This window comes from Symphalangus syndactylus, chromosome 11, assembly GCF_028878055.3.
Source record: "Symphalangus syndactylus isolate Jambi chromosome 11, NHGRI_mSymSyn1-v2.1_pri, whole genome shotgun sequence".
Classification (NCBI taxonomy): Eukaryota; Metazoa; Chordata; class Mammalia; order Primates; family Hylobatidae; genus Symphalangus; species Symphalangus syndactylus.
In genome coordinates this window covers 122,530,620-122,818,977 of record NC_072433.2, presented here as the reverse complement: position 1 = coordinate 122,818,977, position 288,358 = coordinate 122,530,620, and the positions used below count along the sequence as shown (strand labels likewise).

The 288,358-nt window shown below is 40.7% G+C and overlaps 1 protein-coding gene across 1 annotated transcript; it reads left to right on the top strand.

Moving 5' to 3' along the window:
• Positions 1 to 61,745: 61,745 nt before the first annotated feature.
• Positions 61,746 to 214,718, top strand: ADAMTS18 (ADAM metallopeptidase with thrombospondin type 1 motif 18). Its single transcript, XM_055299633.1, has 23 exons — positions 61,746 to 62,176; positions 62,277 to 62,364; positions 65,154 to 65,470; positions 129,339 to 129,621; positions 132,667 to 132,860; positions 133,163 to 133,246; positions 134,798 to 134,957; positions 137,753 to 137,858; positions 141,115 to 141,252; positions 143,310 to 143,463; positions 155,342 to 155,437; positions 161,153 to 161,301; positions 170,005 to 170,177; positions 173,546 to 173,676; positions 174,870 to 174,993; positions 175,999 to 176,243; positions 196,392 to 196,533; positions 199,385 to 199,511; positions 201,687 to 201,891; positions 203,557 to 203,739; positions 205,321 to 205,533; positions 207,363 to 207,510; positions 212,783 to 214,718. The coding sequence occupies exons 1-23, from the start codon at positions 62,087 to 62,089 to the stop codon at positions 212,896 to 212,898; spliced, it is 3,666 nt and encodes a 1,221-aa protein (XP_055155608.1). The 5' UTR covers positions 61,746 to 62,086; the 3' UTR covers positions 212,899 to 214,718.
• Positions 214,719 to 288,358: the final 73,640 nt, after the last annotated feature.

The following is a 288,358-nucleotide window of genomic DNA, read 5'->3' as shown; positions in this document are numbered from 1 at the left end:
GGAATATGGAGGGTTGGGAGCAGAAAGAATGCAGAGGTCACACCCAAGATGAGTTCTCACACTGCTATAAATAACTACCTGAGATGGAGTAATTTATGACGAATAGAGGTTTAATTGACTCACAGTTCTACAGGAAGCATGACTGGGAGCCCTCAGGAAACTTACAATCATGGCAGAAGGGGAAGGGGAAGCAGGCACCTTCTTCACATGGCGGCAGGAGAGAGAGAGTGCACTAGGAGGAACTGCCACGCACTTTTAAACTATCAGATCTTGTGAAAACTCACTACTATGAGAGCAGCAAGGGGGAAATCAGCCTCTATGATCCAATCACCTCCCACCAGGTCCCTCTTCCAATTTGACATGAGATTTGGGTGGGGACACAAATCCAAACCATATCACAACCCTTGCTCCACTTAGGAGCTGGTTGTCTTTGGGAAATAGAGCTGATCTCCCAAGATATACTTTTTACATCTATAAAATGGGAATATTAAAGACTGCCTCAAAGAAATGAGTCAGGATTATGTGAAACCATGTAGTATGATATTTTAGTGAAGGATATGGCACCTCCTGGGTATTCAGTTTTATCCTCCAAAGAAACCTCTTGGAATGTGGTTTTTTGTTTCATCCTCTGGAAGTAAGCAGCAGAAACTTTTTTTAACCCAAGAGGTTGACTGCAGAGCCTATGCTGTTTTGCCTCCCCTTTCTGCCTTCCCAGCATTCACTTCTGGCTGATAGAATTGTTACCTCTCAAGTTCGTAATGCCAACCTTCCCACCCCTACTATTCCTCAACAGAATGGTGACAAAAGGTGCTTCACACTGGTAGTATCTCTCAGGTTATTTTCCCACTTACACCTGTCACCGCCCTTCTTCCTGCTCCTGAGTAGAAATGTTACTGCTCACAATGAAGCAGCAGGAGACTCCCTGAGCAAGAGAGGAAACTAAAGACATTTGGTCCCTTCCAAGTCTCTGGTTTTGCCTATTAGGTATTCCATTGAATTAGCTCTGTTTTCACATATTAGGTATTCAGTTAAGCAAAATCCCACTTTTCTAACACCTCTCACATGCCAAAGCCTTTGCTAAGCACTTTATATGCCTTAGTTTATCATGGCGCTCAATAAGACTTCAACAAATATTTGTTAATAGTCTTATGAATGCAATAGTCTTATGAAAGAAGAATCACACATTCCTATGATAAAGAGTCTCAGAGAAGCCAAGCAACATGCTGAGAGTCACATAGGAACTGTGGGGAAGACCAGCCATAGGATGCCAGTTTTGTGATTTCAAAGCCCACTGTGTGTGTCTGTGTGTGACAGGTTCTCCATGCAGTGGTGTGATCTTGGCTCACTGCAGCCTCTGCCTCCGGGTTTCAAGCAATTCCGCCTCAGTCTCCCGAGTAGCTGGGATTACAGGCATGCGCCACCATGCCTGGCTTAATTTTGTAGTTTTTGGTAGAGATGGGGTTTCACCATGTTGGCCGGGCTGGTCTGGAACTCCTGACCTCAAGTGATCTGCCTGTCTTGCTCTCCCGAAATGAGGGATTACAGGCATGAGCCACCGCACCTGGTCCAAAGCCCACATTCTTCACCAAGACAAAATACTAACATACAGTAAAAGAAATGTCCTGCCTGCACCAGGACCTGTTGATGTTAAGGGTCATTCTAGAGTGCTGGCCGTAGGCAAATCCCAATTTTTTTGATTTATGAAAAATATCTCCTTCATCCACATATGTGACAGGTATTTATTGAACTTCTACTATGTTCCAGGTGATGTGTTGATCCATAAAAGAGTAAAAAAAAAAAAACAGAGTAAAACTCCTGCTCACATACAGTTTACATGCCAGTGAGATGGGAAGTGATGATCCTTGGACAAATAAACAAATTATAATAGATGAATATTGAGTGTTACCAAGGAGATGAGTGGGCTACCGAGATAGAGATTAAAGCTGTTTAGGGGAAGGGATCGCAGAGGAGACAATATTTTTAAAACGACCCTGAAGAATGAGAAGTCAGCTGTGCTAAAGGCCTGGGAATTATGTCCCAGGCTGCAGGAACAACGTGTGCAAAAGCCCTAAGGCCAGAAAGGCCTGGTATGCCTGAAGTGTAGAGGGCAAAAGAGGGAATACAGATGCATGAAGATGGCGTTATTCTGATTTTTTTCTTTTTGAGTCAGAGTCTTGCTCTGTCATTCAGACTGGAGTGCAGTGTACAATCTTGACTCACTGCAACCTCTGCCTTCCAGGTTCATGTGATTCTCCTGCCCCAGCCTCCCAAGTAGCTGGAATTACAAGTGCCCACCACCACATCTGGCTAATTTTTGTATTTTTTTTTTTTTTTTTAGTAGAAACGAGGTTTCACCATGTTGGTCAGACTGGTCTCGAATTCCTGACCTCTGACCTGAAGTGATCTGCTCACCTCGGCCTCCCAAAGTGCTGGGATTATAGGTATGAGCCACCACGCCCGGCATCTGTTTTTTTTTTAATCGTAATAGATGAAAGACAGTTACATGAAAGAAATAGATAAACCTGGACACTTTATTAATAATAAGTGTTGTGGTTCGAGTAGTACTCAAACCCTAACCCCTGGCACTTGTGAATGTGAACTTATTTGGAAATAGGGTATTTGCAGATGTCGTTGAGATGTAAGTTAAGCTGAGGTCATACTGGGCTAGGGTGGGCCCTGAATCCACTATAATTTACGTCCTGATATAAAGAGAGGAAATACATCTGTGTGTCTATCTGATAGACACAAACGGAGAAGAGAATGCCACATTAAGACAGGGATATAGGGGGAAGACAGCCATGTGATGCAGGAGGTGGAGACTGAAATTATGCAGCTGCAAGATTTCCTTAGGTGTTCCTTGCTAGGAGATGCTAGGAGAGAGAGGACGGTTCTGCCAGCACCTTAGACTTTAGACTTTTAGCCTCTAGAAATGTGAGGGAATATATTTCTGTGTTTAAAGCCACCCAGTTTGTTGTAGTTGTTAGGGCAGTCCTAGAAAAATAATATAGTCACTCATTAGTTATAACGTGTCTCTCAACTGATCACAATCTCTCTGCCCTCCCAGAAGGGGTCCATAGAGATTCCTCCCTGAAATGGACTTTGTCAGAGGGCAAGATACACTGGAAATGGACAGTCCCAGTGTCCTAACAGCTACATAAGAATGGACAGGCTCATATTTACAGCCTGCCCTCCATCCTGACTGTAGCACGAACTGAGGAACTGGTTATATCTCTTGGCTGAGCAAAAGGCATTCTCACTTCCTAAACTTACAGGCGTCTTGTCTTCCTTCGTTCCAAAAGAATGAGGGAGCTGGGTCACTCCCAGGTCCTCATAGCTTCTGTAATTGCAAAAAAGAAAAAAATGGGGTTATGCAGACTGCACTCTCTCTGTGGGGAGATTTGGATTACCCCAACATGGACTTCAGATGATTAGAGAAAAAAATAAAGTTTCATTTGCCCCAGAGTGGTTCTTTGCTGGAACAAGTGTTCCTCATTAACCAAACAAGGGTGTTGGTTTTTTTTATTTTTTATTTTCACCCCGAGTGGCAATTACCTTTTCTTACTAACACAAAGTTCTCTATCTAAATAAATGTTTTAAATAATCGAAAGGAAATATATTCCAAGGGTAGTGATGAATTTCTGAGTGGCAGGAGGAAGATGGAATCTCACAAGGGTGGTGATGATGAGCAAGGATTTGGATAGACGTGTGCCCCAGCTCTGTAACCTGGAGGGGCTAGTTGCCTTTCTGAGAGCAATAATTCCTTATTTGTAGAGTTATTGTTGATATGCAATGAAATAATACATAAAGCTCTCAGAAGTGTGTCATTCTTAACTCAGATGTTATTACTCTAGCTCAGTGCCCTCATTGTATAGATACATGGCGGCCCAGGGAATGATGGTGTTGATTCAGGACCAGGACCTGGTGAGAATGACTTGGTACCTATCCAAGATATTTCCTAGGTTTCATTGCCTAAGGATGTGCACGGTGCCCAAGAGCTCTCTGGTGTGCCACAGGAGGGCATGTAGACTTTGTTCTAGGGCCAGAAGATAAATAGGAAGATATTCATTTGGATCTCTCTGCCCATTTCCGGCTTATCCAGGAAGTTTCCTCTGGTTGGGTCTGAGATTTTACCCTACTTGCCAGCTAACAAGTAAGTCTCCCAAGCTTTTGTGGATGTTGGCAGAAGATGTGAGACTCCTGGGTCAGTGACAAAGGGCTTTATTAATCCCAGTGCAGCAAGTAGCCTGCGCTTCACATTTGTGTCAGCTGTCCTCACCTGTCTCCTATAGGACAACGCATAGCTGTAGGGAGAGTCACAGATGAGGAACCCCAGGCTGGGAGAACCTGAATCTTTACTATGGGACAGCAACCATGCCTGCCTATGGCTCCAGAGGGAGATAATATTTCTACCTTCCAAGCCTGTTTGTTATATAGCCTTAAAAGCTATGGTGGAAAAAATATAGAGTTTGGAACTGGGTGTGCCTGGGTTTGCTGATACTAAACCTTTGGTCTGCTTCCGATTCATCATGAAACCATGGGCAAGTGACTTACTATCTCTGCACCTCAAATTTTTTAATGTGCGAAATGTAGGTAAGAATGCCTGTCTCAGAGGATGAAGATAAGTTTGGCATGTTACAGACACTTAAAAAGAATAACTCCTACATTTTCTAATCTGCTTTGGCATGTGATTGTGTTCTTGCCATGGCTCAGTCAGAAGAGGAGCATAAACATTATTTGGAGTGCCTTTGTCTCTGCACAGAAGGTACCAGGATAGAGGCCGGCAGATGATGAGTGACATATTTTGATCAAAGTTGTACAAATAGAAGCTTGCTTTCCCCAAGCTTCTCTCTGACCTTCTTGAGAAGGAAGAGTTGTATCTCAGCCCAGTGGGTGGTTTATGAACAGGCCAACTTCTCCTCGACCTGAAGTCAGGCAAATTTTTTGACTTTTAGATAGAGCTCGTATCTTATGACCTGTGCATATTCCTTGTGTTTTCCATTCTGGCTTCTATTAATGTAATACAAGACGCCTTCCACACTCCACCCTGCTTCTCCCTGGATGACTTTCTGCATCACCTTTGCCTCCCCAAGACCTAGTCTCAGATTTTCTTCCTTGGCTGCTGCCTTTACTGTTTAGGCAAACCATGATCACCATCAGTACCTCCTCCACCTTCCTTCTCAGCAAGTCTATGTCTTCCTCTACGCCAAATGAGCATTTGGGGGCATGGAGTCCAACTTCTTCCTCCATGTGTGGCTCACAGAAGTTAGGTAGCTGAATTCCTCCCAGTGGCCTCACTTCTGCTTTGCTACTTTTTATTGTTTTGGACTTCTCAGGCAGGGAAAACAAAGTCCTTGGCTCCTGGAGGGATCCGTAGTCCAGAAGGGTTAGAGGGCTGCTGAAGACCAGGGCTCTGATTCTACCCACATTCCAATGAGGAGTGGACCTGCCCCTGTAGTATAACATCTCTTTCCCCAGATTCCTGATTGCCCTGCTGGCTGGTGGCTGCATGTGGAGAGAATGAGGCAGCTCCTCATGCCAAAATCTCTTTTTCTGAGATGTAGCTGTTCTGTACTGTAAGATCCCTTTTTATGATGATTTTTGAGCACTGGTAGTGATGGAGAAAGAAAAAGTCTGTTCATTAAAACAAAATTAGGCTGGGCAAAGTGGCTCACGCTTATAATCCTGACACTTTGGGAGGCCGAAGCAGGCAGATCACCTAACGTCAGGAGTTCAAGACCAGCCTGGCCAGTATGGTGAAACTCCATCTCTACTAAAAATACAAAAATTAGCTGGATGTGGTGGTATGTGCCTGAAATCTGAGCTACTTGGGAGGCTGAGGCTGGATAATCACTTGAACCCTGGTGGTGGAGGTTGCAGTGAGCTGAGATTGTGCCACTGCACTCAGCCTGAGTGACACAGCGAGACTCTGTCTCAAAAAAAAAATCATCACCATCATCATCATCACTTATCTTGTCTGTTCACCCAATCCATTCCTCTATCTATCAATCTATCGTCTATCTATATTGGACATCGTATTTCAGATGACCTAAATCTTACAGATTAAAACTGCAGCACTGAGGATGAAATTCTGTATATTCCAGTTGTGTTCTTTCTTGATGAGGACAGTCTGCCTAGTCCAAAGTTTTATGGTAATTAAGTAGTTTGCGACTTATAGAAAATCCTGGTCTCTTCTGCCTCACAAGTAATATCTGTTTTATGGCTTTCTGATCAGCACTGGCAACTATTCATTGACCATTTAGGATGTCAATATTAGAATAATATTAGAAGTCTTATTCCGAAACTTTTATTAATTGGAAGGATTTTTCCCCCTCTCCTTCAAGAAGAAAGTCTAATTTTTGTTTAAGGAAAGCACACAAAGCAGTTTTAAGGCCAGGGTATTTCCCCGTTCTCTTGTCAATGAAAGCAGGGGGTGTTACGATAGATTTCACATTACCAGGTTTTCTCACAAGAGGAGGAAATGCCAAGAAACATAAGCAGGCACTGGGAAGCAGACAGCCTCAGCAACAGGTGGGAGGACCCACTGCAGAAGTGGGAGCAGGAAAAACAGAGGGCACAGCAGCAGTCCTGAAGGATGTCAGGCCTTTATTGGAACAGTACTGGGTGCTGGTTGCAGGGTCACAGGGTAAGGCTGAAATCTCATTTTCTAGGCAGGGTCTTTGAGTAGAGTCAGATCATCAAGTATTGAACTGAAGTCTCCCGAAATCCCCTTTCCAATGGCTCTGAAGTGATCATAGATCCTAAGCTGGGCTCACGTGGATTCCGTTACACAGAGAGAAAGGGCATGAGGGTTAGAGGCCTATAGGGGTCTAACCTGAGGCTCCGCAAAGTTGTGAAATAATTATTTACATGTGCTCATTCTTCTTTATTGAATAACACAAGAAACAGATTTTTTAGTCACAAATTCAGAAACAAAATGAGTCACTGGTAACTTGTTGAAACATTATTTCTTGAAAATTATATGAGATGTTGAACGGTATTTGTTTAGGCATTTATTTAATCCTATATGATGAACAGATACAGTCCTATTTGCTGAATGAAGAAAGGAAGGAATAAATAAGACTCAACTCTAGGAGAATTTGTCACAATTATTGATCTAGTTTTATCTTCAGTCCAACTAGCCTTAATCATTTGGGTAATTTTCTAATAAGAGAGAGGTGATCCCTTCCTTCCTCTCTAGTCATTTAGGGTTCTTGATTCAACTTCCTACTCATCTTTCGTTCTTCCCCCAACCTTTTTCGTTGAAACCTATCCTTAAAAAGGTGCAGTTGTTGGTCACTGTATTTTTGTGTGATTATTAGTTCTTGATTCTGCAGCCTCAGGTGCACTTATTTTATTTTTTGGGGGGAACAAGAAGCTTTATTCCCAAGGATTGAAGGTCAGGAGACAGGATGGGGTAGGAGAACTGAGGGTGACCTCCAACCAACAGTCAGCTAGGAACTGAGGCCTCTTCCTGGTTCCCCTAAAATGTACATCTCTCTGTCTGCCCTCAGATACTTTGAGACTAAATTTTCTCGTTTGCAAAATGTGTTAGCAATCTCAACCTCAGTTGGCTTTAGACAGTAAAATGGAAAAAAATTGTCTGTACAGAAAGCACCTAGTATAGTTTTTGGCACATGATAAATGCTCAAAGTGGTAGTTATTGTTATCGCTATTTTTATTATCACCATCAATATTAGGGCTAGGTTAAAATGGCAGAAGTAATTGTAGAGTGAGACCTCCTAAATAAAAAACACATTAAAGTTTATTTTAAAGCGGAGAAAAGACATGTCTTCACTACATTGAAATACATTGGAGACTGCATATAAGATATTATCATAGTGTAAGTTTGTGCTTTAAAGATCACAGAGAACGTTCGCAGTCAAGAAATTCTTTTAAGAACAGAGGCATGAAGCGAGAAAGCATCAATTGACCTGGGGACCCTAGAAATAAGAAAGCAATCCTGACCAGACAGAAAAATTCACGCTTTGGAACCCCACCTTCTAAATGTGAAGACAGTGTTTTCCTCCATGACTTTCATGTTGGATCTTAAGTTCTTTTGAAGACAGATGTATCGAATTCATACTGGGGTGCAAAGGCAGTACTAGAGTCAGGGGTTGTTCAGGTCTCTAATTTCTGGGTGGGCATGTTGGAACTTCTCATGAACTATAGGATGGCCAGGTGTTGAAAACATTCCTGCTGAGAGTCAGACAGCCAGAAGTTCAGTGGGCATTTACACAATCTGAAAGAAGAGATCAAGGTGAGTGAGGAATAGCTTAAGAGTGTTATACCGTTTTTTCTTAAGCATTCTTCCCAGTGTTACTGAGAAACTCCTTAGTGACAGCCTTGCTCTGTAGGGACAGTGATGAAGAAATATTCTGTCGCCGAGGAGCTCACCGTTTAGTAAAAGAGTCACATTCACAATTGCAATACATGTTGCACATGCTATTCAAGTTATGTATCTAGGGTTGTGGAAGAAAAGTGTGGGTAGCCACTTAAATTTCTAGGGATTTGGGCAAGTCTCTATAAAAGGGGTTTGATTCGATCCTTGTAAGAATGCGGAAGAGTTCAACAGGCAAGAAGAGAGATTTTTAGCAGAGGAAACAACACATGGAAGGGAAAACACATGGAAAAACACAACACAGACTCCCCACCCAACTTTTTTTCTTTGGAATGGGATCATGTGGTGAGAAGCATGGGGGCTGAAGAGATACCAGTTGTGAACGGTTTTTGTGCTAGACTGAGGAGTGTGACTTCAACTTATGGGCAAATTAGTATATTTCTCCCAACCCACTGAGAGTTTGTAGTTTACTACGTCTGCACCCTGCCCTTGCGTCTCCCATAGTAAATTGTTATAGGGTGAATTGAGTGCTAGTTACTTATTTCTCTCTTCTACTAAATAGAGAATTCCTTGAGATTCCATATTTTGGAAATTTTCTGTTATTTGCTTCAGGGTCCCAGGCAGTGCCTAACACATAGTACGAGGTTAGTAAATAAGTGTTCAATAGGTATTCAGGTGGTCTCTGAGAAGAGGTGACATATAAAAAGAAGGAGCCATTTGTAGGTGGAGCTGACAGAAGAGCTTTCTGGTTAGTTACAGGAGCAGACACAATGGCCATAAGACTCAGTAGACATAGTGTGCTCACGGAAGACAGAAAAGGCTTAGGGAGGAGGTGATACTTGAGGAGGCTGCACAGCAGTTCAGAGACACTGGGCTTGAATGCCTTTCTTGGACAAGTGTTGACCTCTAGTTTTTCCTTCACTTCACTTGAGTCCCCAACAGCCTACAGTAATTATGGCAGGTGAACTCACAGGTGGCCCCCATGACCCCACCTTCTGGTACTCACATTCTTTTGCAATCCTCTCCCACTGAAAGAGTGAAGAGGACTGGGGATCTCCTTCCATCCAAAAGAATATGGTAAAGATGATGAGATGTAACTTCCAAGATTGGGTTATAAAATATACACCATGGAATACTATGCAACCATAAAAAAGAATGAGTTCATGTCCTTTGTAGTAACATGGATGAAGCTGTAAACCATCATTCTCAGCAAACTAACCCAGGAACAGAAAACCAAACACCACGTGTTCTCACTAATAAGTGAGAGTTGAACAATGAGAACATATGGGCACAGGGAGGGAAACATCACACACCAGGGCCTATCAGGAGATGGGGGGCAAGGGGAGGGATAGCATTAGGAGAAATACCTAATGTAGATGTAGATAACAGGTTGGTGGGTGCAGCAAAACACCATGGCACATGTATACCTATGTAACAAACCTGCACGTTCTACACAAGTTTCCCAGAACTTGAGGTATAATTTTTAAAAAATGAGTAATAAAAAAAGATTGTGACTTCTGTCTTGAAATTCCCCTCTTTCTTGGACTCTTCTTGTTTTCACGCTCTGATGAAGCAAGCTGCCATATTGTGAGTTGTCTTAATGGAGAGGTCACCTAGCAAGGAAATGAGGGCCATCTCTGGTTAACAGCTGGCTAAGAACTGAGACTCTCAATCCAATAAACCTCCAGGGACTGAATTCTGAAAAACAACCACATGGCTTGGACACCAGTGCTTCTCCAGTCAAACTTTCAGATGAGAACCCAACCATGGCACCTTGATTGCAGCCTTGTGAGAGATTCTATACCCAAGGGCCCAGCCAAGCTGTGCTGGATTCCTGATCCACAGAAACTGTGAGATAATAGGCCAGGCACAGTGGCTCATGCCTGTAATCCCAGCACTTTGAGAGGCTGAGGCAGGTGAATCACTTGAGGTCAGGAGTTCCAGACCACCCTGGCCAACATGGTGAAACCCCGTCTCTACTAAAAATACAAAAATTAGCTGGGCATGTTGGTGGGTGCCTGTAGTCCCAGCTACTTGGGAGGCTGAGGTAGGAGAATCGCTTGAACCCAGGAGACAGAGGTGGCAGTGAGCCGAGAACATGCCATTCCACTCCAGCCTGGGCATCAGAGAGAGACTCTGTCTCAAAAATAAATAAATAAAAAAACAAACTGTGAGATAATTAATATATGTTATCTTGAGTCACTAAGTTTGTGACAACTGGTTATGCAGCAACAGATACCTAATACAGTGATGTTCTAAGGTCTAGTGAGGCAAAAAAAAAAAACCAAAAAACAAAAGTATGTATGATGGCAGAGAAGCCCCACTGTGGCCCAGCCATTGGCCAACTGATTCCAGAGCTTTGAGCCTGATAGTTTTGGGCATGGCCCTGCTAAGACCTTGGCACAAACTCATCATCAACAACTCTGGCTTTGTGGAACATGGGAAAGAAGCTTCTCCTAAAAACAGTCAATTCAAATATTTGCTCCAGCCCTCACAATCCTTAATAGGAACATTCTGTGGAATCTTCTGGGATCACAATAACATGGAAGAATCTACTTATATTTCAGCAAATATTACAATGAACAACAACTATCCACACAGGCCTAGCGAGTCAAAGCAAGGACTGAGCAGGTCAGAGAGAAGAGGAGGTTTAGAAGGAATACCATAGAGCTCACTCAGAAAATCTCTTTTCTACTGAAGGTTTTTTTTGGTGTACAAGAGTCTAAAGATAAATGATGCAATTAGCGGTGGTCTTTTTCTTTTTCTGTTCTGTTCTATCTCTAAAGTTCAGCTGAATGGATCACTAAGGACTCAACATGCATTATCATTAAGTGTTGAACTTTAAAGAAAACCAAAAACACAGTGAATGCCAAGTCTTTCTTATTTCTTCCTTAATGCACTTCTGAACTTGCTAAAAGTATTGGGATTTTTTTCCTCCAAATTATGTTTAGCTCATATGTTAACACTTTAGTCAAGTTTTATTTAGAGTTTTAGAGTTTGAATTTTGCCCCAAATGAAGCATTTGGATCTGAAGGTGTGCTTTATGATTACTGCAAATGCTGAAAAGATTTCTGCCAACCTATACATGCTTAGTTTTATAAGTTGTATATATTAAGGCTCTGGGTAAAATTACATATGTAAAGCACTAAAAGAGATTCAGTGAAAAAATGATAAACTTTAAAGCATCTTGAAAACCACTAATATTGAGCATCTGCAAAAAATGTTGACCATCTAAACTATAATAAATTATGCTCATTTTTATATCGAAATTATACTTATTAATATAATTTACTGGACACTTATACCAGGCACCTTGTTGAGTTTATTTCAAACATCAATGTTTCATTCATTCAATACAAATGTATTCTTAACCCCTAGCAGATAATGAAATGAGCTCTCAAAAAAGGTAACCATGTGATCTTGATCCTTACTCTTAAGGCTCTGGTGATAAGGCATAGAAGATATAATAAAAATCATTAATGTGATAAGAGTCACAGTTTGATCCAGTTTTCCTGGTACTCCTTGTTTCCTGGAATAATTCGATGCATTCCTTTTCACACTCAAAAACATCCCAGTTTGGAAGATAATATTGTGTGGTCCACCCTAGCTGGGGCAGACAAGTTTCAAAAGTCCTATACGTGTGGCAAGACTTATCTTTTGGTAAAATTGATCACATTTCATGCTTCTACTTAATGTAAACAAAAGTTGATCATCAAAATTTATCATTTAACTTATATATTGATAGTTTAGGTTCATTCTGGGGATTTACCATAAATTATTGGCAACTGTCTAATTCTCTTGACCACTGTGTAAAATTAGTCTTGTTTTACCAAGGTCAAGGGAAAATAATGTTTAGTTGAGTCACGTTTTCCAGCTCTGACAGTTTCCCAGTTGCCATGGATAATATTCACCCATTAGAAAGCATAAATATCTGCTTTCCTATATGGATATGATGACTATTGTGAATATCTAGGGAGGCAGCCTACCACCCACACTGCACTTTCTTTTACTTTTTGTTCCTCTAAGGAATAATTGTGAATCAGAGAATAACTCTATGGAAATCGGAGCTGAAATAGCCTATAAATCACACTTGTCATCGAATCTCCAAACTGTGGTTGATTTATGATACAACCTAAGGCCTCACTGCCATGGCCACGCCATTCTCGTGATATGAAATCACACAACGCACACCATCAGGGAGTACTTAAAGACCGTACAAAGGGAGAAACAAAAACAAAACAGGATCAACACTGGAGAACACCGAGACACGTATCAGATGCAAACACATAACTGGAAAATATGGGAGACGATGGAAATAAATGTTCACACTGTGGAGATGCAGAGAGACAATCATTTGGACAGCACTGGATTATCTAAGCTAATGCAGAAGGAGGGTGGGGGGCATGCAAATACTGGAATAATTGAATCTTATCTCCAGATACAAAGATGCTTCCATGGCCTCATCCTCCAGCACTATGAGTTGGTTATTTCCAAACAGAAGAATGGGCAAGGTTAGCTCTCATCAAGGCTGGGTGAAAGTTCCTCAGTCACATTGGTAGCAAATAGGATAGGGGAAAGGAGAAAGAAAACAAGCATAGCAAGGGAAATGAAAACTAGGAGAAATGGGGTGACTAATGGTTGTTTTCTATCCTTATTTAAGCTAGACACTGGAGATCTGGGGAGAACTGCCTCATAGCCACGTCCACGCAGATTAAAATTGCAGAGCTCAGATTCAACTTCCAGAACCCATTGGCATTACCTTGAGAATGTGCTTCCTCTGATGAGTCAATATTTAAGCTTGTTCTCCATGGAATGTCCTTTATTTAAAAATCTCCAAGTCTCATGTATTCCAGAAATCTATCTGGGGTTATTTTCTCAAATATTTCAACAAAGAGAAACAGTCAATGATGAAGTCATGAGAGAAGCTAATGTGAAACCTAATTGTCCTTCTTTGGGGCTGCCATGAATGTTCTCTCCCTCCAGGCCATGACCAGAATCAGCTCAAAACTGTCAAAGAAGTGCAGAAATGGGAAAAGACAGAGAAAGGCAGGGATCTGGGTTGTGCTTGCCTTGCCAGGACATCCCCATGCCTTCCAGCAGCCTGTCCTTTCCAATTGTAAATGATTGCACTGGTGATGGTTATTAGAAGATGAGTCCACACTTGTGGACCCTCTCCCTTCACATGTTCTGCCACTTAACGTGTTACATTTTGTCTAATAATTTGTCATCACTTTAGGAATTAAGGACAGTCTCTGGGTCAGACAGATATTTATTGGATAGATGAAAAAATGGACAGAAGAATTCCTCAGGAACATCTCAGGGCTGTCCCAAATTTTTGCTGACTTCACCACCAACTTGTTGTGTGACATAAATCAACTTACTTGCTCTCTCTGGTTTCCTCATATGTCAAAATGAAAATGCCTTTCAGTTGGTAATCAAATCCTTTCCTGCTCAAATATCCTGAGCTTCCAGAATCCTGCTAGGTGGCTGTGTGGCAAGTGGCTTTCAAGCAAAGATTCATCACTTTTGTTGGGTTTCAACACCCTACAATAAGCCCAGGTGACACCATTGTACCAGCTGGGACTCAAGTAAGAGGCCTGCTCTTTGGGTGTTGTTTATTGCCTGATTCACTGGCATGAGAAAAAAAAAAAACACTAAACTCTTAAAAATTCTTCTTTCTAGAATTCCCACATATTCTTATGTGAAGGCAGTTTAACAGTATGGTCAAGACCGTGTATACTTTTGTAATGCCAACAGGTGCCACAATCTGAGAGAGACCAGCGGGAAAGCCAAAGTTAGCAGACCTGAAGCCTAGAGGCAAGGCACAGAATGCGGGTTGCGAGAGTCATAGACTCTCAGTATTGGAAAAGACCTGAGGTTCACTAAGGTCAATAGCCTTACACCGGATTGAAGACATCTTTCCTCAGTGGATATTCAACACTGGTTTGATTCTCCTCTGTGATGTTCAGCTCACTCTATGCTAAGGCAACCCATAATATTGTTAGAACCCTGAGAATGAACACTGCTCAAATTCTCCTCCCATTCTACTAAACTTAGAGCCTTCCTTGTTTGAGAACAAAAACAGTTGTGATGCTAGATATTTATAGGTTCCAGCATTTAGGAGTATGGGTTCTATAGTCAGATTGTGTGTGCTCCAATCCTGAATCAACCACATGTTAACTATGTGACTGTGCAAAATACTGAACCTCTCCCAGTACCACTTTTCTCACTGCAAAATGGAGGTAATGATAGTACTCAACTTGTAGCATAGTGATGAGTTTTCAATAAGATCATGCACATAAAATGCTTAGCACAATGATCTGCAAAAACTAATAACATTTATTAAACACTGCATCTAGAACTTATCAACTGCCACTCACAAGATCCTCGTTTTCCTCTCTTTAGCAGAGAGATATTTAGAACAGACACCAAACCCTGTCCTTGCAACCACCAAACCATGTCCTTGCAGCCACAAATATATGAATATCAGGAAACGGGGCTGAGGTTAGAATGAGTAATGATTTCAAGTCTCAAGTCTGCCACTTCCACTAGCTGGGCGGCCTTGTGCAAATCACTCTGGACATCAGTTTACCTGTCTGTAAAAGAGAAGCTGGCTCACTCCCTTGAATCTTCCAAATCTATAAAACTGTTTAAAACACATTAAATCTAAGCAGTAGTATAATTTTAAAATCTTTTAAAGTGTGTACATGAATTTCCCCTGCGAAAATCTGGTATATACCTTCTTATTCTACCCTTCCCCCAATACTCATATGCACCAAGTTCAAATCACTGCCCTAACAGGTCTCTAAGGTTTGTTTCCTAGCCTGAGTATTGGCCCATTATGCTTATGAAAAACAACCAACAGAAGTAATTACTCAAAAATTAGCATGGGCATTTGTTCATCTGTCAAAAATAACAAGAAAATTGCATTGAGAGGAACAGAGGTCTTCCAGTGGTATAAATAAAAATTAAATGAAAGTCAACATGCAGAGGGACAAATGCATGGTAGATCAGATTAATATTCATTATCCTAAAATGTTTGTGTACACACTGAACTATAGGGTATTCATATGACTTACCCCACAAAGAATTGAAAAATCATTAAACCTACAATAATTCTATTTGTCCATAGAGTCTGCACTCATTTTCCCTCCTTTTCCACCCGTTCATCAATGGCTCTTTTTATCAGGTCCTATTTCTCACCACTGCCCATCTCAGACTAGAAGTAAAAGAAGTTGGCAAATATTTGAACAATATGCTTCCTGGGCTGGATAACTTCTTACCTCCGGTCCCCCTAAGGCTGCATCTCTGACCCACATTTCCTTGGCTCCCACCCTGAAAGGCAGCAAAAGGAAACAATAGCTGTCAGCCTGGGCCAAGCTATGTCTTTCTGAGATGCAGCTGAATAATCAATTACTGGGTAAGTGTATCTGAATTTCCCTGGCTGCTTTCCATATATCTTCAAAACATCAAAGTCTACAGGAGTGGCGCAAGGCTGCACAGCCCTCCTCCTGGGTTCCCTCACCATGCTGCCTCTCAGCCGGAGCCTCCAGTGGCAGCTCCTACCCTTGCCAGCTTCACCTGGCTTAGGCCATTGTTCCTTTCAAAAGGGAACTCCTTGGAAAGAGAGAAAGTGCAGACGACAACAGTTGGCAACTCTGTGGCTTGTGGCGAGGACCAGGAGCTGTGAGGTAGCTACTGTGGACAATTTTAATTTTCATTTTGATACATTAAATGGCTATATTCAAATAAAGCAAGTAGATGCAAACTGTGAGGGCCTTCTCTGAGAAAACAGCACCCTGAATGTTCTCAAGTTTCCATGTATCCAGAATCTACACAGTTAGGAAAGAGTATCTGTCCTCCTGGTTGTTTGCAGAGTTTACTGTAAGAAAAGTCAGAATATCAAGTGATTCAACAGAGGCAACTTGCCAACCGTGAGAGCAAGCTGGGGAACAGTTTAAGAAACAGAAAAATTTTTGTCTGTGAAGATGTCCAGTTCTTTTGAGTGTTGGTGTGGATATTTATGTCACTAGGGAAAATGATGGCACAATCGGAACGCCTGATATGAAAGTGGTTGGTGGGCAGATCAGACAGCAGGTTGTGAGGGTTCATTTTCAAAACCAATACTGTTGGCCGGACGTGGGGGCTCATGCCTGTAATCCAGCACTTTTGGGAGGCCGAGGCGGGCGGATCACAAGGTCGGGAGATCGAGACCATCCTGGCTAACACGGTGAAACTTCGTCTCTACTAAAAATACAAAAAAAAAAAAAAATTAGCTGGGTGTAGTGGCAGGTGCCTGTAGTCCCAGCTACTCGGAAGGATGAGGCAGGAGAATGGCGTGAACCCGGGAGGTGGAGCTTGCAGTGAGCTGAGATCATGCCACTGCACTCCAGCCTGGGTGACAGAGCGAAACTCCGTCTCAAAAAAAAAAAAAAGCAACAACAACAACAAAATCAATACTGTTTATATAACAGGTTGCACACCCAGGCCAAAAGAAGCCCTATGAAGGCAGAATTTTCTAAGAGATGTGGATATGCATTTTATTTGCTTAGCTGAAGCTGAGGACTCAGACAGATCCATATTGAACGAGTGGGTTAACACTTCTCAAAATCCTCAACCTAGTGAGGAGGGACCCAGACGTGAGTATTCTCTTCTGTAACATGGGAGCTATAATTCTACCCTTCACAGATGTGTATGGTGGAGGCAATGCAAAATGAGATAATTACTACCTGCCCGATGGTAGAATTTTATTTGTTTATTCTGGGCTCCAAGACAAAGTGATAAAGTTCACTGAGTAGCAATATGTATTTAGAACAATCTTCCAGGCGAGGCTTTACCTTGAGAATGTATGATGACAGCTAATAGGTATGGAGTTTCTTCTGTGGGGAGAAAATACTCTAAAATTAGAGTGTGGAAATAGTGGTATATCCTGCAAATCTACTAAAAATATGAAATTATGCATTTAAATAGGCAAATTATATGCTTTGTGAATTGCATATCAATAAAGCTGTTTAAAAAAGAATGTATAGAAGCAGTATAAAACTAACAAAGAATTAAAAAACAAAACAGAAACAAACAAACAGAAGTCTTAGTGTGGAGATATACCAGACTGAATTGTTCTCTTTTCTTCAGGAGCTGAAAGTCTTGTGGGCAGCCACACATTTGCTAACTGGTCCAATAAACAGAGAGTTTTGGATAGAGAATGAATAGGAGTAGGGCAGTTTGACAGATACTGATAATCATGCCACAAAACACTTGCTCATTTTTCCTTTAGCAGTAATCTTCCCTGAGGTTAGCAACTATACTTAGAGGCGTGCTTGCAGCCAGGTTTGGCCCTGGGACTCAGTTCTGGCCAATGGCATGTGAGCTGAGAAAATGTGTATATTTTTTAAGCCATGTCCTTAGAGGAAGAGCTTTGCTTTTCTCCCCTTGCCATGCATGGGGAAGCCAGCTTCAACCTTGTGAATGGCGTTAACACCGTGTGGATAGGTTCTGTAGAAGGAATATTTCTGTCCTCCCTAAATGCATATACTGGAACCTAATCACCAATGTGATGGTGTTTGAATACGGGGCCTTTAGAAAGTGATTAGGTCGTGAGGGTCAAACCCTTGTGGATGGGACTAGTCAGGACACAGCCAAAACACAGCCACCTATCAACCAGGAAGCTGTTCCTCATCAGATGCAGAATTTGCTAGCACTATGGTCTTAGACTTGCAGCCCCCAAAACTGACAACAATAACCTGTTATAAACTACCCCATCTATGGTACTTTGGTATAGCTGCCCAGACAAAGACAATGGGAGTGAATCAAAACAGAAGAAACAGAAGGAGCTTCAGCAAGGCTTAGTTACTGCTTTAGGCTGCCTGGCTGCTTATGGACCATTTCATGAGGAAGAAATATACGTCTATTCTGAATGAGTCTCTGAATTTTGGGTACCTTTGTTATACCTGTTTAGCCAAGAAGCAAGAAGTTGCATTATAAAGATGAGTTAGGAGAGGTGTCAGGAAGGAGAGATTTAAGGAAACCTACAGGATGAAGGTGTTACCATATGGAGTGAGAGAAAAGTGATTCCTGGCAGGAGGGTGACATTTGCAAATGCCCTGTGGTGGGAAAGAGCTGATAACCTAGGGAACTTTTAGAAGGCCAATGTAGCTAAAATGTAGCTAACCAATTGGTTGGCATAGGTTGAGTTAAGAAAGGCAGGCTTCTTATTACCCTTCAAATAGGATCCAATTTCAGTTTTATAAAGATCACTCTGGCTGGTGCCTAGATAACTTTGAGGGTCGGGGCGATGATGAAGGGGACGTGTGGAAAGAGCAAGACAAATCATGAGACTGTTGAAACACAGTAAGAGGTGGTGCCAGCCAGGACAAGGGTGGATTTGAAGGTGGAATGGAGTGGGCAGATTTGAGTAGGTTTGGGGAGTAAACCTGTTGATGAACTCGATGTGGGGAGAAAGTAAGGAAAGTAAAGAAATCAGAATGACTTTTGAGTTTCCAGCCTAGGCAAATGATCAAAGGGTGGAACTATGAACTGAGGTGAAAGAGAGAGAGAGAGACAGAGAGAGAGAGATGGTTTGCATGTGTCCCCTTTAAAATTCAGTTGCCAGCCAGTGGCGGTGGCTCACACTTGTAATCCCTGCACTTTGGGAGGCCAAGGCGGGCGGATCACCTGAGGTCAGGAGTTGGAGACCAGCCTGGCCAACATAGTGAAACTGTCTTTACTAAAAATACAAAAATTAGCCAGGTGTGGTGGGCACACGTGTGTAATCTCAGCTACTTGGGAGGCTGAGACACAAGAATCGCTTGAATATGGAAGGTGGAGGTTGCAGTGAGCTGAGATTGTGCCACTGCACTCCTTCCTGGGTGACAGAGCGAGACTCCATCTCAAAAGAAAAAAAAAAAATTCAAGTGCTGGATCTTGGAGGCTAACGTAATGGTGTTAAAAGTGGGGCCTTTTAAGAGGTTATTAGGCCATGAGGACTCCTCCCTTGAGAATGGGATTAAGGACCTTAGGACCTTGTAAAAGAGGCTTCATTCAGAGTGTTCAGCTGTCTTGCCACTCCACCTTCACCATGTGAGGACATGGCCTTCCTTTCCTCCAGAGAATACATCATAAAAGTGCCATCTTGGAAGTGGAGAGCAGCCCTCACCAGACACCAAACGGCGTGTGCCTTATCTTGGACTTCCCAGCCTGCAAAACTGTGAGAAATAAATTTCTGTTCTTTGTAAATTGCCTAGTCTCAGGTATGTTGTTATAACAGCACAAATAGACAAGTAGTTTCTGGTGAGGAGAAAAATTAGAAAGTATGTTTTTATTTGCTGAGTATGACTTACTAGCTCTCACCTTGGAAGGTAGGTTTAATTTCCAATTCACTGTCACGTCATGTGATCTATAAAAGCCTCACTGGTCGCAATCTCTGCTGAGACTTTGCTTCTTTCCAATTTGCCCAGCTAAATCATTTAACTGTTATGCCTAGAAAAGATTTTTATTTTTTATGCACTTTTTAAACTCATTATTTCTACTGGATTTTTTTTTTGTAGATTCCATTGGCATTTTTACATAGACAATTATGTTATCTGCCAATTAAAACATTGTACTTCTCCTTTTCAAAACTAAATGCCTTTTATTTCTGTTTTGTTTAGTTTTGTTTTGCCTCTGATTTCACTGGTCAGGACCTCCAGTAAAATGCTAATACAAATGGTGGAAAGCAGAATCTTGTTCTGTCTCTAATCCTAAGAGAAAGCTATCTGGTCTTTCACCATTAAATCTAGTGTTAACTGTAAGTTTTTTCATATATGCACTTTATCGAGTTGAAAAAGTTATCTTTTATTTCTAGTTATCTGCTATTTCTAATTTTTGAGAGTTTTTATTTTCGGAAAATGGATATTTTATTTTTAAAAATGCTTTTCCTGTATCCGTTGAGATGATCATATGGTTTTCCTCTTTTAGTTGTAGTATGGTGAATTATACTAATGGGTTTTCGTCCTTGGATTGCATTTTTTGGATAAGCCCCACTTGATGTATTATCCTTTACAGATATCGTTAGATACAATAGTTTGAAATAAGGTGCTAACAAATTAAACCCACGTATATGAAGAATGTTGGTCTGTAATTTTATTTTCTTGTACTATGTTTGTCTGTTTTTTGATATAAAGCTAACACTGGCCTCAGTTGGGAAGTATTTCCTCTTCTTCAATTTACTGAAACAATTTGTGTGGGATTATTATTCCTTATTCCTTAAATGTTTGATAGAATTCACCAGAGAAGTTATGAATTATGGGAACTGAGTCTTATTTTTTGCAAAAATTTAAGAATTCTGTTTCTTGAAGAGACACAGGGCTATTCAGGTTGTCTATATCTTCTTGAGTGAGATTTGATAGGTTGTATCTTTCAAGCCTGTCAATTTTATTAAAAGCTGTCAAATTTATAGTCATAAAGTAGCTCATATTTTCCCCTTATTATGCTCTTAAGATCTGCGGATTCTGTAGTAACGTTACCACTCTCATTCCTGATATTATGGGGTGTGTGTGTGTGTGTGTGTAAGATTGTGTTTCTTAGGGCCAGTCTAACTCGATCTCAAAAAACCAGCTTTTGATTTCATTTATTTTCTCCATTTTTCATTCTATTTCATTATTTCTTACTTTGATCTTCATTATGTCCTTTATGCTAGTTACCTTTCTTTATTTTTAACTGCACTTCTTTTTTCTAGTTTCTTATGGTGGAAGCTGAGTAACTGATTTGAGACTTTTTTTATTTTATCATATAGGTACTTACTGCTACAAAAGTTCTCCTAAGTGCTGCTTTAGCAGCACCCCATAGAATTTTAAATGTTGATTTTCATATTCATTCAGTTCAAAATACTTTCTAATTTCTGTTTCAATTTCCTTGTTGACTAATGGGTTATTTAAAAGTATGTTATTTAGTTTTCAAATATTTTGAGATTTTTCTGGATATCTTCCTGTCATTGATTATAATTTATTGTGATCAAATAATACACTTAATTTCTAATTTAATTCCATTGTGAGCAAGGAATATACTTTGTTTTTATTTATTTTGATTCAACTGCAGGAAAGGAATATACTTTGTAGGACCTACGTATTTTAAATATGTTGAGATTTGTTTTATCACCCACAATATAGCCTATATTGATAACGTTCTGTGTACTCTTGAAAGGAATGTGTGTTCTGAGTTTGGCGGTGGAGAGTCTATACGCATCAATCAGAACAAATTTGTTAATAGCGTTGTCAAATCTTTCATAGTCTGATATTCTTTTTGTTTTATAAATTATTGAAAGTGATATTGAAATATCACACAATAATTTTTGATTTGTCCATTTTCCCTTACAGTTATATCAGTTTTTGTTTCATGTATTCTGATACTTTGTTATTTGGTGTACAAACATTTAGAATTGTGTCCTCTTGATGAATTTATCCTTTTATTATGTAACGACCTTTTCTCCCCCTAGTAATTTTCCATGTCCTGCATCTACTTTGATGTTAATATAGCCATTCCAGCTTTCTTTTGACAAGTATTAGCATGATATATATTTTATCTGTCTACATTTAATGTGTTTTCCTGCAGGCAGCATATAGTTAATCTTGTGTTTTGATTCAGTCTGAAAATTTCTGCCTGTTAATTGAGACACTTAGACAATTTACACTTATATGATTATTGATGTTGTTGGGTTTAAAGTTTTCCATCTTGTCATTTTTCTCTTTGATCTGTTCTTTGTTTCTTTTATCCTTTTTTTTTTTTTTCAGACAGAGTCTTGCTCTGTTGCCCAGGCTGGAGTGCAGTGGCACAGTCTCAGCTTATTGCAACCTCTGGCTCTCAGGCTCAAGCGATTCTCCCACCTCAGCCTCCCAAGTAGCTGGGACTACAGGCACTCACCACCACGCCCAGCTAATTTTTGTATTTTTAGTAAAGATGGGGTGTCACCATGTTCGCCAGGCTGGTCTCGAACTCCTGACCTCAAGTGATCCACCCGCCTAAGTCTCCCAAAGTGCTGGGATTACAGGCGTGAGCCACTGTGCCTGGACAGTTTAAATAATTTAAAAATATGATATAAGTGCTCATTAAGCTACGATTTCAGGTGCTCTCCATTTCATCTCTCCATTTTCTCTCTTCCTGAAGGATTTACTTTAACATTTATTGGTTTTGTGTGTGCTGGTGATTAATATTTTCAGCTTTTGTATTTCTGAAGATGTATTTATTTAACTTTGACTTTTTGAAAGATAGTTTACTCAGTATATTTTAGGTTGTTAGCTTTCAATTTTTATTTCAGTTTTTAAAAGATGTTGTTCCTCTTTTTTTTACTTGCATTGTTTCTGACAAAAAATCTTCCTTTGCCCTTATTTTAGTTTTCCTGGACATAACTTGTCTTTTTCCCCCTCTGGCTGTTTTTAAAATTTTCTCTTTATCACTGATATTAAGCAGATGTTTATTATGAATTTGATACTTTTGAGCCAATTTTGATTGTGAGGTAGTTTTCCATAGTTTTCCTTGTGTCTCTTGTACCAGGGAGACATAGGGTTTCTTAGGTCTGTAAGTATACAACAACTTTCATTAAATTTTTCAAAGCAATTGACCACAATTTCTTTAAATACTCTTTCTGCCTTTACCCATCCTCTCCTTCACAGAATCCAGTTACTGCCTCGAGTTGTCCTTTAGTTTACTCAGGCTTTTTTTCTCTCTCTCTGAGTTTTATTTTGATTAGTATTTATTGCCATAGTTCCAAGTTTACACATCTTTTCTTCTACGATGTCTAATCTGGAAATAATCTCCAACGTATTTTTCATTTTAGACATTATAGATTTAATTTCTAGATGTTGAATGTGAATCTTTTTTTAAAAATATCTTTTGTCTTTTTGAGTCAAAGTATCTTGTCAAAACTTATGAATATTTGGAGTATGGTTATAACTACCATTTTGATGTCACTGTCTGCTAATTCTAATATCCATGACTGTTTTGGGTCACTTTTAATGTATTAATTATTCTCAATTTGTGTTGTGTTTTCTGGTTTCATTACATGCCTGGTCATGTGTGTATGCTAGTCATTGTGAATTCACCTTATTGTGTAATGGATATTTTTGTATTTCTGTAACTATTCTTGAGATTTTTCTGTGATGTGGTGGAGTTGCTTGGAAACAATTTGATGATTTTTTGGTCTTCGTATTTATTATTTGTTTCCTAGGCAGGTCTGGAGCAGTGTTCAGTCTAGGGTTTATTATTCCCTACTGGGAAGGCAAGAGCTTCCTGAGGGCTCTACCCAATTCCCTAAGAAGTATGGGTTATAGCTGGGGTAAAAGACATTATTTCTGGTCCTGTGTGAGTACCAGACAATCTTCCTTTTAATATTTTGGATGATTCTTTCCTTTATTTGGAATCGTTTCTTAAGATGCCTGTGCTGACTAGTACTCTGTTGAATATTCAAGCAGGACCATCTCATGATCTTTGGAATTTTCTCTAAGTGCAGCTCTGTCCTTTCCAAGATTCTGCCCAGTGTACTCTAGCCACCTTGGTTTCCCTGGTTACTCAGCTCAACTCTTCAACTCAGAGTCTTCCAGGCTTCATATGAGATCCCCTTCCCTGCACCACAGACTGCCAAAGCCCTTTCAAAAATGTAAGCAGGGGCCATTGCAGTCCTATCACCATCATCTTTTCCTCATGTTTCAGGGATCACTCTTTTGTAGTTTGATGCACAGAGTCCTGAAAACCATTTTTCTATGTATTTTTTCTCTTTTTGTTGGTTTGTTTCAGGTGTTTCGAGGGTTAACCAGGGTAAACCTTGTTAATTTATCTTACCTGGAAGCAGAAGGTACCCTTCCCAATGTTTCATTTAATCTTATCAGAAGTTAACCCTATCCCATTTTACAAGAGAGGAAGGTGAGGCTCAGATAGGCAACATGACTTTAAAGCTCAAATAGCTTATAAGAGTTACATCCCAGAACTCATCTTAAGTTTGTCTCTTGGAAATAGTTGACTATATGATTTCCTCTTCTCTGCATTTCCTTCACTTAAACTACTCTGGAGGACAGGGAATGGAAAGGGATTAGGGTTGAAAATAAGACCCCAAACTACTCTCTGGAGGCCAGTTCCCTGTTTCTTTGGGATGTGAAAATTGAGTAAGGGTGGGTATTTGAGACTATGGTCCAGATACAGGAACCACACCAGTAAGAGTCATTGTTTTCTTTCCTCACAACAATCTTACTATGTCAAATTGAAAGCATTTCTGAAGGTCTTCTGCTTCAGTGGGTCTCAAAGTCAAAAGCAAAACAAATAGCAAACCAAGTCTTCACTGGGGAGGATAGCAAAGTCTTGGGTTATTAAAGCACAATAAAGTTGAGAAAATGCAGAAGAGTGTGAAAAGTAATATGTTCCATTTTCTTGTTGAGATTCCAGCATGTTCCTTTATCAAGAACAACTTATATCTTGATGTAAACCCTTCAACATAGGGAAATTCATTCTCTGAGAGGGTAAAACTCTTCTCATTTTTTTGAACACCCCTCTTTCTTCTGTGGATATATTCCATTCAATGTTGGTCTACTGAGAGATGGTTGGGTATGTAATGTAGACCCAGACAATCATAACCACATTTCTCCAATCATGTCAATTAGCCCAGCTTTTACTTCCAAGTCCCAAGCTTGGTCATTCTAATTCTTTTCTAGGACTTTGCTCATGTAGAGCTGAAGAAAAGGAGGTTTTATCTTTTGGGAAACAGAATTGGAAGACATGATCAGGGATATCTTGGAACATGTAAAAGAAACTTGTGTGCAATAGGTAAGAATGAGACAAGACCCAGTAGAAACAAAGCCATGAATTAGAGAAGGCTAAGGATGAGGATAATGCATCAGAAAACAAGCGGTCAACAGAGTTTAGTCATTTACAGTCTCTGTATCCGATAGTACCTGAAGCTGGTACCAGAGGTCAACAGAGTTTAGTCATTTACAATCTCTGTATCCAGTAGTACCTGAAGCTGGTACCTGAGATCAACAGACTTTAGTCATTTATGATCTCTGTATCCAATAGTACCTGAAGCTGGTACCTGGACTTCCCAACTGCATGTTTTAATAAATTTCATTCTATGTCTGATGGTGTGAGTAGGGTTCGTGCCACATAGAACCGAAAGAGTCCCGACAAATACAGAAAGGAAGTAATTTATTTGATATTAAGATCTTGAGTTGGTAGGTAAGCTGGAATGAGAATTCTACTCATTCTATTTTAAATACAGCAGGAGGCAAGGGAGAGAATTTAGGACCCTGTTTTTTCACGTTGGAGGGAGCAGTCTCCACCATGCACAAACACTGCTAGCAATTTTTTATTATTGTTGGCACATGCATATCAAAACCATAAAAACTTAGTGCCAGGCACATTCTAAAGGTATTACATGATCCTTCCACAACCTGTGAGGAGGATCTCATTATAATCTCCCTTTAGAAGATAAGGGAATAGAGGCTTGAAGAGGTGAAGTCACATGCCTGAATCCTCAGAACTGGTTAGTGTTAGAGCCAGGATTCTCAAATGAGGGCAGTCTGACCTCCTAGCAATGCTGTTGACCACTTTGCTGTTCTTGTCCTGTGCTTGAATGTCAAGCCCCTTCTGTTTGAGCACCAGATGTGCTCAGGAAGTGATTTTCAACTAGTTGCTGATAGCACAGTATGGTTTTTCATTCTATACAGGAACTTTCATGTAGAGTTCTCATTGAAGAATAAAAGAGCAGGTGGAAGCCACATTTCAGGACAGAGCAAGAGAGAGAGAGGAACACAATTTCCCCCATCCTTTGGTAAATCTGTCTTCCCAGTTTTCATCCATATGATTTGTTTGTTCCATTTGGGATTGTCTATCAAGACTGCTGAGGGTAAATTCTGGTGCTTAAGGGAATATCCTTAACATAACTTTCAAAAAGATTCACTGTCCCAGCTCAGGTATCATTATAGCAGAATTCTCTTGATAAATCTGTGAATCTGTTTTGCTTGTATATGAAACAAACAAATAGGCTTTTCCTTTATTCATATCAAGGCACTTGATTTTATAGAATTCCCAGATGTCCTGATTACAAAATGAAAAAAAGAAAATCCCTGTGAGGAAAAATCTGGGCTAATGCATTCTTTGTAGGTTTTGGTCTTTGAATGGATCCACCATTCATGACTCAGTAGTATTATGCATGACACTGTAAATGGGCAGATGACTTATTGCATACAGGAGTCTTGGAAGTAATTTTCCTATGCCAATTTTTTAGTAAAAAGAAATTTTTGTTAAAAAATAAGTAGACCTCTAACTGTGAAGGGAACCAAGTCTAATAAACAAAATGACACAGACATCTCTGGCATTTGTTAAATGGCTTTTGGCTTTTATCAGCAGTAGGATTTAGCAAAGTTCTGCTGGGATAGCTGAAGAGAGCTCAGTAGAGGCTGCATGTTTAGACAGGGTGGGGCTGGGAAGCAGTCACAGAAGGCCCACCCTGGGACTGGGCTGTGAGAACAATAAACACAGGGTAGTCTCCTATGTCATAGGAAGGAAGAGACCATCATTGGACTCTTTGGAAGAATAGAACTGCAGCGTCTCCTGGGGCTTTGGGGCTGGTGTCATCTCATCCCTGAGGTCATCATCACACATGTCTTTCTCACATACCAGATGGTCTTGGCCTCGAAGTTGGCAAGCTGAGGCCCCTCTTGTCCCACTTGGCCAATACCTACAGGCTAGATTTGGCAGGATGAAACCACATTTGGAACAGTAGAAGAGAGGAATATTGCCCCAACCTTCTTAGACAGCTTCACTCAGCAGATGGGGAACAGGGAGCCATGGGTCCTTGTATTGGGTCTGCCACTTCCTTGTCCTGTGAATTTGGGCAAATTCCATTACCTCTTTGAGCCCCAACAGTCTCATCTAAAAAGTGAGCAGCTACAGCTTGAAGGAATCTTAGAGATTATCTAATTAAAGCAGGCTGTAACTCTAAACATGAAGGAAATAGCTAAGGGGCCATTATTCTATTTCCTGTAGAATTTTCAAGAAATTCAAAATTTCCCATGTTTGTTCTTTACCCTCAGGCTGGAAGTAAAGGGGCAAAACGTAGGCTATAGATATAGACAGAACCCCTGATGGATTGGAATCTTCTAGGTGATATCCAAAAGATCATGTGTATTAATATTTCCATAAAATTTATCCTTAAGCCAACTCATTTTTTTCCAAAATAGAAATACATAAAAAGGAATCTTTATATCATTTGCCACTATAAGAATTTTAAAACATTCTATTATTTTCACTGTTTTTTTTTTCATTACCTTCTAATTGGATACTGTCGCCTGCCAAAGGCTCTAGCCTGAAGCCTGTTCTCTCCTTAATGCTTCCTAATCTCCCTTTTACACAGAGAAGAATTAAAGACACACTGGGGCTGAGCCAAGAGAGAACTTCCCCTTGATGTAATCAGCAAATAAGAAAGTGAGTCCCTTTTCAATTACATTCAGTCCCTGAGATTTCATTGTTCTTTTGTTCATGCACTTAGGAAAATCACCTCCAGTACTGCCAGTGGAAACTGGTTCATATTTTTTGCCGGAGAGAATGGGAAATGGAGACCCTCTGAACTAGCCAGAGGTCTAGTTCAACAGTTTTATCCTTGATAGACTGAAATCCATCCTGGCCATTTGAGAAATTTCCTTGCAAGAGGCAGAACCCTGTACTTTTATCACTGCTTGTTTTGGTGCAAGCTTTATACATGTCCTACATAAAAATAAATGATTCTCGAATAATTCTGGTACTACCTAATTCTTTCTGGAAAGTGACAGAACAGAAGCCTCCGGAACTAGTACCAAGCATTGTACAAACAATTCCTCTACCATTTGGAATGTCGAAGCTTCTTGTAATATGTGCACACATAGATAGCTACAGAAATCAGGCACTTTCTAACCAGAAAAAAACATCCCTGAGCAATTCCACGTAAATACAGAACCAGACAAAACAAAAACCACTAGGGACCTAGGGACAGAAATAAAATTAAAAGGCAGATGGGCTTGGTAGAAAATCTCTGTTGTTCTTTTTCACAAGTAAATTTTAAAATTGAGTGTGCCAATGGGCACTTGAGAAGGAGGATACTGTTAAATGTGTGGATATGACAGGAAATGCTGTTGATAATTGATGAACTGAGTATATACAGTAACTCAGGGTCCTGGATCCTCAGAAAGGGATCACGTTTCTTTCTTCTGTGGCTGTTCTCAGATCTGAGGCATCCAGCAGATCACAGAGCTTAGGCTCTATGGTGGGGCCCGGGATGGGGTCCTGGTTTATTGGGGCCCTTTAGCCTTCATTATCACACGCCTTGCTTCATTTACTTTATCAGAAAGAAAATGGTGGTGGTGGTGGTGGTGAGAATGGCTTAATTAACCACCCGAAATTGTGAGAGACTTTACTCATCACCTCCTTTAACCCTTACTATGATCAAATTATTCAGGTCAAATGATTCTACCTTTACAAAAAAGACTCTGAGGCTCAAAGAGATTAAGATGCCTACAGTTGCAGAGAAAGAGCCCCCTGGGATCTGAAGAGGAGGAGGCTCTATAGTCAGAGCCAGGCTCGCTCCATCAGGCTTTCTGAAATCTTCAGTCCCTGTAGCCTTCAGAATGATTCTGCCTCCCCCATCCCTCTAAATGCCCTTCATCCTGTGCAACATGAAATATCCAACTAGAGCATTTCAGGATAGAAATGATATGTCTCAAAGGCATGTGTATCTTACATAGACATACAAACACACACAGCCATACTCTCTAAGACTACGTATGTTTGAAGGGAAAGAGTTTCATAGGGTTTCTTAATGGAACCTTGAATAAATTGTATGGGGCATTTTTCTCCCCACAGTAACTCAAAGAAATACACGCTGCTTTGAAGATTTTGAGCTTAAAAAACTACTTGGCTGGGAATGTCTATTAAAGATGGAAAAAAGAATGCTCACTCTAATTTGACAATTTAGCTAGGGAGTTTGATGTTCTATATGAAGTTAAATTTCTGTAATTTGTTGTGATGCCCTAGAAGAGTTAGGATCCTCTGGCTACATTTACAACTTGCATTCCTTAACACATTTGTTTATTTGTTTGTTGAGATGAAGTCTCACTCTGTCACCCAGGCTGGAGTGCGGTGGCACGATCTTGGCTCACTGCAGCCTCTGCCTCCCAGGCTCAAGTAATCCTCCCATGTCAGCCTCCCAAGTAGCTGGGACCACAGGTGTGTGACACCACATCTGGCTAATTTTTTGTATTTTTAGCAGAGAGGAGGTCTCTCCATGTTGCCCAGGCTGGTCTCAAACTCATGAGCTCAAGTGATCCATCTGCCTCAGCTTCCTGAAGTGCTGGGATTACAGGAGTGAGCCACTGTGCCGGGCTTTAATATGTTTTTATCGGGAATCTACAGTGTGCCACATGCTAGGGACACCAATTCGAAGGAGCATTATCAAAAAAGCCTAAGCTGTGGTGGGCACAGGCCTTTGACAGGGAGCTTAACCTAGCCCATGCTTGAGAGAAGGCTTCCCAGAAGACATAATTTTAAACGTTGCTTCCGGGGAAGAACATAGACAGCATCAAAAGTTCCCAACCTGGGCTCGGCGTGGTAGTTCATGTCTGTAATCCCAGTACTTTAGGAGGCCGAGGTGGGCAGATCACTTGAGATCAGGAGTTTGAGACCAGCCTGGCCAACATGGTGAAAACTCATCTCTGACAAAAACTACAAAAAATTAGCCCTGTGTGGTGGTACGTGCCTGTGGTCCCAGCTACTTGGGAGTCTGAGGTGGGAGAACAGCTTAACTCGGGATGCAGAGGTTGCAGTGAGTCGAGATCACGCCATTGCACTCCAGCTTGGGTGACAGACTGAGACCCCGTCTCAAAAAAAAAAAAAAAAAAAAAAAGTTCTCAGCCTGAAGGAATTTTCATTTTCACAACAGGTTTCTTCAGGGATATACATGATTTTCCTTACTGGGGAGACAATGGATTTTTCTCCCTTACTAGGGAGACAACATTTGGAGCAATGAATTTTCTATACTTTACTCTCCTTGTATCTCTTGGTCCTGGCAGATACTAAGTGATAAATGCACTGCTAGATTTATATAATGATTGAGTTTAAAAATTTTTTTTAAAAGTCACGTATTCATTCATTCAACACAAATGTTATACAAAAATCATATTGATGTACCTCCAAACTATATTAGGAATACAGTCCAAGTGGGGAAAAAAAAGCAGGTTAAATATAACATCAGTTATTTCAACTATTGGTAATAGAAATCTAATCTGGGAGAAGATAAAGGACTGGTATGGTAAATCATTCATTTACTTTAATTTTTAAAACCTTTTTGAGGCACATTATATATAACATAAAATTTGCCATATTAGCCATCTTTAAGTGTACAATTCAGTGGTATTAATTACATTCAGAATATTTTACCATCATCACCACTATTGATTCCCAAACCTTTTTATCACCCCAAACGGAAACTCTGTAACCATCAAGCAGTAACTCTATTCCCCCGCCCCCAGCCCCTCTAAATATACTTTCTGTCTCTATGAAGTTGCCTATTGTAGAAGTTTCGTATTAGTGGGATCTTAAATACTGTACTATGAGTTGGCTTATTTCATTTAGCATGATTTTTTTTTTCTTTGAGACAGAGCCTCGCTCTGTTGCCCAGGCTGGAGTGCAGTGGCATGACCTCAGCTCACCACAGCCTCCACCTCCTGGGTTCAAGCGATTCTCCTGTCTCAACCTCCCGGGTAGCTGGGACTACGGCATACACTACCACGCCTGGCTAATTTTTGTATTTTTAGTAGAGATGGGGTTTCACTATGTTGGCCAGGCTGGTCTCGAACTCCTGACCTCATGATATGCCCTCCTCAGCCTCCCAAAGTCCTGGGATTACAGGCATGAGCCAGCGCGCCTGGTCTGGCATGGTGTTTTCAAAGTTCATTTATGTTGTAGCACGAATCGGAACTTCTTTCCTTCTTATGACTGAATATTATGCCATTCTGCGGATATACTACATTTTGTTTATCCATTCATCTGTTGATAGACATGTGGTTTTCACCTTTGGCTACCATGAATAAAGTTACAATGAAAGTTGGTGTAGAAGCATGTTTTAGTCTCTATTTCCAACTCTTTTGGGTATATATCTACAAGTGGAATTGCTAGGTCACGTGGTAATTCTGTTTATCTTTTTGAGGAGCATCCAGACTATTTTCCACATTAGCTATACCATCTTACATTCCTCCCAGCAACATACAAAGGTTCTGCCTTCTCCGTGTCTTTTTTTTGTATAGCTGTCCTAGTGGATATGAAATGGCATCTTAATATAGTTTTGATTTGCATTTTCCTTATGATGGGTGGTGGCGAGCACCTTTCCACGTGCCTGTTGGCCATTTGTACATCTTATTGGGAGAAATGTTTATTCAAATCCTTCGCCCATTTTAAAATATTGGGTTCTTTGTCCTTTTGTTGTTGAGTTGTAGTTATTTGTACATTTTGGATATTGAACTCTTACAGATATATGATTTGAAATATTATCTTTGATCCTGTAAGTTGTCTCTTGACTTTATCAATATTGTGCTTTGGTGGACAAATGTTTTTAGTATTGATGAAGTACAATTTATCTATTTTTTATTGTTGTCGTTGCTGTTGCTTGTGTTTTCGGTGTCATATCTAAGAATCCATTGACAAATCCCATCCGTTTAACTTTGCTTTGAACAAGCACATATTGACTGTTTATCCTATGCCTGAAAATGTGCCAGGCATTACAGATAAATAGGCCAGGCGCAGTGGCTCACACCTGTAATCCCAACACTTTAGGAGGCCGAGGCAGTGGATCACTTGAGGTCAGGAGTTCCAGAACAGCCTGGCCAACATGGTGTAACTCCATCTGTACTAAAAATACAAAAGAAAACAATTATCTGGGTGTGGTGGTACGTGCCTGTAATCCCAGCTACTTAGGCAGCTGAGGCACGAGAATCACTTGAACCAGGGAGGTGGAGGTTGCAGTGAACCGAAATCGCACCACTGCACTCCAGCCTGAGGGACAGAGCAAGACTCTGTCACAAAAAAAAAAAAGGTAAGGCAGAGAAATCTCCTATCTCTCATGAAGTTTACATTCCTCTTGTTAAAGGAGACAAATAATAACAATAACAATAATATTAATAAATGGGATAACATTAGATAGTGACAAGTTCTATGATAAAATAAAATAAACACAAAATTAAATCATAATAATACAATATCAGAATATAATGGGATGGAGAGCAATAGGGAAATGGGGAAGAGAAGGTACCTAAATTGGTCAGGGAAGCCCTATCTGAGATGTTGCTAGATTAACTGACACTTGAATGGTGAGAAGGGGCCAGTTATTTAAAGATTTGGTGGTGAACACTTTTACACTGTTGGTGGGACTGTAAACTAGTTCAACCATTGTGGAAGTCAGTGTGGCAATTCCTCAGGGATCTTGAACTAGAAATACCATTTGACCCAGCAATCCCATTATTGGGTATTTACCCAAAGGATTATAAATCTTGCTGCTATAAAAACACATGCACACGTATGTTTATTGCAGCACTATTCACAAATAGCAAAGACTTGGAACCAACCCAAATGTCCAACAACGATAGACTGGATTAAGAAAATGTGGCACATATACACTATGGAATACTATGCAGCCATAAAAAATGATGAGTTCATGTCCTTTGTAGGGACATGGATGAAGCTGGAAACCATCATTCTCAGCAAACCAACACAAGAACAGAAAACCAAACACCACATGTTCTCACTCATAGGTGGGAATTGAACAATGAGAACACATGGTCACAGGAAGGGGAACATCACACACCGTGGCCTGTTGTGGGATGGGGGGAGGTGGGAGGGATAGCATTAGGAGATATACCTAATATTAAATGACGAGTTAATGGGTGCAGCACACCAACATGGCATATGTATACATACGTAACTAAGATGCACGTTGTGCACATGTACCCTAAAACTTAGGGTATTAAAAAAAAAAAAAAAAGATTTGGGAGAATATTCACTATCATTGCATGAGAAACCACACACTTAAATCCAGCCCACTTGATCATAGTGGCAGAGCCAAGCTTTGTAGCCATGCCTCCCAGCTTTCTTTTGAAACGAATTGTAGTATGCATTTCAAGATTAATCAGCAAAGTTGAATGACTTAATACTTTAACAGTAGTAGGAGAAAAGGTAAAGGGAGAAAAAAAGGATGTGATTTATATTTCTTTATGTATCAAATTTGTGGGATCCTTCGTAGCCATGAGGGACTAATCAAATGACATATTAACTTGACCAGTATTTTGACAAGCTCTCCTGGAATGTAGGCTCCCAGATTTACTGAAGATCAATAAACAAATTTTCTCACAGGGTAAGGCGGCAGACAACCCTGATCAGCTAACCTAGAAAGGAATGCAGTGCATACATTCCATTCTCCAGACCCAGGACTAGCTACAGCGGGATTTCTCGGTGGCAGAGGAAAAACAAGAAGATACAAACGTCTGGTCTTTGGTGGACTTGCTGATAAATATTGGAATGACAGATTGTCTTTTGCAGTTCCTAGTGTTGGATGGCAAACCACGCTGGTGGCTCAGTGTACAAGGCACATTCCACTCTTGCAGGATGATGGGAATCCAAGCCCAGTTTCCAGAGATTTTCTGGACCCCAGACCAAACTCTACGCCTTGGGAAAGCACCACCCAAAAGCAAACACACCCCAAACACACTGCATTCTCCCACAGCACAATTCCCAGAGTTGCATTGCTCAGCACAATCTTAGCTTTTAAAAAACAAAGACTAAGAGAAGACCCTTCTCTGGGGAGAAGAGTTTATTTCTGATTCCCCAGGAATTAGCCTTATTTGGCACTGTTTTATAACTTGAGAGACAGAAAAAAAATGTCTTTTTTTGGGCTTTGATAAATCTTAATCAACATAAATTCCACCACCCCTTCCTGCCCCAAACAGGGAGTTTTAAACCCCAAATTCATTTCTCCAATCTCTAAATGCCATAACATTTCATTCCACTTGGGACATTTTCCACATTCTGCCTCTATTTCTGTGGGGCCTTTTTGTTTTATTTTTTTAAGATTTCCTTTATTATCCCTCAGCAATGACACCTCTCTCAATATAACAGCCATGTCTTATTCATCTTTGCTTTTCCATAGCACCTACCTACTTGGCACAAATGAGTTCTCAACAGTTGTTTTCTATGGCAGAGAAATTTGGTGAATTTTGAAAGCCCTCTCATATTTTACATGTGCTTTTAGAAGCCTTGTAATGGCCATTGTTGGTTTATGCATAGCTGTAATAATGATAGCATTACAACCAACTCTCTGATAAAAATACCAGTTAGATATTTTAGAAAGAAAATGAGGTAAGGTTGTCACATCCCAAAATCTAATTGTGCTATTTCATAAGGAGATGAATAAAACTAAATAGAATAATTTTCTTTATAATTTATCATAGAGAAAATTGATGTAACAAATTTATATACTCCCTAATATCTAAAAGCCACAAACATAGCACTGGGTTGAACAAATACAAAAAGGAAAGGTCTCCATTAAAACAGAGTGCTTAGAAAATTAAATAAGCAATATCTATGCATGAGTGGTAGCACTATGTATTATTGTAAATGGCTGTGGCAATAGACATTAAGAATAAAAATGCAGGGATGACATGTCTTTAGTGAAAAAGAAAAAAAAAGGAATAACGTACTCATTCGTTTTGATCCAATTCTTTCTCTCAAGTGAATTAATATTAAGAAAATAATTCAAGGCCAGGAATGGTGCCTCACGCCCATAAGCCCAGAACTTTGAGAGGCCAACACAGGAGGATCATTTGAGCCCAGGAGTTTGAGATCATCCTGGGCAAGACAGTGAGACCCCGGTGCTATAAATAAATAATAAATAGATAAATAAAACAGATAAGGCAATTCTTCACTAATATAGATAGCATTTAAAAATATTTATGTAAAAATTAAATTTAAAAATTATGTACTTTTTAGGCTTTCAGTGTTTTAAGATCTATATTATAGGTCAGGCAGCTGCTATACCAAACTGGGCTTCAGTCTTATCACTAGAATGTGTAACAGCAAAAACAAAGGCATATTTTGTTACTAGTTTAAAAATACAAATAAATATGATTACAAATAGGTAAAATATGAATACATATAAACAAAAGCCAGTATCTTTTAAATTTTGTGCTGAGGTGACTGTATTCAGGAAGCTTGTTAAAATGAGATTAAAAAAAAGTTTCTAAACAATTTTCATATTTTAAAATATAACAAACTGGAAATGACATAACGAAGATGCGTGAGTAAGAGCTAAGGCTTGTTTGGTAAAATAATAAAGTTCCGCTTGTACGATGTTCATTTTTCTTCCTCCTCTGATCTGAATTGAAGCCTCATGGCTCTATTTTCTAACAGCTAAGAGAAGATCAAACGTATTCTTGAAAAGTGGAAACTGTTATCCTCTGAAGGAAAGAAGATCATGATCACGTGCATAAAAGCAGATACCTTCCTCCAGGGATTGTAAAAACAATTCTAAGGTCTAGAGATTCATTAGCGTAATTTTCTGTAACTTTTGAATTTAATTAGAGAATAGGAGGGATTCCACTAGTTTAGCAACACTCAGATGCTCTAAACTGGAGGATATCCATGTTAATCACTTCTGGAAACCAAAGAAGTAACTTCATCTTTTTAAGAAAAGTAATATTTTCTAAAGAGCCTAGCATCTGGCTAGGCATCTGGCTCACGTCTGTAATCCCAGAACTTTGGGAGGCTGAGGTGGGTGGATCACGAGGCCAAACAATCGAGACCGTCCTGGCATGGCGGCATGCACCTGTAGTCCCAGTTACTCGGGCGGCTGAGGCAGAAGCATCTCTTGAACCCATGAGGCAGAGGTTGCAGTGAGCTGAGACTGCGCCAATGCATTCCAGCCTGGCAACAGAGCAATACTCTTGTCTCCAAAAAAAAAAAAAAAAAAAAAAAAAAAGAGCCTAGCGTCAATAGTAGTATTGTGAGCATATATAATATATAAATGAGTATTGAGACTAATGCCATTTGTGATTTTGTGCCAAAATAACGCCACATCCTATGTTGATGGTTTTATTAGAAGGCTGATGGTATAGGGGCTGAATGTATCTTGGTTTCAGAGAAGCATTTTATAAAGTCTCCCTAACAGCCATGTATAGAATTATGACATGGGAACTACATGGTAGGACCGCTGGACACAATCATCAATGATGGAGGAGCTCCATCCAGCCAGGGTTGATTAATGACTCCTTGTCAGCTTGGTGGGAGGTCTGCAGCAATGCGATATGGGAGCGCTCCTGGGCCCTGTCCTGTTTGTCCTTTTTTAAATCAGTTCCTTGGGTTGAAAGTGTGCTTATCACATTTTCAGCTGCCACTAACTGGGGGAGAGATTGCTAATAGCATAGATGACAGAACTAAGACACAGTATCAACAGGTAGGAACAATGGACTAAGAGCTAGAAAACAGAATTAAACAGGGAGAAATGATAGCCTTTTTGGGCTAATAGTAAAATCAGTAAGTTTAATATGGGAGACATCAGATTTGGTTAGGAAGCAGGGAAGAGGGATTTGATTTTTTCACCTATTTTTAGGCTATTTGTATCTTTGGAATAATGAAGACATTTAAATAGAAAATCACTGTTTATGTCATGAGATCTGCAGTCCAACTTTTCTTTACCTTCCTTTGCTTTAGAGTCATCTGGAGGACTGTCTGGAGGAGAGTCTCATGTTTTAAGAGGTTCATAAAAACACTAGAGAGAAATCGGAAAGATAAACAAAAGAGTGAAAGAAGAGAAAACCAACACGTCCTAGATACTTATTCTGTGCCTGGCACTATCCTGCAGTGGGAACTTCATATTTGTTCTCATAAGTCCTATGGCATGGATACTGTATTCCTCAATTTGTAGATTCAAATAGATAGAGACTCGGAATTTAAGGAACTTGCTCAAAGACTAATGGCTAGCAAAGAGCCAAAGTGAGGTTTGAGTCTAGAACTGTAAGTTGCTTAAGCCCAGACTCTACTTTCTCTTTTAGAGAAACCATCCAAATTTAGCATTGCATTCATATCTTTCAAACATTATCACATTATTCTACGGAAGAGGCAGCACGTACCTATGTGGCTCTCCAGATACAAGAACCAAGGTCTTTGGTGCAATTTCATAGGGCAACCAATTTCTGCTTAATTTAAGGAAGAGGTTGTAATGAGTGGAATTATTCAGCAGTGCAAAGATTTGTTCACATACATCTTGAATTTTCTTTTACTAGAGCTGTTTAAACAGAGATAGAAGAACATCTGTCATGGATATGTGGAAAAGATTGTTTACTCTCTCTTATTGACAGAGAGGTTGAACTCAAAGACCTGCACCATGCTTTATAACACTAATGATGTTGAGTCTGTAGTCCAAGGCCACAAGAAACTCAACTGTACTCAGAAAGAACCAGTTTGCCAACTTCTCTGCTTTAGTACTGTTAAGCTTCTGCTGTTCAATCCCATGTAGCATTCCAGGTTGCTGGAATTTGGTTTGCAGCTTCATAACTTGGTAACCTGTGACTACAGCTCGGTTACCTGAACCCTCTAGCATGAGTTTTCACATGTCCAAAATGGGGATGATAATAATGTCTTCAAATACTGTGCAAACATTAAATGAAACATTGATTTAAAAATACTAAGACCATAGCAAAATTACAATAACTGTTAATTATTGGTAGTAATAGTGTTAGGACTATAGTTATGATAAACAGAGTGACTACAGAAGTTTGCTGGGGGTTTACATCTTCATTTTCTTTGTCTTCTCTCTCTCTTGCTCTCTTTTTTTTAATGCTTCAAGGATTTCAGGCTATTTAATGAGGCAGTTTGGACCTTGAGTGGACCAGGATTTCTGGGGTGCTGCCTTTCCTATGACTCTCCTGCACAACTGACGTTAGCATCGAGACAGCCCTGGAAGAGCCCCCATAGTTCCGGGGAGAGAAGGAACACAGGCATGGAAATCCACTTAGTTTCACTTAGTTCAGCAAACAAATCAAGAACCATGAACCCCTTCTTTTTGTGTTCTTGCCATTTGTATTCTTATATGTCTGGTTAATCTTTGATATTTACACATAAGGTATGGTCCTTTTCACATTATCATTCAGATAGTTTGGAAGTGTGTAAAATATAAAATAGGAGTCCTTCATCACCCCATGTACTCAGTCCCCTCCTCAAGATGCACCTTCACAAATCCTCAGTACCCTAAAGGACAGTGTGGTTGAGAATTTGATATGTATCCTTGCAGATATATTTTTTTCTTCTGTCCAACCACAAAGAGTACCCAATTCACTGTTTCACCTACAGCCTCAACAATCATGTGAAGGGTTACCACTTTCCTTATGATGAATATAAAGATCATAAAGGTAGAGTGAGTGGCATACTACCGCTACAGGCTATACATAGCAGCCAGGGTTGAAACACTGACCTTGCTGTCTAAACCAGTGCATTCTTACCTCAACACCAGGCTGCCTTGGGGTGGTGAAAACGAGCCTTCTGAATGATGACATAAAAAAATCATAAAAAAAGAATTTATGAAATCAAAATTGAATTCATTAGTATTGGCCACTGAAGCTTCCACATTTAAGAGAAAACTAATCTTATAAAACTCTGTGAAAAAATATATAATCAAACCTTTTACCATCCAAAAATGTGTCATCATTATTTTCTTTAAAATGGAAGACAAAGCAATAACACTACTAAATTTTTAAGAGCCAATTTAGACATTTTGGTATCTTATGTTTGGAAAGAAGAATGATTTGAGAAATTCTCAGCTTCTAGCTAGTTTAGTCTTTTCCTACCAGCAGCTCATGGGGGGAGTTCAAAACACTGCAATTCAGAGGGAAGAAAATGTTTGTCTTTCTTCAAAACACTTCCTTTTTTAGGAATTGTTTATTTAATAATCAGAGTAAGACATTTTTGCAGGCTTGGCAAGTGGCTACCAGTTGTGAGTTCATTTTGATTTGATTAATTGGACCACAGAGAAGACATGGGAGTAGAACTGACTAGATGTTTCCATTTTTTTTGAAACTAAAAATTTGGGCACTGCTGCATTTTTTGCCTGTGTACATGAGACCACAGTGTTACATGCTCTTAAATACACTGTTGAATTTAGAACATTTCATGTTTTATTTTGTGACGCCTTTCCTTCCTGATGAGTAACCGTTTGATTTTAAATTCAGAGCTCGTTGTACATGAAATGTGCAGACCTAGGGTGACATGTCTATGACAGGTCCTCAGTGTGGCTAACAGGCTCTCCCATCTGTCACAGGATGACATGTGGTCAGGTTATACAGACCGGAGTTTCCCAGGCAACCGAGTCCTGCCCTATGGGGATTCCTTGGGAAGTTGAAAAAAGATGTTGGAGATGAGAGGCCTGGAGCCACCGCGTCTCCTAGCCATTGTTTGCTTTCTTTTGTCTTTTCCCCTGCATTCCCCATGGTCATTCTCACCAGAGTCTCCAATGTGGGGAATACAATCCATTTCTGACGCTCCAGAAGGTTCTTGGGGGCACACAGAATTTTTAAAAACTGTAATAGTTTGATGCTTTAGACTGTTCTTATAGTCACATTAGATAAAATCATTTTAAAGTTTGCAAAGTGAATCATAAATATAAGTAATGTAAGTTACATAAATAGAAGTAAATAGTTCAGGTGGTATTTGGCAAAACAAACAAAACTGAGGTCGGCACACAACCCCTTGGACTCGGTTTCCAAAATTTCTGCTATTCTAGTTTTTTTCTTTTTTGAAAATTCCCATTGTTTTTCTTATTTCTTAACAACACCAATAGTAATGATACCTAACATTAAAAGCTTCTTAAGCTGATGAGCAACTTCAGCAAATTCTCAGGATTCAAGATCAATGTGCAGAAATCACAAGCATTCCTATACAGCAACAACAGACAAGCAGAGAGCCCAATCATTCACAATTGCAACAAAGAGAACAAAATGCCTAGGAATACAGCTAACAAGGCAGGTGAAGGACCTCTTCAAAGAGAGCTGCAAACCACTGCTCAAGGAAATAAGAGAGGACACAAACAGATGGAAAAAGAATCCATGCTCATGGATAGGAAGAATCAATATCCTGAAAATGGCCATACTGCCCAAAGCAATGTATGGATTCAACGCTATTCCTATTTTCTTTCAAATTCACAAAATGTGTATATATCTAACTATATGATCTTCCGTTACTATTTTTTTTAACCAGGAGGAAGAGTTATTTGTTGGCTAGAGGGAGGGACTTAGAAAACTGCCCCCCAGTTCATGTGAAGAGAGCTTAGTGTGCAGTCATACAAGCCTTTTTGTTAATCTCGGTTTCATCATTCACTGGTCTACTGGCCTTGGGTTAGTGGCCTTGGATTATCTGATCTTTTTGTACCTCAGTTTCTTTCTCCATAAAATGAGGAGAGCAACAGTACCTTCCCTGTAGAATTACTGTTTGAAAAATGGATTAAATGGCTACTGCATAAAAAAGGCTTAGCATGGTTCCCAGCACACAATGTAAGCAGCCAATAAATTCTAGTTATTGTTTGTTCTCATTATCATCATTTTCCTAAGATGCTATTAGTCACACAATACGTTCTTTCTCACAGTGGTTAACATGTGAAGAGAAGCATATTTCAGAATGATGGTGCATGCTATCTCTATACTGAGATTTTGGACCCATTATAAATACTGTCAGATTGCATTATTCGTTAGTATTATCGTTTTAAATTTATGAGATTTCAGGCAATATCCTTGGTTCCGTGACTTCCTCCAAAGTAGAGTCAACTCATGACTGTTGACTGGGGACACCTTGGTGTTAATCTTCAAGTCATTGTTTAAGAGATGACATTTATGACATGCCACTCCCATGTTCTCAGAGGGTTAAGCAAAGAGAAAGTGAAATTCCTTGAATCAATCCTAAGAAAATATTTATTTTTATCCAAAGATGCAATAGTGTCATCAATTGTTCTTTACGTTTGTTTTCTAGTAACAACCCTGGTTTTTAAAATTGTTACATTTCAGCCATTAAATGGATAGGCACTCAATAAAATACAATGACAATAGCTCTCAGATCACTCTCATTATTTCTTTTTTAATCCATACAGATGTCTGATGCTAATTAAAATGTTAATTTAAAGAGAAGGCTGGTTAGGCTGATGGACCCAAGTGTCTGCAATGAAAGGACGCTCTTACTTTTGCTGGGTTCACATAAACCAGAATGTATGAGTTCAAGGTTACTTCCAACCTCCTAGAAACACCTCATTTGTCCAGTCATGTTGGTGTCTCTTACAACTTCTGATATTTTTTGCCTCTCTAACTGTATTGTAAAAGTGCATAGGGAGATGATAGCTCTGAGAGATGAGGTCTCTCAAAGTAATATGGACTTTTAAAAATGGTAAGTGCAGGCAGGGTGAAAAAGATCAGTGGAGAAATTGCAAAATCCATCCTGAGATGTGTAACACAGGGTGATACAGGGTTGCTTTTACTTCCCTAGAGAAAAGAAACACAACACATATTGTCTAATCTGTCTTTTAAAAAAAAAATCATGCCTTAATGTTTCCCATTTCTTCAATGAGATAGAGGCTTAAAATTCATGCCCCAGGTTACTGCATGAAATGCATAATTCAAACATACGCTCTCTACTCCACCCTGACTCCATTACTCTTAATACAAATGGGATTTCAGAAAAAAGCATTATATGAGAAAGGACGTAGATATCATTTATTCAACCAATGATTTCTTCATTCATGACTCCCATAAATAACATTAAGAGCCTGCCCTGTGCCATCCACAGAGTAATAATTGCTAAGTTCACTGAGCATTTGCTATGTGTCAAATATTACATTATTTAATCCTCATGGTACATACATGAGATATGAACCACCTTCTTTCCATTTTACAGACAGGGAACTGAGGCTTGGAGGAATAAGAAACTTGTTGAGAAGGCAGAGCCAGACCTTGAATCCAATACAGTCTGCTTCACTCTTATTTTTTCATCCTTTTCTATCCTTTTCTTCTTTCTTCTTCATGTTATTATAAAAAAATTTTATTGCGCTCCTGCTACACATGAGTCACAGGTACTGAAGTCCCTGCAGGTTGATCCTGAGACCTGTTGTCTTCTCACTTTAGACTTTCTTTGTTAGCTTCAACCCCGAGACTTAGCTGTGTGAGTCACGCCACATTTTGATATCTTCAGCCCAAACCTTTTCTCTGAGATCCTATTCTAATCTTACATCTTTAAATCTCAAGGGCCGCTAAAACTCAACATTTTAAAAACTTGACTCTGTGTGTCTCACCACCCACCCTGTCCCAAACCTGACACTTTTCAGAGATGTTACCTCATTGAATAGTTTCCCCATTCCTCCAGGCATGCAAGCCAGAAATGAGACCCATCCTTGTCACCTTTGTCACTCTCACCTGGGACCTGTGATAGACTCTTCCCGAGACCTTGTAATTCCTTCGATGTCTTGAATCTCCCCCTCCACTATGCTGATCTCCCCTATCTCATCTCTGGCCTGAACAACTGCAATGCCCTCCTAACAGTCCTCTTCCAATCCATTCTCCATGCATCAACCAGAATGGGATTTTTCCAAATGCCATTTGCTCCCATTGCCCCTCCCCCATCTTCAAACTCTCCAGTGGTGGCCAGGCACGGTGGCTCACGCCTGTAATCCCAGCACTTTGGGAGGCTGAGGCAGGCAGATCATGAGGTCAGGAGTTCGAGACCATCCTAACCAATGTGGTGAAACCCCGTCTCTACTAAAAACACAAAAATTAGCTGGGCGTGGCGATGCACACCTGTAATCCCAGCTACCAGGAGGCTGAGGCAAGAGAATTGCTTGAATCCAGGAGGGGGAGGTTGCAGGGAGCCAAGATCACACCACTGCATTCTAGCCTGGGCGACAGAGTGAGACTCTGTCTCAAAAAAACAAACAAACAAAAAAAACAACAAAACTTTTTAAACATGATTCCAAGTATCTTTTTATCGTCCTGTCTCATAATTCTATGCCCTTTGATTCCTGTACTTTGGCTACCCCAATCTTGTCAGTTGAGTGAGACATTTTCACCCAGATGCAAGGTCTTAGCATGTGCTGTTCTCTTTGCCTGAAAAAGCCACCTCCATTCCAAATTTTACCAGTGTAATTTCTATGCTTCCTTTATATCTCAACTTAAGTATAATTTCCACACTGAAGTTTTCCTTAATCTTGCATACTGGATCAGGTCTTTTGGTATTGCTATTTAAGAAACTTTATTTTAGGCTGGGTGTGGTGGCTCATGCCTGTAATCCCAGCACTTTGGGAGGCCAAGGCAGGTGGATCACTTGAGGTTAGGAGTTCAAGACCATCCTGGCCAACATGGTGAAACCTCGTCTTCACTAAAAATACAAAAATTAGCTGTGCAAGATGGCGCATGCCTGTAATCCCAGCTACTCAGGAGGCTGAGTCATGAAAATCGCTTGAATCTAGGAGGCAGAAGCTGCAGTGAGCCAAAATCCTGCCACTGCATTCCAACTTGGGAGACAGAGTGAGACTCTGTCTTAAAAAAGGAAAAAAAAAAAATAAAGGAACTTTATTTTATTCAAAGCACCTTAAATAATTAGTACTTATGTATTTATTTGTGTGTTTATTTAATATCAGTTCTCTTGACTAAAAGGTAAGCTCACGAGAACAAGAATCATATCTGTTTTTATCTACCATTACATCCTCCTATGCCTAACATAGATCCTAGTACATAGTAATAGTTCAATAAGTATTTAGACAAATACATTGTGTGTCTTAGTCTGTTTGTGTTGCTATAAAGGAATACTCAAGGCTGGGTACTTTATAACAGGGGTCCCTAACCCCCGGGCCATGGATCAGTACCTGTCTGTGATCTGTTAGGAACTGGGCCACACAGCAAGAGGTGAGCAGTGGGTGAGTGAAGCTTCATCTGTATTTACAGTGACTCCCCATCGCTCTCATTACCACCTGAGCTCTGCCTCCTGTCAGATAAGCAGCGGTATTAGATTCTCATAGGAACGCAAACTGTATTGCGAACTGTGGATGTAAGGGAAAGGTCGTACACTCCTTAAGAGAATCTAATGCCTGATTGGTCACTGTCTCCTATCGTCCCCAGATGGAGCAGTCTAGTTGCAGGAAAAGAAGCTCAGGGCTCCCATTGATTCTACATTATGGCGAATTGTATAATTATTTCATTATATGTTACAATGTAATAGTAATAGAAATAAAGTGTACAACAAATGTAATGCACTTGAATCATCCCAAAACCCTCAACCCGCCCCTAATCTGTAGAAAAACTACAGATCTGTAGAAATCTAATCTGTAGAAATTCTAATCTGTAGAAAAACTGGTCCCTAGTGTCAAAAAGGTTGGGAACTGCTGCTTTATAAAGAAAAGTTCATTTGGCTCGTGCTTCTGCAGGCTGTACAAACAGCATGGCACCAGCATCTGCTTCTAGTGAGAGCCTCAGGCTGTTTCCACTCATGGTGGAAGGGGAAGGGGGACTGGTATGTGCAGAGATCTCGTGAAGAGAGAGGAGACAAAGATGAGTGAGGGGATAGTCTTTCTAATAATCAGCTCTTGCAGGAACTAAGAGAGTAAGAACTCTCATTACCATGAGAAGGGCACCAAGACATTCACGAGGGATCCACCCCCATGACCAACACACCTCCCAATAAGCCCCATCTCCAATACTGGGGATCAATTTTCAACATGAGATCTGGGGGACAAACATCCAAATTATAGCAGCATGATAGGATTATTCTATAAGTAAGCAAATGTTTGTGTTCTACTTACTTGTGAACAACAAGAAGCACCACCTTTGTCTCTAGAGCAGGGATTCTCAAACTTCAGTGGTGATCACAACCCCCTGCTGAACTTGTTAAAACAGAGCACTGGGTCCCACCCCCAGAGTTCCTGATTCAGAAGGTGTGGACTGAATGTCTCAAAACTCTGCAAGTTTAATGAGTTTCCTGGTGATGCTGATGCTGCTGGTCTGGGAACCACACTTTCAGAACGACTGTACTAGTCCATATGGAGTTTCGAGAGTCAGTTCCTACATCTCTGTGTTCCTACATTTTTGAGAAATCACCACTTCCTCATCACCACACTAGTCACAGCCTTGGATGCTCCAGGAAATGGACAGGTCTGCCCTTTCCTTGGTAGTTTCTAGACCTAGGAGAAGCTTCAGTATTTCCACAATTGTGCCTGGCACTGCTCAGGAATCCAGTTTCCAGCAGCAATTTGCTGAACAGTAATTCTCCTGATTCTCAACAGGGACGAGTGCCTGCAACTGAAAATAAAATGGGGAGGGAGAATGAGGAGGCTTAGGTTTCAAATGTCTTTCACTGAGGAATTAATTTTAAAGAGACACATAACAATAAAACATGAACTGAGTCGAGACACTATCATTCAGGGTAAGCTTTACCCTCTGAAACTGGCACTGTGCCAGCGTGGAGCCAGGTGCCTCTCTTGGATCTGAGTCAAGTGCCCTGTGGCCACCTATGAAGCACTCAGGTAGGACCGTGAAAGTCCCTCACCTGCAGCAGCCCACTCCATCACTATTTCAGGTCCTGCCAGAGGACTCCCAGCTGGCTGGCCAGGGTCCAGCAGCTCAGGCTGGCTCCTTCCATCATCTGTGCTGCTGTAAGGAGGATAGGCAGGACCGTCAGGACATGAGAAGGCTACTGGACTGCCTTGTTTGCTTGGAGCTCACCTCAGAGAGGTTATTGTTTACACATGATTACAGTGTTTATAGCTTATTATCTCAGGACTAGTGGCTGCAGAAAGAAACAGGAGGGCCAGACAATCAACACTGAGATCCAGGTTTTAATATCAAACAAAACAAAATAATAGGACATTTTTGGCGGGGAGTGGGGTGGAATGGAAGAAGATCAACTGTACAGAGAGGGGCATTTATAACACGTCCTGAAAGCTGTTGAGCTCACTGGTTTTAAGCTAATTCTACAAAGTGGGACTCAGGTGCAACTCAGAGGGCAGGCAGGTGATGTGCTGTTTGCCCAGAGGGCATGTGTTTGAGTACATGCATGTCTAGTTGAATTGAAAGCAGAGGATTTGTGCTTGTTTTATCCAACATTTAAAAGTGCCTGGTGTGGTGGCCATGAAGATGTGCCTCATAAACATTCAACTACGGGGTGGGTAATTGACCAAGGGCACAGGCCACACTTCTAGTGGGTGGCCCCTAGCCAGTGAGCCGTGAGTGTGTGTAGCAGAGTTACTAAGGCAGACCCATTTCTTTCTTATTTTTTTTTTTTGAAATGGAGTCTCACTCTGTTGCCCAGGCTGGAGTGCAGTGGTCCAGTCTCGGCTCACTGCAACCTCTGTCTCCTGGGTTCAAGTGATTCTCCTGCCTCATCCTCCCGAGTAGTTGGGATTACAGGTGCCTGCCACCATGCTTGGCTAATTTTTTGTATTTTTAATAGAGACAGAGTTTTACCACACTGGCCAGGCTGGTCTCAAATTTCTGACCTCAAGTGATCCGCCCACCTCTGCCTCCCAAAGTGCTGAGATTACAGGCATGGGCCACTGCATCCAGCCAGGCAGACACATTTCTAGGAGACACAGGACTCCTCTAATGGCTGACTGTGGCTTGAGTCCTTTTCTGTGGCTTCTAGAACCTTCCTTCTACTGCACGGATGTCTAAGTTGAGTTTGAAGTCTAAGAGTAAGTTGAGTCTAAGTCTATGGCTCAATGTACCCATTTCCATTTTTTCCCTCTCTCCTTCACCTGGGGTCATGCCCACCCACATTATGATCTGACGAGTTTCCCAGCCTTTCCAGCTCCTTCCCCACTTCTTCTTGTAGACATTTTCCCTAAGATCCTTGCATGTTTAATCCTGGTAATATGAGAGGGCACAGAACATCCTTTACTTGTGTGAAGATATAGAAACATTTACTGAAAAGAGGTGGATAGAGATTCTAAGAAATTATTTTGTCAATTGATCCAGGGTCTCATCAACATCATCTACCAGGATTCTTGCTCTGTTTTCTTCCATTCATCAAGGTTGCCTCTGTCCAACAAAAACATGCTCACTCTCCTGCAGAGCGTCTTCAAGAAAGTTTCATCATCCCTGGGGAATAATTTGGCTTCTAAATCCCCTGCAATCATGGCTGCTTTTTAAACTTCCTTATCACTCACCTCAAGTGACCATCTGGCATCTCTAAATCAGCTACAGTGTTGGGGTCATTAAATACACCAAACAAGATAGCACAAATAATCTTTTTAACAGCCCTCTGACACAGATAGTATGATTCCCAGTTGCTTTTAACCTGGCAGGCAATTGTATGTAGTGGTTATGAATCAAGGAAACATAAATCAAATGTGTTGCCTTGGGAAAGTTACCCAATCATTCTGAGCTTACTCTCTACCATTTGTTTAAAAAGGAAGAGTGAGTGGAGAAGTAGACAGTAACACTGTAGAGTGATTGTAAAGATTATATAAATTAATATTGTATATGTGGAGTTAACGTAGGAGGCTACATCTTTTTAATGCTTACCTGGTATTTACTATAATTATCACAAAAATAATTACAGTAAGAAAACATGGGTGGGCATGGTGGCTCATGCCTGTAATCCCAGCATTTTGGGAGGCCGAGGCAGGCCAGTCACTTGAGGCCAGAGCTTGAGACCAGCATGGCCAACATGGTGAAACCCTGTCTCTACCAAAAATACAAAAATCAGCTGGGTGTTATGATGCATGCCTGTAATCCCAGCTACTTTGGTGGCTGAGGCACAAGAATTGCTTGCACCCAGGAGGTGGAGGTTGCAGTGAGCTGAGATCACACTACTGCATTCCAGCCTGGGCAACAGAGCAAGAGTTGAATATTCTCAAGTGTCTTGGAGAGGGGGAAAAAAAACACTAGGCACAAGGTATTTCCATCCCTTAGCACAAGATGTGACACATACATAGTACTTAATATTTACGAAGTGAAAAACCTTAAGTATTAAAGTTTCTCTATCTTGGCATTATTGACACTTTGAACCAAGTAACTTTTTCTTGTGGGGGTTTTGTCCTGTGAAGTGCAGAAGGTTGAGCAGCATCCTTGATCTCTGCACACGATATCCCAACAACAACCCCCAGCCTAGCTGTGATCATCAATAATGTCTCCAGACATTTCCATACGTTCCTTGGGTGGAGAATGTCCCCAGTAAAGAACCACCATTAAAGATAGTGTGTACATAGCTCCTGGATCTCAGAGTCTCAAAGTCCAGCAGAGAAGTCATTCTACTTTATTTTAATTTTTGGTTTAATTTTCTATGTCCTATGACAGAGTTCGAAGAGCGCTATGGATGTTCAAAGAGCAGAGGGAAGGTTTATAAATCCATACTGGAGAAGTTAGGAATGGTTTGGAAGGCTTCCCATGAAGAAATCTGAGCTCAGGCTGATGCCAAATTGAGTGCTCCTCAAATTATGACCTATAGAATTGACCTTTCATTGGTTACATTTAGAAATAGACCCACTGGGTCAATCTGAACCCATTTTGAGAAGACTGGGCTTGGTTTCACTCCAGCTCCATGGTGGAGAGAATGGATTCCAGCTTTCACATTTTAGAAATTGACAACACCAGCAATTTTTTGTGTTAAGCTGAAGCTGATGATTAACATTTCTGCCTTCTGAGGGAAATGACACCCTTCACAGCCATGAAGTAATTCATCTCTTCTCAGCTGCTGTTCACTTGGGGGAAATGGGCAAGCAGAATGGGGGGCTGAGGTGCCCTCTGTCAGTTATTCTGTTCTACTGAGGAATGAGGAAAGGAATTAGCAATCTTTTATTTCTTCAGAGCACACTATTGAGTTATTTGATATGCTCAGATAGGTCTGGAACTGATTGGGATGGAGGCTAAATAGTTCCGCACATAAAATAGGGAAAAGGGAGAGGAAGGGGAGTCTCTGGGGGAATACAGAGACTCAAGAATCATGGTGGGTGGTCAGTTGACTTGTAAGACACGGGATATCTAATACTCATTTTAAGTTGGTTTCCACCTGTGTGATGTAAACCTTATTCTGTGGTGGGGATGGCTGCCCAACGTCATGAATGCACTTAATGTCACTGAATTCTACACTTTCAAATGTCTAAGATGGTCAGTTTTATGTGATGTGTATTTTACCAAAATAAAATAAAACCAGTGTGAGTTTTCAAAATTTAACAACTGCCAAACACATGCGTGCATGCACACACATACGTGCATGCCTTCCTTAAGTGGTTTGGGACAAACTAAAGGAGCTACCTTCTATGTCTGGGTTGATGTAGGACAGAGGACAGAACAGTGGAGAGTTAAGGGTGGGTTAACATGAGGAAGCAGATCCCTAGGTAGTCACTCAAGTCCTGGCGAGGATGCTAGACTTCCTACACTACATGAGATTTAGGGATTACATCGATGGTGTTCACATTTCAAGGGACATATAAGCTGTCACCTGGCTTATATAGACGGAATAAAAAAAAAAAAGATTCAGCTGAGATGGGAGAATCACCTAAACCTGGGAGGTTCAGGCTACAGTGAGCCAAGATTGCACCACTACACTCTAGCCTGGGCAACTGGAGTGAGACCCTGTCTTAAAAAACAAACAAACAAACAAACAAAACATGAGATTCAAGGAGACTGCACTCTGTGCTCTAGCCTGGAGTTTATCAACAATCATTTACATATTTATGTTACCCGTCTCAGAGGGCTGTTGTAAGGGTCAAAGGAGTTAGCTATTCCGATTTAATGCATACTAACGTATATTACTCCATGCTACCTTTTCACACACTATTAATGGTTTATTTTACATTGTGTTACATCCCTTTGATGGTTGTTGGCTTTGATTTTTGCTCTCTAAGGTTTTTTTTTCCTTTGTAAATTTTGTCCTTCCCATGGCATGTCTTGATTTCTGCCTCCTTTAACTCCTTTTCCCTGGAATTTAAGCATATACATGCCATTTTGGGTCAGGCTTGTGACTGGCAATGACGATAGCCCATGTGAACTGTGAAGGTAGTTTTTTCACGTAATTCTGACTATTAGGGATGACTTCCAAACCAATTTCCAGCTGAGGTATTTTCTGGTCAAACCTTCAGGGATGGCTATACAGACATCTGTTGGCAGGCTCCCGGAGTACAAGAGGCTTTTCTTCCTACCTAGAATCCTGAGATGACTGCTGGCATGACTGGGGGTGGTTCACACCTACTGGTCCAATGCCTCAGGTAACCCAGTAAAGAATGGGGAGATGAACCTAGCATGTGTTTCTAGAATACAACAGACTCAGACCTAGTTTCAAATTCTACCATTGCCTCTTATCCAAATTATGTCAGCTGGTAATTACTTCTTTTCACATTAGACAGTCTTGCTTTCATTTTCCAGATTAGAAAACTACTTTGATACTTATTTTCCTTAAATGGTAATGTGTTTAGCCCCATTCCTGGGAAGCAATCAATTAAGGAGAGTACGTTTAATCGTTATCATCACTCTTCATTTCTAAACCAAACTAGGGTATCTCTCCCCTACAATGGAACTTCCCGAGACATAGTCATTCCTTGTCTTGCCTCCATTTTCCTGGTTCTACATTATCAATGAAACTTAAGATACCCTTCATAGGTAAAGCTGAATTCTAAACTGTAGTGCTTGTGAAAAGATAGGGCCTTCCAAATGTAACATTTAGCAGGTGCAATCACCAGGTTTGTGAGTGATAGCATGCATAAAATTTTAATTAGAATAAAAAGCATTTAAGCAACAGGTGTTTATCGGGCACCTCACATTTGCAAGGTATAAGACAAATCATACCTGGACTCCAAAACCATGCGCTTTTGACTACACTGTTCTGTGTCTACACATGGATGAGGAACAAAGATGAAAAAAGAATCTGATAGCCCTAGGTCATCATCCTGGCTCTGCCTCCTTGCTCTGTGACCTCAGCCAGTGATCTCACCTATCAATGAGCCCCAGTTTCCTTATCTATTAAAATGGATGAGTAATAACCCCCTTACGGTATTGGTGGAGGATTGAAGGATTGGGGACCCTATGGAACATGAGTCCCCATTTCCCTTCCCCATTATATGGTGCAGATGTTGCTCCTGCTTATCATAGCTTAGAAGCCCCATGACAAAGGGACATCCAAATTTTTGCTAAGTGCCTTACATTACACTTCTTTAATGGATTATGTCCCAGCCATTAATGATAATTGTTCAGGGAATCTTAATATCTGCAACATATTCCATATATAGTACTAGTCAAGGTAGAACACAAAAGTATATGCAATGCATTCTCAACTGTGTAAAACACTGTTTACAGAAGGAAGATATACCACATCATGTTCACTCTGGTTATTTATACTGGGTGGATGAATGGCTGTGGAGTTACTTTTTTTTTTTTTTTAACAGACAGAGGCTAGGTGCGGTGGCTCACTCCTATAATCCCAGCACTTTAGGAGGCCGAGGTGGGCAGATCACCTGAGGTTGGGAGTTCGAGACCAGCCTGACCAACATGGAGAAATCCTGTCTCTACTAAAAATACAAAATTAGCTGGGCATGGTGGTGCATGCCTGTAATCCTAGCTACTCGGGAGACTGAGGCAGGAGAATTGCTTGAACCTGAGAGGTGGAGGTTGTGCTGAGCCAAGATTGCACCATTGCACTCCAGCCTGGGCAACAAGAGCGAAACTCCATCTCAACTTAAAAAAAGAGACAGGGTCTCACTATGCTGCCCAGGCTGGTCTCAAACTCCTGGGCTCAAGGGATCCTCCTGCCTTGGCCTCCCACAGGGGTAGGATTACAGGCATGAGCCACAGCACCTGAGCCATTCTTATTCTCTCATTATACTTTTCTGTGTTTTTCAATGTTTTCAAGAAGAGCTTGTATTGATTTTGTCATAAAAAGCAAATATTTATTACTATTTTAAGCGAAGAAATATCTAAAATCCTTTCATATTAAGCCTACTAGTCAATTATATAGTGTATGTGACAATTTATTTGTTTTTTAGGGGTGGAGTAGGGGAAAGTTGCTTTTGTTTCCTCTTTATTCTGTTTTTGTCTTCTTTATGTGCTTTTAAACAAAATGAACATTTCATAATTAAAGCAGCATGCTCTAAGCTGTGTGTTTGTGAGAGATCTTTCATTTACTATACAGTTAACTCACTGGGCAAAGCAATATTTAGGCAATTCTGAAGTGTTTCTTTATGTTAGAGAGGGTAAGGGGGAGGGATGCATTTCAATTGTAATGATTTTCCTCTATGTCATTTAGCAAGTTTCCAGGGCTATTTCATTATGGCCGTGCTGGGCCATTTGAGGTACCTGCTCTCTAATCAGCCCTGGCTGACTTCCAGTCAGCCTGGGCGGAAACTCACTAGGCACAGGGTTTAATTGGGGCCACCCACCATGGAAGCGCTTCTCCCCTTTGTCCAGAGAGATGGAAGCTCTTAATGTAGTGCACATAAAAACATCCAATACTGCAGAGCAGGTACAAGCAGGCTCTGATGTCCCAAGGCTGCTGTTATGTCTCAGTTCAATGTTAGCTTTTCAGACTTTTCCAAAAGGCTCCTCTCCTCTCGGGAACAATGTAAAACGCGAGACACCCCATCCCATCACAGGGGACGGTGGGACTCTGCAGAAAGAGAGCAATATAAAGTACTAGGTTGCTCCCTGGACACAACCCTTATGTTTGCGACCTCTCTAAATAGCTCCCAGACTGTTTTAAAAATAAGACACACGTCCCTCCCCACTCCATCTCTTCTACTGTTCTCCCTCTGGCACCTTGGATTCCTTAAATTAATTCCTTGTAAAAGCCAGTTGAGTTCCAATAATTAGTTTTAAATGATCTGCCTCTTGAAATTGTGCCTTGCAGTCTTGTGGAAACACCAGTCTCACACGTGGTGGGGGCCAAGTCACTACGCAGCTCTTGGAAACAAATTGCCTGTGTAATAGGGTGCAGCCTCACACAGCACTCTCAGCAGGATGGTGACTGCGTAACTGGGTAGACAGGGTGTCCAGAGGCCATATCGTGGTGGGTGTTTTGGGTGATGCAGAAAGTCAAGGGACCTGCAACCTGTTTGTTTGCTTATAATGGGAAATGTTTAATTTGGGTGTGAATGCAGCATCTGCAAGCCTCCTATTAGCTGTGTTTCATGGGATCCCATAGCCCGCGTCCTAGGAGTAAACAGTGTACTTGCTCTGCTCCACCCCCACCACATTGGGCGGAGGGATAAAGGAGACAGAGAGAATGGTAACAAGGCTACTACTTAACGAATGCTTAATGTGGCATTTCACCTGATGATCATGATGCCCACATCCATGTGAGACAGCACTATTATTTTCACCATCATGTAGACAGGGAAACTGAAGGTTACTGAGGGCAGGGGACTCTTCCAGTGCATCCTGTTAGTGTCAAGTTTCTGTGTGAGTCTACAACAGCATTTCTCAGACATTAATGTGTGCATACACTCACCTGGGGGGCTGGCTCCAATGCGGGAAGCAGTAGGTCACCTGAGTCTTTGCATATCTAATATGCTCCCAGGTGACGCTGCTGTTGCTGGTCTGCGGACTACCCGCTGATCGCAGAGAGGCTAGATGATGGTTGGTTCTCATTTGGCTGGCTCTTATATTCACCTGGAGCCAGAGGGCTTTAAAAAGAATTCCAATGTGCATTCAGACCCATTAACTCAGTATCTCCGGGGGCAGGACTTGCTCAATAAGCACCAAGGTTGAGAACATCTGCTGAGGTGGGGAATTGTATGGCTAAATAGGTGAGGGTAAGTCTCATGGCACTTAGACTTATTTGAACAACAACAATGTACAGTTTAGTTTAAAAGGGAAGGAGAAAAAGAAACCACTGTGTATTGGAGAGTGAGAGACGGAATGAAAATGAGGAAAAAACTGGGGAATGAGGGAAGGAATAAAAACAAATAAAATATCTGGACATAGTTGACAGGCAGGTATGGAACCTACTTGGTCATGGAAGTTCTCCATTATGGGGTGCAGGAATAGCAGTAAGATTCCATAGTTGGGGTTGGCTTAGGGGGTGGTTCAAAGTGCCTGTTTCAACAGCCTGGATTGTTTTCCTTCTGCGCAATGAGGTTTCAGTTTAACATATCATCAAGCATGTATGCGCTAGCCCTTAGTATTAGAAACGAAGATGACAATGACATCTCCCTGCTCTAAACAGCTGACACAGCAGTATTAGTTGGGCTGGCGGTCATGGCCTCTATTGTACTGTCTCATTTTTATGACAGAGACCATGCGGGAATGGTGGGTTATTATGGGGACCCTTGGAGGTGTGCTTAATCCAGCCTAGCTCAGCCAGGGCGGTCAGGGAAGTCTGCCTGAATGAGATACTTCCTTTGTTGAGTCTTTAAGGGTGGCAGATGCTAATGGCCAGAAATAAGGTAATTGCAACAAGTATGGAGAGGAACAGAGTCATTGAGAAAGCAAGATTAGGTGACTCCTTACACCTCCCATATCCTAGGATGACTCCCAAGCTTCCCAGTTTGGGATTCTGGGCATATGGAGAATAGCCGATGACCTATGCTTGGTGCCTTGTCAAGTTTAAGGTGCCTCCGAACGCATTTAGTTACAAATGCCCTGTAAGTGGTTGGAAATAAGTGTCTAGAGCTTGGGATAGAATTTCGGGCTGAAATAATAGACCTGGGACTCATCAGCAGATCAGATGGGCCCTGATTGCTCAGGAATAGAGGAGATTACCTTATGAAAAAAAATGAAGGACAAGGACCAAAGTCTGAAGCCCAATATTTAAGAGATAAAAAGGTGAAAAAAAATTTATTAGTAAAAATTTAAAAAAAGACGGGTGGGGGAACTCAGAAAAACAGGACAAGGTAATGACATGGAAGCTATGGAGGTAAGAGGGTTTTAAAAAAGAGGCAGTGGTCATTAGTTTCAAACGCTGCAACGATTTAAAGATTAGTATGGGTTCTCTTTCTCTAGCATTTTTAATGGTTCTCTCTGAGTGAAAGGAGAAAGGTCTACATCTCTCTATTTCTATTCATTTACTCATAAACTTTATTGCACTTTTATTTAGAAGAACATATGACTGGAGGCAGAAGCCAGATTGCAGGTTGTTGAGAATGCAGGTTAATTGACGAAGGATATAATGTACTTACCTTCACCTTCACAGCCAAGCCTTTTGAAAGAGCCCCCGGAGACAGTGTGAGTTCATGGAAAGGATGATTATTAAATGGAAGAAAAAAGCAGAATTGATGGCTTAGAAATTGTAATGCAGTTCGTAGAAGTAGGTAGAATGAATCTTTGCTCCTATTTAGTTCCCCAATCTAAGATGAGAAAAGGCCTGGCTGGGTGCAGTAGCTCATGCCTGTAATCCTAGCACTTTGGGAGGCTGAGACGGGCATACTGCCTGAGCTCAGAAGTTTGAGACCAGCCTGGGCAACATGGTGAAACCCAATTTCTACTAAAATACAAAAAATCAGCTGGGCGTGATGGTGGGTGTCTGTAATCCCAGCTACTCAGGAGGCTGAGGCATGAGAATTGCTTGAACCTGAGAGGCAGAGGTTGCAGTGAGCTGAGATGGGGCCACTACACTCCAACCTGGGTGACAAAGTGAAACTCTGTCTCAAAAAAAAAAGAAAAGGGCTAAGGAGATTGCAACCCATGCTGGGCATGATGAATGGCTGTATCCTGCCTTGAGGTGAGCTAAAATGAAATCCAGTAGGTCTTAGGCTTCTTCATTCTGTCCCCACAAGACTTTATTAGCCCAGAGGGCTGCTCTTGTCCTAATTTTCATAGCTTCCAACTTTTGGTCACGTTTTTTGTGCCTATGCAAAAGGGAACATCATTTTCTAATGCTCACCCAGTCACTGTTTCTGGGAATTGCCATTCTGAAATCAAATGGGCAATATCAGGGCTCAAACTGAAGTATTCACCTCTACACAAGAGTTCACAGCCTTAGGAAGGGATCGGCTACAGGAATAAGAATCAAAGGAAAGTTAAGAAAGAGGAAGAACCCTACCATTCATTGAGCACTAGTGGTTGAGTATTTGCATTAGACATTTCACCTATGTTGCCTTATTTAGTCCTCATGAAAATAAATAGACGTGAGGTAGGGATTGCTCCCCTGTGTTAGAGATGGGCATGCTAAGATTTCATGTTTAACATCACATAGTAAAAGTGCTAAGACAACTTTCATTGAAAGAAACAGAAATGCAACACAGACTAATATACAGGGGGAAATAGGGTTGGAGAAAGATTTCTTGGCTTAACTGGTGGTGATTTCAAGTATCAAAGGAGAAGAGACAGAAATATTGGCCTCAGACTGGAACTTGTGTTATTTTCCTATTTCTTTTCTACTTTTATCTGTATTTTCTTTTTGCAGCTCAGGAGGACAGCCAACAACTCCAGGTTTAAATCCCTTTATTCTTTCTGCTATATTTTGCTTCCTCCGTGAATAAGAAGTGAGTCAAAAGCATCGCAAAAGCTTTAAGTCCTATTGACTAGGAGGTGTTGCTGGTACTCAAGTGCAAGTACCATGGGTCATAATTATTGGTTTGTGATAATATTTAGTTATATCAGAAATCCTGACCCACTTAATGGAAGTACTTATAGGGATGCCCAAGAATGTATATTTCTAACCATATTCTGGGTGTTCTCGATTAGCAGTAGTTCCCAATCCTTGCTGTTCCAGGAGAAAGGCTTAGTGGGGCCAAGATGGTGTTAGAGATGAGAGTTTGAGAATTGTTGGGGCAGACGTCTGAGCTTGTTCATGATGGGCTCATGATAGTGGAAAAGGAGAAAATACTCCATGTAAACAAAAGTTATTTGCCCTTCTTAGGCAGCCTGATATTTTCTAGAGCTTTTGCAAAGAATATATTCCACTCTTCACTGCGCAGAGAGGTCAGAACTTGGCCTCCAGTTCGCTTGTGGAAATTAGTAGTCTAGTTCTAATTCTACCTCTTCAGCCTCTGGCAAGCATGCTACTTTTAATAGCAGGGCTTGGGAAAGGACTAAAAATAGACCAAGGAAAGCAAGCCCATGCAGTCAGAGTACGAAGAAACAGAGAAAATGAGATGAACAGAGAGAACCTTATCATATAGATAAGTCAGACAAGCACAGGTTTTAAAGGGAAGAAATGGATACCAACGTCCTCAGAAAGTTAAGTAGAAGAATAAATAGCAGGTGAAGGAGAACAGTTGGTAATTGCTAAATTGTGTGTGATGACGGATCTATTTACAAAACTATTTAAACTAAGGGGTTTGCTTCCTGTATTGTTGCTAATAAGTAAATAGAAGTTTATTGCCTGTCACTTGTTTGAATTTCATTCTCTGTGTGGCAAAATAAACTCTTTATCTTTCTGGATGGTTATCTCTAGGAGGAAAACAGTTAGGACCTGCTGCTCTGTTCTTTTTCACCTCCTCTCTCTCCTTCTCCCCATTGTTTTTGAGGTCTGGGTTGCTAACAGCACTGCATTTCTGAGACACTGACCAGAAAGTAGCCCTTAGGTCTTAGGCCTTCAAGGAGGTAAATCCATTTCCATCTCTCTCTTTTCCTTTTGGCTACTGTGTTGAAATAAGTTAAGCCTTGTGTTCTATTTTACCCTCTTCTAGGTTTAGATGTGTGACTATAGACATCTATCTCTTTGGACATCAAAATGTTTTCTACAGGAAAGTACCGGACACCCGTTCAGTAAAACCCAGCCCACTGTTTGATGCAGCTTTGAGCAGCTAGAGGAGGAAGAATTTCCCGCTACTCGCTGACGGAAAAGGAAAGGAGCAAATAAGGAGTCAGTCAGTCATAGCACAGAAAGTAAGCTGTACCGGGAGAGGCAGTACATGTTTCTTACTTTCCATGGAAAGGATGTTTGCATCTTAGTGAATCCAGGGACAAAGGAAAGTGAGTAAGCAACGTGATTTGCCATTTATTTTTTGATATGTCTAGGAGGAGGCACGTATCTTAATGTTATTTAGCAAAAAAAAAAAAAAAAAAAGCTTATGTCAGTAGAAAAAGAAAACCAATGCCTAGAGCTGTACCATTGATTTTAAAGGAAGAGAAAGGAGGAATATTTTTCGTGGTTAAGAGTGAAACAGTGTGATCTCTGTATCTCAAATTTCCCCCCCATTCCTCCCTCCCTCCCTCCCGCTGCCCCTCTTACAAACATTTATGAATGTCTGTTACATGGCATATTCTGGACTACGTCTGACAGAATACAACACATCAGCGATGAGCTCTGCCCCCCATATCCCCACTGGTTTATTACAAACTTCAGATAGCCATTGTAGTGTCCTAGATTTATCATTTTAAAATCAGGTAAAACTGACATTCCCAAGTAACTTAAAAGCTACTTTGCAGTTTGCAATTTCAAGACTGGAGCATGGGCTCATGATTCTCTGTCACCATCTAGAGACAATTTATACATATTGCAGGGCCAGTTCCTGGAAAACTACATATAAAATCATCCCAGAAGTTATGGCTTTGCAAGTATTTATCAGCCCTAAAAAAGAGACTAGACATCTACAAATGAATGGAACTGCAAGTTTTTATCTTCTAGGTCTAGAACTATGCAAGAAATGAGTCTCAGTTTCTGTGCCCAATCATGGAGGACTTGAATCTGTGGAGAGCAAAGATTGACTGGGGTATGGAAGAAGAGCTGTAAAATCAGTTAAGGATAAACCACTTACATTAGGTTCAAGAGGTGCCCTCTAGTCTCTCAAAGAAATGGGCATTCAACAAAAAATAGCACAGAATAGGACTGGGAATCTGTACTATTTATCCAGGTTCTCGCCTAGGGGAATTTTACCCACCAGGAAACATTTGGAAATCTCACAACATTTTGTTGACTTTTGGGGGCTGCTACTGGCACTTAGTGGAGTAGAGGCCAGAGATGTTGCTAAACATCCTATATTTATAAGGCACAGGATGATAGCCCCTACCACAAATGATTATCCAGCCCAAATCTCAGTACTGCTGAGGTTGAGGAACTCCACAGTTGAGCATAGAGCATAGTTAGGGTTGCTCTCCAAGACTTCAGCCCTGATCATGGCGAGCAACCTATATTATTAGCCCTAAAAGAGGAGGACCAGAAAAATATGGACATTTCATGCAAATGTATCTTAATGGAGGGACACAAATCAGGGCCATGGTTATTTTTAGCTGAGTGTGGACAAGCCCTTCACCCTCCAGTTTCCGTCAGTGTTCACCCGATGATGTCGCTGACAGTGCTGTCAATCCCATTCTCCTGTTTTATTCAGTCCGTTGCTTGGTGATGTGACCTCCAGCAGTGTTTTACGGCATGTCTTTGATGTCCAGCTTCCTCTTGTGTCCAGTTCTTCATGGAATCATATGAAGCACTTAAGTCACCTGTGTCTGAATCACCCACAAGTGCTTACTACAAATGCACCCTTGGGTCCGACGCCAAATCCATGAAGTCAGAATCACAGTGCTTCATGGCCTGGAAATCTGCATTTTTAAGCTAGCATTACAGGTGATTTTGATGTACATTCAAGTTTGACACAGGATGTATGGAATAACAGAAATACGCCATCACTTCTTAAAGTCCACTTATAAAGTGCCCCTAAAAATATATTCACTTACCCCTCAGGCTATCCTTTTGATGTAGCATGTTGATTCCTATTTTACAGATTATAAAACAGGGGCCACAGAGCTTAAACAGATTAAGTAGGGAAACCCAAGGGATTTGTTTAGCCCTGATGTTCTGTGAGGCCTAGCTTCATGTTCCTGAGGCAGACACATCACCTTCTCTGCTGCCACAGCCTGGGTTTACCTCTTCCCAGCTGCATTCCATAAAACCGACTATGTGTATTGAGCTATCACTTAATCGAGGCTTGAAATGGACCTCAAGTTAACTACTTCAGTACCCACAGGACTGAGCGGAGTAATACATCTACCTCCACTACCACTACCCTGGTCCAAGCAAGACACTGTTATTGTGCCCCTTCATGCCAGCCACAGCTGCCTGGTTTGTTTCTCTATGGCCCTGCCTCAGTGCGTCCAATCCCTACACTCGCTCAAAAAATGATTCACATTTTTTTATTATTGGACATGATGTTGCCTCCTCCACATTCATTAAAATCTAATGGTTTCCAACATGCTTCGCCCCAGCTTACAAGGTCCAGCTGACCCAGCAACTGCTGTGTTTGCTTCTTCCTCTGGCCTGTAACACTTTTCACGTGGCAATCACTTAACTAAGTTGAGACCTTCACTTATGCTGTGCCGCCTGTCCTAACATTCAAGATCCTACTCCCATCTTCCCTTATAAAACCGATCCACTCTCTCTGGCCTTATTTTAAGTGTCAGCCCCTAACAGATACCTTGCACGTGTATGTATGTGTGTATATATATATGTGTGTGTGTACGTATATATATATATATATATATATATATATATATATACGTACACATACATCTTATCCCCCCCATCTAAATTAGATTCTGCTGCCATCTAATTTAGGAGACTATTCTTTTCCTTTTTAGTATTTGTGTTCATTTTGTTTCTATTACTGTTGTCGAGCTATCCAATCAGATTCGTTTCCACTGGCCCGTGAGAATGTATTTTGTTCACCTCTGCAAACAGGGATCAAAGGATCAAATAAATGTCTTGAGTAAATGAACAGGCACACAGCAAACTGGATGCACATCCCTGGTGATGGCGTGCGCTGTTTGTTATAATTGATTTCTGTGGGTTTGGGTATCTGGGGCCAAGATTCAATCTCGAAGAGTGGGAAGCACGGTCACATGGAGGAGAGAGAGAGAGAGAGAGATCCGGGAGAAGAGGGAGGCCCCCGCGTGCCATGAGTTTTTACATGCTGCAGACAGTGACAGGCTCATTGTTCTGGTCCTCCGGGCTGCCTCAGATTTGCTGACTCTGGGAAGCTAGGTTATCTTGTGCGCATCTGAGCCTCCTTTTCCTCATCTTCATCAAGGAATTAACAATTCCCACCTGAAAAAGGTAGGGCCTGAGGCAAATGCGATACAGCAGGGGATAGCTCCCAGCACTTAGGAGGTGTTGAGGACGCTATCTTGACTCTTTGCCAGAAGAGTTGAAAATGAGAAGTCTGCACCGGCAGCGAAAAAGTCGCGCCACTCACCTGAGCCTTTCCTCTCCTGAACTCATCTCCCAGTGCGCTTAAATTACGTTTTCCAAGCCTGACCCTGGGCGCTCCCCTCCTTCTCACGGCGGTCGGTCCCTCCCTCCCCATCACTCCCACCCAGCCTCCCCGCCCCCTTCGCCCCCTCCCTCGGAGCTGGAGCTGGGAATCCCACGCCCTTGCACCAGCCCGGGGGCTCGGACGAGCCCGGGAGCCGCTGGTCGCCAATCACCGCGCGGTGGAGAGGCGGGCGCTCGACTCCGGCGCGCTGGGGGAGCCAGCTGGCGCTGCCTTCCCGGTAGCCTCAGACGCTCACACCGACACAGACAGACGCACAGACGGGCGGGCAGACACCGACAGAGTCTCCCAGCCGTTTGCGCTCCAGTCCTGGCCTAGGGAGCCCCCCGCACCCTCTGGGGTGCGGCAAACTGCAGCTTGGCAGGCCCGCGCCGGGAGAAGGGAGGGCGCGCAGGCGGCCGGAGGAGAGGAGGTCCCAGCGCGCCCCCGCTGCGATGTGAAGGGCGGCGGCTCTCACCTGGAGCCGCACCTGGGGCGCCGAGCTCCGGGGCCGCGGAAAGAATGCACGCCGCCCGTGCGCTCCGCCTGCCGCGTCTGGCCACCCGCAGCCGCCGCGTCCCCACCTGACCATGGAGTGCGCCCTCCTGCTCGCGTGTGCCCTCCCGGCTGCGGGTTCGGGCCCGCGGAGGGGCCCGGCGGGACTGGGGAGCGTGGCCAAGGCAGGTGCCGCCGAGCGGAGCTCCGAGAGCGGGTGGCAGGGGGCGCCCGACGCCAGCCCCGCCGCGTCCCTCACGCGCGATGTCACCTTTTCTCTTGCAGGCGCTCCAGCTGTGCTGCCTCTGCTGTGCGTCGGTCGCCGCGGCCTTAACCAGTGACAGCAGCAGCGGCGCCAGCGGATTAAATGATGGTTCGTATTTGCCCCCTACTCCCAAGAAGGGCCTTTCGCAGCACGTTGGCCCTTCCTTCCCCCAAAGAGAGAAAAGATGGAAAAGCGCACCCCCTAACCTGGCAGGTGTGCGTTGTCTTGGAAATGGTTCCTGTTTGGAGAGGGGGGAAGGTTGGCAAGGACTGGACTTATCAAAAGAATCAGTGCCCGGAGCTGCAAGTCACATAAAAGCAAATACTCTCCCTCCTTCACAGGTGGCTTGTTACGAAGAACAAGAAAAAAAAAAAATCTTAACTGCAGTGAGAAATTCGAAGGGAAGTGGACATTAACTAAGGAATTACTTATTTCCTCCCTCTCCTAGCTCTTGATGGGGGAAGCTAATTCTTAGTGGGAGATGAAAGAATGAGAGCCTCTTTCCTCACTCCATCTTTCCTCATTTTTCTCTCCACTTCTGTTCCTTTTCTATCTCTTTTTCTTTCCTTTCTGCTTCCCTTGTTTTACGGATGCCCAAGGCTGCTTTTAGAGAGAGGAAAGCAGGTGACTTGAGGTCTCTGAGTCCTTTATCTTTTCTGTCGTTCCCCAGCCACAAACTTCCAGAAAATCCCTCACTTCGATCATTTATTAACTTCCCAGTGGAGCCCAGAGGGAAATCCTTGTGTTGTTTCCCATCAGCTACAGGAGAACAGCTGATTCCTGACGCAAGGTGTCCAGCAAAACCTTACAGTTCAACCTGGATTCTTTAGAATTCTGTCATTTTTAATTGTGCAATGTTATCTCCTTTTCTTGTCAGGGGAATGGGGAGTGGGGCAGGATGGAGTCGTGGAGAAGGGATTCACCTTTTGTCCAAACAGGCTGCAGTTTCTAAAACCACCCCCTCATTCTTATATCAGGATCAGATGGCTGGAGGCCACGTCCGACCCAGCCACCACCTTGTGCGGACCTCACCCTTACTCAGCTCCTGAAGTGATCAATCAGAGATCACTCTTTACAGGGGACGCTGACTGCCCTTCTTCCGTCAAGGACTGAATGTAACCAACAGCCTGTTATTCTCCCCTTGGAAACAAGCTGGTAGCAGGTGTCAGGGGCCGCTTGATGGCTGGTTCCATAGAAGGCTGGCTGGATAACGTTCCTACAGAGCCTTCCAAGTAAGAGCAGGCAGAGTTTCAGATGATTTGGGACAAGAAGGTGAGAAACAAACTTGCTGCATATGTCAGGAATCTTTTTCATAATTAAGTTTTAGTTTGACAGAAGGAGAAGGTAGAGTTTCTCTAAGAACTTGTACTTAATCAAGAGCCACATCCCTTTAAAGCAATATATCAGATTTTTAAGAGAAGAAAAATATTGTATGTCTGGCTCAGATTTTCAAGGTTAAGAGAAGGGGAAAACTTTTCCCCCCATTATTGTAAAATATGTGTGTCAGTTATACAGCATTTTTAGTTAAAGGAGGGAGTCAAGAAGAAAAACAGGAGTGGGAGGACATAAAAAATATAAAAATGAAAGCTGCCCAAGGAATAAGTCACAGATGGTTCATAAACAGAAGAAAATTATTGTCTATTGAGGAGAATTCTTTTTTAATGTGAGCCTAATTAGGCCATCACTCGTTGATCTTTGCTAGCTACAGGGGCTCCACTATTCCTTAGTTGTTTTTTTATTGGAGGATGGGGAAGGTTGTTGACTGTTTAGGGAAAAGAGAAATTTCTCTTCCTTTTCTTCCTCCAGTAACTGGGGACCCAAGTGACTCAAACATACATCATCATTATTCAACATCTTTCTAAACACTTTCCAAAGTGGTTTCCCATTCTATGCCTCGAAAGTGGAAATGCAGACTGTTTTTTAATGCGCAGAGGGCATATTCCAAATCATTTTGTGGGATGATGCTTTTCAGCTTCAATGTTTGCTGAAAGAAAACAGTGTGCTGGCTTTGCTTTTCAAATAGCAAATTGTATTTTAGCTCCCCCTCTTTGGAACAGTCAGCAATTAGTGCTGCTCTAGGGAGCAATGGTAAAGGTATTTTTAAACATGCCTTTCCAGGTGTCCCCTGATCTGCCACTCCCCCACCAACATGCCTGAGCAATTTTATACATCAGACTATATAGGAGGGTTCTGACAGTTTTGAGGCATTTTTATGCATGCACTGTATTTTATGCTTACAATTAAATGGGATCATCCCTGTGAAAGCTCACAGTAAAATGCTAAGGGTGATACAAGTGCCAGAGTTTTCTTATCACACATAAATAATATTGGAAATATGAAAATGCTGTTGCTTGTTAATGAACTGAAATATCATCTGAAGCTACCCCATACTGTGAGTTAGGACTTGAAATGTAAACTCTGCCTCTGCCAAAATGCTCCCGATTCAGTTTAAGCACAGAGAAATTAACCTCCTTGAAGAAAAATTCCCGATTTTGTAGTTTTATGTTTATTAACTTTATCTTCCAAAAAATTAAATTTTATATATATGAATGGTTCTGTGGCCAATATTATAAAAGGCCCAGACCATTAAACATCAAAAGAATGTTCTAAATCTCTCTCCAGACAGTGAGAGGTGTTACATTTTTCCATAGACATCCATGAAATTCATCAAAATTGTGCTTGGCTTTCGGGCACCTGTAGAAATGACTGTGGCAGAGTTAGTTGTAGAGACAGGTCTTCTGCTTCCTGTGCTCCTCTGAATTATATTTGATCTAGGTGCAAGGCAACAGGAACAAAGATATCTTTGAGCGTTGTATTGCTCTTTGCCAGCTTGCTGGAAAGTGACCATTTGGAATTGTGGGCTCTGGGTGCTGACAGCTAAACTTTTCCCATTGCAGATTACGTCTTTGTCACGCCAGTAGAAGTAGACTCAGCTGGGTCATATATTTCACATGACATTTTGCACAACGGCAGGAAAAAGCGATCGGCGCAGAATGCCAGAAGCTCCCTGCACTACCGATTTTCAGCATTTGGACAGGAACTGCACTTAGAACTTAAGCCCTCGGCGATTTTGAGCAGTCATTTTATTGTCCAGGTACTTGGAAAAGATGGTGCTTCGGAGACTCAGAAACCCGAGGTGCAGCAATGCTTCTATCAGGGCTTTATCAGAAATGACAGCTCCTCCTCTGTCGCTGTGTCTACGTGTGCTGGCTTGGTAAGTACACCCCAGTCTGAGTTGAGCTCCCTCTTTCGTGTTTTGTGTAACTTGAATGAACAGATGTCTGCAGCATAAGTGCTCTTCCAGCCAACTCCACACATTCACACTGTCAGCCTTGATACTTCTAATATTCTCAATTGAATTAATCTAATCTGCTCCCAGAAAAAGAAAATATAATAGAACTTTAATTACCATTTAGAACATTCTTTTGATGTTTAATGGTCTGGGACTTTTCATTCTCCATGTTTGAGATGATCCCCAAGGAAATTAACTTGATGGATGCCATTCGCTTTGTAATGTCCCGGGAGACCAGCCATTCTATAAATCTAACAAGCTGCATGCGTCTACATGGCTTTGAAATGGGAAAACTGTATTTCAATGCGAAATTGCATTCAGCAGCCCTGGTAAGATCAACCTTCACTTTGCTGAAGGGAGGCCTTTTGTCTTCTTTGAACTAATCTGTTGCTGGTGTCCTGCTCACGTAAGACATCCTTTTAGAATGTGATGTGCACTGTTCCTGGGCTGGCAGGATTAAATGTGGCATCCAGGGAAGCAGAACCTTTTAAAAGCATTTGGGACAAGTGTTATTTCCTCCCTATGTAATCCTCATCTGCTGAGCACCAGGCCAAGAATATCAATGTAAATGATACTCTTCTCACGATTCAATCAAATATATGAGGCGGTAAATGTTGTTCTGAGTGGATTTCCTTCTGTGTTGTGATTGGGAAGTGTCTTGAATTGACAGAAGAGTTTGTGTGTGTTGAGACACATGGCGATTATGCTCTGGCATGGCCAGAAGAAGGAAAATGTGAGAAAGCCCAAGTGAGGATGTAGTGAATAATGTACATGGTACATCATGGCACAAAGCAAGAGGGGTGGCTTGGGTGCGGGTGAATGGGGACTCCCATGTTCTTTGTTAGTTGAAACTTTCAGTTACTTTTTAATTTTTTTCCCCCTGTTATGGCCTGAAATTTAGCTAAAACCTTTCATTACAACCACAATCATGGTATTCTTTCTTTGGTCCATTTAAAATGATGAACATGGCTCACCATTGACCTATATATTACAACATGGTTACATGCCCCTGTGTGTGCACACATGACTATATCTTGTGCACATGACTATATCTTGTTTGTTTGTTTTGTTGTGGCACATCTCCTACTCTTTATTTAGCCTCCCCTCTGTATTTCTCTTTCTTCTGTCTATCCCAGTATCCTAAAGGAGGAGTTTACACAACCCACCATAGCGGCTTAAACTATCCCATTCCACATACCAGTAGTTAAAAGCAGTCTGCCCAGGTTCTAATTCTCAAACCAGCATTTACTTATAGGACCTTAGGCAAATTGTTTAACTCTATGTTAAGTAGAGTTAACTATGCCTTAGTTTCTTTATTTCTAAGGTGGGAATAACAAGCGTTTACATTACAGGGCAGTGGGGATTCAATGACTTCTTACGTGGAAAGTGCTATAGCAGTTCCTGGCAGGGAATAATTGCTCTATAGGTGTTCTATTTTCAGCAAAACTTAGCCTCCTCATGTGTAGCACTCTCAGGGCTTCACTCTGTGAGTGATGGGAAATCTGATCAATTGTCTCAAATTAATAATCTCATAGTAATAGATTAATATTATCAAAATTTCACATGAGTAGAATCAAAATTTTTCTGTATGAAGATTTCACAATGTTTTTGTCCATTTTTTAAAAACTTTTAGGTTCAGGGGTACAAGTGAAGGTTTGTCACGTAGGTGAACTAATGTCAGAAGGGTTTGTTGTACAGATTATTTCATCACCCAGATATTAAGCCCAATACCCAATGGTTATCTCTTCTGTTCCTCTCTCTTCTCCCACCCTCCACCTCCAAGTAGACCCCAGTGTCTGTTGTTCGCTTCTTTGTGTTCCTGAGTTCTCATCATTTAGCTCCCACTTATAAATGAGAACGTGGGATTTGAATTTCTGTTCCTGCGTTAGTTTGCAAATGGTAATAGCCTTCCTCTCCATCCATGTTCCTGTAAAAGACCTGATCTCGTTTATTTTTATGGCTCCATAGTGTTCCATGGTGTATATGTACCACATTTTCTTTATCCAGTCTGTCACTGATGGGCATTTAGGTCGATTCTATGTCTTTGCTATTGTGAATAGTGCAGCAATAAACATTCACATGCGTGTGTCTTTATGGTAGAATGGTTTATGTTCCTCTCATACCTAGTAATGGGATTGCTGGATTGAATGGTAGTTCTGCTTTTAGCTCTTTGAAAAATTGCCATACTGCTTTCCACAATGGTTGAACTAATTTACACCCCCACTAGCAGTTTGGGGCTGTTATGAGTGAACATTCTTGTATATGCATTTTGATGAACTTATGGACACATTCTGTTGGACACATGCCTAAGAATAACGTTGTTGAGTCATAGAGTATGTATAAATTGAGTTATTCCTTATCTGAAATGTTTGAGACCAGAAGTGTTGTGGATTTTCAATTTGGGGAGGATTTTGGAATATTTGCAGAATATATTCTGATTGAGCATCTCTAATGCAAAAATCTGAAATGCTCCAGCAAGCATTTTCTTTGAGTGTCATAACAGTACTCAAAAGTTTCAGATTTTGGAGCATTTCAGATTTCAAATTTTTGGATTGGGGTACTCAACCTGTGTATGTTCAGCTTTAATGAGTACTGACAAGCAGCTTTTCAAAGTGATTGTACTAATTTAAACTCTCATCCCCAGTGTATGAGAGTTCCAGTTGCTCCAAATCCTCATGAAGACTTGATATTGCCTATTTTTCCATTTTAGCTGTTCTGATTGATAGGTGTGAAGTAGTACCACATTATGCGTGTAGTTTGCATTGTTCTGATGGTTAAGGAAATTGAAGGCATCTTTTCGTTTACATTTTCTTAGAGACATTGCTCAGCTTCTTTGGCTAATCAGGGGTTCATAACTCCTCTAAAGTTAATTAGCAACTATAGTAATGGATTCAGAATTGTAGATGATTCAAGAGTTCAGAAAAGGAACAAGCCTTTAACAGGCTTGTTGGAGAGACTCATTGAGTTAACATGCCAGGAGAGACAGCTACTCTTCTTCTATTAGTATAGAGACTGAGAATAGATAAATGAGACTGGGAGATGAAACTTCTTCACCTGAAGTTTATATATCAGCGTTTCTCTGAGTGGGGCCAGACCACTGGCCTTAGGATCCTTTTGGATGTGGTAGCAATTTTGTAGTGTGCATGCAGTGTATATTAGGAAAGCAGTGTCACCTTTAAATGATTTGACCAAGTACTAATAGGAATCTGCCATTATCTTGACCGCTAGAGAAGTCCTGGAAGAAAGTGAAAAATGGTGGAATGGTTATGATAGTGAATACATATGTACATACATACATATAAGCAGGCATGCATGCATACCTACTCCAGCTAAAATTTTCCTAGCAGAGAATTTGCCTTAATAATTCAGAATTAACCTGTTTGAAATATTTGTAATAATTTCTTAAAATGAACCCATCTGCCCTGCCAACTCAGAGGTCTCACTTTATTCCAGAATTGAGGTAGTTGTTACTTACTTGGAATAATTCATGAAACGGGTTGCACACTTCCCTGAGTAAATACTGCCTACTGTTATGTTTAGAGATGATTGTTTTAAAAATTTTGAATGCTTTTATATATGCAACCTAGAAAAAGTCACCCCTGTCTTCTATACCAGGTGGCCTTATAATCTGTGAAGTACCAGGATTTGCAGCCTTTGTCCCAGAATCTCAGAGGTACAGATTAACCTAATCTAATGGTGATCTGCCATGTCTGTCCTTTCTGCTATATCCAGCCTCTCTCTGACTAGCACAGGGATGAGAAAGTCATTACATCCAGCAAGCCATGACATTGGTGGAGACTCTTCATTTTGCTGTTGAACCACAGTCTTAAAAATTTTACCTGTATTTCTTAATTTTGTCTTCCAACAGAACAAACTTGCATGTTTCTTCCTATGTACTAAGAGATCTAAGAAATTTTACTGCTCAAAAATAGTCTGTCTTAGTGATCCTTTTTGTCAGGACAGTGGTTATCAGAGTGTGATCAATTATGATTAGCTTCACTTGAAGGGCTGGAAATGTGAATTCCTTTGTCTACAACAGAAGCTTAGGGAGGCTGGACACAGGAAAGTGTATTTTTAATTCTCTAGATGATTCTGATGCGTACGAATATCTGAGAACCACTTAGTGAAAATGCTTGTATTTTTGGAACTTGTTAGACACATTAACTCATCATTTTTTATTTTTTATTTTTTTTTTTTAGAGACAGGGTCTTTGTCATCTAGGCTTCAGTACAGTGGTATATTCATGGCTGACTGGAGCTTCAACTTCCCAAGCTTAAGCAATCCTTCCAACTCAGGCCCCAAAGTAGCTGGGACTACAGGCATGTACCACCACACCCAGCCAATTTTTGTAGAGGTGAGGTTTTGCCCTGTTGCCCAGGCTGGCCTCGAACTTCTGGGATCAAACAATCTTCCTGCCTCAGCCTCCCAAAGTGCTGGGATTACCAGGCTTGAGCCACCACACCCCAGCCCATCCTCTTTTCATTCGACAACTATTATCCTCTAGTGTGTCAGGCACTGTTGAGAGCATGGTGGATGAAGCTTACCAACAAGGTGGATGTTAGACCCAGGTCGTAGAGCTTACAGTCTAGGGCAGAGGATGAAGCAATACTTTTAGACCTGGAAATTGCTATTTTTATTGTGAACCAAGCTGTGACTCAACCCTGAAACAAGGAGTTTACAGAGTATGGTTTTAGAAAAGTGGGGAGCTGGTCAAGTTATTGCCAAAATGCAACCTCTCTGAGCTGTACAATGCATATTAGCATATTGACAAGTCAGAAATGTCTTATATTAAAGACACCTGTTTAACTCTGTTTATACCTAGAGTTTCTGTAACTTCTTTGGTCAATGAATTTTTTTTTTTTCCCAAGGAGCATCTCTTCACAGTTTGGTGGTGACATGAAAAACATCAATGCAATGGTTCCCCAAAAGAGATACTATAATATTATGTATTAATTTTTAACTGTTAAGAGATGCTCCAGGAATAAGTGCTTTATGGTCATACAAGTTAGGGAAAATTTAGAGGTTTAAAGGAAGCTAAACAAACGTCTTTAACATATTTCACACCTTTTAATACACTAATATGCATTGTGAAGTGCCAAGAGGTAGGATTTCCATACTAATTTGACTGCTTCTCCCCACCAACCCCGCGTTTTTTTTGTTTGTTTTTGATATGGAGTCTCGCTCTGTTGACAAGGCTGGAGTGTAGTGATCTTGGCTCACTGCAACCTCTGTCTCCCAGATTCAAGCGATTCTCCTGCCTCAGCCTCCCAAGCAGCTGGGATTACAGGCATCCTCCACCATGCCTGGCTAATCTTTTTGGTATTCTTAGTAGAAATGGGATTTCACCATGTTGGCCAGGCTGGTCTTGAACTCTTTACCTCAGGTGATCCGCCCGCCTCAACCTCCCAAAATGCTGGAATTACAGGTGTGAGCCACCATGCCTGGCCCACTCCTTCTCTTTTTGAACCACACTTCCATCAACATCATGTACCAGCGTTCTGCGGTTCACCCTAAAAGAGCAATTCCTAAGTCTGAGATTATTTGTACTTTCTTTACTTGTACCTGACATGTGTTCCGGTTGGGGAAATGCACCCCTTGCTTAAGAAATTCTAAACCAAGCTCCATTCTTCATGTGAAGATTGATTGAAAAGACGTGCAAAAACTGTCAGTCATATTGCATTTCTGCCCAGCTTTGTAATACATGGGTGAGTTTACCATTGATGAATAACTTCAGTGAAGGCCCAGCTGGCAAGAGTAGTGGACTGCTTTGCTGTTTCTCTTGGATCTTCTGCCCGGTGTCTGATTACCATCCAGCCTTAGCACTGCATCTGATGCTCTGACTGGAGTATGTACGGTGATCAAGGCTGCCATGAGAACCCCCTCCAGCCTCAATTCCTGATGCATCATCCAATTTTGTCACTCGGTTTCCCCTCGTTTCTCTTTTCTTTGTCCCCAACAATTAAACCGTAAGTGGCATTTCTCCCCCATGGCTGGCTGCCCTAATGTCCCCATTGTATCTTTTTTTAGTGGTGGCCTTTTTTAGACTACGACTGCAGTGACACATTCTCCAGAGAGCCTGGGTTCTTGCAGAACTTTGGAAGCAATTGGATTTCAATAGGTGGTAGGGATGCTTTGATCTCCCCCTTTCAAAAGTATTTTATGACTCAGAAAGCTCAGTCATTGAGTTGTCTGTTGCTGGTCACTGCCTGCCAAACAGTCTTTACAAAGCTGATTTCCATTCATAAAAGGGCTGAAGTTGAATGACCTTGGTCCATGGCGGGCAGCAAGAAGCTAGGCTCAGCTGCTTTGGAGGGCCTTGTTAGCTAGTAGGGGTTTGTTGAATTACATATACCCCCTTGGAGCTTTTCAGTCACTTGAGAGGATCACGTGAAGTTAAGGATTAGACTGGGTTGTATTTACGTGTTTTGTGAGACAGGCTAACTGAAATCAGTGATGTTTTCTTAGGCTATTACTCAATTCATCAAGAAAGGTTAAAAAGTTGTTTTTTTTTTTTTTTGTCATTTTATTTTGGCTTCTCTCCTATTCAGACATGATTTGTGAAGAGAATTATTTGCTCATAACAAACTCGAAGCAAAATGCCAGATCAAACTTCTTTTTAAAAAGAATAGCCAAGGTTCTTGCCAGAGAGCAGGACCCCAAGGTGACTAAGGCCAGTTTGAGGGGTCTCACATGGGAGGCTGAAAGGCCAGTCCTTCCTACCTATGCTGCCTGCCTTTTTTTTTTTTTTTTTTTTTTTTTTTTTTTTTTTTTTTTTGAGACAGAGTTTTGCTGTTGTTGCCCAGGCCGAAGTGCAATGGCGTGATCTCAGCTCACTGCAACTTCCGCCTCACGGGTTCAAGCAATTCTCCTGCCTCAGCCTGCTGAGTAGCTGGGATTACAGGCATGCGCCACCATGTCAGGCTAATTTTGTATTTTTAGTAGGAATGGGGTTTCTGCATGTTGGTCAGGCTGGTCTTGAACTCCCAACCTCAGGTGATCTGCCTGCCTTGGCCTCCCAAAGTGCTGGGATTACAGGCATGAGCCACCGCGCCCAGCCTGCCTGCCTTTTTGGGTATGACCACTAAGGCATCAGGCTCCCCAAGTCCTGTGTTGTAAGTATTGGGCTTCCTTCATGTCTCTGGGCCTTGGTTTTCTCATCTGTAAAGTGGGAACGGTACCTCTTTTTCTGTCATAAGATGGTGAAGATTTATGAGTGTTTAGCTTGGTATTCGGTGGAAGCTCCATGCTTGATTAGTCTTGAATTTGAACTAGGAGAAGGTCTTGGAAGGAAATGGCCATTGAAGTCACCCAAAACACACACATATTCTTTCTCTCTCTTTACCAGCTACCACCCCTGTCTTGCCTTAAGGCCTTTTAAAGTTCAACCCTGTCAGAACAGGAAATGAACACTTTGATACTGGCAATTCTCCTTGCGGGAATGTTTGGAGATCTTGTGGGAGGGAAAAGTAACCACTACTTTATAAACTGAAGACATAAAATGAGAGAAAAAGAAAGAGGAGTATCAACAGATAGATAATGACTTGCATCAATTCATGTATGATGAAGCAGCATAGTGTAATGTCTTTGGGCTGAGACTCTGAAGTTCCATCTCTTGTCTTTGCTAGCTACATAACACTGGGAAAACTCTTTATCCTGGCTACGCTTTATTGCTTCATTGATAAGTTGAGGATAATGATAGTGCTTCTCTGATGGGGGCTATGGATGCTTAATTGCAAGAAAAATATTCTATGTGCATAGTTAGAATGATATTATTACTATATCATTATCAAAGCCAATATCATTACCTGGCACATAGTAATAATATCAGTTGTGATAATGATATAGTACTAATTATCATTATTGCAGACCTTCCTCTGCAAAGGAGTTTTCAGAATTGACTACTGACAGTTCTTACAACCCACGGGCAGAAAAGAGTTTCAGCCTAGATAAAAACATAACAGTTAATACTTATTAACTACTCTGGCTATTAACACTGGAGCCATTGAGAAGAGATTCAGCTAAAATACACAGGGAGGCCTTTAGAATATTTAACTGCGAGCTGACATTATAAGTAGTTAACGTCTGAGGTGTAGGATTTTTTTTAGTAAGGCACCTCAAAAGGACCTGGGCACTTGAAAAGAAAAATACGTGTAGGTCCCACCTCTGAAAATTCGGTAGGTCCTTGGTAGAGCCTAGGAATTCAAGTTTAATAAAGCAAAGAAAAACTTCACATACGGGGGACTCAGAGTCATTGTCTTCAAGGTGTCTGAACAGGACCTTCAGTGGAAACGAGACTGCCTGAACCTCTCTGGGAGAGTTGTTTTTGCTTTGTGGAATGCATCACACCATATTAAGTGTGACTGTCAATGCACAGCCTAGCATTATCTGGTAGGTATTCTAGGGAGGGAAGTGGGGTGACTAGTGTGAATCAAAATGTAGAGATCGTTCTCGTTTATATATTATAAGACTTTCAGTTGTAAGTAGAAAACTCCATCTCAGGCTATGTTAAGCATAAAAAATATGCACTTTTTTGGCTCTGGAATAATCTTCCTAATTCATCCTTTCCTTCCTCTATCCCTCCCTCCTTTCTTTCCTTTCTTCCCTTCTCCCTCCTTTTTTCTCTCCTTTCTTCTTTTCATTCCTCCCTGCCTCCTTCCTTTCTCCCTCCCTTCCTTCCTCTTTTTTTTTTCACCCTCCTCTCTTCTTCCCTCCCTCGCCATCTCCCTGCATCTCTTCCTTCCTCCCTTGTACTAGTATTGGCTACCTTTCAGCAAGGCTAGATCCAAGCTGTCCAATGATGTCACCACTGTTCTCTTTCTCTTGGCTCTTCTTGGTTCTGCTTGGCTTCCTTCTGCATGTGTGGCCACCTGAGGTGAAGATTTCAACACTTCCTTGGGTACGTGGCATCTCCTGTGACTTATTCAGCAATAACTCCACAGGCGGACCCTACATAATACCTGAGAAGAAGTATGTGGGGCTGAGAGCTTTATATGATCTCTCACCTGTCTGCAAGCCTCAGAGGACCACATTAAATTTGTCTCTGTATCCAAACAAGACTAAACCATATTTTTATTTATGGATTGGTCTGTGCATTAATGCACAGAAGCAGGTCTGGAATGATGCATGGCAAACTGAGGGCTGCACAGTTTTCGGCTGGACACTCTTCATGAAACCAGAGCTTATTATTTCTGGAAGTTGTGTGTGTGGTTAAAACATACATAAATTGCATTAGCCAAACATCTTTTTTGGTGAGGGAAGAGGGATTACTTAAAAACAATGTATATTTTGGAGGGTTTTTTTTATTACTACCCGTAGATCTATGTTATTCTTTTAATTGCTGCGTATTTATTTTCTTCTGATTAATGTTTATTTCCGGGATTTTTTTGTGATGCTGCTGAAAATAACATGCAGATATATGACGCTTCTGAGTTGCATGCAATTGTATATTTTATGAGGAGGGTAGGGAGAGAGAGACCTACTTTGTGAAAAGCTGACATGTCAAATACATATGGGACATCAGCTATAGCCAGATATGGCTTGCCGATATTGACATCAGCCACGCAGTATCACCATCATTAATACTTTGCTTGTATAACATGCAAAGTTACTGAGAACTCATTTCATCCTTGTTTTCCATGAGCCTAGGGCAGTGGCTTAGAAAGTTCTCTCCAGAAGACCCTAAATGTGGGTGAAATTGCGTGGTTTCCCACCATCAGCAATAAACAGTTTAAGAGAAAGTGGTACTGATAAATATCTGAAGTCTAAATATAAACAGACCTAATGACAGCGCTAAGGCTTTCGTGACCAAAAACATTTGCTTGGACTTTGTACACGTCTCTGTGAACAAACCCAGGAGTTCCTCTTCAGTCACATCAAGTTTTTCCCGTGAAAGCCCGTTCCCACGGTTTTCTATCCAATTACCGGGCAAAATACCCTCAAATACCATAATACAAGTCTGGTGAGAGTGTTCTGTCTGGACAGCAAGCTCACCTCTCCTGAAGGGATGCTTTTGATGTATCTAAGAATTTCGTTTTCAGCTGAATTCCTTTGATTGCTTTTTCATGCTGCTGAGCTTGGGAATATTTTATCTGCCCCTTATTACCACTACAAGTCAAGGGGGCATGCTTTCGAATATAAATTATATAGTGCACATCACTAATTTACTACAAGTCAGCTATGTGCACGCCCTTATTTGAGAGACGGCACTTGAAAGGGATTGAGATAAGCTGGTAAAAGGAGATTATCTTTCTGCTGATTTACCAAGTTCTGCTACAACAGGGTACTTTTTAGTGTCTATGGTTCACCCTGTGATTTTACAATTCCTCATCTTTTTCTATTTAACTTTGCCTCTTCTAGGAGGTAAATGAAGTGTTACCCAAAATTAATTTTCTGTGGGTAAATACTGCGTGCAGTCTTTTTTCTCCCTGCCTTAATTATTGAGTCTACGTCTGTTTTGTGCTGTGAAGAGACATAATGGAAAAAAAATATTACCACAGTGCACTTTCACTCTTTAAATATGTTAATGAATATCTCTACATCTTGTCACAGGGTTTTGCTTTTGTCATTGTTTTCCAGTAAAATGCATTGAAGTAGGGTGAATTCCATCCTTGTAAAAAGTTTCTTTTGTGTGTGAAACTACTAACGTCTGTTTAGTATTACATATTTAACCTTGGAGTGTATGACTAGCACATAAGTCTAGAACAGTGATTCTTAGTGTGCGGAGCTTTAAAAAACACAGATGCTTATGCTCAGGTCTCACCCCAGAACAATTAGAGCAGAATGTCTGAGGACGGGGCCCAAACGTCTGTGTTATTTTAAAGACTCCCCAGGGTAGTCCTAACGCACAGTTAAGTTTGAGAAACCCTGGGCTAGGTAAATGTTACGGGCTTTAGAGATGCAATCATATTAGACATGGTGGCGTCACGATTTAACATGGCACGATGGTATATTCAAATGCTAGTTACGTGGAAATGACTTTTTGAAGACATATTATTTTGAAATAATTAGACTTACTAATTGCAACATGTATGCAGACAGTTCCCAAGTATCCTTCACCCACCTTTGGGAAATTATCAAATTGTCTGAGAATCTAGTTTTCTCGTCTGTAAAGTGGAGATGAAAAAAAAAAAAGGCTTCGAAGGGGTGTTATGAGAATTGAAATAATGTGTCTAAAATGTAGGAGGTCGATGTCTTTTTTTTTTTTTAATTTATTTATTTATCTGAGTTTCGCACTGTGGCATGATGTTGCCCTACTGCAGCCTCTGCCTCCTGGGTTCCAGCAATTCTCCTGCCTTGGCCTCCCAAGTAGCTGAGATTACAGGCGCCGCTACCATACCCAGCTAATTTTTTGTATTTTTAGTAGAGACGGGGTTTCACCACGTTGGCCAGGCTGGTCTCGAACTCCTGACCTCATGATTCACCTGCCTCCCAAAGTGCTGAGATTACAGGCGTGAGTCACCGTGCCTGGTGAGGTCAGCTTCTAAGACAGCCCCCAAAATTGCTGGCTCCCAGTGTAGTGACACTTTGTCCAAGTATTCAATTTCTGGGAAGGAGTTTTTGCAGATGTAACCATGACTGCCAATCGGTTAACTTTAAGATAGGAAGATTTTCCTGGTAGGTCTGACCTAATTACATGATCCCTTTAAATTTGACTCAGTCTAGGGGTCAAAGAGAGGAGATGAAGTCAGAGAGGTTCATAGCTAGAGAGGTTTAGCATATGAGAAATTCTCCATTGTGGACTTTGGAGATGGAAGAGGCCATGTCATAAGGAGCATGGGGCTCTAGGGGTGAGAAGCGGGTGTCAGAGAGCTGAGTGACCTCTAGCTGACAGCAGGGAAAGGGGGCTTCAGTCCTACAACCAGAGGGAGGTGAATTCTGCCAACAGCCTGAGTGAGCTTAGCAGTGGATTCTTTCTTGGAGCCTCCAGAAAGGAATGTAGCCTGGGTGACATCCTGAAGACCCTAAGCAGAGAACACAGTCACACTGTACCCACACTTCAGACTTGCACACTTGTGAGTTAATAATTGATTTTTTTTTTCCACTGAGATGGAGTCTAGCTCTGTCACCCAGGCTGGAGTGCAGTGGCACGATCTCACCTCACTGCAATCTCCACCTCCTGGGTTCAAGAAATTCTCCTGTCTCAGCCTCCTGAGTAGCTGGGATTACAGGCTCCTGTCACTGTGCCTGGCTAATTTTTGTATTTTTAGTAGAGACGGGGTTTCACCATGTTGGCCAGGCTGGTCTCGAACTCCTGACCTTGTGATCCACCTGCCTGGACCTCCCAAAGTACTGGGATTACAGGCGTGAGCTGCTGCACTCGGCAAATAATTGGGTGTTTTTAAGCTGCTGAATTTGTGGTGATTTGTTAGGCAGCAATAGAAAACAAATACAGAAAATATCTATAGTGCCCGCTCTTTGGCAGGTGTTCACCAACTAGTCCTTTCCCTGTCAGATTCATGGCCATCTTAAATTATCCTGTCAGTGACTTGTAAGACAGTAAGCCCAAGGAGAAGAAGCAAGTTTTCTTAGATATTCACTATTTAAAATTGCTTAGGAAATTGTTATGTTTAGCACAGGGTTTCTCAGTCGGGCATTCGTGATGTGTTAGGATGGATAATTCTCTCTTGGGGGAAGCTGTCTGGAGACATATTGGTTTGTTAGGATGGATAATTCTTTCTTGTGCAGGGCATGTCTGTGCATTCTAGGAGGTTTAGCAGCATTCCAGGCCTCTCTACCCTTTAGATTCCAGTAGCAACCCCCAGTTACGTCACCCAAAAATGTCTCCAGACATAGCCTAGTATCTTTCCTGGGGGCACAGTTGTCCCCAGCTGAGAACTACTCATAGACCAGAATCACAAACTGTATTCTTTACCACAGTGCATTTATATGACTTTATTTTTTTCAGAGTAACCTGCTGTTTATTTCATTGTCATTATGAATAATGATTTCAGGTAATCTATGTTTGAGGAACTTAGCTGCTGAGACTACGTATGAATGGTGTGTGTGAGCTGGGAGTCAATTGGATGGCAGCAGAAAGCCCATCTGGGAATATTTTAATAGATGTGTATTTGCTTTTGAATTTCACAGCATGACAACCCAGACTCCTGAAAATGACTGGATCTCTAAAGAAACAGAGATATATTTATAATAAAATTTGCCCTTGCATTCTTATGAGGAAGGGAGCCTGACCACATGGATGTAGATTTGAAATGTGGATCCTGTTTCTAGGCTTTTGCAGTTGACCTAAGACCAAAGTTAAATGTCCTCTATATTCTCTTGACCTATAAGAATAGGAGCGATGAGCTGTTCTGAAAATGAAATAAGGGATGTTTCCTGTGTTTTGCGAATGTGTGCCCTTGCCTGAGAACCTTGGAAAGGTGTATTAGGTTTTTCTATCTATTGCATGTAGTTGGGCCACTTACACTTTAGTTCTTTTAAAAATAGTCGCCATACTTGAAGAGGCAAAGAGCTCTTTTGCAATTGGATTGTAAGACATGGAACCTAATTCTCCCATCTGCATAGACTCACCAGGTGACCTAATCATTTAAGCTCTCTCTGCCATCCCTCTGTTGAATAGACCCATCAGCTAACAGTGAGTAGTACCCTGGCGTTTATATAATTAGCAGCATGTTCTAAATTTCTCAATATCCTTGTAAATATATAAGGTAAGCAAAGTCAAAGTCACTTGGGCTTGTGTTTCTAGCTGCCAGTAGCTAACAACTTGACATTTCTTTTTTCTTTTCCCTCTATGCCTTCTTCCATTCTCGCATCCATCCACCCACACACCCACTCACCCACCCGCCTATCCACCCACCCACCTATCCTCCCATTCACACTTCTAAAAGATTTTCCTCAGCCTACTATATGTCTTCACATTATGACAGACTATAAGAATACCAAAATGATAGTTTGATTCCTAAATTCCTGGACATTTCAATGTGAGGGTGAGCAGTAATGATGCCATAAGGATGCTGCAACAAAATTAATATTATAGTTAAGGTATGTGTAAAGGACCATGGGAACACAAATAAGTGATGAGATTAATTTTTAAAGGGCAAGCAATGTAAGCAACTGCCTCTGCCCTTCACGATATATAAATACCGAGTAATCTTATGCTTAAGGCCTTGTAAACTTCATTGCTCACGGGTCAGTTAAAAACGTGCCCAATTCTGACCACTTCTTACCACCGCTGCCATCACTGTTCTAAATCATTCTCATCTCTCACCTGGATTCCTGTAGCAGCTTCTTCTCTAATGACTCTTTCGTCTCTTCTGTCCCTTTAGTCTGTTCTTCTCATAGTGGCGAGATGACTTCATTTTCCTCTTCTCCACCAGCTAATGGCTTTATATTGAGCATAGTATATGTATCAGTCTGTTCTCATGCTGCTAATAGACATACCGGAGACTGGGTAATTTATAAAGGAAAGAGGCTTAATGGATTCACAGTTCCACATGCCTGGGGAGGTCTCACAATCATGGCTGAAGGCAAAGGAGAAGCAAAAGCACATCTTACATGGCGGCAGGCAAGAGAGCTTGTTCAGGGGAACTCCCATTTATAAAACCATCAGATCTCCTGAGTCTTACTCACTACCATGAGAACAGTATGGGGAAAACCACCCCCATGATTCAGTTATCTCCACCTGGCCCTGCCCTTGACATGTGGGAATTATTATAATTCAAGGTGACATTTGGGTGGGGACACAGCCCATCCATATCAGTATATAATCCAGATTTCTTACCATGGCCTACAAAGCCCCTTGGACCTAACTTCCTATCACTTCCATTATTGTGCATGCCACCCAGCTCTTCCACTGCGCTCCACTGCCTTTCAACATCCCCAGATGTCCCACCTCAGTGACTGCACTTGGAATGCTCTTCCCCCAAGTATCCATCTGATTCTTTCTTCCCTCAGTTCTCTGTGCAAATACTGTCATTCCAGAATGGTTTTCCCTGACACTCCCATCACTGCCTAACCCCCTTCTCTGCTGTAATTTTCTTTATATTGTTTATTGCCCAGTGCTTGACTCACTTGTTTCTGCCTGCCCCCTTGAATATCAGCTCCATGAGGGCTGAGGCTTTATCTCTGCCATTCACTGCTGTATTTCCCATGGCTGGAATCATCCTTGGCAAATAATAGGCCCTCAAACATTTGTTACATGAATGTATATAATTATCCTGGCAATTTAGAAATAGATATAATTATCCTGGCAATTTAGAAATAGATAAATTATTTCTATGTTTGAAATGCATCATACATTGGATGTTTCTCATTTTTTCATCCATTGGGAAGAACATCAATGGTATGTCTTTTATGTGGGGATTCAAAAATGACAGTGGCCACCTCTGATTTTTTTTTTTTTTTTTTTTTTTTTTTTTTTTTTTTTTTTGCCTGCCCAGGATTCATTACTCCAGTCATGTGATAACATTGAAGCTTTCCTTAAGGGTCTACCCTCCCCATCTCTTCCTCAAGTCCATGCAGTCTGTGGGGAGGTGACATGTTTTACATACTGTCTAGTCAGAACATCAGATATCCTTGACCTACAGTAGTTGGTTCAGAAATAAACACGCAACAAGATCAGTGCCAAAAAAAATCAAATTCTGGGACACCTGGGGTTAGTAAAGAGGATGGAAGATAATCCCAGTTTTGCTGGCAACCGTCTTGCCCCTTGAGAGGTCATCATAGTCATGATATGCAGCTATGCCTGAAATTAAAGTACTGTGGGTCTCATGCATAAACCCCTCTCCACTTTTCTGTTAATCTAGTTTAACTTTAGTTTCTGTCATTCTGAAATGAAAGTCCAAACTATGAGAGAAATGAATGAGTTATAGACACTTTCTGCACAGAGCTCCTAGTCTCATAGAGGAAACAGGCAAACATAGTGCAGTAAGTGCATTGAGCATGTACTGGCTGACAGGTAGATGCAATGGGCAACTTGCCTACACACTTCATGAATCAACATTTATTGGGTGCAGTGCCCACAGCACAGAGTATTATGGCATCTAGCATTGTCAATATTTGTTCCTCACAGTGCATCTTGGATACATTATTGGTCTTGTTGATTCACTACTTTCTATGTCGGTTGTGTTGTTATTGCTCACCTCTGTGTCTGCCAACAATAACGGCAGATGCTTTTAAAGTAGTAAATACAAGTGAGCACATGATGTGCCTTTCTGAGCAGTTGGAGGGAGACAGAGGCTTCATGGTTGGCTTAGAGGATGACTTCACACTCTATAACCATTTTTAATTGATTTATTTGTTTGGATGATGACATGTGGGGTGATGATGTAAACCCAGAATTCTTATTGATGGATTACCATTGCTCAACCTTCATATGCAGTTCATTTGTGTCTTTGAAGTTGTTTATTTGAATGAATCTAATTTTAGTGGGCAGTAATTTTTATTTTTAAATAATGACAACAGAAGTTTGTTTTTTTCCCCCATGAAATCCCCTATTTCTTTTTTGTGATGTATGGGACTCTACCATCACTTTGCTTCAGGCTAGTGCTGTACAGTAGAAATATAATGCAAGTCAACCTGTATAATTTTAAATTTTCTAGTAGCCGTAGGAAAAAATAAAGCAAAAAGAAATAGGGGAAATTTATGTTGGTATTATATTTTAATTCAATACCTTAAAACTGGTATTTCAAAGTGTAATCTGCAAAAATTAATGAAATACTTGTATTTTTCACATGAGTCTTCAGAGTCCAGTGTGCATTTTATACTTAATGCACTTTCAGTTCAGACCAGCCACATTTCAAGTGTCCAGTAAGGGCTACTGTCTTGGGCAGTACAGGTGTAGCCATCTCTTATCCTCAAGCTCCCTAACAGATACAGTGAAAGCAAACAGGTAGAGTAATAGTCCCTTTGTATTGACTGGTTTGCTAAAATTGTTTGTCTTTCAAACAGTAGTTTCAGAGAATATGCAGTTTTCAGCTGAATACTCTGGTGTGGACAGGTTGATATTTTGGTTTGGAGGCACTTGGCCATTATATACTTACTTTGGTTCTGCTTCTCTGCAGAATTCTGGCTAATATGCACCCATTATGTGGGTCATATAGTTTCTATGCAGAAATTTCTATGTCATTTTATTTCTATGTAGTTGTATGGAAAACTGTACAATTCTGATGGCAAAAACTGAATTTAAAATAAAGAGACTGAATTAAATGTTTCTTTTGAAGAAAAGTGAAATAGGTCATGTTCTGAAAATTTTCAGAAAGTACATGTTGATTTTCTTCTAATTATGTTTGGTTAAAACTTGCTAGTTTAATTAACTTTTGCTTTTTTTTCAAATGGAAACCTCTTTATTAAGTGTCAGCCTTACGGCTTGTTTTTGTAATAACTTTCTTAGTTATACTAAATAGCTATACTAAATAACATATGTAAGTACACTAAATAACATATGTAGAAAGCAAAGCAATTATAGTTTTAAAAATATCCGTGGTCAGGAAATCAAAACCCAGTGTCCCACTATTATAAATTTCCCTCTCTAATAGAGGGATTGAGTGACAAAAATAATTCAGAGCAGTGGGCATTCGGAAATAAATTGTATCTGACTTGAGGTCACATTTAGTGTATCAGAAATTTTAGTTAACTTGTATTTCTACTCAAATGGATTTGAACAAATTTTCCTTGCTGGTGGCAGTGCTAGCACTGAAGCAGATAATTTCCACAGAAAGGCAGGAGAAATCACCCCAGGAGTAAGGTTTTTCTATGCTCTACCCCAGAGGTGGTTTCTTCCATAGCTGGAGAGTTAGAGCCTGTCTTTAGTTTTAATGTTTTATTGCCTTGCTGAGTCCTGGCTTCCTTAGGCCCAAAAAGTAGGGGAGGGTTTTCTCAGGAACACTTGAAATGAGGAGCAGGTGGCCTTTATTCTACAGAAAGAATTCTCAGTTTAGGGAAATAGCAGTGGGTGCTCTTCAGGTGTGCCTCCTTTCTCTGTCTATTCTTGTTGCTAGGATGTGCATGAATGGGTGCATATTAGCCAGAATTCTGCATGGAAACAGAACCAACAAGTACTTTTTTATACATATAAATATATGTGTGTGTGTGAGTGTGTAAACAAATGCATTATAAGGGCCAGGCATGGTGGCTCATGCTTGCAATCACAGAGCTTTCAAAGACGAAGGTGGGAGCATTGCTTGAAACCAGGAGTTCAAGACCAGCCTGGGCAACATAGTGAGACCTTGTGATATGGTTTGGCTGTACCCCCACCCAAATCTCATCTTGAACTGTAGCTCCCATAATTCCTATGTGTTGTGGGAGGGACCTGGTGGGAGACAATTGAATCATGGGGGCATTCTCCCCCATACTGTTCTCGTGGTAGTGAATAAGTCTCATGTGATCTGATGGTTTCTTAAGGGGTTTCCCCTTTCCATTGGTTCTCATTCTGTCTTGGCTGCCGCCATGTAAGACGTGCATTTCTCCTTCCACCATGATTGTGAGACCTCCCCAGCCATGTGGAACTGTGAGCCCTTTAAACTTCTTTTCTTTTATAAATTACCCTGTGTTGGGTATGTCTTTATTAGCAACATGAAAACAGAGTAATACACCCCATCTCTATAAAAGATGAAAGAAATAAATTAGCTGGGTATGGTGGCATACTTCTGTAGTCCTAGCTACTTGGTAGGCTGAGGCAGGAGGATCGCTTGAGCCCATGAATTGCAGGCTGCAGTGAGCTATGATAGTGCCACTGCACTCTAGCCTGGGTTACAGCGAGATCCTGTCTCAAAAAAAGAAATTTATTGTACTATTATAATATTTTTTTTTTTATAATATTATTTGACTCATGCATTATAAAGACTGAGAAGTCTCAAGACTTGTTGAGAAGATGGAGACCTAGGAAAGCCAATGGTATGAGTTACCGTCTGAGTTAGAAGGCAGCAGAAGATGCATATCCCAGCCCAGAGACAGAGCGATTCTCAGTCTTTTTATTCTATTTAGGCCTTCCGTGAATGAATGAGACCCACCTGGTGGATGAATGAGACCCACTGGGGAGGGCCATCTGCTTTACTCAGTCTACTGATTCAAATGTCGGTTTCACCCGGAAACACCCTCACAGACACACCCAGAATGATGCTTAAGTCTTTGGGCACTGGCTGGGTTCGGTGGCTCCCGTCTGTATTCCCAGTACTTTTGGGAGGCTGAGGTGGGTGAATCATGAGGTCAGGAGTTCGAGACCAGCATGGCCAACATGGTGAAACCCCGTCTCTACTAAAAATACAAAAAATTAGCTGGGCTTGGTAGTGGGCACCTGTAATCCCAGCTACTCGGGAGGCTGAGACAGGAGAATCGCTTGAACCTGAGAGGCAGAGGTTGCAGTGAGCCAAGATTGCACCACTGCACTCCAGCCCAGGTGACAGTGAGAGACTCTGTCTCCAAAAAAAAAAAAAAATAGTACTTTGTGGCCCATCAAGTTGACAAATAAAATTAACCATCGCAAGGCCTTTTCACCATTCATTGGTAAAGCTGACTTTGCACCTCTTCATAACACACTCCAATTGTGTTTTTACATTTAGTCATGTGTTTGTTTGAATAATGTCTGTCTCCTGTACTAGATGGCTAGTGTCATGAGTGTATGAACTCCAAAATGATGATCTATTATTAAATATTTTTAAAGTCCAAGTCCATCTACTGACTCAAGAAATATGTCTCAAGTGTCAAGCAGGTCCAACCAGAGAGTATCCAGAAAGCAATATGGCCCTAGCAGTCCTGCAAAAAGGCGTTGGCATGAGACTGACTCCAGCATGCTCTTTCGTACAGAATGCCAGGAAAGGTCTTGCTGATGAATTGACAGAGACCGGGGGATATATGTCAGGGAGCCAGCCGTGTGGCTATGATCAGGAAGAGCACCCCAGCAGGATAGCAGTGAGTGTGAATGCCCTGCGGTAAGGAGGAATGACTGTTATACTCCAGGAACCCAAATACTCAATAAGCATCAAGCATCACAATAAATCATTGCTGCCATACTACTGTGTTACACTCATCACCTAAAACAGGTAGTCAGTTGATATTCATGTTTCGTTGGCACTTGTGGGAAAATGAGGGTTTCAGTTGGAATAAATGAGCCAATGGAAAAGATGTAATGGCCTTTTCAGATATGGGGAGTATCCGAAAGGCCAGAATATTATATTTTTTGCCACACTGTGAAGTTTGATGATAAAAAGGAAGGTTTTAAAATGATTTGTTGCACTAAATGCATTTCTGTTGCCATATTGGCTGGGTGCTTAAAGGGGTTCCCAGCTACCTGTACTCAGTCCTGGGTTTGGGTCTAGTTCATTTCTAAAAAGGGACATCCAGTGCTATTAGTTTCTCCTTTCTAATGCTCAATTTTATTGTTCTTATACCATCAGTTTCTCAGCAGGGATTACAACAAGCTAGGGAGGTCTCTGGCTACCTGCTAAGATGGAAGGGGAGTCGAGAGACTAGGTTTTAGTCCCAAGAGTCAACAAATACTGTGCTCTTGCGCAAATTATTTCCCCTTTCTAGGCTTCAGTTTACTCATTTGAAGATAGGATTAGGGATGCATTTCTCAAACTGCCATCTTTAGGTACCTCCATAGGCCTTATTTGGAGTACTTGATAAAAATTCAGATTCCTAGGCCCCAATCCAGATCTGTTGAATCTGTATTTTCAATAAGCATGCTAGAGGATCCTCATGCTCACTAAATTTTGAGAATCAGTGAAATTTTTAAAAAAAGTTTAGGCCTAGTCATACATTTAAACATTTTTTATTCTTTGTAGGAATTTTTTTTTCCAAATTTTGGGTTGCAACCAATTCATGGGTCATAAATAAATTCAGTTGGTTATGACCAACATTAGTAAGAAAGAAAATATCACAAAGTAACATAAAATAGAAGAGACTAGGTCTGATTGTATAATATCTAGGAAGAATGGGTATTTCGTAAAACTTTGTAGTGTGTTTGTGAACTGAGCCATGTTATAAAATGTGTGTGGGTGTGTGTGCTAATGTGTTAATTCTTAGCCATGGCTTTCAGTCAAAATAGTTTAAGAGACACTATTTTAGAGCATCAAAATTTAATAGATCTATACAGTCCTATATGTAATTTTCCCCCAAGTAAGTAGTATCGGTTGAGTCAATTTGATCCCACCCAGGCAAATACTGAGAATTCTACTACGGTAATATTAGCAGAAGGTATGGAATCACCAAATAAGTCTTTTCTAGCACTATAGGTCTTAAAGATTATAAACATCTCTATACATTGGTGCCATTTTTTTTCTTTACTCCAAAAGCACAAGAAAGATTTCTATTAAGCATTTGAACCGAAATGGAGCATTTTTCCTCCCGTGTTAGTAAATGCTTGCCTTTGATAGCCTAGCTTTTAGCTGAGCTCAGATTCAAGACAAGGCTTGTTTGATGAAGCAGACCCGTCAGAGTGGTTCACCATAAATGCCATAAACCTGTTGATTTAAGGGTTTCAGTGTATACTGTAGGTCATCAAGCCCCAAACAGAGCACATGGTTTTTGATCTCAGGATTCATTTCTCTATTGTAAATCTGTCAGCCTTGGCTGTTGAGTCAGCTACTGCGAGCAGAATGTCTGTGATACTGTTTATCCTGTCATATCAGCTTAGGAGAACAGGTTTTTGTTATTCTCTGTGGAATAAGCCAGTCCCCATTTAAATGCTACTTTTGACACTAATGCAGTTTCTTATCTCTATTTTCTTCGGTGTCTGTTTCGTAGGACAAGGCTTCAGGCAATGTAGCTTTAGTCTAAAGATTTTGACTAAAATGTGGCCACTCAGTTTACAAGGTGCTTCTGCAATCCTGCATACCGCTTTCTGTCATTTGAAGAATATTTCAGTTTCTGCTTTAAAAATAATTAATGGAAATAGCATATATGTCTGGAAAGGTACACAAATAATGAGCACGTAGCCCTCCCATTATGCTCAGAGGATAGCTTCCAGTACCTCCGGTGGATGCCTGAAACTGCAGATGGTACTGCACCCAGTATTAAACTGTTTTTTTTCTCTCTCTCTCTCTCTATATATATATATATGTGTGTGTGTGTGTGTGTGTGTGTGTACTTATGATAAAGATTAACTTATAAATTAGGCACAGTAAGAGATTATCAATAATAATAAAATAGAACAAGGGTAACATACACTGTATTAAAAGTTATGTGACTGGTCTTTCTCTCAATATATCTTATAATTACTCATCTATTTTAAGACTGTGGTTGACTTTGAGTAATTGAAACCATGGAAAGTGAAATGTGGTTAAGGAGGAACTATTGTATGCAGCTCAATTGATTTTCAGAAAGTGGCCACACTCCTCTAACCACCAACCAGATGAATATATATCATGTCACCATCATTGCAAAAGCCTTCACTCACACCTTCTCTCAGTTCCAAATTGTCTCACTCCACAAACATAATTATTACCATGACTTCTGTCACTGAAGGTTAGTTTTGCCTATTTTTGAACTTTGTATACTTAGAATCAATAGAGTGCTCTAATTTGTCGAGTTTCTTTTGCTCAACAGTATGTTCATAATATCCATCCATATTGTTATATGTAGCTGTAGTTTATTCTCATTTCTTCAAAGTATCTCACCTCATGAATAAACCACTATTTATTTTTTTGTTGACAGACATTTGGGTTGTTTCTGGTTTGGGGATATTAAAAATAATGCTGTCGTGACTATTCTTTTTGCAGGTCTTATGGTTCAGATGTACTCATTTCTGTTGGGTATATTTATCTAGAAATGGAATTTCTGGGTCATCTAGCATGTGCAAATTCAACTTCTGTAGAAAATGTCAGTTTTCCAAAGTGGTTCTACCAATTTACATTCCCACAAACTGTCCATATAAGTTCCACATGTTCCTCATCTTTGCCAGTACTTGGTATTTTTGTGTTTTTAAATTTTAATCTAGAGTATGCTTAGTATATCATATCTTGAATCTGTGTCTCTCTGATGACTAAAGAAGTTGAGCAAATTTTTCACATTTAGTGGACATTTAGATATCCTCTTTTGTCAAATATCTCCCTAAGTTTCTTGCCATTTTTCTATTAGATTTTCTGGATAGGGCATCTCTTTGGATAAGTGTATTTTCTTGTACATCCTGGTATGCCTTTTTATCCCTTTAATGGCTTTTTAAAAATGAATCCCTTTTTAAATATTAATTTCTCACAATTTATCAGTCTCTGGCTTCCTGTATTAAAACATTTTCTTACATCCAAGATCATGAAAGTATTTTCCAGTGTAAAATTCTATAAGTTATATTTATTTGCCTTTACATTTAGTTTATAATCTGCTTGGAATTCAGTTTTTGGATGATAGGAATTGCAGGTCTAGATACCATTTTCTCCCAATTGGATATTCAGCTGTTACAGCATTTTATCAGAAAGACACCACAAGCACAGTACATTGCTGTCTGATACTTGTCATAGGTGATTGTGTATGTGTTGGTTTGTTTCTGAGTTCTGTATTTTATTTCACTTTTAAAAAAAAGTCTTTATTCTAATACCACACCTTATTAATTATGGTAGCTTTGCAACATGTCTTACATGTATTTAGGAGTATAAGTCCCTCATCTTTGTACTTTTGGATTGTCTTGACTATATTGTGTTCTTTGCATTTTAGCATTAGTTTGCCAATTTCTAACAAAGTTCTCCTGGGATATTTATTTGGACTGCATTGAATTTACAGGCTAATATTTATGTTATTGCTTTTCAGTCTATGAACACGCTATTTCTAATTTGGTTAAGTCTTAAATTCTTTTCAGTGATGTTTTGTAGTTTTCATTATAGAGATCTTGCTCATTCTTAGATTGTTATTCTTGCCTGTTGGATATTTTTATGCTATTTAAAATGGAATAATTGTATTTATTTTCTAATTTTCTGCTACAGATGTGTAGAAATAAAGTTGATTATTGTATATAGGCTCTTATTAAGAACTCTCTCACTTATCAACTGTAGAAGTTTTCTTATAAATTCCTTTTTCTTCAATTTTTATTTAGATTCAGGAGTTATATGTGTGCAGGTTTGTTACATGAGTGTTTTGCATGATGTTGAGGTCTGGGGTATGAATAATCCTGTCACCCAGTAGTGAGCATAGTACCCAAAAGGTAGTTTTTCAGCCCTTTTTCTTCTCCCTGCCTCTCCCTTCTAGTAATCCCCAGTGTCTAATTTTCCTACTTTATATGCGTATATACCCAATGTTTAGCTCCCCCCTGTGAGAACACGCAGTATTTGGTTTTCTGTTTCTGTGTTAATTTGCTTAGGATAATGGTGTCCAGTTGCATTCATGTTGCTGCAAAAAAATGATATTCTTTTTTATGGCTGTGTGTATATGTACAACATTTTATTTGTCCCGTTCACTACTGATGGGCTTTTAGGTTGATTCTGCCTCTTTGCTATTGTGAATAGTGCTGTGATGAACATATGAGTGCATGTGTCTTTGTGGTAGAATGATTTATTTTCCTTTGGGTATATACCTGGTAATGTTATAAATTCTTTTCAGTTTTTTTTATATACAATCATGTTTCCTATGAATAATGACAGTTCTCCCCTTCCCCCAATCTTCATGGATTTATTTGTTTATTTGTTTATTGCTTACTGTAGTGTCAAGGACCTCAAGTGTGGTGATAATTACAAGTGATAAAAGCAAGCAGCTTTGTTTCAGTCGTGATCTTGGAGGGCAAGATTTTATTTCACTATTATGCATGATGTTAACTGTGGCTTTCTTTGGAGATACCCTCTATCAGATTGATGATAACACCTTTTATTTGTAATTCCCTAATCACTTATATCTATACATTATATTTTCAGCATCTATTTTGACCCTATGATTTTTCTCTTTTTTTCCTCAGTAAATGGATTGGTTTCCCAAATGTTAAGCCAGCTTTGGCTTTCTGGTATAAAACTTACTTGGTCATGATATAGTATCACTTTTAGTCATTGCTAGATTTCATTTGTAAGTTTTTAAGATTTTACATCTGTATGTTTGTGAGCAAATTTGGTCTATAATTTTACTGTTATACCCTTGTCAGGTTTGGGTATCAAAGTTAGTCTATCTTCATAAAGTGAATTGAAAAATGTGTATTTTTTTCTACTTCTTTCTTTGGGTTTAATATTTCTTTCATTTTCTTATATAGATTTTTAGATCATCACTTTTTCAATTTTAACTCCTGATGTATTTGGAAGTAGGATCTGTGAGAGTGTAGTAAAGGTTAAATGAGGTCATAAAGAAGAGGCTCTAATCTGACAGGACTAGTGTCCTTATAAGAAGAGAGAGAGATACCAGAGATCTCCCTCTCCACCATGTGAGGACGCAGTGAAAAGGTGGCCATCTGTAATCTAGGAAGTCAGCCCACATCAGGAACCAAAGTGGCCAGAACTTTGATATTAGACTTTTTAACCTCTAGAACTGTAAGAAAATTAACTTCTGTTGTATAAGCCACGTGGTGTATGGTATTTTGTTAGGAAAGCCCTGGCAGACAATACAAGAGGTTAATCACTCAAGATCTCCCATCTATTAAGGCAGAGGAATAACTTTTGTAGGCTTAACACTGCTTTCTCACTTAGGAAAAGTTGAACTTAAGAACGCACAGGAAGGGATCATTTCCTAAGGTTTATTTCTTCAATGTCAAATTGAGTTGAAACTTGACTACAGGCCATCTGCTCATTGAAAGCATTACAATAAATCTGTCCTACTGATAATGAAAATGAGAGCTGCACTGGACTCAGGATTGGACATTGCAAGCTGTTCTCCCAAGTGGGATGGAAAGGCGCTTGAGATATTGAAAATGATTCTGCTGTTTCGGTTTGATTTTCATTCAGGATTGAAAAATTTTGAATGCAGTTGACCATGAGCTGCTTGTCTGGACATGACTTTGGATCCACTTAACTGTCAACATGCCTCTGAGGAGTCCAGATTTTCTCTCCCAGTCCCAGCACAGGGGTGGCCAAGTGCTGCTTCAAGACAAGTGCTCCCTTTGTCTGGATTTTAATGTCACCTTTCGTCAGAGCTGATCTGCCCAAAATCACTCTGAATTTTTTCCTCACCAGTGGCTAAGGTAATTAACAGCAGTACTAAAAACATCCCCCCCGCCCCTCTGACGGGGGCTCTGGCCTTGTTCATTAAGACACTGTTCAAACATCCTTTTCAACAAAAATTCTTCTCTCATACTCCCAGACTATGTTAAGGATTCATGCTTTGAGCTCTTGGGGCTTATCTTTGTCATCATGCTGCACTGCAGTTACCAGTTTACTTGGCCATCTTACTACTAGATAAGGAGCTTCTGGAGGATAGAGAGTGATTATTTTCATCTTTGCAGCTTCAGAGCCAGCGTAGAATCAGTCACCTTAGATGCGAAGGATCACAGAGTGGACTGTGTGAGAAATACATTAGAAAACAAGATGGGCAGAATGACGTGGATTGGGTTTAGAGAAGTTATATCCTTTCATTACACAAACAGAACAAACAGAACAGTCCAGCACTATTAACTACTCCATCTACTATGTATTTGAGAGTCCAATTATGTTTGCTTTTATTTCCAATGTTGATTCTTAGATGACATTTAGCCCCACAGGGTTGATAGTAAATTTTCTATGATTTCCTTTCTTCTTTCTTGTAATTTTCTTATGGCCATTGGTTCTGCAGACTTATAGAGAAGAATTTACAGAGAAATCCTGGGTCTGTATGATTATATAGTACAGTGGAATCGAGGTTTGCACTCAAAGTGTGTTTCCCCCCAAAATCTAATTTTTTGTGGCCCTGAAAAGTTATCCTCCAAATCTATTTTCTTGTTGCCCTGAGAAGTTCCACCTTCCCTTTGGTCATAGGCATCTATTGGCTTGTGGAGTTTGATAATCATTTTAGCAGAAATGCAGAAGTCAGTTCAAGCTCTTGATTTATTCATTCACATTTTTTGCTCCTCTACCTCCTCCTCTTCCTCCTGCCAGGAGACACAGTTGTCTTTAAAGGGCAAGGCTTTTTGTGTCACAAGAATTACCATCTGAAGAATTTTCATATTGTACTCTGCAGAGAGTGGAGAAAGGGAGGACAGGAGGATGGGAGGACGGGAGGGAGGGAGGTTGCTTCCAGTATAAAACTCCAATTGTCATTCAGATCTCTGCTCCAAGGTCACACTCTTAGGAAAGCCTTCCTTCCCAGACAACCCTCTTCTCCAACTAGATTCACTCAAGTCCTTTTGTTTTATACTTTCATGGCATCATGTCCCTTCCTTTCAAGTTACTTATTTGAAATTGTGTGATTCCTTGGTTATTTGTCTCTCACTAGACTGTAAGTGCTGTGAAGAGGGCTGTGTCTGATTTTTCCCAGCATCTCTGATGTACATGAATATTCAACATACCTATTTTGAATGAATGAATGACTCAGTCTCCCCTAACAGATAGTAAACTGGCTGAGGCACAAAGGTCATTTAGGTGTTGTTCAGAGGACCTGACTGAGGCATCCACAGGCTGTATTCCGGGCAGAGGGACAGAGATATTCAGAGGGCAGGGAACTATTACTGTTGAATTTTAACCACCCTGTTTCCTAAACCTCTCCTCCCATTCTCTCATTTTCTATCTTCTCATGTCATATGATAGTGGAATGTCTAGTGAGTTAGAAGCACAGGCTCTGAGGATAGATAATCTTGAGTTCAAATACTGCCTCTGCCACTTCATAAAATTGTTGTGACATTGAGAAAATTGCTTAACTCTTCATACTGCCTACCTCCAAATTTCATTATGTGGATTAAATGAGGTGACTTAAAGGATGCTCAATAAGTGCTGGTCATAATTATTAACAATTAGCCTAAGGAGAAAAAAATTCTTTCTGGACTCACATTTATAACTCCATCTATTAATGATACTAACACTTTCATAATAATAAATTCTTATCTTTCCCACTTACCTATATGACCCTGATTAAGTCATTTGACCTCTTCATATGTCAGTTGCCTTAACTACAAAGTTGGCATTGTTATTTGTCACGTCGTTATAATGAGTATGAAATTGCATTAGCACAAGTACAAAGGTTTAAACAGTACTTGGCACATAATAAGCGGTTAACGTAGCGGCAACTGTTTGTTGTAATTTATGGTAATGATGAAAAATTATTAATAATGTATCACCATGTGTTTGCTGCCCGGCAATTGCTCCATGTGTATTTGAGAGAGGTTGTGTTTCAGTGACATTTGGGGCATTTCCCATGAGGAAGCTGGACACAAAGGTAAAAAATTCAGGGCATTCACCCATGGTTGGAGTTGTTGGTCTTCAGCCAGGTGCCTTTTAAAAAGGCAGAGAGTTAGAAAAATTTTGTAAAGATGAGAACTGGAAGTCAAAACTTTGTTTTTTGGAGGCCAACAGTGCTCATCCAGCCTTCACTTTGTTTTCTGAAAATGTATTTTCTATCGTTAGTCTTTAATTATTCAAGTTGATCAAATGAAGGAAGGGAAGGCACATAAAGAAATGTTCTACTTAAAGTTATTTTTTTTTTTTTTTTTTTTTTTTTTGTTGAGACGGAGTCTCGCTCTGTCGCCCAGGCTGGAGTGCAGTGGCGTAATCTCGGCTCACTACAAGTTCCGCCTCCCGGGTTCACGCCATTCTCCTGCCTCAGCCTCTCCGAGTAGCTGGGACTACAGGCGCCCGCCACCACGCCCGGCTAATTTTTTGTATTTTTAGTAGAGACGGGGTTTCACCGTGGTCTCGATCTCCTGACCTCGTGATCCGCCCGCCTCAGCCTCCCAAAGTGCTGGGATTACAAGCGTGAGCCACCGCGCCCGGCTCTTAAAGTTATTTTTAAAAGTTATTTACTTTCTGCCTAAATCTGGGACTTAAATTTGCTCTCAGAGTTGAAATCCCTATTAGTGATCTCGGCCACCACTTACTAGTAGATTCAGTTCTTTCCTTCTCAACCTCAAATGCTCCAGGCCACACCCAGGGATTTGCAGGAGCCTGGAAAAGCCCCCTCTATGTTAGGACCTAACACACCTAGAAGGGTGCTTCAGGACTATCTGGATAATAGACATTGCTGGCCCCTAGGCCTGCTTCCAGAAGAGGACAGGAGTGCTCAGAGGTGGAGGGACTGGACATCTGCCAGTGAAATATTCCTTTCACGGGGCAGGAAGCAAGTGATGGGTCATGTTTTGTGCTGCAGCAGGAAACTTAGGAAATTGAGTATCTCATTATATAACTAAAGTTCTTTGTATACCTGTGTGTTTGCAACTGTTCTAGAAGGAGATCGAGTGTATTAGTCAGCATTCTGTAGAAAAACAGAACCAATAGGATATACAATTAGGTAGGTAGGTAGCTAGGTAGCTAGAGAATTTATTATAGGGATTAGTTCGTGCCATTATGGAAGCTGAGATTTTCTACAATATGCTGTCTGCAAACTAGAGAACCAGAAAAGATAGTGATGTGATTTGACCTGAGTCCGAACACCTGAAATCCAAGGCAGCCAAAGGTGTAACTCTCATTCCAAGGCTGACAGCCTGAGAATGTGGGGGCTGCTGATGTAAGTCCTAAACTACAGAAGTCCAAGAACCTGGAGTGAGGATGTCCTAGGGCAGAAGAAGATAGATATCCTTGCTCAAGAAAAGAGAGAGAGAGAGGGAGGAAATTCATCCTTCCTCTTCATTTTCGTTCTATCTAGACCCTCAAGAAATTAGATGATGCCTCTCCGTGTCAGTGAGGGTGAATCCTCTTTAGTCTACTGATTCCCATGCTTTCTCTTCCTTAAATGCCCTCATAGACACACCCAGAAATAACATTTACCAGCTATCTGAGAATCCCTTAGCCCAGTCAATTTGATACATAAAATTCATCATGACAGAGACCTTGTCAATTCTAGTGTGGAGATGGAGAGCTTAGCACAGTGACTGAGGCTCTGCAGCCAGAATTCCAAACCTGGCTTCACCATTTGGTGGCTGTGGGATTTGGACCAAATTATTTAAATGTTCTGTGCCTCCCTTTCTACATCTCTAAAATGGAATCAGTAATATCATCCCCGTCAAAGGAATGATGAATTAATTTCAGTTAAGGTCTGAAAATGGCATCTAGTACGCAGTAAACATATTTGCTATTATCTTGGATTATTATGGCTTGATTTATGTTACAATTTGGTTTCTTTCTTTCTTTTGTTGTTATTATTGTTTTTAGGTGGAGTTTAGCTGTTTTGCCCAGGCTGGTGTGAAGTGGTGTGATCTCGGCTCACTGCAACCTCTGCCCCTGGGTTCAAGTGGTTCTCCTGCCTCAGCCTCCTGAGTAGCTAGGATTATAGGCACCCGCCACCACACCTGGCTAATTTTGTATTTTTAGTAGAGACGGAGTTTCTCCATGTTGGCCAGGCTGGTCTCAAACTCCTGATCTCAGGTGATCCACCCACCTCAGCCTCCCAAAGTGCTAGAATTACAGGCATGAGCCACCATGCCTGGCAATTTGGTTTCTTTGAAAGCAGAGCCTGAGATAAGAATTTGGGTGCAGGTAGTTTATTTGGGAGGTGGTCTCAGGAAGCAGAAGTGAGCAGACAGAGAGAATGAGATAAGGAAGGAAAAACAACAGTATGAGAGTGCTTTCTAGAGGATTCTTCTGAGGGCACTGTGAGTTAAATTCTGCCAGAATCTCTTAAGAACCACAGAGAATTCTCCCTGAAATAGGGTCTTCACGGGGTTCTACCCTCCGTTAGTCAGGGGTTGTCCCGGAGTCTTAACTCACTCCATCCCCAAAGGATGGCTGCAGGCTAAGAAGAAAACCATGGGGAACAGGTGCAAAGATATACAATGCTGGCTCTAGGTGGAATGTCGTCTGCTAGAGGCAAGGCTGAGCTTACCCTGAACTGTCTACTGCAGCTGGGGCTGAGATGAGAGGAGCCTATAGGGAATGGGTATAAGACCATGGAGGTCTTCTATGAGACCCCAAATTGGGGGGTAGATTTTCAACTCTGTAGGGTCAGAGATTCCATTTTAAATTGTATTCGCTTATTTGAGATATCTGGCTATGGGGCATTTATTTACTCTAACCAGTGCCACCATAGAGTTCTTGATCATTGAAAGTCTTTTTACTTAAAGAGAGCCATACCTGGCAAGATGTTCATGTAAGCGACTCTCTTCCTAAAGATAGACTCATATAGGATTCCAGATTGTATAGACAAAGCTATCTGTAATTAGTTTATACTAGAGACTCTTACTTAGGGACATTACAGTTGTAGTTGTAAATATCATCATTATTAGTAGGAGCGGTAGTAGCAGCAGCAGTAGTGGTAATCAAGTCATGGTTGCATCCTGAATAGTAGCTACTGACATGTTTTTAATGCTTAGTGTAACCCAGGCATTTCAGTACTTTGTGCTCGGCAGCAGATTACTTGCAGCCCCAGACAACTCTATGAAGTGGGTAGTGTTTTCTTCTCCATTTCTTGATTGAAACAACAAAAGGTCAGTGTGATTAAGCAACTTTCTAGAACCCTAATACTAGCAAGTAGTAGTAGAGTCTCTTAATGAAAAGAAACAGCAGACATCACTTAGTTTTACCTTCTTCTAGGGTAGGGGGACAACAACATAAAAACTTGAGTCAGAACTCGTCTAGCTTCTCTGAGGCTTTCTTTCAAGAGGTAAATGCTTCACTCACCTGAATTTAAGTGAAAAAGAAGTATCTAGTTCTAACTCTGGGGGATTCAGGTGCTAAGTGATGTCAGGAGGACTTGGTGTCTCTCCATCTCTCGGGCCTACTTTCCTTCTTGTCTGCTTCATCCTCAGCATCCCCCACTGCCTGAAGTGGTACTTAGCCTTACTACCTGTCAGTTAACAGTTTCAGACCAAAGACAGCAATGTGCACAGCGTTGGTGCCTTGGCTGGGATTGAGATAGCCTCATCTCTAAGCCTGAGTAAAGTGGCAGCGCCCAAAGCTGGTAGTGGGTCTAGCTGCTACATGAATCACATGGGATGAAAGTGGAGTGGGAAGCATCTCCCACAAAGAAATGTTCCTCTTGGCCCACAAGAAAAGATGCCAGTCAGGTCAGGATGCTGATGGCCACTGTACAGGTTCATGTCAGCTCTATTTCTACATATGTAAGTAAATTTTTTTTGTATATTCAACATCTCCCTGCAGCAGCTACCCTATGACAGTTTTTCTCATCCCACCCAAACGTCTAGGTACATATATTCAATCTTCTCTCTCTTTAGGTCTTAAACTTACCCTTCATAACACATTTTCATCTGTTTCTACCTACAACAGTAGCTCTCAACCATGGGGAATTTTGTACCCCAGGGGGTATTCAGCAATGGCTAGAGTTATTTTAGGTTATCATATTTCGGGGCGGGTACTAATGTCATCAAGTGGGTAGAGGCCAGGGATGCTGCTAAACTTCCTATAATGAATGCACTGAGAGCCCCCAACCCCCAACAGCAAAGACTTACCTGACTCCAAATGTCAACAGTGCAGAGATTGAGAAACCATGATCTAGACCAATGCCTTAAAATGCTTGTTACCAAAGTTATCACAGCCTCCTTGTTGCAAAGCTGGTGGGTTGCTCTCAGGCTTTAGGTTATCTGACTTTTCTGAAGTGTCTGGCGACTTTGATCACTGCCTTCTGGAAGCCCTCCATTTCTCTGTCATGCGTGATTGTTATACCACTCCCTGGGGTTCCTGCTTTTCTCTCTCTCTTTCTCTCTCTCTCTTTATTTATTTATTTTTGTTGTTGTTGTTTTGAGACAGAGTGTCGCTCTGTTGCCCAGGCTGCACTGCAGTGGCGTGATCTTGGCTCACTGCAACCTCTGCCTCTCAGGTTCAAGTGATTCTTCTGCCTCAGGCTCCCAAGCAGCTGGGATTACAGGCATGTGTCACCACACCTGGCTAATTTTTGTATTTTTAGTAGAGACAATATTTCACCATGTTGGCCAGGCTGGTCTTGAACTCCTAACCTCAGGTGATCTGCCTGCCTCGACCTCCCAAAGTGCTGGGATTATAGGTGTGAGCCACCACACCCGGCCCTTCCTCTTCTTTAGATTACTTCTTCCTGATTTCTTACCCTTATCATCGTTTATATTGAGTGTCCCAAACTCAAATCCTAAGGTCAGGGAGGATACACAAGTAGGTAAAGCAATTTTGCTGTACATAGGACAACACAGAGGACCCTGTGGCAGACAGGGACAGGAGGCTACATCTCAGTAGGGAAGGTGCTTACTGTCTTCAGTTTCTCAGGATCGAGGTCCAAGTCTTGCCTGCTTTGAGTTTTCCAGGCAAGCCAACATCTGGATATGATGTGAAATCTTCCGATGTTTAATGTGGGCAACTTACTCAACATTTTTCGTAAGCTCTGCGTGGGCAAAACAAAGCACATGTCTGTTACCAGTTTGCAATCACCCTAAATAACAGCATTTTCTCTTTTTTTGTATAAATCCTATTTTCTTCTCATGCTCTGTATAGTGGGCAGTTTTACTCAGTTCTTGGAATAGATTAACATCACTATGTTAATGACTCCAAATTCTATGAGACCTACATATCTATCTAGTTAAGAAGAACCCGTTAAACTTGTCAAAAAGAAGACCATTCCCCTTAGAATGGAGCTATTTCTTTCTTTGAATATAACATCTCCTGAATGATAATGAAAATGTTTTCAGCGGAAAAGTTATATTAATTATAGCATTTTAACATTATAGCCATGGCCTGTGGGAAGTCTAACATCCTTTTATATTTGTACTTGGGAAACTTGGAAAAATGAGGACTCTGCCCTTCTTTTGTATACAGTGTATTTCACTTATGTAGGAATAAATACACAAAGTTTCTCCTTTCTACACACTTGATTTTTCTTCTTTCCCATGTCTAACTTAGATTCTAAAGCTATTTTTTTCTTTACTCTACGTCTAGAAATAATTGTGTTAGATTTGGGACAGTATGGGTCTCCTAAAAAGCAATCCAGGCCGGCCATGGTGGCTCACGCCTAAAATTCCAGCACTTTGGAAGGCTGAGGCAGGTGGATCACCTTAGGTCAGGAGTTTGAGACCAGTCTGGCCAACGTGGTGAAACCTTATCTCTACTAAAAATACAAAAAATTGGCCAGGTGTGGTGGCGGGTGCCTGTAATCCCACCTACTCAGGAGGCTGAGGCAAGAGAATTGCTTGAATCCAGGGGACAGTGGTTGCAGTGAGCCAAGATTGCGGCACTGCACTGCAGCCTGGGAGACAGAGTGAGACTGTGTCTCAAAAACTTAAAAAAAAAAAAAAAAAAAAAAAGGCAACGAAGACTGGCACTTGTTTAGTGAACAAAGCTAGAATAGCCTTTAATGTGCGGCTCTGTGACAACGGTAATGTTTTTGGAATTCACCTGGTCTCTGTGTTTTACAAAACAATCTCCATTTCTTACATGCCGTCTTGGAATTTGGATTTCCCCTGTCTGCTGGAATTTCGAACTTCCTCTCTGCAGGTTTTCTCTTGACCAGCTATCTTACCTTCAACTTTTGTTTTTCGATTAAGATATGTACCTTCAAATATTTCCTGTAGTTTTGGTCTAAAATGATTTTTCAGCCTTGTGTTTCCAATAACAACTTCCTTCAAAAATTATACTACTCATGTGAAACTGGTTCATAACCCGTATGGTGTCTGGAAATAGTTATTTTTAAATGACTTTATGCTGAAGTGCAGTCATATTTTTTGTAGAAAGGCTATGATCTGTTTTAAATTTACAGCAGTTTGAAGCCGTATTCATAAATTTCTTTCTGCTGATATTTCAAATTTCCCTTTATGGCAAACACAGTAAGTTGATTAACCTTTTGGCTTCCCTTGCTGTCAAGTGGTAATAGTTTTATTTACCCAACTGGAATGTCTAGAGATTAAAAATTCTCTGATTCTAGGTAAAACTTGGGTGGAGTATGATAGGCAGTTATAGATTATGATTTAGTAACAGAGCTTGGTCGTCAATGGCTAGTGAAAATTCTGGCTTTCCCAAGAGAGTTGGGTGGCCTCGGCATGTTGCTAAACTTCTTTTGAGGCTCGATTTTGTCATCTACAAAATATTAATGGTATTGTCCCTACCCTAGGGTGCTGTTAGGAATACTAAATGACGTTGAGTAGCTGGGTACCCTGCCTGACTCGTAGTGGTAAATGCTTCAAAAACATTAGAAAATATGACTATCATTGAAGCTTGGAGTAGCATTGGTAGTAATAATATCATATCCAACTCATCCATCACATTTCTCTAGACCTAAAAATCCCAAAAGGCTTTTCCAATTCAAATTTCTCCAGAGTCTTATTGCCATTGTCCATTTCCATCCTTTCATTATTATTTTTTTTTAAATTCTTCATGTCAGGGCCTTTAATAGGTGCTAGAGATAAAATGATTGACTTTTTAAAAAGTATGATCTTTGCCCTTCTGAAATGTGTAGCTTAAAACACTGTCAAGGTGAGTGTTTCCATTAAAGAATCATGGAGCTATGTTATTAAAACTGGGGCAAGTGCTTCAAAAGAAAGGAGCATAGTGCTGTGAAGTTATGCTTTATGGAGAGTGAAAGCAGCCCTGAGGGAAAAGGTGATTCAGTTGAGATGTGATAGGAAGATGCCTTAACGAGGCAGAGAGGAAACCTCACCAGCAGCCCCAGTGGAGGGAATGACTTGTGCAGATGCTCTGTAGGAGGAAGAAGTATGGCTGACTTGGGGAACCAATGAGGCTACCATGATGGAGCCACACTGAATAGAAAGCCAAGTAACAGCGTCCTTGAGAGGCTGCAGAGGTATTCAGAGGCCAGTCCCAAGGACCTTATTGGTTTTCCAGAGAACTTTGGCCTCCCCTACAAATGCTCCCTACCCACCTTCCATCCCCACCTTAGGTCACATTTACTAACTGCTAATTGATTCGGAAAGACCTAAGAAGAGTTTCCAGTTTCCGCAAATGTAAATTTCTCCAGCCTTCCTCAGGTCTCCTCTGGTACGGCGGCTTGCTGTATCCTTCCTCAGACCTCCTTGGATCATAAATAAAGTTGTTGTGAAGCTCTTCTGTTGAGGGAAGATCATCCATAGTCCCACTAGCCACAGGCAAATGCAGCTTCATGTGCCTAGGGTTTTCTGCATGTTGAGAGTCCAGATAGAAATGGTGGAAGGAACATGGGCTTGTAACTTACAAGCAGATGGTCATGTTGTCTTGCAGCTTTGCTGTGCACTCAAGAGTGAGGATGGTCGAGTTGGCTCACCCACGGAGCTTGTAAAAACACGGATGCTAAAGGACCATCCCAGGCCTGATGCATTAATGATGGCAATCCTACATTAATGTTTATCAGTTATAGTTTATTATCAGGTTCTAGAATTCCAAAAATCTAAGAATTGCCTGCTTTTTATGCTAAATACTTTCTTGAAATTTTCCTGGTGATTCACATTTTGGGTGAGACCACTATTTTATTCTTATTCAAAAAGTGATTTCAAATGCAGTAATCTTAAGTGTTTATCTTAATCTGTAATAGATTTCCACCCTCCTCTTTCTGTTTATTTTAAATACTCATCACTTCCTTTTCACACAGATTTCTAATGCTTTGGTTTTATTTGCTTTCCCTGAAAACTTTCTTCTCCATTAACACTAATAACTAACATTTTTCTGTGTACCAGGTACTAGACAAATAACTAATCCTCATGCCAGCCCCCAAACAAAGCTATTGTCTTTTTCATCTTTTAAATAAGATCCCTGAAGCTCAGAGAGGTTATGTAACTGAAAAATGTCACCTAGCTAGTAACCAGAATTTAAAACTACGTCTTATTTCTTACCTGTTCTGTGACCACCGGCTGTCTCCAGACACAAAGCAGTGAACAGTATATAAACAAACACACTTAAATGGACTAGACTCTATTTAAAAATCCTTTGGAAATGGGATCATTATCCTCCCCACTTCCACCCCACCAAATGGCTGCTAAGGGTGCGTTTTAATGTGCAGTGATATCAAGTTTAATGGATTCCAGGGGATCAATCTTTATTATGAAATTGATGGTCTTGAAAAACAAAATCATCATCAATCATGTAACACCCTGTTAACTTGAATCAAATATCTCAGCAGCAATAATCCCATTAGACCACATGTATGGTTCCAAGCCAGGACCAGCTGAATATGGTGTACACCCTGGCTAAGTAAATCCTACTGGATGGATATGTTCCTCATGCTTGGCTTCTACTTGTCAAAGAACAGTTGAAGAAAGAATGGACCTACACCAAGAGTCAACAGTAGATGCCTTTGGACCATAATGGGTCCAGCCTACAGAGGTGTTTTGTTTGGATGGTGTCTGAGTCCACTTGGGCTGCTATAACAGGGTAACTTATAAACAGCAGAAATGTATTTCTCACAGTTCTGGAAGCTGGACGTTTGAGGACAGGAGCTAGCACAGTTCATTTCTGGAGAGGGGCCTTTTCCGGGTTACAGATTGCCACCTTCTTGCTGTGTCTTCACGTGGTGGAAGAAGCAAGGCAGCTCTCTGGGACCTCTTTTATAAGGGCACTCATATCTGCCTTTTGGATCTAATCACTTCTCAAGAGATCTTACCTCGTAAGACCATCGTCTTGGTGACTGGGTTTCAACATGTGAATGTTGGAGTGATGCAAACATTCAGATCGTAGCAGCTAGTCTAAATGTCAGCTCAGGGTTTAGAACCCTGTGTATTCATTCATGTGTAACAGTGTAAGCAGCCTAGCCCCTGCTGGCTCAAACCCGCCTGCTTCCCCTTTTGGATGAATGCAAACTCTCAGGCAGCCTTTCATTTTGAGACCCCTGGATTAGGGCTATGGTGTAATAATGACTGCCCTGAACTTAGAGTTGTACCCAGGAGGGCTGCACGTTGGGTTCTAGGCAGAGCGTGGCCACTCCATGACCTTGAACAAGTCATGTTCTGCTCTGGACATCTGTTTTCACCTCCATGGTGACCAGATGGTCCCTGGGCACTCTTTCAGTTTTAGAGTGCTTTAAATACTATTCATCAAAATGTAGCTGACTTTCAGTGAAATCATGACCAGTGCATTGCCCCTTTGATGGTACCCATCGATTCCCGATTCTGGGTCCTTTTTTTTCTTTATTGCCTTCATTTTTCTGCTTTTTCAGATACCACGAGCTCTCCATACTGTCTAAAAGTTCCCTCTGCCAGCCCACTCATCAAGTCATCATAGAAGAGGATTTAATGGATGCCATTTATGCCTTCTCATTTATTACCTGATTAAACTGAAGAGTAAATGGAAGACATTCCTATAGTGTCAGAAAGATGTAATTTTAGCACTTGATGTTTTTGCACAGAGATCTGCCATCTAGGATGTAAATTCCATCAGGACAGAGGCACTCATTTATTCAACCAATATTTACAATGTCTACTCTATGCTAGGAATGGGGCTCGGCACTGGGAATACAGCGGTGCCTGTATCCCTGGTGCCTGCCCTCTAGTGTAGAAATAGACCATAGGCAAAGGCATTTAGAATCTATCGAATCTGCTGGGGATAAAGTGTAATGAAGGAAAGTGAAGCAGGGGGCAGGCATGGGAAGTGATGGGGTGGAGATTTCATACAGGGTGTTGAGGGAAGTCTTCTCTGAGGCGGATAAGTGTAGGAGGAAATGAGGGTGTGAACCCAGTGGGGAGAAGTGTTTAGGGCAGAATAAGCAGGACTTTAAAATGCTCCACACTGGAGCACCATACTGGGCATATTCCAAGATTAGCCATCAGGCCAGTGTAGCTGGGACTCACTTAACGAGGGATGGGCACTAGGAAATGAAGTCAAAGAAGAAGGGGTGAGCTCAGGTCATGCAAATCACAAAATTAACGTGACACCACTACCTAGGCCATGATGAGAGCTTCAGCATTTACTCCGAGCTGAACAGGAGCCAACCAAGGGTTTGGAGCAGAGGAGTGGATGGTATTACGTGATTCTGTCTTCTGTCCCAGAGAGTTATCAGGTGTGCCTGGCACATCTATGTCGTCAGCAATTGATTACATGATTGTCTTAGTGTTGTTCAATTTTTCTGCACAATGACTGGGCATCTTCAATGTGGAGAGACTGTTTTTCTGATACTAAAGTTTCTGGGAACATAGGTAATCAGTGAAAGACATTTTTTCAATGGCAGTATCAATTACGTTTCTTAAAGTTAGAGCACCTCTGTCTATTTCACCAAACCACCTTATTTCCATGATGTGGATGGATCCCTTTGTAAGGCTCTTTAGAAACTCAGAAAGTGAAATATCTGTATCAGTTGATCTAAAATGAATTCCTGGGTCCCCTTGCCTGACACCTGCATTAGGAAAACAATACCTTTTCTTTCTGTTTAACTTGAAATCAAGTAGAGTTGTAGTTCTTGTTGTCATTTTCAGATATTGTCGTTCTATTTCTAACCCCAGCAGATTATAGGTTACATTTCTTTGCAACTATTAAAAGGGAGATGAATTGAATCTCATTAGGGTGACTCCTTCCCCTCTTCCTGGCCATTGGTACTCTGTTAGGAATACTCAAACAATTACTTGTTATTTGACATTGACAGGTTCCAGCTCATTTGTCTCAAGCCTCTTTTTTCTTTTCTTTTTTTTTTTTTTTTTTTTGAGACTGAGTCTTGCGCTTTTGCCCAGGCTGGAGTGCAGTGGTGTGATCTCGACTTACTGCAACTTCCACCTCCCGGGTTCAAGCGATTCTTCTGCTTCAGCCTCCCGAGTAGCTGGGACTACAAGCATGCCCCTAATTTTTGTATTTTTAGTAGAGACAGGGTTTCACCTTATTGGCCAGTTTGGTCTCGAACTCCTGACCTCACGTGATCTGCCCGCCTTGGCCTCCCAAAGTGCTGGTATTACAGGCGTGAGCCACCATGCCTGGCCTGTCTTTTAGTCTTACATAAAACAAAGGATTTAGAAAGGTTTGGTTTCGAATGTGGCACATTTCTCTTCCAAAGTATTTGTGTGTTTAACTTATGCCTGTAGGTAGATAGACAGTCCTGATTTCAGAAGTGGCTTGATGTCTTTTAGATGAAAAGGAAAAACAAAATGTAAATGTTGAAAGGAGTCATGCACAACTGAGATTGGATAGAGTTGATGGAAGGATGGTGGCATGAGAAATGGCAGCATCACTGACATATTTGGCAATAATTTGCAATGCTGTTCCATAGAACTTTCCAGGCTGTTTAGTATGGTAGCTGCCAACCACGTGGCTACTGAGCACTTGAAATATGCCCAGTATAACTGAGGCACTGAATTTTTCATTTTATTTCATTGTAATGGATCAAATTTAAATAACCACATATGGGTAGTGACTACTGTAATGAACAGTGCAGACCCAGTGGGATAAAGGGAGTATCTAAAGGAAGCCATCAGGGCTGGGTGGTTCTTCTTTTTTTTTTTTTTTTTTGGAGACAGAGTCTTGCTCTGTCGCCCAGGCTGAAGTGCAGTGGTGTGCTCTCCGCTCACTGCAACCTCCGTCTCCCGGTTTCAAGCAATTCTCCTGCCTCAGCCTCCTGAGTAGCTAGGATTAGAGGCACGTGCCACCACACCCGGCTAATTTATGTATTTTTAGTAGAGACGGTGTTTCACCATTTCGGTCAGGCTGGTCTCAAACTCCTGACCTCGTGATCCGCCCTCTTCGGCCTCCGAAAGTACTGGGATTACAGGCGTGAACCACTGCACCTGGCAAGGACGGGATGATTCTTTACAGGTGATAAAAATGAGACCAATGGCTCTTCTCTGATCTACACAGTTACCTACAAAAAAGATCTGAGTACCTTCCTTAAATTTTCTTCACATATTACCAGTAATTGAACCCTGATAAGTCTACATTTTTTAAAAATTTGTTTACTTTATCTTTACCATCATTGCTTGGTTTCCATTGCCGTTATCTCTTGCAGAAACCCAGGCAATAGCTTCTGATTGATTTCCTGTTCTCAGTTTTTGTCTTTCTTTTAATCCACAGCCGTTCTTCTCTTTAAAATCCCTGAGGAGTCTGCATTTTTCTTAGGGTAAAGCTCAAAGTCTTTACCATTAATGAGCATAGTAGATTTTGTAGATTTTATTCCAAGTTGTAGAATTCTAGCTATTTCAGTGTTGGCCGAATATCAGTTTTGCTAATATTTTTATTTTGAATCACATGTGGGTACACATTATCTTTTTAATATTTAGGGCTTCCAAAAACAATCTACTACTTTTTACTCCTGACAGCCTATGCATACCAGTGTACAGATCTATTCTATGCTTGAAAAATCAAATAGCTGCAAGCAACTGAGCCCCTGTCTCTATTTCACCTCTGCTCCCTCACCTGGAGTTCCTTCCCCCATTCTCTCTTTGTTCACTTGGCTAACCTTAGCCTCTTTAAGGAAGGCATAGATTCCCCTCTTCTAAGAGACCTTTTGAAGAATTTATCAGGTGCCTTGAGTGGTCTTCCAAGTAGGTAGAAAATGGCTGTCTTGTGATGTCCGTGCAGCTATAGGTCTTCCTCGTAAGAAACTGATTACCCTGAGGGCTTCATCCAGCCCTGCTCCATTCCTTGTGCGCAGGGCCTACTTCAGTGCCTGGCCCATTATAAATACAAATGTTTGTTGAACAAACATTTCCGCTGCAAACTGCAGCAGAAGCAGTTTGCATTCAAATTCATTGTTGAATGAATTAACCCGACAGACACACACTGTCATGAAAGGAGTTTTCCATACACCACGCCACTCCCACAAAAGAAAACAGTAACAAACAAAACCAACCTCCTCATTTAAGCTATAATCTTAGATGCATTTTGTGGAATTAGATCATGTAAAGATTGGACTACTCTTTGTTTTTTGAGATAGGGTCTCGCTCTGTCACCTGGGCTGGAGTACAGTGGCACCATCAAGGCTCACTGAAGACTGGACCTTCCAGGCTCAAGTGATCCTCCTGCCTCAGCCTCCCTCTTGACTAGCTGAGACCACAGGTGTGTGCAACCATGCCTCACTAATTTTTTGTATTTTTGCTAGAGATGGGGTTTTGCCAAGTTGCCCAGGCTGCTGTCAAACTCCTCAGCTGAAACTATCCACCTACCTTGGCTTCCCAAAGTGCTGGGACTACATGTGTGAGCTACTGTGCCCAGCCTACCCTTGTTTTTATTTGTTACTGAATCACATCACTGATTCTCCAGCTAATGACTTCTTCATTTAGTTGACTGCTGCCAGCTTCATTAGCAGTTGCTACCTTGACACAAAAGTACCATTTGGACATTAGTCATTAAATTGACAAACACTTATTCAGAATCTGTTAGGCATGAGATACTACTCCTGGTACCAGGAATCTGGGGATTAAAAAACCGGACAAGAATATACAAGGGTCCTCCTTTCTGCTTCCCTGAACATTGCTGAGGGGAAGAAAACAACCAGTCAATCAAGAAACCCAGTGTTTTCAGACAGTGAAGCAGCAAATGAAATGGGCCCACTAGGCACTCACTGTGTGGCAGGCCTTTTTCTAAGTGATTTATATATATTAATGCCTTCAGTGCTCAGAGCAAGCCTGTATCCTTCATTTATCCTCATTTTGTGTTCAATAAACTGAGGCATAAAAATCAGTAACTCATCCAAGTTCACATGCCTTACAAGCAGTAGAGTCAGAATTTGAACCCACACATTTGGTTCCAGTCTGTGGCGTGATCACGATGTTTTCTGATATTACGACTTAAAGAGAAGTGTTTTTGATGATATGGTCATAGAAGAGCTTTCTGGCCAGGCACAGTGGCTCATACCTGTTATCTCAGCAGTTTGGGAGGCTGAGGCGGTGGATCACTTGAGGTCATGAGTTCAGGCCTAGTCTGGCCAACATGGTGAAACCCCATCTCTAATAAAAATACAAAAATTAGCTGGGCACAGTGGCAGCCACCTATAATCTCAGCTACTCAGGAGGCTGAGACAGGAGAATGACTTGAACCCAGGAGGCAGAGGTTGCAGTGAGCTGAGATGGTGCCACTGCACTCCAGCCTGGGCAACAGAGCGAGACTGCATCTCAAAAGAAGAGAAGCTTTCTGAGTAGGCGAATATAGCCTTGCAGAGCACGTAGTGCCTATAGCTTCTACCAGAGAAAGAAACAGGTTTAGCAGGTTTAAAGAACAGTGGAGAGCTCTGCCATCCTAGGAAGCAGTAAAGGATGGAGGTTGGAGTAAGTGTAGTGGTGAGAGATAGTGCCACAGAGAATACAGGAGCAGGCACCATCTTTTCATTCCAGCTTCATGGATGAGTCTGCAGCCCCCAAATGGGGGCAGCAGTCATCAGTTAAATAAATAAACTCCTGGATAGAAAAGTCTGCTTTACTCACAGTCTTGTTGATGGACAAATGTTAAGATATTGGCTGCCATCTCAGTTCACATGTTATCTTAGCTGTGGTTGGAGAATCAAAACTTTCTAAAGTTTTTTTGGCAGAAGTTAAAAAACTCAACATCCAGCTGCTGATTTTCTTAATGTGATCATGGCAAGCCGCTGATACCCAGCTTGTAATTGCCTCATTTCAAGAAAGACATGGCAGCGGAAGCAGTTTGCATTCACATGCTTTACATTAAAATAAAAAGTAAGGGATACGGAGTAATTTGCAGTGAGGGAGGCATGAATGGCCATAGTTAGGATAGAGCTTCCTCTGTGTGTGTACTCTCGAGTAGTGCATTTTGAGATTGTTTCCAAGAAGCTGGTTATCTGCTTTTATTGGTAATCTGGAAGCCTAGACATATTTGGTTTATGAAATATAACTTATCCCAGACAGCGATGACCTGAGCCATCTTAAATTTTGAAAAACATTGTAAAGTGATCCATGAGCCATGACTATCCGAGATGAGATGGAAATGAGCCAGAGTTTGGCAAGAAAGCCACTTTTCTTCCTGCCACACTGTGCGTGTAACAGGAAGAGAATTTGCATGACGGTTGGGTGAGCCAAGAAAATGGATGACACCAGGAGGAAAAACTTGGAAATCACTGCACACGTTCCATTAATCTCTCAGTTACATGTTAGCGAGTTAACCGCATGTGCATTTGCCTAACACATCTATGTCCCTCTGCATCTGAATTTGGTTGGGGGATATTAGTATGCAAATGGCCCTCTGCTGTCATCCCCAGCATCTGTTTGGAGTGACATTTTGGATGCTACAGAAGGCAAGCATAGTTCACCCAACAGAAGTGTTTACCCATTTGCAGGCTTCTGTAGTTTGTTTCTGCAGGAAAGCACCAAGAATTTGCAGACTCACAGATTTCACAAAGTTAAATAAACTATGCTTCTATTCCAACTTTCCTCATGTTTTCTCATATTTGCATGTAATAAGTTACATGCAAATGTAATTATTGAGGAAAAAATATCTTTGTGTATATATGGATTTCTTAGTTTTGTGATAGGTGATCTGGCAGCTATAAAAGAAGGAAAAAGAAAGGCCCTAGCTAGCAAGATATGACTTTTGCATAAGAAATGCATCAAGTATAAGGTTGAATTAGGGCAGGGGTCACAAAGTCAAATGTTCATGGGCACTAGACTAGTAATATAATGAGGGATGCAGAAGGGGTGGGGCTTTGATGAACTGGAGAGCTTATGCCACATCTTTATGGGGTAGCCACTTTCTAGCAGTTGTACACACAAAATGGAATTTCTGGCTGCTCTGGAAAAATTGGATGAAATGACAATATTGGGCTCAAATTCCTTTAGGGAAAAGTTAGCACAGAGAGGAACAAACAAAACCTGTCAAAGTCCAGGTTGGGCCTGCAGGTATAGGTTTGTAGTCTATTTTAGAAAATTGGTTTTAAAACCCTAGAAATTTGGATCCTAAAGTCCAAGTTGGGTACAGGTATTTGCATCTTTAAGCCTGGTGTTCAGCCAGGTTGATGATGAGCTCTGGGCCCCTTAACTGGGCTCTGACAATATGCAGCAGCATCAAAACACTTTTACTGCTGAGTGTACACTAGGCTGTCAAGGGAGCTTGCTGTCTTGTGCATAAATTGTACTTTGTATCACGGCAAATTACATACATCCCGAGTGAAAAAGGAATAGGATTTCAGATGTGGAATAACCCCTAAGTTACCGAGTCCAATCACTTCATTAAATAGATAGGAAAACTAAATGCTAGCCAGAAATGTTCTGCTACTAATCAGTTTTGAGACTTTGGTCAGTTCTTTGTTCTCCCCAGATCCCATTTCCTTCCCCTGTAAAATCAGGGGGATGGACTGCACATTGCTAACATCTCTTAATCCTGTGATTATTTTTCTTTGTTTTACCTCAAGGCAGGGGGTGAGGAGGGGCACGAAAAGATAAATAACTGAGAAAAATTGGGACCAGCTGTTTCCAACATGGTGGTCATCTCTGGCTCTTCCACCCCACCCCTGGGAGAGCTTGGGAAGTCCTGCCAATCATCCAGCTCCACTGTGCACCTGCCCAGTGGGTTGATGCCACGTAGCGTACTTAATCACAGCTGATTCCTAGACTTCCAGCTCCAGCTGTCTGTTTAACATATAAATGCTGTCAGTTCCAAGGGAGGCAGGGCAGGGTTGGGTGGAGAGCTTGACATAACCCATTACCACCACAGAAACAAGTAAAAACACGTGTCTTTCTGATAGTGTGCATCAGCAGCCAGCAGCCAGCAGCCTTGGGAGTGGAGAGCATCACTTATTCCAAAAATTGGAATCCCTGTCTTGCAAATGTGGTAGACGCTATTTATGCAGCACCAGCTTAGTTACAGAATACAAGTCAACTATTTCTTCTCAGAAAGTCATTTTTTTCAGCAAACATGCATTGAGAATCAAGTATAAATACCTTACTATCCAAACGTAGAAACCAAATACATTTGGATAATGATAATTTAAATAGCAAAGGAGCTAGACTTTCGATGGCAAGGGATACTAATCTTATATCAAAATATTTGTCTATGGCCAGGCATGGTGGCTCACGCCTGTAATCCCAACACTTTGGGAGGCTGAGGTGAGTGGATCACTTAAGGTCAGGAGTTCCAGACCAGCCTGGTCAACATGGTGGAACCCGCATCTCTACTGAAAATCCAAAAATTAGACAGGCATGGTGGTGCACGCCTGTAATCCCAGCTACTCGGGAGGCTGAGGCAAGAGAATGGCTTGAACCTGGGAAGCGGAGGTTGCAGTGAGCTGAGATCATTCCACTGCACTCCAGCTTGGGCAACAGAACAAGACTCTGTCTCAGAAAAAAAAAAACAAAAAAAAACAACCTTATCTGAATTGATTTGGTGTGGAGAGGTTAGATTTAAATATTTTAATAACTACATCTGAAATGTTGACATTTTTAAAAAAGAAATCTGAAGCAAAAATGGTATCAGAAGAAGAGCTGATGAACTGGATGTTAGATAATGTGGCTTACTATATACATTTCTCTTCTTGTCTAAATTTTTGTCGTATTTCACAGTAATGCCAGGCAGAATATAAAGTGTTAAATTAGTACAATCTTCACTACTACAGGCAGTAGAAATGCCCCATAAGTTGGGTGTTAGCCAGGGTTTTCTAGAACGTACATTGGTTTTTATGGCTTTTCCATTCAAAACCTTCAGACATTCCCCACTGTACAGAAGTTCAAACACTATCCTCAGAGGTGGTCTGCCCTAACTTTGTACTCTTAGAGGATTTCGCATATTCCCCTATTCAGTCAGTATGATTTGAGTGTCAGGCCAGTACCATCTGAGTTCTAAGGGTACATAAATACAACAGCAACTCTGCTTTGCCAGGGATTTATATTACAGGGAAAGAGAGAGAAACTAGAGAAATAATTGTTTCCTTGATATGTGCTGTGAATGGTATGGAAGGCTACAAGGGGGCTATGTAAATCAGAATGATGAATTGGGAAAAGGATATAATATATCTGATTAATTGGATGTGTTTAGCTCCAGAAGTAGAGGAGCTTCTTAAATGTAGACATGGAAGTCTTGCTTGTTTTTATGTCTCCCTCAGCACCATACATGTTGCTTTGTTTTTAGTTGATTAATACCAAAAATATTTACAGAGCTCCTACCAGCTGCCAAACAATGGACATAGGGAAGTGGGCAGAACAGACACAAAGTCCCAGCCTTTAAGGAGCTAATAGGAGGGATGAACAATAAACACAGAAGGAAACAGCTGTGTGTCACACTGTCATGTCATGATGAGGGCTGTTATGGGGGAAGAAAGGCTGACTGAGAAAATGACAAGGTTGACTTTGTTTCATTTGATAGGATGCTTTGAACAGGTGGCCTTTGAAGCATCCTATTGAAACAAAGCCAATCTTGTTTTCTCAGTCAGCTTTTTGGGCCAGGCACGGTGGCTCACGTCTATAATCCCAGCACTTTGGGAGGTCAAGGTGGGTGGATCACGATGTCAGAAGTTCAAGACCAGCCTGGCCAAGATGGTGAAACCCCCTCTCTACTAAAATCACAAAAACTAGCCAGGCATGGTGGTGGATGCCTGTAATCCCAGCTACTTGGGAGGCTGAGGCAGATAATTGCTTGAACCTGGGAGGTGGAGGTTGCAGTGAGCTGAGATTGAGCCACTGCAGTCCAGCCTGGGTGACAGAGGGAGACTGTGTCTCCAAAAACAACAAACAACCAGAGGTCGCCCTTGGACAAAAACCTACATGAAGTGAGATATCTAGGGAAAGAGCATTCTAGGCACAGGAAACAGCAAATGAAAAAATTCTGAGATGGGAACTTGGCTTTTTTATTTATAGAACAGGAATGGAGCGAATGTAGCTGGAATTCAGTTAAATGAAAAAATAGGAGGTAGAAGATGCTGGAGAAGCTACTAGATGCTGCATTTGGATTGGACTGGGCTGCAAAGCGGCTTGAAATCCATATCTCTTGGTCAAGAATTCATCTTGTAGTAATAGAGCATGATGGTGAATGACCTGTTAAAAGCGATGCTTTGGAAATAACAACTTTGGGGCAAGGGAGAAGAGAGACTGTCAACAGGGAAAGGAGATAGGAGACCACTGCTTAGTCTAGGCTTGGGGCAATGCATGACCAGACTGGAATGAGAACACAGGAAGGACAGAGAGAGGAGCTCAAGAGATTATTTGTTCGTTGCAATTTGTCAGTATTCTTAACTGCGCAATGCCGCATTCCATAGGATGTCAGTTTCGAGCAAAGAAGGATTGGAGGAGGGGAACACAAAATTGGATCACGAAATTCACATTAAAACACACAACTTACATGGATATGAGGTAGGATCTTCTCCTCCCAGACATTCAAGTCCCTGCTTCCCAAGGATGCTGACGTGTGAAGAGGAGTGTTATTAGCAGACACAGCAGCAAAACCTGGAATGATCAGGGGGAAGGTTCGCTGCATGTTCCCATGTGAACTTCATGGAAAGTCTGGTTTCCATTAAATCGAGACATGCTAGCTGTCGTCTTGGTCATTCACAGTTCACCAACAGCCTTTGTGGCAGTCATGTGTTTTCCAAATGATACCGTTAAGCTTCCTTTGAAATGATCACATTCATAAGCATGGAGCAAAGAGGATTATGAGGCACAAGGGTGTGAAACAGCTTTCCTTCATCTTCCCTAGATTGAGAAAGTCTACATGACCAAACCGCTTGTAAAGGTCATGCAGTTCAGTATCTGTCCTTTTAACTGGTTGTTGGGGGCCGGGCTCGGTGGCTCACGCCTGTAATCCCAGCACTTCGGGAGGCCAAGGCGGGCAGATCACGAGGTCAGGAGATCGATACCGTCCTGGCTAACAAAGTGAAACCCCGTCTCTACCAAAAATACAAAAAAATAGCCAGGTGTGGTGGCAGGCGCCTGTAATCCCAGCTACTCAGGAGGCTGAGGCGGGGGAATGGCGTGAACCAGGGCACGGGAGCTTGCAGTGAGCCAAGATCGCGCCACTGTACTCCAGCCTGGGCGACAGAGCAAGACTGTCTTAAAAAAAAAAAAAAAAAAAAAAAAAAAAGATTAAAAGATCACCTTTAAAAAAAAACAAAAACTGGTTGTTAGTGTGTATTTGGCTATCTCAGGGGCTGGGAAGGTATGGTATCTTTTATTATTGTGGATATGTCTCTCCCAAATACATGTAGAGTATCTCCGGCATTGAGGATGTGGCGCAGCTGTTGCAAGGCAGAGTAGTCCAGTTCTGCCCTGAAAGTACGTAGAATATACCCCACAAGAGAGAGAATAAGAGCGTTGCAGGGTGAAATCTGAACTAGATTGGTGATGACCAGTAAGGACACATTCCAGAGAACGATTGAGCCAGGTATGTCTGGATCCATGGGGGAAGGTTTCTCAGTGTCTCCGCTAAACACAGGACTGTGTTTTTTCATACCTTTTGGTGTGAAAATTGAGAGGACTCTGATTTATTTATTTATTATTTATTTTTTTGAGATGGAGTCTCACTCTGTCACCCAGGGTGGACTGCAGTGGCATGATCTTGGCTCACTGCAACCTCTGCTTCCTGGGTTCAAGTGATTCCCGTGCCTCAGCCTCCTGAGTAGCTGGCATTACAGGTGCATGCCACTACAGCTGGCTAATTTTTGTATTTTTAGTAGAGACTAAGTTTCACCATGTTTGTCAGGCTGGTCTTGAACTTCTGACCTCGTGATCCACCCACCGCGGCCTCCCAAAGTGCTGGGATTACAGGCGTGAGCCACCTCACCCGGCCGACTCTCTGATTTTAATGCCACTTAACGTCAGCCCTCACTTCTGAGAATGACCTGAGTTTACTTGCATCTCTTTGTTTTTCTGGTCCTTTTGAAGTGGGGAAAGGAACAGCAGGTAGTTGGCAGGAGGCTAGGACCTACTGCCATTATGCCAGCCCAAAACTGGTTTGTTCTTAAAGAGTCATACCTTCAGAGTCCAGCATTTCAGCTGTCCCCGACCCCCACCCTCTTGGAACCTTTCCTGAATCTGAACAGAATGTGTGTTTTTTAAGAGGGTGGGCAGGCCATGGAGTCAGACAGCCCCCTGATATAGAAGTGTTAATGAAGTGCCCATCAAATAGAGCTGCAAGGCCAGGCGTGGTGACTCACGCCTGTAATCTCAGCTCTTTTGGAGGCCAAGGCAGGCGGATTACCTGAGCTCAGGAGTTTGAGACCAGCCTGACCAACATGGTGAAACCCCATCTCTACTAAAAATATAAAAATTCACCAGGCCTGATGGCAGCACTTGTAATCCTAGCTACTCCGGAGGCTGAGGCAGGGAGGATTGCTTGAACCCAGGAAGTAGAGGTTGCAGTGAGCTGACATCGTGTCAGTGTACTCCAGCGTGGGTGACAGAGCAAGACCCTAACTCAATAAATAAAATATAAAATTAAAACAACAAAAAACAAATAGAGCTGCAGTGAGAGTCAGTTGAAATTCTGCAGATAAAATGCTATGTGCAGTGTCTGGTGCATAGGAAACACTGACCCCCAGATGGGTACGTTAAAGGAAGGCGGGGAGAATAAGAAGGAAAGGGACTTAACAACATCTGTTGATTATGTTTAAACCACTGAGATTAATTTATAAATGCTGAAGCATAGGTTATGGCTGCTTATAAACTATATGCATTTTAACATTTTTACATTTAATTTTTTAATATTAAAATGTGTGCAATAGATGTTAAGAATATCAACCATTTTGATACTAGTACATAGAGCTTAAAAAGAGGTTCTTAGAGGTACATACTCTTTTGAGAATGGGCACAGGCATAACTTGGACAGAATGTTTGTACTTTCCAAACCAATACGGAGTTTTAAATACAGCCATGATGCTGTATTCTGGTCTCATGGGATTTGAGCTGTTGAAGTCATTAAGTGTTTATTTCAGTAGAAATTATAATTAGCTAAATCAATTTTCATCAATATGTTATTAATATCTTTTAAGAGCTACTAGAATGACATTTACATCTGTACAGACGGTTATAGTTGAAGGGCTTTGAAGACAGAGACTGAATCTGTTAATCTTTGTGTCGGGAGCGTAAATCATTGCATATAGTCAAAGTCATGTTAGTTAATGTTGTTCTGGAGCCCCAATGGGTTAGTGAGTAAAGTGAAAGGATAATTCATTTCGAGCCTATTGGAGTATTTGAATTAGCTGAACATCCCAGGTGAGGGAAGAGAAGAAAGCCAAGCATTTCTGAGGATCTCGGCAGCAAAATTTTTGGAACCTTTTGTCTAGTCTACCGTTATCAGCATGACTCAGAAAGTCACAGAGACTGAGAGTGCATAGACACTACCTGCCAAGCTTGGACATCAGGATTACTTGGACGAATCAACTTTGCCCAGTGATGCAGCTGCATGAACCACAGGCGGAGAGGACTCAGTGAACATCTGTGGAGTGACCTTGAAGTGCTCAGGTGTTCACCGGGAAGGGGTGGGCCTTTACCTGTCGCATCTTAAACAGATAGGGCCAGACACGGTGGCTCACACCTTTAATGCTAGCACTTTGAAAGGCCGAGGTGGATGGATTACTCCTGAGGTCAGGAGTTTGAGACCACCCTGGCCAACATGGTAAAACCCCGTCTCTACCAAAACATACAAAATATTAGCCAGGTGTGGTGGCACGCACCTGTCATTCCAGCTACTCAGGAAGCTGAGGCGGGGGAATCGCTTGAACCTGGGAGGTGGAGGTTGCAGTGAGCCAAAATAGCTCCACTGTACTTCAGTCTGGGTGACAGAGGGAGACTTTGTCTCAAAAAATAAATAAAAATAAACAGATGGCCAGCATATAAGGTGACAACTCTAGTCCATGGTCACAGTCTATTCTGCCACATTCTCCATAAAGTCTACTTTGCTTAGTTCTCCCAGCAATAACCATTCATTTACTCTTTAAGGTCAGTAATAAGTGTTCTTCTCCCCATGATGCTGGCCAAACCAAAAAGAGATTGTTGCTGCTTTTCAGTGGAGCAGGAGGATAAGAGATTGAGCCTTCAGGATGGACGAAGGCTGGAGTTAAATATTTGAATTGGTGAACCTTATGGTGGTGAAGTTAATAGGCCCAAGAAGGGGCCTCATGAGAGAAGCAGCCTCGTAATTTCCTTGCCATTGGTCACTTCTCTTTCCCATCCCCACCAAAACACACCGACCAGTCAAAACTAAAACTTAGAGTCCTTGGATTGATCATCTCTCCAAGGTAGAAAAATTTATGGTTTCTCTTCTGTGTTTAAATATCTTCAGTTACTTTTGTAAGAATTTCATCAATAGGTGTCTTTTCAGGTCTTCGAACCTCGCTTAGTTCTTTCATTGTTTTTCTCAAAAAACGGAAAGAATATTTATGCTACTTCCCAGAATTTCAAGTCCAATCGAAGGGGAAAGTTATAATATAAACACACTGTTAGAAAAAGGCCAGACTTCTCCTTGTTCCCTCAGATAGTCAAATATAATAATTATAATGATAATAAATATGTATTGAGTGTTATCTATGTGCCGAGCACTATTTTTAGCACTTTTATTTATTTTGCTTTATTTTTATTTTTTTGAGACACAGTTTCACTCTGTCACCCAGGCTGGAGTGCAGTGGTGTGATCTGGGCTCACTGCAACCTCCGTCACCCGGGTTCAAGTGATTCTCGTGCCTCACCTTCCCAAGTAGCTGGGATTACAGGCATGCACCGCCATGCTTGGGTAATTTTTGTGTTTTTAGTAGAGTCAGGGTTTCGCCATTTTGGCCAGGCTAGTCTTGAACTCCTGACATCCAAGCGATCCGCCTGCCTCATCCTCCCAACGTGGTGGGATTACAGGTGTGAGTCAGCGCGCCCAGCCTGTTTTTAGCACTTTAAAAGTATTAACTCATTTAATCCTCTAAAAATCATCTAAGTAAAGGACTTTTTTTTTTTTTTTTTTTTTTTTTTTTGAGACAAGGCCTCACTCTATCACCCAAGCTGGACAGCAGTGGTGCAATCATAGCTCACTGCAGCCTCAACCTCCTGAGTAGCTGAGACTATAGCACATTCCACCACACACACCTGGCTAATACTTTATTTTAGTAGAGATGGATCTTGCGATGTTTCCCAGGCTGATAAACCCCTGGGCTCGAGTGATCCTCCTGCCTTAGACTCACAAAGTGCTGTGACTACAGGCATGTGCTATAACACCTGGCCCATTGCTGCTGAATAAGATCCTAAACATCCTTATACCAATGGTTTTCCTCAAAGACTTTCTCAGCATCTTCTTTACTTAGTCTTTAATTTTTCTGATGTTTCTTTCCCTCCTTCCTCACCCCAACCCCTGGACCATGAATTTCTATTTCATATTGATTATACTTTAAGTCTTTCCCTTATTCTGAACTGAGATTTCTCATTTCGGGGTATTTGCATACATGTTGGGCAACAAATCAGTGACTTACTCTTTAGTGTTCTTGTTTAGATTAAAAAAAATTTTTAAAGAATGTGACATCTTGACTGAGGTAAGAGCATTTTTTAGTTGTTGCAGATAGATTCAAAATTAAAAAGTGAAAAATAACTTGTTTATTGATGACCACAAATATGCCTTTGCTAGTATTTTTCCAGGCAGCCTACTGGGGCTACTTTGTTCTATCTGTCAGTTAGTCTTTACTAAAAATAAAAACAGAATAGTGATACTGCCCATGGGGCTGTTTTTATTATTATTTCAAATACTTCTTTAACATATGCTTATATCATTCTATTTGAAGTTCTGGCTCTATTGTTATAAACATTCGTTCATTAGGTCTTTTAAATTTTGATTATTTAATAGGTATAAATACTGGGATACAAATCACTTTTAAGACATGGTCCCTGCCTTCAGGAAACTTATTTATAGCTTCCTAATTTGCCTTGATCTTTAAAGCTCTTCACACTGAACTATTAAAAATTAATTGTGCGCTCATCCTAACACTAAATTTGTCAGTTACATCTGGAGGCTGCAGTCTCCCTTTTTCTGTTAAATCTAAAGCCTGTGATGGAATTGAAATATGACCAATTAGGAGTATATTTTAAAGGAAACTTTAGGGAAAATTCATAAAGTGTGATTTATACGTGGCATGAGTCCTGTAAGAATTATTTTGGCCCTTGAGGCCGGGTGAGGTGGCTCACGCCTGTAATCCCAGACCTTTGGGAGGCTGAGGCAGGTGGATCACTTGAAGTCAGGAGTTCAAGACCAGCCTGGCCAATGTGATGAAACCTTGTCGCTACTAAAAATATAAAACCTAGCCAGGAGTGGTGGTGGGCGCTTGTAATCCCAGCTACTCAGGAGGGTGAGGCAGAAGAATCGCTTGAACCGGGGAGACGGAGGTTGCAGTGAGCTGAGATCGCCCCACTTCACTCCAGCCTGGGCGTTGCAGGGAGACTCTGTCTTTAAAAAAAAAAAAAAAAAGATTTAGGCCCTTGAATTCTAAAATAGAAAACACCTGTTCACAAATAAAACACTTTTATCTTATTTTAAAGAATAAAACATTAAACTATTTAAATAGAATATTGACTCTGGGTCAGAATCAATTTAATTTTAAGCGTTAGCAGCTAAGTCACATGACGGAATTTCTGTATCTTCTGGAAAAGACAAAACACAATGCAGGGAGAAGCAATGTGAGTTGACCCTGCAGCACACAGAGTCCAGTAGGGGGCGCAACCCAGTCATTTCCCTCGCCTTGACTCTTGTCTCTTGAGGGAAAGGGGTTCCCTGGGTGGAGAGTTGGGGGCAGCTGTTCCACCACCATCAACCTTTGGCAGCCACATCTAAGTGGACTTGCGGCCTGATACAGTTTGGCTCTGTGTCCCCACCCAAATCTCATGTGGATTTGTAATTCCCAGTGTTGGAGGAAGGGTGGGAGGTGATTGGATCTTGAAGGTGGATTTCCCCCTTGCTCTTCTCATGATAGTGAGTTTGCATGAGATCTGGTTGTTTAAAAGTGTGTAGCACATACTTCTTCACTCTGTCTTCCTCCTGCTCTGGCCATGTAAGATGTGTCTGCAGCCAGGTGCAGTGGCTCATGCCTGTAATCCCAGCACTTTGGAAGTCTGAGGCGGGTGGATCACCTGAGATCGGGAGTTCAAGACCAGCCTGATCAACATGGAGAAACCCCTTCTTTACCAAAAACACAAAAATAGCTGGGTGTGGTGACCTATGCCTGTAATCCCAGCTACTCAGGAGACTGAGGCAGTAGAATCGCTTGAACCCGTGAGGCAGCGGTTGCAGTGAGCCAAGATCGTGTCATTGCATTCCAAACTGGGCAACAAGAGTGAAACTCCGTCTCAAAAAAGACGTAAAACCCTTTGCCTTCTGCCGTAATTGGAAGTTTTGAAAGTTTCCTGAGGCTTACAGCCATGCTTCTTGTACAGCCTGTGAAAACATGAGCCAATTATACCTCTTTTCTTTATAAATACCCAATTCTCAGGTAGTTCTTTATAGCAATGAGAGAACAGATGAATCCAGGCCTTTCCTGTCCTTTATTGTAGGAGGAGCCTAAGGGCGTCCCCAGTCCATCTCCTCCTTAGCAGGCCTCAGGGTCTCTGCTTTCTTCCTGTTCTCACCACCCTTTCTGCTCCTTAGCTCTGAGACGTCGGTCTCTCAGTTCCATCTAGACTTCGCCATCATGGACCAGGAGAGGACTTCCGGTCTCACAAGAAATGCCTCTCCTCAGAAAAGTGTTCCGTTACCTCCCCCTCTAAAATTAGCTTCCCTGCTCCTTTCACTCCTTCTATTATTTCCTCTCATAGAACTTTGCTCTTTTTCTTCATGCTTATTTTATTTTATTTTTTGGAGACAGACTCTCACTCTGTCACCCAGGCTGGAGTGCGGTGGTGCGATTTTTTGTATTTTTAGTAAAGACAAGTTTTCGTGCCTGTAATTCCAGCACTTTGGGAGGCTGAGGTGGGCGTATCCCTTGAGGTCAGGAGTTCGGGATCAGCCTGACCAACGTGGTGAAACCCCGTCTTTTTCTTCACACTTTATACAGAGGAATAATATTTCATTCCCATTTGTGACATTTGCTGGTTTAGCCCCTGGTTCCCCCATTGAATTGGAAGCCATGGGAGACGACAGATCTGTGTCATTCACTGTTACTCAGCTAGAACCTTGCTTGTGTTCGGTATCTGAAAATGCTTCACACACTCCACAAATAAACAGATAGTTTCTTTTGGGTGTATTGGGTTTATATTTTTACGCAATAAAATGTATTTATTTGGTTAGATTCCAAGGTTTTCTATCAAACTAAAGTAGAAAAGGCTGGGCGCGGTGGCTCACGCTTGTAATCCCAGCACTTTGGGAGGCCCAGGCGGACGGATCACGAGGTCAGGAGATCGAGACCACGGTGAGACCCCGTCTCTACTAAAAATACAAAAAATTAGCCGGGCGTGGTGGCGGGCGCCTGTAGTCCCAGCTACTCGGAGAGGCTGAGGCAGGAGAATGGCATGAACCCGGGAGGCGGAGCTTGAAGTGAGCGGAGATTGCGCCACTGCCCTCCAGCCTGGGTGACAGAGCGAGACTCCGTCTCAAAAAAAAAAAAAAAAAAAAAAAAAAACTAAAGCAGAAAAATAATACTTTTCTTTTTTAATATCTAGCACTGTAAAATTCTTGTTTTATTATAAAGAATTCTTCTAGATTTTTGTCCTTGTCACTCCGAATAGGAAGCTTACAGGCTATGTGAGACCAAGTGTTTGTCTCAATATAGGATGCCCATTATTATGATTTTTTAAATTGCTTTTTCAGTGTGGAAGTTTTCTCTGTGCATTTGAGTTGTCTGCAGTTTGCATGTAACAGGGAGAAAATAGAAAGCTTCCAAACCGGTTAGTCCAGTTGAAGCACTTAAGTGGCTTAAGCCTTTGATATTAGTTGAGCCAAGTAAGGAAGTTAGTAAGGCTGGAGGGCTTTCAGGGATAATTCATTTTTTTTTTCCTTCTATTCTGTGAGGGACTTTAAATGGTGTTTTTTGTCTGCATGCAGCTTGAAAGAGGTGAGGGCATGGGGAGGGTCCTGCTCAGAGAATGAGGGACCTGAGTTCTGCCTGTGCTTCCTGTTGGGTTTTCCTCCCAGGGAGTCATGAGGTTAGGTTAAGGTATCACACTGAATGCTTATGGCTTCATGTCTGAGATATAGACGAGTTCGTGTGCATTATAGTCTTGAAATTGTCACTTTCTATGTCTGGTTTCCTTCTCTGATATTGGCATGCCTTCAGCATCACCTCCATTCTGATAAAAGTCTGGGGATGAAGAAATAATTTTTTTTTTTTTTTTTTTTTGAGATGGAGTCTCACTCTGTTGCCCAGGTTGGAATGTAGTGATGCAATCTCAGCGCACTGCAAACTGCTCCTCCTGGGGTCAAGCGATTCTCCCGCCTCAGCCTCCTGAGTAGCTGGGATTACAGGCTCCTGCCACCACGCCGGGCTAATTTTCATATTTTTAGTAGAGATGAGGTTTCACGACGTTGGCTAGGCTGGTCTGTAACTCATGACCTCATGTGATCTGCCTTCCTTGGCCTCCCGAAGTGCTGGGATTACAGGTGTGAACCACCACGCCTTGTCTGGAGAAACAAATATTTACTAGCTGATAACATGTGGCATGCATCAGGGATACTCAGGTGGCCCCTCCTGTCACAGAGTGTGCAATAAAACTGCATGTGAGAGATGGTGGGGAGAGGGTTGTGTTTTGTTTGTTTCCTTATTGACGATAGACATAAAGCCAGTAAACTGTGACCTGAGATTATTTGGAAGTGAGAGGGGATAATTTTCTTTATGTTATTTTTTTATTTCCATAGGTTTTTGGGGGACAGATGGTGTTTAGTTACATAAGTAAGTTCTTTAGTGGTGATTTGTGAGATTTTGGTGCACCCATCACCCCCTGAGCAATATACACTGCACCCAGTTTGTACACTTTTATCCCTCATCTCCACTCCTATTCTTTTCCCCAAGTCTTCATAATCCATTATATCATTCTTAGGCCTTTGCATGAGAGAGGATAACTTTCTTTTCTTTTGTTTCTTTTTTCTTTTTTCTTTTCTTTTTTTTTGAGATGGGGTCTCACTCTGTCGCCCAGGCTGGAGTGCAGTGGTGCAATCTCGGCTCACTGCAACCTCCGCCTCCCAGGTTCAAGCGATTCTCCTGCCTCAGCCTCCGGAGTAGCTGGGACTATATGCCTGGCTAGTTTTTGTATTTTTAGTAGAGACGGGGTTTCACTGTGTTAGTCAGGATGGTCTCAATCTCGTGACCTCAGCCTCTCAAAGTGCTGCGATTACAGGCATCAACCACCGCGCCTGGCCGAGAGGATAATTTTCAATACGGTCATGAGTACAGCTTCTTTGAGAAGATGGTGTTTAAATTGAGACATCAGCAATAAGCACCAGAAAGCCAAGTGAACTGACAGGAGAAGACTGTAGGGGAAAGAAAAAAAAAATGTGTGAAAATGCCATTTAGTATCGAAGAACTTACTAGTTTCAAAAAGTGAAAAGAGCGTCCGGTTGAGAATGGTGTGAGAAGAGAAAGAGAGGACAGATAAAGCTGGCAGGTTCTGCAGGGAGTTGATTATGCAGAGTTTAGTCAGCCAGGAATTTGTGATTAATACCAGAGTGAATGGAAGGAGTTGATTAGTGCTGGACGAGGACTCTGGCTGATGTGGGGAGACCCTATTGGATAGGACAGGTGGGATTTGGGACGTTAATAGAAAGTGTCCAAATAAGAGATGCGAGCATCTAGCAGCATGATGTGTGCTAGATCTGGAAGGGTGGGCTTCTCTGAGGTATATCCTGAAGATATGATGGCTGGGATTTTTAGGGTTGTGAGATTTTACTTATCTTGCCTATTGATTCTCTTGTCCCATAATCTTCATGAGGCCACGAATGTGAACCATTTCATTTACTTGTTGTATACCACTCTTGTTTATGGCAATGCCTAGAACAGGACCAGGAGTCACAGCATGTGCTTGTGAATGAAGACTCCGTCTTTGAGTTCAGGCTCTAGACATCATGTCAGTGCCACAGCTCCTAAGGTGACTATCCCATATTACCACAAATTGCAAGATTTCATGATTTTAATGGCTGGATAGTATTCCATTGTGTATATATACCACATTTTCTTTATTTGTTTGTTGACAGACACTTAGATTGATTCTGTGTCTTGGCTACTGTGACTAGTGCTGCAATAAACATTGGAGTGCAGATATTTCTTCAACATACTGAGTTCATTTCCTTTGAATAAATACCCAGTAGTGGGATTGCTAGATCATATGGTAGAACTATATTTAATTTTTAAAGGATCCTTCATACCATTTTCCATAATGGCTATACTAATTTACATTCCTGCCCACAATGTGTAACAGTTCCCATTTCTCCACATCCATGCCAGCATTTATTGTCATTGTGATAAGAGTCATTCTAATTGGGGTGAGGTAATATCTCGTATGGTTTTGATTTGCATTTCCCTGAAAATTAGTGATGTTAAGCATTTTCTTCATATACCCCTGTTGGCCACGTGTATGTCTTTTGAGAAGTATTTGTTTAGGTTTTCTGGCCATCTTAAAAATCAGATTATTATTGTTATTTTTTGCTGATGAGTTGTTTGAGTTCCTTATATATTCTGGATATTAACCCTTATCGGATACATAGTTTACAAATATTTTCTCCATCTGTGGGTTGTCTCTTTAGTCTATTGTTTCCTTTGTTGTGCAGAGGCTTTTTAGTTTGATATAATACCATTTCTCTGTTTTTGCCTTTGTTGCCTGTGCTTTGGAGTTTTTCTCCAAAAAATCCTTGCCCAGACCTATGTCATGAAGTATTTTCCCAATGTTTTCTTCTAGTAGTTTCAGATCTCTTACTTAAGTCTTTAATCCACTTTGAGTAGATTTTGACATATGGTGAGATGTAAGAGTCAAATTTCATTCTTCTGTATATGAATATCCAGTTTTTCCAGCATTATTTGTTGAAGAGACTGTCCTTTCCCCACTGTGTGTTTTTCGTGCCTTTGTTAAAAATCAATTGGCTGTGGATGAGTAGATTTATTTCAGGGTTCTCTTCTGTTCCGTTGTTCTATGTGTCTATTTTATTCCTATAGCATGTTTTTTTGGTTACTGTAGCTTTCTAGTATATTTCGAAGTTGAGTAATGTGATGTTTCCAGCTGCGTTCTTTTTCACTCAAGATTGCATTTGCTCTTCAGGGTCTTTTTGTGGTTCCATATGAATATTAGGATTGTGTTTTATTTTTTCTTTTTTTTTTTTTTTTTTTAATTGAGTTAGGTTCTTGCTCTGTCAGCCAGGCTGGAGCACAGTAGAATGATTTCGGCTCACTGCAGCGTCCACTTTTCAGACTCAGGCAATCCTCCCACCTCACCCTTCCAAGAAGCTGGTACCACAGGCGTGCACCACCACATCTGGCTAATATTTGTAGTTTTTGTAGAGACAGGGTTTCACTATGTTGCCCAGGCTGATCTCAAATCCCAAACTGCTGGGATTATAGGCATATGTACTGCATCCAGCCTTGTATAAACATTTTTAAAATATTATTTCAATCCATGAACACAGAATATCTTCTTATTTATTTGCATCCTCTTCAATTTCTTTCATCAGTGTTTTGTAGTTTTCATTGTAGAGATCTTCACCTCCTTGGTTAAATTTATTTCTAGATATATATATTTGGTAGCTATTATAAATGGGATTGTTTTCTTGATTTTTTTTTTTTGAGATAGAGTTTTTCTCTTACTGCCCAGGCTGGAGTGCAATGGCATGATCTGTGCTCACTGTAACCTCCGCCTCCAGAGTTCAAGCAATTCTCCTGCCTCAGCCTCCCGAGTAGTTGGGACTACAGATGCCCACCACCACACCTGGCTAATTTTTGTATTTTTAGTAAAGACAGGGTTTCACCATGTTGGCCAGGCTGGTCTCAGATTCCTGACCTCAAGTGATCCACCCACCTCGCCCTCCCAAAGTGCTGGGATTACAGGTGTGAGCCACTGCACTTGGCCACTTTCTTGATATCTTTTTCAGATAGCTCACTGTTGGCATATAGAAATGCTACTGATTTTTTGTGTTGACTTTTGCATCCTACAACTCTACTGTGTTCCTCTATTCTAATAGTTTTTTCATGGTTTCTTTAGAGTTTTCTATTTATAAGATCATGTTCCTGAAAATAGGGATAGTTTGGCTTCTTCCTTTCTAAATTGAATGCCCTTTATTTCTTTCTCTTGCCTAATTGCTCTACCCAGGACTTCCAGTACTTTGTAGAATACAAGTGGTGTAAGTGGGCATTTTTGTCTTGTTCTGGATCTTAGAGGAAAGGCTTTCTTTCAACTTTTCCCCATTCTGTAGGATGTTAGCTGGGAGTTTGTCATATATGGCCTTTATTGTGTTGAGGTGTACTTTTTCTATACCTAATTTGTTGAGAGTTTTTATCATGAAGAGATGTTAAATTTTATCAAATGCATTTTTTTGCATCTATTAAAATTGTGTTTTTCTTTGTTGATTCTGTTAATGTGATGTATCATGTTTGTTGATTAATGTATGTTAAACTATTGCAACCCTGAGATGAATTCCACTCGATCATGGTGAATGATCTGTTTAATGCACTGTTGAATTTGGTTTGCTAGTATTTTGTTGAGAATTTCCACATCTATGTTCATCAGGTATACTGACCTGTAGATTTCTTTTTGTTCTTGTCTGATTTGGGTATCAGGATGATGCAGGCCATGTAGAATGAGTTTGGAAAACTACCCCCTCTTCAATTTGTTTTCAATAGTTTGCAAAGGAGTGGTATTAGTTCTTCCTTAAATTTGGTAAAAATCATCAGGGAAGCCATCAGGCCCTGGGCTTTTCTTTGATGGGAGACTTTTTATTACAAATTCAATCTCCTTAACTCATTATTGGTTTGTTCAGATTTTCTGTTTCTTCATGATTCAGTTTTGGTAGACTGTATTTGTCCAGGATTTCTCTATTCTTTCTAAGTTTTCAAATTCATTGGCGTTAACCATCTACATCCAAAATTAGATCCCAAAAATAACCCAACTTAATATTGCACCTCAAGGAATTTGAAAAATAACAACAAACTAAACCCAAAATTAATTAAAGGAAAGAAATAATAAAGATCCAAGCAGTAATAAATGAAATATAGACTGAAAAAAGAATGTAAAAGATTCATGAAACAAAAAGTTGGTTTTTTGAAAAGATAAAATTGACAAACCAGCTGGGCGCGGTGGCTCACGCCTGTAATCCCAGCACTTTGGGAGGCCGAGGCAGGCGGATCATGAGGTCAGGAGATGGAGACCATCATGGCTAACATGGTGAAACCCCGTCTCTACTAAACAAATACAAAAATTTAGCCGGGCACTGTGGCGGGCGCCTGTAGTCCCAGCTACTTGGGAGGCTGAGGCAGGAAAATGGCGTGAACCTGGGAGGCGGAGCTTGCAGTGAGCCGAGATGGCGCCACTGCACTCCGGCCTGGGCAAAAGAGCGAGATTCTGTCTCAAAAAAAAAAAAAAAAAAAAAAAAAAAAAAAAAAAAACAAAAAAAAATTGACAAACCTTTAGCTTAGACTAAGAAAAAAAGATTAAAATAAAATCAGAAATGAAAAATGTGACATAACCGATACCACAGAAATAAAAAGGATCCCATAAACATGTGAGGATATCAATAAAGCGCAGACTTTGATCCAGCAGGTTTGGGGTGAGGCCCACAATTCTGAATCCCACAAGTACCTGGGTGAGGCTGAAGCTACTGGTCTGCAGACCACACTTTCCCCAGCAGGGTCTTGAGTATCAGGGAACTCTGATATCTAGAGAAGATAGAGTACAGCGTTTGCTCAAAGAGAGACAAGGGTGCATTTTGGCTGCAAAATCAGGTATGAAGATACACATACTGTGCCATGAACTTGGAAAGTGAAATTGTGATTGAATGGGCTTCCCAGGGTCTCCCCTTTCTTCTTGATTTGGTAAATATGTCTCTTCATTATAGCACCACTCATCAGATTCTCTAGACCCCCACTTAGAGATCACATCACTCATGCCTTTCTCTGCCATCCTTGCTAACTTTTTATAAAAAAAATTGATTTAGCAATTGTGAATCAAGATGGGCCGGAATTGGTGGCTCACACCTGTAATCTGAGCACTTTAGGAGGCTGAGGTAGGAGGATCACTTGAAGCCAGGAGTTTGAGACCATCCTGGGCAACATAGACCCCATTTCTGAGCTTAGTGGTGTGTACCTGTAGTCCCAGCTATTCAGGAGGCTGAGGCAGGAGGACTGCTTGAGCCCAGTAGGTCAAGGCTACAGTGAGCCACGATAGTGCTGTTGTACTCCAACCTAAGGGACAGAATGAAACCTAATCTAAAAAAAAAAAAGAGAAAAATCAAGTGTGAACAACTGGAGAAGGAGTGGGGGTGTTTTATATTCATCACTCTATCCAGTGGTGAGCATGGCATCTGCCAGGTTATAAATGCAGATGCAGCAGAATGTCCATGGCTCAGCCCTTCAGGCACAAACATCAGGACTGGCAGCCCAGTGGTTGTGAGCCCTGCCTCTGAAAGTAGAGAACTCTGGGTGCCCATGCTAGCATTCCTACTTACTATCTTAGCTTCAGTTTTCTCCTTTGTAAATGGGGGTGGTGATAATAGCAACTTGTCGGGCCAGGTACGCTGACTTATGCCTGTAGTCCCAGCGTTTTGGGAGGCCAAGAGTTCAAAACCAGCCTGGGTCACATAGACCCTGTTTCTATAAAAAGTATAAAAGTGATCTGGCCGTGGGAGCGCATGCCTATAGTCTCAGCTACTCCGGATGCTGAGCTGAGAGGATCACTTGAGCCCGGGAGGTCAAGGCTGCAGTGGGCCATGTTTGCACCACTGCTCTCCAGCTTCGGTTTTAAAGTGAGACCTGTCTCAATAATAATAGCAGTTTGTTGTAATGATGCAGATAAAAATGAGGCAATATGTGTGAAGCTTTTAGTTCCTGTGCCCACATACAGGAATTAGTCAGAAGCAGTTGTAGAAAACAAACCCTTGGCACAGGGATACATGGAATCATGACTGTTCGCTTTGTGTTTGGCTTTTTAGTCAGGTTTAATAAGGACACGAAAAAATGAATTCCTCATCTCGCCGTTACCTCAGCTCCTGGCCCAGGAACACAACTACAGCTCCCCTGCGGGTCACCATCCTCACGTACTGTACAAAAGGACAGCAGAGGAGAAGGTCCAGCGGTACCGTGGCTACCCCGGCTCTGGCCGGAATTATCCTGGTTACTCCCCAAGTCACATTCCCCATGCATCTCAGAGTCGAGAGACAGAGTATCACCATCGAAGGTTGCAAAAGCAGCATTTTTGTGGACGACGCAAGAAATGTATGTAAGGAAACTTTTTCTTGTTCTGTTCTCATGTGGGCCTCGACGGGTTTTCCTGAGTGCTGTTGGGTGTACAAGCTTTGCACGTCAAAATGGGGCTACCCTGAGCATCTGTCTTGGCATAGGACCAGTAATTATCTCTCTCAGGCAAATGCTGGATGATCAATTATTCTAGGTTAAACTAGGTAAGATTTAGATGTGGTTTCTTTTTTACTCTTTTAGTATCGCCTACTTTCATGCCGTAGGTCCCAATCTTACCTAGATTTCTCTGCTTCTGAGAAAAGTACCTAGATTTCCAATGACAAAAGAAATCAGAGGTAAATGTCTAGGTGTGGTTGGATGTCTCTTTTGAGGACACAAAGGAGAGACCTCTAGAAACAAGAACATTACCATGTGAGGGAGGTAGCTGTGAAACACAGGTATCCTTGAGCATGGTTTGTGACCTAGGTACAACCTTCAGCCGTTTCCAGACCAGCGATGTCCAGTAGAAATGTAACACAAGCCTTAAATACAATTTTACGTTTGCTAATAGCCACAAGTTTTAGAAGTTAAAAAAAAGGGTAAATGAATTTTAATAACATTTTATTTAACCCAACATATACAAAATACTATCTCAACATGTAATCAGTATAACAAATTATTAGTGAGAGATTTACATTCTTTTTCTCCTGTTAAGTTTTGGAAATCCCACATTTATTTTAAACTTACAGCACTTAAACCTGTAAATTCAGATGATAAATTTTTATTGGAAATACTTAATCTGCATTTAACTTGCATAAAATTAAGGTCAAAAAAGTAGGTTTACATATTCAAGTTGTTTGGGACATACTTAAAACATTTAAAACATTTTCTTTTTGCTTGTTTTTTTGTTTTTGTTTTGTTTCATTTTGTTTAGTTTTGAGACAGTTTCACTCTTTCGCCCAGGCTGGAGTGAAGTGGCGCGATCTCGGCTCACTGCAACCCCCACCCCCCAGGTTCAAGTAATTCTCCTGCCTCAGACTCCCCACTAGCTGGAATTATAGGTGCACGCCACCACGCCCAGCTAATTTTTGTATTTTTAGTAGAGACAGGTTTCCTCATGTTGGCCAGGCTGGTCTCAAACTCCTGACCTCACATGATCCACCCGCCTCGGCCTCCGAAATTGTTAGCATTAAAGGCATGAGCCATTGCGCCCAGCCAAAAGATTTTCAATACCTGAATCAAGTATTGCTTTTTAAACTTTTAAATTCTTCTGTGGCTCAATAGCTACACGTGGAAAGTGTGTGCCAAGTTGGATAGCACAGCCAGAAGAAGGTTATTCTCATGGAGAAAAGGAACTGGTATCACTAAGATATTAATCAAGAGGAAAAATGAAAGAGTTTACCATTTTAACAGGTTTTTGAGTTTTTGGTATTATTGAAATATCCTCCTGAAGGGGCATCCATTTAGCATATATAGAGTAATAATTTAGCCTGTATTAATGGTAGTAATAATGTTTATAGTGGTAAGACATGTTTGATATGAGACATCAAAGCAAATCTTTACAGCAACCTTATAAGCAAGTGTCACGTGTTTTCATACATAAGGAAACTGAGGCTCAAGGTCACTGTGCTCATAAGTGGCCAACCTGAGTTTTTAAATCTAACTCTAAATAATTTTATCTTTTAATTTTACTCTGTAGAGAGCTAGTTTCACTATTACAGCTGGACCGGTGTTATAGTACTAAAATATTTCTGTACTAGTTAGTACTTCCCTGAGCTTTCCAGATGCCATTTTTCTTCCCAGGAATGCTCGTAGTTGTTGCTGTCCATTAACTAATGGCATCATGTCTGGCCCAGCAGGCACTTCTAGGTCTCTGCTCAATGGCTATGGCCAGTATCCACTCTGTTAACTTGGTACCCACACTTTACCAGTTATGAAAAGTGTTTAACACAGTTTTTAATATCACCCCCTACTATGCTGTTTCCCCAATAACTAAGTCAATATCACATCAAAGAGTTCTTATTGAGCACTTCTTATGTGCTATGTTAAAGTCTGTGTTGATGAAATGAGAGTTTAAGACATGGCCAGTGTTTTAGAGCTGTTTACATTTTATTCAGAAAATAATGTATAAAGTGGTATATTTAATGAATTCATAAATAATAAATTTAGATCCAAAGGATTAACACTATTTCTGCAGTTTTTGAGTAGTAAAATGAGCATTTTTTACTTTCAAAGTTTCTCCGCACAAAATTGATTTTTGTTGATCCATTCTACTAAGTAGAATTATAGCTTGTTTTTTGTTTCTTTTTGAGATGAAATCTCACTCTGTCACCCAGAAACTCTATCTCAAAGGCGAATGTGTAGGTGTGGTTGGGTGTTCCTTTTTAGGACATAAAAGACAGACTTCCTTATGGAGTGCAGTGGCATGATCTTGGCTCACTGCGACCTCTGCCTCGTGGGTTCAAGTGATCCTCCTGCCTCAGCCTCCCAAGTAGCTAGGATTGCAAGCATGCACCACCATGCCTGGCTAATTTTTGTAATTTTAGTAGAGATGGGGATTCATCATCTTGGCCAGGCTGGTCTCAAACTCCTGACCTCAAGTGATCCCCCCACCTTTGCATCTCAAATTGCTGGGATTACTGGTGTGAGCCACCACACCTGGCCTAGAGCTTTGCTCTGCTCTGCTCTTTTCTTTCTTTCTTTCTTTCTTTTTCCCTTTTTAGAGCATTTCTGAGTTACTGAATTCATCCATTATGCATTTATTTCTATCCACCTATCCATTTATCCATCCACCATCCATCCATCCGCTCATCCATCCATCTATCCATCCACATATCCATCCATCCATCCTGTCCAATCTATCTATCTACCCATCTGTGCATCCAAACATTTACTGAGTAGGTCCTTCTTGACCACATACTAGATGCAAGGCACCTGGGCAGGCACTGACAGCATCACTTGTTAGTGGATTGGTGAAGTGTTGATTACATAGTTTCTCTTCTTCCCTTTCTCCAGTTTCTCCCTCAACTGTCTTATCCAGATATTCTCTAATATCCCTTCCAAATGCTCTTCTGTTCATCATAGATGCTCCCCAGCCTCCCACAGCGGACACCTATCTAAGGTTTGATGAATATGGGAGCTCTGGGCGACCCAGGAGATCAGCTGGAAAATCACAAAAGGGCCTAAACGTGGAAACCCTTGTGGTGGCAGACAAGAAAATGGTGGAAAAGCATGGCAAGGGAAATGTCACCACGTACATTCTCACAGTAATGAACATGGTAAGGGGGGATGTCACGAAGCTTCTGGCTCTCCAAAGAAGATCAGCGTCGTAGAATTCTTTTGCATGGGTTGAATAGCAGATGTATTAGGTTGGTGCAAATGTAATTGCAGTTTCTGCCATTGCTTTCAATAGCTACATACGTGGTTTTATTTTTTTAAGCTGAGTTTTGAGGAAATTGTCTTTATATATACATATATTTGGTTCAGTTGAATCCTGGATATTTCATTCAATATGCCTGATTGATTCCCCCTAAGGTTTTGAAAATTTTGAGATTTTGTTTGATTTCCATTGTTCCAACAGGTTTCTGGCCTGTTTAAAGATGGGACTATTGGAAGTGACATAAACGTGGTTGTGGTGAGCCTCATTCTTCTGGAACAAGAACCTGTAAGTGGCAAACTTCATTTATGTCTTCATTCAGTCTGTCGTTCAGAATACATTTCTTGAACACCTACTGTGTTCACTAATCCATGTACTAGTCGTTAACTGCTCAAATTTGATACTAGGCTGACTCTCCTCAAAGTACAATTGTAAAAGGTTGTGTAATCACACAATTAAACTAAAGCACCAGAAAAATATTTATATTTAAATGTATTTATATTATATATGCATATATATACATAAATAATGGTACATAAGTATTAAATAATATGCAAATAGATAATATAAATAAAAATATGCAATATAAATATGTTACATAAAATAAATGGTATGTAGGCTTCACAAAGAAGGTGAATTTGGTCATAGATTTAAGGATTAGCTAGATTTTGCAAGTTTGATATGCTGAGTAATTGCTGGTGGATGCAGAAGGATATTTCAAAAATATACGGAAAATAAGACATCAGAAAATTATTGTAGTAAACCTACTGTATCCCCAGTACCATCTTAGGTAATACAGGGAATAAACAAGGGATATTTAGCTGCCCTTGGATTGATCACAGTGAGATGCAGGACACAAACATGGGGCAAATTATGAAAACCAGAACATGTAATAAAGTGTTAAATTACATGGTACTCACTGCTTTGTAGTGTTTTGATGTTTAAACTCTGTTTCTCTGAGATAGCGATTACCATTCAAATGGCTACTTTTTAAGTTCCCTGAGGGTTTTCCTCTTCTTCTGTAATGCCAATAAAAAACATGAAAAGCAGGAAGACACAGACTAGACAAAAATTGATCTAATTGCCCAGGTGTGGAGAGCTACAGAAGTTAACATCTTGTCAAATGGTTTTTGGAATTTTAGAAAGATAGAAAGGACGTGTGCTGGTTAGCAGACACTTTTGTCTTTAGCCTACTAATAGGTTGCCCAAGGCCATTGAAGCCAGCCACATCCTAATTAAGTGATAATTAAAGATCTTGTCTAAAAACCTTCAACGTGGCCAAGTCAACAGTTTTGACTAAGCAAATATTTGACAAATGATTATTTTAAGGGTAGGTCCTCTCTTATCCTTTGGAATCATATCGTCATTTGCTTATTCATTCAGTGAATTTTCGTTATATTGATTGATTGATTGTAACCTATGATGTGCCAGACGCTTTGCTGGGAATTTTGACATCTATGGAAATAATGATGAGGCTTTATGGAAAAGCCATTGACCTTCATCACCATTAATTAATTATCATGTTTTAAAAGTTGTAACAGTTTTTTAAAGGTAGTACTAGGTGAGATGAACGACGGTGTTCTAACTGATGCCAGGTTATTTTTTGTAGAACTGTAATCAATCGTAAGCCACACTACAGAAACTTTGTAGTTGCTTTAAATATTGTGAGCATTTACTTAAAATAGATATTTTCCTGACTCCTGCCTTAGTTCAAGTGTTTTCCTCTAGTGATCTTTTTCCCTAGAAATATGTTTCTGTGTTTGCCTGTACAAATGGAATGATTCAGCATTCTCATCTCTGTGACAAATTAACCCTTTGATTTCTGTGGGTTTCCCATAGGGAGGATTATTGATCAACCATCATGCAGACCAGTCTCTGAATAGTTTTTGTCAATGGCAGTCTGCGCTCATTGGAAAGAATGGCAAGAGACATGATCATGCCATCTTACTCACGGGATTTGATATTTGTTCTTGGAAGAATGAACCATGTGACACTCTAGGTATGGTATGAACAGATCCTTCACACACACCTGTTAGCTGAAAACACAGTATGCAAACTTTCTATGGATGATGGATAGCCCTTACGTTCCTTAATAAAGAGACATAATATTTAAATTGTGGAGTAACCTCACATACCCTCTGGTGACTATTGTTCTTTTTAACTGAACTTAGAATGTGGGGAGCCCACTTACTTTCTTCATTTTGTATTTTTTTTTATTTGAGATGGAGTTTCACTCTTGTTGCCCAGGCTGGAGTGTAATGGCACAATCTCGGTTCAGTGCAACCTCTGCCTCCTGGGATCAAGCAATTCTCCTGCCTCAGCCTCCAGAGTAGCTGGGATTACAGCCGCCTGCCACCAAGCCTGGCTAATTTTTGTATTTTCAGTAGAGATGGGTTTCACCATGTTGGCCAGGCTGGTCTAGAACTCCTGACCTCAGGTGATCTGCCCCCCTTGGTCTCCCAAAGTCCTGGGATTACAGGCATAAGCCACCTCGCCTGGCTTGTATTTTTCTTTATTGATCCTACTGATGATCACTGAGGTGTGAGATACATTATTTAACTAGAAACTTGTAGGTTATTCCATAAGCATCATGACCACAGAATCAGGTAGTTGAAGAGGATTTTACTGGGCTCCATGGTACCTAACTGTGCCACTAGGTAGCAGTGCCTCTTTTAGAAAGTTACTTGACTTTGAAGTACTGAGTTCTTCCTTATTTGTACAAGACAGTGATAGCAAGAATTGCATCTTTTATATCTATACTATATTCCATATTCCATTGCACATAATAGGAATTCAACATTTTTTAAAAGTTGATGGATGGTTGTCTAAATCAGGAGTCAGCAAACTTTCTCTGTGAAGAAGGGCCGGATAGTCAGTATGTTAGGCTATGCAGGCCACAGGTCTCTGTGGCAACTAGTCATTTCAGCTGTATTGTTGCAAAAGCAGCCACAAGTAATACGTAAATAAATGAATGCAGATGTGTTTTAATAAAACTTTATTTACAAAAACGGAACACAGGAGCCATAGTTTGCTGATAAAACTAATTGTCCAGATGAATGGTAGAATTTTGTGGAGTTGAGAAAAGCTTATGTGATGTACTCCGCTCATATTTTTCCTCAAAGTTCTTTAAAATCCCTTATGATACATTAGAGATAATGGTATGTTGGACTTCTCAAGAAATTTTATGTATTTTTTATTTTTTGAGATGGTATCTTGTTCTTGTCACTCAGGCTGGAGTGCAGTGGTGCAATCTCGGCTCACTGCAACCTCTGCCTCCCGTGTTCAACTGATTCTCCTGCCTCAGCCTCCAGAGCAGCTGGGATTACAGGCGCCCGCCACCATGCCTGGCTAATTTTTGTATTTTTAGTAGGGACAGGTTTCACCATGTTGGCCAGGCTGGTCTCGAACTCCTGGCCTCAAATGATCCACCCGCCTCAGCCTCCCAGAGTGCTGGGATTACAGGAATGAGCCACCGTGCCAGGGCAGAAATTTTATTTTTTATGTTTCTCAAATTCTCTGCAGTTTCTCTATTATGTCCTATAAATAAGTTTATTTTAACAACTAACCATTAATCACAGTCTTCAAAAACACAACTGTTTTGGGAATTGTTCCATAGAAAGGGTTTTTATAATGAAAGATGGTATCCATCCATTCATATTCTGAATTTGGAATGTGCAAAGTGACATATGATAATCCAATGCATTGTTGATGTTTTCAAGAGAGATTCTGAGAAGCAGACGGTGTTGTCTGTTATCTAGAGACCAGAATGTAAGAAAAGGCTTGGAAAAAACAAAACAGAAATTCCAACAACTGTGGAAAAGCTTACTTACTTGAAGCAGTGTGTCCTAATGCAAAGGGCGTGGGCTTTGACTTCCCATATGTCTGTGGTTGATTCCTGAGTCTAGAATTTATGACTCTGAGATCTTGAACAAGTTAATTCACCTCTCTGAGCTTTGGTTTCCTAATCTATAAACACATACGCATACAGATATACAATAGACGTATAGCACAGTGTGTGAATTTGGCAACCATTTATTTAGTGACTATGATGATGGCAGTAATGATAATGATGCCACCCCTTATTTGTGCCTTTTTATTAGATTTCTCAGCTGATTTGTTCTACTGATTATTAGGACCCAAAGCTGGAAAGAAAGATGTTCTCACATACTGCGTCATATTTCAAGATAGACTTAAGGGCTGGCCGGGATGCCTTTATAATGGCTCTTAGAGGGAGGTAACTTTGGGAACAGAAGCACTTACCACTTTATAAAGAACCAGAGAAAAATGAATTTAATCTGCACACATTGCTTAGGCATTTTCATGTTTTCTGCTCTAGTAAAAGACCAGGATATGTGTCTTTCCTTGGAAAATACACCCTGAGCTGTGACGTTAATGCCACTGTTCAGTGAGCATTTTGCATTGGTTTTGCTATCATTCTATCCGTTGCTCTGACCCGAATGATAAACCCCGACAAGGCATATAAATATTCTGTGGCTTACTAAACTAAATGTAAAATGGGAATTACAGTACTCATACTGGCCTTACAGGGCTCTTACGAGGATCAGTTGATAACAATATGTAACAAAAGCAAGAAAATAGGAAATGCTGCATTTATACGTTATCATTACACAGGACAAAGAACTATAGATCGTTAGTTTTTTTTTTCTTTTTTCAAAAACATTGAATGCATTGATCTATTAAACTAAAACTGTGTAGAACATTTTGAGGACATAAATCATCAAGTATCTGTCTGTGCAACCTTTGGATTCACATTTGAAACTGCTCTTTCAATAGGGTTTGCCCCCATCAGTGGCATGTGCTCTAAGTACCGAAGTTGTACCATCAATGAGGACACAGGACTTGGCCTTGCCTTCACCATTGCTCATGAGTCGGGGCACAAGTAAGTGGCTCTTTGACCCACTACTTTATATGAAAATTAGTTGGCTGATTCATTGGCGTTCCTCTAACCATTGTTGTTGACTTAGGCAGAACAAAGAGGATCAGTCTTGTGTAAAGCTTAGAATAGTTTCTGACTATACAAATGGCTCAATAAAGGCTAGTTGTTGTTGATTTCATTCTTTTTAAACAGCAGCGTTTTGTAGCCACACAGTACTCCTTCGTGTGCATAGACTGCAAGTTATTTAACTAAGTCTCTAGGCTGTTAGGCATTTGTTTATTTTTGTTCATGTTTTGCAGCAATGAAGACACTTCTAGCTGATTCTTTATGCACAGGAAGTAATCATGGAGAAAAATAAATTCCCAGAGTATAATGGCATGCTGCTTTTTAAAAAAACTTTTGCTGCATGTACTGAATATTCTTTTAGTTGGCAACATTGCATATACTTAATATTCTTTTAATTGGTGTTACTAAATCTTCCTTTTGTGACGGGGACAACGCTATAGAGAATTTTCAAATATTTGAGCAATAGCAGCTGCATTGGAGCAAGTATAATACTTTACAAAATAATTATTTCAACGTGTAGTACTCTTCAGATATACCAGTTTAGGAATGTTTGTGTGTGTGTACTTGTGTGTATATTTTATTCAACATACAGGAAATAACTCATATATTGTCAAAGCGTCTAGTTAATTTTTGACTCAAAAGCAAACATCATTCAGTAACCATAGTTGATACTTTTATATGTTGGTGCTGGTATCTTTTTTCTTTTTTTGAGACAGAGTCTCGGTCTGTCACCCTGGCTGGAGTGCAGTGGCACAATCTTGGCTCTCTGCAACCTCCGCCTCCTGGGTTCAAGTGATTCACCTGATTCTGCCTCCTGAGTAGCTGGGATTACCAGTGCCCACTACCATGCCTGGCTAATTTTTATAGTTTTAGTAGAGATGAGGGTTCACCATGTTGGCCAGGCTGACTACAGGTGATCTGCCCACCTCGGTCTCCCAAAGTGCTGAGATTACAGGTGTGAGCCACCACGCCTGAACAGTGCCATTATCTTCTATAAGCTACATTTATTATCTTTAGGAAATTTAAATCTTGGTCATTGTTGTTACTGTTGTCCAACAAATTTCCAACATTATTATACATACATACGCACACACTTAGACACACATGCACAGTTTCTTAGATACGAATAAGCCAATTTTTAAAATTGTAAATGGAGAAGCAAAAATGCTCATTAAGAACAATGCTTCTCATACAAAGCAGGAAATAAAATATGTGTGCATGTCAAATGTATGTCTAAGTTTGTTTTACTAGCATCAAGTCCAAATGAACAGGTGTCACTTTTCAAAATACTGGTCATTGAAAAATTTCATTATCTTTGCATATGTGTTAAAATTATCCAAAATCAAAATCCAACATTTTAGATAAGGAAAAGCAGAACATATTCTTCAGGTAGGATGCGGGAGAGAAGTCAGAGGTTGGGGGAAGGACAGATGTAAAATAAAATACATACTTAAGTTCTAAATAACATGGCCTTATGAAGTTTTGAAACAGACAATTCCTGAGATATTTATATGGCATTTGGCACATGCTAAAGAAAATATGTAATCATCATCTAAAATGCTATTAAAGTAAATTTAAGAATATTAAGTTCAAAATTAAATTCCAGCTTGGTTTTCTTATGCACGTAAAATTCCACTGAAGTTCTAAGTAAGTTCTTTTCCTCTAGCATAAGGGCTTCAATCTCTCCTACCCCATCTCTGTTTCTGGGATTCTTGCTCTTTCTTCTCATGCTTTATTTATAGGTTTCTTTCTGTTTTTGACTTTCGCAAATATATTTAGAAAGAGTGTCTCTCAAAGAAATCCCCTTAACGTCTTGGTTAGGTGAGAAGAAGAATTAAATTGGGAAAAGCTGAGGATAAGAAAATGCTTTCACTGAGTATACGTTGGGGTTAGTCAATACCTATATTTGAGTGGTCACCTCTGCATACCTAAGGAAGTCACTGATAGGATCATAGCATACAGGTGCCCTGCTACTATTTTCCTGACAAACTGGAAGGAATGCTGGAAAAATGGCCATATTATAGACATAGATCACAAAAAGAGTCATATCTTTTATCACAACATATTTATTTGGTATAGACTACTTTCAAAGGCTAACTCTATAAATGAAATTATATGAGAATAACGTATTTATTTACATGGGAATCACATCTGCCTTATAAATATATGGTCTAAGAAACAAGTTTTATTCTTTTAAATAATGAGATTAAGAACAATTTAAATTAATGATGAAATTCATATTTATATCCCTCCATTCTGTTCTTTGCATCCCTAAAAAAAAAAAAATCAGAAAAGGCTTTTCTCGGCACTGAATTTTTTAGAGAAGATCAAAGACTCTTACTTCCCCATCTTCTACCAATTTAATATTGCCTGAAGTTAGCTTTGTCTTTATGGTACGTATCCTATGTGGATATGCACATTAATGTCACATTTATTCTTCCTGTCAGGAAATTTGAGAATTCTTTAGGTATAATGTGCATGATTTCTAGGGAGTAGACACCTAAAGTTTTTCTTCTATAATTACTAGACCCTTCTGTGATGAGATGAAACAAATTAAAGTTTTCTCATATAATACATCTGAAAGATAACAGTAATGGTCAAGATTTAATAGGCTTCAATAAAGGGGTTCAAGCATTTAAAAATATGTTTATTAAAAGAGTTTAATTACAATTAGAGTTTGCGATTTCAGCTAATAAATTGATCATAGTTGGAGAGAAGTTTTTATACCATGCTAGCCTTATATATGAACAGTTCATAAACAGCTTATAATCAGCATCTCTCTGCACCTACTTCCTACTCACTCCCAGCTTCTTTACCATAGTTCTATGGTTGGTGACCAGAAAAGAATTTTACTGTTTGAAATAAAATAATTTGGCTGTTCCATCACTTTGGCTTAGCTTATACCTAAATTTTAACTCGTCCAAAATTTTCCAGCCAATAAAATATGTAGCAGCTAGACCATTCTTTGATTCTGTGGTCAAGAAATAATATAACAAAGCCCTCAGCATTTTTTTAATTTTCTGCGTGAATTTTATAACAGTCTATAGTAATTTGTCTTTCTCTTTTCCTGTTTTAATAACTCCGTCTCTCACCTGGTTTTGTTGATGATCAACACATCTTTTTTCTTCCTCAGATTATCCTTCAGAAAAATGGGTTCACAAAGCAGGATTTTGTTTTCTTCATTCTGTTTCAGCTTTGGCATGATTCACGATGGAGAAGGGAATCCCTGCAGAAAGGCTGAAGGCAATATCATGTCTCCCACACTGACCGGAAACAATGGCGTGTTTTCATGGTCCTCCTGCAGCCGCCAGTATCTCAAGAAATTCCTCAGGTATGACAGGTTAAATCCAGGGGTGCTCCTATGTTTGGAGTGATGACAGAATTGTGCTCCACAGACGTGAAAAGAAATACTCAGTGGAAATACCTTTTGATCTCTCAATAAACAGAAAGACAAATGATGATGATAATGATGATGGTGATGATGACATTATTATTGTTGAAAAAAATAGATTGAAGCCTAATATTGTGCTAAATGTTCTCCACATATTTCCTCTTTCAATCCTCACAGCAATACTATTATCCTCAATCTAGAGTTGAGAAATCAAGTCTTAGAGAGGTTAATTGTGTTGCTTAAGGTACTATCGCTGGTAAGTTGCAGACAGAAGACACACGCTTAGATCTGTTCTGACTCAAGGATCTGTGCTCAACCATCTCTCCCCTGTGACTCGCAGAGGCTGCTAGGTATATTGTCTTTTTACTGTGACTAATTATTTCAATCTTATCAATCAGTGTGTCACAGAGTATTTTGAAAATGCTCAAATGGTATGAGTGTGTGTGTTTGTGTTTTAATGAATAGAGCATTTTCTTGTTTGACTATTGTGTTTGAAATGGCCAGGAGCTAGCTTTATGTCCAAATGATAGACAAAGAAGATGGTAGCTATATAAAATGCTTTTAATAGCACAAAACCCTTAAGTTGCATTAGTAAAAGTAGGATTTAGGAAAGTTGTACTATTTAATTCATATTAAACAATTAACCCAAAGTTGAAATACACACACACACACACACACACACACACCCCTACCTTTTTAATCTATGTTGACCCACAAGGACACTTAGATGCTAATCCCATATCTCTTTGACCAGATGTTAGTGAAATTTCTTTGGGAATTGACATTTTTGATACTTTATTTTTAACCTGTACCACTGTATATTATTTGCAAATGTTTAAAGAATTAGTAAGATATATACACAAAACATACTAAACGTGAAGATATCTAACCACATATGCTCAAAGGGTGGTAAAAAATCAACAGACTTTTTGTTAGTAAGCTTTGCCATGAAGATTTTCCTATTAGTTTTAAATTCATGGTTTGGTGACTAAAATTATTTTTTCCAACTCATGTAAGAATGCATTAATAAGTATTAAAATCAAGATCAACTTAACATAGGTTGAATTTCCATTAGTATGTAGTTAAATGCTTTTGTAGCTAAATGTTATAATGATAACAGCAGCAGCTAACTTTGCTTACTATGCTTTATGAAGCATGTTATATTTTCTCATTTGAACTGTGTAACAACCTTTATGAAAGTCATTGTCACTCATGAGCTGTATAAGAGCTACATAACTTGGTCTTGGTTGCATGGTTGATTAGGACCCCCATCTGTCTCACTACAAAATTACACTTAACCACCATGCTAATTAACCTCTCAGTGGTATCATATTTTAATTATTTAAGTAAGTGGAGGTAAGGTGCTAAGAATATCCATGCCATCAGGACTGATTTTTGCTCTCAACAGGTCCCAGTCAAACATATCTAAAGGAAATTTTTCTGCCTCATCCCCCAGTTCATTATTCCTCTTGATTCTTTAGGAATGTTATTTATTTTTGTCTGTAAGGCTTATTGTGAGTTAAAGTACATCTTTGACCTCTGCTCCATTATCTGTTTAAAAAAAGAAAATACTTGATTTAAAACTCCATGAAGACAGGTACTGTGTCTGTCTGGTTTATTTTGTACCTTTAGTGCTTTGTCTAAGGTTTGCCACAGAGTAGGGAGTCAGTACAAATTGTCAAATATTCTTGAATAAGATTGTTGATGGAAGTTTTCAAATGTATTAACCTTTCCTGTCTCCTGTCAAATCCCAAGCCAAATCACTTGGATGGCTAGAATTTTCAGCATCCTGTAAAACCCTTCCTGGCTGTGTACATTCCATCCTCTTAGACAGGACTCACTCTTTGGCGTAAACATAGATTTGAACTTTAAACATATACCTGTTTCTTGAACCATGGTATATTTTACTTTGTATGAGTGCATTCGGAAGTGTGTTGTCGTAAATGGAAAGATCACAGATCAACAGAGTAATTAATAAGCGTGTATTGTCATTACAGCACACCTCAGGCGGGGTGTCTAGTGGATGAGCCCAAGCAAGCAGGACAGTATAAATATCCGGACAAACTACCGGGACAGATTTATGATGCTGACACACAGTGTAAATGGCAATTTGGAGCAAAAGCCAAGTTATGCAGCCTTGGTTTTGTGAAGGTATGTTTGCTTGTGATTTCAAACTTACATTAAGACTCTGCAATGCGTCTGTGTCCCTAACCGAAGTGTAAACATCTGGTTTGCCAAGGTCAAGGGTTAGGGTCTGGGTTATCTCTACCATGTCAGTTGTTTGGCATGATAATTAAGTGGCAATTTTACTGTCAATGAATTATCCAGGCCTATCCACGTAGACCATGCCCAGTTTAAATACTGCTTGGTAGAAAATTCTTTCTCTTTAAATGAAGACTTTATCCCTACTAGTAAACCTGGGAACAATAGTTTGTACCTACTGGTAATCATTGCTTTTGTTCTCTATATGATCCTATTCCCTGTTAATTTAATACGTTTCAAATCATCACCGTCCCAAAATACATTATATGCCTTTTATAATACAGGAAAACTATTAGCAGCTAGCTTTTTAAATATTGTCTATAAATTCAATGTATATCTTGAGTAATATTAATAAGATTTTTGTGTCAAGTCTTTTCTTCAAAGAATTATAAAAAAGATAATTGGGAAAGTACAAAAGTCCAGGTTATAGAAATGAGAGACATCTTGTTCCACTTGGTCAAGAATGACATTCTACTGACAGTATTACAATCTCAAATTTACTAAAAAGTAAATTTTTTTTTTTTTGGTGGGGGGACGGAGTCTCACTGTGTCGCCCAGGCTGGAGGGCAGTGGTGCGATCTTGGCTCACCGCAAGCTCCGCCTCCCGGGTTCACACCGTTCTCCTGCCTCAGCCTCCCAAGTAGCTGGGACTACAGGCGCCTGCCACCACGCCCTGCTAATTTTTTGTATTTTTTTTAGTAGAGAAGGGATTTCACCGTGGTCTTGATCTCCTGACCTCGTGATCTCCTGCCTCGGTCTCCCAAAGTGCTGGGATTACAGGCATGAGCCACCACTCCCGGCCCATACTAAAAAGTAGAATCATTTTTAAGTTGGTTTATTCCCAATATCCAAAGAGAAATATGGAAGCTCTAAGTAACTGAAAAATGCATGGAAATTATGGAGGTTTTTAGCTCCTCTTTCCCCCTCTACTCCTGTTCCTCTTCTTCCTCCTCTTTCTCTCTCTATTCCTCCTTCTCTGCCACCACCACCACCATCACCATCACTATCACCATTTACTATCATCTCCAGTAGTTGCTGAGTGAGCCTGTGCCCCACATAAGGCATTCTACCTAAAGATTTATTTTACTTTACCTCAATCTTCACAAAAACCTCTCAAGTAAGAATTATTACCACTTTTGACCTGGAGCTCAGAAAATATTTTCAACTTGCCCAAAGCCACAGACTTTTAAATGGTGGAATTTGACAAAACAAGTTACACACATTGACATGAAATTTCCACTTCTTCACCGGTGACTGGTACAAGTCACTATTGCTAGTGTTTCCTAACTTCAGTCATTAATATTCAGTCATTAATAACTACCTTCTTTAGTTGTGTTATCTCCATATTATTATTCACTTATTGCTTTTCTAGAAACCAATTCACATTCAAAATATAACTCCAGTTCTAAGAAATAACATCCAATAAATCACACGTTTGATATGGGATTACATATTTTTTTCTAATACAGTTTAACTATTAGAACATTTTCCAGATGTCATTCACATTTTTTTGGTGTATCCTTCATGACAAATGGACCTTACTTTCACAAGTGCTGGTGAATCATATGTAAAAGCTAACAAATTGGCTCGGTGTAGTATCTTATACCTGTAATCCCAAGATTTGGGGAGGCCAAGGTGGGAGGATCACTTGAGGCCAGCAGTTTGAGAACAACCTGGGCAACAAAGTGAGAGACCCCCTCTTTACAAAAAGTAAAAAAGTTAGTTGGGCTAGTGGTATGTACCTGTAGTTCCAACTGCTAGGGAGGCTGAGGCAGGGGGATCAGTTGAGCCCAGGAATTTGAGGCTGAAGTGAAGCGTGATAGCACTACTGTACTCCAGTCCGGGAAACAGACTGAGACCCTATCTCTAAGAAGAAAAAAGTTAACAGACTGTTCTATTTGCCTGTTAAGTTGATGGTTTTGGCAGAAGTAAGTAGCCATTCACTTTGTTGAAAAAGTTTGTATCCTAATTTGCCTCTTGTTCACTTTATTCTAAAGGATTCATTACTTATTTATTAATCACAAATTTATTGCATACTATGCAGCAAAAGCACAGTTGGTAATAAGTATGATTTTCTTTAGAAATACAAAGGAGATTCCTAAAATTACTATCATTTCTTCAGAACCATGTATTTGTGGGGTACCTGGTCTGTGTCAGGCAGTGTGCAGGGCTTAAACAACCTTTTTAAATTATAGATTGCTTTCTGGGACCTCACTATATTTTTAAAAGACAGCTTCTCATTCTGGTGGTCTTTCATGGGAAGCAGAGCAAAGAGAAATGAAAATTGCAAAGGAAAAGATTGAGTCAAACAAGGACAGGGAAGGTGAGAAAGACTTGCTTAAGAGAGAAATGATTTAAGATGGTGATGAGGTTAATGGAGAAGGTAGGGTGGTTTGATAGATTCCGAAGCTTGTTTTCCCCACACCTTAGCTTTCGGTGTTGTTTTTAAACATACTTATAACTTGAAGCCGTGGCCACACCTGTGAGGATCATAAATATTGTGAGGCTCTAACCAGGAGGGATTTCCAAAACAACAAAATCTCTTATTTATCCTGTCTAGTAGAAACAGTTTAGACCCACTCTGGCAACGCAGGAAAGAGGTGAAGTTTGTCTTCAGGGCTTTTATTGTCCCATTATTGCTTTCTAATCTTTTCTCCTCACTTTACTTTTTTTTTTCCACCATGCCTCCTAGAAAGGCAGTGTTGCATAGTGATTAGAAGTACAAAAACAACAAAAAGGAAGTAGTTCTCAAAGTGTCCTCTCAGACCAGCAGGTGCAGTGTATCGGCAAGACCTGAAACTTGTGAGAAATGTCTCATCCCAGGCCTAAGGAATGAGAAATTTTGGGGCTAGGACCCAGAAACCCATATTCTAACAAAAGTTCTAGATGACCCTGATGCTCATTCAAGATTGAGGATCACTGAGTTAGACAATCTTCAATTTTGAACGTTCACACATACACATTTGCACACACAAATCTCTGGATTTGAGAGTCACAGAGACCTAACTTTAAAATTTTATTCTTCGATTTCCTACAAGCTTGGGGAAATGACTCAACCTCCCTTAGCCTTAGAGTTCACTTTTGAAAGGTGAAGATTATAGTAGTTCCTCCATGGCTCATTTGTGAGGATTCATGTATTGGTACAGTTGCATCACTTGATAAACAGTACGGTTTCTTCTAACTCTCTTCCTTCTGTCTTCAGCGTCATCGCCACCATCACATTTGACTCTTCTTCCCCAGTGGCTGCCCTGGTAAAGGCTCTGGGGCTGGCTCTTTTGGGTCACTCATCCCCATCTTCCCCTCCTCTCCCAGCCACGAGTTTTTTTGTGTCTTCAGCGTGCCAGACTTGATCTCTGTTCTCATCCAAAGTTTTCAAGAAAATGAGTTACGAATCTTTCTAATGGTTCTGTGTCATATGGAAGGACTCAAAGCAGGATTCCCTCTGTAACAAGTGGAGAGAGCGCCCATTTGATTATTCTGCACTTTAGAAATGCTTACTGACTCCATGAGTGAGCTGATGCTGTTTGTCAGAGGGTCTCAAGCGCTGTCACAGACTGATCAAGGCTTCTGTGCTGGTTATTTTACTAAGCTAGAAGTGAGCAGCTGAACAAATGCATCCTCTTTAGCTGACTCTGTACTTCAGTAGCCAGCACAGTTACTGTCACATAGCAGGAGCCCAGTTTTAATGTTTATTTATAGACCCACTGAGAGTTTGAAGCTGAGTAGAAATTGTGGGGAAGATACTTAAATTCTTGTGAATGTTCTCAGGCCCATCATTCTAGAGAGAATTATATTGGAAGGAGAGCAGGATCGGTGCATATTTCTTCTGTCAATCAAGAAAAATGACGAGAAAAGTCTCAAGCATTTTAGGAGATTTATCTGCCAAAGTTAAGGATGCACCCGGGAGACAGGTCTATACCTTTCTCTGAAGATGATTTTGAGGGCTCCAACTTTAAAGGGGAAAGGGCAGGAAATTGAGAAGTACACGATTTTCATGTAAGAGTAGGGTAGGGAACAATAGTTATTCATGCCTTTGTCTGGCTCAGTGAACCTGCTTTTTTTTTTTTTTTTTTTTTTTTTTTTAATAAGATGACATGAACAAATGGGGCAGAGGAAAAATGCAGTGAAACTGCATTTTACGTAAGATAAATATAGACACAGTGGGGCAGGGGAACAATCAGATATGCATTTGTGTCTGATGGGCTGGGGTGACTGCACCTGTAAAGATAAGCTATCAATTTCCATTGCCATGGTGAAATTTTAACAGCTCACTAGGAATCTCGTTATGGGCAAAATATGGGGGAGGTGTATAGTTTTTCATCTTGTAGCCATCTTATTTAGGAACCAAAAGTGGGAGACAGGTTTGTGTGACCGAGTTCCCAGTTTGACTTTTCTCTTTGGCTTAATGAGTTTGGGGTTTCAACATTTAACTTTTAACTTTCTTTCACACTTCTTTAAGAATCTGACATCAGGATTAATGAATGGAGAATAACTAGAAACTTCCTAGCATAGAATCGTGCTATTTGATACTATTATACTATTACTTTGTAATATACCAAGTTTACTGCATCACGTTTGAACTTCTATTAACTTTCCCCCATGCACTTACGCTCCAGTGATGTCGATGTTCTTGTGTGTTTTCCAAATATTTCCCTTTCCATGTCTACAAGCCTTTGTATCTGTTTCTTATTCTAGTATGCTGTGTGGCCACCTGGTGACACTTAATCATTTTTGTATTTTTGTTAAAGATTCAGTTCAAGTGTTACCTCCTTATTTCCTCGGGGAGATTTAAACATGTCTTTCTCTGGGCTCCACTTCCAGCTTATGTGTCCCTTTTATAAACTTGTGATACATTTTAACTGTGTACACACATCTCTTGCCTCAGATGATAGAGAGTATCTGCCATGCCTAGCATATGTTGGATGTCATATCAGATACTCAGTATTATTTATTGGGCTTACAGTGGTAACCAAAGCTCACATGTTTTAGCACTCCCATTTCCATAAAGTGGAAGATGTTCCCTCTGCCTTTTCTCTCTTCCCTCCTCAAAGAAGCAGGAGTGACTTACCTGATCGACCAGTTTAAGACTATATCTGAGCAGGCATGTCGCGGTACCATCTCAGCATCTTCTCTCTTGTGCTGCCTGTCTGCAGGATGTACACTTCTCTTCTGCCACCCTGGAGGTTGCCTGCCTCAGATGGGAGACTTGTGTTTGCCTCCTCTACCTGCAAGTGTGAAGGGATAGTTGGTCTAATGCAGTGGAGATAGTGTGGGAAGACCTATTTGGCCACAGATCTCAGCCACATTCCCCAATTCATGATTATCAGTAATAAGGTTATTATCTAGATTTCTGTTTCTTGGACTCCAATGTCTTATTTATCTAGTGGTGGAAGAGACAGGAACATTATTTATTGTCCCCCCTAAATCCAGCAGAAAGGAAATTGAAGTTAAATAATCTGAGCAAGGTTAGGCAGAAAGTGCTAATACACAGGAAAACAAAAGGCCCAGGTTTTAGAGTCAGAATTGTAGCGATATCTATATGTGAATGAACTCATAGAAAATTGAGGGTGAGATACTCTTTCCATCCTATAATAATAACTAATATTCAGTGCTTATTATGTATCAAAGAGTACTTTAAGCACATGATACATATTAATACTTCCATATCTTTGGGGCATGTGCTATTATTAACATTTTCTAGATAAGAAATCTACAATACATAAAAATAAATGTTTTACTAAGCTTTATATGAGCAAATGGCAGAACTAATATTGGATCTGGGTAGCACATTCTATTAACCATTATACTATACTCCCTCTCATATTATCTACCTAGAAAAAATATAAAACAGTACCAGTGCCAACCCCCTTACCAAAGAAGGAGGGGAGGAGCAAAATACTAAATTAATATATCACAGAAGGAGATGTACACATAGTCAGTAAATGCATGAAATGGTACTCAATATCAATTGATCTCAGGAATATATAAAATTAATATATCACAGAAGGAGACATACACATAGTCAATAAATGCATGAAATGATACTCAATATCAATTGCTCTCAGGAATATATAAAATAAATTACAATGGGGCACCACTGCGCACTGACTGGAATGGAGAATATTAAAAAGACTGACAACACCAAATGATACCAAAGACCAGAAGCAACTGGAACTCTGCATATTGCTGATGAGTGTGTCAAGTGGGTATAATCATTTTGGAAATGGTTTGACAGAGTTGTTTCAATGTAGAAAGTTAAACCTACCTTTACCCTTTGACCCAGCAAATGTACTCCAGGATATTTACCTGAAACAAATAAAGGCCTGTGTTCATAAAAAGCTTGTCCAAGAATATTCTCAGCTACTATTTGATTCATAGAAGGCAAAGACTGGATACAACTTAAATGTCCTGCAAAAGGTGAATGTACAAGCAGATTAGATTTTGCTGTATTCATATAATGGAACTCCATTCATCAATAAAAATGAATGAACTATTGATACACACAAAAACATAGATGAATGAAAAACATGCTGAACAAAAGAGTACATTGTGTATGGTTCCATTTATATGAAATTTAAGAGAATAGGCAACTCTCACCTATTGGTGACTGAAATCAGAATAGTGGTTGCCGTAAGAAGGGAATTGACTGCAAAAGGGGACAGGGGAACTTTTTGGAGTGATGGAAATATTCTGCCTTGAATGTGGTGGTGTTTATAGTGGTGTATATATCTGTCAAAACTCATGAAACAGTATGCTTAAAATGAATGCTTATTATTGTATAAATCACACCTCTGTGAAGTTGATTTTTTAAATGGCATCGGGACAAATCTTGGTCACTCCTACTTGTTAATTGTTATTTGTTACTTTTAAATTATTGCTTAGCTTAAAAACTTGGGCAATAAACTCAGACATACATGGGCTTAAATCCAGGCCAAGTAGAGACTTAACTGCTAAAAGAAGTTGGAAGAAGTTTCTTAACTTCTCTGAGTCTCAATTTTCTCATGAGCATGTTGAGGAGATAGTCATGCTTTCGTCATATGGCCACAATGATGATACAATGAAATAATTTATGCAAAACTCATTTTCCAGTTTTTTTTTTTTAGCATGTACTGTTTGCCAGGTTCTTTCATGTTATTATTTTTTTTAATTCTTGAAAACTGTTAAAAATTCCAGAGTCTTTATTACAAGTGAAGACTATTTTAAAATATAAAGTCTGTCATTTTTATTCCTATATTGATTTACTAAAAAAAAATTTACTGAAGCCTACTTTGTACCAGGCACTGTTTTAGGTGCTTGGGATACATCAGAGAGAAAACACAGTTCTGTGCTCTTGTGGCTAATGGGAGAGAAAACAAAACACAATAAACATTGTAAATAAGTCAATGATGTTGCCACAAGTGCTAAATAAGTTTGGAATAAGATAAGGAAAATTGGGAGACTGGGTGGTGGCTGATTAAATTTCTTAATAGCGCGGTCACAGGAGGTGAAATTTAGGCAAAGAGTTGAAGGAGGTGAGAGAGAGAGAGATGCAGATAGTTGAAGAAGTGGAACAGCCAGTGTAAATACCCACTTTGGGAGCAAGATTTGAGTGTTTGCAGAGCATCAGGGAGCCCGTGTGGCTAAACCAGAGTGAGCAAGGTGTAAACTGGTAGGATACAATGTCAGGGAGATACAGGGAGCTTGATTGCATATGACTTCATGGATGACAGTTAGGACTTTGGATTTTTCTTGTGATGAATTGACAAGACATAACAGGGTTTTGAGCAGAAAAGTGCCATGAGCTGACTGACACTGAGTTGATCTGGAAGGGTCTCCCTAACTGAGTGCCGTCCAGCAGAAGTCTCTATAATGCTGCAAATGTTCTCTTATCCAATATGGTAGACACTAACTACACATGAACCTGAAATGTGACCAGTGTGCCTGAGGAAGTGAATTCTTAATTTGATTTTAAGTAATGTAAATTCAGGTTTAACAAGCCACATGTAGAAAGTAACTATCATATTGGACATTACAGCTCTAGTCACTGTGTTGAGAATAAACTGGGCAAGGGTGCAGGTAAAGTAGAGCTTCGAGGCTTGTGAGGAGGGCCTGGCAGTGAGCTGTGTGTCAGGTGGCTTGCAACAGGGTGGTAGAAATGGAAGGTGGCCATGATTGTTCAGATTCTGGAAATATTTTGAAGGCAAAGCCAACATGATTTCATGATCTAGGGGGAGATTTCATGATAGAATGTGAAAGAAACAGAAGAGTCAAAGGTGACTCTAGGAGTTTTTATCAGAACCATTGGGAATATAGAGGTGTCATAGAGTGAGACGGGGACAGTGAAACATGGGACAGGTTTGGAGGAGCCGATGAAGAACTTTTATTTTGGATGTGTTCAGTTTGTAATGCTTCATAAAATTTGGTTTGCAAAAGCCATTGACATTTTCAGCATGTCAGGATTTACTTGAAGGGGTATCCAGCGTATAGAATACAAGTGGAGAACACAGCAAGTGACAGGACAGAATAATGGATAGCACTGGGACTCTTTCTTTTAAAATGTTGCCTAGTTCAAAAAAATCATATGCAGGCAACATGAGACCTTAGGGTCTCTGTGGTTATTTCTTTTTCCCTTAAATTATGACTTAAGTCCAGGGAATTATAGATAAGGGAAAGTTATTTGAATATGCTGGTAAAAAGAGGGGGGAGGTACAAGCAAAAAAAAGTGCAAACTCTGATTTGCGTTTCCTTTGAAAGGGAGCCTTCTCAAGGGGCTCTCATGGTCTTCAGAGTATGTAGTTGGCTATAATTACCCTTGACTTCTGCACTCCACCGCAGAAGAAATAACATGTTCATGCAGCCTGTCTTATTTCACTCTGGAATCCCTGTGTTTTTTTGTTTTGCTTTGTTTTCCTGGTTCTCTCCAGCTCCCCCTTCTCTTGGCTCTGTGGCTTGGCATTGGCTATGACAGCTAGCCCTCCTTTTCTTTGGTCTGCCCTAGGGCCATTTTGGTGGCTGCCACATAGGCACTGGGTGTGGGTTATGGCTTTTTCCTGGCTGTAAGAAGAAAAACAATTTAGTTCTGAAAGGCTTTCTAAGTGTAGGTTTAATCGTTTCAGTGCTAGCTCTCATGCCTCCCATTTCACATAGGCAGCTCTCTTACCCACATTGATTGATTTACCTCAAACCCAGGGTGGCTCAATATGACAACACGTAGTGATGATGTCCCTGATTCAGTTTGCTGGGAGGCTGCCTCATGCTTTCTGCTAATGTCAGTGGCAGTTTCGTGGGAAGATGTATATATTCTAGCTTAGAAGCTCTTTTGAGATTTGGGAATGGTACACGTGCCCACATCTGGGGCAGCTGGTGGTGTTGGTGTTTCTAAATAGTGTCGTCAGTGTTCTTCCATTCTCCTTTTAGGGGAAGAATTTTATGGTTTACAAGACCAAAATTACTGTATATATATCTCTCTCTGGTTTCCCTGTGTTTTCTTTTCTCAGTCCCATGGAAAGGTTTTTTTGTTTTTTTGTTTTTTTTTTTTTTTTGAGTGTTTGAAATGTTTCTAAGCATATTCTTGCCATGTTTTCTAACCGTAAAATCTACATGAAATGGGGTGTTTGGGGAATTAGGTGCCTGGTTCATTGAATTTTCAGAATTACAAAAAGTAATGACAAAAATTATTTTTCTCCTCTCTGATTGCTTGTTATTTTCCCCAAAATGTATGTCTTCGCATTTGTATCTTAGGAAATAGAATGTGGCCACCAAAATGAAGTCACTTTGACCTTTCACAATGTTTCACAACATTCCATTAGTGCTATAATTCTGAATATCAACTTTAACTGTTAGAACGGAAAGTAATCTGGTTCCGTTTCTTTATAGACTAGAAAACTGAGGCCTGGAGAATTTGAGAGCCTTCCAGTATCCACCAACGGTAAATGCAGGCTCAGTGTAGTGGTTAAGTTACTAGACTCAGAAATCAGGCCAGCTTGAGGCCTTCCTTTGCTCCTGGCCAGCTGTATGACTTTAAAACTTCAACAGCATCAGAAGCTTGCTCAGTTTTTTCAGCTAAATGAGTTTAGATGAAGAATTAGTTCAGTTTCCACCACTAAAATGGTAGTAAAAGTATTACTTCCCTATCTAAATAAATTTCCACAAACTTAATGTGACTTAAGGCAACACACATTTATTATCTTATAGCTCTGGAAGTAGATATTTGAAAGGGCTAAAATCAGGCCAGGCACGGTGGCTCATGTGAGCAATTCCAGCCCTTTGGGAGGCCGAGGCGGGCAGATCACCTGAGATCGGGATTTCGAGACCAGCCTGGCTAACGTGGTGAAACCCCGTCTCTACTAAAAATAAAAAACTGGCCGGACATGGTGGCGCATGCTTGTAATCCCAGTTACTCGGGAGGCTGAGGCAGGGATAATCGCTTGAACCCAGGAGGCGGAGGTTGCAGTGAGCCGATATCATGCCATTGCATTCCAGCCTGGGTGACAAGAGTGAAACCCAGTATCAAAAAAAAAAAGAAGATAAGGTCTAAAATCAGTGTGTTAGCAGGGTTTTAGGGGAGCAGTCATTTTCTTGCCTTTTTCAGCTTCTGGAAGCTGCCTGCATTCCTTGGCTCATGGCCCGTCCTTCATCTTCAAAGCCAGCAACGTTCTCCTAGGTCTTTCTCAAGCTGTCATCTCTCTGGTTCTCTTCTAATCTCCTCTTTCCCATATAAGGACGCTTGTGACTATGTTAGGCCTACCTTGAAAATTTAAGACCGTTTCTGCATCTCCATTTCAATTGATGACGACCTCAATTGCATCTGTAACTTTAATTCTCCTTTGCTACACAACTTCACATATTCACAGGATCCTAGGATTAGGATGCGAACGTCTTTGGGGGCCATTATTCTGTGTACCACAGTCTAGCATGAGAATGAAATTGTTTCATAGGTCTGGTTTGAGAGTTAAATTGTCTACATATTTGAAAATTGCAATAGAGATGAGGAAGGTGGCCAGGCCTGTTGGCTCATGCCTGTAATCCCAGCACTTTGGGAGACTGAGGTGGGAGGATCACTTTAGGTTAGGAGTTTGAGATCAGCCTGGGCAACAAAGCAAGAATCTGTCTCTACAATCAGTCAATCAATAAAATATAAACAGCACTCATAGAAAATGCTTCAGTTAAGCACGTACGGGACGCCGAAAAAGCAACTGTAGAACGTTTTTTAAAAAGATGAATAAGGTCCTAATGATAGGCGGTATTTTTGAGAACTGCATGTGCCAGGCAAAACCATCACTTTACATGTAGTTCCTCATTTATCCTTGAGAATAAGTCTATAGGGTCAAGTGCTCATTTGATCACTGTCGTACAGGTGAGAAAACTGCAACTGAAAGGGATTCCATAACATGTCCATAGGGCACGAAACCAGGCATTTCAGGATGAGGATTTGACTCCAACTTGCTTTATTCCAATCTTGATGTATTCTGCTACCACGGTTATTACTATCACTGTCATGAGAAACCAGATCTATCACTTCTAAGCCAAGTGTTCTCTAAATTAACTGTTGCTACCTACCAGCTGTTACGAAACACACATGAATATCTGGATGCTGTAGAAACCCCCCACTTACATAGTTGCTAAAACATATTAACTTTGGTGTTACCAACTTCACTGGCCTCTACTTTCTGAATAATTGCTCTGATTTCAGCTACCTCCAAATATAATATTGTATACAACATCTTTGATATTTTTGTTTTTATTGTATATCACCCTTAACAGCCCCCTCCTTTTTTTTTTATTTCAGGACATTTGCAAATCACTTTGGTGCCACCGAGTAGGCCATAGGTGTGAGACCAAGTTTATGCCCGCAGCGGAAGGGACCGTTTGTGGCTTGAGTATGGTAAACTGCATACTTGTTAGTTTTTAGCTCCAGAAATTTGATAAGGCATAGAATTCGAACTGTTTGTATTGTGACCTTAGGATGAATGCGTTGGTAGTTTATATTCTCTGACTTCTCTTTATATTAACCAACATTATGTAGCAGCAGTTACAAAGCTTAATGCTAATGTAACCCAGATAGCTCAATTGTTTAAGGAGATTTTTTTTTTCTTTTTTCTTTGTCTTCCTGTTTTAGATGGTGGCTTGGCTCAAAATATCTCTATTTCAGCGAGCTAACAGGTTTCATTGCATACCATTTTCCTTTTAAACTTGTGTTGTTTAAAAAGTCTCAGGGATCAGATGTCTTGTTAGTCAAGAAATGACTGTCCCTCCAGACCAAGTCTTCGGCTACTCAGCTCAACTCACAGGACCTGTCATTGAGCTTCTGACATGCCCTATAGATTCCCATCACGTACAGTGACTTTCCTATTGAAGGGTAAGAGACGCCTCCACCCAGTGTGTACCTAATGTCCTTTTGCTGGTGAGCATCTTCTACCCAGAGAAGCACTTCCATTTGGAAAGATTTTGGGAGATCTCAATATTTTGAATGAAGAACTCTCATATATTTCTATTTTTCTTCCTTTTTCTCAATACAGTCTGGAGGGAGGGCAGGTTGCATTTGGGCTACTAGTAAATGATCCAGATTTGGGAAGTTCATTTGAAAGACCAATCAAAGAGGAGCTATGAATGACAAGAGATAATGAGATGTTACAACTTTGCTGATCTTAATTATTGACTCTGTCTCAACGCAGTATAAACCTATACAGAAAAAAATGGTCATTGGTCATTTACAGTTATTTCAAGGCTGGGTGTGATAGCTCACACATGTTATCCCAACACTTTGGGAGGCTGAGCAGAGAGGATTGCTTGAAGCCAGGAGTTCAAGAACAGGTAACATAGCGAGACCCTATCTCTACAAAAAATTGAACAGTCTTGGTGGGGCATGCCTGTAGTCCCAGCAATTTGGGAGGTTGAGGGAAGAGGATCGCTTCAACCCAGGAGTTTGAGGCTGCAGTGTGCTGTGATTATGCCACTGCACTCCATCCTGGGCCACAGAGCTAGGCCCTGTGTCTAAAAAAGAAAAAGTTATTTCATTCCACAATATTTATTGACTGCTAGATATGGGGAACAGGAGACTCTGGGGATGTAGAGATAAATAAACCACAGTTGTATTTCTTTAAAATTTTACAGTCCAGGTGGGGCACAGTGGCTCATGCCTGTAATCCCATCACTTTGAGAGGCCAAGGTGGGTGGATCACTCGAGGTCAGGAGTTCAAGACTAGCCTGGCCAATGTGGTGAAACCTTGGGTCTACTAAAAATACAAAAATTTGCTGGGCGTGGTGGTGCACACCTGAAATCTCAGCTACTTGGGAGGCTGAGGCATGAGAATCACTTGCATCCTGGAGGCAGAGGTTGCAGGAAGTGGAGATTGTGCCACTGAATTCCAGCCTGGGTGACAGAGCAAGACTCTCTCAAGAATAAATTAAAAATATAAAAATTTACAGTCTAGCAGGGGAAACATACACAGAAGCAAATAACTCATTCTGTGTTTAAACACACCTTCTCTAAGCAGTAGTTGCTATCGGGGCCCAGATGAAATGCGAGATGAATCTTCCTTGAAATTAGCTATGCACTTAGAATAAACCACAGCAAGTGTGTGCATCAGGATGGTTGTTGGGTTGTGGGTTAAAGTTCTTCAGCTGGATGATAAAAAGGACTTTTCAGAGAGAAGCCAACATCAGACGCAAAGGCACAGATTTCTGATACTTGTTAGGATGTTTATTCCCTATCTCTTAAAAAGATATGTAATTTTTAACTCTTTAACGAAAATGAACATTTTAAAAATTGAGGAGTTATGTGCAATTTTTAATGCGATAGTGGTCTTAGGGATTCCCAATGAGGACTATTCTTGAAAATGTTAATAGAAGTGTTGGGGCCATGAAGATTCAAAACAATGAATTAGTGGAATAATTTAAAATATAAATAGTGCTCAAGTCCTTTTTACTTTTGAGGCATCACGACTTAGAACTTGTGACTTGAGGATTAGTGTTTTTTTTTTTTTTTAATTGAAAAAGCAACAGCGTTACCTATAAGGGATACACAGGAAAATATTTATATAATGAATGAGAAAAATACATGATACATCACCTAGGTCTAAAGATTTATTACATAAGCACATCAGGTATCTAAGTTCCAAGGGGAGTAAAATGTACTTGTGTTAGGCTTCAGTAAACAGAACAGAAGATAAATAAAGTCGGAAGTGAGAAAACAAATGTCTTGATATCACTGCCACACCACGTTATTTTAAAACACCAGGCTATAGTTATATACTGGTGAAAAGCCCTTAAGTGTAGTGTCACCCTCAACAGAAAGCATCTTAATAAGTTCCATCCATCATCATTCCAGTGTAATGATTATTACATTCATATACGGGTTCCTCAGATTCTTCCTTCACCAGAGGATATAACTGGCTGCTTGTTAGACTGTAAATTTCATGAGGGCAAGTGCCCTGGTTTTACTCTTGTTTCATGTGGAGTGTCTGACACACAGTAGCAGGTACTCAGTGTTTCATTTGTTTCTCTGTAACTGGAACCCAACTCTGTCCTTCCTCTTCTCCAGTCCCTTGTCCTTCAGCGATATTTGTACTATGAATACTCAGCCAACATGCGGCAGTATGAAAGCCACTTACTCTTTTTTTTTTTTTGAGATGGAGTCTCGCTCTGTCGCCCAGGCTGGAGTGCAGTGGCACGATCTTGGCTCACTGCAGCCTCCACCTCCTGCGTTCACGCCATTCTCCTGCCTCAGCATCCCGAGTAGCTGGGACTACAGGCGCCCGCCACCATGCCCGGCTAATTTTTTCTATTTTTTATTAGAGACGGGGTTTCACCGTGTTAGCCAGGATGGTCTTGGTCTCCTGACTTCGTGATCCACCCACGTCGGCCTCCCAAAGTGCTGGGATTACAGGCCTGAGCCACCGCGCCCGGCCAAGCCACTTACTTTTATCTAGAGATATGTGTGCATGGAAAGAAAGGTTTGTGCATGCTGTCTATAAAAAGATAATGGCCCAAGTCATGGCCATTCAATTGGAAATTAGATGTAGTGCCAGAAATATGTGTGCTGGGCCTGGGCGTGGTGGCTCATGCCTGTAATCTCAGCACTTTGGGAGGCCTTGGTGGGCAAATTACTTGAGGCCAGGAGTTCGAGACTACACTGGTCAACATGGTGAAATTCCATCTCTACTAAAAATACAAAAAATTACCTGGGCATGCTGGTACACGCCTGTAATCCCAGCTACTCAGGAAGCTGAGGCACAAGAATTACTTAAACTTGGGAGGTGGAGGCTGCAGTGTGCCAAGATCGTGCCACTGCACTTCAGCCTGGGTGACAGAGTGATAACCTGTCTTAAAAAAAAAAAAAAAAAAATATGTGCATGAAAAGATGGAGCCGGGTGCGGTGGCTCATGCCTATAATCCCAGCACTTTGGGAGGCCAAGGTGGGTGGATCACCTGAGGTCAGGAGTTCAAGACCAGCCTGGCCAACGTGGTGAAACCCCATCTGTACTAAAAATACAAAAATTAGCTGGGCATAGTGGTAGGCGCCTATAATCCCAGCTACTTGGAAGGGTGAGGCAGGAGAATCGCTTGAACCCGGGAGATGGAGGTTGCAGGGAGCCGAGATTGCGCCACTGCACTCCAGCGTGGGCAACAAGAGTGAAACTTCGTCTCAAAAAAAAAAAAAAAAAAAGGAAAAAAAGAAAAGATGGATAAAATTACAGTTTTATATATTCTAAATTTGCATTTTCTATTTAGAATTTTATCTATACATGTGAATGTGTGCAAGTCTGTGTGTACATTCCTTTATATTCCTGATTTCCACACTGATTAAAAGGCTAAACAATCTGATAGCAGCCTAACTTAATACTAGAATGAATACTGAAGTAATAGAACATGAAATTAATTGAATGACTAGAAGAGATCTAAAAAACACATTTTCCAAAAAGAAATTAGATTAGAATTAAGGTACATTGGTCAGTAATTTGCCTCCAAGATGAGAAGTAGAAGTGTCCTGCTTAGGAGTTCTGGCTACTGAGTTAAATCCAGTCTCTTATACTTGCGTAGTTATTTGAATAGATCTGTTTGGGTAGTTTGTGTCACTCTGAGCAAGTTAGCTAGTATTTCTTTGCTAAATTTCTCCTACTGAGGAAAATGGCTTTTAACTCAGTGCTTTGCAAGGATTATATGAGATACTCCATGTGAAGCTCTCTGCACCGTTTTTGGCACATAGTAGCAACTTGATAACCTGTGGCTGCTGCTGCTGCTGTTACTGTTATTGGCTATTGTAATTTTGTCTCAGCCACTGAATTCAGTCCAGTAGAGTCATCGTGATTCCCTGTAGAAAAGATTCATGCTTATGGTAGACAATATCCTCAAATGACCGATTGCCTTCCCCAAAAAGTCCTCAATAGCGTTATATGATTTCATGCAAACTCTGAAATGGCAATTAATCCAAGGAAAAGAAAAATTAAAAACAGAAGAATTAATCAGCACATGGCAAGAATTTGAAGAAAGGAAGCAATATCTTAACCTAGACAAAGTGCACTAGCAACCAAGCCACACAGTAAACAGTCATGAAGCCAAATGTATCACAGGGGATAAGTGAAGATTTGAAAGTCAAACAACCTTCCCATAATTCTGTAACCGATCCCCCAATTCCTCAGCAAAACCTGGCATGGTCCAAACCCCAACCCTTTGGATCTAATTGCAGAGGCTTTTAGAAAAGAGCAGTTATGCTAAGTCATGCAGAACTTGCTCATAATCAAAGCATGGCAGGGGTCGGGGATGGGGGGTAGGCAACAACAACAAAAAATAAAACTAAAACAAAAGAAACACTACCACAGGCTAACGCATCCCCTCGGGAGAGATGACCAGGAAAGCCAGGAATTTGTTACAAAGGAGAACTAAAATGGAAAGGTTAATACAGAAAAAAGCTCTCCATCTAGCTTGTACAGGTCATGGGCAAATGAAAGACCCTGGGCTAATTCATCAAAAACACTGAAAGAGCTCCAAGTCATCAGAGCATCTGAAGTGGGCACCTTTTATGTAGACAAAAGGAAAAAGGATGCTATCTGAAGAGAACAATTTGTACAGACTGAGTTGTTCAGCTTCGTAAGAAATGCTCTATAGTGACGGGTTTGGAATAAACAAAAATATAATGTATGTGTAATTGTATCTATTTTATGATAAGATAATCATTCAGAATGATAGATCATGTTAATATCTTAACTGTTACTTCTTGAATGAGTGATCCCAATTGTTCTTTAAGTAGTGTTGTCTCTGAGTGGCAAGGCAGGCTTCGTTGTAACTTTATACTGACTCCCTTGGCTGTTAGGTGGAATCTTATCTGAACATGTCACCTCCACAGCTCACAAAGCCTATCATACTCAGCCTGTTGGTGAGCAATGCCCCTTCTCTCTAGATGTCAGCCTTTCAAAATGTATGTGGTCAATGCAGAGGAGGTGAGTGTTTTTAGAGCACAGCAAAGGAATTTATCAAGGTATCAGCATTTTCCTTTTCTCCCAACAGACCTGTCTTTCCTGTTACTGTGCATGTGTTGGCAACTCCCTGCGCTTTCCCAGGTGGTCTCTGACAGGAAGCATCTTACACGTTCTTTTCACAGTGGTGTCGGCAAGGCCAGTGCGTGAAGTTTGGGGAGCTCGGGCCCCGGCCTGTCCACGGCCAGTGGTCCACCTGGTCGAAGTGGTCAGAATGTTCCCGGACATGTGGTGCGGGAGTCAAGTACCAGGAGAGACACTGCAATAACCCCAAGTAAGGCTGCAGCAGAAAGTTAGTCTTTGCAAGGCCTTAGCCTTCAGCCCGTAACGTGCTGGTTTTTCTTGTTCATACTTTAAGAAGTTTATTTTTTTTATTTTTAATTATTATGGCTACATAACGGTTATACATATTTATGGGGTACATGTAATGTGTTGATACAGGTATACAACGTGGAATGATGACATCAGCATGATGAGGTATCCATCACTTCAAGCCTTTATTGTTTCTTTATTAAAAAACATGCCAATATCATTTCTTTATTAGGCCCATTCCACCGTTTTAGTTATTTTAAGATATACAATAAATTATTGTTAACTATAGTCACCCTATTTGTGCTACTGCATAATAGATCTTGTTCATTCTAACTATATTTTTGTACCCATTAACCATCCTGACATTACTGTTCTCCCTCCCCACTACCCTTCCCAGCTCTGTCAACCCACTCTCCAGCTCTAGCTCTGTGTGAGTTCAATTTTTTTTTTTTTAAGCTCTCACATGGGAGAAGATACGATATGTGTCTTTCTGCATTTGGCTTATTTCACTTAATATAATGTCCTCCAGTTCCATTCATGTTGGTGCAAATAACAGGATATCATTTTTATAGTGGCTGAATAGTATATATAAATATGTATATATATATATATAAATATGTATATATATATATAAATATGTATATATAAATAGTATATATAAATATGTAGTATTATATATGTATAATAGTATAATATATGTAGTATTTATACTATATATTATATATCGCATATATATAATATATTATATATAGCATATATATTATATATACTATATAGCATATATATACTATATTTATAGTATATATGACACTATTATATATAGTATATATGACGCTATATATTACAGTATATGTAGTATATATGACACTGTACATTATACTATTAATATATAGTATCTATACTATACTATCTAGCAGCATTAGTAGGATGAATGGATAAAGAAAACATGGCACACTATTCAACTATGTATATGTGCCATATTTTCTTTACTTATTCATCCACTGAGGGACTCTTAGGTTACTTCCACGTCTTGGTTATTGTGAATAATGCTGCTGTGAACATGGGAATACAGATGAACGTGGGAATACAGATATCTGTATACACTGATTTCCTTTCTTTGGGGTATTCCTTCCTTTAGGGATTTTGGGATTGCTTTTAGTTATTTGAGGAACCACCATGCTAATTTACATTCCCACCAACAGAACACACTGTTTTATTTTTTATTTTTTTGGTATTTCTTTGTTTATTATTATTTTACTTTAAGTTGCAGAATACATAAGCAGAATGTGCAGATTTGTTACATAGGTATACATATGCCATGGTGGTTTGCTGCACCCATCAACCCATCATCTAAGCTTTAAGCCCCACATGCATTAGGTATTTGTCCTAAAGCTCTCCTTCCCATTGTTCCCCACCCCCTGACAGGCCCTGGTGTGAGAAAATACTGTTTTAAAGTGCCAGTTTCTTCCCTCCAGTTAGTAACAATCAACCAGAGTTTTACTGTTTGCATGTAAAGTCCATGTGCACCGAGGGAAGGTATAGTGTGCAGAAGGCAAAACACAGCAGAGGAGTCATTCTCTATGGGACTGTGATGATCCAGTAAGACTCTTAGCTACTTTATTCATCTAAACTAGGGTTCTACACTCATATAATTAAATACTTGTGATATTGTAGAACAGAAAATTTGGCCAGCAAACCTTGTGAGTGTCTCTCAAACTGGTGAACTGCAGAAAGTATGCTGATTTTTGCCTTGCAGGAATGTACATTCAACATGTGTTGACAGATCTGCCTGACTTTTCAAGAGAAACCAGAAATACGGAAAAATGCTGCATGTGAAATTTCCCACTTTTAAAAATATTGACAGCAAACTCAATTTTCTTTAAAGACAGAAAAACCCACTGTGACAACTAGTCAAATCAGCTGTGGATTGAAATTGGCCTGTGGTCACCTGTGGGCACTCTTTGGTCTGGTCATACTGGAGTCTGAACTGCAGTTTGTGCTCTGTGCACATGAAGGTGGTTTTATATTACTTTTATATGCTCTAACTCCCACGTGAAACATGGGTGAGATGTAGATTTTCCAACTGGCAGAATGATGTAGACAGAGCCCAGGTTTTGTCGATAGATAGGAAGACTCTAAACCCTGTGTCTGCCACTTCTTAATTCTGTGGCTTTGTAAAAGTCATTTGACTGGGGTTTATGTATAAAAAAATGTAGAAGATAACCTTGGAAGGTTGGAGGAGGATTAGAAATCGCATCTGTAGGATGCCTGACAGACTGGGAAACATTCAGTGGGCATTCAACAAAAGGTTCTGGGATCTGTGTGGTTTTCATCATCCTCATCCCAGCTCACCAGGAGGACGGGGTCACAGAGGGTCAGCCCACCAAAGCAGGGTGGAGAGGCAGAGCCTTTACTGATGAAACTGACTTTTAAAGAATGTGATGGAGTGAGAAGAATGTGATGGAATCTTGGAAAACAGATTTAATTTACAACACGATTTAAGTTGGTAGCATAGTGCAGAGGATGAGAACATAGACTCTGAAGTTGGACAAACCGTTTTTGCATCCTGACCCTAACACTTCTGATCTATGACCACAGACAACTTAGTCTTCCTGCTCCAGATTCCTCACTTATAAAAACGGGATAAGGATAGTACCTACGTCAACTGAGTTAACATTTGTAAAGTGCTTTAGTAGAGGGTCTGACATGTCGTTAGCATTGTGTTAACTATTTGGTAAATTGAGGAATAATGATACTAGAGCAAAAGGAAATTTTTAAAAAGATGATGGTACTTCATTTGAGTCAGCAGTCTGAGTTAGATAAAAAGTCTATTTTTTTCCCAAAATATAAAGCAGAGTTTGGAGCCACTTTGATCATCACGTGTTAGGTGCTACTTGGAATATCTCAGGCTAAAATAGATGTTTTCAATTTCTGCACTGTTGACATGGGCTGGAAAATTCTTTGTTGTGGAGGTTTGTCCTGTACATGGTAAGATGTTTGGCAGCATCCCTGCCCTTTACTTACTAGTGCCAGTAGGATCCACTCTTCTTCCCACCACCCACCAAACTGTGACAACCAAAAATGTCTCCAGACATTGCCAAATGTCCTATATGGGACAAAATAATCTCTGACTGGGACTCACAGATGTAATCAGGCCCAGTGACTGAATATAATGATAAGGAGGCTGGTGATGCATTTGCAAGTTATACCAGGTTATTGTTTTAATAACAATATTAAAACAATTAATGATGTTGTTTTAGTATCTCCTGGTTTAAGCAGGAGGGTAGTTTTTAGCCTCCTGATACTTTGAATGCAGCCATGTCTTAAGTTGAATTGTTAAAATCATCATATTACTTTACATTTTTGAAGTATAGTTCATGGATCTGGTTTTCATACATTACAACATTTTACAATCTCGATATTTTCCCAGGAAAGACATAGATTACCTAATTCAATAGCTCTGCTGGTAAAGTGCATGAATGAGGCCCCTGAGATTTAAATTAAAACCTCTCTCATATCTGTAGGATTGAGAGCTCTCATTATAATAGGGCATTGTTCATGGAAACAGCATATTGTAATTTAGAGATGCCTAATAGAAGAATTAATCATTAAAGTATTTTCATTCAGTGCAATTTTATCATTTTAAACAAGATGAAAAATAAATCAGGATACTGTTTAACTCTGCATGAAGCCAAAAGTAAAACAAGTAGATGATAGGCTCTCCCAAGACAGCTGAATTAATTGTTCTCTCTCTGTTCTTATTTCACTCTGTTGCAGTAATGCTGTTTATTCTCCCTGTTTCAAGTTATGGATTTCTTTCTTGCTTCAGTTTAAGCATTTGGTTCTATTCACATCACTCAGTGTAGCCATTTTCATTGTCTCATCCGAGAAGCAGTGTGAGGTTTCTGTTGCATATGAAGGTGTTTTTCCCAGAACAGATTTTATTTCATAAAAAATGAATGATTCTTGGCTGATTCATAGATTTACCAATTTTTTTTGTTGACGGCTATCTGGCTCTGGAATGGCCAGTGCCAGGCACACAGGGACATCCTTTGTCCCATGTAAGTGGTAAATAGTTTTAACTGATGGAAGTCCTATTTTTCACTGAGCCCTCCTATGCCTCAGGGACCTTCCCAATGCCCTTTTTTAGGCGTTTGTTCCCAATCAGGTTAGAACTGACACATGAGTTGAAACCTGCTTCCTAATTCAGTTATTTCACAGATGAGTAACCAGGGGAGGCAGAGGGCCCGATTCACGGTAGCACCTCTTGCTCAAGTCTCCATGCTGGTAATGGCAGAGTCAGATTGAGATCCCATAGTCTTAATCCTTTGACATTTTTCATTTTTTTCTGGTTCCTTGTTTATTAAACTATCACCCCATAAGGGGTCCTAGTGAAATTTCTATAAACTCTCCAAGAAAATTATTAGTGATGTGCTAAGGTGTTCTAGAACTTTTCTAAAACATGAGTCTATTTGAGAAAGAATTGTCTGCTAACTCTAAGGCAACTTAGCACATGGAGTTAGAAGGAAAATCATGGCCCCAGAAGAATAATTGAATCTAATTGGTGGTGTATTTTCCAACCAGTAATTTCGAGGCTCAGCTGGTTATCAGAATCACCAGGTGTGTTTTTAAAAATGCTGATTCCTGAATCTTCCATATCTCATATTCTTATTGAGAAAGTGGGTGGAGGTCTCCAGAATCTGTATATGTATATAGTTTAACAGAGCTCTCCAAGCGATGCCGATACTCACCCAAGCAACACCATTGTAACTATTTGTAGTCAGGACTTGATAAATGATGCAGAAGCAAATGCTGGTGTGCTTTTTATAGTTGTCTAATATAAGGACAGAATCATGTGCCTAGGTTTTTGTTTTGTTTCTATATTTCTTTTTAATATTGAAGAACTTCTTTCACCAAGACATATCATGATAGAATTTTCTGTTAGGCTAACACTTATGTTCAAAGCTGCAGAAAAATATTGCCTATATTTTTATAGAAATGGCCAAATGCTTGCTAGTAATTACTTTTGATCACTTTGACCATATCCCATAATTAAAAATGAAATGTATTAGTATATAAAAATCAGATCACCTAATACTCAGCACAGGATGGGTACTCAATACAAAAGCATAAGGCATTTAAAAATAGTTATGATTTATTTATTCTGACTCTGCCCTAGATACTGTGCTACATTCTTTACAAAGGTTAGATCAGTTAATTGTCACAACTGTTCCTATTTTGCAAATGAGGAGGTTAAATAAAATCACCTAAAGTTAAGCTGGGAGGAGGCAGAGAATACTGTATTTAAATCAGCGTCTGGCCAGGTTTGGTGTATCATGCTTGTAATTCCAGCACTTGGGGAGGCCAAGGCAGAAGGATTGCTTGAGGCCAGGAGTTTGAGACCAGCCTGGGCAACACAGGCCCTTGTCTCTATAAAAATTTTAAAAATTTGCCAGGCATGGTGGCACATGCCTGTAGTCCTAAGTTAGGAGGCTGAGGCAGGAGGATTGCTTGAGTTCAGGAATTCGAGGCTGCAGTGAGCCATGATAGTGCCACTTCACTCCAGCCTGGGTGATAGGGCAAAACTCTGTCTCAAAATTAAAAAAAAAAAAAAAAAAAAGAGAATCTGCCTCATTGTAAAAGGCCAGCTCCCTAAACATTGCACCTTACTGTCTATTCTTCTTTCTTTGCATGCCCGGCCCCATGGCCTAAGAACTCAGTTAAATGCAGGCATAGTTAAGTAGGAAAAAAATCCTGGACTGAGTCCACAGGCCTAAGCTTGAGCTCATCTCTGTTTCTTTCTAGCTCTGTGACCCTTATTAAACAAGTTTTGTAAGCTCTTGTCAGCTGGTTCTCACTTCATCTACGAAAGAAGGACAATGGCTGTATGAATTTGGTGTTCTTTTCCATGTTACAAGTTCTATAAGTCGATAAAGTAACACCTTGCAGTCCTCTTTCACTTCATTAACTACATACAGCCCAAATGAGATTTATTCATGGAATCACAGAAAGTCTTAAACTGAGAAATTAGATTTAAATATGCCTTGTAAAGATGACCCGAATATTGAGGCTATGATATAGCACTTTAAGATTTTTCTAAGTGCTTTTTAGATAATCATGTAAGAAGTCTTCAGGGATTTGATTTATCACAGTGGCTACTGCATGTTTAAGTAGTTGCTCCAGAGTGTTTTGAAATAGCATAAAAATCCCATTCTGGCAGTGTGACATTTCCCGTTTCTGTTGAATCCATTTTAGCATGCAGTTATAGGAGGACGGGATAAATTAATTACGCTGAAGCATATTCCAGGACTGTTTTAGAGCATACTTGTGCTTCCTAAAGAGACAAGGAATTTTAATCACATAAATTTATTAACCTGGAGCCACCTTTCATGTTATACAAGATGATCCATAGTTGAGTTTTGGCCTTCAGAGAAAACTCCAAAATGAGAGGAATGAAAAGAAGCCACAGCTTTGTGCACAGAGTAAGCTGGATACGATGTTATGGGTAATTTTCAATGTGGTGGCTCTTTTTTAGCTTTTTATTTTGCTTTCTGGTTTTTGCAGATTAGAATCTGCCTACCAAGATCTTAAAGAGCTTGCCTTTACATCATAATTATTTATGTTCTAATGGAATTCCCTACTCTGGAAATCATTTCCCATTGTGCTTGGCAGGAAAGGAGTAGGCCACCTGCAAAGCTGAAAAGTGACTATGCTGATGAAAACAAGAGAATGTTTTCCCTCTGGGTTCAGAATCAATCAGAAGAAACCCACAATAGTCATATTATACTCAAAGTATCTCAACAACTGACAGCTGGATTGGGGAGAGCAGCAAATGGTGCTTTCTGTTCCTTCTCCCCAATGTGCTGACATTCTGTGTAATAGCAGGTGCATGGCAAAGTGTGGGAAGATAATGAGACTATTAGGAAATGGGAGAAAGCTGGAGAGGTAGCTTGAGTCCATGTTTGAACGGCTTTTGATGCCAAAAGTTAGGGTATGTGCATGTAGCACACAAGCACACATATACAGTAAAAGAACATTTAGGTGTGTTTACAGATTTCCCTAACACAGGAGCTAATATGAGGGTCAGGAATATCCGTTCAGTTAGAACAACAGTCTCCAGTTTCATCCAGGTTGCTGTGAATGGCATTATTTCATTACTTTTATATGGCTGAGTAGTAGTCCATGGTCTGTATACACCACATTTTCTTTACTCATTGATTGATGGGCATTTGTGCTGCTTCCATAGTTTTGCAATTGCAAATCGTGCTGCCATAAACTCAGGAATGGAAAACCAAACATTGTATGTTCTTACTCATATGTGGGAGCTAAGCTATGAGGACACAAAGGCATAAGAATGATACATTGGACTTTGGGGACTCAAGGGAAAGGGTAGGAGGTGGCAAGGGATAAAAGACAGGGTACACTGATCGGGTGAGGGGTGTACTAAAATCTCAGAAATGACTTCTAAAGAACTTATTTATGTAACCAAACAACCTATTGAAATAAAAAAATTAAAAATTAAAAAATTGTTCTACCATAAAGACACATGCACATGTATGTTCATTGTAGCACTATTCATGATAGCAAAGGCATGGAATCAACCTGAATGCCCATCAACAGTAGACTGGATAAAGAAATGTGATACATATACACCATGGAATACTATGCAGCCATAAAAAAGAGTGAGATCATGTCCTTTGCTGTCAGATGGATAGAGCTGAAGGTCATTCTTGTAAGCCAACTAAGGCAGGAACAGAAAACCAGATATCACATATTCTTCCTTATAAGTGGGAGCTCAACATTGAGTACATATGGACACAAAGATTGAGGGTGGAGGGTTGGAGGAGGGAGAGGATTGAAAAACTACATATCAGATTTTATGCTTATTATCTGGGCAATAAAATAGTCTGTATACCAAACCCCTGCGAGACACAATTTAACTGTATAACAAACCTTTACATGTACCCCTGAACCTAAAATAAAAGTTTAAAAAAATTTTAAAAATTTAGAAACAAAAGAATATCCTTTCAGGCTGGGTGCAGTGGTTCACACCTGTAATCCCCACACTTTGGGAGCCTGAGGGTGGTGGATCCCTTGAGCCAAGGAGTTTGAGACTGGCCTGGGCAACATGGCGAAACCACATCTCAACAAAAAGTGCAAAAATTAGCCAGGTGTAGTGGTGCATGCCTCTAGTCACAGCTACTTGGGAGACTGAGGTAGGAGGCTAACCTGAGCCAGAGAGGTGGAGGCAGCAGTGAGCCGAGATCACGCCGCTGCATTCCAGCCTGGGCAACAGTGTGAGACCCTGTCTCAAAAATAATAAAAAGTAAAAATTCTTTCATCAGTGTTTAAGGAAATGGACAGAATGTAAACGTTTGATTGGTGATGGCAAATAAATTTGATTTAGCATGCCAGTTTTAATGAGTGAGCAGTGGTAACAAAAAGAACTAGAAAAAGTCCATTGATTGATTAGTTATGTCTAGCCTAGATTCACGAAGGAAGGTGTTAAGTTATATGCTATGTACTTCCATTCCTATAATAGACTGTATGCATTTGCATACACTGTGGCAATGCTCATCTTAATTGCCCCTCTTCATATTATTGCATGTGACTAATAATGAGCCCTTTGATTGCTAACATTAAAGTTCATTAATTTCATTTTTAGGCCTCAGTATGGTGGCAAATTCTGTCCAGGTTCTAGCCGTATTTATCAGCTGTGCAACATTAACCCTTGCAGTGAAAATAGCTTGGATTTTCGGGCTCAACAGTGTGCAGAATATAACAGCAAACCTTTCCGTGGATGGTTCTACCAGTGGAAACCCTATACAAAAGTGGAAGGTAATTTGGTCTGTATGACATTCAAATAAGTCTTTATGTGGGTAATAATGTGATTGACCAATACACCAATAGAAATTGTTGCCTGTATCAAAGAGTTTGAATGTTTACCTTTCACTCCCCAGACCCATCTGGCTCAATGTTTCATTCCACGGGTTTTGTTTATTTTTCCACTGTTTTTTTTCCCCCCCATAAGATACCTCTTGTCTCCCACATCTGTAAACCCAAGGTTTCATATGTTTGGAATGTGCTTATGTTTCTCAACTTACCTTTGACATTTTGGCAATTAAATCTCCCAGGGATCTTAATTGAAATTGGTATGAACGGTCCAGACCAAAAACTCATGAAACCATATATACCCCATAGAGGCACCATACACAGTACCTGACATGTCAGTTGATTACAAGCATGGGAAGGCCTGTTTGTAGAGTGTGTGCATGCACGCAGACACACACACAGAATCATAAATAAAAATTATACTAGGTTCTTGGTACTTACTAAAAGTTATGGCTTGTATTTTACTTTTTAATATGTCTTTGTTTTGACTGAATAATAAAACATTAGTTACAGCACAAGAGTTTAACGTAGTTGCTCTTGCCTCTGTCATCATGCTAGTTGTTTCACTACTTCCATCCATTCGATTTATCAAAACTTATTCATGCTGTCTTGAAAGAGGATTATATATGAATCCCAACTGCCCATGTGTAGAATGGAAAGAGACTAAGTTTAATGACAATTCATGGGCTGTTCTGTGCAAAAGCTCAACATGAACCTATATTAATTAGTGATCCTAAAGGAAGCTAATATTACAGGCATCATTATAACAAATAGAGCCTCCAAATCAAAAGAGAGGATTGTGCAGCTTTGCTCAGTATCAGCCTAGCCATTTCAGGAGCACTGATGTGGTTTTGGGTCATGACTGTCCAGGAAGCATAGATAGAGACAGACGTGACAATTCCAAAGCTGTGTCTTAGGAGGAAGTAATGAGGGACCTATAGAGGTTTACTGTACATGAGAAACGAGTTACATTCAAAACTTCAAAGAGCTATTGAAAAGGAAGGATGTTCGATTTATTTCAAATTGCTTTAGATAACAGAATTAATTCAAGGGCTGAGAACATTCTAGCCATATTATCTCCTCAGAGACACCTTCCTTGACAGCCTGTCAACATATTCTTCCTTCATGTTGTTTTCTGAACCCTTTACCCCGTTTTATTCTTCATAGCTCTTCTCAGTGCATGAATGTATTTTTATCTAGTCATTTAGTTGTTATCTTCCTCCCCACAAGAATTTAGGTTCCACAAGGACTAAGCCTTTGTCTGTCTTGAGCTTGCTTCTATCTCCAGCATCCAAGAACAGCACTTGGTATATATTTATGTAATGGTTATAACTTTTGAAGTGATAAGTAAATAAATATTAACTGTCCAAAATGAAAATGTACTCCCTCTGTAAGTAACAAGCTCCCCATTACTAGAGGCATTCTACCAGGAGCTGAGTGATGTCGTAGGGAGCATGCTGCACAGCAGGTCCCAGTGGATGCTGCAGTTGCTCCCACTTCCAAACTTGGAATATTTCCTTTCTCTTGGTTGTACACTTGAGATTCCATGCTTCCTATCTGTGGTTCTTTCTCCATGACTCTGTTGTCCCTCCTTTTGCTTCCTCTTCTATTCTTTGCTTTTGCTTTGGCTTCATGGATATTCCTTGGCCTTTATCACATTACATCTTCCATTCAAATATAGTCTTTATGAAATCAGTCCTGTTATCACCCTTAAGGAAATTCTGTGTTGAAGATATAAGAAGAAAGTTAAACAAATAAATTTTGCAATTTAGAAAATGCTTGCTGGTTTCAGAGTTCTTTCACTAATTTTACTGCAGTTTCCACTGAGTAGGGAGCATGCAGTTTCATTCATGAATGCAACAGATGTTTACTGAGCTCTTTTTGTGTAGGAGACCCTTTGCTAGATGCACAGGAGAATGCATTGAATCAAACGTAGACTCCCAGCCTTAGGATCTTACCTCTCAGTGGAGGGAGACAGAAATGTTAAGGCCTTCTAGTCTCTACTTGTCTCCTTTTGATACTTGTATCAGGGAAGACTGACCATGACTTGAAGGTCTTGTGACATTCCTGCAATTTAGAAGAACAAGGGAAGACTTTTTCATAAATGTGGACAGTCTCTGTGCTACAGGAGTGAGGTTTTTTCCCTTCTTTCCTCTGTGTTTCTAATGGACTCATAAACTCACCCAGGAATCTGTGCTTAAAAAAAAAAAAAAAAAAAAAAAAAACTTTCTAAAACTTGTTAATTCCTGGAAATGATAGAGAAAAGAAAGGGCATATATGTCATCCAACTCCCTAATCTCATGTGCAAAAATTAGGCATTAAATAAAGCTGCTATTAAAAAAAATTATAGATGGGAGAGAAACTTTTAAGCCACCCACACATCTGCATATTTGGACTGTGATAATTTAACTCCTTTCACGTTTGAGTTTTGAGTTTGTCTTTTATTGAGAGGTTTTATAAAGCACAACTATTTGTAAAGTGTTTACACATTTCTAAAGCTGTTGTTAGGGATATCGCTGAATATCGCCCACATAAGGTCTCTTGTGAGAAACGTCATCTGGAATTCCTGGCCAAGAAGAGCTCTTTCTGATTGAGAAAATGGCATAGGAACTCCTTTCTGATAACAAGAGCTCTACAAATATAATTTTTTTTATTTTTGCCTCTGATATCATAAATGTCTCAGGGGCTTAAGGGCCAACAGAAGTTACCTTTTTGTAGCGTTCAGGACGAGTTTATATGCTTTCTCTCCATTTTTATGACATGTTTTTTTTTTTTTCTCTATATGTTTTACAAACGTGACTAACCATATGCCTTTTCTCCCTGGTGCCTAAAACCTTTTCTCTTAACAGACTGAGTAAATATCTAAAGTAATCCATGCCCTAAATCAGGGTCATCAAACCATGGCCTGCTGGCCAAATCTGGTGTGTATTTGTTTCATCATATTTTATTAGAACACAGCCACACTACTTCATTTCTATATTGTCAGTGGCTGACCATCAGGCCTTTGAAACCTGAAAGGTTTACTATCTAGGGAGGCTGGATAGTAACCCATCGATCATGTGTGTGGTGACTATCCCTAAGGATAAGAAAAATAAAATTGTTACGTATTACTCTTAAATTAGTTTTATATGGATTGTTAAATGGGACTCATGCTTTGAAAGCCACCTCATACGGGCTTATATGTGCATACACACACATTTTCCATTTTCATCATGATAGCTTTCTAAGTAAATTTAATTCATCCTTTTGGCAATCGTATAATCTTTCCTTAGTCTCCTCTTGACCATTTCCTATCTTGATCTCTTTGCTTCTAGAGGAAGATCGATGCAAACTGTACTGCAAGGCTGAGAACTTTGAATTTTTTTTTGCAATGTCTGGCAAAGTGAAAGATGGAACTCCCTGCTCCCCAAACAAAAATGATGTTTGTATTGATGGGGTTTGTGAAGTAAGAGAACATTTCTGCTTTGGAGTGTATGAGCATGCTTCTGTTTCATCGTATCATCTGTGTACTGTGAAGAGTGGTGTGAGAGATTGTGTCTGGAGAAGGGCAGATGGCATAGAGGGAAAGGGCAAAATGTTTCACTGGATTTTAGCACCGTATCTTTTTTATTTTTGTATTTTTTGGGGATGAAATTTCACTCTGTTGCCCAGGCTGGAGTGCCATGGTGAGATCTCAGCTCACTGCAACCTCTGCCTCCTGGGTTCAAGTGATTCTCCTGCCTCAGCCTCCTGAGTAGCTGGGATTACAGGTGCATGCCACCACGCCCAGCTAATTTTGTACTTATAGTAGAGACGGGGTTTCACCATGTTGGCCAGACTGGTCTTGAACTCCTGACTTCAGGTGATCAGCCCGCTTCAGCCTCCCGAAGTGCGGGGATTACAGGCGTGAGCCACTGTGCCTGGCCGAGCACCATATCTACATTCCACATTTACTTGTTGCATGAGCCTAGTTCAATTATTTTAGTTTATTTTTTACTCTACTTTCACATATATATTGCACATGGAGATGATGCTATATCCTGCTTTGCATAGGAGTTGTAAAAATGAAATAAGAATGTAAATAATAAACTTTTATTGCATGTGCACTAAGTACCTTTACTACATGATTAGACCCTCACAATTGTATTTTGAAATAATGCTATTTGTCCCCAGTTATTTTTCCTTTCACTTTGAGTGCTCATTTTCTCTTCCATTTTAATTTCAGTTTCAGCCCTTTGATCTTTTAAGGGTGTGTGTTTGTACACATGCATTCATGCATGCATATTGTCCAGCATTTTCATATTCATTGTCCAGCATTTTCATATTTGAGTCACACAGCTGGCCTGAATAATCTCAGCTGGTACTAGTAGCGATGGTGACTTTTTATTTCAGTTTCATCAATGAAGACTCTAAGCCTTAGATGACTTATACAACTTGCCCAGTCATCTAATAATGTCAGGGGAGGGATTTGAACCCCAAGTGAGTCCAACTTGAGGCTGTGATTTTTAACCATAAGCTGTACTGCTTCCCTAATGCTCTGTAAATACAGATAACAATATAGCACAATCAGGCCAGGTGCAAACAATATAGCTCTTAATTATTCCCAGCCTCCGGCTTCTCTGATCTTTGATTTTCTCATGTTTTTTGTTTTTGTCACAGCTAGTGGGATGTGATCATGAACTAGGCTCTAAAGCAGTCTCAGATGCATGTGGCGTTTGCAAAGGTGATAATTCAACTTGCAAGTTTTATAAAGGCCTGTACCTCAACCAGCATAAAGCAAATGGTGAGAGATGCTGCTGTTTGTTATTGCTAATGAGATGCAACTTTTGCTACCGAACAAGTTTGAGTCACGCCAAATGTGGTTGAGCCTTTTACTAGTTCACTGGACACACTAGTGATGGTGGCATTTGTCACTTGTGCAAGAGTAAGGGAGGATAGTTGTGAGGAATTTTGTCGATACATTACCTTGTAGAAATATGCTAAATAAATGCCTTTCTGCTTTGCATTTTTAGTATGCCGACCAGGCCCCCTGTGTGTCCAAGTGCATTTGTTAAGCAAAGAAACATTGTGAAACTTAGGTGATCTCTGCTCACAGCACTAAATGAATATTTGAAACAGTTATCTAAATATCTTGAGTGAAATTAAACTTTTGATCCCTGTTTTCTGAATTTCATCACTGAAGATACATGGTTCTAAGTTTCTTCCAGACAGATTTTTTTTTTTTTTTTTTTTGAGACAGAGTCTCACTCTGTTACCCGGGCTGGAGTGCAGTGGTGTGATCTCAGCTCACTGCAACCTCCACGTCCCAGGTTCAAGCAATTCTCCTACCTCACCCTCTTGAGTAGCTGGGATTACAGGCACCTGCCACCATGTCCCGCTAATTTTTGTATTTTTAGTAAAGATGGGGTTTCACCACACTGGCCAGGCTGGTCTCAAACTCCTGACCTCCGGTGATCCGCCCACTTTGGTCTTAGGAAGATTTTTTAAAAGTCTTCTTGAATTTTGTGGCCTTTTTTGGTCCGGGAAGGGGAAGAGTGTATTTCTTGTCCACAGAAAACATACTTGGAAGGCTTTGGGAAGCCACATACATTTTCCCTAGTCTAGTGTTCTTACTATTTGGACAATGAAATCATTGATCACGTTTACTTCCTAGAGTAAGAATGAATTTAGTTAATGATTCAAAAACCTCACTCTATAAAACTGAACACTACATGTCAGGGGCCATTTCTAGACCCCTTTGTCCAATGCACAGCGTAGAATTGAGACATACTCTCTTCTTTCCATTTAGAATATTATCCGGTGGTCATCATTCCAGCTGGTGCCCGAAGCATCGAAATCCAGGAACTGCAGGTTTCCTCCAGTTACCTGGCAGTTCGAAGCCTCAATCAAAAGTATTACCTCACCGGGGACTGGAGCATCGACTGGCCCGGGGAGTTCCCCTTCGCTGGGACCACGTTTGAATACCAGCGCTCCTTCAACCGCCCGGAACGTCTGTACGCGCTGGGGCCCACAAATGAGACGCTGGTCTTTGAAGTAAGCCCCTTCTGTGTATTCAGTTTTTAGTGCTTCTTGCTACATTTATAGTGATGACTGCAATTGGAGCCAGCTTAAAGAACTCCAATCCTTCTAGTTCAAAGGTGTTTCCTGGCCGGGCACGGTGGCTCATGCCTGTAATCCCAGCGCTTTGGGAGGCTGAGGTGGGCGGATCAGCTGAGGTCAGGAGTTCGAGACCAGCCTGGCCAACATAGCGAAAACCCGTCTCTATTAAAAATACAAAAATTAGCCAGGTGTGGTGACATGCCCCTGTAATCCCAGCTATTAGTGGGTTGCCGAGGCAGGAGAATTGCTTGAACCTGGGAGGCGGAAGTTGCAGTGAGCCAAGATCGCACCACTGCACTCCAGCCTGGGCAACAGAGCAAGACTATTTCAAAACAACGACAACTAAAAAGGGGTTTCCTAATAGGCTAAATTTCAAAGTGTAAAGGGGAGAAGACCATGATTCCATTTGGGGGAAGAGGACAGGAACCCAAAGGGCCTCCAAGAGAATGGGTTGATTTTCATATTTAGAGGTCAACCTTTCACCAATATGCTTAGGTTTCAAGAACATCAAAGAATGTAGCAAGAATACTTTTTATATTATTCTGGTTTGTCTATGTCTGCCGTTTGGATGCTCCACTGTAGCTATTCATAACATAGGTCAACTGGCCTAGGAGAAGGGATTAGTAGTAGAGAAAATGCTTGCCTGGGTGTCAGCAGAGTTTCGTCATACTAAACTACCATGATCTTGTAGGTTGTAGCTTCCCCATAGATAAGAAAAGGAAAAAAAAAGGGTAATAAAAATGATAATTAAGAGAACCAACGTCATCTGGAAATGACTCTGCAAGGCTATTACCGTAGAAACATTTTCTTTAGTCCTCATCATGTCTCTGAGTGCTTTTTCTCCGTTTGTAAAATGGGGTGACTGTTGGCTCTTATAGGCAAGTGATGTGCTTCAGTTTGTATAGAAATGATACTGAGTACTTGCATATCCAGCTACTCTTATGAGTTATTTTAAGTTTCAGTTTCTTACCTGTGAAACTAAGGTAGAAAATGGACTTCACTAACCAGAAAAATAAGGAATCAAGTATGAACAAATATTAAAAGACTTGCCTATCTCATACAGCTAGGGAAAAAACAGAGCTGAACTGGAGTCAAAGTCTTTTCACCCAGGAGCATGAGATCTGTGTAACACTCAGATTACTGCTCTCTTCTCAAATAAATGCAAGATCAATGTAACTGTTACTATTATCATGATTATCATGACTGTAATAGAGTAGGTTCAGGCATTCTGTGATCAGTTTCATGCATTCATTTCTTAAATGCCCACAACCACCTTAGGAAGGTAGGTATTGTTACTTAATCCCCATTGTACAGATGAGAAAACTGAGCCTTAAACAGACTGTGTTACATGTAAGTGGTAGGACTGAGGTTTGAACATAAGTCTTCCTGGCTCACTTGCCCACACCATTATCTTAATATATCACCAATACTGGCAGGGCTCAGCTACTTGTCATTATACGGTTTTTCTCAATGTGAAATGTTGCCTCTGTGGGAGGTACAAAGCCTACTAGAGGTGGGGAATAGATAGTTTGCTCTTTGCAAACATCTGTCATCCAGATTTGAATGCATAAAATACTGAGAACATATCCATGTATTTTGACCAACACTGACATAGATCTGTGGCAACTAGAGGGTTGATCTGAAAACTGACTATTAGGAAGATTGTGTTCATAAACTTGTCTGATGATTTTTGCTTAAAATTTATTTTCCTCTATCTTATATATGTTAATTCACATAAGACTGTTGGCACTTACTGTGTTCTTGGTGCTGAGGAAAGGGACATAGTGCTTGTTTTCTGGGCTGACAGCATGCTGTGTCCTCAGTCATCTCAGGGTATTTTGGTCAGATTAGTGATGAATAAGGCAGTTTTTCAGAGGCAGCTACTTCTTCTGTCTAAACTGAAGCACTCAATTTATCATCTTTCTCAGTTCCATGCACAGTGGGACTGGATAATTCTTTGAACAAATACCATGCTACCATGATATTGGTAATGACCTTCTGCGGCTCACAGTGGTTCATGGGGAAAGCAATAGAAATGAATTTCTCTTACCCAGTGTGTGGGAGTTTGTATTCTGTGTGTTGAGTTATGGTGGGTGAAATTAGATGACATCTTGAAGTTTCCCTCATGGATTCTTAGATTTGCTAGAACTTCGAAAGCAGAATAGTGAAAATGTCCACACGTTAAGAAATCACTCGAGGCAGGTGGATCACTTGAGGCCAGGAGTTCGAGACCAGCTGGGCCAACATGGCGGAACCCCATCTCTACTAAAAATACAAAAATTAGCTGGGTGTGGTGGCGCATGCCTGTAATCCCAACTAGTCGGGAGGCTGAGGCAGGAGAATCACTTGAACCTGGGAGGCACAGGTTGCAGTGAGCCGAGATTGCATCACTGCACTGCAGTCTGGGCAACAGAGTGAGTGAGACTCCGTCTCGAACAAAAGAAATCACCGCATTCCTGTGTCACATGCACTGAGCTGCTCTTGTGTTTCACATGGACAGTAAACTGGGTGTATAGTAGTGGATACACAAAAGGAAATCTTCCTGCTATAATGAAACTTAGAGTGTTGAAGGGTACAGTACAGCATTACACAAACGAATAGATAAATGAAGGCAGATGTATAGATTGTGGTAGTTTCTTTGAGAGAAAATAAAGTATGAGAAAAAAAAACAGACTTTTTGAATTAGAGAGTTGGTGAGGAATTATCTGAGAATTACCATGTGAGGTGAAACTTGAAGGATGAGAAGACCCAACTGGGTAAAGAGTAGAGGAAATTCAGGCAGAGGAAGCAACAATTTAAAACTCCATGTGGGCTGGGTATGGTGGCTCACCCCTGTAATCCCAGCGCTTTGGGATGCTGAGGTAGGTGGATTGCTTGAGGCCAGGAGTATGAGACCAGACTGGCCTACATGGTGAAACCCTGTTTCTACTAAAACAAAAATTAGCCAGGCGTGGTCGTGCATGCCTGTAGTCCTAGCTACTTGGGAGGATGAGGCAGGATAATCATTTGAGCTTGGGAGGCAGAGGCTGCAATAAGCCGAGATGGCACCACTGCACTCCAGCCTGGGTGGCGGAGCGAGACTATCTCCGAATAAATAAATAAAACCTGATGTGGAGTATCAACTTAATATTTTAGAAGAACTAAAAAATAGGAGAATCTAGCTATAGTGTAGTGAGAAAAGAAAGTATTGAGGTGTGAGATGGGTATAGTCAGGGGGTGGCCCACAGATAATATAAACCATGGTAAGGAGTTTGGATTTCAACCCAATAACAACATCAGGATGTCAAGGACGAGGGTGGTTTACACCATCCTGGCCAATATGGTGAAACCTCATCTCCACTAAAAAATAGAAAAACTAGCCGGGTATGGTGGCGCATGCCTATAGTCCCAGCTACTCAAGAGGCTGAGGCAGAAGAACTGCTTGAACCCAGGAGGCAGAGGTTGCAGTGAGCCGAGATCACACTACTGCACTCCAGCCTGGCATCAGAGCGAGACTCCGTGTCAAAAAAAAAAAAAAAAAAAATTCAACCAGGCTGCTATGTAAATAAGTGATTGGAGAGGCAAGAAGTAAACTGGGGAGATAGGAAAATGGTTCTAGAATTCCAGGTAAGGAGTAATAGACGCTGAAACAGATGGTGACTGTGAAGGTGGCAGGAAGTGGATCTGTTTGCAGTGTATTATGGTGGAGAATTGGAAGCTGGAAAAGTTACTAGAGATGTATAAGAAATGAACTCTGAGGGAGAAAGATGTGAGAGAATCACAGGTTTCTTACCTGAGCATTTGGAGGATGGTTTTACCACTATCATTGTCTTGAGGATGACTGGAAACAGGTTTAGGGATGGGGAAAAATTCCATTTTAGCCACCATATATTTGTAATGTATCTTAGATATGCAAGAGTAGCTGTCAAGTAGGCAGTTGAGTATGTGTTTAAAATGCATGAAAAAAGCCTTGGAATGAATATGCAAATCAGTTGCTAAAAATACCTAAAGGAGTATAGTAGTATATCATTTGTTAACTGAGCAGGGCACTTGGATCCAAGTTTTCTTTGATAAGCTGCCTCTTGGGAGTAGCCAAATACTTGCAATATCCAGAAGGTGCCTTGTGAGGAAATGTTGAGCCTTGGTTGACACCACCAATAAAGAGGAGCGTGCACCTGTCATGGAGAGGCGTGCTTGTGCTGGAAACAGGATCTTCACAGATGTCGTGGAATTTGTTTGTAGATGCAAATCTCTCATCATGCTGGCATCTTGTCATGTATTTTTGCCCTGCACCTGCACACCCACAGACGTGAGAGTGGAGATGCCCTCATTCATGGCAACAGGGATGGCATCCTAGCTGTTCTTCCTGCTGTTGCTCCAATCGTATATGTTTCTATCCAGATTTTAAGGTATTTAAAATCTGTCTGAATCTCATACGCAAGAGCTATGCAAATTCAGTTTACAATAGGCTTTGCTACTTTATTCCCTTGATGACATTTGAGACCCTCTGTGGAGGCAATCAGAGAAACCCACTAAGTGCCAGTTTCATAGTTTTAAGACCATGCAATCTATTATTCAGATTTCAAAAGCATAGCATTTTCCATAATGTCAAAGGACCATTAGTAGATGATAGAGAAATATTTTTTTTAGGCCATGGTGGTAGAAAATGAAGGATTAGTCTCCAACAGTAGTGATTAAGTAGCACTAGCCTTAAATATTTACTAAGGAAGAAGAGTAGTAGGCAATTAAAAATAAAACACATAACCTTAAATTCTAAGATGTTTTACACACAGAATGGCTGAGAGTACAGACTCTTAACTAGCTATATAACTTGGGCAAGTTTCTTAATCTCTGTGTCACTTAATGTCTATATTTGTAAAATAGGCAAACAATACGAGCTAATTATTAGGGCCATTATAAGGATAACTGAAGATAAGTTCAGTGCCTACAAAATACTTAGCCCATAATGTTAATTACTATTGCCATTATTTTGCCTTCTGAGCATATCACATATTTTATATATATATATATATATATATATATATATATATATATATATATATAAGACCTGAGACCATATTTAGCAAACTGGTGATCACAAGTCAAGTTCAGCCCTAGGCCTGCACTATCTATCTATCATATGTATATATGTACATATATATATATACACACACGCACACACACATATATACACACACACACACACTTTTTTTTTTTTTGAGACAGAGTTTTGCTCTTGTTGCCCAGGCTGGAGTACAATGGCACAATCTTGGCTCACTGCAACCTCCGCCTACTGGGTCCAAGTAATTCTTCTGCCTCAGCCTCCCAAGTAGCTGGGATTACAGGTGTGCACCACCATGCCCAGCTAATTTTGTGTGTGTTTTTTAGTAGAGATGGGGTTTCACCATGTTGGTCAGGCTGGTCTGCAACTCCTGACCTCAAGTAATCCACCCACCTCGGCCTCCCAAAATGCTGGGATTACTGGTGAGCACCACGCCCAGCCATGTATAATATTAAAATGGACAAAATAGATGCATGCTTTAATATCAGGTGACTTATACATATGAATTTTTGAAACTCTTAAGAAAACCTTTAGTCCCAGGAGATACTTGAGTTTGCAACCTCGATCGTGAGTTAACTCCCATCATCTTCCTAACAGGAGATAGCTAGTCCCATCAGTCCATCTGTTTGGTGGACGTCCGTCAAAAATGTCATAGCACCTACTCGAGAGAAGCTGTCATTAGGAAATGTTCTTCCAACCCTCTCAGCATTTTTATTTGAGAGGAAGATACTAGCATTTCCCAATCAAAATAGACTACGGCCAGGATAGTCTGGAGCTCAACAGTGAATCCAGCCCCTGATATTATACTTTAGTTAAACCTAAGGCATAGGAGTTGAACTCTCTTATTAAAGATTTCTGGATTTTTAAAGTCATTTTTTATATATATTGTGTTAACTATTTCTTTTCTACTAAGCATCTGAGCAGCAGACTTCTTTTTCTTTTGAGGAGCTTTTTCGGCTTGAAAGTATCAGTTTTAGACAGGAGGACTTCATTAATTTTTGCCAAGAGGCCTTCGATCTACCTCAAATCAAATGTACACAAACCAAGTTCTGTGGCTGAAAGTGAACCTGAATAGGGAAACAGGGGTACATGCATCTGACAGTCTCTGCCGTGTGCAGTCAGAACAAAGTGCAAATCACTCCTGATGAGAAATACATTTTTTACCGCTTCATGACAAGCAACTATTTTTTCTGTTGTTTGTCTCTCCAGTTTTGTTCATAAACACAGAACCATTCCAGCAGGCTTCCACAATTCTGTTTGTAATTTAAGCTTTTTTTTTTTTAACCTTGAGTCTATTTATTTATTTATTTATTTATTTATTTTATTTTTATTATACTTTAAGTTCTAGGGTATATGTGCACAACGTGCAGGTTTGTTACATATGTATACATGTGCCATGTTGGTGTGCCGTACCCATTAACTCGTCGTTCACATTAGGTATATCTCCTAATGCTATCCCTCCCCGCTCCCCACACCTCACAACAGGCCCCAATGTGTGATGTTCCCCTTCCTGTGTCCAAGTGTTCTCATTGTTCATTTCCCACCTATGAGTGAGAATTTGTGGTGTTTGGTTTTTCGTCCTTGCGATAGTTTGCTGAGAATGATGGTTTCCAGCTTCATCCATGTCCCTACAAAGGACATGAACTCATCATTTTTTGTGGCTGCATAGTATTCCATGGTGTTTATGTGCCACATTTTCTTAATCCAGTCTATCATTGTTGGACATTTGGGTTGGTTCCAAGTCTTTACTATTGTGAGTGATGCTGCACATATGTTTATTGTGGTAATTTAAGCTTTGTGTTAAACTTATATTATCTGCAGGAAAACCACAACAAAGAATGAGACAAGAAATGATGAAAGTGCAAAACAGAGAGATGTAGTTCCTTCTCACTTTCACCTTTAGACCCTGAAATCTCCCGTTGTTGTCCGTTGATCACATTAGCCAGGCCATTGACATATTGTCACTGAACGTAAGATAAGCTTCCAGTTGAGCCATTTTATTTGTGCTTTATTTATTTATTTTTTTATCGTACTCTAAGTTTTAGGGTATATGTGCACAACGTGCAGGTTAGTTACATATGTATACATGTGCCATGTTGGTGTGCTGCACCCAGTAACTCGTCATTTAACACTATGTATATCTCCAAATGCTGTCCCTCCCCACTCCCCCGACCCCACAACAGGCCCCATTGTGTGATGTTCCCTTTCCCATGTCCACATGTTCTCATTGTTCAATTCCCACCTATGAGTGAGAACATGTGGTGTTTGGTTTTTTGTCCTTGGCGATAGTTTGCTGAGAATGATGGTTTCCAGCTTCATCCATGTCCCTACAAAGGACATGAACTCATCATTTTTTATGGCTGTATAGTATTCCATGGTGTGTATGTGCCACATTTTCTTAATCCAATCTATTGTTGTTGGACATTTGGGTTGGTTCCAAGTCTGCTATTGTGAATAGTGCCGCAATAAACATACATGTATGCATGTGTGTTTATAGCAGCATGATTTATAATCCTTTGGGTATATACCCAGTAATGGGATGGCTGGGTCAAATGGTATTTCTAGTTCAAGATCCCTGAGGAATCGCCACACTGACTTCCACAATGGTTGAACTAGTTTACAGTCCCACCACCAGTGTAAAAGTGTTCCTATTTCTCCACATCCTCTCCAGCACCTGTTGTTTCCTGACTTTTTAATGATGGCCATTCTAACTGGTGTGAGATGGTATCTCATTGTGGTTTTGATTTGCATTTCTCTGATGGCCAGTGATGATGAGCATTTTTTCATATGTCTTTTGGCTGCATATTTGTGCTTTATTTAATCCATGCACAGCTCTATATGTCATTCATCAACATGATTTAGCCCTGACAAAAACTAAACTTTAGGATTTTTCACCAGGTGTAAGGTTTTTCCTGATAGTTAGAAGTTATTTTTGAGATGGCCGGGTGCGGTGGCTCACACCTGCAATCCCAGCACTTTGGGAGGCCAGGGCGGGTAGATCACCTGAGGTCAGGAGTTCGAGACCAGCCTGGCCAACATGGTGAAACCTTGTCTTTATTAAAAATACAAAAATTAGCTGGGCATGGTGGCGGGCGCCTATAATCCTAGGTACTGGGGAGGCTGAGGCAGGGAGAATTGCTTGAACCCAGGAGGCAGAGGTTGCGGTGAGCCAAGACTGTGCCATTGCACTCCAGCCTGGGTGATGAGAACAAAACTCCATCTCAAAAAAAAAAAAAAAAAAAAAGTTTTTTTTTTTGAGGAATGGAAGATTGGCCTCCATTGGTTATAGAGTTCTCTCAAATTGATCCAGTTCATCGGTCTATCTCTTTGTAAATAATACAGACAGCACCTTGAATGACTGCAACAACAAAAATAAGATGTAAGGACAAATGTCGAGTAGGTCTAAATAAAATCATAAAAATGAAGTCTTCCCCAGGTTCAACTGGATATGTATAATATGTTTTTAAAAATAATTATTTACTACTACATAAAAGAGTAAGAACTACAGCAATATCTCCAGTAATACAAAATTGTAGTTTCACCACAGTGGAATAAGGTCATATTTGCCTGGCTATTGTTTTCCAAAATCTTTATGCACTCATTCTACCAATAGATTCAAGAAAAACTTAATGTCCGAGGAATTTGACCTATCTGAAAACAGTCTACATGGAAACTTGTATGATTAATTGGACGTGCCTTGCTTGTATTTTTAAAGGAGTTATGGTTTCATTCAAAAGTTGCAAATGTATTCGAAGCAAAAAAAAAAAAAAAACCTCCAGTTATCTAGTATTTTGTCTATGATATCTTTTCAAATAATTTGGGTTAATGCTTTTGGTATTTAAATTACACTTTATTGTTCTCTAGAGAACATCATCAAATTGCTGGTCAGTTTTTAGCACATGCTTGTATCTCTCTAAAATGGATGGAACACAGATATTCTAAAAACATGAAATTATAATAAGCAGTAAATTATATTTTCCCAAAAGTTGACTGCATATTGATATCCAAGTGATCCATGGCTGTATTCTTTAAAGGAAGTTAAATAAAGTACATAGGTCTTTCCATACAACAACTATGAATTGAGCCAAAATGAATACTTTTGGAGCCAAACATATATTTACTCCAATACAAAAATGTTAAATCTATTTTTATAATCTTGTGAAATGCTAAAATCACTGTGGGAACCTACTAAAATGAAAAATGCTGTTCCATCCACAGAAAGAATAAATCTATGAATGAAAGCACCGTCTCTTTTGGCCGCCTAAAATTATTGTATATTCACTAAGTCCTTATGATGATGTAAAATTCAGCAGAAGTGTATGTTTTCCAAAACACATGAGGATGGCACTGTGAGATTCATGTCCCTCTTTTTTTCGCTTTCATATGTATGACATCATATTCTCCCCATATCTTAGCTAAATTTCATTTTCTTATGCCTTCATGTGTATCGATGTAGGTAATTACCATCAAAACAATTTTCTTCTGTTCGCTTCCTCTCATTGTCTGGTTTAAAAAACAGTGTCCAGCCCTGTGTTAGATATTGGAGATGCACAGTCAGGCCAGGTGCAAAAATTCCAGCACTTTGGGAGGCTGAGGCAGGTGGATTGCTTGAGCACGGGAGTTTGAGACCAGCCTAGGAAACATGACAAAACCCCCGTCTCCATGGGAATAGAAAAATTAGCTGGGAGTTGTGGTGCATGCTGCTAATCCCAGCTATTCTAGAGGCTGAGGAGGGAAGATCTCTTGAACCTGGGAAGCTGAGACTGCAGTAAGCTATGATCGTGCCACTGTACTCCAGCCTGGGCAACAGAGACCCTGTCTCCAAAGAAAAGGAAAAAAAGGTTAAGACATAAATCTTGTCACCAAAACTTTACAGCCTTAAGTCTTTAACTAATGTAAAAAACAAGCGTTGGTACCTGGATTCCATTCTTTTGGGAAGCAAATATGGGTTAGCAAGGAACATCTGTGTAAATAGCTGGGATCTAGGTTGCTCTGCTACGAACTATATGACTTTGGAAAAATCACTGAAATGATCAGGGTCCCAGTTTCCTGATTTCAGAAATGATTTCCCTTGGCTGAACTAATGTCTTCCACTGTGTCCTATAGCACTGTCCTGAAGTACTTTTACAGCACCCCCAAACCCTGTGTTACCAGACAATGACTTAGTTATGCTTGTAGCTTCCGCATCTGGCACAGTATCTGGAACATCGTGGGATGTTTAAGAAAATGTATTGAGTGAACAATATCCAATGATAAAATTCATTCGTTGCAATCTTCTTTCAAATTGAAAAATTTTACATGGAACCAAAACATAAAATGAAAGGAGAGCTTCTTTCACTGAAGCCAGGAGTGAAGGGACCAGAACCCAGCCTGTCTTTACCCCATTTCAGCCCTGAAATCCTCTGAAGATCCCGAGGCTTCTGTAATACACATTTGAAAAACCACTGTATTTGATCATCTCTTGAGACTGGTCTTGACAACCATATGGTTTAAAGTTAAGTACAGCAAATAGCATTTAAAGTAATGAAATTTGATCTCCTAAAATGCATTTGAGGAATCAATGTGCTTCCTAACACACTTGCTATGCTGAAGTGAATAACTTACACCTAGGAAGTCACTGACCAGTTAGTTCACAGTGGACTTACCTCAGTCTAGATGAATAGCAATTTACCCTTTCAGGGTGTTGAGTTTACCAATCATTCCACTTATTTCTTGGTGTTTTCTAGTACAAGGCAGGATAATGCAATCCTGGAAATAATTGACTGCTGTCAGTTAATCCCAAGAAATAAGTGCATGGTTTGATGCCAAATAAAAGTGTCTTCTGCTTCTGGTTATTTTTGTATGTCAAAACTTTTTAGAATGTCTTCATGGGAAGTTCAAAATTTAAGCTAAATAGAAGACAGACCTTCACTTGTATCACTTAGTCACATGCCAGTCCACTGTTAAAATGCAGTCTGTATTACAGACATCCATTCCCCTTAGGTCCTTGGTTCTAGATGGTTTCAACATGTGCAACAGGTGGATGTCAATCTATACATTGCTGGCCCCATTGATTTCCTTGGTATTAAAGGGAAATACATCAGGGTAATCAAGGATTTATATGATTGCCTTAGGTCTTAAATTTCTTAGGCATTATTTAAATCAATCAAGTTTTTGATCTTGAAATACGTACACATATATGCATATAAGTGACTTGGAGAAAAGGATATAATTTTCTTGACCATGTGTTTTATTTCTGTATTTCCCAGAAAAAAATAACTAGCCATGTACATGTGCACATTAGCATAAAAATAAATATTGATTTAGCAGTCACATAGTTTCTGAGATCACTATGGATATAGTTAATATAAAACTAAATAATTTCCGTGTATTTCAACTTATTTTCTACAACATAAGTCTGGCATAAAGACTAAGGAAACTCTCACTGAACTAGTGTACTTGTTAGTCATCTGGAAGATTTAAAAGTTAGCTTTTATTTTAATAGAGTTTAGGATATTATGTATCAGTGACCGCATTGTTTATTTTATTGGGTTTGGGAATACTGAGAAAAACTAAATCTATTTTAATTCTCCACCCCTGAATATCTAAATTAAGTGTGTGTGTAAGAAATTAAATTTTCAAGTGATGGAATTGTGAAAACTGAAGATCAGAGTGAAACTTTTCACAAGGCTTTGCTGACAGACAGTTCATCTGAAGTAGACACATACATATGCTGGGTTTTTGAGTATGGCCGAAAGCAATGTTTTTCCATCTTGAGGTTTAGGTGTAGGTAATTTAAGGTCACTGACTTTGTCCTTTGTTTAAGCAATACGGAAAAGGCCTGTTTCATATACAGTTTTAGAGGACCTTGGCAATAAGGATTAAAATGTACACAAGTTTTTTTTTTCATGATTAGGTGAGGTGTCCACTTAGAGATGACACATTCTCTAGAAGTGACTAGAGATGAAGTATCTTACTAGCTCATGCTCCTCCTTTCTCTCCTCTTCCTTTTCCCCCATTTCAGTCTTTCTCTGTCTCTTTGTCTGTATCTTTCTCACACACGTACACATACACAACAATGAATGAGTCACATGCTCTATCAAGCTGTCATGCAGTTGGAGTGGAGGTGAGGAAATTCATCATGAGTGTTTCATTATAAAGTAACTTCATCCCTGTCTGATAAACAAAGTGATTCAGTATGACATGATAATACAGGTTGCTATTGTATGGCTGAAATATGACCACCTGTGTTTTTACAGCATTCCTTTTTTAAAAAGTTTTAAAAAATAGAAAAGCTCTCCTTTATGTTAGGAATTTTTTTCTCTATGTTTAGCAGACGAAGAGGATGTTTAACTCTTTGAAATCCAATTCGTAGTGTAATAAGAGAGAATCATGAAGCTGAAAACTACAGCAGCCTTTCTCATGACAGTACGTGAGAAATAGGTTAACCACAGGCTAGTTTCAAGGCAGGAAGAGACATCTAAAGAAAATTACTATAATAAACAACTTCCTCCCCTCTTTGGCCAAAGGAGATGACAGGGTGGTGGGGACCAGGTGGACAGGCACATTGATCAATGAGATGACAGTGTGAGCACCACTGACGAAGTATTACCTTGTCGTCCAGCTCCTTTGTGACCCTGCCTGCTGGATTCTCCCCAAGGAGAAATGAGTAAGGAAGTGCCTCAAGATACAATCAGTGTAAGGGAAGGGAGATTAGCCAAGTAGCATGGACTGAGTGAAGACACAAGACACAAAAGAAGCAGAGAAGTAATGGAGAATTAATTCAGAACAGATGATAGAAAAGTCAGGCTCGAGACGACGATTCAGAGGTACTTTTGCGATGGCACGTCATTTGTCTAGAGATTGCCATTTGCTATTTGAAGTGGGGGCCTCCAGTTAATTCATGGCAAATACTTTTGTGACGGGTTAGAGAACACTATTTATTTCTCCTCACTACACTCTGAGGAATGTTGATGAGTTGAATTAGAACTGTAGTCAAGGTTCAATGTGTCAGCCCACACCTTTGAAGCTGCCTAACAGATGCGTTTCCAAATCCCCGATCAGGGTCTTTGTATTACTGTCTCTTGTCAAATTCAATCACTGACACATAATAGCAATGATGATACCTGGTCATGTTCTTCCAGCTTTGAAGCAAATAAGAAGTCAAAACTGGCTGAATTTTAACGTCATAAAAGTTTCCAAAAATCACATGAGCTTACAAAAACATGAATCCACACCACAAAACCATTCCTTCCATAAGACATAGGAGTGTAAGGTGCCATTTGGGCTTTATCAAGAAAAGGCCAACCAATAAAGTCGATTATATTTCAGTTGTTAAAACAATGATTATAAATAAATCCAGGGGAAAATAGATTGAGGAGATCAAGTATGCTTAAATTAGATGCCAATATGTTCAAGAAATAAAATTCTTAGGTTCAAACCCAGTGTCACAAAGTAAATGTCGCTGCACGCTAGGGAGGCCCAGTGTTGTCTTTCCAACAGTTAACACAGTTTTTAAATTTTTAAATTAGAATCCTGGGCTTGGTGTTTCAAAGCTTGAGAGGCAATGTTGTAAGAGTGAAGATGTGAGGTTTTAGGGTTAAACAAGACCAGAGACTTGAGTCCCCTTGCTGTGACTTATTAGCTATGTGACTTTGAGTATCGGTTTATTAGTCTACACTGTCGGAATTAATAGCGCCTTCTTCATAATGTCATTATCAATTTTACATGAGATAATGCATGTACAATGTTTTGCCTGGCACACAATAAGCACTCAATAGGCACTGTTATTTTTAAAGCAATCAAATACATTATTGAGTTTCCTAGCATGCATTAAATAAAAAGCTAGTCTTTAAAATCTATCCATAACCTTTATGGCAAAATGAGGACAACTTCTTGAAGAAGAAAAAAAAAAAGAGGCCTTAAATAATGAAACAAATACAAAACTGACTGAAGGAATTTTAAAAAGTTTTAACATTAAAAATTAAAAGTGGGGGCAAAAGAAAGAAAATTATTTACCCATGATTATTCAAGGTATCCTTTGTTTTAATTTTATGTGAACTAAACAGAAACTGCGTCCCCTTCCTTCAGAGAGTGGTTGGTAGATTCCAGCCCCTGTCTGTGGTTTTCCAACTTAAGAAGTTGTAAATTTTATAACTCTGCACCCTGCGGTTAGAGCTGCTGAGTGTTGTGTCTGAAGTCAGGTGGTTTGTGTGTTAAAGGTAGACATTAAACAGCTCTATGGAGGACCTGGAAGCATTTAAGGAAGTTGCTTGCCAGCTGTAAATTAGAGACTCCATGCCAGTTGGCTGGAAAATTCTCTGGACTAAGTCCAGCTAAGTAGACTGAATCACTGGCGGTCTTTCCAAATTTGTGCATTTGACAGCTTGGCTATACACTCCGACATGCGGCACAGGGTTGTAAGCAATGGTATTATTGTGATGCGGTGCCATTACGGGAGGGATGCAGTGCTCCTGTGCCCTGAGGGTGTTTGTATTCTCCAGGAATGCTGAGAAAAGCAATGGACTACTCTTGACCTGGTCACCGAAAATGTTTTAAAATAAATGTGAACAATGGGAATGATCATTTTCAAGTTACAAATTGCCTAAGATGTGTTCCCTGGCATTCACAGAGGAAGTTAGCATCTCAGGTAGGTTCTATGCACATCTCTCCAAGGTTGTCCTGCTTCCCCACATCAGTGGCAGAGGCTATCTGTGGTTCAGTTGATGGTGATGGACACACTAAAGCACGTGCTGAGATATAATCAAGGCCACCAAATTGGGGTCTATATTCTCCAACCATGAAATGAGAGAGAGCTCATTGTTAGATTGAAGGGTCATTTAGCATTTGAGAAATTGTAAATCATGTCTTAAAACTGATCCAGGTGAGAAAACCTGAATTTAGCTGGGCAGGGCTAGCTTCATGGGCATGGGACCTGCCCAGCTGCAGAGGACCTCATGCTTGGAAGGGCCCTGTGGTTTAATGCTTCACTGTCACTGTCTTGAAATCCTTAATTTCTTCAAACAATGACTCTTGAATTTTCATTTTGCACCGGGCTTTGTAAATTATGTAGCAGTTTTTGAGGGTGGATTTGATTTCTTTAAGAAAATTCTGATTTTTTTTTTAAGAACAGGGTGAAAGAGAAACTTTCCCACAGAGATTCTGTGAGCCAAGTGGACAATAATCTCCATAGATTTAAGTATTTGCGGGCATCAAACAGTAAGAGATAAGAGGATTTCTAGGATACTCTTGGTCACTGTTCTTCTCAACACAGGATAAAGATGGGGGCAAAGAGCATCTTAGTTACTGAGAAGCAAATAATATACTACAATTGGCACATACTTATCTTTTATATATTTGGTCTTGGTACTTATTTGTTTAAGTTTTTACTTCCTTTACAAGGCCTTTATGAGCTGATGTTAAGTAAATTCTTACATCAGCTTTCTGCTGGTCTATACAAATATTGTCTTTCAGTCTACATGATAACACGTTGAACTCCGCATGTGAATTTATAGCTACACAGACATTAAAGGCAAGCCTTGAGTCATTTGATTTTGTAAAGTTAAGAGGCCTTCATTTATATATTAATAGAATGCATTAATATGTTAAGGAAATAAACTATAAACAATACGCTCTATATGCTACTGGCCATAAAACTGTAATAGTAACACACATACACAGGCATACAACTAGCTACTGAGTATTTTATGAGTTAATTTAAAGCTGCACATTCCTAAGAACATGTAAATTGTGTGAGTTATTTCTCTTTTTCTTTTGGCCAGATACACAAGTTTTGTATTACCATGATATTTTGAAATGGATGTGTTCCCTTACTGCTGTTGAATATTCTGATCATTGCTGGTCTTACCTTTAGTTCAAGAATTTTACTTAGCTGAGGATCCTCATTTTCAAGTTTAGGAAAGGGCATGTGGGAAACACAGTTTAACAGTTTGTGCTTTTCAGAGGGGGAATAGAAATCTTCAAAGAAAACAGAAGGGTTTGATTGTTTTTTGGAGACGGTGTCTCACTCCATGGCCCAGGCTGGAGTGCGGTGGTACGACTGTAGCTCACTGCAGCTTCCAACTCCTGAGCTCAAGCAGTCCTCTGCCTCAGCCTCCCAAGTAGCTGGGACTACAGGCGTACACTACAACACCTAGCTAGTTTTTAAAAATTTTTATTTTAGAAATGGGGTCTTGCTTTGTTGCCCAGGCTGACCTTGAACTCCTGAGCTCAAAAGATCCTCCTGCCTCAGCTTCCCACAGTGCCTGGCCAGAAACTCAAGTTTTGTTGCTTTGTGGCTTCTTTGCTATAATCATCACCAAGATGTGTTATTAATAAGTGATAGCTACAAAGCTTCTTTAGATATAATGTGATTTCTCCCCCCACCTCAGATTTAGTAAAACATTTGAATTCCTTTTATAGGATGGATAGCACTTGATTTTTTGAGATGGAGTGCTGTTCTGTCGCCCAGGCTGGAAGGTAGTTGAGTGATCTCGGCTCACTGCAAGCTCCGCCTCCTGAATTCACAGCATTCTCCTGCCTCAGCCTCCCGAGTAGGAGGGACTACAGGTGCCTGCCACCAGGCTTTAGTAGAGACGGGGTTTCACCGTGTTAGGATGGTCTCGATCTCCTGACCTCGTGATCCACACACCTTGGCCTCCCAAAGTACTGGGATTACAGGTGTGAGCCACCATGCCCAGCCCTAGCACTTGATTCCCAAGTAACTGTGACTGTGTTTTTTTTATATATGAATCTGTCTCATCTTCTCCACTGGGGGATATCGCTTCTCCTCCTCCCGAAAGTCATTTTTTTTTTATTGTCTTGACCGTGGAAGTCACAAGAGACATGATGGTGGCTTAGATCAGGGCAGGAGCAACAACATATGAGGTGGTAAGATATGAGAGAGGGTGAAAGTTAAAGTAACACCATTCCTGATCTACTAAATATGAGTATCAGAAAAAGAGAAGTCTAAAATGGCTCCAAGTTTTTATTTTGACCTAAACAACTGGAAAAGTATTCCCTATGGGCAGCCTTTCAGGGAGAGGCAGAAAAAAGTTAGACATTGATATACTTTTAAGCATTCAAGTGCAGATGCCAAGTAGACAATCTAGTATGGAAGACGGTCATCAGAGGCTAGGTTTCATCTGTAGCTGTGCATCCAATATGGTAGCCATTAGTCACACGTGGTTATTTAAATTTAAATTAAAAGGCTTTTTACTTTGACCACACTAGTGCATTTCGAGCGCTCAGTAGCCATATGTGGTGCAACTACAGTGGTCACATCCTGGTGGAGATGAGGGGAGATGGAATCAGTGTGTAGTAAAGAACTTGGACTTGGAGACAGGACAGGGTATCCTGAGTGACAGCAGGGGAGGAGGAGGAGGATACGGATACAGATGCAGAGAAACATTTGACAATGGGAGATTGTGTGAGTTCCCTTCTTGTTGGTTGCATTGATAATTTTTTGTGGTTGGCTTGAGTGAAGGTCTGGGAAGCTTGACATGTGGTTGTTTTTGCTTAATACTGGTGACACTTATCATCTGTCTTTTTCTTAAACACATTTTTTTTCTTAAACACATTTTTTTTTCTTAAACACATCCTGCTGTTCACAGCAACATTTAAACATGTTTTGCAGTGAAACCACAGGCCATGTATGGCTTAGGCTCTAGAATCTGTCTAAAAGGTGAAAGGGGAATATATTTCAAATGTCTGTTGAAAATTTGTCAAACTACTTTTTTAATCAGCAGAACGTAAGTCCTAGAAGCACAAAAGGCAAGAACTAATGTTCTTTTATATTTTTTTGCGTTTTTATTGGGGATCTGTTCCCCTATGGCAGAAAATATTAGGATCTAGTTTGAATGGGAGGAATGGGGTGATACTAGAAAGTGGAGATGAGTAAGTTAATTTCTTTCTGTATAGCACTTACACTTAAGCTTGTCTCTACTATGTGCGTATGTGTGTGATGCGACCCCTTTGTACTGCAATACCATTCTGCCTTGTGGGCCTTAGCGCACCATAACTCTTATGCATCGCACTCACATTGTATTGCCACACAAGTAAATATGGTACAGTGCGTAGTTTTCTCTGGTACAAGGTCTCTGCATTTTTGTTGCATTTAAAAAAAAGCAAAATAAGTGCTACATTTGAAATGCTGCTTTAACTGAATATGAAATTGAACTATGAACCAGCGTCAGGGTCATCTTGTGAATGTAAAACTGCTCTCACAATTCTAATTTGACCATGAATAAAACTGTAAAGTTTCTGTATTTACTTAATATCAGATGAAAACATTAACAGAAACACTGCAGGAAAGCATACTATTTATTCAAAAATACTATGGAAATAAGGAAAGTATAGTATTTATTCAACATGTGTGAAATATTAAGTTGAACACAGGATTCCAAGAACAGCTGTATGACTTAGCTGCGAAAGTTAAAAAAAAAAAAAAAAAAGCAAAGACTAGAAAAATCTTCAAAACTAAAAGACTCCTAAGACTTTGATTTAGAGATTATTTTTATTGGCAACTGATAATAATTGGGCATTTGTTCATGTAATTGTACTACCTGTTGTGTTTTGTATCGATTTTGTTTTGGATGGGGGTGGAGGAACACAGATCCATCTGTTAACATTTTGATTATTTCTGGGAGGCATCAAGATTTGTTTTGTTGCACTACAAACTGATGTGTACACCATGGAATCTTAAGATCTTAAAAGTCAGTCATAATACTCCTGGAGACATTTAAGCCAGTAACAAAATAGAAGTCATTTTGTAGCATCCTAAAGAGTGATCTGGTGAAATGAAGGGCCTTGAACAGCTGCCACCCACCAAACTCTAATGGAGGTGGGATCCCACCAGACGGAGATAGAGCCAGGGGTTCCTATTTTTAACTGGCAATCAGCTTTGCCTCTTGGGCATGAATGCCCAGTTCTAGTGGTAAAGAATTTTCCACAAGATTCATGGAGTGGGAAAGAACCAGCTATTTATATTCATGCTTTGAGCTTGAAAAATAAAAACAGGAGGAGTAGTTAAGAGGGCATTAAGAAGGCAGACAGATATGTTTCCTACATCAAAAACAAGGTGATACATCACATTGTTTAGGCACGTTTTAGTTGGTGGCTTTATTTAAGCTCAGTCCATAGTCACTTGGGTGATCTTGCACAAGTTCTCTCCAGTTTCTTTTTTTCAATGAAAATATAGGCAACTACATTATAGAGTTGTTAGAAGAATGTTTTATGATGCATTAAGAATGGCTGCAGAGTGCTTGGCACTTGGGAAGTGCCCAATATGTGATTGCTCTTATTTTAGTAGTCAGACTTTATAGGATCAGATTTATCCTAAGTTGTTGCCTTTTTGGAGGTTAAGTCTATTCTAATGCATATATTCCAATTCCTGATTCTGAACATGTTTCTTTTCTTCTTTCTTACCTGCTCGTCCTAGCACACAGTTAACAAATTCTCTTTGGGAAAATTTTCCATAGAAATTATATTAGAAACACATTTGGATTCTAAGGCTGATGGTAGCAACTCTAAATGGGGTATTCTGTGGGTTTTGGAGTGCTTCCCTTGTTTCAATTTCCACTAGCACCCAGGAGAGAGCTTGTAAATTGTGACCTAAGATAGTTCATAAAAATGTATATACATAGATTCAGTTTTAACTATTATCTGTAGGGCACCACTATGTGTGTTTACCATGCTAGGCTTTTAAGTTAGGGTTTAGACCCAACAATATAACCTTTCTTTCTTCATTATGATACATATACGTGTGTGTGTGTGTGTCTGTGTATGTATGTGTTTGTGTATACGTTATGGGCTTATGGCAAATGTCAATTGTGTTTTGCTCTTTAGCATCTACCTAAATCTCAGTTTTGATAACATGAAGGTACACATTTTAAAGTGTCCTGGGAAAACTTTAAGTCAACATAAAACATACTTGGGAACCATGAAGTATACCAATGTTAAGGTCAAAATGTCATGTAAATATCTTTAAAATGTTCAGTAAGATTTCTGGAATTCCAGGGTCTGACCTGTATCTTGATCTCTGATTTTTATCTTACACTGTCCAGATTCTGATGCAAGGCAAAAATCCAGGGATAGCTTGGAAGTATGCACTTCCCAAGGTCGTGAATGGAACTCCACCAGCCACAAAAAGACCTGCCTATGCCTGGAGTGTCGTGCAGTCAGAGTGCTCTGTCTCCTGCGGTGGAGGTAGATGATTTTCTCATTCTGTCTTCCAAGTCTGTCTCTCTTAAAACAGGTTCTTTCACTCCAGGCATCTTTAACACAATATGGTTTAAATAAGCCACCCAAGAACTGTCTTTTAAGAACCATCACCATAAAAGCAAATATTATGGCATTAGTTAAGGGTTTTCCTATGTGGTAAGGAATCAACTCTCACAAAGCTCAAATCAACCACAACCAAGACTCAAAAGTTACACATCTAAAACTTATGGGAAAAACATGTAAAATATATTGACTTATTTACAAATAGAAGCATATTTATATTATATATGTTTTTTTAATTTTCAGCTTATAGTTTAGTTTCCACCAATCTTGACTTTTCTGTCCTTATAAACCTTCCGTTTGGAAGTTATAAAAGCTAGGGTCAAGGCAAGTCGGGACACATACATGGCAAACTTAAGATGTCTGTCTGAAACATGGATATCCGTCAGAGATAGATCAGCAAAGGCTCTTTCACTAGAGGAATGGATTAAATCTGAGACAACCTTTGCAAGGAAGGAACAACAGCAACCATCTACTCAGTGAGTAGAAGGAAGGCATTTTATTTAGATGTGAACAACGTCACATATTTGGGGGCTAAACAATTGTCACACTTGCCCATTTGGGAGGAAGAGCAAGTGCCCAAAAATAAGTTCCTGAAACCAAAGCATGAATGTTGGTCTCTCATTTCCTGTTATTCAGAGCAGCTGGTGACAGTGAGACTTCCTACTGGTTCCATCCCACTAAGCATAATAAGGCTTAGAATCGGAGACAGAGGAAAGATACAGAAAATGAAGAAATTCTTATATCTGAAAGGCCTATCTGTAGGTCCATGCTAATTAACAAAATATGAAAAAATACTTTTAAAGTATACATATATAAAATAATTAAAAGGTAATACATTTTCTAGTAATACACATTTTAAAGGCAGTGGGCTATTAAGAAGAAAGGTAATCCCCATAATTTGTAAATAGGCAATACCCAATGTTAATATTTTGATCTGTATCATTTTTTTCCCTATGCACATGTAAGCAAACATGTTTTTGACAGACTGACATACCGTAAGTATCATTTTGTATCCCTCTGTACTGAAATCATGTTATAGACATCTCTTCACACTGTTTCATTTAGTCATAGATTATGAGGTCTTTCTCATATCCAGTGTTTCTTCAGAACATTTCCAATAGCTTTCTGGTATTCCAGGGAGAGCACAGTGCCTTGGGAAGGAGAGAAGTTTGATTTGCTTTCCATTTACAGAAACTAAATCCAGCCAAGAGGAGGATGCAGAGGAAGCCAGTTGTGAAATTCTCGCCTTGCCCTGCCTTAGCAACCCCTTCACATGACTCACAGACCCTGGTGTGTCCTGTGTCCAAGAGAAAAAGAATTCAGATGAATAAGTCCTATTAAAGTCAACAGTTAACTTCAAGGAATGTTGATTTTTTATTTTTGTTCTTTTTTCTTTTTTTGAGATAGGGTCTCACTCTGTCACCCAGGCTAGAATGCAGTGGAACAATTATGGCTCACTGCTGCCTCGACCTCTGGGGCTCAAGAGATCCTCCTACCTCACTCTCCCAAGTAGCTGGGACTACAGGTGCCTGCCACTGTGCCTGGCTAGTTTTTTTCTTTTTTATAGAGATGGGGTTTTGCCATGTTGCCCAGGCTGGTCTCAAACTCTTGGCCTCAAGCAATCCGCCTTCCTTGACCTCCCAAAGTGCTGGTATTATCAGTGTGAGCCACTGTGCCCAGCTCTGATGTGGTTTTCATAAGTGCCTCCTGAAAGCAAACCTGCTTCAGCCCCAAGAGCTGGACTAACTGCTCATCATTATAGCAGGAGTGACTTATTCTTTCTCAGATTATATTTGAAGACAAAGTTCCAATGTAAATAAAAAACACAATTCAAAGGGGAGGCAGCATCTGTATTTGCGGAACTAAAAAATACAATTATTCACACACTTTAAAAAAAACGTATGCCCCTGATAAGAAGTCCTGAAATTAATGTTGAAAGCAAGGCAGTGGGAAGACACTAAGGAAGCAAAAGCAGAGGCCGGGTGCGGTGGCTCATGACTATAATCCCAGCACTTTGGGAGGCTGAGGCCGGTGAATCACCTGAGGTCAGGAGTTCGAGACCAGCCTGACTAACATGGCCGTCTCTACTAAAAATACAAAAACTAGCTGGGTGTGGTGTCACACGCCTGTAATCCCAGCTACTTGGGAGGCTGAGGCAGGAGAATCGCTTGAACCCGGGAGGCAGAGGTTGCAGTGAGCCAAGATCGCATCACTGCACTCCAGCCTGGGCGACAGAACGAGACTCCATCTAAAAAAAAAAAAAAAAAAAAAAAAAAACGCAAAAGCAGAGCCCTGGCTGACAGGATTTAATACATATTTAGTGAGTTCTACTCTGCTTTTATGTGCCCCATGTGCTTAGGAAGTATGAGATATTTCATGTTAAGGCAAAATCTTAGGGTTTCCACATATAACTCACTAATGGTTTTTCTTTGAAGAACATTATTCATCTGATAATAAAGTTTGCCTGGGATGTTTCCCTTTATAGTCATTCTGTTTTCAAAAGGTTGTATTTATCACTTTATGGTTCTAGTATCCACATTGGTCTTGAAAACCAATAATTTACATGTTACAATTATTAAAATATAAAATATATTATTTTAGGGAGGAGAATGGAATTCAAATTAGTTGCAGATTTCATCAGTATTCCACGAAATATTTGGATTCCAAATCTGAAATAAAATATCACAATGCTGGTAAATCAGAAGCTAAACTTAGAACCAAATTGAAATAATAATCTGTGATTTTCACTTTGTCACTTCTGATGTCTTACCAGGTTACATAAATGTAAAGGCCATTTGCTCGCGAGATCAGAATACTCAAGTCAATTCCTCATTCTGCAGTGCAAGAACCAAGCCAGTAACTGAACCCAAAATCTGCAACGCTTTCTCCTGCCCAGCTTAGTAAGTCATTTGGAAATGTCTTTCTGTTTACTTTTATACTTGTATGCCTTCATTGTTATGAGATGATGAAAGCCCACTGTCAGTACTGCTAATGGAAAGTGATTCGAAGGTAGACGCAATACTTTAAAAAGTAATAGAAGATGATGAGCTAGGCGTGGTGGCACGTGTGTGGTCCCAGCTACTTGGGAGGCTGAAGAGGGAAGATCAATTGAACCCAGAAGTTCTAGGCTCCAGTGAACCATGATTGTGTCACTTACATATTAGCCTGGGTGAAGGAGTGAGATCTTGTCTCTAAAAAAAATTTCTTTAAAAAAGATGGTCGAAGTTTAAATATGAGTTGAAAAATACAAATTTACTTTTGGTAGTCACTTGACTTTGGCTTGATAGCCAGGAATAAATTTACTGGCTATTTAAAAGGAAGCTTGCTTGGGATATGAAGGCATCTTTTTTTTGAAGGGGAGGAGAAGCAAGGAGTCTCACTCTGTTGCCCAGGCTGGAGTACAGTGGCCTCATGATAGCTCACTGCCACCTCTGCCTACTGGATTCAAGCAATTATTGTGCCTCAACCACCTTAGTAGCTGGGATTACAGGTGCACGTCACCACACCAGGCTAATCTTTGTATTTTTAGTAGAGACGGGGTTTTGCCATGTTGGCCAGGCTGGTCTCGAACTACTGGCCTCAAGTGATCTGCCTGTTTTCAGCATCCCAAAGTTCTGGCATTACAGGCATGAGGTGCTTTTTTCTTTTAACCTTTGCATAGGGATTCCTCTTCTCTGAATGGAATCAGACAGATATTTAAATAACACAGAATCCTAAATTATTTTAATTTGCATGTGGTTATGTGCCTAACTTTTATGTAAATGGTCCAAGAATTTAAAAATCATAATATTATGCAGGCCATGAAACCCCAAATGCAAAATTACACAGTAGCAAGACACCAAATAAAAAGAATGGGGTATAGGCCAAGTGGTAACTCCACCGCTGATGATGGCAGCCTTGGAGGGGCTCAGTGAGTGTGTTCTTGGATTGACTTTGGCCACACTATTGTTTGAAGACTAATTTTAAGTAATCTTCCCAGTTAAAGGGAGTCTCTTTTATGTGTTTATCTTCTGCCAAATATATTTATATAAAATGGACGGAGTTTCTTCTAAAGCAATGTTGCATTCACCGATGTTTTAGATCATCTTAATAAGTAGTGTTTGGTTTGTGGTGATGCAATCGTATTACACAATCTTTATATATAAAGCTGTGTGTGTGTGTGTGTGTGTATACATATATACACACACACACACACTCGTTTTTTCTTGTAAATAATAGTGTATTTGTCATAATCTGAGGCTGAGGCAGGAGAATCACTTGAGCCCGGAGGCAGAGGTTGCAGTGAGCTGAGATCGCGCCATTGCACTCCAGCCTGGGCAACAAGAGCAAGACTCCATCTCAAAAACAAAAACAGTTTCAATTGATAGCCATTCAAATGTATACCAAGTCTCAGACAGAGAGCTATTAAAAAAAAAAACTAGTCTGGCAAATTTTAAAGAAAATGAAGGTAGGTATTTAACTTGTCACTAAATTCAGGTGTAATCAGAAAAGTAACTTGGGGAAGTACCCACTTAAAAATATCCTCTGTGAGCCCTTCTCTAAATGTACCCCTCTCTCCTGCACAAACCTCCCTGTCTTTCTCTCTCATTGATCACTCTTCCATAAGCCTCCTCATTTTATTTTATGTTGACTTCCATTGCAGCACTTATGAGAGAGTACTGTCTTGATTTGTTCACATATCCACCTCTTTACTGTCTTATAGGCTCCTTAATGGAAAGAAGGCTGCTTCCTTAATTTTTCTAATCCTAATGCTTAGGAGAGTCCCTGACACATAGTTAAAATCCCAACAAATTTGGCTCAATGAATTGTGTAGATTTTAAAGTGACATGGATTTCTTCTCATGCAGAGGCAGGAGTGTATTTGTAGAACTGTGGGATGATTAAATATGATTCTTTATATCTCGATCACATTAGTATAAGCCTCTGGATCCATCAAAGAACAATTAGAGTAACTTATCTTATTGGTTCTGAAATTGATCCATGGCTTCCATAGGTGGTATACCTTTCACAGTAACTGCTTTGGAAGTTATCGTACAAAGTTTGGCTTCATTGGAAATATGTGTTTTGCACTGAAAGCTGGATGCCAGGTGAATGGAGTGCATGCAGCAAGTCCTGTGCCGGAGGCCAGCAGAGCCGAAAGATCCAGTGTGTGCAAAAGAAGCCCTTCCAAAAGGAGGAAGCAGTGTTGCATTCTCTCTGTCCAGTGAGCACACCCACTCAGGTCCAAGCCTGCAACAGCCACGCCTGCCCTCCAGAATGGAGCCTTGGACCCTGGTCTCAGGTAAGAGGAGAAAACTTGACAGTTACTATTCCCGGTCCCCATGAAGCCAAAAGTACAGGTGTCTTTGCTCTCCAAGGGGCTCTTGGCAGTTTATATGTTCATGGAAGTCACAATGAGTTCATGTGCCTGGGAATCTGCATTTTAACTAATGTTCTTTAGGAAATCTGAAGTTTTGGCATCCCTCTCCCAGAGCTTAGAATCCTCCTTAGAGGAACAGAACTTGGAGTGTGGGGGCCATTTAGGCCAGACTCGTGAGCACAGCTAGAAAGGATTCCAGTGTCAGAAGATTGGCATAGAGACCTGGCTACTGAATTCTCCAAAGCAAACGGGAAACACAAATACAAAGAATGAAGCAGAGAAGAGATATTTAACTCTTGCTTCAATGGGAACGAGGTAAAGTTAGAAGAATACAGAGAAAAGTAGGGCATAAAGTTTGCTATGGTCACAAATTCCCAGTGAAAGCCATAAATTTTTAAAGTTAGAAGGGACAGAGAGCTATCTGTCATTCACAGCTCAGAATTCCCTCTAAAGCAAAGGTTCTCAACCGTGGGTAAGTTTGCCTAGCCGGGGACATTTTGATGTCACAACTTGGGGAAATGAGTGCTCCTGGCATCTAGTGGGTAGAGGTGAATGTCCTACACAGCCCAGGCCAGCTCCTCACCACAAATAATTTTCTGATCCAAAATGTCAGTGGTGCTGAAGGGAAGAAGCCCTTCCCTACCACCTCCCTTGCGGATGATAGCTCAACCGCTGCTCAATCACAGCTGGCAAACAAATTATGGGGAAGAATGAAAAAACGCCAAGAGTTTTACCACCCGAACTATGAAGCCAGGTAGCAGCCACTGATGACAGTTCTGCTGTGTTTTCCTTTAGGGTATATTACATGCAAGTGCTGCTTTGTGATTAATTTCAGCAGTGTACTACCATATCCCCTACCAGAGGTCAGAGTAAGGCTTTATTTTTTAATGTTAGGACCTATCTGTTAGCACAGGGGTCACCAACCCCCAGGCCGTGAACAAGTGTCTGTCTGTGGTCTGTAAGGAACTGGGCTGCCCAGCAGGAGATGAGCAGCAGGCCAGCATCACAGCCTAAACTCTGCTTCCTGTCAAATCAGTGGCAGCGTTAGATTCTCAGAGGAGTTTGAACCCTGTTGTGAACTGCACAGGTGAGGGATCTAGGATGCATGTTACTTATGAGAATCTAATGCTTGATGATCTGAGGTGGAACAGTTTTATCCCAAAAGCACCACCCTGCCCGTCCATGGAAATACAGTGTTCTGCAAAAGCCGTCTCTGGTACCAAAGAAATTGGAGACTGCTATGTTAGGGAATTAGGGGTCAGGAGGGAGAGAGAATATTTTTGAGCTTGTTTAGGGGTTCTTTCAAATGAGAGAATATATTCCTTTATAGCAGAGGGGAAATCCAAGTAGTACATGGTGTTGAGTCTACTCTCTTTTTTACAAAAAGAATTCAAATAATTGTTTTAGCCAAATATATATGGTGGGTATGAATAAAGAAATGGGAATGGGGGTGGCAAAGTAGATCTCATAAAAAGAGCTTTAGTTCATGGAGTTTATCCACGTTTCACAGGAATGTATTTAGTGGTTTTTTAATGTGGCTACTGAAACCTAATAGGAATGCAAATAAAACTTTTTTTTCTTCTCAAGTGTTCCAAGACCTGTGGACGAGGGGTGAGGAAGCGTGAACTCCTGTGCAAGGGCTCTGCCGCAGAAACCCTCCCGGAGAGCCAGTGTACCAGCCTCCCCAGACCTGAGCTGCAGGAGAGCTGTGTGCTTGGACGATGCCCGAAGAACAACCGGCTACAGTGGGTCGCTTCTTCGTGGAGCGAGGTATGGTTTAGAAGTCACTGCTGGGTCAGGAGATCGAGACCATCCTGGCTAACACACTGAAACTCTGTCTCTACTAAAAATACAAAAAATTAGCCCGGCGAGGTGGCAGGCACCTGTAGTCCCATCTACTGGGGAGGCTGAGGCAGGAGAATGGCGTGAACCTAGGAGGCGGAGCTTGCAGTGAGCTGAGATTGCGCCACTGCACTCCAGCCTGGGCAACACAGCAAGACTCTGTCTCAAAAAAAAAAAAAAGCCACTGCTGGAGGTTTCTTGAGATGCTCAGCTGAGCTGCTAGCATCTAGGCTCACAAAACCCCTTTGTGTTGCACACATTGATACCAAATGCCTGCTACTCGCCAGTTCTTCTCTCCTGATTTCTTCATGAAACATTGCTAAAGCACCCCCACATTGATCAAACCTATGTCTGGGCAGTAGGGGTGCAAGACTTCATAAAACACACACAGAGAAACATGGATAAGGTATACCAAGTGCCTTGATAGAAGTCTGTAATTTTGTGGGACAGCTCAAGGTTCACCCAAGCTGGACTTCGGGAAGAACGCTTGTCAGAAGAGACTTTCTAGGGAGCATGGCCTGAAAGATGAGCAGGAAACAAAGCAAAAGGGGATTTGGGGCAAGGTTGTCTCATATACAGGAGTGATGAGAGGGGACTGCACATTTAGTAAAGAAGGGACATGGGATGGGGTGGAAAGATCATGAGGAAAGATCTAGTGACACACTAGAAATATATCTCACAAATACTGGGGAGTAAATTTTATTTTTGAGGCAGGGGCTTGCTCTGTTGCCCTAGAGTGCAGTGACACAATCTCAGCTCACTGCAGCCTACACCTCTTTAGCTCAGGTAATCTGCTACCTTGGACTAGAGGCATGCACCACTACACCTGGCTAATTTTTGTAGAGATGTGGTTTCACCATGTTGCTGAGGCTGGTCTTGAACTCCTGGGCTCAAGTAATCCACCTGCCCCAAACTTCCAAACTGCTGTGATTACAAGCCTGAGCCACTGCACCCAGCCTAAAAGGATATTTTTCCTAAAAGGATATTTTTGACCCTCATCATGTTACCTCCTGTGTGTGGGAGGTTGGGTAAATTTAAAGGGCAATTATTTGCTGTACAGTGGTTTTTCCCATTAAGCTCTGAATCCTTTTCTCTGGCCCTTAACACTCCTCAGCTCGGATTCCTAACTCCTCAGGCCTTAGGTAGACCTGGACCTGTAAGTGTGTAACCCTAAACCTGGAAATCCTTTTGCCCATCTTGCCTTTCTCCTGGACTCCATCTTACACCCATATGGCATCTCAAGGTCCCTTTTTTGTTTTATGAGGCTAATGATCTGTGTGATTTTTAGGAAAGTCACTTCTGTTCTCTGAACTTTGGTTTCCTTACCTATAGCATGAGGTACTTGGCTGCTGTATCTTTAAGATCCTTGAGTGAGTGTGGTTGAGCTTGTGTAATCCCATCCCTCCTATTTCATGTGGATGGTGCAACCTTATGTCCAACTGCCTCTGTTCAGAAGATGTGATCCTGGCAGTCTGCACTTTTACACACACATCCTGTCTTGGCTCCTAGTGTTCTGCAACCTGTGGTTTGGGTGTGAGGAAGAGGGAGATGAAGTGCAGCGAGAAGGGCTTCCAGGGAAAGCTGTTAACGTTCCCAGAGCGAAGATGCCGTAATATTAAGAAACCAAACATGGACTTGGAAGAGACCTGCAACCGACGGGCTTGCCCAGCCCATCCAGTGTACAACGTGGTAGCTGGATGGTATTCATCACCGTGGCAGCAGGTGGGTACAGGCCGATTGAAGAGGTGTCTATTCAAGTGAGGCGTTGAAAACTGAGGCATTCCGCAAACAGTTGCTCTTTGTTAATGGTTGTCCAAGTAAAAACAACTAAGGGCTCAAGTTCTGAAGGCAGGATGGGTTTTGTTCTTTGGCCATCTCTGCCCATGTGGCCCTGGGCAGGTAACAATCTGTAAACCTCAGTTTTCACCTCAGTTTTCACATCTAGAAAATTATCTGGCAGAGTTGATTGGTTGTTGTTCATCAAACACTCAGCACCAGGCCAGTTATACACTGCTAATGTTGGTCATTGCTGCTGCTACTGAAACTACCACTCTAGTGTTTTATGTTTTAGAAATGCTGCTCACAGCCTTTACTCATTTGGTTCTTACATCATGTTTCTGAACAATGTAATAGCTAATATTTGTCAAGGTGTTACTATGCACGCTGTTAAGTACTCCTATTCGTGGGTAGTATGGTCCCAAAAGCTCAGAATGTCAGGCAATTCAGCCAGGGATACTCAGCTTTTAAACTTAACAGATGCTAGAGGCACCCTTCTTTTCACAAGACTTGGGTGAAAATTTAGCTAGGATTGGTATGTGATGCGCTCCTTCCAGCATTCCACCCAACAGATGTTGTTGCACAGATGTTCAGCTCAGAGGACTCGGGTGCTACCCACCTCACCATGAATCACAGAGTCCCGGTAGAGGATCTGGAAACCAACACATGGAGGAAAGGGAATTAGCCTGATTGTCTCTGGCCGGGCATTGTGCTAGGTGTCACACCTATTGCTGGGGGGTTCTTTTTAAAATTGACTCTAGTAAGTTTATTTAGATTAAGGGGTCAGCAAACAGTTGCCACCCGGCCAAATCTGCTCCCCCGATACCTGCCTGTTTTTATAAAGTTTAACTGGAATGTAGCCATGTTCATTTGCTTTATATATTGACCACAGCTGGTTTAGTGCTACAAAGGCAGTGAGGAGTACTTGCAACACAGGCTGTATGCCTATACAGCCTGAAATATTTACTATCTATCTTGCCCTTTACAGGAAAAGTTCACAAACTCCTAGTTTAGATAATTTGATAACAAGACTTGCCCTCAAATTTTAATTGAGACAGAAACTACAGTCAATTATAATGCATATGTACATTTTTCTTAAATGCAGTAACTTTTTAAAATAAGAAAAGTCCATTTAAAGGGCTACGTTTTCCCCTGGTTTTCCTTTTGTTATGAAGTATCTTTATAAATTTTTCATATGGCTATCTGGAAGAAAGACAGTTGTCTACTTTTGAAAATTTTTAATTGCACAGTGAAATCACCGACTTCTAAGAAGCACCAAGTCTATCATGCCGACTCAGAATGTGGCTGGGCACTGAGGACCTAATTCCAGAGCTGTCTCTGACCATTACTTTTTCTGTCCCAGTTTGGAACTATGTCCTCCACTACTGCAGCTGCACAGATTGTCTGGAATTCTTTAAATCCTGTGATTAACTCCCTAGATGTGTCTGTATTTGTTTCTGCGTTCTTAGAGCAGCTTCTGTATTTCTGGAGCTTCTCTTCTTTATGAGTGAGTCACTTAACTGGGAGACACGCACTCTTGGGCTAGATAGTTGGGCTAGATAGATAGCATTTGCCTAAAACCCTTCTAATCAGATCAAAGGGATCACACTTGTTAGGACAGATGCTGTGGACTGTAAGGACATATGGCTGGCTCCAGCCAATCTGTTTCATCAGCAGGCATCTTGGTAATGTCATGAAGCATGGGAATTCCTTCTGTTTGATGTCACTGACCTCAGCAGAGTGTTTCTGACTCCTTCCTCTTCTCTCTCCTGCAGTGCACAGTCACCTGTGGGGGAGGGGTCCAGACCCGGTCGGTCCACTGTGTTCAGCAAGGCCGGCCTTCCTCAAGTTGTCTGCTCCATCAGAAACCTCCGGTGCTACGAGCCTGTAATACAAACTTCTGTCCAGCTCCTGAAAAGAGAGGTAAAAGGCACCATGCTCCAGTCAACTTTACTAGTCTTTAGATAATTTTTTCAAAGCCTACTTTGTTGGTGGTGTAGCCTGTGACATTGTACAACTCTAGGGTGAGCAATTCGCCCGAGGTCTATGTGACAGTGCTCCCTGGAGTTGTATAAGGCTCCACTCTGGGGAAGTTCCTGTCCAAATGATCTTTTTCAGACAGTCTCACTCTGTCACGCAGGTGGGAGTACACAGCTCACTGTAACCTCCGTCTCCCAGGTTCAAGCGATTCTCCTGCAGTCTCACTCTGTCACGCAGGTGGGAGTACACAGCTCACTGTAACCTCCATCTCCCAGGTTCAAGCGATTCTCCTGCCTCAGCCTCCTGAGTAGCTGGGATTATAGGTGTGCACCACCACGCCTGGCTAATTTTTGAATTTTTGGTAGACACAGAGTTTTACCATGTTGGCCAGGCTGATCTCAAACTCCTGGCCTCAAGTTCTGGGTTTGCAGTCCCAAGCCACATGCCCAGCCTATCCTAGTGATCTTGTTTGCATGGGTCTGAAGGGAATATTTAATTAATTGCCACAATAATGCTTTTTAACCATTATTAATTTGAAAATGGGAACATAAAGGTGAACAAGAATAGCCCTCAAGGAGCTCATATTTTAATGGAGGAGACAACTACAATCCATATATAACAATGTTGTTGAATATATAAAAAATTCAGAAATCAAAAGTAATAGTCATCAGTGAATATGTATTGCTCTAGGACTATACCAAAATGTTTTCTTAAAGTTAGTTCAAGGGAAGTGCAGTCAGTACTGATAGGAAAATGGAAAGTCTGAGTAAACTGTACCATTCTTCACTACTTAAAGTAATCTGACAAATGCCAGGAAATATCTTCCAGCCTAATCTGCTTGCCTGATGCTAAAGAATCTTGCACAAGAACAACAAGAAATAGCTCCGTAGCAGTTACTCAGAGCCAGATCATCCTAGTCCACGCTGGGATACTACATAAGGAAGAAATGAGCAAGCAGTCATGTTCTTCCTGACTCTGTCCTCCTTTCTTCACTATCAGTGATTTCTCATTTCCACCCTTCATTGCCAAAGATTCAGCCTAGAAGGCCACCAGCACCCCCAATGACAATGACCAATTATGAAATTGCCCAACAGTTTCAGGATGGGGAGAGTCAACATGCACGTATGGCCCAGGGAGGCCATTTGTCTTCTTATTTTTGCTCACCCAGCACCTAATACCACATAGGGCACACAATATAGGTGCTCAATAAGTCTTCAATGAATAAATGCATGCGTGTGTGTGGCTACACGAAAGATCATGTGAAAAGTGCTGTGAGGCTCTCCATCTTGTTCAAAGCCAAGTCACCAAGCACCTTATATACCTCCAGCACTCTTCTAGGGATGAAAGGATAGAGCTGGGTCCTGTTCTTCAAAGAAAGCTACAATGTTCACAGTGTTACAGTGAGGGTCAATTCTACCTGTGGTGCTGGAACGAGGGGAGTCATAGGGTGCATATGAGAAACGGCCTATTAAAAGAGGAGCTTGGCCGAGTGCAGTGGCTCACACCCGTAATCCCAACACTTTGGGAGGCTGAGGCACGTGCATCACCTGAGGTCAGGAGTTTGAGACCAGCCTGGTTAACATGGTGAAACCCCATCTCTACTAAGAATATGAAAACTAGCTGGGTGTAGTGGCAGGCACCTGTAGGTCTAGCTACTGGGGAGGTGGGAGAATCTCTTGAACCCAGGAGGTGAAGGTTGCAGTGACCTGAGATTGCACCACTGCACTCCAGCCTGGGCTTTTTTTTGAGACCCTGTCTCAAAAAGAGGAGCTTCTCTCTTTGCCTCTTGGCTGAGTCAGGTCCCTTTTGGAAGAATAAAGGATACAAGCCCACGTGTTTGTTCTGAGCCAAAAATGTGGCCTACAGTTTACTAAGTTGAGGATTTTCTCCCATTCCCCTCCCAAGTATATGGATGATATGCTTGGCAGGGTGACTACTATGAACATCGTTTGAGTGTATTTTCTGGTTGTGAGTTTCCAGAAAACATTAGTGAGCAGTAAGGAGGTGCATGGTGACAGAAGGAAGAAGATTCCGTTCTTTGCCTCTTCTCTGACCCCCGCTGTGGAGCCGGTACTCTCCTAGGCACTGTAAGAGTTTCCTCCCCTTACGGAGCTTCCACATGGGTAGAAGTTTCTACCCATTGTAGTCACTTAAACTAGACCCTAGAGAAGACCATTCTGCCCATGGTGGCATCATCCTGTCATCCAGTGTCACCAAACAACTTCGTTGTCCCCCAGACCCCTGCCCATACTGAGTGCCAGTCTAGGCAGTCATTGTATACCATCATCAGTGTGTGATGCCTTATCTGGGTGTCTTGGTTCAATCTCCACCTTGAGGAAACCATCCTTATGATTGCGCTGTACATATTATATGTAAAATTCTCTTCAGGAAAGAGAGAAGGCCCTAAAGCAGTCATACCACCCAGAGACTTGTGTCACACTGCATTGAAACTGGTTGTTTACGTGTCTGGAAGCTGCCTGGGCTGCAGACTAGTCATACTAAGTTAAGGATGAACAGGCACTCAATACTAATAAGCTGCTCCTCACGGAATCCCACCTCTTCAGATGGGGGCGGGCAACATTCTATGGTGGAAGGAGCAAGGACTCTAAATCATAAAAATAGAGTTGAATCCACACTAACTTGACTCTTAGTAGCTATGGAGCTTTGGGCAAGTTTTGAACTTTCTGAGCATTCATAAAACCAAGAAATAATCCTTACTTTGAAACATGGTTTTGAGTATTAAGGTAATTCAGTTTTTCACGTATTTCTTTAGTGCTTACTATGCATCAGAAACTGTTCTGGGGTCTGATTACAAAAACAGCAACCAGCTAAACAGGCACAGATCCCACCTTCTGACAAACTTCCTTCTAAATGGAAACAGACAATAAACCAACCAATTAACACAGAGTGTCAGAAAGTAAAGTAGCAGGGGTGAGGAGACAGGAAAACAACTTCAGATTATAATGGTCAGGCAAGACCACTTGATGATTTAGCACTTAAACAGACACCTCAAGGAAGGTGAGCCACATATGGATCTAGAAGGAGAGTGTTCCTGGCAGAGAGACCGCAAAGGCCCCGAGGCAGGAAAATACTAATCTAATTGAGGAGTGGCACGATGCTCCGGAGTACAAGAAACGAGGTGAAGAGTGGTTAAGCAATACATGAAAAGTGGTACTGGAGGCCGTGTCAGTCAGTGTAAGGATTTCAGATTTAACGCTGAGTACAGTGGAAGCCAATGGAGAACTTTGAGCAGAAGAGCAGTAGGATCTAGCTTTAGGAAGATTACTGGCAGTTAAGGTGCAAGGAGTGCAGGTTGTCTAGAGTGGAACAAGGACTTGTCAACTCTGCCAGGAAGCGGATGGAGGAGGTTCCACTAAAGCAGTGGCAGTACTGAAGAGGTTGGATGCTGGGTGCATTTTAAAGATTGAGCCAAGAGTATCTGCTGATTGCATGGAGAATGTGAAGCAAAGCAATGATTCCAAGGTCATCTTCAATAGTGTAAATCAAATACCTGACTCACAGTGGAAGCTCAAACAACCAGCTGTTAGTAATTATTATAAACAAAAAAGCACTTATGCTGACTGAATAGTAATACATCTCACTTCTGCTGCCTGACTTACATGAAGGGGCTGTGTAAAAAGGAATTTTAGGCAGAACAATCAAGGCTTGAAGAAGGAACTCTAAGCATTTCTGAATTATGCGTAGTGTAGACTCTAAATAATTTTAAAGACAAAACGGTGCCTTAAAAATACAGCAAAATGGGCCAGGGGTGTGGCCCACACCTGTAATTCCAGCTCTTTGGGAAGCTGAGGCAGACGGATCACCTGAGGTCAGGAGTTCGAGACCAGCGTGGCCAACGTGGTGAAACCCCATCTCTACTAAAAATACAAAAATTAACTGTACATGCATGGTGGTGGGTACCCGTAATCCCAGCTACCCAGGAGGCTCAGGCAGGAGAACCATTTGAACACATGAGGCAGAGGATGCAGTGAGCCGAGATTACGCCATTGCACTCCAGCCTCGGCAACAAGAGCAAAATTCCGTCTCAAAGAAAACAGTGAAATGACTGGGCCCTTGCTCCTACCACATGCACTTACGTTTACATACCCATTCACATGCATTTCCCATCTCCTGAGGCCCATCTGAGTAAGAATTCCTGATGTACAGTGAAATAATCACATCTGTCTTGTTCATTGAACAACTAAAGAAATTAGAAAGGACTGGTGTTGACTTAAAATCACTGACTTGCAAACTGGTTGAGATTGACTTAAATAACTACACAGAATGTTGGAGACCCAGCTTTTTCAGTTAATCTCAACCCATTTGCAGGCAAATTACTTGGCTTTTCAGTTAATCTCAACCCATTTGCAGGCAAATTACGTGGCTTGATTCCCAATATATCAGGCTTCTTGCTCCTGAAATTATAGTTCATGGACAAGCAGCACACCCTCCCTTAATGCTCCCCTCTGACAGCCCTTCTGAATCAGAACCGGTGGTACAGTGGTATAACAAAATCCTTAGGGAATTCCTAAAGCACCGTTTTAGGGTATTTCCCTGGACACTCAATTCCATGGTAGCTCCCAGGCTACATAGGGAAGATCAGACATTGATCTTGGATTAGATGCAACATTTTTTTAAAAACAAATCATTTAATTTTGCTAATGGTCACAGTCTCTTCTTGGCATCTAAATCCTGTCCCCTACCTCACTCCCCTACCAAAGTCCCAATGTTTAATGGGAAGAACCACATAGAAGCACAAGGGAGGTGGGCCCAAGACCTTTGTTCTGTAGGCCCTCACCTTAAGAAAAAGGTGCTATGTTAATATTAATAAATCATAATATGCAAATCACCAAAGGCTGGACCCAGTGGCTCACACCTGTAATCCCAGTACTTTGGGAGGCCAAAGCAGGCAGATCACTTGAGCTCAGGAATTCGAGACCAGCCTGGCCAGCATAGTGGAAAACCCGGTCTCTACTAAAAATACAAAAGTTAGCTGGGCTTGGTGGCACATGCCTATAGTCCCAGCTACTTGGGAGAATGAGGCAGGAGAATCGCTTGAACCTGGTTCAAGGTTGCACTGAGCCGAGATCACACCACTGCACTCCAGCCTAGGTGACAGAGTAAGACTCTATCTCAAAAAAAAAAAAAAAAAAAAAAGAAAAGAAAAAGGATAGACACCCTAAGCCAACATGCTAAATGTATTTTCTTATTTTAGAGGATCCATCCTGTGTAGATTTCTTCAACTGGTGTCACCTAGTTCCTCAGCACGGTGTCTGCAACCACAAGTTTTACGGAAAACAATGCTGCAAGTCATGCACAAGGAAGATCTGATCTTGGTGTCCTCGCCAGGGGCTTACCTTTCAACCTCTGGAGAGACCAGCTGCCTTTGAGACCAGGAGCTGAGCACTGAGAACCATTTGTGAGCTGCGGCTGTGATGAACGAGCCTGCTCTGAGGAACAGACAGGTTGCCACTAGGCTCCTATTTCAATTCCCTGAAGCACGTGGTACTCTGAAGCACTTGAAAATGGGAAGCGATGACAAATCTGACTTTAAAAAAAATCTTTGATTTGCACTGTTACATGCAAGAAGTGGTGAATCACACTGAGATATGTCCATTTGGGGAGAGACTCCCTTTTGAACTTCAAAGGGTTCAAGGGCAAAGACATCTGTTTCAAAAAGGTCCTTTATGACTTCAGGTCAAAGACTGAGACTCAGAACTTTCAAATCTGGATGGAATACCTTGCCTAACTGTTGCGTGGAGTTCACAGTTTGACTAACCCTGTGAACACCCAAGCCAGGAGTTCTATGAGAAGCCAATGGTGCTCACAATTGTGCTTGCTGCTGGACTAGCAAGCTTCATGTTATGTTTATTTGGTGTGTGTGTGTCTTTATTATTTTGTGTAAACTATATTCTGCTTATAGAGAGTCTCTGAGACTAAAATTGACAACTTGAAAAGTATTCCAAGGAATATTATGAAGATAGGGCAACATGGACTATTTAAGATCTCCATGTAATTGAAATTCATACAAGAAAACAACTCATAGAAAAGATAAATATGGATGCCCTTCACATGTTATCAACCTCGTAACTTTTGGTGCTTGCTGAAATCAGTCCATGAAAAGCTAGAGCCCGCTCTTTGGGAATGAAACTTGGCAACATACCCATTTCTGATATTTAAAAATTATCTAGGAAGAGCTAACTGGCAAAACAGCAGTGTTGTGAAGGAGAAGGGACCATCATTTATTTATAATGCTCTGTACATACTACCAACCAGAGCTGCTTGGGAAATTAAAGGCCACTTGTGACTTTTTCCTACCAACTGATATGTTTAAATTTGCCCTAGGATTTAGCTAACAAACAGCAAAAAAAAAAAAAAAGAAAGAAAGAAAGGAGGAAACAGTGGTAATAAAAAAATCCATCTGTCTTCTTGCTATGTTAATATTAATAAATCATAATATGACAAGACCCTCACTAAATAAAAGTATTTTCAGTCATCAGAAGCCAGCTGTTGGTAGGCATTAATGAGTTTAAAATTGTTCTCAATTGAAAAAACATCACACTATTTTGCCAAAACCAAAGTAATTATAATACTGTGTCCTCCTGTAATTTTTTGAGAAGTGGTTATAAAGGGCATATTTACATAAATTCTACTTTATTCCTCAACTTCTTTGATGAATGTAACCCAGTTTTACTTCTTTAAAAAGTCTCAATTCTAGCTGGATTAGCCAGCTCAGCATAATCAACTAGACAGTGGTTTGTTAAATTTAGTAGCATACTTTGTTCCCATTCTAATTAAAATCAGAGTTCTTGAATCCCAGAGAAATACTGTTTAGAAACTTCTCTCAATCTGCTTGGCTTGGCCTAGAGGAGTGGCCATTTTATCAACAGGAAAAAAAAAAACTTCTCCACTACAACCCTGTTGCCTTCTGAAAAACAGCAAGTTATTTCTTTATATAATTATCATTTTATTATTTTATGGAAAATTAATTTATTAATAGCCTATTATGTGTTCTCACTTGCTTCTCTAAGTAATATTTTGAGAAAAATGTTGAATAAAACCATGGATTATAGAGAAAAGTCAAAATATATGTGTAATATTTAATTATTTTATAAGTTTTATAATAAAGTATTCCATTTCTTTATCTTTGACACTTGTTAAGTTCTTGAATAAGTTAGTGAAAAGTCAGTAATTTCAAAGGTAATTTAACTGTATAAATGTCAGTCAGGACTCTTAGAGAATGGTTGGATGCAGTGGTTCACCTCGGTAATCCCAGCACTTTGGGAGGCCAAGGCAGATGGATCACCTGAGTCCAGGAGTTCAAGACCAGCCTGGCCAACATGGCAAAACCCTGTCTCTATTGAAAATACAAAAACAGTAGCCAGTAACACAAAAAAGGTGGCGCACGGCTGTAGTCCCAGCTACTTGGGAGGCTGAGGCTGCAGTGAGAGGAGACTGCGCCACACCACTCCCCGCTGGGTGACAGAGACAGACTCTGTCTCAACAACCACAAATCTTAGAGAGTAACTTCAATGAAAAGAGGAAACATAGATAAGCTATTCAACAACTAGTGATTTTTCTTGTTTGCCTTTGAAGAAATCAAAGTATCAAATGCTAGGATGAAACAGATGACACATTTGCCCTCTTGAGGACACACTATTTTGTTCCCCTGTAATTAATTGTCATGAAAACATGTATTTGTGGAAATCATCTAAGACAAAGCTATCGTAAACGTATTTTTACATTTGAAAGTCATTCTAGTAAAATATTTTTGTAAAAATAAACAGGGGGAAGGGAAGGATGCACAGGAAAAGAAGAAAAAAATAAAAAGTAATTGTTCTTGGCTTTTTGAAATTTTGAATCATTAAACCAGTGGAGAATAAGAACTGCACAAAGTTATGTCCAATTGATCTGAAAATACTGTATTTTTCCTTGCATCTGTGATTACATATGTGTCTACATATGTTCATATGCATATCTTTATAGGTAAGAGAATTTTTATATAAATTATTGCTATTTAGCAAACAAAAAATTATGATTAAGAATGGAAAATGGAATAGATGCAGATAAAATAAGTGACAGAAAAAAAGATATTTTGTTCTTTTTTTGAGACAGAGTTTCACTCTTGTTGCCCAGGCTGGAGTGCAATGATATGATCTCAACTCACTGCAACCTCCGCCTCCCGGGTTCAAGCAATTTTCCTGCCTCAGCCTCCCAAGTAGCTGGGATTACAGGTGCCCACCACCACGCCCAGAAAAAAAAAAATTATCTTTATAACTTTTGGTAATAAGCAACCACATATTAGTGTTTCATGGGAATCAGGAATTGTACTAAACTATTTATATATGTTATCTCATTTAATCCTAGCAATAGCCCACTTACTTAGGAAGATACTATTATTCTTTGTTGGCAGGTGACAACTCAGATTCAGAGACATTACATATTTAGCCCTAGTACACAGTCCCTTAGTGATGGGGTCAGGACTCAAACCCAAATCCACTGGGGTTCTCGTCACTGTGCTGCGTTACCCTGGGATAGAGAAAGAAAAAGAAGGGCATGCAGGCCTTAGAACTCAGTTTTTGCCCCCTGAGATGCATGTGAACGGAGTTTGACAATAAGTGATTTAACAATGATAAATTATGGGCAGAGCTGGGAATTTCAGATGGGGAACTGGGGTTGAGAAGTAATAAATCCTTAGCTAGTCTTTTCAACAAAGACTTGTTGCATATCTAAGTCTTTATCCGTAATAATTGCTTTGCTCTGGGATGATAGTATTTCCTGGGCAATCACACCAGAGTATCTGGAGTCTGCAACTCCAAGTCCATTAAGATGGAGGGAAAGCATGAGCGAGAATTCTCTTGGCATGGGTTCTATATGCTAATGGTAGAAAGACGATACCACACCAGAAAAAAAAAAAAAAAAGTTGTCTTGATACCTTTTGGTAATAAGCAACCACATATTAGTGTCTAATGGGAATCAGATATTGTACTATTTATATATGTTATCTCATTTAATCCTCACAATAGCCCAATACACCACAATACCTCACAATACACCAGCATGTGTTATCTAAGACATGGTTTATGAAAATTTATAGCACACAACCCATTATTGCTAAGTGTGATGTGCAAAAGGTCCTCTATTTCTGTGCTATATGGTTTTATCTTTGAAAATGTAAAAATAAGCGTAAGGATTCCATGCTTTGTCTGTTTTACCTTATCTTTCCCCTAAGATCTTAATTCCTTGAATACCTTTGTGGTCTCCACTGGTGCTGAGGGTTAACACCTAAGATGGTTTTCATCAGTCACCCCTGGATCTGGGTAACTGACACTTTCTTCCTCCCAAGAGGACCACAGACTCCTGAGAGGTGATTCTCAAACTGTTGTCACTCAATTGCTATCATCATGAGTTTTCCCCATAAGCATGTATCACCTCTACCAACTTTTAAATCTATTTAAGTAAAAATATGATTTACTGTAAAAAATATTTTGGCCAGGCACAGTGGCTCACGCCTATAATCCCACACTGTGGGAGGCTGAGGCAGGCCGATCACCTGAAGTCGGGAGTTCAAGACCAGCCTGGCCAACACGGTGAAACCCTGTCTCTACTAAAAATACAAAAATCAGCCAGGCTTGGTGGTGGCCTGTAGTCCCAGATACTCGGGAGGCTGAGGCAGGAGAATCACTTGAACCCAGGAGGCGGAGGTTGCAGTGAGCTGAGATCACTTCATTGCACTCCAGCCCCGGGGATAGAGTGAGACTCCATCTGGAAACCATCATTCTCAGCAAACTAACACAAGAACAGAAAACCAAACACTGCATGTTCTCACTCATAAGTGGGAGTTGCACAATGAGAACACATGGACACAGGGAGGGGAGCATCACACACCAGGGCCTGTCGGGGGTGGGGGGTGGCTAGGGGAGGGATAACATTAGGAGAAATACCTAATGCAGGTGATGAGTAGATGGGTGCAGCAAACAACCACGGCATCTGTATGTAACAAAACTGCATGATTTGCATGTGTACCCAAGAGCTTAAAGTATAATTTTTAAAAAAGTAAAAATAAAAATTATTTTCTCTAAAAAAAAGAAATTATTTTAAAATCAACTGTTTTATAACTCCTTTAAACATAGAATCGATAGAACATGGCATGAAGGGTAGCTGCAAAAGCCAAATATTTACATTTGTTAATTTTAATTAATTACAAAATAAAATAGTCACTACAATTGGTTTACAAAACTCATCTGAAAATAAAAGAATTCCAATAACACTAAATGACCTGTTCATAGTTTCTCAAGAATAGTCAGTTTAATATCACTAAGTTTAGAATAAAGATGGGATTTTACGTAAGATTATCTTGAATTCCAATTCACAATTGCACAGAGAAAAAGCAAATTATGTCCATTTAATTGTGCCTTTGCTATAGAGCTCGACATTGAGGCTCATGATGTAAGTGACGTTTGTTCAACCAATTTTTGTAGAAAAGGCTTCAAAAGCACTATCTACAGTGTGTTTCGCTGAATGTGCCCAGCTATTTGTTAGTTTCCACAATGGCATAGTGCCTTACTCAGCTATAACCACCATATTGTTTGAATGTCATGAAGAGATACTTGCAAAGTGTCCTAAGTGTTTCCTTATACTATTTTTTTTTCTTGAGTCAGAATCTTGCTCTGTCATTCAGGCTGGGGTGCAGTGGCACAATCTCAGTTCACTGCAACCTCTGCCTCCCAGGCTCAAGAGATTCTCCTGTTTCAGCTTCCCAAGTAGCTGGGACAACAGGCGTATGCCACCATGCCCAGCTAATTTTCTATTTTTAGTAGAGGCAGGGTTTTGCCATGTTGGCCAGGCTAGTCTCGAACTCCTGGCCTCAAGCAATCTGCCCGCCTTGGTCTCTCAAAGTGCTGCTATTACAGGCATGAACCACTGTGCTCGGCTACCTTAAACTTTGTTTAATGAGGGACACAGTCGAGTTTATAATCAGGTCATTCAATAACAAAAAGTCATTTTTATAATTGTTGGTTGGTTTAATGAACAAATTAGGTTTAAAAATTGTTCCCAACATTCTAATTGAGATTAAAAAGAGACACCAATATCTAGGAAAAGGAGATCCTGCATGTCTCTTCTTCCCACCCCTGTTTCATTCAACCCCTGTTCTTCTCTTCTTCACACAGCCTTAGCCTCCCCATTTAGGCCATCTCTGCCCCATACAGGTTAGCAGATCGCTTGACATTGTCTCGTGTCGCACTGCAATGCCCATGCCACATGCTGGAAAATGCTATTCTAGATCAAACCACGTGGTCTTCCTCAACCCTGCATTCTGATGGCAAATAGACTTTTTAAAACTGGTGTGCAGTACAAGGAGTGGTCCATGAACAGTCACAGCACTTGGGGAGATGATCTCTGAAGATGAACCCGAGCCATGGGCTGTTCCTCATGGAGACGACGCCCAGGCCCAGTTCCCCCTTTGTCTCTTCCTATCCCTTCTTTCATGTGACTGGACTACAGGAAGGAGCAGGCAGCACCCACTTGGCAGAAGGCCTAGCTCTACTGTTCTTCAGTGTGTCCCTCAGTTCCTGCAGACTCTCCATATCCTAGCAGCTGAGAGTCTCCTCTTCCTAGGAAGAGGGTCTTCTCTCCCCTGTCCTCATGCCTTTTGAGAGCCAAGCTGGCTGCAGAGTAAGATTCAGGACAATGGTTTCTATGTAACTAGCTGCATCACTATCACCTAAAGTTATTTTATACAAAAACTTTCCAGGTACCTTTCAAGAAATAGAATTCATTAAGCCTGAGGGTGGGGCCTGGGAATTTATATTTTAAAAGGCATTCAAGTTTTTCTCAAGAATAGCTACGTTTGGAACCACTGGTCTGAGGCCAAAAAATAAAATAGGAAGTGATTGGATGTGTTTTCTTAGACAAATGAGTGCCTGTGGTTGCATGCCATCCCATGCAGCTGTGCAGTGGTTGGGCCAAATTTAGCTAAGAATCAAGTGACCCTTTGCCTGTCTCATCTTCTGCATGTACATTTCACCTGCATGTACATTTCACCAGTAAACTATTAGTTGGTCAAGATAAGAATTCACAGGCAGAGACGCCATGTGCTGGTGATCTTATTTTATTCTCATTCTCAGGCAAGCCAGGAGCACCTGCACTCACTCAGGTTTGGAGGATGGGGAGCAGAAACATTGAAAACAATTGACCATTTTTCTCACTCAAGCACCCACATGCAAGAGCTAGATTACCGTGCTTTTAAAAAAAATACTTTTTTTAAAAAAGAGTGTATAATAGAAAAGCTGAAGAAATACCCATTGGAATATGCCTTTCGCAAGCTACTCCCAAGGCTTCATGTGTGAGTGTTTACAGAGAAATGCGCAGTCAAGGCAGAATGACAGCTGCTCTCCTATTTCCTGCTTGGTCATTAGGTGCCAAGAGGTGAATTCATCATTTTTTAATGGATGGTGCCAACTGTCAATATCCTCATAAATTTCGAGAAACGCATTGGTTGCCTTGACTAAATGAAATGGTAACTTCAGCTTTTGTACAACAGAAAACCAAAAAAAAAAAAACAAAGTTATATAGGGAAGAGCCACTAGAATGATGTTTTTGGCCCAGCTCAACAAGTTAGGTTCATTGTTTGTGCTTTACTTGGCCTCTGATTTCTGTTTAATGGCTAATTTTAATTCACAGTCTTTGTATTTTTTAAGATTGATTCCAGATATTTAAATATTAACATGTTGTTTATATATCCACATAGTCTGAAACCAATAAAGAAATAATTGTTATTGTTTTCAGCAAATTTCTTTGTTATGATGCCCATATTGTGAGGGCTTTTATTGCTCAAAGCTAGGTCTGCTGAAAAGATGGACATTTCACATTTTCTTAGACGTTCTATTTGTTTTAGTGCTGAAAGTCCCTCTGACATGCAGAGTCACTCTTTCATAGTTTGGTCTGCCTTAACTAATATTTTTTCTTACATTTTTGCTAACTAAAATGCATTTATTCTTTTGACAAGTATGTATTGAGTGTCAACTGCAATGTGAGCTCCAAGCACAGAAAAATATCTTGTTCCTGACCCAAATGGACTTTACTTAAAAATACAGAAGGCAATGTTAGTCATATAGTCCTAATATTAAAAACAAAAACAAAAAGAACCTCACTTTTACATTGATCCGGTTAGCATTTGAAAATTCTTGTTTCAGTCTGTTATTGTGAATATCATATATGCACAGCAGGATCATTCAAAAGTGTTTTTAACCTCCTCCAAAATAATAATATCACAAAATTATGGCATTAAGCAGAAAGGAGTCCACTTGAAAACTGATAGAAATGAAGAACTGGAAGAGAATTTACAACTCATTTATCTCCCCCATTTCACAGATATAGAAACTGACACCCAAATATCTTACAGCCTTTCCTAAAATTACTCAGTGATTTAAAAGTAAGGTCAATTAAGGGACAATTTTTAGGTAAGCATACTTTTTGCTGTATTATAAAATATTTATTGATTTTTGCCTTACAGGTAGACATTTTTGTTTAGTTTAAGGACAAGTTTGATGAGCAGTAAGTTTAAAATAAAAACCTAGTAAGAAACATTTCTTAGTTCATATATGTGATATTATCTGAAGTTCCCTTCCCCCCCAAAAAAAAAATGCTCTGGTACCATAAAAAACACGAGAATATTGTCATCCTCTCTCCATGTAGGGAAAAGGTGACATTATGAAACTGTCCATTTTTAAAACTATCTGACCCATTCCCTTTCCAAAAGTCAAATATCTTCAGGGAACTGAACTATTGCTTTGCTTTGAACTGTGAATTAAGAATAACGTTGAATGTTGCAAACTTTCTACTAAAACCACTAGACACTCATTGGGTGAATTTTATGGTACGTAAGTTGTATCTCAATAAAACTGTTTAAATAAAAAGAATATGCTTGCAATAAGGACTATCTATGCTCTCACCTGTTGTGATGTCAATGACAGGGTCCTTGCAGGAGCAAGCCTGTTTTTGCTGGACAAGAGTTCAAGATTCTGAATTCAGGTTGCAGCAAACAGTTGCGGTTATGGGGATCTGCCATTGGCATTACATGTGACTCGTTCAACCTACATTTAAGAGTTTGGCAAGAGCTGCAACATCTGTATTTGCAGTCATCTCCATCCCAAGAGGGAAAAATATCCATGATAAGGCTAGGGTTGGAGAGGGCAGAAGGTAGGAAAAACTAATTTGGTATTATCCCCTTCTTTCTATCCTACTGGTTAATAGGAAAAAATACCTAGAGGAAAGAATTGTGAACACACTGTTCTTTAATGTCTGTGGATTTTATGAAATATTTTTTAAAATCTGCCTTAAGAATCATCTGATGAAGTTTTAATGTTTTGCTTATTTTCAGAAAATTTTCCTAGGACTTATCTGTTAAACCGAGAATAACAATGTATTAAGATGTTACAGTTCCCAAAGACTAGCAACAGAAGTAGGCAGAACAGAAAGACGCAATGATGATATAATGATAACAACTGACATTAATGCTCATCTGCTATGAGCAAGGGATATACTTTGTATTTTCCACATATTAATCTGAATTTCTGTAATTATCTGCATCTTAAGATATGAAATAATTATTGACTCTCCTAATTATGCACGTGAACCAAGACTCACAGACATTTCATACAATGGCACTGGATTCGTAAAGAGCCTGTTATGTTGACTAAGAGCAAGGCATTTGCATCCCTACGAACCTCAAGTTCATATCCTGAATTCCCCCAAAGAATCCATCTGGTCAATAGCAATGTCATTTCATTTATTTGAGCCTCCATTTCTTCGTTTAGGAATAGGCATTTAATCATTTATTCAATGAAAGTTAGCACCATTTATACTGGATTCTACAAAGTTTAACAGATATACACAAGTTTTCTGCCCTCACTGGGCTCATGACTCACAGATGTGGACCATCACTAACCAAGGATATCCCACAACATTACAACCAAGAGAAACCTAAGCAGAAAAGATGTATGATTGCAGCAGAAGCTATATGGTGCTCTCAACGTATCTGCTTGGTTCACTTAGCCATTTTCTTGCATCAGCCTGTGGTGTGATTCTACTCCCAAAGCTAGCACCTGCATTTCTTTTTTCAGGGGCAGGCTCACACTGCCAGCACTCACTTTGGCTGCAAGCACAGAAAACCACAAGTGCGTGGAAATTTACTCTCCCATCCAGCCGGGTGCAGGCTTGCAACCAAGGTGTCATTCAATGGTTGGCAACTGACCTAGTCAGGAGTAACTTTAGTAACCAGAATTGTTTTGAATTTTTTATAAGGTTTTTGTTTTCTAAAGGGACGTAGCTGGTACCTAGTAATACTCACCAAATGGTAACTATAAAATGACAAGAGAAAGGAAGACAGTTACTGAAGAAGGCAACAGATGCTCTAGCAACAACTAAGGATATTTTGAGGGCAAAAGAAGGGTTTATGCACAGGGGTAGGGAAGACTTCTTTTTTTTTTTTTTTTTTTTTTTTTTTTTTTTTTTTTTTTTGAGACAGAGTCTCGCTCTGTCGCCCGGGCTGGAGTGCAGTGGCGCAATCTCGGCTCACTGCAAGCTCCGCCTCCCAGGTTCACGCCATTCTCCTGCCTCAGCCTCTCCGTGTAGCTGGGACTACAGGCGCCCGCCACCACGCCCGGCTAATTTTTTTTTGTATTTTTAGTAGAGACGGGGTTTCACCGTGGTCTCGATCTCCTGACCTCGTGATCCGCCCGCCTCGGCCTCCCAAAGTGCTGGGATTACAAGCGTGAGCCACCGCGCCCGGCCGAAGACTTCTTAACATTGGTAAGAATAGTATTTTTGATATAATCCCCAAAGCACAGGCAACAGAAGCAAAAATAGACATGGAGGTTGTATCAAACTTAAGAGCTTCTTCACAAAGGAAACAGTCAATAGAATAAAAAAGTCAACCTAAAGAATGAGAGAAAATATCTGTGAATCATCTATCTGCTAAGGGGTTAATATCCAAAATATATAAAGAACTCATATAACTCAATAGAAAAAAAAGAAATCGACACTTATAATTTAATTTTAAAATGTGCATGGGACCTGAATAGACATTTCTCAAAAGAAGATATACAAATGGCTAACAGGTATGTAAAAATGTGATCAACATCAATTATCAGGGAAACACAAATGAAACCCACAATGAGGGTTTGATACCTCATACCTATTAGAATGGCTGTCAAAAAAAACAAAACAATAAGTGTTAGGATATGGAGAAAACGAATCCTTGTAAACTATTGATTAAAATGTCAGTACAACCATGATAGAAAACGATATACAGGTTCTTCAAAAAACTAAAAATAGAATTAAATATTTGATCCAGCGATCCCACTTCTGTGCATATATCCAAAGGAAATGGAATCAGTATGTTAAAGAGATATCTGCATTCCAATATTCATTGCAGCATTATTCACAAAGCAATGTTATAGAAGCAACCTAAGTGGCCGTTGATGGATGCATGGATAAACAAAATGTGTTTATATATACCATGGAATATTCTTTACTCCTAAAGAAATCCTGATATTTGTGACAGCATGGATGAACCTAAAAGACATTGTGCTAAGTAAAATAAGCCAGATAGAGAAAAGCAAATATTGCATGCTCTCACTTATGTGTAAAATCTAAAGTACTTGGATACATAGAAGCAAAGAGTAAAATGGTTGGGGTGAGGGACAAGGGGAAATTGGGAGATAGTATCCAAAGTTTCAGTTATAAGATGAAGTCGTAAGTTCCAGAGATCTAGCATACAACATGGTGATCAAGTCTACAGTTTATGTTATAGACTTGAAATTTGCTAAGAGGGCAGATCTTAAATATTTTCACCACATAAAAGAAGAAAAGGAAAAAAAGAAAGGGAAGGAGGGAGGAAAAAAGGTATGAAAGAAGAAAAAGGCAAGAGAGAGGTAACTAGATGGGTGATGGATATGTTATTAGCTTAATTGTGCTGATCATTTCACAATGTATACATACATCAAAACATCAAGTCATACATGTTAAATATATACAATTCCTATTTGTCAATGATACTTCGATAAAGCTGAGAAAGAAAGAATTTTATGGTTTTGAAGCTTTGCAGGAAATAATGATAAGCAGGTTGATTTGTGGATGAGATTTTGTGAGGCCTTGGATTATCCAACCTCAGCTGCCAACCTCTTGGCACAGGTGCATGGCTGAGGTCCTCAAAGGACTGAGAGCTGGCAGCCTGAGGAGTGGTCAGCTGCCAACCCTTTCCTCTGTGCAGAGTGGGAAGAAGTTCGTCCCTGTGCGACCATTAATTAAATCCTGAATGTGTGGGCACTTTTAACGTCTTTTCCAGTGTCACCGTCTTGCTAGCAGAGTTCATAACTGAACTGCAGCCAACCTCAGTCAGGGAACAGGAAACAAACTGTGGCTGGGGCCAAAGTACTTGTTCTCCATCCAAATGTAGTCACCCAGGTAGGTCTCAGTTAGAGGTCAGCCTATAATTCTCAATGGATCCATTGTTTCCACCCATCTCCCCTCTGCAATGTCCGGAAGACATGAAATAGGATTTGGGGCAAGATTAATGTGCTGCTTTACTATATTGTCTCTCTGGAAGGCACACTTTGGGTATTGTTTGCTAGCACAAAGAGTCTTTCAGAGTCGCCTTGTAAAGGATTGCTTTTTGGAAGATTATATTTGAGAGTTAGGTGTCTCAGTATCAACAGGATAAAGTGGCAGGGAGATTTAGCAGTGATCTGGATAATCTTATCAACCCAGATAATTCAGACTTTGGTTTTACTACCTTCAAATGCAGTAGCCAAATAATCACGAGCTAGCTTAATTCCTTTCCACACAAAAAAAGAGGGCTGACACTTACTAAGCCCCAATTATGGGCCAGATACTCTCCTAGGCACTTTATCTGCATTCTTTACTTTAATTCTCATATCAAATCCCTTATTATAATTTCCTCCCTTTTAAGTAGGAGGAAAATGAAGTTCAGTAAAGTTAAATAATTCACTTAAAATCACACAGAAAATAAATGATGTAACTAGGTTTAGAATCAGTCTGTTGCAGGCTAAAGTAAAGGTCTTTCTACTTCGGAAATGGAAGAAGCCAACTTTTAAAATAACAAGCCAATAATAAGATCTATTTAGATACTGTCTGTGGCTTCTAGTTACTATTTGATGGTAGAAGCTTCCTGCAAATCTACTCCTAAACAGATAAAGTTTAGCTAAAATACGGGGGGAAAAAACCCTGTCTAAAAATTCTAGAAAGTAAATATAAGCAGAAATGTTGAGAAAAGTCAAGTGTGGAGAAGTAAAGTGCAAAAAGTTAAGTTTACTTTCTTCTCTCTTTTCTTCTCTTTTTTCTTATGGCTTTATCTTGAGGGCAGATTATACACACAGCACAGCATCTGGATGGGGGGATAGAATTTCTGGATGAAAGAACTAGGGAAAGGAACCACAAATATCAGGTCAGGGTACCAGATAAAAAGAGAGGAATCCCACCTAAATGGGCGATGTAAAAAAAAGGCATTTCTTAATCCCAAATATGAATTTCATATAAATCTCTGACCTCGAGAACACCATGCATGTGTGGGAAAACTCAAAGCATCACAGCAAAGGCTTAAAGAATTGAATTGAAATTTGAACTAATAGCCACAGTAAATGAAACAGAGCTTATACTTTGGGTCTGATCTAATGAATTATCTGCTAAAATAAAATCATTGTTCTTCAGAGGAATGTAACAGAACCCAGAGGCCTTCACATTATAACAGTATGCCCAGGATCCAATCCAAAATTACTCAACAAAGAACGGACTAATATGAATCATTTCTATAGGAGAAGACGATCAACATATGCCAACCCCAAAATGACCCAGATGTTGGGAGAATCCATGTGTTTAAAGTTACATAAGAACTTTAGAGCAGATCATAGAACCATCCTTGATAATAAGAATGCATTCAAAATGAAAAAGGATAGAAATATTATCAGGGAAATATAAAATATAAAAAAGAACCAAATGAATACCTTAGAATTGAAAAATATTAACAATCAAAATTTACTGCCTGAGCTTAATGAAATAATAGATATGACAAAGGAAACAGTGAACTTGCAGATAGATTAATAGAACATACCCAATCTGTTGAGAGAAAGATAAATGATTTAAAAAAACAAGGAGCTAGGATAATGGTGGGGTAAGGACCTCCAAAAATCACTTCCTCCATAAAAGCAATGAGTGGGGAGGGGCCAAGATGGACGATTAGAGGCAGCTGCGGGCTGTGGCTCTCTCTGAGAGGAACGAAAATGTTAAATGAATTCTCCGCCTTCACCTGAGGTATCCAGGCTCTCACACTGGGAGCAAATAGGCAGTTGGTACCACCCACAGACAGTGAGGAAAAGTAGGGTGGGGTGACAGCCCACCTGGGAGTGGCATGGGGCAAGGGGAGATCTCCCTCCCCCAGCCAAGGGAGGCGGTGAGTGACTGTGCTACCCTGCCCAGGAAAGCACACATTTCCCATGCATCTTTGCAATTCGTTGATCAGGAGATCCCCTCGTGAGCCCATGCCACCAGGGCCTTGGGTCCCAAGCACAGAGCTCTGCAGACTCAGTGGCTGCTCAGGCAGGCAACGAGACAGAAGAGTTGTTTTGGATACTCCAGCCCTGGGACTTCTGGTGAGGCAAGAAGGCAGCTGAAACCAGGGAGCCAAGTGGCATCATTCAACAGGCCTTGCTCCCACAGAACCTTACCAGCTAAGATCCACTGGCTTGGAATCCCTGGCTGGCCAGTGGCAGCAGGCTGGAGACTGCCTAAGATGACCAATTTCCAGGGGGAGGGGCGGCTGCCATCTCTGCAGCTCCAGTCAACTGTTTTCCTCTGCCAGTGCCAAGGAGACTGGGTGGTTTGGACTGGGAGGAATTCCCCACAGTGCAGCACAGTGGCTGTGACAGATCGTTGCCAGACTGCTTCTTTAAGTGGGACCCTGATCCATCCCTCATCACCAGGCAGGGCTTCCCCACCAGAATTTCAGCAACTCCAGCCAGGGGTTTATGGACAGATCTTTGATCTCCCTGCGACAGAGCACCTGTGCAGAGGAGTGGCTGCAGTCTCCATGTTTTGGCCTATTTAATCTTTCCTGCCAGCTAGCTCTGGAGAGTCCAGACAGCACAGAGCACCCGCTCTGCCAAGGGGCAGCAAGATTGCTTCTTAAAGTGGGTCCCTGATCTCATTTCTCCCATCTGGGCGAGGCCTCCCAACAGGGGTCTCCAGATGCCTCATACAGGAACGTTCCATTCAGCATCAGGTAGGTGACCCTCTGGGACAGCGCTCCCAGAAGAAGGAGCAGGTGGCCATCTTTGCTGTTTTGCAGCCTCCACTGGTGATACCTCCAGGTGTAGGAGGGCCCCAGGTGAAGAGGATCTGAAGTGGACCCCCAGCAAACAGCAGGAACTCCACACAAGAGGGGCCTGAATGTTAAAAAATAAAACAAAGCAACAAAACAAAACATCAACAAAAAAAGACCTCACAAAAAAACCCATCCAAATGCCAGTGGGCCTCAAAGATTGAAAGTAGATAAGCCCACAAAGATGAGAAAAAAAATCAACATAAAAACACTGAAAACTCAACAAGCCACAGTACCTCTTTCTCCTCCAAATGATGGCAACACCTCTCCAGCAAGGACACAGAACTGGGCTGACACTGTAGGCTTCAGAAGGTGGGTAATAGTGAACTTCACTGAGCTTCAGCTCAGTGAAGCATGTTCTAACCCAATGCAAAGAAGCTAAGAACCATGATAAAACATTATAGGAGCCGATAACCAGAATAACCAGTTTATGGAGGAAAATAAATGCCCTGATGGAGTTGAAAAAACACAACATGAGAACTTTGCAATGCAATCACAAGTGTCAAGAGCCAAATAGAACAAGCAGAGGAAAGAATCTCAGAGCTTCAAGACTATTTTCCTGAAATAAAACAGGCACACATTAGAGAAAAAACAATGAAAAGGAATGAACAAAACCTTTGAGAAATGTGAGATTATGTAAAAAGACCAAACCTACAACTGACTGGGGTACCTGAAAGAGATGGAGAAAACAGAACTAAATTAGAAAACGTATCATCCAGGAGGACTTCCCCAACCTAACAGGACAGGCCAACACTCAAATTCAGGAAATCCAGAGAACCCCAGTATAATACTCCATGAGAAAATCAACCTCAAGACATATAATCGTCAGATTCTCTAAGGTTGAAATGAAAGAAAAAATGTTAAAGGCAGCCAGAGAGAAAGGCCAGGTCACCTACAAAAGGAAGTCCATTAGACTAATAGCAGACCTCTCAGCAGAAATCCTCCCAGCCAGAAGAGATTGGGGGCCAATATTCAACATTCTTCAAAGAATTTCCAACCAAGAATTTCATATCTGGACAAACTAAGCTTCATAAGCAAAGGAGAAATAAAATGCTTTTCAGACAAGCAAATGCTGAGGGAATGCATCACCACCAGGTCTGCTTTGCAAGAGCTCCTTAAGGAAGCACTAAATATAGAAAGGAAAAAACCATTACCAGCCATTACAAAAACGCACTGAAGTTCACAGACCAATGACACCATGAAGCAACTACATAAACATGTCTGCAAAATAACCAGCTAGCATCATGATGACAGAATCAAATTCACACATAACAATATTAACTTTAAATGTAAATGGCCTAAATGTTCCAATTAAAAGACGCAGAATGGCAGGCTGGATAAAGACCCACCAGTATGCCATATTCAAGAGACCCATCTTACGTGCAAAGACACACATAGGCTTAAAATAAAGGGATGGGGGAAAATTTACCAAGCAAATGGAAAACAGAAAACAGTAGGGCTTGCAATCCTAGATGCTGACAAAAGACTTTAAGCAAAAAAAGATCAAAAAAGACAAATACGTTTATTACTAATCACAAACAGATCAATTCAACAAGAAGAGCTAACTATCCTAAATGTATATGCACCGAACCCAGGAGAATCCAGATTCACGAAACAAGTTTTTAGAGACCTACAAATAGACTCCCACACAATAATAGTAGAACACCCCACTGTCAATTTTAGACAGATCACTGAGACAGAAAATTAACAAAGATATTCAGGACCTAAACTCAGCTCTGGATCAAGTGGACCTGATAGGTATCTACAGAACTCTCCACCTAAAAACAATGGGATAAACATTCTTCTCAGGCCACATGGCACTTACTTTAAAATTGATCACATAATTGGAAGTAAAACACTCCTCAGCAAATGCAAAAGAACTGAAATTATAACAGTTTCTCAGACCAGTGCAATCAAATTAGAACTCAAGATTAAGAAACTCACTCAAAACCACACTACTACATGGAAATTGAACAACCTGCTTCTGAATGACTCCTGGGTAAATAATGGAATTAAAGCAGAAATCAAGAAGTTGTTTGAAACTAATGAGAACAAAAAGACAACATACCAAAATCTCTGGGAAGCAGCTGAAGCTATGTTAAGAGGGAAATTTACAGCAATAATTGCCCACATCAAAAAGCTAGAAAGATATCAAATTAACACTTAACATCACAGCTAAAAGAACTACAGAACCAAAAGCAAACAAACCCCAAAGCTTGCAGAAGACAAAAAATAACCAAGATCAGAACAGAATGGAAGGAGATAAAGACAAAAAAAAAAAAAAAAAGAAAACCTTAAAAAAAAAAATCAACACATCCAGGAGCCGTTTTTTTTTTAATTAATAAAATAGATAGACCACAAGCTGACTAATAACAAAGAAAAGAGAAAAAAGTTAAATAGATACAATCAGAAATGATAAAGAGGATATCACCACTGACCCCACAGAAATACAAACAACCATCAGAAAATACTATAAATACCTCTATGCAAATAAACTAGAAAATCTAAAAGAAACTGATAAATTCCTGGATACATACACCCTCCCAAGACTGAACCAGGAAGAAGCTGAATCCCTGAATAGACCAATAACAAGTTCTGAAATTAAGACAGTAATAAATAGCCTACTAACCAAAAAAAAGCCTAGGACCGACAGATTCACAACTGAATTCTACCAGAGGTACAAAGAGGAGCTGACACCATTTCTTCTGAAAGTATTCAAACAATTGAAAAGAAGGGACTCCTCCCTAATTCACTTTTTGAGGCCGGTATCATCCTGATGATACAACAACAAAAAAAGAGAACTTCAGGCCAATATCCCTCATGAACATTGATGTAAAAATCCTCAATAAAATACTGGCAAACCAAATCCAGTAGCACATCAAAAAGCTTAACCACGATAATCAAATCAGCTTAATCCCTAGGATGCAAGGTTGGTTCAACACATGCAAATCAATAAATGTAATTCATCACATAAACAGAACTAAAGACAAAAACCACGATTATCTCAATAGATGCAGAAAATGGCTTTGATAAAATTCAACCTCCCTTAATATGAACAACTCTCAAACTAGGTATTGAAGGAATATAACTCAAAATAATAAGAACCACTTATGACAAACCCAAAGCCAATATCATACTGAATAGGCAAAGGCTGGAAACATTCCCTTTGAAAACTAGCACGCAACAAGAATGCCCTCTCTCACCACTCCTATTCAACATAGTATTAGAAGTTCTGGCCAGGGCAATGAGACAAGAGAAAGAAATAAGGGGTATTAAAATAGGAATAGAGAAAGTCAAATTGTCTTTGTTTGCAGATGACATGATCCTTTATGTAGAAAACCTTATCATCTCAGCCCAAAAGCTTAAGCTGATAAGCAACTTCATCAAAATCTAAGGATACAAAACCAGTGTGCAAAAATCACAAGCATTCCTACATACCAACAACAGACAAGCAGTGAACCAAATCATGAATGAACTCCCACTCACAATTGCTACAAAGAGAATAAAATACACAGGATTACAGCTAACAAGAGAAGTAAAGGACCTCTTCAAGGAGAACTACTGCTGAAGGAAATCAGAGAGGACACAAACAAATAGAAAAACATTCCATGCTCATGGATAGGAAGAATCAATATTGTGAAAATGGCCACAATGCCCAACGTAATTTATAGATTCAATGCTATTTCCATTAAAACTACCATTGATATTAGAATTAGAAAAACTATTTTAAAATTCATATGGGACCAAAAGAGACCCTGTATAACCAAGACAATCATAAGAAAAAGAGCAAAGCTGGAGGCATCATGCTACCCAACTTCAACCATACTGTAAGGCTACAGTAACCAAAACAACATGGTACTGGTACAAAAACAGACACATAAACAAATGAAACAGAATAGAGAACTCAGAAATAAGACTGCACATCTACAACCATCTGATCTTCAACAAACCTGACGAAAGCAAGCAATGAGGAAAATATTCCCTATTTAATAAATGGTGCTGGGAGAACTGGCTAGCTATATCCAGAAAATTGAAACTGGACCCCTTCCTTACACCTTATACAAAAATTAACTCGAGAGGGATTAAAGAATTAAATGTAAAACCCAAAACTATAAAAATCCAGGCAATAGACACAGGACGTAGGCATGGGCAAAGATTTCATGACAAAAATGCCAAAAGCAATTGCAACAAAAGCAAAAATTGACAAACAGGATCCAATTACACTAAAGACCTACTGCACAGCAAAAGAAACTATCATCAGAGTGAACAGACGACCTGCAGAATAGGAGAAAATTTTTGCAATCTATCCATCTGACAAAGGTCTAATATCCAGAATCTAGAAGAAACTTAAATGTACAAGAAAACAACCCCATTAAAAACTAGCCAAAGGACATGGACACTTCTCAAAAGACGACATTTACACAGCCAACAAACACATGAAAAAAAGCTCAACATCACTGACGATTAAAGCAACACAAATTAAAACCACAATGAGATAACATCTCACACAGTCAGAATGGCAATTATTAAAAAATCAAGAAACAACAGATGCTGGCAGGGCTGTAAAGAAATAGGAATGCTTTTACACTGTTGGTGGGAACATAAATTAATTCAACCATTGTGAAAGACTGTGGCGATTCCTCAAAGGTCTAGAATCAGAAATACCACTTGACCCAGCAATCTCATTACTGGGTATATACCCAAAGGAATAAAAATCATTCTATTATAAAGATACATGCATTCATATGTTCACTGCAGCACTATTCACAATAGCAATGTCATGGAATTAACCCAAATACCCATCAATGATAGACTAGATAAAGCAAATGTGGTATGTATACACCATGGAATACTATGCAGCCATAAAAAAGAATGAAATAATGTCATTTGCAGGGACATGGATGGACCCGGAAGCCATTATCCTCAGCAAACTAACACAGGAACAGAAAACCAAACACCACATATTCTCACTTATAAATGGGAGGTGAACGATGAGAACACATGGACACTGGGAGAGGAACAACACACACTGGGGCCTATGTGGGGGAAGGGGAGGAGGGAGGGAGACCATCAGGAGAAATAGCTAATGCATGTTGAGCTTAATATCTAGGTGATGGGTTGATAGGTGTGGCAAACTACCATGGCACATGTTTACCTTTGTAACAAACTTGCACGTCCTGCACATGTATCCCAGAACTTAATAAAATATTTCAAAATTTTTTAAAAAGCAAAGAGAACATTGGGAAAAAAATGGAATCAATCTTTTCAGAACTCAAAATTAACCAAAGACTTGCAGCAATCCAATGGCCATTTTGTTGAAGAAAAATAGCTGAATATTTCTAAGAACAGTGAGTTTTGTAGTGTTTGACTTGTTCTATTCCTATTTTTCTCTCCCCAGCAACATGGTAGCCTTGAAAACCAAGAGTCTGCAATCATAATGAAAACCAATAACCTGGTCACTGGAGGGAACAGAATGGCAATGGGGATCCTTCCAAGCACAATTCTCAGAGAATTGTTGCCATTTGACCTGTCTAGTGGTGCCTTGGAAAACCCCATTCACAAGACTTTTCTCTAATTGACCTGACTCAGATCATTCAATGCAGTCTTTTTCTTGGAGACACTTGTAAAAAACAATCATTAGCAATTAGTTAACATTGTGGCTGTCTGAGATGTTGGATAACATTTGGGGAAAACAATTGGCTAATCAAAAGTCTTAAAAGAAAATTTATGAGGAATGAGAGGTCCATAGAAGCTTTGAAAAGCTCTAACATATTCCTGGAATTCAAGAAGACCATGTACATGTGTAGGGCTGAGCACATGCCCAGAGCTGCACATGTTCAGGAAATACCTAAAAATCCATACCTAGACTGACATGGAGGTTCTGTACAAGCAGCAAGCAAAGGCTAAGGCAGAGTTGTAAACTGCCTTGCTAAGTACGAAAACAGAGCTCTTGGCAAAGACAGATATTTGTATTTATTGTTTACATGCATTTAAGAAAATCTCTGTCCAACCATTATCTGACCACTAGACAGTGCAGAGACTTCAGTAGCCACACATCAGAAAAAATACAGTCTTACAGAGTTAGTTCAGGAAAGTTATTAATGCAAATAGCAAGAGCAAGAAAAACAAACAGCAAGAGCAGAAAAACAAACCACAGAAAGTGGGAGAAATATGATTTTCAGAGTGCCATACTATATTTTTTAAGTTGTAAAGTTTCCAATGACAGCAACAACAAAATACAAAACATTTGAAGAGCAAAAAATATAGTTGTCGCAATGGGGAAAAAAAACAAGAATAAAAATTGTTCATGTGCACATACTGAGCTTAGTAAAAGTCTTTAAATCAGCAATTTCAAGTATTTCAAAAATGAAAAAAATTATATCAATAAACAAAAGTATGAGAACTACAGTAAAATATGATAATGATGTCTCACCAAATAAAGAGATCATAACTATTTAAAAATAGAAATAAAAATTCTAGAGTTTAAAAAGTCCAATAAAAATTTACTAGAAAGACTAGATAGCAGAGTTGATCAGGCAGGGTAAGAATTAGCAAACTTGAGTTGCACATAGATCAACTGAAATTATTTAGTTTGAAAACAGAAAGAAAAAAGAAAAAATAATAACAGAGCCTCAGACTTATGGGATACCATCAAGCATACCACTGAACCCATAATGGAAATCCCAGATGGATAGGAGAAAGAAAGAAAGAATATTTAAACAAATGATGGCTGAAAACTCCCCAAATTTCATTTAGAAAAGTAATTTACACATTCAAGAATCTCAATGAACTCCAGGTAGGAAAAACATCTGTATACTTAATAATAAAATTTCATAGTTAAAGCCAAACATAGGATCTGAAAAACAGCAAAAAGGAAGTAACTCGTCACATACAAGTGATCTTGAATAAGATGAAAGCTGATTTCTCTCTAGGAGTTATAGATTTCGGAAGGCAGTATGAAGAAGGCATATTCAAAGTCCTAAAAGAAAAGGCTGTCAACCAAAAGTCTACACCCAGAAAGACTATTCATCAATGATAAAGGGGAAATTAAGGCACTCACAAATACTAAAAAAACAAACATGTTTTGTCACTAGCAGACCTATTCAACATGAAATATTAAAGGAAGTACTTTAGGCTAAAATGAAAGGACACTAGATAGTAACCTCAACTCTTAAGAAGAAGAGTGCCATAAAAACATATAGGCAAATACAGAAGACTACACACTTTTGAAGTTAAATTGATATAAATCCAGACTAGATTGTTAAGATCTTAATTAGAAACTTCAAACTCCTAAGAAAATTATTCATAAAATATAGTGAAAGAAATTACAAGAGAAATAAAATGGCACACTAGAAAATATATGTTAAACACAAAAGGAGGAATTACTAGAGGAATAGAGGAATACAATAATACATAAGCTACCCAAAAAATAAACAGCAAAAAAGGCAGCTATAAATCCTACCTAATAATTACATTAAATATAAATTGATTAAATAGCCAACTAAAAGGAGGGATTATCACTACAGATGCTAAAGAACACTAAAGGATAATAAGGTCATATTTGTGACCGACTTTACTCCAAAAACCCAATAACTTAAATAGAATTTCTAAATTCCTTGAAAAACACAACCTACCAAAATTATCACAAATAGCCTTTATCTTTTAAACTGATTGAATTTACCAGCAAAAGCCTTCCCACAAAGCAAACTTCAGGCCCAAGGAGTTTTACTGGTGAATTCTAGCAAACTTTCAAGGAAGAAATAACACTAATAGTACACATTTTAAAAAAAGAGAAGAGGATGAGACATTGACCAATTTGTTTGAGGAAACTTACAGCAATAAACACCTATGTCAAAAAAGCAAGAAAGATCTCAAACAACCTAATACCTCAGACGAACTAGAAAAGCACATTAAGCTCAAAATTAGAAAAAATAAATCAATAAAATTGGAACAAATAAATGGAAACTAGAAAATTTAAAAATTAACTAAGAGTTAGATTTTTGAAAAGATAAAATCGGCAAACCTTTAGCTAGACTGCTTTAATAAAAGAGATGACTCAATACATACAATCAGAAGTGAAATAGGAAACATTACAAGTGATACCACAAAAATTCAAAAGACTGTAAGAGATTACTGTGAACAAGTGTATGCCAATCAACTGGACAGCCTAAAAGAAATGGATAAATTACCAGACACAAGTAACCTAGCAAGACTGAATAATGAAGAAACATAAAATCTGAACAAACCAATAATGAAGGAAAAGATTTAATCAGTAATAAAAAGTCTTCCATCAAAGAAAAGCCTAGGACATGATGGCTTTACAGGTGAATTCTACCAAACATTTAAAGGAGAACTAATACTGCTCTTTCTGAAATTCTTTCAAACAATTGAAGCAGAAGAAATACAGGTTGTGTGTCCCTTATCTAAAATGTTTGGAGGCCGGGCACAGTGGCTTACTCCTGTAATCCCAGCACTTGGGGAAGTTGAGGCAGGTGGATCACCTGAGGCCAGGAGTTCAGGACCAGCCTGGCCAACATGGTGAAACCCTGTCTCTACTAAAAATACAAAAATGAGCCAGACATGGCTACTTGGGAGGCTGAGGCAGGAGAATCTCTTGAACCCGGGAGGCAGAGGTTGCAGTGAGCCGAGATCATGCCACTGCACTCCAGCCTGGGCAAAAGAGTGAGACTCTGTCTAAAAATAAAATAAAATAAAATGTTTGGGACCAGGAGTGTCTCAGATTTTAGTTTTTTCAAGGATTTGGAATATTTGCATTATACTTAGCAGTTGAGCACCCCAAATCAGAAAATTCAAAATTTGTAATGTTCCAATAAGCATTCTTTGAGCATCATATTGGCGCTCAAAAAGTTTCAGATTTTGGGGCACTCAACCTGCACTTTAAAACTCATATTACAAGGCCAGCATTACCCTGATAACAAAGCCAGACGAGGACATTTCAAGAAAATGATAGGCCAAAATCCATGATGAACATAGATGCAAAAATTCTCAACAAAATACTAGTAAACTAAATTCAACATCATGCTAAAAAGCTCATTACCATGATCAAGTGGAATTCATCCCAGGGTTGCAAGGATGGTTTAACATACATGAATCAACAAACATGATATGTCACATTAAGAGAACCAAGGACAAACATAGTAAGTCACATTAACAGAATCAAGGACAAACACCATATGATAATTTCAATAGATGCAGAAAATACATTTAATAAAATTCTTCTGCTGAGCAGTTGTATTACTCTGTTCTCATGCCACTATGAAGAAATACCCAAGACTGGGAAACTTATAAAGGTTAATCAACCTGCAGGGCTGGAGAGGCCTCAGAAAACTTACAATCATGGCAGAAGGGGAAGCAAACACATCCTTCTTCACATGGTGGCAGGAAGGAAAAGAATGAGAGCAAGTGAAGGGGAGAAGCCCCTTATAAAACCATCAGATCTCATGAGAACTTACTATTGTAAGAATAACTTGGGGAAAACCACCCCCATGATTCAATTACCTCCCACCGGGTCCCTCCCACCAGATGTGAGCATTATGGAAACTACAGTTCAAGATGAAATTTGGGTGGGGACACAACCAAATCATATTAGCAGTCTAGGAAAAAAAAGAAAAAAAACCTCAACATGTCTTCATAAAAACTCTCAACAAATTAAGTATAGAAAAAACACACCTCAACACAATAAAGGCTGTATATGACAAAACCCCAGTTAACATCATAAACAATGGGGAAAAGTTGAACGCTTTTCCTGTAAGACCAGGAACAAGTCTAGGATGCACATGCTTTCCACTTCCATGCAACACAGTATTGGAAGTCCTTGACTAGAATAGTTAGACAAGAGAAAGGGAAAAAAAAGGCATTTAAATAGGAGAGAAAGAAGTAAACTGGTCTGTTTGCTGATATCATGATCTTTTTTATAGAAAATCCTACAGATTCCAAAAAATATGTGAGAATAAATGAATAAAGTTCCAAGATATGAAACCAACGTAAAAAATCAATAGCATTTCTAAGCAAAAAAAAAAAAAAAACACGGGTTGCAATCCTAGTCTCTCATAAAACAGACTTTAAACCAACAAAGATCAAAGGAGACAAAGAAGGACAATACATAATGGTAAAGGGATCAATTCAACAAGAAGAGCTATCCTAAATATATATGCAACCAATACAGGAGCATCCAGATTCATAAAGCAAGAACTTAGAGACCTACAAAGAGACTTAGACTTCCACACAATAATGGGAGAATTTAACACCCCACTGTCAGTATGAAACAGATCAAGGAGACAGAAGATTAACAAGGATATCCAGGACTTGAGCTCAGCTGTACACCAAATGGACCTAACAGACATCTACACAACTTTCCACCCCAAATCAACAGAATATACATTCTTCTCAGCACCACATCACACTTGTTCCAAAACTGACCACATAGTTGGAAGTAAAGCACTCCTCAGCAAATGTAAAAGAACAGAAATCACAACAAACTGTCTCTCAGACCACAGTGCAATCAAATTAGAACTCAGGATTAAGAAACTTACTCAAACCGCACAACTACATGGAAATTGAACAACCTGCTCCTGAATGACTACTGGGTAAATAATGAAACGAAGGCAGAAATAAAGATGTTCTTTGAAACCAGTGAGAACAAAGATACACCATACCGGAATCTCTAGGACACATTTAAAGCAGTGTGTAGAGGGAAATTTATAGCACTAAATGCCCACAAGAGAAAGCAGGAAAGATCTAAAATTGACACCCTAACATCACAATTAAAAGAACTAGACAAACAAGGGCAAACACATTCAAAAGCTAGCAGACGGCAAGAAATAACTAAGATCAGAGCAGGAGTGAAGGAGATAGAGACACAAAAAAACTCTTCAAAAAATCAATGAATCCAGGAGCTGGTTTTTTGAAAAGATCAACAAAATTGATAGACCACTAGGAAGACTAATAAAGAAGAAAAGAGAGAAGAATCAAATAGATGCAATAAAAAATGATAAAGAGGATATCACCACCAATCCAACAGAAATACAAACTACCATCAGAGAATACTATAAACACCTCTAAGCAAATCAACTAGAAAATCCAGAAGAAATGGATACATTCCTGGACACATACACCCTCCTGAGACTAAACCAGGAAGAAGTTGAATCTCTGAAGAGACAAACAATAGGCTCCGAAATTAAGGCAATAACCAATGGCCTATCAACTAAAAAAAGTCCAGGACCAGACGGATTCACAGCCGAATTCTACCAGAGCTACAAAGAGGAGCTGGTACCATTCCTTCTGAAAATATTCCAATCAATAGAAAAAGAGGGAATCTTCCCTAACTCATTTTATGAGGCCAGCATCATCCTGATATCAAAGCCTGGCAGAGACACACACACAAAGAAGAGAATTTTAGACCAATATCCCTGATGAACATCAATGCAAAAATCCTCAATAAAATACTGGCATACTGAATCCAGCAGTGCATGAAAAAACTTATCCATCATGATCAAGTGGGCTTCATCCCTGGGATGCAAGGCTGGTTCAACATACACAGATGGATAAATGTAATCCATCACATAAACAGAACCAACAACAAAAACCACATGATTATCTCAATAGATGCAGAAAAGGCCTTTGACGAAATTCAACAGCCCTTCATGCTAAAAGCTCTCAATAAGCTAGGTATTGATGGAAGCTATCTCAAAATTATAAGAGCTATTTATGACAAACCCACAGCCAACATCACACTGAATGGGCAAAAACTCGACGCATTCCCTTTGAAAACTGGCACAAGACAGGGATGCCCTCTCTCACCACTCCTATTCAACACAGTGTTGGAAGTTCTGGCCAGGGCAATCAGGCAAGAGAAAGAAATAAAGGATATTCAATTAGGAAAAGAGGAAGTCAAATTGTCTCTGTTTGCAGATGACATGATTGTATATATAGAAAACCCCATCATCTCAGCCCAAAATCTCCTTAAGGTAAAAACTCGAAGCATTCCCTTTGAAAACTGGCACAAGACAGGGATGCCCTCTCTCACCACTCCTGTTCAACACAGTGTTGGAAGTTCTGGCCAGGGCAATCAGGCAAGAGAAAGAAATAAAGGATATTCAATTAGGAAAAGAGGAAGTCAAATTGTCTCTGTTTGCAGATGACATGATTGTATATATAGAAAACCCCATCATCTCAGCCCAAAATCTCCTTAAGGTGATAAGCAACTTCAGCAAAGTCTCAGGATACAAAATCAATTTGCAAAAATCGCAAGCATTCCTATACACCAGTAACAGACAAACAGCCAAATCATGAGTGAACTCCCATTCACAATTGCTACAAAGAGAATAAAATACCTAGGAATCCAACTTGCAAGGGATGTGAAGGACCTCTTCAAGGAGAACTACAAACCACTGCTCAACAAAATAAAAGAGGATACAAACAAATGGAAGAACATTCCATGCTCATGGATAGGAAGAATCAATATTGTGAAAATGGCCATACTGCCCGAGGTAATTGATAGATTCAATGCCATCCCCATCAAACTACCAATGACTTTCTTCACAGAATTGGAAAAAACTACTTTAAAGTTCACATGGAACCAAAAAAGAGCCCACATTGCCAAGACAATCCTAAGCAAAAAGAATAAAGCTGGAGGCATCATGCTACCTGACTTCAAACTATACTACAAGGCTACAGTAACCAAAACAGCATGGTATTGGTACTAAAAGAGAGATATAGACCAATGGAACAAAACAGAGGCCTCAGAAATAGCACCACACATCTACAACCATCTGATCTTTGACAAACCTGACAAAAACAAGAAATGGAGAAAAGATTCCCTATTTAATAAATGGTGCTGGGAAAACTGGCTAGCCAAAAGTAGAAAGCTGAAACTCGATCCCTTCCTTACACCTTATACAAAAATTAATTCAAGATGGATTAAAGACTTAAATGTCAGACCTAAAACCATTCAAGCCCTGGAAGAAAACCTAGGCAATACCATTCAGGACATAGGCATGGGTAAGTACTTCTGACTAAAACACCAAAAGCAATGGCAACAAAAGCCAAAATTGACAAATGGGATCTAATTAAACTAAAGAGCTTCTGCGCAACAAAAGACACTACCATCAGAGTGAACAGGCAACCTACGGAATGGGAGACAATTTTTGCAATCTACTCATCTGACAAAGGGCTAATATCCAGAATCTACAAAGAACTTAAATTTAGAAGAAGAATACAACCCCATCCAAAAGTGGGCAAAAGATATAAACAGACACTTCTCAAAAGAAGACATTTATGCAGCCAAGAGACACATGAGAAAATGCTCACCATCATTGGCCATCAGGGAAATGCAAATCAAAACCACAGTGAGATACCACCTCACACCAGTTAGAATAGCTATCATTAAAAAGTCAGGAAACAACAGATGCTGGAAAAGATGTAGAGAAATAGTAACACTTTTACACTGTTGGTGGGAGTGTAAACTAGTTCAACCATTGGGGAAGACAGTGTGGCGATTCCTCAAGGATCTAGAACTAGAAATACCATTTGACCCAGCAACCCCATTACTGGGTATATACCCAAAGCGTTATAAATCATGCTACTATAAAGACACATGCACACGTATGTATATTGTGGCACTATTCACAATAGCAAAGACTTGGAACCAACCCAAATGTCCACCAATGATAGATTGGATTAAGAAAATGTGGCACATATACACCATGGAATACTAAGCAGACATAAAAAAGGATGAGTTCATGTCCTTTGCAGGGACATGGATGATGCTGGAAACCATCCATCATTCTCAGCAAACTATCCCAAGGACAGAAAACCAAACACCGCATGTTCTGACTCAAAGGTGAGAATTGAAAAATGAGAACACTTGGACACAGAGCAGGAAACATCACACACCAGGGCCTGTCATAGGGTGGGGGCTGGGGGACGGACAGCATTAAGAGAAATAACTAATGTAAATGACGAGTTGATGGGTGCAGCAAACCAAAATGGCACATGTATACCTATGTAACAAACCTGCACGTTGTGCACATGTACCCTAGAACTTAAAGTATAATTTTTAAAAAACTCAGTAGCATTTCTATACACTAATAATGAACTATTAGAAAAAGAAATCAAGAAAATAATTCCATTTACAATAGTCACAAAAAATAAAATACTTAGAAAAAAATTTAACCAAAGACGTAAAATAGATCTACAATGAAAACTATAAAACATTGATGAAGAAGTTAAAAAAGATACAAATAGATATCAAGATATTCTACATTCATTGATTGGAAAAATTAATATTGTTAAAATGTACACACATACCCAAAGTGATCCACAAATTTAATGCAACCTCTATGAAAATTCTAATGCCATTTTTCACAGAAATAGAAAAAAAAATCCCAAAACTTGTATGAAATCACACACACACAAAACACCCTAAGCAGCCAAGGCAACCTTAAGGAAAAAGAACAAAGCTGGAGGCATCATACTATCTGAATTCAAAATATAATACAAAACTAAAGAAATTAAAATAGCATGGTACTGTCATCAAAATACACACATTTAACCAATGGAACACAATAGAGAGCCCAGAAATGAACACATATATTTATGGCTAATTGATTTTTGAACACACACAATGGCAGAAGGACAGTCTCTTCAATAAAGAGTTGGGAAAACTTGAAATTCACCTGCAGATGAATGAAATTGGACCCTATTTCACATCCTATTAAAAAAATCAACTCAACACAGATTAAAGACTTAAATGTAACTCCTCAAATTATCATACTAGAGGAAAAAAGGGAGAAACTTACATTACATTTGTCCAGGGAAAGATCTTTTGGATTGACCCCAAAAGCGTTGGCAACAAAAGTAAAAATAGAGAAATGTGATTACATCAAACTAAAAAGCTCTACACATCAAAGAAAACAATCAAGAGTAAAGAGATGGCCAGGCATGGTGGCTCCTGTCTGTAATCCCAGCACTTTGGGAAGCCGAGGTGGATCACATGAGGTCAGGAGTTTGAGACCAGCCTGGCCAACATGGTGAAACCCCATCTATAGTAAAAATACAAAAATTGGCTGGGTGTAGTGGCAGGTGCCTATAATCCCAGCTACTCAGGAGGCTGAGGCAGGAGAATTGCTTGAACCTGGGAGGCAGAAGTTGCAGTGAGCTGAAATCAAGCCACTGTACTCCAGCCTAGGTGACAGAGTGAGATTCTGTCTCAAAAAAAAAAAAGAATAAAGAGATAACTTACAGAGTGAGAAAAATTATTTGCAAGCCATACATCTAGTAACAGTTTAACATCTAAAATATTTAAGGAACTATAAAAACTCAATATCAAAAAATCCAATAATCCAATTTAAATTGCTGAATAGACATTACTCAAAAGGTGACATACAAATGGCCAACAGACATACAAAAAAACACTCAACAGTACTATTCATTAGAGAAATGCAGATTAAAACCACAATAATCACCACACACCTGTCAGAATGGTTATTATCAAAAAAGATGAAAGATAGGTGTTGATGAGGATGTGGAGAAAAAGGAACTGCTGCATACTGTTGGTGGGAATGTAAATTAGTACAATCAACATAAAAAACTATATAGTGGTTCTTCAAAAAACTAAAAATAGAATGATCATGAAGTCCAGCAATCCCACTTCCGGGTATACATCTGAAGAAATTAAAATCAGTATGTTGAAGAGGCATCTACACACCCATGTCACTGCAGCATTATTCACAATGAGCCAAGACCTGGAATCAACCTAAGCATCCATCAACGGTTGATATTATACAAGAAAATATGGTGTTACACACAATGGAATATTATTCAGCATTTAAAATAAGGAAATTCTGTCATTTGTGGCAATATGAATAAACTTGGAGGACATTATGCTAAGTAAGAGACACAGAAAGACAAAAACTACATGGTCTCACGTACATGCAGGATCTAAAATCAGTGAAGTCATAGAAATAGACAATGGAATAATGGTTACCAGAGGCTGGGGGAAGGAGGAATGGGGAGAGGGTTCAAGGTACAAAATTTCAGTTAGAAGAAATAAGGTTTTTTGAAATCTATTGCATAGCATATTAACTGCAGTTGATAATAATGTATAGTTCAAAATTGCTAAGTAGATTTTAAATGTTCTCATTACAAAAATGATAAGTATTTGAGGTGGATATATGTATTGGCTTGATTGAATCATTACACATTATACACATGTATCATATTACTTTGTAACCCACAAATATATATAACTTATTTTATGATAAAATAAAAAGATTACCGACACATGCTACAACATGTATGAATTTTGAAAACATTTTGCAAAGTGAAAGAAGCCACATATCATTTCATTCCTATAAAACGTCCAAAATATTGAAACCTATAGACTCAAAGTAGATTAGCGGTTTCCTAGGGATAGGAAGAGCCTAGGGGTCATGAGGCTGATGAAGTGTACAGAGTTTCTTGCTGGGTGATGAAATGTTCTAAAATTGAGTTTGAAGATGGTTGTGAATGTATCAGAATCGTACAATTTTGCACTTTAAATGGGTGAATTGTGTTTTTAAAAAAAGGGGTCTCTGGAGGTCGCTAGTACAGGGGTTTTCATCTAGGGGTGCATATTAGAATCACTTGAAAAATCTTCTAAAATACATGTTCGTAGGCCAGTGTAGATTTTCTACACTTGATCTTAGCCAAAAGGCTTAGAAGTGATCCAATGCAGATTTTCTAAATACAAGTATCTGGGAGGGAGATCAGAGTTTTTGACTCTTTTAAGCATACAAAGGTAATTCTAGTATGCAGTCAGGATAGAGAACCCTGGCCCCAACCGAACGCCATTCAACCTAAGTTGCCTGGCTAGCCTAAGACAAAGCTGACACTACAACCTGATTTTCCATGACTTCCAGTCCGATGGCTTTGTATGAACTACGCTGTCTCTCAAAAATCATCAGTTCAGCCCAATTCTCAACAAGTAATGGAGCCCAATATTGTGTTGTCTGGGGATCTTGATGTCTGAGGGTCATTATTCAAAGAAAAAGATCTTAAGATTTACTGTCTCGGTAGGGCACAGCGGCTCAAGCCTGTAATCCCAACACTTTGGGAGGCCGAGGTGGGAGGATAGCTTGAGGCCAGGAGTTCGAAACCTGCCTGGTTGCCACCGTGAGATCCCACCTCTACAAGAGAAATTAAAAAAAAATAGCTGGGGATTGTGATATGCACCTGTAGTCCTAGCTACTCAGGAGACTGAAGGAGAGGATTGCTTCCGCCGAGGAGTTCAAGGCTACAAGTGAGCCATGACCCTACCATTGTACTCCAACCTGAGCAGAGTGACACCTTACCTCAAAAAATAAAAACGAAAATCTTCTCTACTTTCTGAATTGAGTAGATATAATTAAGTACAGTAATTACCAGGTACATAACCATGGTACACTGAAAAGAAGACCATATTGGAAGCCAAGAAACCTAGAGTTTAGACTTTGCACTAACTCTCTGTGAATTTGATTCATTCTCATACCCTTTTTGAGCCCTGGATATCATTAGAGCTTGTGCTTCTCAACCCCAAATGTATATTATAATAACCTGAAGATAATGTAAAAAATATGCCCATGCCCCACCGCCAGAGATTCTGATTCCTCTAATTTGGGATAGAGCTGTAAAATTCCCCAGGTTATTCTAATACTCAGTAAGGCTGAGAATCTTTGGTTTGGTTCCAGCAACATTGTAGATGAGTCATTTAAGGGCTCTCCCAAGCCCTTGAATCTTCGATAATTCAATGATGGTTTCCATTCTCAATGAAAATCTTAGAATGACTTCAGCCTATTGTGTAAGTAGCCTTAAAGTGCAATAGCTAAAGCTATTATTTATCTGCATTGGGTGGGTTCAGCAAGCAAAGATTGAAAACATCTGTGCTCAGTATTAGTTGCTGCAGTGACATGGGACACAATGAGGATGAGCAGAAGTGGTCTTCAGGGAACTTGTTGGCCAACTCAAACTAAACCTTTTAAATGTCACTGTTGCCATGCTAGCAGCAAATGCCCTGCCTACACCTTGGCAGTGAGTTTGGTGCAATGAGGCTGTTTGCAGTAAAGTTCTCTTAATCCACAGATAGCTTATTTTCCTTCACCTCACTCAGGAACATCTGAAAACCCATGCTGATACTGGCACAACTGCTAACAATGAGAACTACTTGCACCAATTTTAGATGGTGATGGTCATAGAGAAATGAGACTGGGGCCTTAAGTGATCTACACAGATAAAAAAATATATAGCTTAAATTCAAGATTGAATTTTAAGAAGTTATTGTTCTCTCTCTGTCCCCTTTCCATTTCCCTCCATTTCTCACTCTTAGTTTTATTTATTTTATTTTATTTTGAGATGGAGTCTCACTCTGTCATCAAGGCTGGAGTGCAATGGCATGATCTCGGCTCACTGCAACATCCGCCTCCTGGCTTCAAGCAATTATCCTGCCTCAGCCTCCCAAGTGGCTGGGATTACAGGCACCCACCACCATGCCCGGCTAAGTTTTGTACTTTTAGTAGAGACAGGGTTTCACCACGTTGGCCAGGCTGGTCTCAAACTCCTGACCTCGGGTGATCCACCCACCTCGGCCTCCCACAGTGCTGAGATTATAGGCATGAGCCACTGCGCCCAGCCTCGCTCCTAGTTTTATTATAGAATATTGATCTTCAGCCCGCTGCAAAGCCTCTGCCATTGCATTTATTTTTCCTTCTCCAGGGAATATACACTCCTCTCTGGAAGTTAGGATCTTGCATGGAGAATAGAAAACACTGGAGTTCAGCAAGTAATGAGGCTTTCTCCAAGTGTTCCCTTTTTTTAAAGAGCTCTCGTCTACCCATACCTGGTACCAAATGCCTGAGTCTTCTTTTAGTGTTTTGAAGTCAACATATGCTTTCCTGGCAGGGCGCAGTGGCTCATGCCTATAACCCCAGCACTTTGCGAGGCAGAGGTGGCCGGATCACCTGAGGTTGAGAGTTCAAGACCAGCCTGGCCAACATGGAGAAACCCTGTCTCTACTAAAAATACAAAATTAGCCGACATGATGGCGCATACCTGTAATCCCAGCTACTCGGGACGCTGAAGCAGGAAAATCGCTTGAAGCAGAAGAATCACTTGAATCCCAGAGGGAGTGGTTACTGTGAGCTGAGATCCCACCACTGCACTCCAGCCTGGGTGACGAGCAAAACTCCATCTCAAAAAATATATATATATACATATATATATTTATTAGGAAAGCGCATACACACACACACACACACACACACACACACACACACACACGTGCTTTCCTAATCACTTCTGGCCCATTTAAGCCATTCATTCTATATCGTTGTTCTTCAAGAAAGACTTGAGTGAGGAAGTTAGAGATTGAAGATTATTAAAGTGACAGAAGAATAAAAAGAAAAATATTCTCAAGCGATTTAGTTATCTTGTTTTTCTCAAGGTTAATTAACTCTCTTACCTAGTTTCTGCCATGAAAAGTATGTGTTAAAATGAGGCCTCAGTTTTTCCCATTTGCTAAACACTAAATTTGGGCACCATAATTTCCAGTGCTTTTTACTGTTCTAATAGTTGTAATTTCCATCTTATCCCAAGTTTTTCCTATAGAAAGTTGTTTCCTATTAAAAGTATACTTATTTTAGTGTTTAATTAAAAAAAAACAATATATGATGCATTTTACTCTATCTTAGGTGCTGTTTCTACTTTGGTTTTTATTAGTATCAATTTTGGCCCTGAAACAAGGTTAAGGATAATGAGATAAATGAGATTAATTCATTAAAATATTCCTTAAGTACCTGTTATTTGCCAAAAGTTAGAATGAAAAACACTAGATAAATTGTGGCCCTTTCTTTTACATAACAGACTTTGTACTTTACAATAAAAATGCATCTTTTTATAAGAGTTTATACAAAATGCTCTAGAAAAACAAAAAGAAAATGATTAGTTCTGTTTATAGATTCAGAGAAGGCTCCACGAAGTTGGTTGCATTTAAGATGATTCTACAAGGAGGGACAGGAGATTTCTTGGTAGAGAAGAGGCAAGAACAATCAAGGCACAAGGAACGGCATGTTCCAAGTTATGGGCATCACAACTGGCTTCCAGAAACTCCCCCGACAAGCTCTGTCTCCTGGTATTCATGCCTTTGTGTAAGTTCCCTCTCACACTGAAAAAAGCTGACCTGTATAACTTATAAAATATTGCTGAAACAATTGTGATTTCCAAGGCTAGGCCATAACAAACGTTGGGCTTTGGTCTTGCTCCCTCTTGGACTTTAGACTCTGCAGGAAGCCAGTTACCATGTTGTGATGGACCTCAAGCAGTCCATGAAGAACTGAGGTTTTCTGACAACCACCGGGCTATGTGAGAAAGCCTTCCAGAAACAGATTCCCCAGCCCAGCCGAGTATTCAGATCACTACAGCCCTACCTCCCATCTTTCTTGCAGCCTGATGAGACCTCAAGCCAGAACCACGCAGCTAACCATTTCTGAACTTCCATGCAATAAATGCATAATGTTATAAGCCACTATGTTTTGGGTTAATTTGTTACACAGCAATAAATAGCTAATATAGGTGGCATCTAAGTTTACGTCATGCTCTAACATAAGAAGGAGGATGAAAAGGAACGGGATCTAAAGGGAAAGAAGAAGATCATATTGGAAGGGTTTTGTAGTTGGAGTGAATCACAATAACTATAAAAGAAGCCATTGTTGATTTTGGCAATTAAGTGATACAATCATACTTACGAGTTAGAAAATAAATGCCTAGACATGACAGCATAATCGGAAGAAAGGGGCTGGCAAATATGGAATTATGAATAAATTATAATGAAATTTTTTTTCTCTTGGATTCTTTGTGCCCATCTTAAGGTCAACCTTAAAAGTTACAAGGAAATGTATAGATTCCCACCTCCTTTTCTCTATAGGACTCTTGTCCACAGCCTGCTTGAGTGATTACTTTCTTGCCTGTTTCAGCAGCTCCAGGGATGGGAGTTCACCACCATTGAGCCAGCCACCAACATGTTAATTTCAAGAGCTATATTACTCCCTATAATTATAACAGACTACCAGACTGGATTTTAGGCTTGTCTTTTCCACTAAAGAACCGGTGACTGTGGGACTAGAATTTGTAAGATCAGGGTAGACTAGGATGGGATTTACAATTCTGGTGCCAGCTACTAACCTTCTTCTTCTTTTGAGACAATCATCATCTTCATCTTTATTATATCTGTAATAATGTAATTATTCTGAGCTCAATCTCGAGAGATACTTATTGGCTCTAGGCTGGGGTCTGAGAAATAGAGTAATTGAGACTATTTTTACCACCATTTCTAAATCTGGCTTTACAAATTTGAGCACTATACGGCCAGGTGCAATGGCTCATGTCTGTAATCCCAGCACCGTGGGGGGCTGAGGTGGGTGGATCGTAATGAGGTCAGTAGCTTGAGACAAGCCGAGTCAACATGGTGAAAACCCATCTCTACTAAAAATACAAAAATTAGCCAGGTGTGGTGGCAGGCACTTGTAATCCTAGTTTCTTGGGTGGCTGAGGCAGGAGAATCACTTGAACTTGAGAGGCATAGGTTGCAGTGAGCCAAGAGAGCACCACTGCACTCTATCCTGGGTGACAGAGTGAGACTCTGTCTGAAAAAAAAAAAAAAAAAATCAGCACTATAATCATCTTAACTCATCTCAGTCTCCCTCTACTTGACATCCTTTTTGCAGCTTTTAAAAAGATTTTAGAGAGCACTGGATTGAAAGGAGAAGTTCGGTATTGATTTGTAGTTTTCCGAATACTCCAGAGAATTTATACTGTGCCAGATCCCATGCCATTCCATCCTGATAGCCCTCAAGAGGCCATCAATGGAGGAGGTTGAAAGGGTGCAGTCCCAGGATGTCTATGATGAAGATGAGGTCACGGCTAATCAAGACTTGGCTTAGACCAAGCCCCACTAGAGGAAGCAGAAGCAGCAATCCAGCTTGTATTAATGCCTTGCCTCTCCAGCCTAGGGTTACAACACTTGGCAACCGTTAGAGCCTGTTAAATAATTTGGAGGTCCATACAGTTGCTTAATCAGGGGGTTCAATCATCTGGGATTTTAATAACTTTTAATCATTCAGTGTATTATATGATCCTTGTAGGTCCTGCCAAGACAATTTCAAGAGAGAGGAAACAGTAATGGAACCAAGACTAGAAGGTCACCTTGTATCTTGTTTTACAAAGGACCTTAAGCTTTAGTGTCATATTTATGTTGGTATTATGCTAAACTTGGTCATGCACTTGATCATTAAAACTTTATTTCAGAATATGTAACAGGAGGCCCTTTAAGCTTCAAAAATGTAGTAGAAAATGAGCTTTAAAGTCAGACTGACCTACCTTCAAATCAGGGATTTGTTGGAACATCTAGATTAAATGTGGCAAGGAATACAGTGAACTGACAACTTCCAGCTGCAAGGCCTTCAGAACACACCTCAGCCTCTGACCTCCCCGCATGATACTAGATACTGGAGCATGACTATTTTGCCCAGTTTTGGGCACATCTAATGGGCACTTTTTCCTCTGGAGATCCCTGTTGTATTGGCCAACACTTCCTCAGATGTGCAGCATGTTTCTGTGGCTCTCCTCGCTAAATCCTGTGTCCTCATTTCTTTCTCTTTATATGCGTCAGATCCACATCGCAGACTGAAGGATTTTGTGCTTAATTCTGGTTCCTTCCTGCTTTATCTTTCAAAAGCATCACTTACACAAACAATAAACTACTTGCACTCCTGACTCTGTCTATGTCTGCTTCCCAAAAGACCCAACTGACCACAGTAAGTTACTTATACTCTCTGCGAGTCAATTTCTTCCTCTTTCAAATTGCATTGCTACCATATACATCATTCAAATTAGAAGAGGTTAAATGAGGTTAAATGCCTAAAGTGTTCTGATCATAGTAGATCATCATCAAGTTTTTTGGGTTTCTTTCCTGCACCCAGCTCACTAGTGGGATCTTTTTTTCTGGTTTTTGTTTTTTAACCACTTATATTAAAATAAGTCTCTATTAAAAATACAAAAAATTAGCCAGGCAAGGTGGCGGGCGCCTGTAGTCCCAGCTACTCGGGAGGCTGAGGCAGGAGAATGGCATGAACCCCGGGGGGTGAAGCCTGCAGTGAGCTGAGATCGCGCCACTGCACTCCAGCCTGGGTGACAGCAAGACTCTCTCTCAAAAAAAAAAATAAGAAACATTATTCACTTTCGTTCACCAACTATAATATTCCTCAAAGAGCATTTGCCAACATACAGAGTATGTGATGTGCTGGAAACACACAATTACAGAAGACTGTAAGCATTTTGAGGGTGGGGCTTTGGGTTTTCCAGGTGCTATGATGAATGTAAATGCAGGGCATCTGAGGGGTATGGAACAGTGGCATCTATCCTGCCATGTCCAGAAAAACCACCCGGGATGAAAACACTTGGTTTGAATCTGGAAGAAGGAGTGTAAGTTCATCAATCAACATAGGTTGTCACCAGAAATAGCAGCACCCTTTGCCAATCCTCAAGGACACTGGAGAACAAGGTGAGCCAGAGAAAGCCAAGATTGCCCACAGATGTTTTAGGGTAAATTGGGGAGGGGAGAAAAGGTGTCCCAGCTGAGCAGTCCTAAAAGCGGTTCATGACTGGAGCTATGGGCTTCATTTCACAGAAGGAAGCTGAGCAGGACCCAGGGCGGCAAAACACTTGGCCCAAGTTCGCAGAGTAGTAAAGTCACTGAGCTGCCCTGAGACACAGTGCAGGTGTTTGATGGTCCTTTACCTGCGAGTGAATGGACCCCTTTTCCCCAACAAGGGGGTTACTGATGTAACACCACAAATGGATCCTAATTAGCTGATCCCACATGGGAACAGGAAGATGAGTGCAGTAAATAACCTGAAAATGAATGCTTAAAGCTTTTTCTGGGGAGAGATTCCCTGTGCTCAATAGTTCAGGGAATTGGAGCTGCTTTAAAACACTTTTGGAGCAACAGAAGCCAATGTACACATTCACAGCTGTCAGTTCCCCCAAATCAATTATGCTTAAGTGATGTTAAGGGCCTGACAGAGCCACAAAAGCAAGAACAATCTTTAGCCTCAAAATGGAAGCTGATCCTTGCACCTTAATCTATGCCGTTGTGATTGGCCCTATTTGCAGGCCCAGGTCTGATTCTCATTGCTCTTGTGGATTTAAGTAAAATCCTTCACATAATGTAAATTAGGGTTTATGTCAATGCTATTTATTTTAATATAAGAAAAAGAAAGAAAATACCCAAATCCCTAGAATCCAGGACACAAGGCTGTCTCAATAGTATTTTCCCAAAGAATGAGGGTGACATTGGTGTTGGAATGAGGGCTGAAGTACAGCCCCATTAAGAGCCAGATGGGTTTGGGCTACTTCCAAACCCTGATGGTGTTCACTGGTGCAACGAAGCTAATGCAAACCATAGAAGACCAGAGGCTACTACAAGAGGCTGCAGGCCGGCCATGGTGGCTCATGCCCATAATCCCAGCACTTTTGGAGGCCTGAGGCGGGCAGATCACCTGAGGTCAGCTGTTTGAGACCAGCCTGGCCAACATGGTGAATCTCCATCGCTACTAAAAATATAAAAATTAGCTGGGTATTGTGGCACATGCCTGTAGACCCAGCTACTTGGGAGGCTGAGGCAAGAGGATCTGGAACCTGGGAGGTGGAGGTTGCAGTGTGCCAAGATCGCACTACTACACTCCAGCCTAGGTGACAGAGCAAGACTCTCCTTGCCAAAAAAGGAGGCTACGGTGACAAACTGTGGCACTACTGCTGGATAAAAAGCAGGTACTGGATTACTGGCTGCTATTTATCTAGAAAGAAACAACATCTCATGCTGGGTAAGAACACAGAGACCAATCTAGCTTCACTCTTTCTTTCTAGATGGAGAAATGCAGGCAGAATGAGATTCCAAACTTTCTGCTTTCCAGACCATCAGTCTTATTTGGTTCCCCTACTCAGAAGGCAATGAAAGCCTTCTGCTTCCAATTTTTCTTTCCATTTGGGTGGCAAAAATGGGACACAATATCCGAAAAAAAGGCTGCCCCGGGAACAGAAGGAAAATATGGCATTGGCAGCAATAAAAATGCTGCAAAGCACATTTTATATTTTGCAGATCATCATCTTCTTTGCTCATACGAGGATGGGTATTTTACTCACGTGGCTCTATGTAAATGTAGGTCTGTCAGTTGCTCATGCCAGGGGGTTTGGAATTGACAGGTGTAGCCTCTTATCAACAAAGGGAGCATCGCCCCTTACATGTGATGCTGAAACTACAGAAAGAAACACTGAACACAGTTGACGTGAGTGGAGGGAAAAAAAAGATTTTCAAAGTGGAAAAGGCTCTTAGGAGATTGCCTAGTTCAGTATGTTCCAAAGAATATTCCAGGGGAGGGCGATTTGCTACTATAGCAGGAACTTTTAGTTTAATCCAAATTAAACAAGTTTCTTCACTGCAGGACTTCTCAGGGTCTTTACTATAATATGTATTGAAGATTTCCACAAAAAAAGAACATAAGATGCAAAGTTTCCCAGACTTCCATGTCCACTGACACCCTTTTCATATTGAGGACAATCTCATGGGCTTAATAATGTTGATCTTCTCCAAAATCAGATGAAAACACAAAACAACGTGCACGTGTATAGCACTATTTACAATAGCAAAGACATGGAACCAACCCAAATGCCCATCAATGATAGACTAGATAAAGAAAATGTGGTATACATATACCACAGAATACTATGCAGGCATAAAAAGGAATGAGATCATGTCCTTTGCAGGAACATGGATGGAGCTGGATGCTGTTATCCTCAGCAAAGTGATGCAGGTACAGAAAACCAAACACGGCATGTTCTCACTTATAAATGGAAGCTGAACTATGAGAACACATGGACACAGGGAGGGAACCACACACACTGGGGCATGTGTGGGGGAGAGGGGCAGGGGGAGGGAGAGCATCGGGAAGAATAGCCAATGGATGCTGGGCTTAATACCTAGGTAATGGAATGGTCTGTGCAGCAAACCACCATGGAACACTTTTATCTATGTAACAAACCCACACATCCTGCTCATGTACCCATGAACTTAAAAACTGAAGGAAAAAAAACCCACAAAGGTCTGAAATAAAAAGTTACTTTTCCCAGATCACAAAACTCATCAGTAACAGAACCAGGACTCAAACTCAGACCTCCAGGCTATAACCAAAGAACCAAATCCCCTTCTTCCTGCTATATCCCTAATACTTTATCTCTAATAGAGTTATTAATAAGTAGTAAAGCAGTGACTACTAACTAATTGGCAAGTGCTTTATCTACATTATCTTATATATGAACTCAGTTAAAATCCCAAGGAAATATTTTATTTAGAAAGAATAGATACACTGTTACCCATTTTACAGATAAGGAAATAGAATCTTAACACAAATAGCCACTTGACCTTAGTCAAGTGGTAGGGCCAGAAAAGAGTGAATGGGGCCAGGCGCAGTGGCTCACACCTGTAATCCTAGCACTTTGGGAGGCCCAGGCAGGCAGATCATGAGATCAGGAGTTTGAGACTAGCCTGGCCAACATGGTGAAACCCCGTCTCTACTAAAAATACAAAAATTAGCTGGGCCTGGTGGCATCTGCCTGTAGTCCCAGCTACCTGGGAGGCTGAGGCAGAAGAATCGCTCGAACCTGGGAGGCGGAGGTTGCAGTGAGCCAAGATCATGCCACTGCACTCCAGCCTGGACGACAGAGCGAGACTCCATCTCAAAAAAAAAAAAAAAACAAACAACAACAACAAAAAAAAACGAAGAAAAAAAAGTGAATGATACAAAAGGCACTTTTTACTACAGATATGACTACCCCCAGTAATTCCTGAAAAGAGACGGCTACAGAGATAAAGGAAGGAAAATAAAGTAACATGGCTTCCTTGTGGCTATGGCAGAGATTCCTTTATCCAACTTGAGCTGAAGACAGACCCTGCCATTCACACCCAGACCCAATAGCTTCATAACTCAGTCCGTGAGCAACACAGTTTGTGCACAAACTAGAAAAGCTATGCAGGTCTTGTAACGTAACCTCATTCTGAGCCTGTCTGATTAAAGCCTCTCAGGATGAAAGGTCGAATCCTGGCCACATGGAAGGCATTAGCCCAGCCCTCCCATGCTTCCATTGTCTCTTGAAAGTTGCTCAAGTCTCTTCTGCCATCACAGAAATCTCATGTCTTGGAACTTCAAATTGTTTACCATCCTTGCCCTTAATTCTGTGCTTTAGTCTCTACTGCTTTTTTTTTCTTTTTTATTTTTGAAACGGGTTCTCACTTTGTTGCCCAGGCTGGAGTGCAGTGGCACGATCATGGCTCACTGCAGCCTCGACCTCCTGGGCTCAAGCAGCTCTTCCACCTCAGCCTCCCAAGTAGCTGGAACTATAGGTGCCTGCCACCACATTCAGCTGATTTTTGTATTTTTTATACAGGTGGGGGTTTTGCCATGTTGCCCAGGCTGGTCTCGAACTCCTGAACTCAAGCCATCCACCCACCTTTGCCTCCCAAAGTGCTCGGACTCCAGGAATGAACCACTGTACTCAGCCTGTGCTCTATTCTCACCATAGAAAATCTTCAGAATTTAAATCCAGAAGACCTGGAACTGGAACCGGGCCCTGGGCTTTACATGCTCTGTGACCTGGGACAGATCACGTGACGGTTAAGAGAACCATGATTATCATCACTTAAGTGCTTACTGTTAGCTTTCCCTACCATTATCAGTTTTAAGTTTCACAATAAACTACTAGGGCAGCTGTTATTCTTCACTGTAATTATTTATTTATTTATTTATTTAGAGATGGAGTCTTGCTCTGTCACCCAGGCTGGAGTGCAGTGGCACAATCTCAGCTCACCGCAAACTCTGCCTCCCGGGTTCAAGCAATTCTCTTACCTCAGCCCCCCAAGTAGCTAGGATTACAGGCACGCACCACCACGTCCGGCTAATTTTTGTATTTTTAGTAGAGACAGGGTTTCACCACTTTGGTCAAGCTGGTCTCGAACTCCTGACCTTAAGTGATCCACACGCCTCGACCTCCCAAAGTGCTGGGATTATAGGCATGAGCCATTGTGCCCAGCCACTGTCCACATTTTATAAATCAGGCAATATGGCACAGGTTTTAAGTGTCTGACGTTTGGCAGACAGCACAGACAGACTTTGAACATAAGCAGCCAGACCTCAGGCCCACCGCTTAACCACCACTGATAACACTGCTGAGGCACCAGGCATTGGTGTGTGCAGGTGTGAATGAATTCTCCTCTGTTGTCACAAGCCTATGAAGTAGGTATTATCATCCCCATTATAAGAAGACTGAGTCTCCAAGAGATTTGAGGTTTAAAACCTGCTGAACATCACACCGCAGATGGGCAGTGGAGGTGGAACTGGCGCTGAGAGCTGGATGTCCACAAAACCCAAGCTCTACTGACTCTGATTCTGAGGTTTCCAAGCCAGTTTCCTTCTTTGGAGAAGAAGGTAATAATAATGCCTCCCTCTCAATGACTGCCGTGAGGATCAAAGAAAATCATGGTATGTGAAAGATCTCATCAACTGTTTGCCCCATTGTGGTAACCTAGTCTCATCTTTATGCAAACCAAAATGAGGAGTCTCTCTGGCTGGGTACCGTCTGCTGACTCTGGGTTCATGTGCTGGCTGGACGTTTACAGTCACTCACCTAATTTTTTAGGGCCTTGTAAAATGTATGAGATAATTTGTCTTTGTTAGTGAAAAGATTCAGCGATGAATCCACCCTGCAGCAATAATTAGCCCCAGGCCTGTCTGTCCCTGAGGGGATCCTTCCTATCTTAGCAAAATACAGGCAACCTGATGCTCAGGGGCATGTCATTCTACAGAGCCTAGCTGATCTAACACAAAATGCGTTGAATCAACAGATCTTTATTCCTGCCACCTCAAAGAGACTCCAGTTCTCCCCAAACCAAAACAAAGGAACAGTTTTTGCCAGCATTAAGGTTGATTAAATAACACAAATTCCGACTCATAACTATAAAGAATTGCTGGACTCTTGATTTGTCTGTCTTCAGCTGCTTCTTTGGGTTAAAGGAACAAAGAGGTACCCTTAGGAAGTGGAAGACACTTGTTATGCTTGGTATGGCTTCAGGAACATGCTTCTACTTGATTTTCAAAAGACTTTCTGAACACAAAGGAGAGGGGGTTGTCGGTTCACCTCAAAATGACAGAAGGATTTGCTTAAAAGAGAGCTTGCAAACTTGAGACCCAGTCTTGCTCTGTCACCCAGGGTGGAGTACAGTAGCGTGACCTCAGCTCACTACAACCTCCTCCTCCCAGGTTCAAGCAATCCTCCCGCCTCAGCCTCCTGGGCAGCTGGGATTACGGATATGCACCACCATGCCTGGCTAATTTTTGTACTTTTTAGTAGAGACAGGGTTTCGTCTTGTTGGCCAGGCTGCTCTCGAACTCCTGAGCTCAAGTGAGCTGCCTTGTGTGTGAGTTTTATGACCTGGGCCCCCAAATACCTTGAAACACCCTCCTGTACCCTTTTGAAATGCTCCCCTGAGACCATGATAAAACAAATTGTCTAGTCTACTGGAGGATAAGAGGCCAGGTGGAGAAGAATGAAGGTGACCCAGAGAATGCCAGCATCCACTGCCACAAACTTGAGGCCACCTGGACCATTTACCCAAGTTGACCTAACATATTATGACAGCCCTACATGGGGCCCCAGGGAAGCCAAGAGTGGAACCACCCAGGCCCAGCCAAAGCTTCAGAATCATCAGCAAATACATGTTCATGGTTTTCAATCACAAAACTTTGGGCTAGTTTGTTAGGACATCTTTCTTGGTGTTTTGGAAAAGTCACATGTGTATACAAAGTCACAGATACCTTTGTGTGTGGGACGGCAGATTATTCCCATGGGAAAATCCTCTTTCTCTCACTCTCTTTATCTAAGTGACTCCTATTCACTCACTTTGCAGGTCACAGATTAGACAATCTTCCCCTGGGAATTATTCTCTGACTTCCGCAGTTATACTACATTTCATGCACCCATGCTTGTAATGCCTGTTTTTCCCATCAGACTGAAGCCCTGGGAAGGCAAGGACACAGCCTGCCTCGGTCACTATCATACTCCCAGCATCTACTTTAACACATACCATCCGTGGAAAGAATTTCCTGCTTATGTGTTAATATCTCATCAGTCCTTCACCTGTTGACCGATCCCTTCACCGGGCTACCCATTTCACTATAGGATCACGCTGTGTGTGACAATGTTTCTCCTTCAAGGATATAAAGGATATATGCTCTGCCTCTGGGTCTATCTTCTGTTCATAGGTCTACATCTGATCACTAAGAGCCCTTCAAACCTCCCCCAAGTATGTGCCTATCTGAATACAGGTGCAATGCTCTCTGTAAGTCATCTCTTCTTCAACCTGCAGTATAAAAAACAGCTGAGGGCCTTGGGAACAACTGGCCTGGGGTAGTACTTGACCATCCAAAGCCTTCTCCTGACAATTTTGCAGTCGCTCAAAACAACGTCGAAGTGTAGCAACCAAAGCTTAGCTCCACCAAGAGTGGTCTGACCAAGGCAGAGTAGAGGAAAATTGTTACATTCATGGCTTCGATCTTTTTTCTTTTGTTAATGTCACTTTAAGCTCATGTTGATTTACCAGATAGCTTTGTTTTGCTGATTATAAAGGCCTCGCAGCCAGCAGTCACCTGTGTGAAAAAGACTCCTGAGTCAGCAGTCATTCACATCTCACCTCGACCTGAGAATATGCACTTTATTTTACTTATTAACATTTTAGGGAACAAGCACAGCATGTTTCATCTACTCTTGTTCTATTTTATTTTTCTTTTAAGACAGAGTCTCACCCTGTTGCCCAGGCTAGAGTGCAGTGACAAGGTCTTGTCTCACTGCAGCCTCAACCTCCTGGGCCCAAGTGATCCTTTTGCCTCAGCTTCTGCCTCCCCAATAACTGGGACTACAGGCACGTACCACCACGCTCAGCTAATTTTTTAATTTTCGTAGAGACAGGGTCTCCCTGGGTTGCCCAGGCTGGTCTCAAACTCCTGGCCTGAAGCGATCCACTTACCTCGGCCTCCTAAAATGCTGGGATTACAAGCTGTGAGGCCTTAGCCTTGCTTTAGAACGTGTATGGTAATTGGACTTTCTAGGTGCTATTGTGATTACAAAAGACTGTATTATGCAATGCTCCAGAGAATCTACACTAGGCCAGAATTCCATATTATATTTCACTTAACCAGAACTTGCTTTTGGTAGAAAAGCTTCTATTTAGCAGTTGGTAAAATTATTTATTTCAAAAGTGATCTGTTTGGAAAAGAAAAAAAAAGGCCAGGCACAGTGGCTCACGCCTGTAATTCCAACACTTTGGGAGGGCGAGGTAGGTGGATCACTTAAGCCCAGGAGTTTGAGACCAGCCCGGGAAACATGGTGAGGTCCAGGCTCTACAAAAAAAAAAAAAAAAAAAAAAAAAAAGAACTAGCGGGGCATGGTGGTGTGTGCCTGTGGTCCCAGCTACTTGGGGGTTGAGGCAGGAGGATCACGTGAACCCAGGAGGTCGAGGCTGCAGTGAGCAAAAATCGTGTCACTGCACTCCAACTTGGGCAACAGAGCAAGGACCCTATTAAAAAAAAAATTATGCACTTTGGGAGGCCGAGGCGGGCGGATCACGAGGTCAGGAGATCGAGACCACGGTGAAACCCCGTCTCTACTAAAAATACAAAAAAAAATTAGCCGGGCGTGGTGGCGGGCGCCTGTAGTCCCAGGTACTCCGAGAGGCTGAGGCAGGAGAATGGCATGAACCCGGGAGGCGGAGCTTGCAGTGAGCCGAGATTACGCCACTGCACTCCAGCCTGGGCGACAGAGCAAGACTCGGTCTCAAAAAAAAAAAAAAATTAAAAGTGACACTGAATTTCATTTTCGAATGACTTTTCTCTTGTTCCAGCGTTGCAGGGAAAGTCAGTGCTGTAACAAGAAGGGATGATTTAGAATTAGACAAATTTGGGATTGCATTTCTTTTCTACCACCCGGTAAATCAATCACCTAGAGTATTAAGCGGGCGGGGTAAAGGATAAAGGTAAAGGATAAAGTTACTTTCTTATGTTAAACTACGTATCTATGTGGATATGATCTTTTAGTGTGCGCATCTGTGCTGAGTACACTGAAGCATGCATGCAATTCGTCCTAGTTCTTTGCTTTTTCCCCCTTGGTGGCTTAAGTCTAAAAGAGGTGCTAAAAAGATGGCAGCTCCTCCTGAACCTTGCTTGGAATTCGTGGCTCAGTGGCCTTGTCTCAGCTTGGGGGCGGTGGGTGTCTACGCAGAGTAGTCACACCTACGTAGACAGTAACCAGGGCGCTCTTTGTGAATAGGTGCACATGTGGGTGGAGGAACAGAGACAGGAGACTCTGCAAAGAAAGCCTCGGAGCCAGCCCGGCTCAGCGCCCAGCCGCGAAGCCGTGGCGCCCTCTGGTGTTCCCTGAACATATTGCATAGCGCCACGAGGCGGTTGGGACCGCTTGGAGCATCTCTGAGCCGACGCTGCCATCTCCTGGTGAGAGTCGCTTTCAGCAAATCTCCAGAACATTCAGCGTTCTAGGCTAGGAGCCACAAGGGCCAGGCCACTTTCGCCCGAATTCCCAGGGTCCACTTTTGGAAGGCATGAAAACACACAAGAAAGACAAGTTGGCTGCCAGCAGAGCCCCTGATGACTTCAAAACATCCTCCGGGCCCGCCTTCCCCTACACAAATCTTTACCACTGCACTTTTGTTTGTGTGTTTAGCGAGGGTGTGGTTGGGTTTTTTGTCGTTGTTTTGCGATTTTGTTTTTTTGAGACAGGGTCTTGCTCTGTCACCCAGGCTGGAGTGCAGTGGCACAATCACGGCTCACTGCAGCCTGAACCTCCCTGGCCTCAAGTGATCCTGACGCCTCAACCTCTTTTTTTTTTTGAGACGGAGTCTCGCTCTGTCGCCCAGGCTGGAGTGCAGTGGCGCAATCTCGGCTCACTGCAAGCTCCGCCTCCCGGGTTCACGCCATTCTCCTGCCTCAGCCTCTCCGAGTAGCTGGGACTACAGGCGCCCGCCACCACGCCCGGCTAATTTTTTGTATTTTTTTTTAGTAGAGACGGGGTTTCACCGTGGTCTCGATCTCCTGACCTCGTGATCCGCCCGCCTCGGCCTCCCAAAGTGCTGGGATTACAAGCGTGAGCCACCGCGCCCGGCCCGCCTCAACCTCTTGAGTAGCGGGGACCACAGGTGCACATCGCCATGCCCAGCTAATTTTAAAAAATATATTTTGCAGAGATGGTGGGGGTGAGGGTCTCCCTGTGTTGTCCAGGCTGGTCTCAAACTCCTGGCCTCAAGGGATTCTCCTGCATCAGCCTCCAAAGGTGCTGGGATTACAGGCGTGAGCCACGGTACCCACCCTGCTGCACTTTACAAACCACCCTGTGCTGCTTGTTTTCCTTCTGGTCTTTGAGGCCCCTGCATGATTCTGAAGCAAATTATGTGAAGATGTTGTCACTGGGAGGAATTAAGCAACTTTACCAGAAAGTAGTTTTTCCATGTTATTGATGCATGGAAACAAATGTGTATTCTAAAGCAATATATATTGTTGTATTTACTGTTTAACCTCATAGAAACCTTGCAAAATAGAAGCCACTTAAAGCCACACACCCAAACCTCTATTAGAACCTTTTCACTTGGCTTTGTGTGTGTACTTATAGAATAAATTAAACACATAAATACTAAAACAAAAGACAGTTCATAATCCTCTCCTTTTGGCTTTTAAAAAAAATTATTTAAAGGCTTAACATGTATTAATTTAAAGGGAATGGCACGAAATGAAGAAAAAGTCTGTCTCTTCATTCTGTCTTCCCAAGGGAAACCAGTGTAAATCATTCCTCAAACATCCTCCTAGGTTAAAATGAAGACACCTGCCATGTATATGTAGACAGTGTGACTCTCAGTCCACACAGGTGTGAAAAAAGCTACACTCTTTATATTAGTCCGTTCTCCCATTGTGATAAGAAACTATCTGAGACGGGGTAACTTATGAAGAAAAGAGGTTTCAGCGACTCACAGTTCCGCAGGCTTAACTGGAAGCATGGCTGGCAGGCTTCAGGAAACTTAAAATCATGGCAGAAGGCGAAGGGGAAGCAAGCATCGTCTTACTGGGGAGTCTTACCAGGGCAGAGCAGGAGCGTGAGTGAGAAAGGGGAGGTGCCACACACGTTTAAAGGATTAGATCTCCCGAGAACTGAGAACAGCAAGCGAGACGCTGACGCGCAAGATCCAATCACCTCCAACCAGGCCCCTCCTCCAATTCGACATTGCAGATTTGGGTGGGAACACAAATCCAAACCATATCAGCTTTAATTTTTATAACTAACTTATTTTCGGGTGGCCCACATTTTGACAGGTGGGTGGTAATTATATGCTCCAACTGTTATCGGAGAGGGGTCCTGATCCAGACCCAAGAGAGGGTTCTTGAGTCTCCCGCGGGAAAGAATTAGAGGTGAATCTCTAAAGCGAAAGCAAGTTTATTAGGAAAGTAAAGGAAGAAAGAATGGCTACTCCACAGGCAGAGCAGCGGCTCGGGCGGCTCAGCTGCTCAGACTTAGTGTTACTTCTTGATTACATGTTACACAAGGGGTGGATTATAAATGAGTTTTTTGGGTAAGGTGTAGGCAATTCGCAGAACTGAGGGTTCCTCCCCTTTTTAGTCCATATAGGGTAACTCCCTGACATGGCCATAGCGTTTGTAAACTGTGATGGCATTGGTGGGAGTGTGTTTTAGTATGGCAATGCATTATAATTAATGTATAATTAGCAGTGAGGACAACCAGAGGTCACTTTCATTGTCATCTTGGTTTTGTGGTTTCGGCCAGCTTCTTTACTGCAAGCTGTTTTATCAGGAAGGTATTTGTGATGTTTGACCTCCTAATCTCATCCTGTGACTTAAAATGCGTAACCTGGGAATACAGCCCAGCAAATTCTCAGCCTTATTTTACCCAGCCCCTATTCAAGATGGAGTCGCTCTGGTTCAAACGCCTCTGACATAACCTCTAAGGGTGATGTTAGGAGTTACAGTGTGGGGGTTCACTGAGGGTCGTTTGGTTCTTGGCCATCTATTCTGACAGGTGATTTTTGAGAGATCTGTGAATTCTGGACCTTTCAAGAGGTCCTTGGCCATTTCCATGGTGTGTGCAGGATGTGGGGGGGGGGCCAGGGGGGGTGGGGGGCTCTTTGCCAATCCCATCTTTGTATAAATATGCCACTGGGCAGGTCTCTTTCAGTCCTGCGACTTCTTTGAAAACACCGCATAAACCTGGGACGACTCCACCAAGTCCAGGGTCACAGACCACCTGGCTTCTCTCCTCCCTCACTCCCTTCCCAACCCGGAGGAAGCTCTTTCTCATTTGCGAGGAAACATCTTTCTACTCCACTTTTGACAAAGTAGCTGTATTTTCATCCATACCTGAGGATCTTATTTACTCTGCGGCGTAAGATTTGGACAAAAATATAGAAGGATTAGAACGATCTCATTTCTTATTTGCTTTGTTTCTCGTCTGAGGCCATAATGAGAGGAACAATTATTGTCTCCAAGAAACAGACATCAGAAAAACATCCTGTTTTTTTCACAGAAATTAAGTATATCAAAGTATTTTCCTGCTCTATTTTCCCATTATCTTTGTGGTTATGAGAGTGGCCTGAATTTGGAGAATGTTGATTTCAAACTCTAATTACAGTGGTTGTTTCCGGTTTGGGGCAACTATTAATAAAATTTGCTATGAACATTTATGTATACTTTTTTTTTTTTTAAACGGAGTCTTGCTCTGTCGCCCAGGCTGGAGTGCAATGGCGTGATCCCGGCTCAATGCAACCTCTGCCTCTCGGGTTCAAGCCATTATCCTGCCTCAGCCTCCCAAGTAGCTGGGACTACAGGCACCCACCACCACGCCCGGCTAATTTTTTGTATTTTTAGTAGAGATGGGGTTTCACCGTGTTAGCCAGGATGGTCTCAAACTCCTGACCTCGTGATCGCCCACCTTGGCCTCCCAAAGTGCTGGGATTAGAGGCGTGAGCCACCGTACCCGGCCTTACGTATACTTTTTAATGAAGCTATGTATTTTCATTTCTCTTGGGTAAATACCGGGAAGGGGGATTTCTGAGTCATATGGTAAATATGTGTTTAAATTTAGAAGAAACTACCAGTTTTTCAAAGTGTTTGCACCACTTTGTGCTTCTACCAGCAATGTTTGAGTGTTCCGGTTATTTTACATCCTCCCCCCAACGTGTATTAATATTTTTACACATTAGTAAGCCTGTAGTAGTATCTCTTTGTGTCTTTTAACTTTTTTTATTATAATAACATCTATTTACTTATAAAAGAAATATGTACTTAGTGTATTTCAAAAACACAGAGAAGAAGAAAAAAGGAAAAAAGTGGCAATTGTCATTATTTCATAACTATAGCACTCTGGGAGGCTGAGATGGGCAGATCACCTGAGGTCAGGAGTTTGAGACCAGCTTGCCCAACATGGCGAAGCCCCGTCTCTACTAAAGATACAAAAAATTAGCCAGGCTTGGTGGCGTGTGCCTGTAATCCCAGCTACTCGGGAAGCTGAGGCAGGAGAATCATTTGAACCTGGGAGGCAGAGGTTACAGTGAGCCAAGACAGCGCCACCGCACTCCAGCCTGGGTGACAAGAGTGAAACTCCATCTGGAAAAAAAAAAAATTAGTTTATTTCCTTTTCATTATTTTGCTGTTATTTTTACATATTTATAATTCTGCATAAGCAGTCTTGATTCTTGCTGTTTATATTTTAATGAATCTTCGTTTTTGAAATTTATTCTTTCAAGAGTTTTTTATATATTGTAGAGATTAAATCTTTATCCATAATATATGTAACATATTTTTTGAACATTTATGGTATTTCTTTCCATGCAAATTTTTTTATGTAGTCAAAGTTATCACCTCTGCATTTTGAGTCATAGCCAGAAAGCCTTTTCCTACATCAGAATAAAGAGAAATTCACCCGTGTTTCCATCTAGCACTTGTATGCTTTCATATTATTACATTAGATCCTTTATTCGCTTGTTCTTGTGGTGGATGGTGAGACATGGACCTAATTTTAACTTTTTCCAAATAACGATTTAGGTATAGAGCTATTCAGATTTTCTATTTCCTCCTGCATCAGTTTAAGGGATTTGCGTATTTCAAGAAATTTGTCCGTTTCATCTAAATGTTTTAGTTTGCTCTCCAAAGTTATTTATCTCACAAACACACACCCTTGTATTATTCTTTTAATGTCTATAAGACCTATGACACCATGGGAAAAGACCATACCCGAATGACTGATGCTTATGTAATAACATTAAGCAGAGGGCCTGCCATTAAGCACGTGAGTGATTACATTTTATTTTTAAATTCCGTAATCTTCAGATGCCTGCAAGTGAATTGAGCAAAATTACATTTGACGACATGACTGTTGGGAATGATAGCACCATGTAGTGCTGTTGATGGAGGGAGATGATTTTTTAAAAGTCATGGTGAGTTGGTTAGATGCTCCAAAGATGTTCTCCTCTTACAGCAATTACTCAGTAACTTGTCATACTTATTATTCTATGAGATAATATGAAAATTAATAAGGTACAACCTCATCCCTTAGAATGTAGGCTCTCAGCCATCACACAAAGGTGTGTAACATCAATGATCATACTTCATCTAGACATGGTATAAGTACTTTGATAATGAAACACAGAGGAAGTAGAGGTTGCTCTCAGAGAGGTCAAGGAAGGCTATATGATAAAGGGGCACTTAAAAATCAATAAATCCTGGTGTTTGAAGATAACATACAAGCAGAGTAAGCACCATGCAGGGAGAAAAGTCATATTCAAAAAGAAATCTTGCCTTGTATGAGTTGCAGGTGGACAGGGAGGGGTCCAGAATGGTGGGAGGTAGTAGTGGCTGGAAAGGGAATAAAGTTTTTGGATTTGACCCTGTAGTTCATGGGAAACCAGAGTAGTAAAGAGCTATGAGTGAATTAGTTCTGACTACAATGTGACTGATAAATGGAAATGAACAAGACCAGAGGCAGAGTGGGGAATGAAGTTCTCCCGTAGCAATGCAAGTGGCAATGCCAATCTGAGCTAGGATAGTGGCACTCTGGAAAAGACAAAGATGGACGTGAGAACACAGCCGGCAGATATGAGGAAATAAGCAATAGGAATTTAACACAGTATTATAAGTTCTATTTCAAAATTTCAAGAATACTTGGCTTTGCAATGCAAACTGAAAGAGCCACAATAAAAATATCAATTTTGTTCACAGCAGGACATCTGGGCAATGTCCGGAATGAATGAGCTTCAGTGAACCATTCTAATGGCAACCCTAGTTCAGCAAAATGAACAAAGGACTGTGAAGGGTGATGGGAAGCCAGTAATTCCTGGATCTTTTCATGGAAAAAGGCCTTTGGAATTTTAAAAGTGACATATCAGGCCAGGTGCAGTGGCTCACGCCTGTAATCCCAGCACTTTGGGAGGCCAAGGCAGGCAGATCCCCTGAGGTGGGGAGTTCGAGACCAGCCTGACCACCATGGAGAAACCCTGTCCCTACTAAAAAAAAAAAAAAAAAAAAAAAAAAAAAATTAGCCATGCATGGTGGGCGCAAGCTGTAATCCCAGCTACTCCAGAGGCTGAGGCAGGAGCATTGCTTGAACCTGGGAGGCGGAGGTTGCGGTGAGCCGAGATTGTGCCATTGCACTCCAGCCTGGGCAACAAGAGTGAAATTCCATCGCAAAAAAAAAAAAAAAAGTGACCTATCAGAGCTAAGGAGCCATCAATTTAATTTAAAAATTTGAAATGGATGATGTGGATTTGTTAGAGAACTCTGGCCATGGTCTAGCTCGTGAATAATTTTATAGCATGGAGGTCATTAGTATATTTTGGTAATTGTTTTTCAGCTTCATTTTGGTAGAAACCAACTATTCAAGGCCCCTCAGGCTTAAAGGGAATTAAAATAGGGTATAAGGTAAAGGTGATTACTCTGTAAAGCTATAGCTTCCATTGACTCAAATGGAAAATGTCATTCCCCTAAAGGCAGTCAGAGCACTCTGATATGACATAGTAGATGGTATATAGATTTTGGATCCAGGTGGGCCTTGTTTGACTTTTTTGAGCTGTTTTTTGACCTTGAACAAAACACAGAATCTCTCAGAAATTAGGTTTCCTCACCCATCTATTAAAAAAAAGGGGAAAAAGACTGGGCACAGTGGCTCAAGCCAGTAATCCTAGCACTTTAGGAGGCCAAGGCAGGGTGATTACCTGAAGTCAGGAGTTCGAGACCAGTCTGGCCAACCTGGTGAAACCCCATCTCTACTAAAAATACAAAAATTAGCCAGGTGTGATGGTGGGCACCTGTAATCCCACCTACTCAGGAGACTGAAGCAGGAGAATTGCTTGAACCTGGGAGGCAGAGGTGCAGTGAGCTGAGATCACGTCACTGCACTCCAGCCTGGGCAACAAGAGCAAAACTCTGTTTCAAAAAAAAAGGGTGGTGGGGGAATGGCAAACAATGCACGCAATTCTTGGTAGAATTAAATAATGTGAAACAACACCATTCTAAGTTGTCACATCAAAAAACTATTCACATCATAAAACTATTTCATGCTTATAATTGTACCAAAAAAATTTATAAGCCCCTATAGTATCTGTGCAAGCCTCATTTTCAGTTGTTTTTTTTTCACTATGTGGTTGCCAATCAGAATTTTCTTTCTGTCAAATATACAAATATCCTTTCTGCCTAATGCTGTTAATTCTGTTTAGAATTACCCCATCTCCCATATACCCCCCTCCCTTAGTCTTTAGGTCTCAGATTAAATGTCACCATGTTCAGAGGATCTTACTGATTTCTCTAAACTAGACTAGACTAGACTCCTGTGATCTCACTGGTAGTGCCCTGCAGTTCTCAAAATGCTCCCTATAAAGTCATCACATCATTCTTTATGTAATTATTTGTTGATTGTCTTTCTTCCCTGTTAGCTCATTGAGGGCTAGAACAGAATCCTTCCTCATTACAGTAGTTCTAGTAGTGCCTAGTACACTCACTGCCACGTTGCTGGTGGTTAAGTATTTGTTGAATGAAAGAATAAAAGAATAAATGAATGAGTACAGTTCAGTAGCCAGACCTCTTATTTATTTGAACAATTGAAACAGAAGACAAGCAACATGGGAAGATCATGAGCTGAGATTTTGCAGCTGACTGCTGAAGCTGACTCTGAAATGGGGATCAGCATTCTGAGTGTTGCTTAGGGACTCCTCTGGGGATCAATTCCCACGGAAGAGAAAGAAAGGGAAAGAAAGGAAGCAGGATTGAGCAGAGGGAGAAATTTCAATGAAAGCATTAGCTAACCTCATGGAGAGTTTTAAGATGGGTTGGCCACTCCAAGCTGCCCCATGTTCAGCCACGAGGGTCAGGTCTTCATGACCCATGGGTTTTTTTACACTTCTAAGCCAAATGGTTATTGCATGTGGCCTCCCCCAAGAAGAGGCATAACTTTAACGGACTTGACCCTTGCTGAGGGGGTTCTTGAAGGGGACTGACACTGATGGCAGCTTTCCAGCAGCAGCAGTACTGCTAGCAGCTGCAGGAATAAGCCCTCTGTTCCCAAAGTGGGATCCAGGTGGTGCAGTGCAACATTCACCTTGACTGACAGCATTTCAGTACAGGTGTTCTCTATCAGGTATCCTGGGGAACTTGACTTGGCATTGGGTTTGGTAGCAGGGACCTCAAGCTCTGTCTCCCACACTGGCTGCTGGTGACTTTAGCCAGAGACCGTAAAAACCACCCATTCATGAAATATACTTTTGTGGCTTCTATCTGGGTTACAACCCATGAGGAAGCAACAACAATGCAGAGCTGGAAGGGAACAGAGTTCAGAATAAAGCGCAGCACGGTTGTGAAGATGAATAGATCTGAGTTTAAATGGAGCATTAGCTATGAGAACTACAGAAGGCTACAAAACTTCTCAGAGCCTCAGCCCCCTCATTGGCAAGAGGATGACTCAAAGTGCTAGTAAGAGTCTGTAACACAGCAGGTATTTTCCATATATGAATTCCCTTTCTACACTCCCCCCACCCCAACACACACATGAACTTCAATCACGCCTTTATCTTAACATCCCAACTATCATCCACACTGGCGCCGGCACGCTTGTTACCTGCTGCTTTCCCTGGTGGATTACCTCTGGTTATGGAGCTTGCCCCATCCAAGGTGGCTGCTGATTCTACTGCTGGACAGTGGTATCTGTTAGCAGTCCTCATTTGCCTCTCTGGTTCCTTTATCCCATGATATATGCTCAGATATACGAAGATGATATTTAGTACCCAGGTATCTCTTCTTCAGAATAAATATTCTTAAATCCTTCAGCCTTAGCTCTCACAATCTACACTTCAAAACCTCTATCCTACTAGCCCCTTCCTCCATCTGAATGGGCTTTATTTCGTTGTTATTCAACTCAAACTGAGTTTATTACAGTTTTATAAAATGCCCTGAGCAGGGACAAGTTGGCACAACCATGATCTCCTTGTTCTGCATACTAGAGTTCTATCAATGTGTTTAAGGTGCAAAAACCGGTTTTAAAGAGTTATTAAACATTCTTGCGCAATGTAATCTAAACCCTCAAGATCTGTTTCACAGGAACCTCTGCTAAATTGTTTATACCCTAACCCTGGTAGTTCAGCATCATATAAATTACTCACACTTATCTCATAAGAATGTTGACTCTGACCTCTGTTTTCAGAGTTTCCATATAGCACTCCTCCTCTCTCCCTATGAACTATTTGAGGCTGGGATTTCTGATGCACACCTTGAAGTATGGAAAACAGTGACATTGATCCATGCCTTCATTGCTCACAACTTTGTAGTATGTTTCAAGTGTTTATTTCAGTAAACTCATTTTTAAACTTAAATTTATTTTTAAAACATTTTTATTATATATATGAAAACCTAGTGCTACTTGTCTGCAAAAGAAGGTAAACAAATGTACTAACGTGTAGAAAAATATATTTGCTTGTCAAAGGCTTTATTTTAAAGGTGACATTAGAAGTTTAGAGATGTGTTTCAGGCACTTTAAACCAAAATAAGATGTTTTTAAAAAATGTATTTAAACAATTTTTGGAAATTTTTGAAAGGAGAATAACATTCTACCATGTGATTCAATGCTATTGAGCACCAGTGCCACATAGATCACAAGGGATTTTTGTCCTACACTTTGGGGAAACATCTAAGCCACTGATAAAAAGTATTACATTGACAGACTATTTAGTATTCTTAGCTGGGACCCAGGGCAAACACATAGATATGCTTATCATTCCCGTCAAAGCACAGACTTCATAATCCCCTTAATGAGGAAGGGAGAGAAACTGACATCTTATTTTATCTTCCCAACAACTTTATTAAAACTGGGATTATCTGACTTTCTAATTTACAAGTGATGTAATTGAAGATTAGAGAGCAAAATACTTTGTCCTGGGTCACACTTTTAATTGTGAGGAAGATTCCAGCTTTGAATGCAAAATTCCTGACTCCAAAGGGTATTTTTACTTTTATTCCATCACAAAAAGTGGAAGAATTCAGGAACTCTTCCTTGTGATAGTTCAAGAATTCGCAAACCTGGGCATTAGAATCACCTGGCAGGCTTGTTAAATCCAAATTGCTGGGCTCTGCCCCAGTTTCCAATTCAATAGATCTGGGGTGGGACCCAGTAATTTGCATTTCTAATAAGTTCCAAGGTGATGCTGATGCTGTTATTCCAGGGATCACATTTCCAGAATCACTATCTTAGTGAATAGGTATCCTTTTATGTCTGGATAAATGGTTTGCAACTCCAACTGCACATAACCAACTGAAAAATTTTAAAATAAATATACTCGGGCATTTTCCCAAACTGAGTGAATTATACCTTCTGAAAGGGATTCCGGGCAGTTCGTAGCATTGCTATTGATTGTAGCACGTAGAGCAGTTTGAGAATCAGTGGGTCACAGCAAACATACAGGGGTTCCAAAGCTTGCAGTTACTAACACAAGTGTATTAGTCCATTTTCACACTGTTGTGAATACCTGAGACTGAATAATTTATAATGAAAAGAGGTTTAATTGACTCACAGTTCCGCATGGCTGCGAAGGCCTCAGGAAACTTACAATCATGGGGCGAGGTGAAGGGGGTAGCAAGGCACTTCTTACACAGCAGCAGCAGGAGAGAAAGAGAGCAGGGTAAACTGCACTTTGTAAACCATCAGATCTCGTGAGAACTCCCTCACTGTCACACTAACAGCATGGGGGAAACTGCCGCCATGATCCAACCACCTCCCTCCACCAAGTTCCTATCCTGACACATGGGGATTACAATTCAAGATGAGATTTGGGTGGGGACACAAAGCGAAACCATACCAACAAGTGTGTTTCTGATGCTTATTACTTTTGTTCTCTAGCCTTTTTTCAGATGAACAACTGAACTGTTGAGATTTTCCTCTAATTTGCTCTTCAGGCCTCTCTGGAGAGTGGCGATAAAGCTTGGCCCTGCTAGGGCTCCAGGGGAGGTGTTCACAGGTGTTTACAGTGTGTCTTTCACATGATGCTTCTTTATCCTGATTGACAGCCTAATGCCCGAGTCTGATACATAGCCAGCTGTCTCTCTCAAAGGAAATCTGGCAGACACGCTTTGTGGCTCTTGTCTGATCTGTGTCCAGTTTATTTCTGCCAAGATAGCCACTCTCTAGGAGAGCGTGTTGTAAATGATGACACTCCTGGAGCCCCTGTACCTTGCATTTTGGTTTCCTATTCTCCTTATGTCTTACCTTGTAAGGTTCAGGTGTGCCAGTCAGGAGAGACAGAAGGAAAATGGGCAACCGAAATGCATGACATGAGAGATGACCAGCAGGAGCATGCCTTTATCAAGGTCTAGGGGCTCCAGGAGTGCCTTACTTAGGCTTTCCACAGGGGGTTGTGAATTTGCTAGTTTAAGGAAAATATGTGTGAGAAGGGGGAACTCACCTACACGACTCTGGTGGTGGCCACTGGGTTTTATCACGGTCAGCAGCTGTGGGATATGTTGGGTTTGGGTTCAGTGGGATGAGGAACAAGTGGGCTATATTGCAAAGAGCCACATGGGGAGAGGAAGTTTTAACTAGGCCAAAGGTGACAGGGTACGACTGGACTTCAAACAACTTATGTCAGGCCTAACAATGGATGCCAAGGCAGCAACTGCATTAAACAAGTTTGTGACATAGAGATAACCCAGAAATAGTCATCTGTTTGCATACACTTAGCTTGCATGGGACTAGAGATAGAATAATTGCTACTTCATGATCCACATCAGAGAAGGAACTGTTCTTTTGATAGAACCTATTCAAATGTATGTTGACTTTCTGCCTGGCATCTTGGAGTAATAGGAAGGTGTATATTTCTATTGCTGGAAAGCCCTCTCGATCTCACATTCAGCCACGAGGTGCATTCAGGCCTAAGCCTGCTTTGGGGTGTTTGGCTAATCTCTGTTTCCATGCCAGCACTGGCCTAGTTACAGTACTAGCAATTTGTTTTGAACAACTGCAAGATTTCTGACTTCCACCTCCTTCTAGACTCCCAGGGCTGTCAACAAGTTGTATCTTTCATCCTCATCAGCTCCTTTTACATTCCCACAGCAAGAAAGGAAAAGCAGCCCATGATGTATTTTTTTACCAAGCCACTGGGGACACCCTGGAGCCAGTATTAAAAAAGCACGCCTGGCTGAGCATGGTGGCTGACGCCTGTAATCCCAGCACTTTGGGAGGCCAAGGCAGGGGGATCATTTGAGGTCAGGTGTTCGAGACCAGCCTGGCCAACATGGTGAGACCCCCCCCCCCCGTCTCTACTAAAAATACAAACATTAGCCAGGCATGGTGGCATGTGCCTGTAATCCCAGCTACTCAGGAGGCTGAGATCACACCAAAGGAGCTGAGATCACACCAGTGCACTCCGGCTTGGGTGACAGAGTGAGACTCCATCTCAATAAATAAATAAATGCCTCAAACTTACTCCAGCCAAAGGCCAAAGGAGCTGGAGAATTTATGCACAGTAACAGTCCAATCAAGGGAGAAAAACTATGCAATAACTTGAACAGATAAAGTTTAAAATACATCATTATGAACTAAAATGGGATATTGGAGCAATGAGGGGTTGACTAGTAAAAAGCAAAGAGAACCCTAAAGAATATAAAATAGCCGACCTACGGAGCAGCCACTGCCTGCAGGGCTGAGCTGGAGCATCCAAGGGAAACCCTCTACCCACAGGGTGAGGTCAGGTCCCAGCTGGACAGGTCATGGCTCTGACTCACTGAAGGACGAAGAAGTTACTGTAGTGCTGCCTTTGTGGAACTTTCTGGAAATCTGCCCTCTAAACCTTGCCAGAAATCCATCTTCTAAGGTGTTGGGGAACGTTGTTCGTGGAGAGGTATCTCACTAGAGTCACTGCTACAAAACTACCGAAGGTGTTGTCTTGGGACGCTGCTGGCTGCCATGCACTGCATGAGCCCGCGCTGGAGAAGTCGTCCACCCTGCAGGAACCTACCTAGCCGGAACACCAGAACCAAAGCGGAAACGTCTCCCCGGCGCCCTCTACTGAGCTAAGCTTAACATCGTGTCAGCTGGCAAAGGAAACTGTTTCAAGGGCCTGATCTATTTTCACAAAGCAGGTGGTAAAGGTGAATTTGGAGCTGAGAGGCAATACATTGTTAACCGGCACATACACCCAATCCTATCGGTCAATAGATGAAGACTGTTCTGAGGCTTAGGGAGGCAGAAATTCATTCTGCAACACTTCTAGCCCACCACACAAATAGACCAGGCATACTTCAGCATCCAGGGAAAAATGTCATGGAAAGGAATTTATGTCCTGGCAGATGGAAGCCAGCCTGGTGTGCAATGAGGTGTAAGACAAGTGAATACAGGTAGACGCTGACCCTATCTGCTAGAACTAGTATTCCATTTTCCACCTGCAATAAGATCATGATTGTGTTCATGCACAAGCAGGCCAACCCCAACCAGAATCCCATACGAGGATGTGTTTCCTGGCACTTCTCCTGGTAGCAAGACTGTCAGTCAGGGTCTAATCAGATAAAAAGATAGAATTTATTTACAGCAGAGGGAATATAATTGCAGCTGTGATGGTTAATTTTAATGTGTCAACTTGACTGGGATAGGAGACAGCAGAGAGACAGAAAAATATTACTTCTGGCTGTGTCGGTGAGGCTGTTTCTGGAAGAGAGTAGCATTTGAATCAGTCCACTAAGGGAAGAAGACTCACCCACACCAGTGTTAGGCCCTCTGTTGAGGGCCCATCTGAATAAGACAAAAAGGCAGAAGAAAGGTAAATTAACTGTTTTTTTGAGCTGGGACATCCATCTTTTCTTGCCCTCAGACATCAGAGCTCCTGGTTCTCAGGCCTTCAGATTCCAGGGACTTAAGCCAGTGCCTCCTTCAGTCTCAGAGTGGGAGTTATGCCACTGACTCCTCTCTTTCTCAGGTCTTCCAACTTGGACTGAATTACACCCCGACTTTCCTGGTTCTCCAGCTTGCAGATGGTATATCGTGGGGCCTCTCGGCCACCATAGTCACATGAGCCAGTTCCCATAATAAATCTGTGTGTGTGTGTGTGTGTGTGTGTATCTTTTTGGTTCTTTTCCTCTGGAGAACCTGGACTAATAGAGCAAGGAATTGCAGGTGCTGGAGGATCTGAGAACCAAACATGTGACTAGCAGTTAAAAAGAGATTATCATTGGGAGGCCGAGGTGGGCAGATCACTTGAGGTCAGGAGTTTGAGACCAGCCTGGAGAACATGGTGAAACCCTGTCTTTACTAAAAAAGAAAACACAAAAATTAGCTAGGCATGGTGGCAGGCATCTGTAATCCTAGCTCCTCAGGAGGCTGAGGCAGGAGAATCACTTGAACCTGGAAGGCGGAGCTTGCAGTGAGAGATCACTGCAATCTAGCCTCAGCAACTGGGAGACCTCATCTCAAAAGAGAGAGAGAGAGAGAGAGAGAAATTATCAGGGAGGCAGAGTTACCGGTGCCCAGGGTCTGAGATCACTCAATGGAGGCTGCAAGCAGAATAGATCTGTCTAGAGGGAGGTATAGCCATGGAGAAAGAGCCACCATTATTCTAACACTGCTAACACTTCTGGATGACCCCACTCAGAACCCAGATGGCCGGAATCCTAGGCAATACAGCTTACAGGGGAAGGGAAAGGAATGTCTGTGAAGGCAAACAGTCTCCAAACTGGAAAATTAGGCAAGATCGTTGGCTGAAGATACTGGGTTATATAGGTTACCACTACATAAAAAGGAAGAAAAGTGCTATATGAAAGATTGGCTATGTTGAAGAAAAAGGCATCCATAACATTCACACTACGAAAACACTATGAAATTCACACTATGAAAACACACTATGGAAACATCCATAACATTCACACTATGAAACAGGATAACTGAGGGTGCTGTTGCTCTTAATTCCTTTAAAGATATGAGACTGACTTAATCTTCGGAGGTAGTGAGTTTGATTCGATTATTAACTTGCATCTGATTGTGATAATTGTGAATTTTTAAATTCAGGATGTCACCTCTTTTTTTTCCCCCTTTTTGGAAATAAACCTCTGGAATTCTTACTACTTCCAGAACCTATTTTAATCTTCAGACCTTGGAGGGTATTCCTATCTCGTCTTATAAGAATATGTAACGTATGGGGGCAAAGATGCAGCCAAGTAGCTCAGCACTGGAAGCTAAGATGAAGAAGATTTTCATGGCTTCCAGGACCTTCCCCTTGGTGCTGTGGTCGACAAGGAGGGAGGTGACCCAGGCACCGCAGAACACCAGCATGCTGAACATCAAGAACTCGGACTTACTGAAGGTGTCAGGCAAACCCATGGCCAGGAAAGCCAAGGTAAAACTCCCCAGGGTCAAAGAGCCCAGGTATCCTAGGACGTGGTAGAAGGCAGTGCTGAAACCTCACTGCGTGTGAGAACTACAGATCCAAGCTTAGAGAGTGTGTCTGTGTCAATGAAGGAAGGAAAGTTTCTCAGCCCGAGTTGACAGATCAGGAGATAGATTCCACTTGGCTCAGGGAGAATATAAAAAGGACAAAATTAGGAGACCTTGATACCAATCACCATCTTATTCTCCCTGGCATTCTGGCCTTCAGAGTCAGAACTACAGTGATGGTTTTGGTCACAATGATAGAAATAGCCATAGTAAACACAACTCTAAATGCTATTTGTTGGAGTCACTACGTAGCTGTGTGGGGGTGGCCAATGCATAGGGCAGAGCAGAGGAAGCACAGTGTGACGGAGGCCAGACTTTCAGCAGGATGTAGCTGAAAGCCCATGTACTGGCTTTGACTGAGGGGATTTCCTGCTGCTTCACAAATACCCCAAGGACCATTGCGGTAAGGACAGAGAAGCAGAGCTGTGCAGGCCAGAGCCATCCCCAAAGGGTCCTCAAAAGCCAAGAAGTTCACATCCTTTGGAAGACAGTAAATTCTCTGAGTATTCTCATATTGATTGTCTGGACACTTCTTATACTGAATAGTATCTGAAAAACAAAGCAATGTTTTTTTGTTTAAGGTTCATAAATTCTTACTGATTCCCAGAAACAAAAAAGTCATTTTTGGCCTTGTAGGGCACCTTGTCCATCTCAGTGCTATACTCAAATCTCATGCTAAAAGCATGTTACAGAAGCAATAATTTCAGACCAACTTGCTAATTCTCTCCTTGGTTTCATTTCTCAAAATAACATTTTCTCTCATTGTTCATTTTTCCACATGCCAATGAATTATTTTCCATTTTCTTTCATAATGAAAGCATTATACTCCCTTAAAAATTTGAATATTCATTCTCTAGGCCAAGAGTCCACAAACTACAGCCTACAGGTCAAATCTAGCCATTACTAATTTTATAGGGCTTATAATCTACGAATGTTTTAATACTTTTAGATGGTTGCATTTTAAATGGTTATACAAGTATTTACATATTTTCAATTTCACCTCTTGGCTTGCAAAGTCTAAAATATTTACTATTTGGCCCTCTAAGAAAAACATTTGCTGACCTCTGCCTTATCCTGCATTATTTACACAAATGGCAATTATTTTCTGAGAATTTACACTGAACCAGATGCCCTATTAAGAACGGGGACCTGTTCAACTTTTAACAGGTATCAAAGAGCTCCTCAGGTTCTAATAGCTAAATATTTCTTAGTGTATCCCTTCCACATTTTGAGGTAGAATTCTATCAGCTTGATGTGGCAGGAAAGGTCTTAATCATCTTGTTTGTACATAGGTTTCTGGCCTTATCTTTTGTCATAAACCAAACACTGGATCAAAAGATTCTGATGTAGAGATTTATGTATCATACTCGCAGTGCTCACGCCTTCTCGCTTCGCCATGACCTTCTTCTACAGGGAATTTCTTTTGCTTTCTTCTTCGCTTGACTAATTCCTATTTGCCTTTAACAACGTAGGATTACCTGCATTAGGATGTGCCTGCATGCCTCCCCACACTCCAGTATGTACCTATGTCTTTGAATCCTTTGTCCTGGGTTGCCTTCCTCATTAGGCTATGAATTGTCAATGACAGTATAGTTTTATTAAACAAACACTGAAAAATTAGATACCTAAATAGACAGTCAAGTAAAGAAACATATGAAGAAAAATATTCCTAAAAATATATTTATTGTCTGGCGTGGTGGCTCATGCCTGTAATTCCAGCACTTTGGGAGGCCGAGGTGGGTGGATCAACTGAGGTCAGGAGTTCAAGACCAGCCTGGCCAACATGGTGAAGCCCCATCTCTACTAAAAATACAAAAAATTAGCTGGGTGTGGTGGCAGGTGCCTGTAATCCCAGCTACTCAGGAGGCTGAGGCAGCAGAGGTTGCAGTGAGCCAAGATAGTGCCATTGCACTCCAACCTGGGCAACAGAGTGAGACTCCATCTCAAAAAAAAAATTATTGTAGCAATATTATTATTAGGTAAAATAGAATTCAAAGAGATATACAGAGGAGAAAAACACACAAAATAAAAATTAGGCCGGGCGCGGTGACTCACGCCTGTAATCCCAGCATTTTGGGAGGCCAAGGCAGGCGGATCACCTGAGGTTGGGAGTTCGAGAACAGCCTGACCAACATGGAGAAACCCTGTCTCTTCTAAAAATATAAAATTAGCCAGGCATGGTGGTGCTTGCCTGTAATCCCAGCTACCCGGGAGGCTGAAGCAGAAGAATCGCTTGAACCCGGGAGGCGGAGGTTGCGGTCAACTGAGATCACACCGTTGTGTTCCAGCCTGGGCAACAAGAGTGAAACTCCGTCTCAAAAAAAAAAAAAATAAATTAAATAGAAAAAACAGACCATTTTCTCCTTCAGAAGACTCAATATAATGGTATTAATTTCCTGCATGTTAATGTATACATTTCATTAAATACAAGTATCAAATAATAATAGGGGTTTTTTGTTGTTGTTGTTGCTGCTGCTTATTTTTTTTTGAAACGGAGTCTCGCTCTGTCACCAGGCTGGAGTGCAGTGGCGTGATCTCTGCTCACTGCAACTTCCGCCTCCTGCGTTCAAGTGATTCTCTTGCCTCAGCCTCCTGAGTAGCTGGGACTACAGGCTCGTGCCACCACGCCCGGCTAAATTTTTTATTATTAGTAGAGACAGGGTTTCACCATGTTAGTCAGGATGGTCTTGACTTCCTGAACTCATGATCTGCCTGCCTCGGCCTCCCAAAGTGCTGGGATTACAGCTGTCAGCCACCGCACCCAGCCAGGTTTTTGTTTTGTTTTGTTTTGTTTTTAGGAGATAGACAATATGATTCTAGAGTATGCATAGGAAAGAAACTATCCTGGAAACATTCTGAAACAGTAGGAAAATGTGGAGGAGGTCTCACCAAGTGAGTTGCATAATATTCTTTAAGGGTATAATAATACAAAGTTTGGTATTTGTGTATAAATAGGTAACTAGATAAAGGAATAGAATAAACGGTTCAGAAATTGACCAAAATAGATATGATTATTCGGCATATGGCGAGGATAGCATTGCATCTGGGGGGGATACATGTGCTATTCGGTAAATTCTCTCCAGATTATGTACAGACACAAAATAAATTCCAAATAGTTCAAATATAAACTAAACTGTAAAAGTATTAGGGGCCGAGAGTGGTGGCTCACACCTGTTAATCCCAGCACTTTTGGAGGCTGAGGTGGGTGGATAACCTGAGGTCAGGAGTTTGAGACCAGCCTGGCCAACATGGTGAATCCCTGTCTCTATTAAAAATACAAAAACTAGCTGGATGTGATGGTGGGTGTCTGAAATCCCAGCTCCTCGGGACGCTGATACAGAATTGCTTGAACCCGGGAGGCAGGGGTTGCAGCGCGCTGAGATTGCACCACTGTACTCCAGCCTGGGCAACAAAGCGAGACTCCATCTTACTAAATAAATAAATAAATAAATGTATTAGGAATGGTGACAACATATGGTGGGCAGGAGGGTGGGCAAGTGGTCTCCTCAGGGCAGGGTGCTGCCTAGTCCTGTGGGCACCAGAAGGGGAAGAACAGCCCTGTGCTCTCCTCTGCATAGTAGGAGACTGGAATTGGGACATTTTGGGTTGTATGTTTTTTGTAGCTTTGACTGTGATTTTTAAACAATAAAATGTTCTAAAAAAAAAAGGTAACCATTGAGAAAGATATTTAATCTCAGAGTGGAAGAGAAATTTATAGGTAATGGGCATTTTAGATTATGCAGATTTAATAAAACTTCACAAATAAGAGGACACACAGAAAGTAAAACAGGCTTTCCAAAAATCAGGCGCAAAATATAAAGACAATGACTCCAGAAAAGAAGGTCATTAAATGCCTACTGGCTTTCGTAAAATGCAGTTGGAAGGAATCTTTATAACTCTTAAATAGGTTTGATCACAGAAGTAAAACATGACTGCACACACTTGGAAGAAATCAATTAATTTTAGCAGGGCATGGCGGGTCACGCCTATAATCCCAGCACTTTGGGAGACCGAGGTGGGTGGATCATTTGAAGTCAGGAGTTTGAGACCAGCCTGGCCAATAAGGTGAAACCCTGTCTCTACTAAAACTACAAAAATTAGCTGGGCGTAGTGGTGGGCACCTGTAGTCCCAGCTGCTTGGGAGGCTGAGACAGGAGAATTGCTTGAACCCGGGAGTTGGAGGTTGCAGGGAGCCGAGATCGTGCCACTGCACTCTAGCCTGGGTGACACAGTGAGAGTCCATCTCAAAAAGTAAATAAATAAAAATAAAAATAAAAAAGAGATAAATTAATTTTAGAGTTAACACCAAGGAAGGACTGCAAGACAAAAAACAGGCACCTAGGCTGATCAAATCGTCTCCATCTAACAATGACTTAATAATGAAAGGAAGAAGAAGAATGGAACTGATGTAATCTCCGGGTAAATGTTACTCAAGATCCCAGTGAGAAAGATGCTGGGTGGGATTACGGTGAGTAATAGGTCACAAAAACAGAGTTTGAGTTTTGTAGAAAAATGGAAAATGAAGTCTACGTACTTGTGAATTTTGTAGGTATGGCAAATGTGTTCATTCTGCCACCGACCAGTCCCTTAAAACAGCTGGTAGATCAGCAAATAGAATATGCATAGACCTCTCACTGTTCTACTAACTGGTTAGCATCACTGCTTAACAAGACCCTGGAATGGAGAAAAGTAAGAGCTCAATATCCAGGTTCCCAGGAAAAGGTGGCCTGGGATTGTATTCACCTATCCTTGATGTTTTGATTGCTGTCTGAAATCTAAATGAACACAAAATTGAGAGATCAAAAAAGAAATGGGGAATACCTTTGATTCTCTGAAACATAACAAGCTACATGTCCTCAAAACCTTACGAACAGCTGGGCACAGTGGCTCACGCCTGTAATCCCAGCACTTTGGGAGACCAAGGCAAGTGGATCACTTGAGGTCAGGCATTTGAGACAGCCTGGTCAACATGGTAAAACCCCGTCACTACTAAAAATACAAAAATTAGTCAGGCGTGGCAGCATGTGCCTGTAATCCCAGCTACTTGGGAGGCTGAGGCAGGAGAATCGCTTGAACCAGGGAGGCGGAGGTTGCCGTGAGCTTAGGTCATGCCACGGCACTCCAGCATGGGCGACAGAGCAAGACTCCATCTTAACAAACAAACAAAATTAGCTGGGCGTGGTGACGGGTGCCTGTAATCCCAGCTACTCAGGAGGCTGAGGCAGGAGAATCACTTGACCGTGAGAGGCGGAGGTTGCAGTGAGCCGAGATAGTGCCACCACACTCCAGTCTCAGTGACAGAGTGAGACCCTGTTTAAAAAAAAAAACAAAAAACCTATGAGCAAAGTCAAAAGATAAAGTGGAAAAATGTGTTTCACTTAAATAGCATGCAAAAACCTTGATCTCTTTACATACATATATACATAAATATAAAAATATATATAGTGTGTATACATATCTTTTTTTTTTTATTTTTGAGATGGAGTCTCGCTCTGTCGCCCAGGCTGGAGTGCAGTGGCGCGATCTCGGCTCACTGCAACCTCCGCCTCCTGGGTTCGAGCGATTCTTCTGCCTCAGCCTCCGGAGTAGCTGGGACTCCAGGCAGCCGCCACCACGCCTGGCTAATTTTTTGTATTTTTAGTAGAGACGGGGTTTCACCGTGTTAGCCAGGATGGTCTCGATCTCCTGACCTCGTGATCTGCCCACCTCGGCCTCCCAAAGTGGTGGGATTACAGGCGTGAGCCACCGCGCCAGCATCTTCTTTTAAATCAGTAAGAAAAAGACAACCCAGTGGATATGGTAAATGGAAGTAAACAGATAATTCACAATAGAAATGAGAATGGCTCTTAAAAATATGAAAAGATGTTCAATTTTTCTCATTACTAGAGAAATTTAAGCCAACCAAGTAACCATTTTGCCTATCAAGTTAGCAAAGAGCAGACCAAGCACCCTCCCTGAAGTTTCCACAGCTTTCCTGTGTTCAGAGACCATCTCATAGGAAAAATTAAAAAAGGGTAGGGAAGCACAGTTAGAGAACGAAGTATCTATTATAGGGAAGCTAAATTAAGTTGCATATTTCCCTCAAATGAGTTGCTTTAAACCTGGAGAAACTACTACCTTCAGTTGGCAAGTATTAAATATTTTTCCCCACTGTTGGCTTCCTTCAGGAGTGGACACCCATGAGACTAGTTGAGATGTGCTATTTATAACTAAGTAGTATTATCACGAATAATTAACTGGGTGAATATAAAGGAGTGAAGAACAGTTGAATGTGATTCTTTGTAATATCTGCCTGATGAGAAACCTCCCTGTCTGGGCAAAGTTTACATCAAAGCAGCATGGAGCCTCCGCTTCCAGAGGGATTTTTCTGAATCCTGGACCACAGCTTGAGCTGCACACAGAGCTGGGAGTCTATGGAAAAGTATTACTAATAAATATATGCATTAAGAGCAATAGGCGAGGTAGCCAGAGGTCAGAACAATGGTTGGTTTTGTATTTAGGTGGACAAAGAATATAATTATATGGATAATCTAGATATGTTTTCCTGATACATCTATTTATATTTTTGAGGCAACCAAACTAACCAAAAATGGGTACGTGAATCAAAGGCAAACAACCTAAAGGATAATGTACGTTGTGTCTACAAGGCATGAAAGGTCTGGCAATTGAAATCTGTAATTAAATTAACCATGGAATATGGTCCAAGATGACAACTTTTCTAACCCCATGAGAAATAGGCATATTCAAAGTTGTCTGACTATTCAACAAATTAGGTTAAGTCTATTTAAATAATTGATGAAAAGTTCCAGCCTACAGTGTCATATAAAATATCCCAATATTCAAGTCATCTACTTGATTAAATGTTTTTTTCTCTATTAGGCAGCGTTATGGGTTGAATTTTATCATACACAACCCCCTCACCCCAATTCATCCATTAAAGTCCTAACCCCAAGTACATTAGAATATTATGTTATTTGAAGATATAGTCTGTGTTAGTCCATTCTCACATTGCTATTAAAAACTACCCGATACTAGGTAATTTATAAAGAAAAAAGTTTTAATTGGCTCATGGTTCTTCTACAGGCTGTACAGGAAGCATGCCTTGGGAGGCATCAGGAAACTTACAATCATGGCAGAAGGCAAAGCGGAAGCAGGCACGTCTTACATGGTGGGAGCTGGAGGAAGAGAGAGGGAAAGGGGAGGTGCTACACATTTTTGATCAGCCAGATCTTTTGAGAATTCACTATCATGAGAACACCAAGGGGGAAGTCCGCCCCCATGATCCAATCACCTCCCACCAGCTCCCTCCTCCAACACTGAGGATTACAATTCAACATGAGCTTTGTTGGGGGACATAGGGCCAAACCATATCATGGTCTTTACAGAGATAATTAAATTAAAATGACGTCAATCTGGTGGGCCCTGATTCAATATTACAGTGTCCTTATTAAAAGGGGTAATTTGGATACAGAGACAGACACGTACACAGGGAGAACAACATGTAGAAATTAAGGCATAGAGTGAATAATGCAGCTACAAGCAAACACTGTCAGCAAACCACCAGAGGCTAGGAGACAGGCATGGAACAGATCCTCTCTCACAGCCCTTGGAAGAACCAGCCCTGGAAGAACCAGCCCTGGGGACACCCTGATCTTGGACTTCCCGCATCTAGAACTGCTACTCAGTCTGTGGCCCTTTATTACAGCAGACCTAGCAAACTGAAACAGGAAATGAGTACAAATAATTGCATCAGAAATAATATTTTTATAATTTTAAAAAACATTATTAAAATATTAAATATAATATTTTAAACATAAAATAAAACAAATTATAAAATAATATTATAAAAGTAGTCTCAGAAGTGAAATGAAGGGGAGCACAGTTACTCTTGTGTGAGAGCTGTGTTCTGGTTTATAAAACACAAACTGAATCTAGACCGTAACAGATATTTCAAAATAGAAAAATCACCTCAACAGATGCTCAAAAGTATTTTGTAAAATTCAACATTCATTCTTAATTTTTAAAATGTCAACAAAATTCAATTGGATGGATATAGTCTCTTCATAAACAAAATATACACACATACAAAAGATGACATCATGGCGAAAAATATGCATTTCCTTTAAAATCAGAAGAAACACGCATTTTTAAAATCAACGCCATTATTTAACATTGTTTTATGGGTGGTAGTGCAGTGTGAAAACAGAAGGAAGGAAATATAAGAATTGGAACAAAAATATTGTTTTATAATTAAAATCCTCCCTACTCACCAAGGATCACAAAAAGTTCTATGGCCCCAAAAGTCTTCCCAGAAAATATGACTAATACTGCTCTTTCTCTTATTAGCCCACGTTTAATACATCTTGGCACGTTATAGAATACTACACAATGGAAGCTGGAAGGACTAGGCAGGTGAGCTACAAGACAAAAGGGCAGAATGAGGATGGATTATGGGGATCTAAGTGTGCATTCCCCTCTCCAAAGGCATCATTTAAAAATTTTTAAAGGTGTTTTAAAGAGCTACTATAGCCAGGCACATTGACTCATGCCTGTAATCCCAGTACTTTGGGTGGCCGAGGTGGGCTGATTCCTTAACCTCAGTTCAAGACCAGCCTGAGCAACATGGCGAGACCTCCTCTTTACTAAAATGCAAAAATTTAGTCAGGCGTCGTGGCACACACACCCAGCTACTCAGGAGGCTAAGGCAGGAGAATCGGTTGAACCCGGGAGGGGGAGATTGCGGTGAGTGGAGGTCAGGCCATTGCACTCCAGCCTGTGCGACAGAGTGAGACCCTGTCTCAAAATAAATAAATAAATTAAACTAAATTAAAATTGAAAGCCACTATGATTGGCCAAGAATGAAAGCATTTAGTGCCATTTTTGTTATGTTTTGTTTTGTTTTGTTTTTTTCCTAGAATAGTAGTTTATGAACACTAACAAAGATCTTCCACCTCTTTCTAACAAGGAGGAAAAGGAAGCCTAGGAAGATGAAGTGATTTACCCACAGTTGTAAAGGCACACACGAATTAAAAATAAGATGGCCGGGCATGGTGGCTCACGCCTGTAATGCCAGCACTTTGGGAGGCCGATGGGGGTGGATCACATGAGGTTGGGAGTTCGAGATCAGCTTGACCAACATGGAAAAATCCTGTCTCTACTAAAAATACAAAATTAGCCGGGTGTGGTGGTGCATGCCTGTAATCCCAGTTACTCAGGAGGCTGAGGCAGGACAATTGCTTGAACCCGGGAGGTGGTGGTTGCGGTGAGCCAGTATTGCATTATTGCACTCCAGCCTGGGCAACAAGAGCAAAACTCCATCTCAAAATAATAATAATAATAATAAGAGGTTTGCTTGAGGTGATGGATAGCTCATTTATCCCTTTTGTGATTATTACACATTGTATGCCTCTATCAAAATGTATCACGTACCCCATAAATATATATACTTATGAGGTACCCATAAAAATTTAAAATTTTAAAAAAGAAAAAAAAAAGAGGCTTCATTCTCCCTATTGAAAATAAGGGAATATACTCCTACCCTACCCCTTCCCAATTTTCCCTAACCCCTTCTTCTTTGCCTTTTCTGAGAGCATCTACTTAAAAAAAGCTTGTTATTTCTCTTTGAAATGCATATAAATCTTTTTAAAAGCTAATAAACCTCCCACCACCTTTATGACCTATGATTGTCTTTCTAAAGGACCTGAGAACTATCTCTTTGAAATTTTATCAAGCAAGATAGCGTCCTTGTCTCACGATTTCTGTAAGAGGGTAAGGGTCTAGCTTTAGCCTGCAGGTGCCTTGCTCCAAAACTGCGTCGATCATTGAATTTTCCTTTCGATAAAGCCAATTAACTAACACAGAGGGTTACCCCAATTTAGGATGAACTATGAGTGACAAATCGTGCTACCAGGTCTTTGAGAAGTAGTTATTTTATTGTTCATCACTGAATGGGTTGTATCTGGCTATATTAAAGGGTGAGATTTATTTCTCCGCCTTTGCAATCTCTTCTGTGATTGCCTGTGACATCACCTTCTGGTTTAATGCTTATTCAATAATAGAACTGTCTTCTTTCTCTTCTGCTTTTTGTGGAGAAGTTTTCTGGATTGGCAGGAGCTTTTGTTTTAGTTATATGTCCCCAGTAAGGTCACACAGTGAACCAGAGCTGAGTCACAAAAGGAACCGTCTGACTCCTAGCGTGGTATTCTTTCCAGTGGCTCACTGCCTCTCAGGAGCACACGATTTTAGGTCTGCTATTGTTTACTGTGTACCTCTTTTCTCCCTCCAGTGAGTCTTTGAGCTCCTTGAAGACAGAACCTGTGACTGATACATTTTCTGCTTTCTCAGTTGCTAACAAAGTGCCAGGGATATGGCAGATATTCAATAAATGCCAACTGGATCACTGAACTTGGAAGAATAAAGTCAAGTCAATTGTGATCTTAACTCCGACAAAAAAACGAAGTGCAAAAAAAAAAAAAACAAAAAACAAAAAAAACAACTTGGATGAAATGGAAGAGTGCAGTGTGGTGTGGCATAGAGAAGAGGAAGAATTCCGAATTGGGGTAAGAAGATCTGGCCTTGAATACTAGTTCTTCCCTGGTTTCAGTGAAGTCACCATCAATTTCCTTAACTGTAAAGTAACAAAAATATGTAATGTTTACTATGTAAGATTCCTAGGATGATGACCAAATGAGGATGTGAAAATTCTCTGTAATAATGACAGCTACCACCAACACAGTGCTTATGATGTACCAAGTATGGTTTCAAGCACTTTCCATATATTATCTATTTATTTAACCCTCACAATAACTTTCTACTTTACAGATAAGGAAACTAGCCATACAGAATTTAAGTAACTTTGGCCAGGTGCAGTGGTTCACACCTGTAATCCCAGCACTTTGGGAGGCCAAGGCGGGTGGATCACTTGAGGTCAGGAGTTTGAGACCAGCCTGGCCAACATGGTGAAACCCCGTCACTGCTAAAAATACAAAAATTAGCTGGATGTGGCCACGGACACCTGTAATCCCAGCTACTCGGGAGGCTGGGGCAGGAGAATCCCTTGAATTCAGGAGGTGGAGGTTGCAGTGAGCCGTGATCTCGCCATTGCACTCCAGCCTGGGCAACAAGAATGAAACTCCATCTCAAAAAAAAAAAAAAAAGGAATTTAAGTAACTTAACTGTGTAACCTGAAGTTACACAGCTAGTATGCAGCAGAGCTGGGATTCTAACCAAGACAGTCTGGCCCTGGGTTCTGTTCTGCTAACTAGTGTGCTCTATTAGGTAGTGATATTATTATCCTCCGAGAGATTCTACTGCAGTCACTTTGGCCACTCTCTCTTCCATGCCTTGTCTAGCTTGCTACTCAGGATGTGCTATGTTTGCATCCCTTCGGGCCCCTCCTCTGACTCCTCTCCTGTTTTTCAGGGGGTTTCTTTCTGGCTTACTTTCTTCAAGAATGTCCTGGCCGGGCGCGCTGGCTCACGCCTGTAATCCCAGCATTTTGGGAGGCCGAGGCAGGCGGATCACGAGGGCAGGAGATCGAGACCATCCTGGATAACAAGGTAAAACCCCGTCTCTACTAAAAATACACACACACAAAAATTAGCCAGGCGTGGTGGCGGGCGCCTGTAGTCCCAGCTACTCTGGAGGCTGAGGCACGAGAATGGCGTGAACCCGGGAGGCGGATCTTGCAGTGAGCCGAGATCGTGACACTGCACTCCAGCCTGGGCGACGGAGCGAGACTCTGTCTCAAAAAAAAAATAAATAAATAAATAAAATAATAATAATAAAATAAAATAAATTAAAAAAAAATGTCCTTCAGCCTTTTGGCAACACTGAGCTCCACGAGGCTCATTCACATTTGAACCTGAACTACAAGCTAAGAAGCTTGAGAAGTATGGTAATTGAATGCAAGCCCTGAGAAACACTGTCACAGGAAGTGAGTGAAGACATCCCAGGCAGCTGTCAATTATTTCAATGAAGGGAGAAGCAGCCCTGCCAGGAAGGTCAGTTGAGTCAGTAGAACACAAGGCAAATCAAAAGCCAAAGTCTCGCTCTGTTGCCCAGGCTGGAGTGTAGTGGCGCCATCTTGGCTCACTGCAGCCTCCATCTTCCGGGTTCAAGCAATTCTCTGCCACAGCCTTCTCAGTAGCTAGGATTCCAGACGCCCGCCACCACCAAACCAAGGGGTTTCACCATCTTGGCCAGGCTGGTCTTGAACTCCTGACCTCATGATCCACCCGC

Excerpts from the sequence above, each read along its gene's own strand:
- ADAMTS18 (XM_055299633.1), top strand. The coding sequence starts at position 62,087 with ATGGAGTGCGCCCTCCTGCTCGCGTGTGCCCTCCCGGCTGCGGGTTCG. Across the intron at positions 199,512-201,686 it reads GCTTTCTCCTGCCCAGCTTA|CTGGATGCCAGGTGAATGGA; the intron begins GTAAGTCATTTG and ends TTGCACTGAAAG. Across the intron at positions 207,511-212,782 it reads TCCAGCTCCTGAAAAGAGAG|AGGATCCATCCTGTGTAGAT; the intron begins GTAAAAGGCACC and ends TTCTTATTTTAG.